Source organism: Aedes albopictus, chromosome 2 (assembly GCF_035046485.1).
Source record: "Aedes albopictus strain Foshan chromosome 2, AalbF5, whole genome shotgun sequence".
Taxonomy (NCBI): domain Eukaryota; kingdom Metazoa; phylum Arthropoda; class Insecta; order Diptera; family Culicidae; genus Aedes; species Aedes albopictus.
Window position 1 is genome coordinate 233,672,881 of NC_085137.1, and position 264,036 is coordinate 233,936,916.

The window sequence follows — 264,036 nt, forward strand, 5'->3', positions numbered from 1 at the left end:
TCCACAAAGTTTGGTTTTGGATCTAGAGTGTGATTACAGTATTGAAATTTTAATTGAACCTTTTGATGCGTTTGTTTATGATTGTGAAATTAAATTTTCTGGTAGGTCGTTCCAATTTTTTTGTGCAATGTGTATTCTGAAACACGACTATAATAATGCGTATAGCAGCATTGGCATTAAAAAGATTATATCCCTTGATTAGTGCCTCTCGAAGTCAGCGGATTTTATTCTGCTCCGAAGGATGACATCATATTGTGTGTGTCCCTTCTTAAATCTTTAACTCGAGGTTAAAATATGGTGGGATTATGAACAAAGCCTGTATCCGCAATAATCGGGACACAGAAGTAAGGCTGTAACTCTGTAATGAATCGGTAAAATTGGCCAAATAATTGACTGAGAACTCTTTGGTGTATGTTCATTATTTGTGCCAAATTTCATAGAAATCGATGCATTACTTTTAACTGTGGATTAAAAACAAACAGACGAGGTTTTAAGCATTTTGTACAATCATGACCAATTTTCATTCGCATAACAGATGGTTATTTTACACTACAGTTCATAGTTTTGTGACGATAATTATGAAATTTCGTTAGCAGTTTTGATACTTATAGAGACACTTTTTTGCAAAATTTCATCAACTTTGATCAATTGGTTTGAAAGCTACTGGTGTTAATAGGGGTGAGTGTTGGTGAAAATTTTTTGTGTTTTCCATGTGCGATGTTTGCCTATTCATAACTTTTGAATTTCTCTGCAAATTTTCATGAAATTTTCACAGAAGGTAGTTGATTACATGTATATAATGCCTGCAAAATGTGATGGTTATTGGGATAGTTCTTTCGATAGTACAATCGAAACAATAAAGGGTGCTGACTAATTGCTGTCTGAGGGGCTAAAATCACGTTCAGTCCCAATACACGTTTCGACTATAAAATTCTTGATAGTGCATCGATTTTTTTGAAATTTTGCCCATGCAACAAATCGAGATTGAGAGGTTTGTGTTCAAAATTTCAGCCATTTCCTTTGCCAAATTCAAAAGTTACAGCACTGGCAAGCAAAACTAGGGGCTGTACAAAATTCAATGGCGCACATTCAACTCTTTCTTTGCTACAACAAAAAGTACTGCACTGATTCACATGAAATTTTGTAGGTGAAATGAACACATCTTAAGATGTTATTAGGCCAAATTTGAACAATTTTAATGTATCTATTGCAGAGTTACAGCTGTATTTCTGTGTCCCGATTATTGCGGATACAGGCTTTATGTTGTTTATTAGCTGATACTAATGAAAATTCATCAAACCAGATGTATTGATTTGTTCTTAGTCAAATATATGACGCTGTGTACTAGCATCTGAACAGCACACAACAAAGAAGACCTAAATTGTGTAGCATTATCGTATCTGTAAAGAATTATTCTTTAGCATGTTTTTGAAAGATCATAAATATTTGATCTTGACAGTTTACAACTGTCCGTTTTCAAGCAGTCTTTCCCACATCTTTTAAAGTGGTGTTTTTCACATGCAGGACTGATGCGCCTGCATTTCTTCAAGTGCATTCCTCTCATGTTCCCACGAACAATGCTGGGACATGTCATTCACACCTAAATAACTTCGATTTACCACACAAGTTGTGCAACACTCTTGTTTCCCATACCGTACTCATGCTGAGTACGCGTATCACATTTCATACCCATAAATGCACACAATTCCTTCTTTCCACTCGAAGCGCTGACCTAACCGAACAGCGCACAGTTCAAGCAACCACGTGTGAACGTTTACTTAATTGAATGGTAAACGCCCCTTTTCGTAATTATCTTTTCCTTTCCTTGGATTGGCTATCGTTCTGTTGCATGGATCGATAGGCTATTGATATGTATGCGTTTCAGCCTTCTCCAGAAATTATGTACTAGATTAAGCAGGTTAGCTTAAGCTTTGATTTTGAATAAAGACTCATTATTGTTTCAACTCTCAACAAGACTAGTAACTACTAAATGGCGATCAGTGAAGGTTCTAAGTCATAGACTTAGAGATTTTTTTTTACATTGTGCAAAACCAATAAGATGGGTAAAACCCAGTCAAAACAGTACAACGAAAATGGTGAAGTGAAATTAACAACTATAGTGCAAAACCAACAAACGCACAGTGAAGACCATGAAGAACATACTCTAATGTTGTGGCTGATTCTAGCCGCTGTGTTGATTCAATTAACAGTCACATTATACACCCTCTATAAGAGGAGAGAACGAAAAGTTGCTATAAAAGCAGCAAAGTCGGTGGCTGCGCTAGATATTGTATAAGTGAATCTATCGAAGCAAAAAAAAAAAAAAAGTGAAGAATAGTTGCAGATATAGCTAAGTCCATACTAGCCCTATTTTGAAAACTCATTAAGAACCCAATTTGTGCCCTTTTGTGGCAATGAAAAGCGAAAAGTAATAAAAGTGGAAGACAAACATTCATATAAAACAATTATAATGTCGAAATCAGACCGACACGAGGTGGATGTGAAGTGAATAAAAGGTGACTCGTAACGTAAACCCATAGTTCAGAGGGTGCAGCGGAATGGAAACCAGAAAAAAGTGCAATCACACTAGAATGTGTAAAATTTAAGAGTATCAACTGCAGGCGAGACCACTACCGGCAGGAGCCGGTAGGCGGGATTCAATGGATCCGGATCGGCGATTTGACGAGATGCGATAACGTGCAATAACAACTTTACATCACGACACATCACAGAGCGGGAGCGCGAGGAAATCAACATTGGTAATGTACAAAACGAAATCATCACAAATTATCACAAAATTGTTTATTCATTTATATATATTTTTTTTTATGAGTAAATTTGTTTAATTAAAATGCATCACGAATGAATGATTATGAAAAGTTGAAATTGTTACACACCTATATAAAAAAATGCATTAACACAACTATTTCGGAAAAAACGTTAAGAGATAAATTAAGGCAGTGTAACGAGCTGTACAGCAGTTGTGAATCAAAATTAATTGATAATATTGACGATTTGTCAGATGAGCAATTGAACTCATTAATTTCAAAATTGAGGAAATATAATCAAGAAATTAAAGGTATCATAAAAATTAAATTAGATAAATTACAAATTAAGAAACGTGTAACTCCAAAAACTAAATTCAAACAGTGTCGTGTGGCAAAGGTTATATCGTGCGAAATGGCAGAAGAAAACGATAATCGTGTCCAACCAGTAGCTATTTTTGACATCAAACAAGCATCATCGATCATACACCCGTATGATGGTTCAGTAGCTGGATTCGATACATTCATCGATTCAGTGAAGCTATTGCAAGAACTAATACAACCGACACATATGGCAATGGCCGTCAAATTTATTAAAACAAGATTATCAGGAAAAGCTCGCAGTGGTTTACCTGATACCATAGTAACGATTGATGCCTTAATTGATCATGTTAGATCAAAATGTCAGGATACTACGACCCCTGATTCGATTGTGGCGCAGTTAAATACATTGAGACAACGGGGACCAATTACAAGTTTTTGTGAGGAGATTGAGAATCTCTGCAGCAAACTAGAAAATGTTTATGTTTCGCAAAAAGTGCCGGAAGATGTTGCGAAAACAATGACTACAAAAGCAGGTGTTAATGCCCTCATCAAAGGTGTTACCGCCAGCGAAACAAAATTGATTCTAAAAGCTGGAAATTATTCTAGCATTAAAGATGCTTTGCAAAAAGCTCAAGAATGTGCCAATGATGTTTCCACATCACAAGTTTTTACTATCAAAAGTAAACAACATACCGGGCGTCAGGATAATAGATCTAATTTTCGCGGCAATGGCTTCAACAGAAACCAACATTATAGAAACCCCCCTAGAGGTGGTTTTAATCGTTTTACTCCAAGGCCTTATCCAAACTATTACCATTATTCATCACGTGGAAGATACCAACGCGGAGGTTATAATAATCGCGGACGATTTAATGATAATCGCCCACGGTTCGATAACACAAATCGAATATACATGGCAAATGTGGATCAGCTCCCTGGTCCACCACAATCTCAGAATCGCGATATTTCAAACAGAGCTCCTCAGCAACAGCAACAAAACCAGCAGCAGAGTCAACGTAATTTTTTAGATCAGTGTTAACTATAAATCTTTCTGCTTCCAATTTTATTAAGATTGGAGTAGAGATGACAAATTCAGTCTGCACTTTACTTGTAGATTCAGGTGCAGATATTTCTATTTTTAAATCTGATAAAATTTTGGTAAATCACAAAATAAACAACAATGTTAAAACAATTATTACGGGAATTACAGAAGGAGAGATTGAAACATTGGCTGTAACTGAGACAATTTTGAATTTTGGAAATGGCGTAAGAGTTAACCATTCATTTCATGTAGTTAATGCAAATTTTCCAATTTTAACTGATGGCATTTTAGGAAGAGATTTTCTGTCTCTCTTCAGATGCAATATTGATTATGAATCTTGGTTATTGAATTTTAATATTAATAATACACCTGTATCTGTTCCAATTCAAGATACAGTTAATGAGAATTACATAATCCCACGAAGATGTGAAGTAATACGTAAGATTAAAGATTTAAACATCACAGAGGACATGGTTTTATTTTCTCAGGAAGTTAAACCTGGTCTTTTCTGTGGTAATGCAATAATTTCACCTAATTGTCAGTATGTTAAATTCATGAATACCACTCTACAACCAATTAATGTTTCAAATGTTGACGTAAAGCTTATGATGGAACCACTGACTAATTACCAAATATTGAATTTTCGGAAATCCAAGAAACCTGATACCACACAAATGAGAAATAAAGAAATTTTGGAGCAAGTTGACTTGACAAACGTTCCTGATTTTGCAAAAGATGATTTAACGAAATTAATTACAAACTATTCGGATATTTTTTCACTACCAGATGAGCCAGTAACTGTAAACAATTTTTACGAACAGACTATCAATACCAGTGATCCAGTTCCAACTTATATACCAAATTATAAAACCATTCATTCCCAAAGTGATGAAATTCAAGCCCAAGTTAATAAAATGCTGAGGGATAACATTATTGAACCTTCGGTATCGTCATACAATAGTCCAATACTTTTGGTTCCGAAGAAATCAACAGATGATAAGAAAAAATGGCGTCTTGTCATAGACTTTAGACAGCTCAACAAGAAGATATTAAGTGACAAATTTCCTTTGCCAAGAATAGATTCAATATTGGATCAGCTTGGTAGAGCAAAGTATTTTTCAACTTTAGATTTAATGTCGGGATTTCATCAAATCCCACTGGATGAGTCTTCGAGAAAATTTACTGCTTTTTCGACCCAATCAGGTCATTACCAATTTACAAGATTACCGTTTGGATTAAATATTAGTCCAAATAGTTTTCAAAGGATGATGACTATTGCAATGTCTGGTTTGACACCAGAACTCGCTTTTGTTTATATCGATGATATAATAGTCGTAGGTTGTTCAATGCAACACCATTTACGCAATTTATCGATAGTGTTTGAAAGAATTCGTAAATATAATTTAAAATTAAATTTGGCAAAATGTAAATTCTTCAATACAGAAGTTACTTATTTAGGGCACAGAATAACCGACAAAGGTATTCTGCCCGACAGTAGTAAATATGACGTAATAAAGAACTACCCAGTTCCGAGAAACAGTGACGAAGTTAGAAGGTTTGTAGCATTTTGCAACTACTACCGTAAATTCGTCCCAAATTTCGCAACAATTGCTTATCCGTTGAATCAATTGTTAAGAAAAAATGTAAAATTTGATTGGTCATCAAAATGTGAGGATGCTTTCAATGCTCTTAAATCATTTTTGATGTCACCAAAATTATTACAATACCCTGATTTTAAGCAAACATTTATATTGACTACCGACGCATCTGATGTTGGATGTGGCGCGGTATTATCACAGAATATTGATGGCAACGATTTACCTATAGCGTTTGCCAGTAAAAGCTTTACGCTTGGTGAAAAGAATAAATCAGTAATTTTAAAAGAATTAACAGCGATACATTGGGCTATCGATTATTTCAAAGCTTATTTGTATGGACGTAAATTTGTAGTTCGTACAGATCATCGCCCCTTAGTATTTTTATTTAATATGAAAAATCCGACATCTAAATTAACTAGGATGAGATTGGATTTAGAAGATTTCGATTTTTCCATTGAATATATTCAAGGTAAAACAAACGTTACTGCTGATGCATTGTCACGTATAATAATGACATCAGATGAATTAAAATCTAAAAGTATATTTACTGTTAATACTAGGTCAATGACAAGGAAGAAAGATAATGAAACTAAAAATGAACAACGATATTCCAGTCAAATCAATGTCGATAATAAGCCTGATCAACTTGTTATCTATATGACAGAGAACCCGACTGAAGCTAGAAAACTACCAAAACTTCGAAGTATAGTGGAAAATGAAAATTTAATTTTTACAATGTATGAAGCGCAGAAAAATAAAGTTATTATACGAATAACAACACGATTGCGAAGTATAAGACAAACACTAGTGTTTGCACTTTCAGTGTTAGAAAAAGAAATGAATATTAATAAAATTGATAAAATTGCACTTTCGAGTCTTGACCCAATTTTTAACATGGTATCTAAAGAAACTTTTAAAGAGTTAACTCTGAAATCAATCAAAACATTACAGATTATAATGTATAATCCACCCAAGTTCATTAGTGATCTTGGAGAAATTCAAAATATACTCAAAAACCATCATGAGACACCAACTGGAGGACATATAGGTCAGCATAGACTGTACCTCAAGCTTAGAGAAATTTACAACTGGACAAATATGAAAAGTTCGATTGCTCAATTCATAAAGGCCTGTGAATTGTGCAAGTTGAATAAAATTACCAAACACACAAAAGAAAAATTAACAATTACCAATACCCCATCTAGACCATTCGAAGTGATAGCTATTGATACCGTAGGACCACTTCCAAAATCAAATAATAATAATAGATACGCTGTGACTATACAGTGTGAATTGACTAAGTATATAGTTTTAATTCCAATTCCAACTAAAGAAGCGAATGTAATAGCTAAAGCTTTGGTTGAAAATTTTATTTTGATATATGGTAAATTTTTAGAGTTAAAATCAGACCAAGGATCCGAATACAAAAATGAAGTCCTTGGCCAAATATGCAAGTTATTACAGGTTAAGCAAACTTTTTCTACAGCCTACCATCCACAAACGATAGGTTCATTGGAAAGAAATCATAGGTGTTTGAATGAATACCTAAGAAATTATGTCAATGAACACCATTCGGATTGGGATGATTGGTTACAATTTTATGCATTTACATATAATACTAGCCCACATACTGATCATGGTTTAACGCCATATGAATTGGTTTTCGGAGTTAAAGCAAGAGTACCACACGAAACATACACAGATAAAGTTGATCCAGTTTATAATTTTGATCTTTACAGCACAGAATTAAAATTCAAACTTCAAAAGTCACATGAAACTGTAAAACAAAAATTACTTGAACAGAAACAAATTCGAAAAGAAATAAATGATCGTTCAACGAATCCGATTCAAATCAAAACAGGAGATACAGTTTATTTGCAAAAGGAAAATAGACGTAAATTAGATTCATTCTATACAGGTCCATATAAAGTAACATCGATATCAGAACCAAATTGTGAGATCATAAATTTGAAAACGAATCAATCATCTTTAGTTCATAAAAATAGACTAATTAGATCATAAGAAGTGTTAGTTTATAAACCCGAGCCTAATCTCATAAAAAAATAATGGAAATCAAAAAATAGTAAAAAAATGAGATAGGTCAATATTCTTAGCATTAGCTGAGAAGTGAGAAATTCGGATAGTTTTAAGATACATTTTATTTTATTTTGCAACTACATATTCCAAATATTTCAATTATAATTACAAAAAACTGACATTTTATTTCATCATTGTAAAGGAGATTGAAACAATATTTTAGAATTTATTGAAACTATGTTGACAATAATTGAATGATTTCACTGCGTTACGTCATTCACCCAAAGGGGGATGGTGTAGCATTATCGTATCTGTAAAGAATTATTCTTTAGCATGTTTTTGAAAGATCATAAATATTTGATCTTGACAGTTTACAACTGTCCGTTTTCAAGCAGTCTTTCCCACATCTTTTAAAGTGGTGTTTTTCACATGCAGGACTGATGCGCCTGCATTTCTTCAAGTGCATTCCTCTCATGTTCCCACGAACAATGCTGGGACATGTCATTCACACCTAAATAACTTCGATTTACCACACAAGTTGTGCAACACTCTTGTTTCCCATACCGTACTCATGCTGAGTACGCGTATCACATTTCATACCCATAAATGCACACAATTCCTTCTTTCCACTCGAAGCGCTGACCTAACCGAACAGCGCACAGTTCAAGCAACCACGTGTGAACGTTTACTTAATTGAATGGTAAACGCCCCTTTTCGTAATTATCTTTTCCTTTCCTTGGATTGGCTATCGTTCTGTTGCATGGATCGATAGGCTATTGATATGTATGCGTTTCAGCCTTCTCCAGAAATTATGTACTAGATTAAGCAGGTTAGCTTAAGCTTTGATTTTGAATAAAGACTCATTATTGTTTCAACTCTCAACAAGACTAGTAACTACTAAAATTGGGCTTTTTGTTCCAGAGTTGTGCACGGTCTCACGTAAGCCATCCTTTTATGTACTGATTAAAACCCATCGTGACACTCCTATAGAAAAAAGATTCGTAGCGTAGCGACACTTTACCCATCTGTACCATCTAGGAAAATATCTTAAAGCGTAAAATTAGAAAACGGCTTCTGGAAAATATGCATCAAATATCCCTCAAGCACTAAGCGGAAAACGCAACCTTTCCAGCGTAAGCAAAGGAACAACTTCCCAGAGAGACCGCAAACCATAGCCCCGAGTTGAAACGAGCAGCGTGATAATGAAATTTATTATGTTTGTCTACATGATTAGCAGAACTAGGTGTCTCGTCTGGGACTCTACCACTCCCGAACGGACAGAAAAAAGTGGTCCGACGTAGATCTGGAGCGCCCGGCTGGCATCTAGCTGTGGCACATCAGTTGAACAAACTCGACTCCAGCCGAGCCGTCGCGTCGTGTACCCGCCCGCACGTAATCAAGAGCCAGGGAAAATAAACGTTGCTCCAGGATGGTGATTATTCTCGGTACCTACTGCTCCTGCTGTTGCGACAGATGGTTCGCTGTTTTTTTTTCGGTACACCTTCATCGCGGTATTTTCATGTAATTCAATTTTCCTGCGAACCACTTACCGTCAGATGAGATGGCTCCCCGTTATTAGATTGATTAAGTGGGTTGAACATACGAGTTAGCACAGTTGGTTTAAGCTCGGTGTTTTCTCCATGTTACAAACATTACATTACTTTCATTTACAGCTTACACTACTTCACATTTTTGGTTTATGGCTACCGCCGTCTCTTCCTCGATTACACTAGTTTACAGCATTTTTGAACTCGGTAAGCTGATGATCATTTTTGGTGTAGAACCATGCCCTGAGTTCGAAAACGCGAAAGAAAAAAATTACAGTAGAGCGGAATTTTTTCGACTTTCCATACAAGGTTGATGATTTGAAATCGATTTTTGTTCTATTTTTAAGCAAAGTAGCTCACTTCAAACATCTCTTTCTCCGTAATCAATGCTCCGATTGAGCTGACATTTTTACTGTAACTTGCCTACATATGATATGTCAAATAAACGTCGAGAAAGAATTTTTAAGTTGTTTTTTTCTTATTGGAAAAAATACCTTTCTTCAAAAAATTTTGGGAATTTTGCTAAAATTTAAGAAGATCGTCCCTAAAAATCGCCAATATCTTGAATTTCATCAATCTGACGCAAAACCTGTATTCAGATGATCGAATGGTATTGTATTCAGCTTTTAATTTATGGAAAAAGATTTAAAATTGGTTGAACAAAACGCAATATATTTGAATTTTAGTAAATTACATATTTTGAAAAGTTGCAGAACTCGATATTGAGCTAAAACTCAAAAACTGTTCTACTTAAAATTTTTTGAAGGTCGGTTTCGAAATCAGCACTAAATTGTGCTTCAAAAATTTTGGTCGTTGACAGAAGTTCACGACTTTCGTTTTATTTTGTAAACTTGTGTTATATCCGATACTCGCCAGATCACGTTCTACCTGGTGCACCCTACCGGATCTGGATCATTGGGGTCTCCAGTTAGCCTAGTGGTTAAGGCTTTGGATCGCCAATCCGGAGACGGCGGGTTCGATTCCCGTTCCGGTCGGGAAATTTTTCTCGACTCCTTGGGCATAGTGTATCATTGTGCTGGCAAAGAAAGCCCTCCAATTAATAACTGTGCAAGTGCTCAAAGAACACTAAGTTGGAGAGAGGCAGGCCAAGTTCCAGTGGGAACGTAGAGCCATACAGAAAAAGAAGAATCCTACCGGATCTATGGCAAACATCAATTTTGTAGGTATGTTGCCCGGCTCTGCCCACGGTATCTTTCCGGCTCTGGCCTCCTTCACTAGTGCATTGGGAATGCACACGGGGGTTCGCTTGATGGCGATACTGGGGTGGCTGTCCTTCAAGTCCACCTTCGTCTCGCTTATTCATGACTCAGTGGAGCTCAGCGATGTGCACAAATTTCATTATTTGAAATCTGCCTTGAAAGGGGAAGCGGTCAAGTTGATCGAGTCGCTAACAATCACTAACGACAACTACGCCATAGCATAGGATCTAGCATAGGATACTATCACGAAGCTGTATTCAAATGAGTATCTGTTGAGTACCCATGGAATTCCCAAAAATTGATAAGGAATCGGCGATGCGGATTCGTGGTTCGGTGTACGAATTCGATCAACGGCTATAGATATTAAAGCAGCTGGGCGAAAAAACCGAACACCGGACGAGGGTTTTGGATGCTGTACAATCAAACTGTAGTAAGGCCATCAGCGTGCAGCCGAAGGTGTTCGTGAAACGTGAACGGTTGGCAGTACATGCGTCAATGGAAAGTGGGAGAAGTAATCCTATGTTCCAATGCTGCAGCAAGCAGCATTATTTGTTGAAGAGTTCGAAGTTCCAGAGTTTCGGGCTGCAGGAGAAATTGGACTTTGTCAACAGCAAGCGGTTGTGCAGCAATTGTTTCAAGTCCGATCACTGGGTCCGGGATTGCAGTTTGAAGATCAGCTGCAGGACGTACGGAAAGAAGCATAACTCCCTTATTCATCCCAGGTTTCAATCTAACAGCGGAAGCAATGGTAGCAACGACTCCGAGGGCAATACTTCAGCAGGCAACGCAACAAGGGAGAATAATGCGACTAGGTCGCATCTTGTAACGGAATCAGTGGAAGATAATCTAAGGGAAACCGAGGAAAATGGGTCGACTGGATCGTATAGCATTGGAACAAAGCAGGGAAGCGTAAGTTCAAGCGTATTTCTGTCTACGATCGATACGGTGGTGGTAAAAGTACGCGATCAGTACGGGGGAAGCCAGATGGGTCGTGCGTTGCTGGACAGTGGATCGCAGGTGAACGTGATAAGTGAGAGACTATGCCAAATGCTCAAACTCAAGCGGCGAACAATATGTGTTCCAATAGAGGAATTCCACGGAGTCATGTCAGTCGATCCTGAGCGACCATTTCAAAAATATCTGAAACTTTGCACAGTTTTTCAATTTCATCTAAATCGTCATTTTTCGATATCAAACCTTCATATTTACTCACGACTAACTTTTCAGAAGGGTGTATGCTAAAACAGCTCAAAAATATTCTAAAAGCTGTACAGCAAAAACGGATTTTTCGATTGTTATGAATTTTTCAGCAAAGTTAGATAACTAAATGATGATTCCTTAGAAAATATACACTGTAAAAAAATTATTTTTTTACTTAAAAAAAATATGATTTTTGTCACAAAAACTCAAATATCTCAAAACCCTATCTTTTTACCAACGTTAATTTTTTAGGGGAAATGGCCCTTTAGACCAAGCCCACCCGTGGGCTTAATACTACACACGCAACAGCACGTCGTTAACGATTTTTAATTTCGTTATCAACCCATGTTCGCACCGGTCGTTCGTTTCCATGTGAGTAAAATAATGATCGGTCGCCTTTGCGCACCGGTGGTCTCTATTCTCTCCGTACCATCGGTTTTTTGCACTTCTGTAAATCATCGCAATATTTTGTGTATTTCTATAGGGTTATTGCAAATCTTATTCAGTATAATAATTTGTGCACATAGGTATTATGAAAGATGGGGTTTTGGATAAGACTGAAAACTGTTAGTAAAAATTGAATTCAAATAAATAATTCCCTTGGAGATTTGTACCAGTTTTGGTGCGTTTAAAGATATCATTTTCTCAATAATTTATGATTGTATTTAAACCCGGAATTCAAGCAATCTTTTTTTAAAATTATATGTTTGTTGCTTACTGTATGACTTGTAGGTTGAATTTTTATCTAAAATAATATCCATCTCTTCAATATTCATGTTGCCTTTCTCGCAAGAAATTTATCTGAATTTGAGATTATGAGCATTCTTTTCAATAATTAGGTTTATTGAATAATTACATCCCTTGTATTTCCAACACATTTATCACGTAGTTGTCTCCTTTACAACTTCGCGTAGGTCAAGATTCTTGAATCCTGGTAATAGTAGAAGCTGTCTTCTAACAGTCTGCGATAAGTTTGCGCAACCTTTTTTCATTAACGTGTATTTTAACATCAGCTAATTCTATACTCAGTCACAACCTTTTAGTTACAAATCATCACTCGCAAATCTTAATATATATTGCGATCTTTTGGATGCTGGTATATGAATATTTTGTTGGAAGCAGATTCTATGCGCTTGAAGTAGACTGCGTATTTGTCAAAGTACATAATGAGCCCACTCTCCTTTTTGGCACTTCATACAACAATTGTTGTATTTTAACATCCAACGCCTTGCTTTTTCTATAACGAGGAACCTACAATATGGCAGTCCTGCACACCGCCTATTTTAATTGGTGAAACTTGGCAGCTCGACTACATTTTTTAAGATTTTTATCTGTATGATTTAGCTTTTACAAAAAGAAATAACTGTACTGTTTCTATGATATCTGAGTTGAGTTAGGTACAGTCAATGCATCTTTGAAAAATCGTAACTACTCTTATCTAATCTCTTACATACGCGGAATCACCCTGGAAAGCAATCGTGTTACTTTTCTTGTCAATACTGATGCTTGCAGCATATCAGGGATATGACACATGCATCAAAGCGGTCTGGTCTACTGCGTTGTATTTACGCGCAAAGATGATTCTTCGAAATACTTGGAGTACAGAATATTTTATTTCGGCAAGGTACATCTCGAATTTACAGGGGAGGAAGGATGCGTGGACGGTGAAGTTACCCATTTCGCACACTTTCTTCCTAATGTCTCGTTTATTTAATTTATATTTTTAAATTTATTTTTAATAAACCACCCACTGACGACCACCATTTTCAAAAACAGCAATCAAACCAATACTCTTTTGCCTTTTTGAAATATACACGACAAAACGAAACGCGAGGCACAGCTCTTTCAAAGCGAAGGATCTCAGCCCGGAAAGTGAAGAAAGAAAACCTTGTGGTCACTTATTACCGTTAAATAGTTTCTTTTCGGGTTAGGTTAGAAAATACGCACATCTTCTCACCGGAATCTGCGTCGGATGACGATAATTTTGAAACTTGTCGGAACGAACTTCGCGAGTTATTTATTTGGACATTTTTCTAAATGTGCGAAACTAAGCTTGACTTGCTGCGTAGAAAACCCGGCTCAAACATGTACGTGTTAAAACAGCAAAACTCACTAAATCACTATACATTTCTTCAAATATTAGTTTCGAAACGATCTGCCGAATCAAAAACTAAAGGTGCGATTATGAGCAATCGTAACTATTTTAAAGAGAAAATCAATACATTTTCGATATGCATGATCCTAAAATTGGCGAAGAAGCGAAAACTTTATTCAAAGCTTGTCAATTTAAACCTATTATTTTTCTGCGTTTGTATTGTCACTCTATCACAATTGTATGTCAGACAATTTGTTGTGTTATTCGTGTAACGATCTATGATATTGATTGGTTGAAAATTTCAAATATTTGATGCAAACTAAAATTCCTACCTATACAAAACAAGAAAATCATTCTCTAGAAACTATATACCTGGCAACAAATCCATACTCATGTTCTTTCGTCTCCTCTTTACGCTACCCAGAGAGCTAAACGCGAGAGAGCGCACGAGCCTACGGATAGAGACCGTACTTTGCGTGTCTCTATATTCTAAGCCATGCTACGAACCGTACGTAAACTTTTCGCTTTCGAGCCCTACTTAGCAGCGACCGGTGCGGTTCGCTTCTTTGTTCGGGGCTCTACTTAACGTTAAAACGCTTGATTGAGCCCATGAGTGGGCTTGGTCTTATATCAGCTATCTACCATAAAATTTTGGTGATGGTAAACTGATAAACAAAAAAGTTATGACATTTCAAACATTTCACAATTTTTACATTTAGTAACAAAAAAAATTTTTTTTCTGTGTAAATTATTTTGAGAATTATTTTTTGATGCTGATTTTATTGTAAAGGCTACCGCCTGAATTAAACAAGTTGTTTTCATGATACTTTTATTTGATTATTCATAATTTCTATAGTATCTATTTGAAACTTAGACGCGATCCAGTGTTTTGATCAAAAATATTGAGAGTGTCATACTTTTTATTGTACGTGACTGGTGAAAAAATCCCTTGATAGTGTTGAAAAGCTGTTGATTATAAGAAAAATGGAATTAAACTTATTTTTAAGACAAAAGCTGTATAATAAAAGTTTTATATACGCGTATACGTCTAGTTTATCTTCAAAAAAATACCTCTTAGAGAACAGACTTTATGATCGGAAGAATGCGAGTAACTTCAACAACAACAAATGCATGAGAGTTACCTACCACGTGAAAATCCATCGCCCAGTTCACACTACCCCCACCTGGTGGAAATGTTTCACGAAATACTGCGATGTGCAATATCGTCATCAGAAGGCGCTAGTGTGAAACGTCAAACGCAAAGAAAAATGATGGGCACTCTTCTGGTTATGAAAGTCACAACCAAGATTCAAAATGATCGTTAAAGGCGTGGTCAATGAAAATTTCGTCAGTGTTACGTTTGTTTGTCTGTATACATACCATGACAATGCTCACGAAAAAGCAAAAAAAAAATACTACCGCTATGGATATTAAATAGTAATTTTTTTCTTCAGCCAAGCAAACAACACCAAACTAGTCAGTTAAAACTAATAAGTGATTTTGTTTATTATAATCTAACGAACAACATGAACAGTCGCTTTCTCAAAGGTCTTCAACTCAACTCTCTCTTGTAGACCGTTTGATGAAAAAAAAATGATCAAAGGAGTTACGAAATCTCACCGAAAGCACCATAGATAATCTGAAAGAGACTGGTTATGCCCAAATTGAATCCAAATTTACGCATTTGCACGTCCTGCCGTCTAGACTTTGACAAACGAGCCATCTGTATATCATCGGTAAAGCAGGGCGTAGGAAGTTCGAAAACGACAACAACTGAGAAATTGCCAGAAGTGCTAAGTGCAGAGAGTCATGTCACCGTACCATCAGCGACATCAGTTTAAACAATTAATCACGCCCCTTTTCAAAAATGCTTTGATATATACTTCAACATACGCATTCCAATATTTTTAACGTTGCAAAACACGCTTTCAACATTCATTTTGAAGAAGAGGGAAAACACTTGTCCTCAAATGTAACAGCAAATAATGAATAAACGACTAATGCGCGGAGGGCGTGATAAAATCGGAACATTACTGTACATATAATATACATAATACATAATAAAAACAGCTTGTTTTACTCACGCAAGGCCATTAACAATAAAATCAGCATCAAACTGCGATTTCCGGCCGAAATAAAGGCAGGAACAAATCTCATTTTCTTCTTTTGTCACAGCGCTCGTTGACTCGTTAAGGGGGAGGATGATAAATAATAAATGTATTCGATGGAAAAATATCCAAACAATTAGGCAACATAGATAAACTCATCGGATTTATTAAGAAAGTTTCTGTGGAACTCGAATTACACCTTAAATTTGTTGATTTTCTTGAACATTTTATTTGTGCTCCCCTCAAAATGTTGAATTCCGACCAAAATTTTCCGAGGGGGCGGTGACATAAGAGAAAATCGAAATTTGTATTAGCCTAATTTACACTAAAAAAAATTATTACTAAATGTGAAAATTGTGAAATGTTTGAATTGTCATAACTTTTTTGTTTATTAGTTTATCATCACCAAATTTTTATGGTAGATTGCTAATACAATGGACCGTTTTCCCTAAAAAAAATTGCGTTGGTAAAAAGATAGGGTTTTGAAATATTTGAGTTTTTGTGACAAAAATGATATTTTTTAATGTTAAAAAAGATTTTTTTTTACAGTGTATATTTTCTTAGGAATCACCATTTAGTTATCTAACTTTGCTGAACAATAAAATCAGCATCAAACTGCGATTTCTGACCGAAATAATTTACACAGAAAAAAATATTTACCAAATGTGAAAATTGTGAAATGTTTGAAATGTTATAACTTTTTTGTTTATTAGTTTACCATCACCAAATTTTTATGGAAGATTGCTAATACAATGGACCGTCTTCCCTAAAAAAAATTGCGTTGGTAAAAAGATAGGGTTTTGAGATATTTGAGTTTTTGTGACAAAAATGATATTTTTAATGTTAAAAAAGATGTTTTTTTCACAGTGTATATTTTCATAGGAATCACCATTTAGTTATCTAACTTTGCTGAAAAATTCATAGCAATCGAACGAACCATTTTGGCTGTACAGATTTTTGAATATTATTGAACCATTTTCACATACACCCATTCGAAAAGTTAGTCGTGATTCAAAATAAAAATTTGATATCGAAAAATGGCGATTTAGATGGAACTGAAAAACTGTGCAAAGTTTCAGTTCAATAGAAAATCATGAATTAAAAAATTTCCTTAATTTTGATGCTGTTGCTTGGAATCGCTCAATAACAGGAGTTGGACAATCGGAATCTACAGCGAAACATGCCGTCAGCGCAACGGTAAGTTACAGAACCACGGACTACACGGTTGGATTGGATTTCTTGGTGTTACAACGAGTGACTGCAAAATTACCTTTGACAACAGTTCCGATTTCTCATAGGAAAATCCCAAATAATCTTCAACTGGCAGATCCTCAGTTCAACGTCAGTGGCCGCATCGATCTATTACTTGGTGTTGAACACTTCTTCAACTTTTTGTCGAAAGGGAGATGAGACGGTTTTTTCTGGGTCCCGAGTTACCCGTGCTCGTAGATTCGGTATTTGGATGGGTCGTAGCTGACAGGGATGCAAGTTTTCAGCATAACCTATCAGTTCGTTGCTGCACGGCAACACGGGCGAAACTCCGGAAGAAATGCTGGAACGATTTTGAAAGGTGGAAAGTTGCGACGATCAACCGGCATGGTCCAAGGAAGAGTAGGATTGCGAAGAGGATTTTAAGCGTACTCATTCGAGGGCGCAGGATGGACGATACATCGTACAGTTGCCGAAGCATGTCGGTTTCGAACAGATGTTGGGCAACTCGGAGGTTTCAGAGCTGAAAAGATACCGGAAACTGGAAAACTGTTTGAAAAGGAACTCTACCATGAAGGATCAGTATTACGCATTCATGAGAGAATACCTGGAAATGGGACACATAAGGAGGATATCGGAAGCGGAATTACAAGCAGAAGCTACGGGAACGGCTCAACGGAAGGTACTCAAAGTACGGAAGTACGGAAGTACTCAAAGAAACAAGCACAACGACCAAGGTGCGCGTCGTCTTCGATGCGTCGGCGCAAACGGACAACGGCTTTCTCAACGACGTACTACTGAAGGGCCTGTAATTCAGGAAGATCTTTTGAACCTGCTTATTCGCTTTCGCAGGCACGAAGTGGCACTTGTGGCAGATGTGAAGAAAATGTACAGGCAGATTCGACAGGACAACAACGATACTCTTCGTCTTCGAATATGTTTTTACTTCTCCAAAGATGTACCAATTGACAGCTAGGAGCTGCTTACCGTGACATACGGGCTGAAACGTCGTTTTTGGCAACACGTGCTTTGAAGCAGTTAGATATCGATGAAGGTTCGGAGCAAGCGCTGCGTTGGAAAAGGATTTTTACGTGGACGACTACATCGGAGGAGCCACGAGCGTGGAGTAAGCCATCGGTCTGCGCGAGGAATTAAGGAGGATTCCCAATACGGAAATGGTGCTCAAATGGCCCAAAAGTCTTGGCTGGAGTTCCTGAAGATTGTTACCGGCGGGTAACATTTGTGTTTTGTTTAAACCCAGAGTACGGGAAATTAGGGAACTCTATGTAAAGTTAATTTACAACGGTCAAATTGAAATGGCAATTGACGGGGTACGCAAGCGAAGCGCAAATCTGGGTGTACGGGGTACGTGGGTGGCCGGTTTCACTCATCCAGAAGCGAGTGTAGGAGGAAATGGGAAAACGCTAATTGATGAGTGATGGATGCTTCGGGTGAGGAACGTTCGTGGAGATGATGGGAGTCATTCAGTAGCAAGATTCCAAGCGAAGGACAGTTAGCGAGCTACCGCTCTTGAAAGTGAGAAAATCTCGATTAGTGATTGCCGGTCGTGTATCCTGCGGAAGATTGTACCCGCTCCAGGTATCGCAATCCGATCATTTAGCGGACGGTTTTATCCGCTACGGCCATTGCATTTGGGGCGCGCGACAAGTCCCGCCCAGGCCACCATTCCGAAACCATTCTCCGGACCTGGCCTTCCGATTAAGGAGCCGGCTCGCCGGGAAGCCTCCAACGCACGTTGCCGCGCACGTTTCCGTGAAGACGTTGGCCCTTGCGGCCATCTGGAACCGCTACAGGATCGAGGAAAGTACGAATCCCGCCAGAAACTCAACGGCTCCAACCGCTCCCGTTCTATTGCCTCTGGAAGCCCTCCGGATCACCATCGAAGCCAGCATCACCATCGTCGAAGTTCCCTCCTCCGCCGCCGAAGTTACCGCCGCCGTCGAAGCCACCACCTCCGTCTAAGCCACCTCCTGCGCCATCGAAGTCATATCTGCCGCCACCGCCCGTGGGGCCCCCTCCATCTGTGACCCCCATTGCGAAGAACAATAAAGCGTTTGTTAACCGTGAGTATTTTGTGAAATAGGTTCCCGTACTCCGAAAACTTTCCCTCGTCGATACGCTCTGAGACCCGGAATCGAAAAGAGGCCTTGAGTGCCCACCCCGGAGGCTGCCGCCGGCTCAGACCAGCAGCCTGGGGTTTTGGGCCGGTTTCCCTCTGAAACCGAGCCGAGAGGTTCCGGGGTCAAAAAAGAGGTCTTATAAGATCAGTTGGGAACAAATCTTTCCATCACCTTTGAATTGTACCCCGATAAAAGGATCAAAACCTTTGGAATTACTTGGGAGCCGAAAGCTGATCAACTTCGGTTCCTGTTTAGCACGGACGATCATGAAGGAACATGGACTAGGAGGAAGATTTTATCTTCAATTGCCAAGCTGTTTGATCCGCTTGGATTGATTGCTCCTGTAGTGGTAACTGCCAAGATAATCATGCAGAAGCTGGCTTTACTGCAAACCGGATGGGATGGACGACGTTCAATCCTTGTTCTGGTCGGACTCAACCGTTGCGTTGTTTTGCACTGCTTGAAAGCTTCACCAAATACGTGGAAAACATTCATCCCCAATCGTGTTTCTAGTATTCAGGCTGTAACATTTGGACATTCATGGCAGCATGTAGCCGGGAAAGAGAACCCGATCATCACTGCTACCTCTCCTCAGAATAGTGGCACGTTGCCTACGATTTTTGAACAATTGTAGACGACCTCAGGAGCGTATTTCTACAGCATTTCTTTCTGTATCAAAAATTGCTACCGCCAAAATGTGCCTAGTACGTATAGTGGAAGAATCGTTCTCATAGGAAATCAAAACCTTGAAGAAACGGTACCAAGTTTCCCACAAATCACCATTGAAGCTTCTTCTTCCCTTCGTTGATCGGGAAGAAATAATCAGATTTGGAGGTCGGTTTCGCCATTCCCTTGAGGACTACGCCACCAGACATCCAGCAGTACTTCCGCAGTCGCATAGATTTACCGGTATGCTCGTTGAGTATTATCATCTGCAGACTCTTCACGGAGGACATCAAGCAACTCTTGCAGTCATGAGACAGGAGTTTTGGCCGATTCATGGAAAAAGAGCCGTCACTTATTCTGTTCTTCGAAAGTGTCATCGTTGTTGTTTTCGCTTTAACCCTACGCCAATCCAACAGCCGATGGGACAGCTCCCATCCGTACGAGTACGCCCAGCTCGACCTTTCCTCATAACTGGCGTCGGCTACTGCGGACCCTTCTATTTGAAGCCCCCACACCGGTGAGCTGCTCCAACGAAAGTGTACATCGCTGTTTTTATATGCTTCACGACAAAAGCCGTTCACCTTGAGCTCGTCATGGACCTCTCGTCAGCTGGATTCATCTCTGCGCTTCGTAGTTCATAGGCCACCACGGAATCCCGAATTCCGACAATGCGACAAATTTTCAAGGAGCGAAGCATGAGTTACATGACCTTTACATACTTTTAAACAGCACTGTCGGCCAGACTGCGATTGGAACGGAACTGTCACAGCAATGAATTTTGTGACAATTTATTCCACCCCGAGCTCCCAATTTTGGAGGACTGCGGGAGGCAGCAGCCCGCTCCTCCAAAACCGCTCTGTAAAAGGAAATTGGTTCACACCAATTGACCCATGAAAATTTTTGCCCCCTGCTAGTACAAATTGCGGCAGCCCTCAACTCAAGACCTCTTTGCCCTTTGTCAGATGACCCCACTGACATAAATGCCCTCACATCAGCCCATTTCTTAATCGGGACGTCAATGAAAGCCCTCCCCGACCCCGATTTCACAGCCATACCCTCGAACCGCCTGACCCACTATCAGCAACGACAGTAGATGTTTCAACGCTAGTGGCAGCGCTGAAGCCAAGAATATCTCACCGGACTTTAGCAAGCGACCAAGCACATTCAACCAAGCCCCATCCGCACTGGTAGCATCGTGGTAGTTCGAGAAGACCATATATCTCCGCTGGAGTGGTCATTAGCCAGAATAACTGAGGTTCACCCTGGAGCTGATGGAGTCATACCGGTTGTCACCATACGAACTTCCAGATGAACTTACAGGCGCCCAGTTCAAAGTATTTGTCCATTACCCCTAGAAGACAGCATGGATGGAAATTAATTAGTAAGATTGAATTCAAGTGTTAGTAGAGATGATGTTAGTAAGTTGAAACAAGTTTCAAGGGGGTCGGTTATGTCAGTTGTTAGTAGTTTGTTAATATTCTAATTTGAAATCCTACTTAAACTAAACATGCAAAAGTTACGAAAAAGCTTTCGACCGTCTCAACCACGAAAACATGTGGGAAGCCCTCAGGCGCAAGCAAGGGTGTCCCTGCGAAAATCATCGGTCTCATTGAAGTAGAGTACAGGACATTTTCGTGCAGAGTACTGCACAACGGTGTCTTGTCCGATCCCATCCAGGTCGTCGCTGGAGTGAGGCAAGGACGTATTCTATCACCGCTACAATTCGCTACATATCGTAATCGACGAGATCCTGGTAGATGCGATTGATCGTGAACCAAATCGTGGGTTGCTGTGGCAGCCCATTAACATAAAATACCTAAATGACTTCGAATTGGGTGATGACGTTGCTCTCCTAGCTCAACGCCGCTCTGATTTGCAGAGCAAGCTCGATGATCTTGCCAATCCCTCCTTGGCGGCAGGTCTTACCTTCAAAGTCAACAAAACTAAATCGTTAGATGTAAACACTGTCAACCCTTCCATCTTTACGGTAGCTTCATCGTCGATGTCATCAAAAGCCGATAGCGATAGAAATTCTGTAGCGAAAGTGGGGGGTAGGTCGGCCACACTCTACGATTGGAATCGCAGCAGAGGCTGGCCCGTAAGCTTATGGCAGCATTGCTTCCATAAGGAAATAAAGCAAGGCAATAATGACAACATGCAGTCGGCGCAGCAGACGAAGATCAGTGTAGGAGAGTGCACTATCCTGTCAAAGCGCTCTGTCAAGCACTTGGGCGTGATGATCGACGATAAGCTTACCTTCGGTAGCCACGTCGATTATGCCTGTAAAAGAGCCTCCACAGCTATTGCGGCACTGTCCCGGATGATGTCCAATAGCTCTGCGGTGTACGCCAGTAAGCGCAAGCTTCTGGCTAGTGTTGCTACGTCCATACTTAGGTATGGCGGCCCGGCGTGGGGTACCGCGCTAAGTACTGAATGCTACCGACGGAAGCTGGAAAGTACTAACAGGCTTATGTGTCTGAGGGTTGCAAGCGCGTACCGTACCGTGTCACACGACGCTCTCTGTGTCAATACTGGTATGGTGCCTATCAGCATTCTTATCAGTGAGGACATGGAGTGCTTCGAAATGCGCGGCACAAGAGGCATACGCAAGACTGTCAGGATGGCCTCTATGGTCAAATGGCAGCGCGCGTGGGACAGTTCCACCAAAGGAAGGTGAACCCATACCCAAGTAACATTTTGATAGCCAATTAGTCTTGTAGAGGTTTTTAGAATCGTCATTAAACCTTATACATTATATTTTGGTTTTATGATAGTTCTAAGAACCTCTTCTAGTCTATTTGACTAAAAAATGTTACTTGGGATAGGATGATACCGAGGGTAGATAGTTGGATTAATAGGCGCTATGGGGAAGTTACATTCCACCTGACACAGGTCCTTACAGGTCATGGTTGCTTCCGACAGTATCTACACCGTTTCGGGCTTGCGGATTCTCCCGAATGCCCAGTGTGCAATGGTTTAGAGGAAACGACGGAACACGTTTTGTTCGTGTGCCCGCGATTTCGCACACTGCGTGACCGCATGCTTGCCACATGCGAGATTAGCTGGAATGCCGTTTCAACGGCTATCACCCATATCGTCTGGGAGCTACAGAGGAGGTGGCGCGTGGACTCGGAGAATGGCTAGTCCAGATGCAGTACAAGAGGTGGTCCAGGGGTTTGAAGTCGGCTTCGTCATACCGGTGCCCTGCGGTCGAGATCGACCCTTAAAAAGTAAAGTAAAAAATTATTGCTAAACAAACAACGCGAAATACATTTACGAATAGGTCGTAGCTTATGCACTTGAATTGCAATATTTTGCATCTACGCGGTTCGTGCGTTGAGCTGCAAATGCTGTATAATACTAATCCAAAATCTACTTGTCTCTTTGCAGGATCTAAGGTTATGTGAAAATGATAATATAAGAGAACATACGTTAGCCAAAGAGTGGAAGTAAAGATAACACAGTTCGTTTTAATTGAAACCGGACACCTGCCAAACCAACAATGAACAAACAGGTGAGTAGATCAAACCAGCCGATTCATTTATCCGTTTTTTAGTGCAACTGTATAACGTAAAGTTGAAAAGGACCTTTTAACATTTATAGCAAGTACGAACACCGATAAAGAAAAAAAAAAAATCGAATCCCACAAAGCAAAAGCAACTTCAGTACATATCTGTAAACCGTTCGGCAGATTTCAGGTTTCTACACACGATTTCTTCCAAAGCCTCCACCACCAACATCATCGTACGGCAGAGATTTGATCTGACCAGTTTAATTGATTTTCTCTCTGGGAAAGACTTTTTACTTCAACTGGCGTACCGCAAAACTACGCCGCCCACCACCAAGCAACGAAGCTCCTCAGCATCCCAGCACAGGAACCATTGAGGAAAACGAGAAAACCATTTGATTGGATTCTTGGCTCATTTCGTTGGTGTGCCAGCCTATACCTACCGTACAATCTCCACCAACCAACCATAACAACCGAGGCGACAGCCTTGAGAAGCTTGGGTCGGAAATTAAAGATTATTATCGTGGTGTGCCGGGACCAGCTTCTTTTTACATCGAATCCAGTTTCTTCATTTTTTTCCTGTCGTTCTGCTGGGAAAGGATATGGCAAACATTGAATTAAGATTTTGGGAAAGCAAACGGCTTTCCGGGTTCCGTGAGATCTGTTACACGTGCTTTTCCAAGGCGCTTTCTTGGAAGCAATTCAAAGGTTGGATTCAATGCCACACTTGTTAAAGGACCCAAGGTCTATCTCGATATGGAATCTACTGGCTTTGAATGAGATACGTTTCTAACATATCTGAGAAAAGAACTTTGTTGGACTCAACATGAGAGGTTTTAAATTTTGGTATACCATGCATTTATTCGTTTAGGCAAATTTGAAATTGTTGATCGAGACCTTTAGTCGTTATTTCATTGCAGAGGGCAGATATGAGCTTAAATAAAATTTTAAAGGAAGCGTGCGTGAAGAATTGAAACCCATCTCTAATCAATGCTATCTACGTAGACCGCAGACCTATATTATTTATTGTCCTTCGTCGGGCATTGACCCTGGCTGGAAATAAAGCCATTTTGAGTTGCCCACATCACTCAGCTGACTCACAAAGGTATAAAGTTTTATGATGGTCATCAAAACCTCTATAAGACTTATTGGCTAGCGAAATGTTACTTGGTCAGCTTCTCGATACCTCCATTCTAGCGCTGCACGCCAGAGCGCTCCACATGACCACAGCAGTCACGCAGTTCCATGGGACAGACCCCATGTCTCGGCACCGAATACCAAAGCTGCGGAATTTATATCGGTTGACAAGTGCAGTAAGCATCCTAAACCAGGATATTTTGCCACAGTACTTGGAGGCCGTACAGAACCTTGAGGATCTGAAATTTACTGTGTGTTGAACTGCGGTGACTGTTGTCAAGACGCTGAGATTGCGGACTCGCCCACAAGGAGACGGAGAAGGTCGCACACCACACACAAACCCGCTTGGATGCGACGTTTTTTAAGACCGGATCGCTACATTATTGCGGACCAAGGTTGGTAAATTAACACAGTACAAGCAAAGGAATCTATCAACGAGGCTAGTTCGTTATGTATATTCCTAAATCCTGGTGGGATATTACTGTAGAGTTTATTCCAAAAGTGGGTCGTGCGTCGTATGAAGAAGCAAAGAGCTTCAGACCTATCAGTTTGACCTCTTTTCTTCTGAAATGCTTAGAATGCATTGTCGATCATCACATCCGTGATGTTCATCTGGCCAATGTACCTCTTCATGTGAACCAACATGCCTACCAATCTGGAAAGTCCACTGTGACTCTTTTACACAAAGTTGTTTACGATATCGAGAAGGCATTCGCTCAAAAGCAATCCTGCTTGGGTGTTTTCTTAGATATGTCGAGGGTGCCTTTGACAACGTGCCTTTCGATGCCATATTGGAAGCCACACGAGGTCGTGGTATATCTCCAATGATTTCCAATTGAATTTACCAAATGCTCAAAAACCGACATCTCTTCTCGACATTGCGCCAAGCGGCGAATAGGAAATTGAGTGGTTGTGGATGCCCCCAAGGGGGAGTATTATCTCCACTTTTGTGGAATCTCGTAGCAGATACGCTATTGAGGCAACTCAATAATAGCGGTTTTCCTACTTATGGTTTTGCCGTCGACTACCTACATTGTTAGTTAGTATGTGCATCAGCACCCTTTTCGACCTGATGCAAATCGCTCTTCAGGTAGTTGAGCGTTGGTGTCGCCAATGTGGCCTTTCGGTAAATCCGAGTAAAACATCTATTGTTCTTTTCACGGAAAAGCGAAACCGTAATGGTGTTCGACCTTTACGTCTCTTTGATTCAGAAATCGATGTGACTGAACAGGTAAAGTACGTTGGAGTCATTCTTGATGCCAAGCTGTCCTGGACACCACATGTTGAGTTCAGAATCAAGAAAGCTTGTATGGCCTTCGGGCAATGCCGGTGAACCTTTGGTACAACTTGGGGTCTTAAACCCAAGTATATCAAATGGATTTACATAACTGTTGTTCGTCCAATATGTATTGGCTTATGGATGTCTTGTGTGGTGGCAAAAGGACGAAGTTAGAACGGTCCAATCAAAGTTAGGCCATCTCCAAAGGATGTACTTAATGGCGATGTCTGGAACGTTCTCTTCAACTCCTACGGCAGCGCTCGAAGTTCTCTTTGACGTTGCCCCACTACACATTCATCTCAAACAAGTAGCATTTTCTTGCACTTACCGCCAATGGGTACTCGGTATACCAGAGGAAACTCCTGTGAATCGCAGCTCAACACACACACCTCGTTGTTTCCACTTTTGGTGAATTGGGACAAAGTTGTCCTTGCTCCAAGTGGTCTTACAATTGCTTGTAATTTTCCATATAGGACATTTTCCACGAAATTCCCTTCCCGGGAAGAGTGGACATCTGGTTATCTGGAGAGAAGTATTTCAGACGGCATCGTATGTGACACTGATAGCTATCTTTTCGAAGGTCGTGCAGGTGCCGGTGTTTATTCTCGTGAGCTAAGGCTGCATCAGTCTTATTCACTTGGTAGACACTGCACCGTTTTTCAGGCCGCAATCTTTGCAATCAGCACTTCGGCAGCACGTAATGGGCAAAGTAATTACTTCTGTTCAGATAGCCAGGCTGCTATTAAAGCACTTGATAAGTAGATCACGATCACACACAAGTGAGATAAACACAAAACACATCTTCTACTTTACCGACCTTGTTGTCGTCTTCATTCGATGAACCCCCTCAGAAGATCACTGAATCAATACAACTATGGCTATCAACTGAAAAGTGTGGAAATGAGTAGAAAAATATCCCACACCTTCTTTACGGATGACCTGAAGCTGTTTGCGGAATCAGTACAGAGGCTACATCAACTGTTGCAGCTTGTAACGGTCCTCAGCAACGACATCCGGATGAAGTTTGGAGTTGACAAATGGACGCCAGCTGTTTCGATTGAGATCGCAGCAAGCCACGCGCGCGGATGGTTGTTGTTGAATTCCGCTGTCACGTTTTTTCTCCACTTTTCGAGAAAAAAAGATAAATATGGCTAGTAGCCTGGTACACGGTTTATATGGGAAAATACAAAAAATGGAAAAAAAAAACTCAAGTTCCTGTATACTTTTTGAGCTCCACTTTGGTCTCATATCATCTGTGCAAAATTTCAGATCGATCGGAAAAACTTTATTTTAGCGCTCGCCATTCTTAGTTTTTCATACGATTTACTATGGGGAAATTAAACTCCTGCAAAGAAAAATCGCTAGGCAAAACAGTTCTTTCAACGGAATCGTTCTCAATTGAACAGTTCTTTAGAAAGAACTAGTTCTCGTGAACCGTTCTATTGTTCAGTAGTTATCGTTGTTTTGTAAATCTAACGTTGAACAAGTGCAAAAGTACCTAATCAAAATGTTCAGCCCTACTCAAGTTTTTGCGTGATTAGAGAAATCTTATATTGTTTGTACATCCAACTTCGCAAAAATAGAAGTTTTTTGATTTTGTGCATTGTACCGATATTTCACAATTGCCGTTATTGGTCTTGGACCAGCTGCATGTCATCGGAGAATTGTTTTGTGAGATGGTTTGGAAGATCATTTACAACATTCACTCTCTCAGAAACCAAACGTCATCTTTGAAAAAGCTGAATGAACGGTTCTGAGGGGCATTCAGTTTTCTCGATTTTGAGAGAACGGAGAACTACCGTTCTTTTCAAACGAACAACAGTTCAGTCATTCTTTCCAAAGAACTAGTTCTTTTGAACCGTTCGCGAACGGTTCACCCATCTCTAATTTATTGTTATTCCTTACATGTTAAACAGCGTTTGCATGCCATTCGGTTTACAGTCAATAACTTTTTTCACATGCCTCAGATCGCTTTGCAGTCATCGGAGGGTTGGTTCCTCGTAAAATTTCCAACAGAAATCATTCATCGATTTATTTTTAGGAGTTGAGGGGCAACCTGTGGCGATTTTTCTTTGCAAAAGTGATTTTTCCCATAGTAAATCGTATGAAAACTTAAAATGGCTGGCGCGAAAATATAGTTTCTCCGATCGATCTGAAATTTTGCACAGTTTATATGGGACCAAAACGGAACTCAAAAAGTGTACAGGAGTAAAATGTCTTTTTGTGTCCCACGCTAATGGCTAGTGGTGCTACGCCTTCCGGTGGCCGTTTTTCATCAGAGTCATTGAATCCCGTGAAACTTGCGATTTTGTTTTCTATTTCTATTTCTAATTAATGCATTTTATTATTTTTTCATAGGGGTCTAAAAAGTAGTTCGTTCAAACTATGCGTGTCTATTTCTGTTGTTATTGAAATATTGTTTCAGATTATGCCGAGACATTGTAAAGTCAATCATTTCGCAATGTTCATTATAGATTGACATCATTTGATTAATTGGTCCAAATTTAGCGTAATCCGTCCGATTATAACAAGTTTTAAAAGGTGTTCGGCTACGAAGACGCCGTGTAGGCGCATAGAAATTGAATTTAGATAAAATTTCAGATGAGTAAATTCGTTGCGAAATAATATCATTTACAAATGAGATCATGGCGATCTCACGACGCTTTTTTAATGTCTGAATGTTTATAAGCATGCAGCGTGCTTCATATGATGGAAGAGGAAATACTGTCCAACCTAGTTTCCGAAGAGCATATAATAGAAATTGTTTTTGTACTGATTCTATCCTGCCAATGTGCGTTATTCTGAAAGGGGACCAGACAACGCTGCAATATTCCAGAATTGATCTCACATATGAAATGTACAGAGTTTTTATTGTATACGGGTCTTCAAAATTGTAGCTGAAGCGTTTTATAAACCCAAGCATATTATTTGCTCTATGGATGATCGTATTGTAATGGTTTGTGAAAGTTAGTTTAGAATCCAAAATAACTCCTAGATCCCTAACTCTTTCACATGTTTCTACTTCTTGGTTTCCTAGAGTAATTGCGGTAGTAGGTGTGCTTAGTTTTCTGCTAAAAGTTATTAAATTACACTTTTTAACATTCAGCTGCAATAAGCTTTTAGAGCACCATTTGTAAAAAATATGAATTTCCTTCTGAAATATACTTATATCTTGGTTATTCCTGATTTCCAAAAAGAGCTTCATGTCATCAGCATAGATAAGTAATTTGACTTTTTCAAGATTGTGAAGATGCCTATTCGGATTAGTGACAGTGCCAACCTTAGTGCGACGGAGTGCCCATGTAATTGTTCCTAAGTGAGGCCCGCCCACCGTGTGCTGTGCAAAGTGCTGATAGCATCCTTAAAAGTCGTGAAAAATAATTTACATAAATATCTGGTGAAACATTGTGAAATCTTGCTAGCCGAAACCACCGCTGCGTTGCAGGAAATATGAGAACGATCCATTGCACCTTTTAGGATCTTTGAAACAGCTAGATGTAGCAAGACATTGACCTGGTGAGATCTTTCTGATTTACATATTATATCATAAATTTCTGAAATGAAAAAAAAAATCTCAAAATTAAAGTTATAATGTCCCTTTTTATCCTCAAATAGATCATATGTTCAAATAATATATTTCAAAACAACTACACTAAATGAATTTCATAACAATTCAGTCCCATAATTTAATCATACCCGTCCTTTCCCGTACCAAAATCCCTTCTCCTTTCTATTTACGAGAGCGTCGGTGAGTCGCTGGCATCTCCATAAATCGATATCATCCTTTCCCTATTATCCCTTCTCATCCACATAACGTGTTTCTTATCGTTTCAGAGAGCGATCAATGGCGCTTAAGCCTAGGCTTGTTAGCCAGGACACATGGTCCAAATGCCTGTGCCCCATCCCGGAAGCAAAAAGGCCCATGGAGTGACAAATTTCTTAGCTATGTCACTCCCAACATTGGTGTTAAAAAAATAACTTACACTCACATCAACACATCTACATGATCAACTCAAATACACTTACACAATCTGAATCTTGCCATATCACTCGCTTAAAGTGAATCCCCAATCAACCCATTCCTAATATCCAACTCTTTGACACCTATGGGGGCGCCGGTGAGTCGCTGGCCTTTCATAAAGTAGGTGTCATATCATCACATCCTTTCCTTTCCTCGTAACGGAGAAGATGGGCGTGGCCGGCAGTGAAGGTTTTCATGTCTTTTTTACTTCAACCTCTGATTGGATAGCTGTTTCTTCCTAAACAGCATTCCATAAGCAATTAGAATAGGAGTATTAAAGTTTTAACATGACAACTTTCAGTATGCAATCTACGAATTTCTCCGTTACAACGCAACGCAACGCAACAAATGGACGCCAGCTGTTTCCGCGTCAACGAGCTGGAGATGATTCGGAATATGGTACAAGGCAAAGCGTTCAAACACCTCGACTTCCTGCAATTTAGTGGTATTCACCACACAGCGATCAAGAAGGAACTGCAGGACAAGTTCTTGCATCGTGTCAACTGTGGTGCTGAGAAGCTTTCTGATGTCAGTCGGTAACAAGGTCAGGGCAATCAACACGTTTGCTGTGCTCCTGATGACCTACAGCTTTGACAAAGCAAAGATAACCGTACACATCGTAGTTGCTACTCCGTGATTAACCAGAACAACCGAAGTTGCACAGAGATCCAATGAATGGTGCTTGGGACTAGCTACACACTATCAACGTGCACAATTCGAAAGTTCATTATTTGAAAGTCAATAACGGCGCCGGCCACGTTCTTACGGTCATCGGGAAAGGGGAAGGAATGTTAGTTCGACAACCGTTATTACTAGAAACCGTGGAATCCACAGCATCCCCACAGTTGTCTCTGGAAAGAGTATTTGTCAGTAGAGTAGGGTAAGGTGTGCATCTTGGAGCCACCTTTGGTAGCTGAAATGATCCACTGGTTATAAGAAAATACACTACACCGTCTTCATCCCGATTATGATTTATTTGGTCGCGATAGTAAAGGTAATGCACATACGTCAACGATCGTTCTATATTAAACGCGTCACTGCATTGATTGTTTACACTACCGTAAAAACCGACTTTCCCGCGAAAGCTATCGCGCGCTTCTGATTCTGTATTTAATATTCGCGTTCCCATCTCCCTACCAAGAAAATCGACCGGCTCACGGAAATAGCCGCACGTTTCCCACAGTATTGAACTTAGAGTATACGGAGAATAAACTTTCAAGCTTCGATAGCTATTTTCGAGTTATGTACTTTACTATGAGTAGTCCCATGTGTTACCTGTGATCGACAGCCGTAGAGGTAATTAAGCCAATTGTTTTAAATTTGCTCAATGATTGTTGTGAACTGCAATCACTTTCTTCTAACATTACTATAGCTTCAATATTAGGCCAGCACCAGACCTTCAAGATTAATTTGCAGATATTACAGACTCCAGGAGTCCATATGAAATCGCATTAGCGAAATTACTCCAACTTCTTCTAGTATGTGAAAAGAAAAAAACTCGGAATGATCTCACCCAGTTCTGCAGACCGAAACCACTCCTTGACTCCTTCAATTTTCTGCAATACTGTTTGCTATCAAGTGTCATCAATTTTTATCACTTCACGAGGAAGGACAATATGCGCCTGCCCCAAAACACGTGTCACTTTTCAATTTTTCCTTCGAGCAATGCAACGCGACCGAGATTTTCATCGCAACTGCCGCAAACACGCGTCACTTTTGTTTTTTTTTCGCTGAACAATGCAACCCGATCGCGATCTCCATCGCAACTCGCACGCTATGTCCAAAGGGAAGTATTATGAAAAGTGAATGTACCTCAAAATTTATTCGCTAGAACCATATTTTTGGGCCTCTAGATTCAGAAAATGTGTGGTTTAAAATAATCCATCTTGGGTTTTTTTTTTCATACATTTTTATATGGGACGAAATTAACCTTAAAATGACATTTTTCGGCATTTGTATGGGAAAATATGAAAAAAATCAAAAATTTCAAAAAACCCAAGATAGATTCTGAAACTAGAGGTCCAAAGCTACGATCCTACGGAATAACATTTGAGGTACATTCGATTTTCATAATACTTCCCTTTGGACATAGCGTGACTCGATGACCTACAACTTTGGGGTGGTAAAGTGAACCAAAACTAACCTCGAGGCGTTAGAATGATCAGTACGAGTGGCGTTCATCAAGCACCGCATGCGCCATCCAAAGTCGTCCATCGAGAGAGTCACCCTGCCACTATGTGTCTTCCAGTCCCAGATCCAGCAGTTGTGGGAATATTTCGTAGAAAGTCGCAATCGTAATGAAATGTACCGTACTGTATGTGAAGGTCACCACTGCTACAGCGCGAGGATTAGCAGCTGAACTGCGACATCAAGACCCTAGACGAGATGATCGTAACGTGGAAGCATAAGGAGTTGCATGAGACGCACCCCCATCAACTGGAGCTCGAGCACATCGATAAGGCGGCGTCGAACGCGTGGCTGGTGCGGGGTGACTTCTTTTCGGAAACAGAAGGTTCCATGGTAGTCATCCAGGACCGGGTAATTGCGACGAAGAACTATCGGCGGTACATATTGCACGAAGACGTGGAGGACCGCTGTGCGAAGTGCAACTCGGTGGGGGAAACGATCGAGCATGTCTTTGCAGACTGTTCAGTGTTAGCTGGATTAGCCTAACTCGAACGCCACAACTAAGTTTCCAAGATTTGCCTACTACAAGTACCAGCTGGTACTGGGTCTCCAGTTAGCCTAGTGGTTAAGGCTATGGATCGCCAATCCGGAGACGGCGGGTTAGATTACCGTTGCGGTCGGGAAAATTTTCACGACTCCCTGGGCATAGTGTATCATTGTACTTGCCTCACAATATACAAATTCATGCAATGGCAGGCAAAGAAGGCCCTTCAATTAATAACTGTGGAAGCGCTCAAAGAACACTAAGTTGAAGCGAACACCCAACAGGGAACCCCAATCAAGATGTCAGGTGACCCGTGCTGAGGGATGAATGGTTGAGGGGGTTTTAAACATGCTCGATCTTAAACGGAGCCCGTAACGTGGGTAGGTCTCCCTTTTGGGTTGCGTTACGGAGTAAGATCTACCAAACTGAACCCTGGTGATATCCAGTTTGTTAAGCTAGGGTAATGCGTTTTGGTAATAAGGATTCATGGTTCAAAGCCCTTGTTATTAGTGACAGTTTCTAAAATTTCATTTATTTTGCCTTACGGGTAGTTAAAGACTCGGTTTGGCCTCGCCGAGACTACACTTGATGTAAGGAAAACAAACATGCTTTGCGTATCTAATTGCGTAATAACCTACTAAGGACTGATATGTACTGGTGATACAAGGACTCACGTGAATTCTTATTACCGAACACATTCTCTAATTTGACAGCGTTTTGCAACTAGCCTAAAGCCCCGGGTTTTGCAATGTTGTCCTGGGACTAAACTAGAAGCAAGACACGGATAAAACCAGCTGGCGCACTTTCGCTGGGATTTATTTCCCTGTAAAAACGGTACTTTTTCATCACATTCGATTTCTCGAACCTCTGAGGTAACAAAACAAGATCTGTACAGAAATCGATGCTCCATTGCCTCTCAATGACAATGGAGTAGTACGACATGCACTAAATGCTAAGGATACGGGTATTGCCACAAAAGATCTAAATACTGGTCGCAGTGGCTCATCCGAACAGTAAAAAAAAGTTGAAGCGAGACAGGTCAAGTTCCAGTGGGGACGTCGATCCATAAAGAAGAAGAAGAAGAAGAAGAAGAAGAAGAAGGAAAAGAAGAAGAAAAAGAAGAAGAAGTACCAGCTGGACCCGGTTCTGGAAAATAGTTGAATAAAGCTGTACCGGGAACGCGAGATCATTACGGACGTCCTCATTCGTGCCAACCAGCATCTCGGCTGGTAGCGACCTATAGCTTGCGAAACGCTGGTGTATAGGGTATCGATTCCCGTCTTTAGCCATAGGTTTCATCCTATGGAGAATAAAGTATTGAAGAGTTGTTCCCGTGCAGAGGGGATAACAACAGTATAATAAAATGCGTTATTTTTGAAAAATAACTGAATAATATAATCAGTTGTTTTTATGATATTACCATAACATATTACGTTATAAACTTGTCTGTCATAAGCGGCAAAATAACAAATATCATAACAAAAAAAAAATGTTCCTGGAAGACCAATTCAATAACATGTCTTGTTGGTTCAATAACAAGTTAATAATAATGAATATGGAAAATATTTTAATACCAAATTTTGATCTTTCAACGTTATTGATAATAACACTAGTTTACAAAATAAAACGAAAGTCGTGAATTTCTGTCAACGACCAAAATTTTTGAAGTACTATTTAGCTTTGATTTCGAAATCGTACTTCAAAAAATTTTAAGTAGAGCATTTTTTGAGTTTTAGCTCAATATCGAGTTTTACAACTTTTAAAAGTATGGAATTTACTTAAATTTGTTCAACAAATTTCAAATCTTTTCCATAAAGTAAAAGCTGAATACAATACCATTCGATCATCTGAATGCAGGTTTGGCGTCAGATTGATAAAATTTAAGATATTGGCGAGTTTTAGGGACAATCTCCTTAAATTTTAGTCAAATTTCCAAAAATATTTATATGAAGAAATGTATTTTTTTCAATAAGAAAAAAAAAACAATCTAAAAATTCTTTCTCAACGTTTATTTGACATATCATATAAAGGCGAGGAAGCTCTCAGTTAATAACTGTGGAAGTGCTCATAGAACACTAAGCTGAGAAGCAGGCTTTGTCCCAGTGAGGACGTTACGCCAAGAAGAAGAAGAAGAAGATAAAGGCAAGTTACAGTAAAAAATTCAGCACAATCGGAGCATTGATTACGGAGAATGCGATGTGTGAAGTGAGCGACGTTGCTTAAAAATAGAAAAAAATCGATTTCAAATCATCAGTCTTGTATGGAAAGTCGAAAAATTTCCACTCTACTGTATTTTTTTTCCTTCGCGTTTTTGAACTCAGGACATGATTCTACACCAAAAATGATCATTAGCTTATCGAGTTCAAAAATGATGTAAACTAGTGTAATAATAGTTTTTTATAACGTTTCACTTGAAAAGGACATCATTTGTTAATATGGATTCTCGGGCCGAATTTTAATATTTTTCTTCATTCGTGCCATGGGCCGCACAAAATCTCTTCGCGGGCCGGATCCGCGAAGTATGTATTTTACTAAGAGTAGTCCCATGTGTTACCTGAGATCAACAGCCGTTGAGGTCATTAAGCCAATTATTTTAAATTTCCTCAATGATTGTTGTGAACTGCAATCACTTTCTTCTAACATTACTATAGCTTCAATCTATAGATTAACGGCCTCGCAGTCTTAGGGTTCAAAAAACGCGTTTTATTATTCACTCGACGTTTAGACACGGGGATAGTGTCTTCCTCAGGAAGACATAATAAAACTCGTTTTTTGAACCCTAAGACTGCGTAGCCGTTAATCTATAGAGTCAAGATTACAGTCGATTCCCAACAGCAATATAGCTTCAATATAAGGCCAGCACCAGAGCTACAAGATTAATTTGCAGATATTACAGACTCCAGGAGTCCTCATGAAAACGCATTGGCGAAATTATCCCAGCTTCTTCTATGTAGTATGTAAAGAGAAAAAACTCGGAATGATCTCACCCAGTTCCATATCGTCGGATGACCGCTACTACTCCAATTTTCTGCAATACTGTTTGCTACCAAGTGTGCATCCATTTTTATCACGCATAAGGACAATATGCGAATGCCCCAAACACGTGTCACTTTTCAATTTTTCCTTCGAACAATGCAACGCGATCGCGATCCCCATCGCAACTCGATGACCCACAGCTTTGGGGTGGTAAAGTGAACCAAAACTGACCTCGAGGCGTTATTTACAACAATCAGTACGAGTGGCGTTCACCAAGTACCACATGCGTCATCCCAAGTCGTCCATCGAAAGAGACACCCTGCCACTATGTGTCTCCCAGATCCAGCAGTTGTGGGAATATTTCGTAGAAAAGCACTATCATAATGAAATGTACCGTACTGTATGTAAAGGTAACCAGGACCACTGCTACAGCGCGCTACATCTGGTGCAGGAGGATTACCAGTTGAACTGCGACATCAAGACCGTAGACGAGATGATCGTAACGTGGAAGCATAAGGAGTTGCATGAGACGCACCCCCATCTACTGGAGCTTGAGCACATCGATAAGGCGGCGCCGAACGTGTGGCTGCCAGCATCTCGGCAGACCCACCAGTGGGGGGCGACCTGGTAGGTGTGATGGGAGTTCTTCAGTAACGACCAATAAGACCAAATTAGGTGTGATCAGCTTAAAGCTAGGAAAAATTTTTATTTAGGATTAAGTATAATAACTAATTTTAGAATTACTCACAATTCAATCTCCGCTCGTATTAACCTTACACTACACACAACTGGTTTTAAAGATTCAATGTTAAGCCTGTAATATTTCACAACATTTTAATTGCGTTTTCTATAATTCAATAATATAATTCACCTTTCGGACTTAAAACAAATTAATCGAATTAGCAAATATCGAGAAAAAGATAAACAATTTTGGTAGTCTACGATATCGGTTTTACCATCTATTCCAATACGCTATCGTTTGTGGACTATTATATTTTGCTCGTCATCGGGTTTGACGGCTCACCGTAGTTTGACGATCCATGTTCGACTGACAGTGGTTCACGGTCTCGCTCTTTGTGGCTCACGATGGAAGAGCCTAAAACGAGGGGCTGTTGCGGTGAACATCCTCCCCCCCGTGTCGCCGTGACTTCCGGTCCTGCGTCACCAGATCTTATCACGTCCAGCACAGCCAGCTTCGTGACGGGCCTCTTCAGAACTCCTCCCGATGTCATCACTTCCGCTCTACGCGGAACGCCATCCTTTCCCAGTATCGTTTGTACCACTCGGCCACGAATCCATCGGTTCCTCACGTTTTCGTCCACTATAAGTACCAGGTCTCCTGTTTTTATCGGCTGAACATCTCTGAACCACTTAGTTCGCCTTATTATTGTCGGCAGATATTCAACCACCCACCGGCGCCAGAAGTTGTCTAATGTATGCTTTACCATATTCCAACTGCTTCTCAGCGCCATACCTGCATCCGTTGGAAACTTCTCTGGCTCCCGTACCCCGTTCGAACTTAGCAACAAAAAATGATTTGGAGTTAGCGACTCGTGATCTGCCGTTTCTAACGGGATAAACGTGAGTGGCCGGGAATTGACCATACTCTCTGCTTCGGCCAACACAGTTGCAAACGATTCATCGTCCAGCTTTCGCGCGGTGGGTATGCTTCCAAGTGCTGTCTTTACTGCACGAACCATTCTCTCCCAACAGCCCCCCCATATGGGGAGCGGCAGGTGGATTAAACTTCCACTGGGTCCTGGCATTCGTAAAAGTGCTGCCCAATTCGTTGTGGATCTTGCTGACTTCGTCCTGTAAATCACGATTTGTTCCAACAAAGTTCGTACCGTTGTCAGAATAAACTTCCTGAGGAGCTCCTCGTCGAGCTATAAATCTTCTAAACGCCTTCTTACAGGAGTCGGTAGACAAACTGCTAACCACCTCGAGATGAACAGCACGGATGGAAAGGCAGGTGAAGAGACACACCCATCGTTTCGCTGCACTTCGTCCAACCTTCACCAGATACGGCCCGAATATGTCGACTCCTACGAACGTAAACGGGCGAACACACGGTTGTAATCGTACAGCTGGTAGTGGTCCCATTTTAGGAGCAACAGGAGTTGACTTGTATACGCGACACCACATGCAGTGCTTCCGTGCCAGGCGAACTTCCACGCGTAAACGTGGAACGTGGAATTTCTGACGGATCTCATTGACCACTGTTTCATCGTTGGCATGGCCGTATTTCCGATGGTAGAAATCCAACAGCAACGCAGTAATCCGATGGTTTCGAGGCAAAATGATGGGGAACTTTGTATCGTAGGCCAGTATCTGTGAAGCAGCAGCTCTGCTTCCTACCCGCAACACTCCGTACTTGTCGGCGAATGGTGACTGCTTCAGGAGACTGCTGGATGCTCCTATTTGCTTCTGATTGCTTCCATTTCGTTCCAGGTTTTGTTTCAATACAGCAACTTCGTCCGGGAACGCGTCGGACTGCGCAATTTGCCACAACGTCCGCTCTGCTTTCTGTATTTCTTCGCTTGACACTCCAACGGTATTTCCATGTCTGCCGTATTTCACCGCTCGTAGACTATCAACGAAACAATGGACGTATGCCACAGCACGCAGCATTCTTTCGAATCGAGAAAACCTTGCTGTATCCACTATGGGTATCCTGACCAGATGACTGCACACGTACGCTTCTCGCAGCTCCCTGTAGCTTTCATCCAAACCTTCTTCCGGAACCGCCGAACAATCTGCTTCACTGCTGTAGAGGAAATCGGGTCCATGGAACCACCGGCTGTTGATGCTACAAGCTGGGCCTTTGCCCCATTTCGTGGCTTCGTCTGCCACATTGACTTTCGTCGAATTCCACCGCCATTCATCAACACTGGAAAGGGCCAAAATCTCGTTAACCCGGAAAGCGACAAATTGACGATACCGACGTGTATCGGATTTGATCCACGAGCAGACGGTGGATGAATCGCTCCAGAAAAAGGTTTTTTTGATCTTCAACGAATGATTGTCCTCCACAGTTCTCCGCAAGCGAGCTCCCAGTAAAGCCGCCATTAGTTCCAGCCGAGGAATTGATAGCCCTCGAAGTGGTGCGACCTTCGTTTTGGATGATACAAGTGCGACTCTTATCTGTCCTCTGTCTGTTATACGGAAATACGCAACTGCCGCAAAAGCCTGTTCACTTGCATCCACAAAAACATGTAGCTCCAAGTTTTTGAAGCTTTCGGGATCGTAACCTGGAAAGTAACATCGTGGGATACGCAGTTTATCCATTTCCTTTAGCGTTGCTATCCATTCCTTCCAACGAATAGCGATGTCCGCCGAGATTTGGCTATCCCAGCTTGCATCAGTCCGCCATACTTCCTGGATGATTACTTTTCCGTGTATCACGAACGACGCTATCAATCCCAGTGGGTCGTAGATGCTCATAATCAAGCGGAGCATTTCTCTTTTTGTCGGAATCTTGCCGTTATCCAGTAGGGAACTCACATTCTCGCAAAGCTGCAGCGAAAATAAGAAAACATCATCTTCTTGATTCCACGCCATTCCCAAGACTCGTTCAAATTCCTTCTCCTTGTCTGCCAGCATAGTTTTTGACGGATTCTGGTTTGGTTCTTCCAAGTTCTCGACAACCTTGCTATCACTGGACATCCAATTGCGGATGTGGAATCCCGCTCGCTTGTGTACCTCGATGACTTCCTTCGCAACATTCAACGCTTCCTCTGCCGTGTCGAAACTATCCACATAGTCGTCCACATAGTGTCTCTTTTTCACCGCGGCTGCTCCTTTCGGAAATTCGGCTTCTTGTTCTGCCGCATTCTTGTTTTTGACATACTGCGACTGTGCAGGGGAGCAGGCCGCCCCAAATATTGCCACGTCGCTGACCATGGTTTTCATTGGCTGCTCTGGAGAGTCCCTGTAGGGAAACAGTAGAGCACTCCGATCCTGCTCGCGGATCATAATCTGCAGAAACATTTCTTTTATGTCCGCTGATATTGCAACTTCTCGCTCCCGGTAGGGGAACATCACGGACAATAATGGAGTCAGTAAATCCGGACCCTTGAGTAGCATAGAATTCAGAGATACGCCGTCTACTTTCGCCGCTGCATCCCAGATTGCTCGCACCTTCCCTTTCTTGTGGTTGACTACGACTCCAATTGGCAAAAACCATGTTCGCCGCTGGTCGAACCCTTCAACTTCTTCTTTCGTTGCTTCGTGTATGTGGCCCTTCTCCTTGAAGTCCGATATTTGCTGCCGGAAGCTGTCGTACAATACTGCATTTCTAGCCAACCGTTTCTCCAAACACTTGAAGCGTCGTTCCGCCATCGGTCGACTGTCTGGAAACTCCACGTAGTCGTGTTTCCAGAGCAGACCTGTCTCATATTTTCCACCATCCAAACGCCGCGTAGTTTCCTCCAGGATCTTATTCGCACGCTCTTCCTCTTCGGTTTTTACAGTAGGCACAACAGCTACCCCCAAACTCTCAATGTCGAAGAATTGCTGAACGTATTCGTGGAGATCAACGTCCGTGGACTCGGATATGTGTAGTTGTTGGTGAATTCGAGTTTTCCGTAGACTTCCGCACACCGTCCACCCAATCCTGGTCTTCGCTGCAATTGGTTCGGTGAGTTTGCCCTCCCGCAGTTTCAGCGTAGCTAATAGGTGACAGTTACTCTGCCCGATCAAGATACCAGGTACAGCGGAACTCAAGCTTTTCACCGGAAGCTTACGGATGTGCGCAAATTGTTTAGAAAGCTCTGCGTAATCCATGGTCTGTTGTGGTAATCCAAGGTTATCGACTGTGTATACCTCGGACAACTTGTACCGCTTGTAGCCGCCTGTTCCGGATATCTCCATCGTGACCACTTCTGCGCCAGTAATGGTCTTGTTGATGCCTCCAGTCCATTCGATACGCAACGTTTCTTCCGCTCCGCTAGCTCCAAGTGCTTCTGCGATTGACCGTTCGACAAGCGTCACTGAGGATCCGTCATCAAGGAAAGCGTAAGTGTCGACATGACCTTTTTTCCCAAACAGGGTGACTGGGAGGATTCGGAATAGCGTTGACGACGACAGCTGACGGTGAACCGTAACGACTGCATTGGACTTAGTCGCCGGCGGTGGCTCGAAGTGGAGTAAACGATGATGGCGTTTGGGACAGTTATTGATTCCGCAAACTTCTCCCCTACACGGCCAACGTGCGTGAGATGTGAGGCAACGGGCACACAGTTTATTCAGTTTTACCGCTTTCCACCTACCATCTAGATCCAATCCTTTAAAGGATGCACACGTCTCTATTTGGTGGTTATCGACGTTACACATCGAGCACGTTTTACTGCTGTTGCTGGCCTCCTTTTCCTTCTGCTTTCCCACGTTCATGACACTTCTCTCGGTTTCGTCACGACGATTCGACTTCGGTTGATCTGTGGATACGTGCGCGTTCACAAACGTTCTCTCTTTCTGCCGGCATCGCTCGTCCTTCGCTGTTTTCTGTGGGATGTTAGCTAGTTGAATAACGCCACTTGCCGCTGATGATATTTTCGCCATGTAATCGCTGAATACATTTAGGTCTACTATTGGAACTTGTTCCTGGTAGAGCGCCCAGCTAAATTTCACCGTCGCTGGTAACTTGTCGACCAGCTCTTGGAGTAGGATCGGGTTTGCAAGGTGTCGCTCAAGCCCTACTGCCTTCAGATGCCCACAAAGGTTTTGAACCACCAGTCCAAAGCTCACGAGAGTCTCTAGCCGATCAGGTTTCGGAGGAGGTGTTGCCCGAACTTTGGCGATCATGTTGTTTACTATCTGCTCCGGGCGGCCGTACAACTGCTGCAGTGTGGACACGACTTGGGGTACTGTCGATGGGTGGAGTAGAAAGCTACTGACGGAGTCCTTCGCACTACCTCTCAAACTACGCTGTAGTCGCAGAAGATTCTCGGAGTTAGTGTACCCACACGCCTCCGTTGAATGCTGAAAGCTGCTTATGAACAGCGGCCAATCAATCGGGTCCCCGGAGAAAATCGGTAGCTCTTTGGTTACAACCTGCCTCGCAGCCAGTTGTTGAGGTGATGGTCCCAAATAACCACCTGTGTAGGCCGGCACTAAACCTTGGAAAGACGCTTGGGAATGGGCTCTCGGTACTGCAGGGAACACATTCGAAGTGGGTGGAAATGGGACAGGCATGTCGATTCTACCACTATCAAGTCGCAAGGATTGTGGTGGAATTTCTGGTCGATCATTTGTCAGAGCATTATCCAACAACATTGGAGGAGGAGGTGGAAGAAGGGACGTATCCAAACTGCTGCCTGTGTTCGGCCCATTCACGGGGTCAAACCATGAGATAGGGGGAGGCGGCAAAGGAGGAGACGAACTTTCACCAACTGATTGATCTTCATTGCGGTTGATGACTTGCTGTACCTCGTCGTGTAAACTCCAGTACTCCTTTTCCGCTTCTCTACGTAGACGAACAGCTTCGTTTTCGCGACGGCGGCTTTCGTCCATTTGCCACTGCATCTGTTGTTGTGTCTCTCGCAGACACTGGACTTCACTCTCTAGTTCTGCCACTTGTAGCCGAAGTGCTTCGCATTCCCTATTACGTTGGTCGAGCAGGTTGCGTAAATCTGCTTCCGAAGTGCGCATCCGCTCTTTCTCTTCGGCGAAAGACTTCTCCCTATCCTTGATCTGCGTCTCCAAGCTTGTTTGTGATCGCTTTCTATGCTCGAGCTGGCTCCGCAAGCTGTCTTCCGCTTCTCGCAGCAGTTTCAGCTCTTCGGAGTATTGCAGCTGAAGATTTTTGATGCGGTTTACTAATTGTACTTCCCGTTTCCGCCGTGAGTCAATATCGAACTGGTGCTTGTCCATCAAATCCTGTATGACCCGCTGTTCCGCTTCTGTCTGTCTCTGCAACTGCAGAGCATTCTGCTTCCGGAGCTCTCCGGTTTCAACGCTCCAACGCTTGTAGCAATGTGCGCCGAAGCGATTGATTTTAGGCACCGCTCCAGCATTCGAAGCCAACTCGGAATTCGGATCTACTTCTTCAACCTTGAGAAGATCTGCATACGGTTGAAGATTGACATATGGTAGACTCGGTAGACTGGTCGGTCGGGATCCACGCTTTTCTTCACCTGTGACACCTCCAGCGGCAACGTCAAGGGAATCCTCAGACTCCTCTCCAATCGTCACGCTCTCCACGGTCTGCGGGACAGATTTCGCCTCCGATCCCGTTCCTGCTCTGTCGTCGTCACAGAGTACCACTGCCGATACCGCAGTCTTTATCGGCGTCGATGAAGAGTGTACTCCCTGCGGTTCAATCGAAAGTGCATCCCCAACAAGATGGTCAGTGTTTGCAGATATAGACGCGGGTGTCTGTTCACCAACAACCCCACCGGAAATCTCGGTCGTCCTTGACTGCCTCACCCAGTCCTCCGTTCGTTTGGCACTGCTCCGACTGCTCCGCATACTACGTAGGGTCAAGTGGGGTAAAATGCCATTTTTCAAACCTTCATCGTTTTCAATGATAATTAGTCTCATTTGTTAGGCTTTCAAAGTGGTAACAGCAACTAGACAATATTTGCTCGATACTTCAGCAAAAATATTCACTAAATTATTGTATTTTCATCGATTTTTAACGACTTTAAAAACTGATTCGTAAAACGGAAGTGGTGCAAAACGACCATCTGCCGTGGGGTAAGATGCCACTTCATGAAAACATTCAAAAATCACGTCCATCAGTTTTCGGGCATTTCCGACTCCTTTTCCCCCCTCTGTCCCGCTTTTTCGTATAGTCAATAAATGGAGTGTTACCCCCCTCCCCGCAAAACGATGGTCGTAATATTTGAATGACGCCTAACATGAAAAGCGTAGACATCAACAACCATGCGTCTCCATGCGTGCCTCAATCTCGTTGGAAGCACTTGGCTGGTAATAAAATCACCAGAAAACCTTAACTGCAAGCACGAAAAACCGGAAGTTGCCAGTTTTTATTGGGAAATCAAAAGATTTTTCGTGGGTTTCGTGGCCTAGCTTCTAGAAGAATGTTCGATGCAAACGTATCTTGACACCATTCACCAATACTAATGATCAAGTCCCATTCAGGAATGATTTTATGAGTTGGGCCATTTTACCCCATCTTGGCATTTTGGGCTCTGTTCCCCTACACTTCGTCCTTCCTCGTCGTCCTTCCGACTGAGCAATTCATGCTTGCGAGCAATGAACTGCCTGCCACGCTCAAGCCGCTCCAGAAGTTCACGTTCGTTTAAAGCGCGCTCCTTTTCAACTCGCTCCCGGTTCAATTCCTCCAGCAACCTCTGCTCCTCTTCCAGACGCAGTAGTTCGCGGTCTACTTTCGCTCTACGAGCGCTGGACGTGCTCGAAATACCGCTAAGTTGACTCGGTGCCGCTTCCCGAACCTCAGAAGCTCCGCCAGGCATGCACACTACACACACGAAACTAGACGAGCGTACCGTGGCCGTATCAACATCGGCACAGGTAAAGTGGTACCAATGGTTACAGTTACGGCACTGTACCATGTACCGCTCGGAATCATTTGGTCGATCGCAACCAGAACAATCGCGCAACTCACCTCCGTCTTTGTCGATCATCGATGGGATGAAGGAATCCTCCGACGAATTACTCGGTGCGTTGCCGTTGTCACCCGGGTGGAGGTTAGCATTCGCCTGCTGAGCCCTCGTCTGCGACCGGGTTTGCCGTACATTCGACTGCGAACTCATCCTGGGTCGGGTGAATTCTTTAAGATTGTTGTGGTAGGTGTGATGGGAGTTCTTCAGCAACGACCAATAAGACCAAATTAGGTGTGATCAGCTTAAAGCTAGGAAAAATTTTTATTTAGGATTAAGTATAATAACTAATTTTAGAATTACTCACAATTCAATCTCCGCTCGTATTAACCTTACACTACACACAACTGGTTTTAAAGATTCAATGTTAAGCCTGTAATATTTCACAACATTTTAATTGCGTTTTCTATAATTCAATAATATAATTCACCTTTCGGACTTAAAACAAATTAATCGAATTAGCAAATATCGAGAAAAAGATAAACAATTTTGGTAGTCTACGATATCGGTTTTACCATCTATTCCAATACGCTATCGTTTGTGGACTATTATATTTTGCTCGTCATCGGGTTTGACGGCTCACCGTAGTTTGACGATCCATGTTCGACTGACAGTGGTTCACGGTCTCGCTCTTTGTGGCTCACGATGGAAGAGCCTAAAACGAGGGGCTGTTGCGGTGAACATATAGTTTGAGGAACGCTGGTGTATAGGGTATCGATTCCCGTCTTTAGCCATAGGTTTCATCCTATGGAGAATAAAGTATTGAAGAGCTGTTTTTTTATTGTTCTTATTTCTGAATAGAAGTGAGCACCCATATAGACAGAAAGAAAACAAATTAATTCTAATTTTGAATAAGATAAATATGGAAGTGTAAAATCAATTGCTTCCATTGAAGATCGCTTGTAGCGCAATTGTCAATAGCCAGGAATATCGACAAACTTAAGTCAGCGTTTTACTCTTCGTTGGTTTTAATTCAGATATTCAATTTTTAATTCCATTACAGGCATGGCAAACCAACTACATTAAAAAACGATAGCAGCAGTGAATGTGGACTCTTGAAAGAAACGATAAGGAAACAAAACCTGTAACAAACACGCTCCCAAAACCTTAATCCGATTATTTTTTCCGACGCGTGTAGATTGGTGCAGAGGAAAAAAAAGCTGTAGAAATATGAGAGAACAACATCCGGCGACGATGATGTGGCAGCACAGAAAGGTAAGCAAGAGTGTCCGGTGAAATCCCCAAGCTCATGTCGTCATGCGTGAGAACAAGTGGAACGAGATAGGGTCGAGCACTCCACCCCCGGTGTGCTTGGCGACAAAAAGGAAAGAAAATGATGAACCCACTAATGATAAGATTTTATATTCCCCGATGCCATGGTTGACAATGTTCGTTGTTTATGATTGAGATAATAAAAAAAGCTCTATTTTCGTTTTTGTGATTTTGATCCGTTTGTTTTGCACGTGCGTGTATGTGAGGTGTCTGAGGAATGAGTCCTCGGCAGTGTGGATGTACAAGCCTCACATGTTAGATTATATGAACAAAAATGGAAAACAACCCGTAATTTTAAACAATAAAACAATACATTATTTAGCACTAAGTGAAGAACCGATAAGTATTTCAAATGTGGCTGAAAACATACGAAAGGAGATTTTTATACAAGATAAGCAGTTGTTGGAAGCGAAGCTTGTAGGAAAATGAAAGAAAATAAGTTTTGGATTCAAACAACGGTGAAAGGCTCAGTTAAGGGGTTGCTGTTTCGAAAAGTTCCTTCCAAGCTGTGCAAATGAGGATTGAAATTTAGTAAGATAGATAAAACTAAAAATTGTGCCAATACCATTTAGCGGAAAGAAGGATGATGACAGATGAAGGCTCTTATTTTGTTTCTTTAGCTTGAAGGATAGAATAACTTGACTGGATCATCAGAAACAAATTGGAACACATAAAATGAAACCAAAAAATGGAGAAGAAGAAATATAAAATGAAAAGTGAGGAAAACAAAGGTAAGAAATGAAATCAAGAAATATAAAATTAAAATGTGGAACGCATTTTTCATTGTTCTTTGACTTTTTTGATGATTCCAAGATATTCGTCACTGATAGGAAGCATAGCGTTGCTCGATAGAAACCATTCTTTCAAAACAGATAATCATTCTTGAAACGATTGCTTTGAAACATTTCCAACAGTACATACAAACATACATCTATAGTAGTAGAAATTATCTCCAACGCCCGTCGAAATGGAGTCATTTTGGGTGTGCTAATGCTCCTGCTGCTATGCAATGCAACCTTAAATTCCACCTTGCATCGCTCCATTTCGGTTCGGGGCTTATCTCTACGTCTTGTATAGAATTCCAAAAGTCTCCGACAGCGCTAGAATAGATTACATGAAAATAGACAAATGTAGAAACGCAGACAAGCGCCAAAGAAAACAGAACAGAACAATAAACTTTGACGGTTCACCGTGCTCCAATCTTCCATTCGTATCTTATATAGCTGATAGACTACTAATTCCTTCAATCCTTGTAGAGAAATAGAGAAACCGAAGCGTTAGACCACTGCATCGACATCAAATTTCATTTCACGAATGAACTCGAACAGAAGAAGAAAGCCCGAAGCGAATCAAAACTACCAGATAATGCCAAAAACAGCGCCAAACGGTCGGTGGAAAAAAGCTAATCCTCACCGAACACAAAAGCCATAACAATAACAATATAAACAAATACTGAGAAAATAAAGAAAAACAGCAGAACAAAGAGAAAACAAACCGACACCGAGTGAAAAAGTTGCCAAAAATAACGAACCGAACAACCACACACTGACTGCGAGACTACCGAGGAAAAAGCATTGGATAATAAACGAAAAAATATGTACAATTTGTTTTGGATTGTGTTACAATTGGCGATGATATCCAGGAAGCACGAGAAGCACAAGCTATAATATAGGGGGGTGGTGGAAAATGTGCGATATGTTTCACTACTTTTCCGCAACATCCGCACGCTGACAGCCGCACCAGCTGGGAGCGGCTGCAGTAAACGATGAAGGACCGCCCACCATGGGAGAGACCCCACTGACTGCTTTGCTCTGGTGCAATGCATTGTTGAAGTTTTTTTGCCTCGTTTTAAACGAATTTGTTTTTGTTGTTCAACTCATATCCAGGGCTTGTTTTCCAAGGGCAATTGATACTGTTTAACTGTGTAGTGCTCTGGCATTGCCATGGCACGACCGCGAAAAACACGACAACAAACATGGTTGGTTACATGAATGCATGGAGTGTGGCAGTCGTTAGCACCCACTGACTAGGGTCATCCAATATAGTTGTGATTACACAGCGTAACAAAAATTAACTTTTGGTCTGTCTCAAGAGCAAACTTATGTGTCTCTGACAGATTTTGGGCCGCTGAATCCGAATCCGGGCTCAGATTTGTTCTAACACGTCACAATTTTGAGCTATACCTCAATTTATAGGGCAAAATATGCGATTTTGGGCTTTTTTGACTGCAAGCTATTAAGCATGGAAATATTTTTTTTGAGCAATCAAAAGGTTAATTGGTCAATTAACATCTAAATTAACGACGCATGCAAAATATTTCGTTTTACCAAATCGATTTTGATAGTTTTAAGCGATTTATGTTAGGTACGATATTTCCCATACAAGTCACCCTCCAGAAGTTGCATGCAAGTTTTCATACTAACATAAAATGCTTAAATCTATCAAATTTGATTAGGTAAAACGAAATATTTTGCATAAGTCGTTAATTTAGATGTTAATCGACCAATTAACCTTTTGATTGCTCAAAAAAATATTTCAGTGCTTAATGGCTTGCAGTCAAACAAGCCCAAACTCGCATATTTTGCCCTATAAATTGAGGTATAGCTCAAAATTGTGACGTGTTAGAGCAAATCTGAGCCCGGATTCGGATTCAGCGGCCCAAAAACCTTCGGAGACACATAAGTTTGCTCTTGAGACAAAAAAATGTTGCGCTGTGTTATGTTTCGAGCACAACAAATATGATTGGGCTGAAACTTGTAGGTCGGCTTCAGAGGCACGTTCTCCTCAATTTTGGATATTTGTGCCAAACTTGTGGCTAGTGCTAGAATTTTAGATCACGATATATCGGGTTACTAAAAATCAGCCATGTATTTCGTACTCTAAGAGCTTGCGTATCTGTCGTTTTGTTTATTTCAGCCAGCGCAGGTCTGACGAGATCGTCAAGCCATCTAGATCCGTTATTGATGCTCCGGAGTCTCCAGTTAGTCTAGTTTTTAAGGCTATGGATAGCTAATCTGGAGACAGCGTGTTTGATTCCCGTTCCAGTCGGGAAAATCGGGGATTCCCTGGACATAGTGTATCATTGTGCTTGCCTCACAATAGACAAATTCATGCAATAGCAGCAAATTTCAGCAAAAATCCCTTCAATTAATAATTGTGGAAGTGCTCAAATAACACTTAATTGAAGCAAGGCAGGCCACGTTCCAGCGGGGATATCAAGCCATACAGAAGAAGAACAATTGATGCTAGACGAAGCAAAGCCACAATATGATGACGCGTTGTTTTCAAAAACTTGGGAAATTCTGTTCTCATCACCTCCACGTCAAGGATACGTCGTTATTGTGGCGATGACATTCGAAAACACACCCAAAGTAACCAAAAGTTTCGCTTCCCATGACAAAATGCACTTTCAAGTTCCACAAAGTTGAGGTATCGTACCGAATGGAACTGGCTGCTTAAGAGGCTAACAATGAGACTTGCTAGAACTTCGCACATAAGTTCCAGCAAGGCTCATTGTTAGCCTCTTGACCCTCTGGAGCCGGAGGGGTCAATATGGTCCCGGGTATGAAACCGAGCATAACAAATGTGTCCGAGGCGAACGAGGATGCGGCAGCTGTGGCAAAATAATCGAGCTCCAAAGGGTTGAGCAGCTTGAAGGTTCTTAAGATGCTACTCGGCACTTCATTGAAATTTTCAAGTTCTTAGAAGTCCAATTCGGTAACTTGATGTACTGTTGAAATTGTGATGAAGTACATTGCGGGTGCAATCTAACTTCAATCAATGCTCTGCTGACAGCTAATTTTTACAGTTGCGCAGTTTACCTCATAAAATCAAGAGTTTCTGGCAGCGGAGCAGTTCGATAGCAGGTTATCACGCAGGAGGTCCCGTTTCAAATATTCATAGGAGTGTGTCATTTACGTTTGATCATGTTTCACAATATACAAGCAAATACAGAGGCTGTGCCCGGGTAGAAGAAAATAACTAACGAAGATTAAATTTTGCCATTAAATATGAATAGCTGAATGGCAAAAATTGTTATTGGTTTATTGGGAATAAGAGCTAAAAGAGCAAAAATAATACCTGACTTTGTACCGGAAAATGACTCAATAATAACTAATTTTGTCCTTACAAGAACAAACCATGGACAAAATATTTCAAAATGAAGAATGAATGAATAGGTTATTGTCAAGTTATTGAGAACAAAGTAAGAACACCATAAGTTATTTAAAATAAGATCATCATAAGTGTAAATTGTGTTCTTTGGATTGGAAAAACTGTATTGTAAGATCTGAAATGTTTTGTTCTTGGTTTGATCTTATAATAACAAAATAAGTTATTATTTACTTTTTTTCTGGATCAAAGTGAATTATTATTTTTTGTTCTTTTAGCTCTTATTCCTAAAAAACCAATAACAAATTTGCTCTCAAACAATATTCTATTTAAAATAAAATAAATACTAAATAAATCATCAATAACAAAACAAGTTATGATTGCAAAATACGCAATTAGGATGTTATTTTACTTAGGATGCTCAGAATAACTTAGTTTACTATGATTGCATATTTTGTTATTATTCAGTTATTTATTGTTATTCAATAACAACTCAGAAATAACAAATTTTGCAATGATAAAATTTTTTGTTCTTAGCGAATTATTTAGTGTTATCCATAAATAATATAAGAATGATAAAATAAGATATGATGGCAAAATTTGTTATTATTTTGTCCTTGGTTTGTTCTTCGCCTCTACCCGGGTGGTGAATCAGAAAAGTACATTTTGAGAAAGCTACTAAGAAGGCTAAAGAGCAACCTCTAGTACGCTGCTTAGCTCATAAAGTAGCATCTTATCAGATGTTTTGATTACTTGGGACCTAACCTACCCCTTGAACATAAGCTGTAATCCTCTTCGGAGCCACCATACGTGATTCCTTCTAACAGCAAGCCACTTCAATATTTTGTATTTACCATGATTAAGCTATCTATTCGTCAGCTTCCTGATGCTTAGAATACCGCTTACACTGCAAATCCTACAATTTCTGGGTAATACCTGTCGACGGCCCATTTGCTATCCTCAATGCAAACCTTCTCAAGATGGGTTCAACGCTTTCTTTGCCTACCAAAGACAATCGAGAAGAGTTGGGAATGGGAATCGATCGAACCCGCCGTCTCCGGGATCCAAAGCCTTACTCACAAGGCTACCTAGAGACTAGCAGCATCACTCCGAACTAACTCTGTCTGGCAAGTCGGATAAGATGGTGGACAAGATCCGTGTCAAATCTCAGCTGATGTTTGTACGGAAGATAGGATGTTCCACATAGTGGTGCATTGTAGGATTAAAGGCGTAACGGAAGCGACGGATCCCACAAAATAAGCGCAAATTACATACAGAATTTCAAGGAGAAACCTGGAAAATACTTGTTGGGAGACATATTTTACGTATTTATTCTGTGATTTGATTTGGTTCTTCCAGAAATCACTGTGAATGGTTTTAGGAATTCCTTCAGGCATTCATCGAGAAATTCTTCCGTGGATTCCTTCGGGCATTCGTCATGAAAATCCTCTAAGGATGCCTTCTTGATTCATACATAGATTCCTCCAAGACTAGCTCCAGGAATTTCTTTTAGGATTCCTCCAGGGATTCTACCTTAGATTTCTCCAGTGATACCGAGAATGTCTCCAGGTATTCTTCCAGGAATTCTTCACTGGATTTTTTCAGGAATACTCTCAAAATTTTTATAGGGTTTCTTCCGTGATATAATTTAGAGATTTCATAAGGGTTTTTGTTAAGGATTGCGTCAGGAATTCTTCAAGGGATTTCTCCAGGAACTGCTTAAGGGATTCTTTCAGGAATACCTACAGAAATTCTTGTAGGGATTCCTCCTTGATTTCGTCAAGAAATTCCTCCAGGAATTCTTTCAGGAAATGCTCCAGGTTTACATCCAGGTATACATTGTTTTCTACAGGGATTAATAGCTCCGAGAATTTTTCCTCTCCAGGTATTCTTCCTGAGATTCTTCCAGGAGTTCTTCCTAGGGTTCTTCCCGGAAGTCTTCAAGAAATTGCTTCAGGAATAGCTCCAGAGATTTCTGTAAGGATTCCTCCTTGATTTCCTCTTTGAATTCCTCCAGGAGTTCTTTCAGGCATTTCTCAAGGAAAGCTTCCAAGAGTCATTCCAGGGATTCCTCCAGAAATGCCTCTAAGGATTCCTCCTTCATTTCCTTTAGAGATTTCTCCAGATTTTTTTCCAGGAATAGTTCTTGGAGTTTTTCTAGGGATTCATCCTTGACTCTCTACAGATTCCTTTGGGAATTCTTCTAATGATTTATCCAGTGATTTTTCCAAGAATTCTTTCTGCGGTTCCACCAGAAGTTTTCCAGAAATTCCCCTGTGGCTTCCATCAGAGATTTGTCCTATAAACCCTTCATGAATTCTTTCTGGAACTCGTTTATCGTTCGTTTTTTCTGGATTTTCTTCAGGAACTCCACTAGGAATTCCCCATAGTTGAGATTCCTCCTAAACTCCTCAGTATTCCTTCATAGATTTCATTAGAAATTCGTCCTAAAAATTCTTTAGGAATAGCTTCGAAAATTTATCTTGGGATTCCTCCAAGCATTTTTCCAAAAATGTCTGCAGAAACTTACCTGAGAGTTTTTTTTTTCATGAAATCCTTCAGGGATTCCTACAAAAATGTCTCAATAAATTTCTCAAGGGACTACTATTTTATTTCCTCTTGGGATTCTCTAGGAGATCTTTCTGGGATTTCTCCAGTATTCTTCCTAGGATTTCTCTAAGAATTCATCCAAATATATCTCCAGAAATTTCTCTAAGGATACCTCCAAGATTTGCTTCAGGGGTTCCACCAGAAATTTTAGCAAAGATTCCTCCAGGAATTCCATAGAGTTTCTCCAGGAATTTCGCCAGGAATACCACCTGAAACTTCTCTCAGGAATACCTACAGACATATCAATTGGGTTTTATCCAGTATCTTATCCAGGGCTCTACTCAGATTTATGCCTGGGATTAATCCAGAGTTTCTCCCATAAATTAATCCGTGGATTATTGAGGAAATTCGTCTAGAAATTCCTCCAGAAATACCTCCGGTGATTCACCTACCAATTTCTTCGTGAATTACTTTTGAGATTCGTCCAGGATTTGATCAAAGGATTCCCTCGGGAAGTCTCGGGGGATACCTCCAGAGATATCTAGTTGAGATTATGTCAGGATTTCCCTCAGGAATTTCTCTAGGAATTGCTGCAGAAGCTCCTCCGGGTTTTGTTTTCTGGTATTCCTCTGGGAGTTCATTGAGAAGTTTTGTAGGAGTTTCGTCAGCTCAGGTATTCAGCTCCAGAAGTTCCTTTAGAGATTCCTCTTAGAATTCTTCCAGGAATTCCTTCGTGTTTTTGTCCAGAAGTTGCTTCTGGGGGAGTTTCTTTCTGGAAGACCAGTAGAATCGCCTACAAGAATTTCTAAAAGAACTCTTGGAGCAATTCCTGGAGAAACAACTAGAAGAGTACCTGAAAGAACGCCCAGACTTGTGAATGAATGATCTCCTGGAATATTGATTGAAGGAATTCCTCTAGAAACTTCTGGAAAAATGCTTAACCCTTTGAAGCCGGAATTTTTCCAAGCGTTCTTCTGGAGTTTTTCAACGTTTTTTCTGTAGTTTTGGTATTCAATAGTATAAAAACGGTAGAATATTATACGGAATTTTTTTTTTCTGGACATCCTAAGTCATCCAAACTATTCTTGAGTTTAGATCCTTAAGCCTATGGCTGTGACGGTAACTTCTTTCATTATACAAAGCTGCCATTTGTAATCTATCATGTCCAGTAAGTCTTCTGAAAATTCAATACACAGTAACAGATCGTTCGGGATATCCTAGATCATCCAAACTGTTCTTGAGTCTAGATCTTAAAGTCTATGGGTGTAACGGTAACTGATTTCATTATACAAAGCTGTGATTTGTAATCTATCATGTCCAGCAAGTTTTTTGAAAGGTAAATAGACAATATCAGATCAGTCGGGATATCTTAGGTCATCCAAACTGTTCTTGAGTTTAGATCCTAAAGTCTGCGGGTGTAACGGTAACTGATTTCATTATACAGAGCTGCGATTTGTAACACTAGTTTACAAAATAAAACGAAAGTCGTGAACTTCTGTCAACGACCAAAATTTTTGAAGCACAATTTAGCGCTGATTTCGAAACCGTGCTTCAAAAAATTTTAAGTAGAACAGTTTTTGAGTTTTAGCTCAATATTGAGTTTTATAACTTTTTAAAATATGGAATTTACTAAAATTCAAATATCTTGCGTTTTGTTCAACCAATTTGAAATCTTTTTCCATAAATTAAAAGCTGAATACAATACCATTCGATCATCTGAATGCAGGTTTTGCGTCAGATTGATGAAATTCAAGATATTGGCAAATTTTAGAGGCGATCTCCTTAAATTTTAGCAAAATTTCCTAAAATATATGAACAAATGTATTTGTTTCAATAAGACAAAAACAATTTAAAAATTCTTTCTCAACGTTTATTTGACAAATCATATGTAGGCGAGTCACAGTAAAAAAATCAGCACAATTGGAGCATTGATTACGGAGAATGAGATGTGTGAAGTAAGCGACTTTGCTTAAAAATAGAACAAAAATCGATTTCAAATCATCAACCTTGTATGAAAAGTCGAAAAATTTCCGCTCTACTGTAATTTTTTTCCTTTGCGTTTTCAAACTCAGGGCATGATTCTACACCAAAAATGATCATCAGCTTACCGAGTTCAAAAATGCTGTAAACTAGTGTAATCTATTATGTCCAGCAAGTCTTCTGAAAGGTAAATAGACAATATCTCATCAGTCGGGATATCATAGGTCATCCAAACTGTTCTTGAGTTTAGATCCTAAAGTCTACGGGTGTAACGGTAACTGATTTCATTATACAAAGCTGCGATTTGTAATCTATCATGCCCAGTATGTCTTCTGGAAAGTAAATAGACAGTATCAGATCAGTCGGGATATCCTAGGTCATCCAAACTGTTCTTGAGTTTAAATCCATAAGTCTACGGGTGTAACGGTAACTTTTTTCATTATGCAAATCTACGATTTGTAATCTATCATGTCCAGTAAGTCTTCTGAAAATTCAATAGACAGTATCAGATCATTCGGGATATCTTAGGTCATCCAAACTGTTCTTGAATATATATCCTAAAGTCTACGGGTGTAATGGTAACTGCTTTAATTAAACCAAGCTGTGATTTCTTATCTATCATGTCCAGTAACTCTTCTGAAGGGTAAATAGACAATATCAGATCAGTCGGGATATCCTAGGTCATCCAAACTGTTCTTGAGTTTAGATCCTAAAGTTTATGAGTGTAACGGTAACTTCTTGCATTAAAAGCTATGATTTGTAATCTATCACGTCCAACAAGTCTTCTGAAAGTTACAGTTGTTGTTTTCATCAACTAAGCTTCATAACAGTAAGGAGCCCATAATATCCCAAAATTATATAACAACGCGTATTGTTCCTCTATACTTTGGTAAGTACAGTGGATTGTGTAATACCTTAACGTAGTGGCAAAAGCTATTATCACAAGTGTTGATCTGAAGCTATGGTCTCCGGAGTAGTGATGTTGATCTGGAATATCTCAAAACTATCATTACAGACTACAGTCTATAGTTCATTATGAGACTAACTACTGTTACTATCAAGAGCTAAACTTCAGGATAGTTTGGACCCTCAATGTCCCAAAGGTTCATAAAAATATATACATAGTAGACTTTAGGTTGGTCTAGTCATCGCTATTGATTATGAAACGTTACTCAGTATGTCAGATATAGCTGATGTTACGAGTGTAGACCTGAAGCTCTGAACTCATGGATAGTTTGGCTGACTTGGAACATTCCCATAGTGTCTCTAAATGACATTTCAGATTTCAAGAGCTTCATGGATCTCAACAGATCCTATGCTATTATTTATGGTTAAAATACAAAGTTTTTCTTGTAGATTTGAAGGGATTCATTATAGAACAGTTTGGACGACCGTGAATGTCCCAAAGAATTATAATAAAAAAGTAGACTTCAGATGGCTCCAGTAACTGCGTAAATATCCCAAAAGTTTATAATAAAAAATTAGACTTCAGATTGGTCCAGTAATCATCCGCAGATTATGTAGCATTTCTCAGTATAACAGATATGGATACTGTTACGAGTGTGGACCTGAAGTTCTGAACTCCAAGGTAGTTTGGCTGACCTGGAATATCCCTGTAGTGTCTCTGAATGACATCTGAGATTTCAAGAGCTTCGCGGACCCCAGTAGATTATACAATACTATGATATATGGTGGAAACACAATAAATTATTCTTGTAGATTTGAAGGACTTTATTGCAGAACAGTTTGGACGACCCTAGATGTCCCAAAGGTTTATAATAAGCTAAATGGATACATGTGAACGAAACCCACATCCAAGTTTAGCTTTCAGAACAACTGGTATATCAATTATCCATAATCCCAAATACAAATATCCCAATTTTTCTCCAATAGAGAACTCAATTTGCAACAACTTTGCCGAAGACAGTATTCTGTTTTATCGAATGGGTGAATTTATACAGCCGTTTCTATGTTGGGGTCATATATGACTCCTCCGGCTCCAAAGGGTTAAAGTATCCCAGAACTCCTGGAGAAATCATTGGAGGAATCCCTAATGGAATACCTGGATGGATTTCAGAAGCAACTCCTGGAGAAAAATCTGGAAGAAGTTATAGAGAAGAAGAAACTCTTACAAAATCTTTGAAGGAGCTCCTGGAAGTATTCCTTGACTGCCGTTTTACGGGCAATGGTCCCATGTCGTACTCCTAGAAGCAGTATTGAAGTAATTCCTGAAGGATCTCCTGAAGTGACTCCATCTGTCATGTCTAGTGTCGTGCTTCTTTCAAAGTGCGAATAACTCACTGGGAGCATTGAACCACGGATACGTTTTTCTTTGGGGAATATAAAAAGAAACTCTTCAAATATTCATAGGAAGAAATCTTCCAGGAATTCTGTTGGGAGTTCTAGAAGTATCCCTGAAGGTGTCCCTGAAAGAACTCCTACAAGAATCTTTGGAGGAATATCTGGAGAAATCCCTCGGGAATCTCAGAAGATTTTTTTACAGGAATACAGCGGTTGACTCTTTTGGCAGTGTCTCACTAAGACCTCGGGATGCCATGGAATGCAGGATCCGGCTCGAAGGACCAACTATATGGGGCTCCAAAATGGGGAATTTCTTGGAAATTCTTCACGTTGTCGCGTTGTTCCCCCCTCAGTAACATTTTGATGACCATTTAGACTTATAGAGGTTTTGAGAACCGCCATAAAACCTAATACCTTTTATTTTGGTTTCATGATGTTTTTAAGAACCTCTTCTAGTCTATTTGACTTGAAAATGTTACTGGGGTCGCCAAGCGAACGCTTATACACTTCAAACTTAATACTTCACAATTCATACTGGTCAAATTTTGCCAACTCTTAGTAATCTCGAATTCACTTCACTACTTCTTGAACGTTTGCCGGGTCAATTCAAACTATTTCTTCGTTCGGTGGTGGTGCACTCCTTTTTTAATTTTTTAGAGGGGATTCAGCATGTTTCACAATGTTTCTAAATGAGAACAAAGTCACTCACTCGCGGCGTTCATTCAACTGCAAAGATAGTAAAGAAACAAGTGAGGAGAAGAAAAAATGTCTCTAAGGAAAGAAAAATGTAAACACAAATATTGTCGTCACTATTTGACACGAGTTTTTACGGGAGTTCTCTTTTCTTGTTAGTTTTGATATGTGTTACCCTAAACACAGGTCTCACGGACACGAAGAATCTTCTTCTCTTCTTGATGCAACTGGGAGCCGTCATATTAGGGCACTTGCTGGTTTTGTTTAGTGTGCCCAACAGACCCTTCGATTCTGCTGGTAACGCTTTGTAATGAGAATCGCGTTACGAAACGTTTCACAGCAAAATCAAATGGGTCTGTTGGGCACACTAAACAAAGCCAGCAAATGCCCTATCATCATCGTCACCATATCGCGGTGCTGAGTGGTCGTTCGCTGGGCTCGTTGTCACCGGCGTGTTTACGTTTGTGGGAGCTTGCTTGGCTTGGTGTTGGTCATTTTCGTAGGGGAAAGACTTCTACTGCCGGAGTCGCCGCTGGGCGTCAATAATCCCTAAAGAAACTCCTAGAATAATACCAGGAGGAGCTCCCAAAGCAATTCCTCAAGAAACTTCGAGAATAAATTCCTGGAAAAATCCTTGGAGGAATTCCTAAAAGAGCTCCTGCAGGAATACCTAAAGAATCTCCTACAAAATCTCCGAAGGAACACTTTGCGGAATTCCTAAACCAGCTCCTAAAGGAATATTTGAAGGGATTGTTGAATGAATCCCTAAAAGAACTCCTGTAGAAATACATGAAGAAGCTGTTCGTTGAATCTTCAAATCTCTGAGGAAACTCCTTGATAAATTTCTGAAAGATTTTTTGGAGGAATCCCTCTTGGAACTCCTGGTGAAATAAGCGAAAAAACTTCCACAAAATCCCTTACGGAGCTCTTGGAGGAATACCTGAAGAAAATCCTACAAAGTCCCCGAAGAAACTCTTGTAGGAATCTCACAAGATGCTCCTGGAGGAATCCTTGGGAAAATCTTTGAAGGAACTCCTGAAAATAGTCCTAAAAGCCTAGAGCATTTCCTAACATTGAATAGAAATTCAACAAGAACTCCTGTAGAAACTTCTGGAAAATCCCTGAAAGTATCTCTGATTGAACTCCTACAAGAATCTCTGAGAGACCTCCTCTAGAAATCACTTGAAGGAGCTTCAGGAGAATTCCCCGAAGCTTAGAAGGAAGTCCTGAAAGAATCCCTGAAGCCCTGAAGGATCTCATGCTAAAGTTCATGAAGAAACTCCTTGAAACATACCGCCTAGAAAAATGCATGGAAGAACTCTTGGAGAAATCCCTGATGAAAACGCAGAAAGGTTTCGTAAAGGAAAAACTCTAGGAATCCTCATAGAACCCCTGGGGGAATTGCTAAAGATACTCTAATACGAAACCTGTTTAGGTGGGATATTTGGGCAAAGACTACTTCTGTTTAATTTTACACTGCATGAACAAAATACCAGTGGAGGGGGGAGGACTTTGGAATATCCGATGACAGAACATGTGGTTTATGGGCAGCCCCCATATCTACTGCCATCGGAAAGTTGACCCAATCATCTTCTCGGTACGGTTGCAGAACTTATTGAACGATGTACTGAAGGTTTATGTCCGCTTGAAGCATTTCGCATAATATGAAGTCGACCCATTTGGGCTTTTCATGATTTCATGCTGTGGATGGCTTACTTCCTCAGAGAATGTGTTTATTATTCACTTCAAAGGTTTTGACTTTGAGAGCCCCATTCAAAGATTGTAATAATTGGGGACCAAATAAAAACGGTAATTTTTTGAATCAAATTTCATAGTTCAGATACTAAAGTTTCCCATAAACCCACACATTTTGTACTTCAATTATATTCCCTGTGGTGCTGCACAGATCACTTCCATCCATTTAAACGCTCAGTTTCAATTTCAACATACTTAACCCGAAGCATTAAATTTGACGGTGTTACGATTGTATCCAGCTTCGCCAATCAACTTGAAACCTTCCAGGCCTTCCCCGGCTGTAAATCCCGCAGCAAATAGGCATATTACTGACTTCAATTAATGGAAGCCCAAGGACCACCCCCCACTAAACCCAACCCGAACATAAAGAGTTAATGGATCGAAATGAGCTTTCCGCTGGCGCTGGCTGGCCGCGTTTGGATCGAAAATTTAATTTTCAATTTTGGAAGCCAACCCAGGCAATTGTCGACTAGCGATCCGATCCGCTCCGAGGCTCCAGCCCAGCCAGCAGGGGTACCGTTACCGTTGATTACCTTCAAACAATCGTCGACTGTTTTCACGGAAATAATATGGGTTCGATTTAACACTTTCGCAGCAAAGCAGCTCGGCGAAAATGACGATAACGACTGACTGTTTGCGCCAGGTTTTGTCCCGAAGGGTGTGCTGCCGTGTGCAGCATAGTTGTCCCATGTTCTATGGGAATCCCTATTAACATGGGACAACTATGCTGCACACGGCAGTGTGCCAATTGCTGCTAGATGAGGTAGGTAAAACAGCAGCGTCGCGGGCGGGTGGAAGGAAAACATTAATGCCGAACGGGATTATTTTTATTGTTTGCTTGATTGGATGATTATTGCAAATTGTGATCGGAATACCACCGACAGCTGCATCATTTGTTCGCGCAATCGACGACTGTTCAGGAGCAGGAAAAAAGACACATTTCCGGTTGGAGGCAACAAACAATGCGAATTTAATTGGTATTTGAAACTCTGCTGCTGTTTGGAAACAGTTCACTAGTGTGGTGCGGTTTATTCCGAGAAAATGAAAGTATAAAAAATAATGAAAACCAGAAAAATAAACACGAGAGGATATTTCAAGTGAACGCAGTGTCAATAATTATTAACTAAATAGAAGAAAATTATTTGTTAACTGTAACAAGAGAGGCTACGATAAGTCTAAGAAGGTTTACTACTATAATTTAACACAGCCACAGAGTAATTACTAACGTAATATGATTGAAGTAAGAAATCTAAGAACGATTAAATAAACGATAAATTGTTAATAAAATAATGTGTTTGTTTTTTTTTGATAAATGATGACATTTTCAAATTTCATCCTAATCCTAATGCAATGGTAAGTAGATACTAGATGCTTCTGCGAGAAAGAATAACTTAGCAACATTTTAGGATTTATCATGGTTATAGTGACAAAAACTTTATATACAAGATGCGTACACACTTATTATAAGATACACTAAAACCTTGTTTTGTGCATGTTATTTTTATGCATTTTTAATTTATGCACCTTTTTTATGCCCTCCACAACTCGATCACTAGATCTCCGACTTCGGGTTTGTGGTCCTTGTACCACTTCGTGCCCAGAATCTGTCCTACAGTTGTTTGCGCAGGTCCCAGTTACACCTCGCTGTCGTCCTTTCTTTGATCGGCTCTGTTCGGCATTAGAGCTTATTTCTGCTCCTCAGAGTCGATTGGGCGTACAGCGGTCTCGAATTTACGATGGATTCCGCTTCCACTAGGAGTATACGAAGGGTCTCATCGTCCGGCTTGCCCCCGGCAGACAGTGATGCCAGCGCGCCTTCACCGACCGGACCATGCGTTCCCAAGATCCCCCCATATGCGGCGTGTAAGGCAGATTGAAACGCCACTGTGAATCCGTATTAGTGAAGGTACTAACGAGGTTGCTGTTCATCTGTTGGAGGTCCACCTTCAGGTCACGGTTGGCGCCCACATAGTGAACCACTTCAAGATGCACTGCGCGTATGGTCAAGCAGGTGCGTAACACGACCTAACGTTTCACATGTCTGCGTCCCTGCTTCACCAACATCGGCCCGAAGTAGTCCACGCCGACGTAAATGAACGGCCCAACGTGCGATACCTTCCATGCTTGTGGCAATGAAGCCATTCTCGGGATTTCTGGAACTACCTTTTCGACTTTGCACCACTGACTCAGTTTTCCGGCCTGCTTGAAGGCAACTCTCATCTCCGACACGTAGAACCTTTGACGCATCTCATTCATCGCTGTTTCCGCGGTAATGCCGATAGTACCAATCAACCAGAAGTGTAGTGCCGCCGTATCGCTTTTACAGTATAACGAAACCACCTGCGTACCTGCGACCCTACCGTCCTTTCGAATGACGTCCTGCTCATCCAGCAAGGGAGAAAGCTTGCAGAACGTCCGAGATACGTTCGTCCCAACTGATTCCAGAGCACCAGATGTGCTGCACAAGCATCTTTCACTACGAATATGGATACCAGTCTGATGGGGTCGAAGATACTCATCCCGGTTCGCAGAACTTCTTTATTTGTCCGAACATCACCCAGAAGAATAGCCTGGATTTCTTTCCTGAACAAACCTTGAAATACGAAGACATCCGGTTCCCGTTTCCAGATCATGCCGATTACGCGTTCGTACGCTGCAGACTTATCGATCAAAATTTTCTTCGCAGATTCCGTTTATTGTTCCCCGACCTGCGTGAGAATGTTCTTCAAGTTCGACAACCAGCATAACAAATCCAGCCCTGGAGAGTACCAAGGAGTCCACTAACTTTACACGCACTATGTTGAAGTATGGAAGCAAGTGGAGTCAAAAGTCGTTATGTACGTCCAAGACGAACACCTCGAACGGCTTGGACGGATCGCCCGCTAAAGGAATAGCTGTGCTGACCGGTCCTCAGAGCGAATCAAGATCTGGTGGAACATCTCGCAGGTATCGCAGATATGAACGACTGACCGCGAGCTTTAGCAGACGCATCCCACACTAGTCGTTCTCGGGTTTTTAACAACGTTCAGTGGCAGAAACCAAGTCCTTTTTGGATCGAAGCTATGAGCATACCCCTTGGCTGGGTATGAGCCATTTTATGAAGTGACAACAATGTTGATGATGATATTGATTTTCACGGGTTTTTGGACGCTACCTCCTGTCAAAATTCATTCATAAAATTGGCTCGTAAAATGGACTATTGACTGATCCGGGTCCTCACGTTGTCGTATAGTTCAGGCTTGAACGATTCCACATGATCGTCTTTCCAAAGCAAGCCAGTTTACAGTTGTGGCTTCAATGATCTACCTGGCACGTCTATCGTCGTCGTTTTCTATTGAAGAAGATGCAGCCCTCACACTTTCCAATGCAAAAAACTCCTTCACGAGGTTGTGGAGCTCTTAATCTGGGGAACGGATGAAAATGAGGAATAGCTGATTAGCGGCCTGCTCAACTTCTGTGGATGTGCTTCCATAGACTGCCCAGCCCAACCTAGTTTTTGCTGCGATTGGGCGGCCTCCTAGCTTCTGCTCTGCTTTTCTGGGTTACCATCACGAAGGAATCATCCAAACTAATCAGGATTGTAGTAACGGCGTCTGTGTAGCTCTGGAGATGCAGATACTGTTAGGAAAGTTCGCTCAAGTCCAACGACTGAACCGGAAGCTTGACCGGAAGGTTGAGATTCTTTACGGTATGCACTTCCTTCATGCCGAGCATTGTGAATGTGGAATTTGTCGAAGCCCTGATCTGCAACTATCGTCTTCCATCCGCTCATTTCCACTAGTCCATTGCAAGCAAAGTGGATTCTTCTGCTACTTTCGCTTCCACCACAGATGTGGATGAACCATCGTTGAGAAAGGCGTAGGGTAGTGGAGGTATTTTGGACCGGGCAGGTATTTTGGCCCACCTCGGGAGTTTTATGATATTTATCACATAATCTCCACTAAATCTTGGTAATTTTTCATTGGAACACGAAAAATATTCAACTATGTGATGACCTTTGGATGTCAGTTAAATATGCTGTTCAGTATCAAAAATAGAGAAAATGTTTCCACTTCCAATGAAACGCAAGGAAAAGCACCAAAAACAAAGAAGGTGACAAATTTGTAGTCAGATTCGGAGAGGTATTAAATTTTACAAATAAATATTTATTTCATGTGAATGTAGTTAAGGCCTTGTAAGAACTAGAAATAAACTGTTCTTAAGCGATAATATTTACTAAAATGGTGGTTTGATGTATGGCCAAAATATGTTCAACATAATAAGATGAGGACATATTTTGGACCACCTTTCAGATCCATCTCTCCAGTTCCTTCTAAAGGGAGAAAACATTCATGCCAGATAAATAGTGTTTTATCAGAACAGTTCTAAGTTCGCGAAAGATTAACCAATCAAATTTGTACCAATCATGCACATATAATAGGTGAACAAACAGTCAAAATTTCAGATTGTTTTATGCACTCTATGAAAAGTTACAACATGTTGAACATTTATGTGAGAGAAAAAAAAATGCCTATCCCGAATATTTTGGCCATCCCCTGTACATAGAAGAGGGAATAGATTTGCTCCATAAAAGCTACCATCGTTGTCGTCATAGGAGTCAAGAAAAGACAACATGATCGAGCAATCGAAGCAATCGAAAATCTCGCAGCTTTGAGAGTGAGTGAAATAATTATTTATGCAACAAGTTGCAAAATGATGATTTTTTCAGCATGAGTCGTACATTTATCCAACGAGGCTTGCCGAGTTGGATAAATACGATGAATGCTGAAAAAATCATCATTTTGCAACTAGTTGCATACAAAGCTTTTTGTAATTGCAAAAACACCCAGTATAATCTTTCCTTGCTACACGAACTTGTTTCAAGAGGAACCACGTAAGTATGTACCACTATTCATGCAACTCAGGTTATACCGCAACATGGGTAAGAGCAAAAGTAGTTTCAACTGCTGTTTCTACGCCTGATCTGTTGCAGTCCTGATTGGAATCTGAATAGTCCTAATTCGGATTCGAGCTGCTCAGAGGATGTAGAAGCAGCAGCTGTGTCTACGGTAGCCGCGAAAGTTGTCAAAAAGTGAGTTCTGGCAAAGGTGCCGAAAAGTGTTACTCTTCAGCACTCTTAAGAGTGCCGGAAAGTAGTACTTTTCGGCATTTTTGTTTTAGTGAAGAAAAGTAGGCCGTTTTATCAATGAATTCGCGAGTGAAAAGTAGGGGAAAATGCCACGCAATAACAAAAATGTTTTTTTTTTCGTTCACCTCTTCGTAAGGGAGTTTTCGCAAACCAAATTTTCACTGAAAACTGGCGTGAGGGAGAAATCGATTTTCGTGAGAATTAGTGAGCATTCCGAACGCTGGGACTAGGTCATGTAGAGTGTGGTAAGAGGAACCCGAAAACAGATCCATCCGGAAAGATACATGGGTCAAATTATTGTGAATCAATGCCTGAGCTTCGACATGAACCATGAACTTTTTATTTCTATATAGGAGAATCGGGGAATTTTCTTCCCTTCCCCTCTTTAACCTCAATCATTTCAATTGCGATTGATGATTTATCATTGAGTTAGCATATAGACTGGACACTGAAAGGCTTTCTAATATAGGATCTTCTGCGGGTTCATGGAACACAGCTTATATTTGAGTTGAATTTGTTGGTTTTCTCATAAGTTTGTAAATGTTTGTTCACCCATCACCCACTTCATGCAACAACAGTAATCCCAAGCAACACACTTGGACATTAATAATTTCCTGTAATGTGTATGCAACTATATTGAAAGTTATGCCATTTGAACTAATCGTCTTATTAACGACTATATTGCAAACAAAAAAGTGCAAGAGGTGGAGCCAATATAAAACATCCATTCGTGATATAAACGGTTTTAATACGCAATCGAATTATACATACAACTTATAGTTGACTCACAAATTGTGACCGATTCGACAACTAGTCAGCAAGTAATCACATTCGTCACTGCCAGTAATTTTGCATCGACAGTTTCGTTCATGTGATTAATAGATAGTGTGTATAAATATACCGCAAATAAGGCTGACCGAGAACGTCAATTTGTGTGCCGTTCCAGATTTATCGGTAAGTTACGCATTTTAGCTCCATATTCCCAACGCGCCTCAGTCTACCTACCATTTTGCGAGTGAAAATTTAGACATTTGTGGTAAAAATTAACTCGCCATATTGCTTTGACGGAGTGCATTTCAGCAGCTTATTTAATGCACCCGTAGAATGCTGAAAGTTAATTTTAGAATTTAAAAAGATACTATGTGCTAGTGGAACGAACCTGGTGTGATCAGTGCCTAAAAAAATCAGCCCAATGATGTTCAATCAGTGCGAAAACTAACACAAATACACGAACGCAGTCACCCACCAGCATGACGCCAAGAATGTATGGGAAGGTGGGGCAATATGCACCCCCAAGCAAACGTGACCCTATAGCTAAGATTAAGATGATTTTATCAGTGTCATGCGTTTTGAAAGTTAGTTTACTTATCTGACTAAGAGACGCCAACTTTTGGTCCGCGTGATATCAATTTTACCGAATCAAATTAACAATTTAACGTTTTGGGGGCTTAAACACTGTTGGGGGCAAAACGCACTTTGAGGTGGGGCAATACGACCTCTGGCATTTCCCGCTTTGAACTCTAGTAAAATACCAGGCGGCTCCATCTTACTGTTTACGGCAGCAAATGGAAGGTGTAGGAGGCGGATGGTAGTTAATAGGTTGGTTCCATATAATCAGCGCGCAGTTGCTTAAATTGCGTGCGCTTCAAATTAGACAATCTTTCCAAATGTGGAAAATCATCGTTTTCCATGCTTTTCATTCGAATATTCTTTCCATTCTTGGGCTTGCCCGGCTCAGTTTTACGTCTAGTTTGCTTGCATCGAATGGAACTTTACTTATATAATGAAATAGCGTGAGGGCGTTTTGCCCCGGGGGTGCGTATTACCCCAGGTTACCCTACATGACAAAGAGAAAGTAAGACAATGAGAGCGACGCCTCGTAGTGTATTCAACTGTAGCTGAAGTTTTGATCTTCACCGCGGGCTTGGTGAATATGAATTTGATTTTTTTAAGTTGGAATTGAATTTTTGTGATTTTAGACTAAGTAAGGCACGCAAATGTCGATATTTTGTTCTAATTTTGGTTATTATGCTTGCCTTAGGTAAATGGTATGCACCAGTAGCACTTTTTGTTTTAATATCGTGCTTAAGACAAAAAAAATCAATTGAAGATGAATATGCTGACTTTGAATATCAGTGGGTGGTTGAAATTCAGCAGACAGCGAGGTAATGATTTTTTCCTCGTTTGAACTTCAGAGAGTGGCACACGGGTTGTCGAGACGATAATCAAAACAAAAATAAATCTGCGACGCAGGAGCCACAGGGCGTCGGTGTGGATCACTATAATTTGACAAATTAATTAATTAAGACACTTAATTACAAATTAATTAATTAAGACACTGGGTGTGATGGTTAGAACACTTCAGGCCAAACATTTCAATAGGTACTATCTGCATTTGAGAGGCTCTCTTTGTTAACTTTCTCTTTCAATTATTGCAATGTAATGGTACACTTTTCAACTACTTTTGCAGTATAAATCAAAAGACGATTGTTTTGACCATCGTTCAATGCAAGGAGACAATCATAATACAAATAAACAGCTGAGATATTAACGAAAGAGAGGGAAACCAAAGAAAGCCTCTCTTCTGCAGATTGGACCTTTAGACATGTTTGGCCTGACTTGACTAGCACGCCGAGGACCTGGGATCGAATCCCAATCTCGACAAACTCACAAAATGTGGATTCTTCCTACGGAAGGGAAGTAAAACGTGGGTCCCGTGATGAACTTAGCCTAGGGCTAAAAATCTCGTTAATACAGATAAAACAAAACCATACTTTTTGCTAAATCATCTCTACGGGATTGACAAAGTACAACAATGCTGCACGCGGTACACGGAACCGCCAAACAACCCAAAACTGGATTCTTCTGACGCAATCCCATAGTTTGGCCCAATAAGTCAACATTTGAGTGAATCGAATAAACTCACGCAGGGTACATTGCCTTTACCTCCAGCTAAAAATATACTCAAGAGTAGGTAAATTCAACCCAAATTTAGGTAAATTACCATTTACCCAAAATTGGCTTATTGGCCTCAAGGACCCCCGTTGGATGAACGCATCTCTGTTTATTTACGATAACATCTGTGGGGGAGAGAGGAAAAACAACCTAATTTTGGGTAACTAATCAATTTGATACACTCATTTTAGGGTAAAATCGACCCATAATAAGGTAGTTAGAATTTTCCGTGTAGGACATAAAAAACCAAAAAAAAATAGTCCGTTTATTGCGTAACGAAAATTTCACGTTTTTTTTTTATAAAAAATGTAAACCCATTGTTAAATTTTTCGTTGGAAACTCCTAATATTTTTGGGCGATACGTAAGATTTCTCAAAACCCCATATAATCAAATCTTCCCAGTGTCAGGTACCAATCGTTCAGTACTGCGAAAATGAGGCAGAATTTTTTATTGAGTCAATATTATACTTCCAATCAGATTTTTTTTCTATTTTACCACTTTAATTTGATAAAATTTGAAATATGTCGATAAAGTTATGAAGAAAAGGTTATATTTTATTTGTACATGATTTCGTTGTTTTTGAAACATTTTGGTTTTTTATAGTGCATTTTATATTTTTCATGATCACAAAAACATTTTATGCAATTCAGTATCATAATTTATATATTATGGAACTCATTTTGATATCATAACGATCAATTTTTCCGAACTTGTTCATTATGCAACTGAAATGAGTTGCATAATGAAAAATAGTTGTATAATGTTCATAATGCAACTCAGTTACAAATTGGTTTCGCAAGTTTCGACTAATGATAACGTTTGTTTTCATTTTGCTAGTTGTTATAAAACTGTTACACCTCAGTTTGGCATTAACAAAAGGATTTCAATTGGTTTTAATTTTGTTTGTTTCATGAAAACTCAGTTGCAACATGTTGGCAACGATGATCATTTCCATTTTAGTTGCAGGTGCTACTTGGGATGGTCTAACAATACTAACAATGGTTGGTTTGCTAAACCCAGTTATCTGGCTGGTGGGGCATGTGAGCGTAAGCCTAAACTGCTAAAGCAATCAGAGATTACCCAGACTTTGAAGTAGATGATTCTCTGTTTGAACAGTAACTCAAGCCGTTTCGGAAATTTTCCAAAGTTGAACTGCACTTCATGTTGAACTTGATAATTTCTAGTCCAAACGCTCAAAGATAACTCTATTTCACTTAATTTTCATGCTCGTCTCGTTGGCAGGTTTCAGATGCAATTAATAGGAGTAACATTAGAAACGTAACATAGTACGGTTTTTGTAATGTAAAACAATACAACATACTAAAAGAGAACCATTCCAAAATGTTATGTATAGCCAGTATTCGCATAAGAATTCAAAAAAGTACAATCCCTGTACATTTTATTCTATGAAACCATACATATACTATACAATGTAGGGTATATTTGAACCTATGTAGCAGAATTCACAACAGTTCATTTGAAATAAAATGTATGGTTTTGTAAAAATTATAATATGGAAAGAAACCGTTTTTTGTATAACGATTCTTAACAACCTGTATAATTTATTGTTAAAACCTTATTTACAATTTACTGTATGGTTCCAACGTTACATCGTATTGTTTTGGTATTGCTATTTTTACCATTATTTATTTTGTAAAAATATGGTTCTAAATAGTACTGTTACAATACAATGTTCGGTTTTTGTATTGTATACAACGCTTTCACTATCGGTTACACAGTTTACAGTGCAGTGAATGGTTATCTTTTAAAAATCACAATAATTACTTCCATAATTACAAACCAAAAGTGCATGAAATCCAAGAAATGTTTCTATTGGATTCACTTGTGTTTAGAAACTTTCTAGAATTGGTTCTAAAACAAACAAAGGTGTAATATGAAACCTCAAAATAAACCCTTCCATTTAGTCTTTCTTTACCAACGTAGTTGTTTGTATGTGGTCGCACTTTGTTTCGGGTGTTTTTGAATGAAAGACAGTAAATTTTATTCAACAAGTATGCTCTGTAGTTTATTCGTTTGCCAGTTTACAGGCAACATATTTACCATCAACAAAATCTAATTAATCGCTACTAAGAACAGAAATAACACCAACCAGCTTTATCACCAAATATGTAACTGAACAAACCGGTATTGCAAGTTATGGCTAGAAAGTAATCCGCAATTAACAAAAAAAAACTTCTCTACCAAATGGCCACACCAGTCAGTAGTGGATGCGTTCATACCCAGGTACCATAGCAGCGATTAATTACTATCAAGTTTTGTTCTCGGTGGTGCCATTGCTTGTTATGCTGGCATCAGTGCTGGCCTCCGTCGGACTGCTGCCAACCATATCGCTCGGTTCCACCGGACGCTCGGGAATGTCGTTCAGTACGTGGGCCCTCGCTTGCTTGGCCAGTTCCGCCTTGTAGTGTTCGGCATCCGCTTCCGTTATCGAGTCACGACGGTCGGTTTCCTGTCCGGATAGAAGGCAATTCGAAGAATTAGTGATTGATTAAGAGTTGGTTTAGAAGAAGGGAACAATCTCCCACCAAAGATCCAGAATTTCCACATGCAAAAACGATCACAAATGGCATGCGACAGGCAGTACAGGCAATACGGTATTGGGTTTTAGTTTCAGTTTACCCGCAGATAATTGCGCAGATCCAGATCAGCGTCGTGACTGCTGGCCTTTCTTACCAGGATACCACTCTGGTGATGCTTTTTCCGTTGCCGGGTCAAAACCGACGGAGGCCCAACCTGAATTGTACTCGGAAAAAAGAGGAATGTTTCATGTTATATCGAACGCTTTCAATAACTATAAGATTATTCCTTGAGAATTGGTAAACCATTAGGATATCAATTCACATTAATTCTGATTTCCATACAAAATAGCTATTTGTGAAGGCCTGTAAATAAAGTGTTTAACCAGCGGGTGATCCTAGACAAATTTCGAGAGTATAACTTACAAACTCACCATTGCAGACCATTCATTAATATTTAAGCAGTGAACGATTCAATGAAAAGAAATGGGCATTCGCAGATATTGTCAGAACATGGTTTTCCGGTGAAACTAATTGGACTGAGCAGCGCTGAATGGACCAAAATCAAGCATTCATATCGCAAACGAAGTGTCTACCTTCTTTGTGACATTGGATAGATTGAAGCAGGGTTTACTGTTTAACATTGCGTATGAAAGAACAATTAGGAGGTCTGCTTGTAGAGGAATGCTTTTGATCCTCGGTTTTGGGAACAATATTGATCTTATCGGCATACGCTATGTCTGAACAAGCAGATTATAAAAAAATGATTGTACTTCGAGTTTTTTCCACAGAACATCAGAATTTCTGCTATATTATATGCAGAAACTTTAAAAATGATTCATCGGAGAAATTTTATTTTTTTATTATTTTTGTAGTTTTTCATACTAATTCTTGATTCTTGATTCTGGATTCTGGATTCTGGATTCTGGACTCTGGATTCTGGATTCTGGATTCTGGATTCTGGATTCTGGATTCTGGATTCTGGATTCTGGATTCTGGACTCTGGATTCTGGATTCTGGATTCTGGATTCTGGATTCTGGATTCTGGATTCTGGATTCTGGATTCTGGATTCTGGATTCTGGATTCTGGATTCTGGATTCTGGATTCTGGATTCTGGATTCTGGATTCTGGATTCTGGATTCTGGATTCTGGATTCTGGATTCTGGATTCTGGATTCTGGATTCTGGATTCTGGATTCTGGATTCTGGATTCTGGATTCTGGATTCTGGATTCTGGATTCTGGATTCTGGATTCTGGATTCTGGATTCTGGATTCTGGATTCTGGATTCTGGATTCTGGATTCTGGATTCTGGATTCTGGATTCTGGATTCTGGATTCTGGATTCTGGATTCTGGATTCTGGATTCTGGATTCTGGATTCTGGATTCTGGATTCTGGATTCTGGATTCTGGATTCTGGATTCTGGATTCTGGATTCTGGATTCTGGATTCTGGATTCTGGATTCTGGATTCTGGATTCTGGATTCTGGATTCTGGATTCTGGATTCTGGATTCTGGATTCTGGATTCTGGATTCTGGATTCTGGATTCTGGATTCTGGATTCTGGATTCTGGATTCTGGATTCTGGATTCTGGATTCTGGATTCTGGATTCTGGATTCTGGATTCTGGATTCTGGATTCTGGATTCTGGATTCTGGATTCTGGATTCTGGATTCTGGATTCTGGATTCTGGATTCTGGATTCTGGATTCTGGATTCTGGATTCTGGATTCTGGATTCTGGATTCTGGATTCTGGATTCTGGATTCTGGATTCTGGATTCTGGATTCTGGATTCTGGATTCTGGATTCTGGATTCTGGATTCTGGATTCTGGATTCTGGATTCTGGATTCTGGATTCTGGATTCTGGATTCTGGATTCTGGATTCTGGATTCTGGATTCTGGATTCTGGATTCTGGATTCTGGATTCTGGATTCTGGATTCTGGATTCTGGATTCTGGATTCTGGATTCTGGATTCTGGATTCTGGATTCTGGATTCTGGATTCTGGATTCTGGATTCTGGATTCTGGATTCTGGATTCTGGATTCTGGATTCTGGATTCTGGATTCTGGATTCTGGATTCTGGATTCTGGATTCTGGATTCTGGATTCTGGATTCTGGATTCTGGATTCTGGATTCTGGATTCTGGATTCTGGATTCTGGATTCTGGATTCTGGATTCTGGATTCTGGATTCTGGATTCTGGATTCTGGATTCTGGATTCTGGATTCTGGATTCTGGATTCTGGATTCTGGATTCTGGATTCTGGATTCTGGATTCTGGATTCTGGATTCTGGATTCTGGATTCTGGATTCTGGATTCTGGATTCTGGATTCTGGATTCTGGATTCTGGATTCTGGATTCTGGATTCTGGATTCTGGATTCTGGATTCTGGATTCTGGATTCTGGATTCTGGATTCTGGATTCTGGATTCTGGATTCTGGATTCTGGATTCTGGATTCTGGATTCTGGATTCTGGATTCTGGATTCTGGATTCTGGATTCTGGATTCTGGATTCTGGATTCTGGATTCTGGATTCTGGATTCTGGATTCTGGATTCTGGATTCTGGATTCTGGATTCTGGATTCTGGATTCTGGATTCTGGATTCTGGATTCTGGATTCTGGATTCTGGATTCTGGATTCTGGATTCTGGATTCTGGATTCTGGATTCTGGATTCTGGATTCTGGATTCTGGATTCTGGATTCTGGATTCTGGATTCTGGATTCTGGATTCTGGATTCTGGATTCTGGATTCTGGATTCTGGATTCTGGATTCTGGATTCTGGATTCTGGATTCTGGATTCTGGATTCTGGATTCTGGATTCTGGATTCTGGATTCTGGATTCTGGATTCTGGATTCTGGATTCTGGATTCTGGATTCTGGATTCTGGATTCTGGATTCTGGATTCTGGATTCTGGATTCTGGATTCTGGATTCTGGATTCTGGATTCTGGATTCTGGATTCTGGATTCTGGATTCTGGATTCTGGATTCTGGATTCTGGATTCTGGATTCTGGATTCTGGATTCTGGATTCTGGATTCTGGATTCTGGATTCTGGATTCTGGATTCTGGATTCTGGATTCTGGATTCTGGATTCTGGATTCTGGATTCTGGATTCTGGATTCTGGATTCTGGATTCTGGATTCTGGATTCTGGATTCTGGATTCTGGATTCTGGATTCTGGATTCTGGATTCTGGATTCTGGATTCTGGATTCTGGATTCTGGATTCTGGATTCTGGATTCTGGATTCTGGATTCTGGATTCTGGATTCTGGATTCTGGATTCTGGATTCTGGATTCTGGATTCTGGATTCTGGATTCTGGATTCTGGATTCTGGATTCTGGATTCTGGATTCTGGATTCTGGATTCTGGATTCTGGATTCTGGATTCTGGATTCTGGATTCTGGATTCTGGATTCTGGATTCTGGATTCTGGATTCTGGATTCTGGATTCTGGATTCTGGATTCTGGATTCTGGATTCTAGATTCTGGATTCTGGATTCTGGATTCTGGATTCTGGATTCTGGATTCTGGATTCTGGATTCTTGATTCTGGATTCTGGATTCTGGATTCTGGATTCTGGATTCTGGATTCTTGATTCTTGATTCTTGATTCTTGATTCTGGATTCTTGATTCTTGATTCTTGATTCTTGATTCTTGATTCTTGACTCTTGATTCATGATTCTTGATTCTTGATTTTTCTTGAAGAATCGCAGATAGGAATCAAAATGCAAGTCTATTCTATTCATAGTTTCTAGAAAGATACGTCAACAGTTTTCCTTCCTACAAGTTCAGCGTTTGCACAATATTTCACAAAAAATTTTTGCGCTTCTGCCAACTTTTTTAGTCTATCTATGTTTCCAATGAATTTCTGAAGAAAATACAGCTTTCAATCAATGTCCCCTTTTTGCAACTGTGTACAACCTTCTAAGAAGAACGTGCATCTAAAGGAACAAATTCTTATCAACAACTGTTTATCACCCAGCCCTCCCAAGAAAAGAAAGCAACAACACTAAAGCAACGTACCGTTCGGTATCGTATTACAAACACAACACAATAAGCTGTCTAAGCGTTAAATTTGTCAGCATTTTCTCATACGTAACACACTTCAAGGAGTTTAAATTAAATTTGAACATGGAGGGAACATCCATAAATTACGTAATTTGTAATTTTTGTAATTTTTATTGTTAACGTAACGTGAACCGGTTAGCATAGCCATTCTTAGGGTCAAGGAATTTTTACAATAAAATGAAAAAAAAACTTAGGACAGTTAAGCAAGTGAATTACATCAGTATCAAAACCTTAATCTTAAATCTATTGAGCGTTCAAAGCTGATCTGAAAGCTGATACTGTTGGTGCGTTTCTTGTGGCCAAAGGTAGCTGGTTCCAGCATTGTGCACCGTATACCAATAGGCTTTTTCCGCTGCTCGTTGTGTGATTAGGTATGACGAAAGATCGCGTCCGATCCATTTGGCCTCTCCTCAGATGCTGCATCAGGTAGCTGGGAAGCTGATTGTTTAGCCTTTTCCAAAGAAGACCGCAGATGCGATATTGATAATTAGCCTGAAGGTCACGTCCAAAGATGGTGCTTCGCAGTGCAGCTGTCGAGTCGCGTCTTTCCAAGTTGTAGATGAAGCGTACGGATGACTTGAATACCCTGTTTAGTTGCTCCTTCTGTGCTGCACTGAGGCCAGGGTAGTAGACTGAATCGCAGTACATAAAAATAGGTCCTATAACTGCTACTACGAGTTTCTTACGGGTTTCGGTAGATAGCACGGCCGAAAAGCGTCGAAAGGTCCGAAGTGTGTTGTACACATTCCTTGTTACATGATTTACCTGGTCAACCCAACGGAGATTGTTGTCGATTTTTAGGCCGAGATTTGTAATACTATTCGACAGTTCTACGTGCTCTGAGCAAAAGATAATGTTGCTGTTGGGAGTGATGGTACCATTTTTAGTGAAAATGATCGCTTTTGTTTTTTTGGGGTTCGGGAATAGACCGTTGTTGATCGACCAGCGTTCAACAGCTGCAAGATCCCTGTTGATTTTCTCCACGAGCATGTCGAGTTCGTCAATCGGACCAGAGACATAAAGCTGAAGGTCATCCGCATATAAATGGTATTCGCACTCAATCGTTTCGGCTATGCTGTTTATATAGAGACTAAACAGCATGGCACTCAAACATTACGTGATGCGCTGAGGTGGAAGGACGGTTTTGTAAAGTATGACGACCCATACAGAAATATCAAAGCACTCAGTGTATCATAGAAGGGAAAGAAGGGAGGTAAAAATAGATTACTTTTTTGCGAAAACTAATTTTTGGACGTTCCCTAATCATGTTCAACAAGAGGAATCTTCGTGTGACTCTCCAATAAACCACCCGTGAGTCCAACGTATGAGTTGCTAGTCAATATTCGAAGCAGTACGGTCTTGCTTCCCCTACTCCCATAACTCACCTCATCGACGACGGCACCGAGCGTCGGTTGGGAGATGTTCTTGGAAGGATTCAAGCGTGGAGCGCTGTCTGCCCGTTTGGAGTTCAATGACTGATCCGACGCCTTGCCGTCTTTTCGCAGATGCGGCTGGGACACCTTGTGGTTGATTTCCAAGGCCGATTTCAGCAGATCCACCTAGTTGATGCAGTGCAGTGGTGAAAAGATGGGGGAGAGATCAGATATGCGTCTTAGTGGAGTTACGACAAAAGCAGGTGCGGATGGGGAGGGGTCTAGGAGTGAATTTTCCAACTTCCAGGAAGGATTGAACAAACAACACCGTCTCTAATGGAATTGTAAATAATAGAACCACGTGATGATTACAAACGGAAACAGGTTTTCCAGGAAGGTCGCACGACTGGTTTATTCCACTATAGGCGACGGCGTGTGAATGAGAAACTGTCGATTGGGATTGATGTAACCAAATGCGTACTAACCTTGGAAGCACTACCTCCACCTTTAGGGGCACGGACGTATTCTATGTTGTAGCTGCTGCGTCGGCGAGAGAACGAGTCGCTCATGTCACCCTGAAATTGTAGACAATCGTTAGAATGTGGTGAACTTTTACCTAAATTTACTTTGGACTAGTTCAAATTCATTTGTAATTTATGGTTCATAATGCATTCGGAAGCAATATCGATGGGAGTTAAGTCAATCAACATGTATGGTTTCTTATTCCAAGGACTCAGCCATGAAAGTCTCTGCCCCACCGAATGAGTCGGTACACTCAGCCAAATAAACCTAAGATTCTAATAAGGTCTAACTTATAATACGACCTTTAAATAATTCATAACGATTAGAATGCATTTCATAACGTCCACGCTAAAACCGTTCAGCACTAAAGTGCATAATTTCCAGACTACACCAAAAATGTGTAACAGTTAAACATTCACAAAATCAGCTCCTGCGTCCGCAAAATCGTGAAATTCACAAAAAAATGTATGGCAATCTAGCTAGGCGTATTAAAGCCTGTATCCGCAATAATCGGGACACAGAAGTGCGGCTGCAGCTCTGTAATGAATCGGTAAAATCGGCCAAATAATTGACTGAGAACTCTTTGGTGTATGTTTATTATTTGTGCCCAATTTCATAAATATCGATGAATTACTTTTAACTGTAAATTAAAAACAAACAGACGTGGTTTTAAGCATTTTGTACAATCTTGATCAACTTACATTTGCATAATAGATGGTTCTTATACGCTACAGTTCAAAGTTCTGTGATGATAATAATGAAATTTCGTTGGCAGTTATGATACTTATAGAGGCACTTTCTTGCAAAATTGCATCAACTTTGATCAATTGGTTTGAAAGCTACTGGTGTTGATAGGGGTGAGTGTTGGTGAAAATTTTTCGTGTTTTTCATGTGCGATGTTTGTCTATTCATAACTTTTGAATTTCCCTGCCAATTTTCATGAAATTTTCACAGATGGTAGTTGATTATGAGTATATTATGCCTGCAAAAATTGATGATTATTGGTATAGTACTTCCAATAGTACAATCGAAAGAATACAGGGTGCTAACTAATTGCTGTCTGAGCGGCTAAAACCACGTTCAGTCTCAATACATACATGTTTCGACTATAAAATTGTTGATAGTACATCGATTGTTTTGAAATTTTGCCTATGTAACAAATGTAGATTGAGAGGCTTATGTGCAAAATTTCAGCCATTTCCGTTGCCAAATTCAAAAGTTACAGCGCTGACAAGCAAAACTAGGGGCTGTACAAAATTCAATGGCGCACATTCTACTCTTTTATTGCTACAACAAAAAGTACTGTACCGACGCACATGAAATTTTGTAGGTGAAATGAACACACCTTAAGATGTTATTGAGCCAAATTTGAGCAATTTCAATGTATCTATTGCAGAGTTACAGCTGTATTTCTGTGTCCCGATTATTGCGAATATAGGCTTTAGTAACCTTGGCAAACAGAAAAATATCGACGTTTCGCATCAAGAAGAGTGTACGACCTGTTTATGTGAATGTGTAGCTGTTACACATTTTTGGTGTAGTGTGTTTTTGTGAATGTGTAGCTGGTATGCATTTTTGGTGTAGTCTGGAAATTATGCACTTATGAGTAAGCCTTACACAGTTTAGGTGCTGAGCGGTTTTAGCGTGTCGGTCTATGATGCAGAATTGACTCACAGCTTGGCTTTTAGTAGTGTGGTTCTGGTCAAAACGGTTCATATAAATATCGATAGTTTTGAATGGATAAAAGTCTACAAGGGAGAGTTTCAGGAGGGTTTAAGCGTAGGTAATGGGGGTTTAAGGAAGTTTTCAGGAGGTCAAGGGGCTTCCACTTGGATTTCCGGGGTGAGTTTTGAGAGGTAAATGAAGGTTTCAGTCGGTTTCTGGGGTGGTTTCAGAAGACTTTTAGGAGGCTTTCATGGGTGATTCAGGTGAGATTTAGGGGGTTTCAGGAGGGCTTCATGGTACCATAGGTTCCAAGGAATACCAGATGATTTCAGCAGTTTAAAGAAAGTTTAAGTGGACTCAGATTATTCCAGGTTCGAGAGATTCTCATGCAGTTTCATGCCAACAAACAATCACTTATTTAACAGGCATCATTATGACGAATTAATTCAGCATAATTTTGAATAACATTTGAATTATTTTCACGTACAACCTAGGTATGTTCGGGTTTTGTTCACACAAATTTGGAGAAGTTATGAAGCGTAGTGTTTTGTACCAACTTAATAGCTTGTAGTAAAAAGGGTTTTAAAAATAAACAAGAAAGCTTCTATCAAGCTTGGGCAAAAATGATTAAAATAAATAAAATGCAAAAATGCTAAACTCTCCCGAGATTAATTATTTGCTCTCATCGAGGCTCTCATGTTAAGAACACCTGTTATGAAAATAGAATTACATACAAAATTACCTAAAGTCAGATTAGAATTCGAGACCTGCCGATTGTCAGCCGTATGCCTTCCTATCTGCGCCATCCTAGAGATGGTGAGTTGAAGCACAAAAAAAAACATAAACTTCCCATGACAAAATAATGATCACTCTCAAACTTGTGTTCAGCAGTGGTGAACTAGCATAGCACGTGGTAATCAACTGAACAACGCCTTGTAAAGTCATACTAATGTCCTCTGGGGGTCCAAAATACGACCGTTACCCTATGTCCCAAAAACAATCACTAACTTGATTGGACGAACAGTTTGAAAGTTATATGAAGATTGTGAACTTCATTTTGTAGAAACAAATGAAGTTTCTAACGTAAAATTATGATAATGGTTCGTTTTTATCGATAAACTCTAAGTAAGAACAAATAAATACAACTTTGGAATAAGTAAATTCTCAGTTTCTAAATCAATCATTCGTTTTATTGTTTTAAACAAGCGTCATTTCTGCGTAATAGCGATCGCCATCAATTCAATACAAATCGATATCGAAAATCTCTCACTGGGATATTTCAAGCAATATGGCCGATAAAACCCTCAAGACGAAGAGAACAAACCTGTCGATAATACTCAAAGTCTTATTAAACGACGGATATTGCATGTGCTGCAATTTGCGACCGGACGAACAATGTTTCCGTTAAATGGAACTACGTTTTGTATGCCTTCAAATACTTTTGAGTTGAATGGAATTTGTTAATTCTACTATTTTGCTTTGCCCTTAGGGAGCATCTGTTAAGTACGTCACGCTAGAATTGGAAATTTTCAACCCTCCCTGCCTGCTCCAAACGTGACGATACAGTTAATGGATGACCCCTTATGTAATAGATTCCATTTCATTGCTAAAAAAAAATGTAGAATATAACTAAATTATACCTACAGCTGTTATCATATCTGCATATGATGCATTGTGATAGATCAAAACAAAATCACTAACGACAAATCAAGTCAACGAGCTCAATGTGACGTCATACTACTCCGCTCGTGTGCGTCTGACAAACAATGATTTGAATGAGGAAACTGGCAATACGTAGAACCAGTAAAGCTTCTATCACCACCGCCCTTTTCAAGTGCTACGATGGCCCCATTGGTAGAGGCGTCAGATTGCTACCGATGGTAGGTGTCTAGGTTCAAATCCCGTTCGGATCAGGAAATTTTATAACGTACTGGAAACTTTTTTTTATGTTTCCTACATTTTCTAAAAAGAGAATAACACACTTCAAAATATTTACCCAAAAAATGAGTATTAAAATTAGTTTTTACCCTAAAAGGTTGCCAAGGAATTATAACACAATTTGTTATAATTTTGTTAAAATCTACCATATTTCATGAAACAGGTTTTGTAATATTTTTGTTATGATCATAACAAAGGTTATTACATTTTTGTTCTTTTCGTGTGGGGTCTTTGTTAGATTTTTTGTTATTTTAACTACTAATGGTATATGTTTTATAACAACCCATGTTATAAAAAAATATTGTAACAAAATAACACAGCTTGTTATAATTTTGTAATGTCCATCTAGTCGGGAAAATATTTTAAGTTTTTAAGTCAAAAATTAAAAACATCTCACGGATTTTCAACCTACTAACAAAAAAATGACAAGTACCATTTCCACGTCCAAGCGTCCGACAGCTTTTAACCTGTGCGGTTGGAAATAGGTATGATTTTCTTAGTTACCTAGTTATAGCACTCAGTTCTTGTTCTACACTGAGATACCTAGTTTTGAAAATGATGAATATTTTCGTCGTTTATAATCGTATTTCACTGGTCTTTGGATAAATTATAGAGCTCAAAAAGCACGATATAATGATATATTCAACTCAAAAATGTCAAAAGTCGAGTTACCTAGTTCTAGCATTAATTAATGAATTGTTAAATGGGATGGATTTGCCGAGGGTCACAGAAGACATTTCAAGGACCAAGTGTCTTTGAGCGGTCTAGGAGCTTTCAAGAGTTTCTAGGAGGTTTCTAGGAGAGTTCTAAGGAGTTCCATGAGAGTTTCAGGCGTGTTTCAAAGCATTAAAAGGTGTTTCCAATAGACTTCAGAGGATTTCAGGATTATTTCAATTGGTTTCTGGGAGCATCATATGATATCAAGAGGGATTCAAGGAACTTCAAGAGGTTTTCGTTGGTGTCTGAGAAGGTTTTGAAAGATCCAGGGGTTTTTGAGGGTTCAGGATATACCACGGAGGCTTCAAAGGGATTTCTTTGGTATTTTAAAGAATTTAAAGGTATAACAAGGAGGAAAACATTTAACGTCATTTTGAAATCCAAGATGGCAGCCATGGAATGGTAGTTTGAGCTATGATAGCATGGAATATACAGGGGATAGCCAAAATGTTTGGGATAGGCATTTTTTTCTCTAACAAAAATGTTCAACATGCTGTAGCTTTTCATAGAGTGCATAAAAAATTCTTAAATTTTGATTGTTTGTTCACCTGTTATATGTACATGATTAGTACAAATTTGTACTCGATTCGTTTAACTTACGCTAAGTTAGAATCCATCTGGTAAAACACTATTTTTAGACAACTAATTTTTGAACTGTCATATCTCGGAAACCAGTGAACCGAATTGAATGAAATTTTTAACGTTTATCAACAATGTATTGATACTTGATACGACGCTATAAAATGTAATATTTTCTCACGATGATTAAAGTTATACCGGTTTGACATTTTCACCCATAGAGGACAACAAGTTAAATTTACAATATCATACAAAAATTACTAAATGTGTTATTCTTTTAATCCAAATAGGCTCTAATACATCTTATCAGAGATATCTTGAGAACAGAAACAGAAAATATTTGGATATCAACACAAAAGTTCAATGACATTGTAAATGTAAAAAAATTACATTTATTCAGGAAAGATCCAAAAAGTGTCAATCCATGATAACTTTTTTCAACGTTCAAAAAGTAGCTATGTTTTAACGACACGAGAAGCATCAATGTATTGATGATAAACGTTCAAAAGTTCATTAAATTCGGTTCACTGGTTTCCGAGATATGACAGTTCAAAAATAAGTTGTCTAAAAATAGTGTTTTACGAGAACGATTCTAGCTTCGCGAAAGATTAACCAATCAAGCTCAAAATTGTACTATTTAAGTATCGTGGATTCACTCATCATTTCAAGGGTGTACTTTTTCTAACCTTTCTTCGATAAAACAGATTATTTTTATATTGTTACCGAACGGTAACATTTTGTTTTGCTATGTTACGATGTGGGACGGTAGGCTCAAACAAAGTGTAAAGCTAGCAACGTCCAAATCAAATCGATGGGCGGCTGATGAGCTAACGGTACCAACGCACAGCACAATTGATGGGTGGATGAACGACCGCGGCAGCCAGATGGCGGATGGGGGAAAACGCAGCACCCACAACCCGTCAAAAAAGTAGTACTGAGAGGGGCTAAGAAATAGCGAGGCCGATGGGGTGGAGGAGTTGATTACCGACTACGAGAAAGTGAGCAAGTGCAGAGCCCAGTGCTCTTTATTTGTTGGCAAAAAGGTTAAAGTTTTTCTTAACACCGGTCGCGTGAAGTTACTCCGGTAGACGCGATATCGGTGACAAGTGTGGAAGCTGCAGATCAGCGAAGCTCGGATCCACCAGGAATAATTTTCAACCGGGCTGTCAGCCCTACCTAAGCCCGGCCACGTGGCGAAATAGTCAACTGAGCTGGACCTAGGACCTGTCCGTTAACCCTCTGCATTCCGAGGTGGCCGGGATCGCCCGCCGAGTCCGAATCCATCAAACCAAGCCTTTCGGTGGTCCAATACGACTGCTGCAGCCACCCTAGTCAGCAGGCATCCGCCAAGTCATTTGAAAGTACCACACGTCTCCTGTCGAACAACGTCGCATCACCGCGTCGCCTCCATGGCTACCCGCCGCCTCTCACGAAGTCAACCGCCATCCCGTGGTTAAGGCGGTCGATCCGTGATGACCGAAGCCGTCCCGGGGGTCACCACCAAGCTCCAGTCTACCCGCACGTCTAAATAACGAAGCTGGTTCGAAACCGGCGCTCACGTGTGTCACCCGGCTCACCCGTCTTTGCATCCCTCTAGAACCACCTGTGGTAGATGACCACCACGGCCACGCTGCCCTAAACATCACCGCTCGCCGCTGAACACCATCAATAAATCGTAAGTTTTTTCCAATCGATAGTTTTAGGACATCCCACATCCGAAACTCTCCCCTACTCAATCGCCCTGGGACCCAAGAGATAGAAAACGACCTTGTGTTTCCACCCTGGAAGCGGCCGTTGGCCTAAGACCAGCCGCTTGGGGATTAGGCCAGTCCTCGTATGGGACTGAGCAATGACTCCCGGGGTCAAATCGTTTAAATATGTCATGGAAAATTTCAAAAAAATACTTATTTTTGAACTGAGAAAGGTTACCCAGAGCGCTTCAATCAACCTAACAGCCGATAACCATATCCGCACATCGGGAGTTAATTATAACGCAAATGGGGAATGTCTCCCGCTGTCATGAACACTAATCAAATTAAGCATATATTATCAGCTGATGTGATTACTACAGTGCACTGCCCGAGCTCGACACACAACATGAATAATGGTTGTTAATACAGCAGCTTTCTATAGCAGCTACACTTTGGTATTTGAATTAATGAGAGTGGAATTGATGGCGCGGCGCCAAAGTGATGAATCGACAGGTCAGTGCAGTTAGTTGAAATGAATTTCGTTTTTAATTATGAAATATTCATGGGATACACCCGGCCAAAATAAAAAAGAAACTGTATCTTTCATACTCCATTCAACCGAAAGCTCAATCAAGCAACAACTATTATATCTACCAATAGAGCGATAAAATGGAAACGCAATAAAAATTTAATACCGTCTGGCAGGATCGAATAATGGTCAGCGTATAATGAAAGCAAAATGAAACTTCAGTGATAAACGGTCCACAACGATTTTCCGTCGAAGGTTCTTATTTGTTGCCCCGGGGAAATGGGACCGCTAGGACGGTGTGGGGGGGGATAAAAGAGTGGCTGCTGTGGCAATAGAAGAAAATCTATGTAGCAGAACAATGAATCTTCACAAGGCAACATGGGGATTAGGGTGATTCGTCTATATACAGAAAAACACAAGTTTTATACTAACAAAAACTAATTATTTGAATCTTTGAAAAGTTGTACAGTTCTCAAAAGCGTCAAATTTGGTCACACTCAAAGCTGATTCACACAAAATGTTCTATAAGAATATGCAATCAATAGTGGTTCAATAGTGGACTGCTTGTATTGCCGGCTATTGAAAAATTATGAACTATACCCCTTTTGAATAAATTGCTTTGTATAAACATTACCTATAGTAGGATGTTGAGGTCAATATGACCCAGACAGGCACGCTAAAGGTGCACTACACCAATGTGGTGCAAAAAAACCTAGCATCTCAGGAAGGTTAATCTCAATAACCACCATCATACAAACAATCTATTGAAGTTATTCAATTTATTAAGTACACCTAGTGCAACACCGCAAATTTCGGAAGCAAGAGTATCTAACTTCAAGATAAGTTCGAGTTAGATGTTCCACCCTAATGGCCTAAAGCTGGATGCTGCGCGGGGGACAAAAGATTTCACGATTTGGAAAGTTTAATTCTTCTACGGGCAGTTTCCTCGTGGTTGGACATTTTGATTGCCTTTACTATTGTCCACTGGGCAACAGCTTGAAGCGCATTATTGGTCACGGTGGCGTGATGGTCATATCGATGAAAAAGACGTTTTCCGACAATGTGAGTTAGTTTGTCCAATCACAATGGCGAACCCATAATCAATGACTTTTTAATGGTACATTTTGGGAAAGAAAACCAATTATGTATACTCAGATCACATCACTTAAAACCTGAGAGAGAGAGAGGAGACAGCTCAGTGACAGCCACGATGTTTACATGTCTTCTTCTTACTTCTTTTTTTCAACTTTGTGCGCCGCACAATGGTTTGAAAACATATTATTGGTCAAAAATGATTTGCATATTGAGTTTGTTACGACAGAGCATGGAAAATAAATGGATTCGTTGCGCTGGTCGAGGAAAACTGATCATTAATATTTTATCTTTTTCAATTACAACAAACGGAGCGGAATTTTCATAAGATCTTTTGGATATTTGGCCACTCCACACCATCAATGTACGATTTTCAGCTCGATTCGCGATGACAGTTTGTGACAGGTCCTCCTTGACATTAAGTAGCACGTAATCGAAGCCAGCTGTCTCCTCTCTCTCAGCTTAAAACATGCGGACAACCTAAACGAAGATCGGTTTATCAATTTCACTGATACCAGCACACTGGCATGAAAAATGTCGAACATTTCAAAGTGTCATGCAGCTGAACGGATCACACCAGCAAAAATTGCACATACATATCTAGTATGCTTTCAGAATATTCAGAATATCTATATTTATCTAAACTTGCACCAATCACCCACTTCAATCGCATTCGCATTTACCAAACATTCATCACTATGTCAGAAGCACCATTCACAATGGTCGGTAATCCTTCAGAGACCATTCATGAACCACGTAGCTTTTGTGTGTGGAGGAGTCTGGCCAAAGTCAACGCTCCATACATTTTTTTTGTATGAACGAAAATATACGAGGGGGATGAGGGTCAAAATTTGGTCTACATACTTGGTTTATGAACAGCCCCAAACCTTATCTGCCCACACACACAATTCAAGCCACACCACATAAACCATTGACTCACTTCAGCGCCTTGGCAGAAACTCCCCAAAGTCCGGTGAAAACAAACGAAATTGGATCGGCTGCTGGCTCGCTATACTCTCCGTTTCGAAACTGAAGCAGAATGAAATTGTTATAATGAAAAACATTTTCTCATTCAACCGCAAGATATTCGAACTGTTGCCTACGTTTATCCGTTCATTCCGGCCAGTAGATAGTCTCAACGGAGAGCTAGACGGCGTAGAAACTGGGAGGGGCTGAAGGAGGACCTTTAGTCAAAGTGCGGAGGATGGCCGACGCCGACGATGCCAAAAGGAGAAGCTTGCCAAAGAAAGTTGCCACAAGAATGTGTTCCCGTTTCTTTTGCTAAAACGAATTCCCTTCTTGGTGTTATGAAGTAATCGGTGGTGTGGCTAGTGCCCTCAATGGAGGGGCAATGCGTTGAGTCGTGAACATATTAAAGGGTTAAATATGTGAGCTTGTACATGGAACGCAAGAATGCCGCCAGAAATCAAATTCTGATGTCCAGGAAGATCAACAGAGAGCGAAAACAACAGAAGAGAAACGAATTTACCGCGCAAGGCATAGCATCATAAAGAGATTGTGTTTGCTGGCGCACTAAGAAAGCATGGATTTGAATGATATGCTAAGATTTCATACAACTGTCAATGGTGCGCTTCGTAAGACAATAACAAGTTGTGTGTTAATCGATCGGGTAAATCGATGACAAAGACCGCCAACGAGTTGTGTGCTTATGTGATAGTGCAGCCTGGATTCTATTGTCTTTCTGACTACAGCTATATTGAGGAGGTACTTCACGAGCGTCAGCTCACCGAAGAGGAGCGACTCAAACAGCGTCTGCTCTGTCATGCAGCGGCTGAATATGAAATGCTCCTGCATCCGCTCCACACCGATTCCACACAGGTTCTATGCCTTCTCCCAAAATTTGAGCTCATTTGGTTGAAAACTGAGACTGCAAAAGCCCTTCAAAGTTTGTATGTGAATTACTATGGGAAAACGATGTTTTTCATTCAATCGACCATGGCATTTCCCCAAGTGCCCCAGAGGGTTGGTAATCCTATCAGCTACAGCTACAACTTTGCCGAAGACCGCATTAAAATCGGACACCTCATTAATTAGTTATCGATTTATATCCAACTGGACAAACTTTACCAGTGATCGATCATCCAGCTTCCCAGCAGGTAACATTGCTGCATACGGCGCCAAAGATAGCACACTGAATACTAGGTATGTTTCACTACACAATGCAGTGATGCCCATCGATTAGTTTAACAATCATGAGTAAAGATTTCGATTCTGGATAAACATCATTAACTAATTAATGAGGCATACGATTTGAATGCAGTCTTCGGCAAAGTGGTAGATGACAGAGTAGACTAGAAGTACCAAGGGGCAACTAACCCTCTGGGGCACTTGGGGAAATGCTATGGTCGATTGAATGAAAAACATCGTTTACCCATAGCAATTCCCATACAAACTTTGAAGGGCTTGTGCAGTCTCAATTTTCCATCAAATGAGCTCAAATTTTGGGAGAAGGCAAAGAATCTGGTCACGAATCGAAAGAGCGGTGTGGAGCAAAAACGATTTTTTGAACCACGCTAATTATACGCATGTCCATCCTCATATTTTGATTGGCTTCTAGAAGTAACTACTCAAATTTTCAGCCATGTTTCACACGTGACAATCACGCCGAAGACCTGGGATCGAATGCCACTCCCGATAAACTCACAAAATGTGGGTTCTTCCTTCTGAAAGGCAGTAAGACCGTCAGTCCCAAAATGAACTACAGTCATAGCACAATCATGGGTCACCCAGAATTATGGGTCATTTACTTTTAATTAACATAGTGAACTGACTGACTAATAATTGTGACAGAGTGACCCATAATTGTGCAATGACTGTATCTAGAAAAATGGCAAAAATTAAAAAAAAAAAAATGGTATGTAAACCTTAATTTTCCGAGCGGGGGGGGGGAGGGTCTGACATAAGAGAAAATCGAAATTTGTGTCCTAACTCAAGTGAAAAATAAAAATAACTTGGAAAAACATCAATTTCGAAAGGGGCATAGAGGATCATTGTCATATTTTTGGCATATTTCACAACAAATTCAAAGCAGCAACTGAAATCGAGCTACTATAGTATAAATATTTTCCACGGAAATTTTAAAGTAACATTCATGATTCCGAATATTTATTTTTCTTCCAGTTTAATTTCCAAACCTGATTGTAATTTATAGAAACATGAATGCTATGATTAAAGCTGTTTTTAGAAAATAGAGCAAGCGTCTAGACAAAGTGGCACTGAAATCGTTATTATAAAAGAAATGTGGTCTTTGTTTGGTTCTAAAATAGTTTTCGAAGTGTTCGCTATGCAAACTATCTATTTGGATTCAGTCTTGCAATCTCGCAAACAAGCATTTCCGGAGCAACATTTGAAAAGGGCATACAAGCATTGGTAAACAATGACATCACACGTCGCTCCTGAGCCCCCATCAGCTCATTCGCACAAACTAAGACCGTTACCAGATAGAGCAAACATCGATCTTTCGGATAACAATGTTCATTTGCGTGGGCGGGCTGCTGTTATGCCCTACGGAGTGCTTTCGAAAAAAGACACAAGACCTCTTGGGCCCTTTTCAAATGTTGCTCCAGATTTCAGAACCTCATGCAGGGTGGATCAACTGACTACATTCTAATCTTCATGAGGTTTCGATACAGCGATTCAAGAGAAAGATGCACTTCCCATGGCTTTATGCATGTTAATTTAAAGCACCCTTGAAGGACATGATGAAACATAAAATGTTACTTAGGAACCTACTGTCAACGAATTAAACGTTAAATACATCGTGATTTGAAATACAAACAATTACAAAAAGGTTTCGGTCAACTGTTTCCAAGTCACCGTGATTACTTTCTAAAACATAATTTCAATCCGAGTTAAACTTTCGCAATTTGCCTTGCCCTTATGGAGGGAGCACACTACAAGGGGCTGTAACTTTCGTTCTAGTGCTCCAATCTATATGAATTTAGGAATGGGAAATATCTAGCTAGTATACTTCCAGCTTATGCTAGTTTGGTAGAACTTTCGCCGTAACGCAACCCAAAAAGGTGATCTACCCACGCTACGGGTTCCGTTAAAGATCGAGCATGTTTTAAGCCCCCTCAACCATTCATCCCTCAGCACGGGTCGCCTGACACCTTGGATTCGGGTTACTTGTTTGGTGGACTTTTACCCCCGGAACAGGTGGTCCGTAGTGCTATTCTAAGCCGGCAGCTACACGGACTTTCCTTCAGGAATACTTGTGAAATGTTTATTAACCACATGGAATTCTTGAGGGAATGTGGGGGGAGGGCGTCCGGTCAAGGTCAACGCTTCGTAAAATCTTCAAGCAGGCATCCAATGTTTCACTCACGCGATCCAATTGCTCGAATTTATCCACCTCCGCGATCATGATTTCTCACTGCATGGGATGAAAAATAAAAGTACGATGATTCTCTTTCTCTCCATGCACAACTCAGAATTATTATGGTGAGAATTATGGTGAGGTTTAGAGGCAGTAGATATTCTGCTGGGATTGCTTTAAGAGTAGTTGTTTCTCAAAATTTGCTGCACAGATGTTTGTTTCTTTACCAAAAATTATCATTGGGGTTTATCCAAAATTCTAATGGAAACCGTTCAGGAATTTGTGATGGGGTTTCTTTCGGAAATGTTGGTTCGATTTTCCCAAGAAATTGTGCAGATGTACGTCCTGAAATTCTTTCGGGAATTGTTCAAGCGATTCTTTCGAAGATTCTTACCTGCTGAGGTACCTTCAGAAGTTTTTTTTAGGAATCCTGCTGAACTTTATCCCGAAGTTCTTGCTCAGGTAGGTCAGGAGGAGGAATTCTAACCGACACTAGGAAAGTTCAGCGCCCACCAGCAGACGAACGAAAATGGCCTACGACTCATTGATTTCGCCGCCTCTAAAAACATGGCCATACGTAGCACCTTTTTTCAACACAGCCCTTCTTATCGTTACACCTGGAGATCACCACAGCAGACCGAATCTCAAATCGACCACGTCCTGATTGACGGACGGCACTTCTTCGACCTTATCGACGTCAGGACCTATCGTGGCGCCAACATCGACTCCGACCACTATCTGGTGATGGTCAAACTGCGCCCAAAACTCTCTGTCATCAACAATATACGGTACCGGCGACCGCCACGGTACAACCTAAAGCGACTAAAACAATCGGATGTCGCCTTAGCATACGCGCAGAATCTCGAGGCCGCGTTGCCAGTCGAGGGCGAGCTCGATGAGGCCCCTCTAGAGTACTGTGGAAGCAGCCATCAACGACGCAGCCCAGAGCAATATCGGGTACGTGAAACGGAATCGACGGAACGAATGGTTCGACGAAGAGTGCAGAACGGTTTTGGAGGAGAAGAACGCAGCGAGGGCGGTAATGCTGCAGCAAGGGACACGACAGAACGTGGAGAAAAAGCGCCGCCTGGAAGAAGCGGATTGCGAAGAAATAAAACTGCTGTGCCGTTCCCAAGAAACACGAAGTTCTACCAGAAGCTCAACGTATCCCACAACGGCTTCGTGCCGCGAGCCGAAATGTGCAGGAATAAGGACGGTGGCCTCTTGACGGAAGGATGTGAGGTGATAGAAAGGTGGAAGCAGCTCTTCGATTAGCACCTGAATGGCGTGGAGCATAGGTTCCCAAAGTTTCAGGTCGCACGACCCCCTTTTGCCAGCAGACGTAGTTTTCGCGACCCCCCATAGAAATTCTCTCATTTGTTGTCTGTTACAGTAAAATGTTTTACTGTCCCTCGCGACCCCCTGGATGATGGTCGGCGACCCCCCTGGGGGGTCACGACCCACAGTTTGGGAAATCATGGCATGGAGAACATAGGCACGGGCGACCACGGCAACAGAGGAACTGACGATACCAGTGCAGCGGAGGACGGAAATAAACCAACTCCCACGCTGAGGGAAGTCAAGGATGCCATTCACCAACTCAAAACCAAGATGGGCCCAGAAAAGTTGGCCACCTGTCTGCACCGGCAAATAGTCAGGATCTGGGAAACCAAACAGCTACCGGTTTCGGGTGAACTATCCAGTTCTTTCAAATCTCGCCGAGGACTGCAACAAAGTGATGGACTCTCATGCCTACTCTTTAACATCGCTCTGGAAGGTGTGTTGCGACGAGCCGGGCTCAACAGCCGGGGAACGATTTTTACAAAATCCGGTCAATTTGTGTGCTTTGTGGACGACATGGACATTATCGCCAGAACATTTGGAACGGTGGCAGAGCTGAACACCCGCCTGAAACGCGAAGCAGTAAAGGTCGGACTGGTGGCGAATGTCTCAAAAACAAAGTACATGCTGGTAGGTGGAACCGAACACGATCGGATCTGTCTGGGTAGTAATAATACGATTGACGGGGATACCTTCGAGGTGGTCGGGGAATTCGTCTACCTAGGATCATTACTGACGGTTGACAATAACGTGAGCCGTGAAATACAGAGGCGCATCATCAGCGGAGGTCGGGCCTACTACGGGCTCCAGAAGAAACTGCGGTCGATAAAGATTCACCCACGCACCAACTGCACCATGTACGAAACGCTAATAAGTCCGGTGGTCCTCTTCGGACACGAGACATGGGCCATGCTCGAGGAGGACCTGCAAGTACTCGGAGTTTTCGAGCGACGCGTGCTAAGGATGATCTACGGCGGTGTACAGGAGAACGGTGTGTGGCGGAGAAGGATGAACCACGAGCTCGCTGCACTTTAAGGTGAACCCAGCATTCAGAAGGTGGCCAAACCCGGAAGGATACGATGGGCAGGGCATATTGCAAGAATGCCGGACAAAAACCCTGCAAAGTTGGTGTTCGCGACAGATCCAGTTGGCACAAGAAGGCGTGAAGCGCAGAGAGCACGATGGGCGGATCAGGTGGAGCGTGACTTGGCGAGCATCGGGCGTGACCAAGGATGGAGAACGGCAGCAACAAGGGGACGGCAACCTATTTTTTTCACTATGGAGTTTGACAGGTTGGATTGTGCCTCCTTACGTGGAGCATAAAAGCAAAAAAGCGATAATAATTGATAATTTCCAATTTCAGAGTGTCGATGTTTAGGTAAAGTTCATATAGAGAGTGGGAATTGCTTGTGAAAATACACACAACAACACTTTTCGCAAACTTTGTGCGCCAAAGTGCGTTTTTCCTTATTTACTCCCGCTGCTGTATTGATTGAATGTTGGTATTAGTGAGCACTGGTTGCGCATGATAAGCGGCAACAAAATCAGATCACCGTAGCACCCCCGTGGGCAGCAACGAACCGTGTAATATGGAGAAATATTGTTGATTCAGTTTTATCTTGAATTTGATGTTATACTAAATAAACGAAATTATTTTCATGTAGTTGTTTTGTGCTTTTAGCATCATTCATCTCTTGTAGCTGTTCTATGGCATCAAAGTAGCAGTTTAGATGTAAACTAGCAGTTCGATTGCTTATTTAGGACAGCTTAGCAGTCGACCTGCAATTTTATAGCAGTAATTATAATTATAATAGGTGGAATGCAGCTTTGGAACTGAAATACTACCTATTTAACCCTCGAGCGATCACGCTGTTGTATTTTGTACAACAAGTGGAAAAAAAATCTAGATTTTTGTGCTCAGCATTAGCCTAATGCTGGCGGTGGTGGTCAACCGCGCGAGTTACGGAAGGTTAAATGCTTATTGGGGTCCTGGGAAAACATAAGATTTGTCGAAGTGAATGTTGAGTTCGAACCAAAAATACACATTCCCTACATTTATTGTAATTGAAAAATACCGTTCCCACTGTTTGGTAGGCATGGCAGTTGGTGTAAGTTAAATGATTTATGAACAGGGCAGTGAAAATGTTAATGACATGGTCATAGTGGAAACTACCAGGGAATTAACGTATTATTTCTTAGAAGAAGTATCCTGTTCACGGTTAGCTAACAACTTTTCTATACTAGGTAATGACAAAATGCTTATCTTCTGAGTTGAAATTAGCAGAAGAAAAAATACAGCATAGAGCAGCTCATTCGCTCTACCGTTCTTCTAACACCGCCTATGGACAATGTTCAACCCCACCATCCGGAACGGTCCATCACCGCACCGTTGCCGGTTGCCATTCAGTGGCACTCACTCACTTGTATCTCTTCGCTGGGAAAGCGCTCCGCACGCGGCGAAACAGGAAATCCTTTGAGCATTTTACCATATTTTATGTGGCTTTGCTTGTGCGACGCCACTTTTCCTGCTCGGTTTGCTTCGCATTTTCTATTCTTACTTTTACGTTTTTACTTTAAATTTTGTCCAACTCCAAGAGAAATGGCTCGAGATGCTTCACCATAAGGCGCTCGCGACGTGGCACAGAAATGAATTAAAAAAAGTTCATAATTTTGCTGCTTCGGTTGTTGTAGCGGCAGAAGTTTTCGCATTCGCGTCAAGAAATTTTATCCCTTTTTATTTACCGTACACTTGGATTGTGGTGCTACTCGGACGGAAACTTACCCGGGAGCCACGTGGCAGCGACGTCAGCGAGCCTATCTGGTTGTATTTGATCATCAGCGACAGACGCTCTTGCGACATCGATGTGCCTTGGTCTCTGGTTTTCGGTTCCTCTCCTTCTTTGTTATCGGTCAACTTCTCAGCCTCGCCGTTTTCGGCAGATTCCTCTTCTAGATCCTATGGGGAAGATGAATTCAATTATTGAGTGATTTCTGAAACCGCCTCTGACCCTCTCCCACACTTACCGGGTTATCGTACTTCCTCAGCCAAATGGCGTGAATGAACTTGTACGCAATTCCACCGGCCACCGCAACCAGTCCCATGTAGCGGAAGGCCTCGCGAGTTCCCACCTCGCCGATCAGGAATCCACCGAAGAAGGACCCGCTGCCGCGACCCAAACTAAAATGGGCCATTCCCAGCACACCGATCAACGTGGCCAGCAGACTCTTCGGTGCGAGCAAAGCACAATAGGTGGCAGCAGCGACCCACATCAGATGACAGGACAGGGCTTCCATCGCTTCGAAGGGGAAGCACCACCATGCGTTTCTGGATGGGAAAAATGGAATAAAAATGGTGATTCTTAAACCGGTTTGAAGTTTTGAAGTCACAAATTAAACTGATGTTGCTTCTGAACCTTCAATTGAACATAGACTATAATTTTAATTGATCATCTAAAGCCAATGTATCTCGTTAGACTTGTGCACAAAAATGGAATTTTCAGTCTTGACAAAATCTAAATACTGCTATTTAATATTGTCCAACGTTTCAGTCGCATATAGGATCTCAATCAGGGACTCTTAAATTGATTGTTTATTTTATTTGATGATTTTACGGATTTCTCCCGCAATTCCTCCCGGTATCCTCAAAGAGATTTCTCCCGAAATTTATTCATGGACTTCACCAGGAAACTTTCAGGAATTCCTTTCGAGATCGTTACCGAGTTTCTCCCAGGGATTGCTTCCGGTTTTCCTTCATTGATTTAGTATAGGATTCTTTCAAAGAAATCCTTGGAATTTATTAAAAAATATCTCCTGGGTTTCAAAACAAAAACCCTTGCGGAATTCCTTCAGAGATTTCTTCAATTATTTCTCCCGGGATTCTTTTCAGGAGTTTTACGGCACTTTCGCGTAAATAACTCGTAAGCGATATCTAACTGGATTTTCTTAGGGATTCTTACAGAGATTCTTTCAGCGATTTTGCAGGATTCTGCCAGGGATTCATCTTGGGTATTTTCCGGGAATTCCATTAGAAATTCTTTCTGGCACTCTTTTATTGATTCCTCAAGGGATTTCTTCCGAAGTTTTTCACGAATTATTTCAGAAATTTTATCAGGGATTTTCCGAGATTCTTCAATAGATTTCTCACGTGATTCCTTCAGAAATATTTCATATTCTTCCAAGAATTTCTCCCAGGATTTGTTCATTGAAACCTTATGAAATTTCCTCATAGATTGATGATTCGTATGGAGAATTCTTTCAGGACTCCTTCTAACACTATTTCAGAAATTCCTCCAGGGATTCAATAAGATACTCCTTTGAGATTCCTCGAACTTCTTTTTCAGAAATTCCGGTAGTGATTTATAAGTGATTCCTCCCTGAATACCTTCAGAGATTTCTCCCAGGACTCTTCCATTTATTTCTCCCGATATTATTTTATTAATTTCTCCTGACATTTTTCCCGGGTTTCCTACATCATTTCCCCCGGGATTTCGCCCAGCATTCTTTTCAGCATTCCTTTATTCATGCATCTCAAGTTTTCATTTGATATTTATCCTGTGAGTCACAGGCTGTAATTTCTTTAGGAATATGTACTTTTTAAATTCTCTCAAGGATCTCTCCAGAAGTTCTGGAATTCTGTTAGGGATGAGAGATCTCTCGGGGTTCCTTCATTGAATGCTCACGAAATTGCTTCGCTGCAGGGATTCCTCCAGAATTCTATCAGAAATCTCTCCCAGGATTCTTTCACAATTCTTCCAGGATATTCAAATGGATTTCTTTTGAGATGTACTCAAGGATTACTCAAAGATTTGTTTAGAATTCCGTTAGGGATTTCTCTCGGTATTTCACAATTAACTTTTCCCGGGCTTCCTTCAGAGATACCTTACAAGATTAATTTTGTGAATCTGTCAAAGTTGATCAATTTGTCTTTATTATAGAGACTTTCAGCCATTGGCATCTGTCAAGGATTCTTTCCGGGCTTTGATTTACTTTCAACATTCCTTCAGTGATTTCCCCCGGGATTTCTTTGAGGATTTCTTCCCAGGTTTCAGTAAGGGATTAAAATGAATTTCTACAGGATTTTTTCAGAGATTCTCCCCAAGATTTTTTAGATTTTCTCTGGCATTTTTCCGGGTATTCCTACAGCGATTTCCCCAGGGATTACTCTTAGATTTTTATTATTAATGCTTCCCGAGTTTCCTTTAGATATTTCTCCAGGGATTCCTTCAGAGCTTTTTTCAAAAATCGCTCCAGGTATTCTGGAACACCATTAGGAATCTCTCAGGGTTCCTTCATTGATTCCTAATGGGATTCCTCAAGAACTCTATGAGAGCTCTCCCAGAAATCGCTTTTGGGGTTTTCCCGTGATTCCTTTATTTTTTTTTCGGCTTTCCCTTAAGAGTTTCTAACAAGAATAATCCTAAGAATCTTTCAAGGATTATTTCAACGATTTATTTTGAGATTTCTTCCTGAAATGGTTTCGACATTCCTTCATTGGTTTCTTCTGGAATTTCTTCTGACATTATTTCATGAATTCCTCCCGGTTTATATGAAAGGATTCCTTTGGGAATTCCTCAATGATGATGATTAACCTGGGTTTGTTAGGGGAATATCTGTAAGTAAAAAAGAAAATCGTGTTAAGTACTGTTCCTTTCAATTCCACTAAGAATTTGCATCCTTTGACATATACGTATTCCGACCTCGACTGAGTCGAGTCATGTACAAGACACTGAAGATAACCTTACAGTTGAGGTCGAAATACTTATCTGTCAAATAATGCAAATTCTTAGTGGAATTCAAAGGAACAGTACTTAGCACGATTTTCTTTTTACTTATTCCTCAATGATTTTTTCAGAGATTCCTCACGGGATTTCTTCTTTTAGTTTTCCCAATATTATTTTTTTAGATCCCTACCTTAATTTTCCCGGGATTTCTACAGCGATTTTCCAGATATTAGTCTTGGCATTAATCAAGATTCCTTCTTTGATGCTTCTCGAGTTTCCTTTGGATATTACTACTGGGCTTCAGGAATAATCTCGTCATTCCTTCATTGATACGATCCAGCATTCCATCAGGTATACCTAGCGTGATTTTTTTTTTATTGATTTCTCCTGGGATTCCATGAGAGATATCCCGAAAATATTTTCAGAGATTCTTTGGGAAACCTCCAGGATATTTCTTGAGATTCTCTAGAGGACAACTCGAGGATTTCTTCAGTAGTGATTTCTTCAGAAATGTCTCCTTGGATTCCTTCATTGTATCTTCTCGGGATGTTTCCATTGATTCTTCTTTGGATTCCTTTAGAGGATTCCTCTCGAGATTCTTTCAGTTATTTTTTAAAAAACTCCTCCCGAAATTCCTTCAGGGATTTATTCCTTCCGGTACTAGTTTCGGTATTCCTCTCATTACTTTACACATTTCTTCTGAAATGTCTTCAGAAATTTTTAAGAAAATCCTTTGAGGAATTTGCCGAGATTTTTTCAGAACATCCCTCTGAGATTCCTCAAATGTTTCATTCAAAAATCCTTTTGGGATTCCTTCAGGAATTTTCCTATGGATTCTTAGAATTTTCCTGGGATTATTCCTAAGATTTTTTTTCTACATTCTTCCAGGGATTCCTCATGATTCTATCAAGGACTCCTCTTGAGTTTCTTTTAGTGCTTCTCCATTTTTTTTTTTTTTCATTGACTGCTCTTGGGATTTAATTAGGAAATTATGCCGAGATTCTTTCTGGATTCTTTCAGAAAATCTTCCCGGGATTCACTCTGGTGATTGCCAAAAAATTTCCTCTTTGAACGATTCTTCCTGTGATTTTATTCAATATTACTAATTTATGTGGGTTGGCTCTTTTCGGTGACATAAGAAAAAAGCAGCATAATTCGCGTTACGCGTTTCGGCTTACTACTCTTCAGCCCTCTTCAGACGCAACATGCTGAATGTGACCATCAGCTCGGTCTGTCTGTGACAGACCGAGCTGATGGTCACATTCAGCATGTTGCGTCTGAAGAGGGCTGAAGAGTAGTAAGCCGAAACGCGTAACGCGAATTATGCTGCTTTTTTCTTATGTCACCGAAAAGAGCCAACCCACATAAATTAGTAAAATTCCACGGTGATCAATTCCGATCAGTTATTCAATATTCCTCCTAAGATGCCTTCCGAGATTTTTCGTGAGACCAGATTGCTCTAGATAATTATCCCAGGATTCTTACGTGGATTACTTCATATGTGGGAGGGTGAGGGCTTGTGGACGCTTGAGGATTCTTCGATAGTATAACGATTCATGTATTAAACTATGCTGCAACTGCCCCTTGCAGCGAAAATTTAATTAAAAAATAACAGGACGGACCGGAAACTAAACCCACATTTTCTATATGGTAATCTATCTATATATATAAAAATGAGTTTGAAGTCCCTTTGAGGCAACAAAACTCATGAACGGCTGAACCGATCCCGATGACTCTTGCACGGTTCGGTTCGTATTCGTAGTGGCTGTGTTTATATGTACAAAAAGTTACGAAAATGAACTGAAAAAGTAGAAAAATTGATAAAGTACTGATTTTTCATGACCTGGAAGAAAATCAACACGATCGGAAAAAAAACGATCTAGAGTGCTGTGCTAAAATGGCCTCCACAGTTGTCAAACCACTTCAACCTGGCAAGACAAAGTTTGCCGGGACAGCTAGTTTTCAATAAAATAGTTTGATTGTTTTTTTTAATCAAGAGTGAGAGCGTAAAAAAAAAACTATGAGAAATTTTAAACTACACGGATTCGATACTGGAAAAACTTGTAATTGATTACAAGGCTCAGAATGTTGCTAATTGACAAATTGAGAGATGAATTTGTGAAAAAAATCGTATTCAGGTGGGACTTCAACCTACGACTCCGTACTCGCTAGACCGGCGCTTTAATCAACTAAGCCACAGAACATGTAACGATTCTGCGGAATAGAAAGCCGAAGTCACTCCGAACCCCTACCATGAACGTACCCCTTTTGGTTGCTTCAGGGTGTGAACAAGCATGGACTTAAGGGCGGACGGGACGGTCGGGGAAATATCCGCCATTGCTCTGTTGCTACTAAGATGGTAATCTCAGATTCTACTTCATATTTTGCAACAAAAACCTATCACTGTGTATGCTCACTTGCAGTGCATATGCTGATTGTTTTTCAGCATCTTCAGTGCGATAGAACTCGAGATTACCATCTTCAAAATCGCGAGGCAAATTGTTAGAAAGAGAGGCAAGGTAGGAAAAATAACACGGCGTCCCGTTTCACCTTAACGTGGAATCTTTTCATTTTTTTGGAATTTCTCCAAAACTACAGTTAGGTTTTTCCTAGGGACAACTTCTGGGATTCCTTCAAAAATGTTATTGGAATCCCTCCAGGTTATCTCGAGGCATTCCGCCTAATTATTTCTTGGCCTACTGATAAATATTTAATATCACATGTGTAATCCCTGCAAGGGTTCCACCAGGAATTGGAATTAATTAAGAAACATATTCTAGGGTTAAACAAGGAGGCCTCTAGAAATTCCTCGCAAATTCCTTCCAAGATCCACCCAGATGTTTCTTCCAAAACTTCTGGAGATCCTTGGGCCTTTTTTTCAGAGATCCTTAGGAGATTTTTTCATAACTATTTTCTGAAACCAATTAAATTTTTCTTTTGATATTCCTCCAAAAGCTCCTTTTGGGGTTCCTTCAGATTTTTTTTCCTGAAATAACTTTATGTTTTTGTGGGATTCCATCTAGAGTTCCTTCTAGGTTTTCATGAGGAGTTCCTTCTGGGACCTAAAGGTACTTTATCTCGAAAATCCTAGAATTCGTCCAATAATTGCTCAAAAAATTCTTTTTGGCATTTCTACAAGAATTTCTTTTGAAACTTCGATCTAGGATTCTTCCAAGTGCTTTTGTTTATTTTCCTCTTTTATTTAGGATTTTTTATAGTGTTTCCTCCATAAATTATGTAAAAGTTTATTCTAGGAGTCTTTCGAGAGCTCCTTCTCGGAATCCTGCAGAAGTTTCCTCTTGAAATCTCCACGAGTCTCTTCTGGAATCCTCATTTTGGAAATTCTACCAAAGTTTTTTTTTCTTCTGAAAAACCTCCAAAAGTTCCTTTTGGGAGCCCTGCTGCCGTTCCTTCTGAAGATGTTTCATGAGTTATATCTAGAAGTTTTCTTGAAGTTCCTTATGTTCCCTCGAGGAGTTTTTTTTTGTCTTCTTTTGTAATGCTCCAGGAGTTCCTTCTGGAATTTGTTCAAGAATTCTTGGAGAAATCCCTGGATCGAATAAAGGGATCCAAAGTAAACTCCGGTGGTTCTCTCTAAATGAGCTTCTGGAATTTTAAGAAATACACAGAAGGCATCCGCGGTGGAATCTTCAGAAGGTATTTCATGCAAGAATCCCCGGTAGGCATTGCTGGAGAAATTTTCACCAGGAGTTCCTGAAGGAGCCCAAGCTGGTATTTGTGGAAAAACTAACAGATGGAATTCCTGGAGGAATGCATAGACGGAGTTGCTGCAAGAATAGCTAGAAATGTGCTGGATGAGTACGACTGGAATATATTAATTCCGGGCTGCTGGCTTTCTCAGTCTTGAGTAAATCAAAACGGCAAGTTTTGCTTTCCCCGAGGTTTTCGGCTTTTTATTAAGACTTTTTCAAGGGGTAAAGCCGAAACGTCGGGAAAAGCAAAACTTGCCGTTTTGATTTTTTTTTCTCCCCTGTTGGGGAATTTAAGCCACTGCGTCCAATAAGCTGAACTTTTGTGGCATAGTTTTGCCGTTTTGATTTACCCAAGACTGAGAAAGCCAGCATTCCGAAATAGCTAGAAAGATTTTGTTATTATCCCGAGAAAAAAATCCAAGAGGAAATACTAGTACGTATGTTACGAACGCGAAGCGTGAAGTACATTTGAATCCACACAATTCGAAACGAATTCCTTTCCAACCATTTCCTACAACTAACCAAGCGAGCCGCATCATAAAACCCCAATCAAATTCGAACAATCATGACCTACCACAATATAATAGGGCCCGCGATTATAAACGTAGAGCAGAGCGGCAATGTTTATCAGCATAACGAAGCAAAAGCTATGCGGCTGAGGGACTCGACTGTCTTTGAGCAGCATGATAAAATAAACAATCTGAAGCGACACCCGATGGAAATCATACCAGTAGCCTAGCAGATCGGTAGCATTCTAAATGTAATCAAAATTCATCATTGAACTTGATCTTGAAAATTAGGCCAGCTGAGCATCGGGACCGTGCAAAATATGAATGGTAGATCTAATTCTGTACAAATACAATCAAACATGTAGCTAGAGAGATTGCTCAAATTCAGGAAAATTCTCTCTTCGAAGAAAATATTTCTCCTGTGAAAACACGAAAAACCATGTACCCACGAAAGATCATTCTAGAAATCTGGCCGCTCATATATTCATGTTAAAACACGTACTGAAAGTGTAAATGTGTAGATCGTAACGAGAGCCGCTATTTCATCATCTTTTCAGGAAAGATCATGTTTAATTTTTGGTAGGCCCTGCGGCTATAAAAGAGGAAGATCAATAAAGACGACAGTCAGTTTTGTTTTGGACTCTACACTGGATACCTCCCGGATAAGTATTTTGCTACTCAAATTCCTTTGATCCTGAACTTGCACTTGCGAAGCTTAAATTATTCTGATCACTTGATTGGATAATTCAATCCTTCAAAAGTGTTGATACTTAGAATCGTGGAAGTCTAAATCATTGGATCGGTCAAACTTTTTCTCACTCTGGTAAGCCAAGGTTCCGAATGCGAGTAACGTTGGCATGAGTCTAGAAAGGCCTAAATCCTATCACACACGATGTGGACGTTCGATTAAATAAAATTTTTAACTATTAAAAATTATTAAAAATTAAAATTTTTAACTATTCTCCTTCTTGAACCTCCTACCCTGAGTGAGTAGTATCGGTGTTCGAAAGTAACGCGTTCCGTCTAGTCTGTTGGTTGGCAAACACGGAATGTAATACCGTATCCCTTCGCAACGGTACCGTAAACCGATTGTCGGTTTCGTCATCCTGATCATCGTCGATTCATCATCGCGATAGCTGTGGACAAGAGTGCTGCTGGATTCAGTAAGTATTTGTTCTAGTCCCACCGCAAGAGGAACACCACACCCCGATCGTGCTGCCAATTGGAAGATTGCGCCCTGGTGCCAACGCCAACAACGTAGAAGCAATACTCGATGGCATTTTTAAAAATTGACAGATGTGATTTCTGGAGAAATTCCCAGATTAAATTTCTGTAGGAATCTCCAGAAGGAATTACTGCAAAGTTCCTGGAGAAACTCCTGAATGAATTTCCACAAGAAATATCAAGTAAAAATATGCACGAGAGGAAGTTTTAATTATGTAAGCATTATTAACAGCTGAAAAATATATATTATGCCACCATGAGTTATTACATATAAGGCATTCAAGGATTCATCCGCAGACAGACGTTCAAGTTTGACTCAGCAGCTTGTGTAAAAAACATGGCCGCCACAAATTGCCAAGTGGCAATCAGCGAACAGATGGCGTTAGCGACGTTCATATTCAATCGCTGCCTCACATGTACGTTGCGACCAACAACTGTCACCACGGTCGTCTTCCAGCCGGATGGCGGGAAAAGACCGCACGTGTTGCACGCTAATAATGTTTCCACATAATTTGTGCAGAGTAAATGACTTTTATTTAATGTCGAAAATCTTTTGCCCAAATTAGCGCAGGACTCTTGTAAAATATTTTACACATTATTACTTTTATTTTACATAGATTTACTTGAATAATACTGCATCTGGATGAACTTTACTCGCATTGGGAAATCTTTGTGAATGTGACGCAAATGTAGGAATGATTTTGACAGTGTTTGTTTTGATTTTATTTTTCGGTGGGTGGTGAATTGGGTGGTAAGTAAGCGGCTGGAAGCACGTGGTTTCTCAAACTGTCAACTGCACGCGACTGCACTGTGGCAATCGATTGCCTAGGTGTCGCTAGTGAAAATTTACATAGAAAATTTGAATAAATTTGTTCGAGCTAGAACGTCTGTCTGCGATTCTTCTTTTATCTGAAGATTATTAGTAATCCTCTAATACCCAAATTTTTGATTTTGATCTAAATATCATTTTTCGTTATCTAAAATCGATTTAAACATGTTTTGGAAGATGATTTTTTTAATTCTCGATTTCGTGAATTTCGATTTTTGATTTTTCTAATTTTTAATTTTGAACATCCCCACACTTTGGAAGCCCATTTGGGGTACGGAAACATTTTGAGATTTTATGGATATTGTTGAAATATTTTTATTTTATTTTTTTTTTTCATGGAAAACTTTGTTTTTTGTGTAATTTTAAGGAAAATAAGTGTGTAAGAGTGTATTCGACTCCCTTAAACAAATAAACTAGAGTAGAATGATTTGAGAAAAATTTAAAGTATGTCAATTGCAGCAAATCAATACAAAATAAACAATGACTTCTGAAAGGTGACTAAAACATCTATTTTTCAATGATTTAAAAAAATGATGATACGTTTTTAAATACACCAAAAAACATTTTGAGATATACAGAACAGTCCTAAATGTCAACCAAAAATATAAAAAAATTGATTTTCCACGAAACAAATATTACAAAAATGTTCAAACTATACCCCGTCTAAAGGCGGGGTTGGGTATTAGAGGGTTAAGCTACAAATATCGAGTGTCCGAGGGAAAATATTTGGTAAAACTTTCGGTGTTAACCAAGGTGTTGACCAAAACGGCACGGTACTGGGTCATTAGGCCGAAATATATTATTGTGACATTACGCCGAAGAAGTCATAGGGTCGAATGACGCTATACATAAGGACTGGCAGCCTAGTTGAATGATGTCAGAGAAGAGAAGGTCATCTCCCGAGTCAGAAATTGATAAATATTTCATGCTGTTGGTCGCGACACCTAGCGGTTGAAGCCACACTTTTTACACGGAAAATTTCAACCGTGTTGACACGAAAAAGCAAAGTATTTCGGAGACAGGTACACCAACTCAAAAACTGATTCGCAAAAAAATGAGTTTAATTAAAATGTATTTTGGAGACACAGTCAAAGTTGCTTATCTCTTAAACCGTAAATAGTGTACGCGATACAATAGTGATGGGAATATGTATAAAATCGTTAAGGTAATTAAGAAAAATTGCTAAAACACCATTATTATGCTTTATAACAGCCTGCAATTGCAAAAACATCTTTGGTACGTGTACCATATTATTGCAATAGTGGCCGAAACAACAACTGATATGCTCTCAATGAAGTAAAATTTCGAAGAATAAGATAATTATTCATCGATATGACGTCATATGTTCCTTAATTTTGATTATACCTGAAATAATCAATACGCTTTGAGCCATGCAGTTGTCTTGACGTTTATACACGATGGAAACGAAATGGGCAGAAACAAAATAAATCGAGTCGATTTTTCACGCCTAAAATTTATCACTTTTCGTGTGTTCGGTTTGTTCTGAGATGCCCTTCTCTTCTCTGATAGTGTGGTTATGTTTTATGCATATTCATCGAAAGAACACCCTATTTTTAAAAGAAGAAAAAGTCTCTTATAGGAACGCTAGTAGTGTATCCTCCCAAAATCCTAGTTTAAGAGATACTTCTATACTCTATATGTGAGGTATATCGCAGGTCATCAATCAAGAAATCTTCTGAGAATTAGAAAACAGAAAACATGTTACCATCATTTGTGAAGGAAATTAGAATTCCGGCCTACTGACCCATACGCGGCCTAAGTAACTTCGGCCTTATGACTCATTCGGCATAACGTACTTGCCCAACGTTCTTCGGTCTAATGATCTGGTACCGTTTTATACAATTGTACTTTGTTAATGATTTGCAAGCCTTTTCATTAATTCTTAATTGCAATCTTCGTTTGTTGTACTTACTCGATTAACGAATATCCAACCAGACGGCATGCATGAGCGATGAAAGCAATGACAATCAAATTGACATGTCCGACGTACTTGGTGATTTTACCAGCACCGTACAAGAATGGGATACTGCTGACAGTTCCCACCGTGATTGTGATACCTGCAAAATTTAAATGATTTATCAATTATCTAGTGACGGCAGATTGCCAACATACCTAGAAGATAGTTCGGTGCACCCAGCTCCTTGAGGTACAGAAACAGGAAACTCTCGATGAATCCCCAGAAGTTGCCCAGCAAGAACAGGAACCAAATAAATATGATGACATGCTTTAGCTTGAGCAAATTCCACAAATCCTTGAACACATTGTCAGCCGGCAGCTTTTCTCCAAGTGGCATCAGAAATACCGTAATCGATGAAATCACCAGCAATACGTCATACGTATAGAAGGCAGCCGAGTAATCCGTGTAGCCCAAATCCTTCGAAAAGAAATCAATCATAATGCCGGTGATTGGGGAGAAAATTGCCATTCCAATGCTCGAAAACAGCCGCTCCCGGCCGAAATCCCCGCCATATTTCTCAATCATGGTGAGCGCAATTGGATCCATTATCGTAACGCCGGCCGACAGCATGGTCGTCGCAAGGAATCGCAGCCCAAAATAAATCCAGAAAACTTTATCGTCGCTCTCCTTGTAATCCGGAGGGCAAATTTCCGGTCCATTTTTCCTGAAATTACACCGCTGCACCATACAGTCGGCAGCCAGTTCGCTCAGACGTTGATTGCTGTTCAGAGACATGTTGGAGTTGAGCACCAGCCCTCCGCAGCGAAGATCTTCCTCCTCCAACGCCGTTACGTTTACCCCCTGCTTCCAGAGCAGCTTTTCACCGAATCGCGTTTTGAAATCAGTTACCGTCTCGTTATCATCGTGCTCAATTTCCATGCCAAGCTGCTCGATGGGTTCACCCAAATCCGGATGCATGTCCAGAACAAAAAATGCCGAATCCCCACTCCCTGCGATGACCCAGCTCTCTTCGCTTTCCTCCGAGTCCGGTTCCATGTTAAGTATATGCTCTGAAACAAACAAACGAAGCGACTGGTCAAATAAAGTTAGGAACAGTGACTTCCCAGTGCAAACACCACTCACTATCTAGGTACGATTCTGTGGTGCTCGAACTAACGCTACTAAGTACGTCGAATGTTTTGTTTTTCCTGTTGATCTTTTTGTTGATGAATAGCTCCAGGTCGTCCTGTTCGCCGACGTCCGAGGGCGGAAGAATGGGCGCAAAGGTAGGCGGTGGTACCACTTCAATTTTCGGATTCTGCTCCAACAGGAGACAGTGGTCCAAGCATTGGTCCACGACGATGTCGATTTCCTCCTCCTCGGGACATTCCCGGCTCGGACAGGGGGACCACCAAACCTGGAAAGAAGGCATAAGCACACGTCAACCAACGAACGGGCAGCATGGTCATCATACCGGGAGCCTAAACCACGACCTTAATTAACTTATTTCTAATTTAAAGCTCAACCACCAAGTGTCATAGTGTGGGTCCAGAATCCGGACACCGGTAACGACTGTTGAGCAGAGTTGACGAACCAACATGGAAATGGGTGGTGCACGGTGGTTCTTGACTAGAAATTTTATATCATAATTAGATTGTAGGGTTCAACATTGACACAGTAGATTTTTTGCTAGAGAGAGGGTATCCCGTGCCGCAGTCAAAAAGTTGGTCACTATTTTACAAAAAAGGAAATGGATTCCATATTTCAGGCATTCAGCAAATGTGTACTTTTTGCACAAGGGCAAATAACTTAATTAGTTTTATTTCTGTGTTAAATGTGATATTTTAACTTGGAACATGTTTTAAATTTAATGTACATATATAGCGCTCTGGAGTAAAAGAGAATCATGGGATCTGAGCAATCTCATTTTTGATGACCCATATTTAGGTCATTTCGGGCAAAACCAACTTTCAAATAAGTGAATCGTTCCCTAACAGGAACATCAAAATGTTAACGTCTCGTATGGATACCTGAATCAGGATGTCCCCTTAGGATTAGAAATTCCTAGGCCAAACTCAAGCTATGAAAGCAAGTCATGCAGCAAACAAAAGACAACCGGCTAGATGAAATACGATAACAGGATTGACTGGTGGACCAACAACATTTATGAAACCTTTTCATCATGTATGGGACGCCCATATTTCAGTATTTCGTATTTCAGAGTCTGCTCTGAAACTTCCTGAAATGCCTCAAAAATCCCCCTTGAATCACCCGGTGACTCCATGTAACGCACCTGAGAGGCTTCGAATCTCCTGAGAACTTCTCCGTAACGCCTCTGAATCCCCCGAAAATGCTTTGAAACGTCTTGAAATGCCTCCAAAATCCCTCTTAAATCCCCTCGGACCCCATGTAACGCACCTGAGACGCTTCAAACCCCCGGAAACATCTTCGTAACGCTAACGTAACGCCTCTGAATCCCACCAAAGAGGCTCTGAAAGGTCCTGAAATGCCTTCAAAATCCCCCTTAGACCCCTTCGGACCCCATGTAACGCACCTGAGAGGCTTCAACCCCCCGAAAACTCCTCCATAACGCTTTCGTAACGCCTCTTAATTCCGCAGAAAATGCTCTGGAACGTCTTGAAATGCCTCCAAAATCCCCCCTTAAACCCCCTCGGACCCCATGTATCGCACCTGCGAGGCTCCGAAAATCCAACAACTCCTCCGTAACGCTTCCGTTACGCCTCTGAATCACGCCGAAAATGGTCTGAAACATTTTGAAATGCCTTCAAAATCCTTCTTAAACCCCCTCGGACCCCATGTAACGCAGCTGAGAAGCTCCGAACACCCCGAAAACTCCACCGTAACGCTTCCATAACGCCTCTGAATCACGCCGAAAATGATCTGAAACATCTTTCAATATCTAAAAAAAATCCTCCTAAACCAAAACCCCTAAATACGCATTCGTAACGGCTCTGAAACCAACCTAAAATGCTCTGAGACTCCTGAAATGACTCCGAAACCCCCTTAAGACCCACTCGGACCCCATGTAACGCACATGGGACCTTCGGAAACACCCAAAAACGAACCTCTAACCTTCCTTTGCTCTCATCTGTAAACACCCCCCGGTCGGCGTTGCAATAGTTCCTGTCATTATTAAATATTCTTATGCACAATATTGGTTCTGAGTAGCTTTCCCTCTTTTTATGCAGGGCATAAAAAAGGTGCATAAATTAAAAGTGCATAAAAATAACATGTATAAAAAGAGGTGTAAGTGTATTTTAAAGTACTCCATTTATTTTCCGAAATACACAGCAAAAAATAATGAACCTTACATGTGATGTAAACAGAAAAAATCATGTAAAGTTTGATCATGTAAATGCTCTAGAATGTAAACATGCGTTGAACATCATGCACATATTTGGAGCAGGTTATAAACATCAAGTTTGATCTCTTTTTCTCGCATATTCGCACGTCACGCGCAAACTTCAGTTTAAAAACATTGAACTTTACATCACGATCATGTAAACATACCCGCGCATCCGAGTCCTTTTGCTCAGCATACCAAAACAAAGTTCAACATGGCCGCCGGTTGTTGAAACTCTTCGCGCCGCTGATAATTATTCGAAAAAACCGGGTAAAAGTAAGTGATTTCGACATGGAACTGGGGATAAAGTGTGTAATTTGTGATTTGCTGTGCGACGACATAAATGCATACCTGCAGCATGTGAAAATTCACAGGAATTTCAAAGTTTTTCAGTGCCCTGTCACTACCTGCAGTGTCAAATTTCGTTCGTTTCCTGCCTTCCGCAAGCACCTCAAGCAGCAGCATTCCGCGGGGAGAGTACCGTTGTTTTCGAAGTGTCTGGTCCTTGGGTGTGATTTTGAGGAAAATGATGTGAATAAAACAGTGAAGCATGCCATGAACCATATTTCGGCTGGACAACCTGTATATTGTCCTTTCGGGTGTCCAACAAGAAAACCGTTCGCTACAGAAAATAGCTTGCGAATCCACCGGATGTATGTGCACAGAAAACAAACACCAAAATTGTCCCCGCCCACTCAAAAGCATGGTGCAGCTGATGCAAGTTGCAAAGAAGTGAATTGTGAAGAGTTGGGCGAGTTTGCAGAAGTGAATTGCTTGGAAGATTGTGAAAAAACCCTGAGAAGTGAAAGTCCCCGAATCGCTGCAGAGATACTGCTCGGGAGTCTGTTCTTGAAGTTGTTTTCGAAACATCATGTGACAGATACGGCAATACAGGAAATAGTGGAGGCTCTTAGTGAAATCGGAAATTACCAGGCTAAAATGTTAAGGGGTCAATGTGAAGATATATTTAATCAGTTTGGTCTTGGAGAAGAACATAAACTGTTTTTTGTAGAACCGATCGTGAACAGTTTGATATTCCAGAACACGTTTGGTACAAATGGCATTTTCAGATCCTCTCATATGAGGAAAAAGTTTTTTAGTACCAATTTTGCGTATGTCTGTCCCGTTGAAGTGCCACTTCAGAAGAACAACGATCATAACGAATGCTTCTACTACTATGTCCCAATACTCGATACTCTGAAAGCCCTTCTGTGTGATCCTCATATTTATGAGGCAGCTTTTCGTGAAAAACACTGTGTTCCGGGTTATTTGTATGACTTTACTGACGGCCTGAAGTTTAAATCAAGTTCATTTTTCACCAAAAAAACTGTGAACATTTTCATCTACCAGGATGCAGCTGAAGTTGTGCTGAATCCAATAGGGAACGCCACATCAAAATACAAAATGATTTGTGTGTATTTAGTAATTGGTAATCTTGATCCTCATCTTCGAGTTTTAACTGACAACGTGCATCTGATTCTGTTGTGCAAAAACAAAGATTTTGCGTATTTTGGTCCTGGAGTAATTTTCCGTCGTTTAATTGAAGATTTGAAAACGTTGGAAGACGAAGGCATCGTTATTCATGGGGGTGGTTTCGAGGAAACAGTCTACGGATCAGTTTTCACAACACTCAACGACAACTTGGGTGCTCACCAGTTGGCCGGAATGACTGAAAACTTTTCACGATGTTCCTATTTTTGCCGATCATGCTACATTGATCATGACTCGTTTTTGAAAGATCCTTTGCATATTTCGGACCGGAGGACACCCGAAGAAAACGTTGCCGACTTGGAAGTTATTGCTGCCAATCCGTCAAAAGTTCCTTACCGTGGTGTGAAATCGACCTGCATTTTCAATGAGTTAAGGTATTTTAACGTTTTTGATTTCGGTGCAGCGCCATGCATGGCTCACGATCTCTTTGAGGGATGGGTAAATGCTGATTTATTCCTGATTTTTAAAAAGATGATATCCAGTCGAGTCATTTCTCTTAACTATTTACAAGGCAGAGTTAAGAGTATCTTTAAAACCCTAAAGATCAGTACGCAAATCATCTTCAATTTCACTCGGAAATCAAAAACGATAAAAGGAAAAGCATGTGATATCTGGCACCTCATTCAAATCCTTCCGTTCATTCTCATGGATAAGCCTCTCGACATCAACAATCCTCTGTACACCATGCTCCTTTTGATTACTAAAATAACAAGCATTATCACATCACCAATCATATCAGAAACACAAGTTCGTATACTTGCTTATGATTTGAAAGAGTACATGGAGCTGCGAGAAGAGCATTTCGATGTACCGCTCCGTCCCAAGCATCATTTCACTCTCCATTATCCAAAATTTATCCTATGGATGGGTCCACCTATGATATACTGCACCCTATTCTGCGAGAGAAAACATTGCTTCTTCAAAAGATGCCTGCGAACAACAATTAACTTCAAAAATGTACTGAAATTTTGCTCAGAACAACATCAATATTTCCAAGGTCTTCTTAATCAACAAAATTTGCGATTCAAAAACGACATCATCCTGGAAAAATTTGTGGAAAATTTCTCCGATCTACCGTCTAACACACAAAGCTTGTTGGGCGGTTTTGGCATCGAAGCTGAACAGAACGTGTATATTGAAAAAGGATCTTACTTGGGATATACCTACTGCAGAGGAGATTTTCTATTTCTTGAACACGATCAACCTGGAGAACAGTTCTTACTGCTCGAGATCGAGCTTCTTGTATTCAACAAAAATAATGGGACGATTACAATATTCGGTGAACAGCGAATAGTACAAGATATTCACGAACGTGGTCTTAAAGAAGTGGTCATTGATAGCAGTACTGAGAAGAAATACATAACTCGATCAATACACGATTTCATCGATAGAGCACCGATCGCTAGATTTGAAGAAAACGGTCAAGTTTATCTGTTCACGAAACACGCAGTACCATCTTTTGAATAAGGCATCGTTAAAGTCGACCATGGACAAAATCGTCGCATTCAAAGTGTGTGACTCATCACGCAGATCACGCCATATCATCCCAGCCTTACCCACCGTAACCAGTCTGATTGAACAAGGTAACAGCTCTTCATATCACTGAGCTAATAGCGATTTAACAATATATTTTATTTTCTAGCTTCAAGCATCTATCAGCGACACTTCTCGACAATTGTCTTGGAGACTGATGGTTGTCAAATTTCGAATGATGTCATCCTCACTCTATTCACCGGAAACCTATTGATGTTACTTACGCCGGATGAAGTCTGGTCCCGAGAGAGCGTAGTGCCCGAGAACGACCGCGAAATTGATTCGAAAGGTACGTGTTGATTTACTCAAATTTACTATCGGTAACTCAAAGACAATTATGTAGCTCACATTTTTCATTAATTCAATCATTTAAGCTTTCTAAGAAGAACTTTCTAACAAATGTTATTATGATTTCAATAGCATCCGTTATTAAGCATCACCTTGAGCAGCACGTTCATTACGTCACAATGAATTGCTTGCTTACTATAGATTAAATGAAATATTATAGACTCTCGATTCATATTGAAAAACGCCAAACATCACTGGCCCATACTCTTTTGAAAAGATAAAGGTGTCGTTATTAGTTTTTAAATCATGCTTCTATAATTATACTTTCTAACACCAACCACCCCCAACACCAACCACCACCCACCCCACCCACTGAGTATCATTTATAATAAACCGCGTTTTCTACGATACGTTTATATTATAAACAGAAAAATTTATGTATAATAATTCTACTTGCTTCAATACACTAATTTTGAGCGATAAAATCAACAACACTATAAACAACAGCACTATGAAATGGGTCGAATCCATCCCGTTTAATGTAGCACCAATGTGGTACTCTATTGCATGTCAATATTGTCAATTTCCTTGTTTGGCTCTCATTCCGCAAACCTTGAACATTTCCTTGCCATATATTGTTTGTTCGTAGGTTCAGGTGTAATCCTTCGTCAAAACTGACCTCCCGGGACTCCTTCACCATCAGTTGATGTATGTTTTCACTAGACAAAAATGTTAGTTTTTGAGCCGCGTCAATAAACATTGATTTTTTTCTGTTACTACTTCAGAGACAAGACCGATATACGACAGGTCAGATAGCCTGAGGTGAAGTTTGAATGAATAACGGACAAAGATCAGACATCGTATAACAAATTTCTTTCGAATTTATTGTTAGCGACCCATTTTGTCCCGAAAGAAAATGGTTCAAGGTGGATCACATTTAAACAATTGTTTATCGAAATGCAAATTACATTTATTTATTGGTTGACTAATGTCTTTGAAGGGCATTTTTTTTCTTATACATTTGTATTTGTCAAAAATATGAAATCAGTTATTTCACACTTATTCTGGTCATTTATTTAGGTATTTAAGTATTTTACAGCACTCTCGTTGTATTTATCCAATTCGGCAAGTCTCGTTAGATGAATGTACGACTCATGTAGTAAAAATTATCATTTTGAAACTCGCTGCATAAATAACTATTTTTTAATTTCTTTTTATTTGTGAATTATAATTTATGCGCATTCGTCACACATGTCAAATATATTATACGGATTAAACGGATTAGATTTCAGCTCTATAATAAAGACAAATCAATCAACTCAATCAATCATGTTGATACCTGTTATTTGATAATCCTTTTATTTGTTTCTAAACATGTTTTTATCTTCCACCCGCAGGACGTATATTCAGTTCAAACCAATCCAATGTTTTTGAGCAAAGCGCAATGGCAATCGTTGACGATCAGTCCTTCCTTCATCAGCTTCAGATTTCCCCAAATGTATTGACAATCGTTACCAACTCTGAAACATCGTCATGCGCATCCGGTTCCGTCGAAGTGCAGTCAGCAGCAATAAACGTAGGCGAGACTGCAGAAGACCCTACTATCGAACAGGTGCCAGCTGAAATAAACGATGAGACTATGGATAACAATTTGCATGACGAAAACAAATCCCCAAACGTGTCTGTTAAACGATGTCGTGAAGAACTCCCTGGTTTTCACGTCGTTAAGAAAAATGTTTCCACTGGAATGAAATTTCGTTCATTTGAAATAAAATGGGACAAAGTTAGCGATAATACGCTATCGAAACTGGATGCACTGCAGGACTACAAACTAAAAAATCATTCAAGTTCAGCTCCCAAACCAATGCGGCTTACAAAACAAGAAAGATGTGGATTGATTAACTGCATCGTCGATCAACTCAGGGCCATCGATACCTGCATTCAAGCGGATATCATGGAAACAGTGGCCAAAGATATTTTGCGCAAGTACCCATGCTTGGAAATGGTGGATGATGATGGATACGGAGATGGTTTGAGTTACGTGGTATTGAAGCACAAGTTAATCAACCACAATTCATACCTTAACCGGTTCAAAGATCCGAACCATCAGACAACCAGAGTCACTTCACAGACCCGGAAATGCAGCAACGCTAGAGCGGGTACTTCCAAAGAATACTGGGCCAAATCATCACCTGAATGTGCCAAAGAACTTTTCGTAAAACTGCGAAGAGATGAGCCTAACTTGCTATCTGATGAGTGTCTACAATCAACTCATGCATTTGTTCGATATCGTTTGGATTCGCATCGAGATCTGAGAACGTTACTGTTGGAACTTCCGGTTCTGCGCAGAAGGAAATTGCTGTCCTACCATTTCAACCAAGCTACTGGAACTGACATCGACACACTACGCAAGTTTTTCAACATGAAACGAATCAAAATAATTGAGTATTCGGCAGCAGTAAGTAAACCAGGGAAACTGCTTGAATCTTGCTCGGATGCTGAAATTTTCCAGTTCCTGGCTTCTATGGTTGGCGAAAATTTGAACAACCTTGTTTTGAAGAAAGAGGTAAACTTTTATTTAATGACATCAAAACAGCATGTTAATTCGGTTTTCTTATGATTGTAGGTAGGAACACGGATGGAGGACATCGATCATGCATCAGGTGGACCAGTTTTGGTCGCGATAGGTGAGTTTTGACTACAGAATCACCCGACATTATACTGCCTATTATCGCAAGCCAAATCTATATGAATAGAAAACCCAGCAAATATGGGACTGGTATGCGACCATAGGCAGAATAGAATAAGCTAAATTAAAATACTTGACTTGAGACCTAATAATAAATTTGACTTATCATATTTTGTTCTTTTTTTTCTTTCAGACATGGGAAATGATAAAGCTATGTATTACGTTTACGCTGAACAAACACGTCTTTCGGAAGGAACTGAAGATATCGTTGGCGGAATCCAGGATCTAATGAGCGTTCATTACGTCCACAATTTTGTGTACCTGAAGGAGGCATCAAAGTTTCTCGAGCTAGTCCAACAATACTTCCTCAAAATAATCCCCAGCAAGGGCTCCAAATCGACCGCAAACCGGGTTGGTCCAATTCAACGTGTTGTTAAGAAAGCCATTGAAACGCTTTCATCATATGACGCGTCACAGCCTGGCCCTTCTAATTTGTGAAATGCTAGTTTGTTCAGCTAAGTACGTTGAGTTATGATAATAATATGAATAATTACTAGCGAACATCTGAAACATAATGTTTTTATGACATTTAATATAGTTAAGAGATAAAAGCTTGAAATCTGCAAGTGTTAGATGTTTTAGATAAGAGAATAAAAGAGTTTTTATTATACTCAAAATTTGTTTCAATGCATTTGCTGAAAGAAATTATCATATAGCTTTGATGGTTGATGTGGTGGCACTAGTTTTGCCAAGTTGAAATATCCCAAAACAAGGAGGAAAAAAAGGTAAACCGGCAAATTTTCCGGGTTTTAACGTTTTTTTTGGGATATTTCGACTCGGGAAAGCTAATGTCGCTTCCCATGCGGTCAATAAGAAATATTTTAACCAAAAATATATAATATTACTATATAGGACCAAAGTTACAAGTAAATGTAAATTTAGTATTGTGAAAATGAAATTTACATCTGTCAATTTGAGCTCAATGTAAAAATAAAATCTAATGTAATGTTACGCCATATGTCACGCTCCAATTATGTGCATGATATATCATGTAAACTTACCGTTTTTTTTCGAACTGTGTATCCTTCACCCACTCTAACACAGAGATAAAGCATTAAGTATTAAGTATAGGAAAAAAAAAGGACCCAAAGAGATAAGGGGGTTAGAAATTCCCAATTTTAACATGACGTGGCTAATGGATGCTCCCTCAGCGTGGGAGTTGTAGTCCTCTTCTACACTAAAGTAGTCATTTCCTTCATTGTAGAAGTCCACCTTGCCTATGATCTCTACCCCATTCAGATGCCCATCGAGTGCTGCTACCACCTTTCAATCACTTCACGTCCGTCCATCCAGCCAGAGACTTCCATCTTTATCCCTGTAGATTTCGGTTCGCGGCACCAAACCGTTGCGGGTTTCGTTAAGCTTCTGGTAGAACATCCGTGTTCCTTGGGAACGGTAAAGCAGTTCCTTTTCCACGCACTCCGTTTCTTCCAAGCAGCGTGTTTCTCCCTGCTTCAGTTTGCATCATTTCACGTTATGTCGGGTTCTTTGCTGCTGCATTACGGCCCACGTTGCGCTCTTCTCCACCAAAATCTTTCGGCACTCGGCAGTCGAGCCATTCGTTCCGACGACTTCGTTGTGTGTTGCTGATCACACTGTTGGCTGGGTTTTTGTTTTGACAGCCAAATTCAAGCTTATCCCGCTCGGAGAACTTATATTAATTGGAGAACCCTTGGTAATCGCTGGAAGTAATTCCAAAGAAATTCCCAGAGCAATTCCTGAAAGATTTCTGAAAGAATTTCCGAAGAAGTCATTGGAACAATTACCAAAGAGATCCCTGAGAGAAATCATGAAGAAATCGCTAAGCAAATTCCAGAAGAAAACCTGGAAGGAATCCCAGCGAAGAATCCCTGACGGAATTCCCAAAAGAATCTTGGAAGAAATTTCTGAAAAAAAAAATCCAGAGGAATTCCCAACGGTAGTTCAGTAGAATTTTTCGAAGAAACTTTTGAAGGAGCTACTTAAAAGTTTTCCTAGAGGAATTCCTGACGAAAATCCGGGAGGAATTCACGAAGGAATTTCCGAAGAAATCTCCGAAGGAATTGTTGAAGCATTTCATGAAATCTTCAGAGTGGTCCCTAAAGGAATTCCCAACAGAATGATTGACGGAATTATTTGTGTGGAATGTTGGAATTCCAAAGAGATTCCAGCAGAAATCACTGGAAGATTTCTCAAGAAAATCCTGAAAGACGTCCTGTAGATGTTCTTGCAATAAGTCCCTGGAGGAATCCCCAAGAGGAATTCACGAAATTTCCGTAAGATTCTCTGGTGCAATTTCCGAAAACATTCCTAAAGAATTTTCCGAAGGAATCCCTACAAAAATTCTCGTTGCGAATCCTTAGGGGATTCTCGAAAGAATATCTGAAGTAGCTCACGATGAGGTCGCTAAAGGAATTTTTGCTGGAATGACTGGAGAAATTTGCGGCGTTAAACTGAACAAAAATCCAAAGGGATTCCTGGGGCAATTTCCGAGGGAGTTCCAAAAGGTTTTTTCACACAATCATTTATTTAAGGCTCATGCGCCAACAGGCATAACGGAGCCGAATTCAGTTAAAACTTTTTACAATTTCATGTTTTTGACTTATCTATATATATAAAAATGCAGTGACATACGTGGGACCGCACGTAACTTGCGAACGGAAGGTCCAATTTTGGTCCAGATTTGTTCTGTTAGTTTTCATCCAAGGAAGGTTTATAGGCCAAAAAAACTTTGAAAATATGAAAGTTTTTGAAAATCGATCTTCCATACATTTTGACTGGGGACTTGGTCTTGGCTAGAAACTTAAAACGTCAAAAACGCAGTAGGCAAGACAAAGTTTGCCGGGTTCAGCTAGTAAACTATATTAGCTTTGGGGAAGCGTAAAACTCGCGGTTTGGTCGAGGTTAGGGGGAACAAAAGTATTTAAGGAAAGGATAGGGTGATCGGGGCTTTTCGTTGACACGCAACAGTGTGGTGTATTGCTGCTGGTCAAACGGACAAACAACCTGTAACGATACACTTGGTATTTTTCGGCTTTCAGTCACAGAAAATCGTTGATTTTGATTATTTTAGATCATGAAGATCCCAACCACAGGATCAAAACGTTGGCAATGATCTAAAATAATCAACGCTTTTATGTAACTGAAAGCCGAAAAATACCAAGTTTTACGTAAACCCAGTCATACCCCGCAGAACATTTGTAACGATACAAACAGACGATTTTCGAAGAGACACGAGGTGGACAAGTGGAGCAACAAGACTGGGATATCAAACGAAGACTTCAGCTTGCTTCAAGAAGTCGTACACAAGCTTCATACCCAGTCAACCAGTGATCGTATAAGATGTTAAAGTGGAGGCGATATGCGTACATTTTGCATGCGCCTAAACGGAGGCATGCACGCATATGGCCTCCACTTTATCATCTTATGCAACATCATATACGATTACTGGTTGTCTGGGTATACTCAAGATCACGTTTATCCAACACATCTCTAATGCCTTCCTTTCCTGGTTTACCTCGGGCCCTGAGGGATGCACATAAATCGGATCTGTCAATACCGTAGTCGGGGAATTCCCGCACAACATGGTTGATATCTTGATAGCCTGCACCACGGCTACAGTGATGGCTATCTGTGAGCCCTATTCGATAGAAATGCGAGCCCAGAGAGTAGTGATTGGACATAAGTCGACACATTATCATGATAAAATCTCGACCCATATCCAACCACTTGAACCACGCCGTCTTCGATACCTGTGGGAGAATTGAATGTAACCACCTGCCCAACTCTCCTGCATCCCATTTTTGTTGCCAACTGACCAAGGCGTACTGACAAGCAATCGAAAAAAAACAATGAAGGCGATATTGTACACTGGTGACCGGGAATCGAACCAGTCACCCTCCGCATAATCTTGTTGAAGGCCGGCGCGTTTACTGCTATGACAAAGACATGCACTATACTACAAATCTGAAAGCAATATGGAACCAAAAGAAGTAAAAAATGAGATAAAATCAGGTGGTTCTCAGCGAAGGCTACACGAAATGCCAATACACTAAATCCTTTCTTATGCAGCTTATTTTTATGCACCTTTATTGTAGGGTAGTGGAGGTATTTTGGCCCACCTATGGAGTTTTATGATATTTATCGCATAATCTCTACTAAATCATGGTACATTTTTATTGGAACACGAAAAATATTCAACTATGTGATTACCTTCATTTTTGATGTCAGTTAAATATATGCTGTTCAGTATCAAAAATAGAGAAAATGAAACGCACTTCCAATGAAACGCACGGAAAAGCACCAAAAACAAAGAAGGTGACAAATGTGTGGTCCGCTTCGAAGAGGTATTAAAGCTTAGCTTAGCTTAGCTTAGACTGACTGCACATATCTATGGTTGCTACTCCGTGATTGACTCGAACCAATGACAGTTGCACAATGAATCAACTGAATAATTGACTGGGAGTGGTCAACATTCTCACTGTGCACGCTTCAGAGGCTCTCTTTAACAGTACAATAACGGCGCCGGCCACGTCCTTGTAGTCAGGTTGGAAGAATGAAGGAATGTTAATAGCAACCTTTGTTATGTGAAAGTTGGCGTTTACCGCACGTCTCCACCAAAAGCTGCAGGAAGGAGTGATTGTTAGTACGGCAGGTATCGTTGGGTCAGGATTCACTTCGATAAGTAATATGACCTTTTGGAGTTGCAGTATGCCGTGCAAACTGCAGTGATGTTGTTCGCTTCACGCGAAAAGCAAACAACCAATCACCCTCGTCAGGTGATTGCTCAATATTGACTACAAATGAAGCAACAAAGTGCTATTGTTCGCATCACGCGGAAAGCAAACAATCGACCACCCACGTCAGGTGATCGTTTAATATTTACTATTAAAGACGCGGCAACACATACAAACTTAAGCGCTATTGCTCACTCCGCGCGGCAAGTAAACAATCAGCCACCTGCGTCAGGTGGACACTCAAGATTTACAACAAAAGACGTGTCAAAACATGCAATCTGATGCGCTATTGCTCGCTTCACGCGGAAAGCAAACAATTGACCACCCACGTAAGGTGATCGCTCAATATTTATTCATAAAAATACTTGCAACAAATATACATGGACAGATACATAGAAAAATAGTATGTCGTTAAGAGATTGCACAAAAGAAATGAAATGCAATAAAAAGAAGAGATAGTTTGTAAAATGCCATCTCGAACAGTGACAAAATGGAACAAAAATCCAAGTCGACACTCATGGTGACGAACTATACAAAGTCAATGAAAAAATATTTGAAAAGAGGATATTATAAATATATGGTATAAAATTGTATTAATATAATAATTGATGTAGAATCCATAGAAAGAGAATAACAAGGAACAAACTCACCGGATGATCGCCTGCCATCAATCGAACCAAAAATGCAAAACGAAAAAAAAAAATCGGAGCACCGAAGGCAACGTGCGCGCGAATCCGGCCTCCAGTTGCCGAGCCGTCGCTACACACACTGACTGAAGCCGGGTCTTCTTGCTCTGCCATCAACCGTATCAAAAAGCGCAAAAAGCAAATGGAAAAAAACTAAATCGGAGCACCGAAGGCAAGGCGCGCGCAAATCTGGCCTCCAGCTGCTGAGCCGTCACTACACACACTCAGTCCGCTTCGAAGAGGTATTAAATTATACAAATAAATATTTATTTCATGTGAATGTAGTTACGGCCTTGTAAAAACTCAAAATAAACTGTTCTTAAGCTCGGTGGAGCAATAATATTTACTAAAATGGTGGTTTGAGGTATGGCCAAAATATGTTCAACATAATCAGATGTGGACATATTTTGGACCACCTGTCAGATCCTTTTCTCCAGTTCCTTCTTAAGGGAGAAAACATTCATGCCAATGTAATGTACCTGAAAACAGATAAATAGAATAAGTTGAGACCTCCCGTGATCTGGGTTGTTATACGTTTATTTTACAATGTGATTGTTATGGGTTCGATTTGTTCTAACAACTTTTCGCCAAGTTTAAAATTTCAGGTATTCAGTCATCAAGTTTAGAACAGTTATCCTTCTCGCAAATTAGTTGATGACTGAGACAATGTGTCATCTAATGCATGTTTGACAAATTACGTACCATGGAAATACATTTATTTTTGTCGGCCTTCCCACTCATGTGTAATGTGTGGAATACCCTTATATTCAACAAAATCACTAGAATTTCACACTTCCTTTGAAGCGTTACGTTATTTATGCATCGTGACTAACGTCACAAACTATTGCTAGCTGTTGGTTAATGAATTCACGTTTTGCGTAGCATTTTTTATGAAACATCATACTATGTGTGTGTAAAAACTGGCGATTGCAACAAAATTTCTCATTTTTTTAACGTTACGTTATTTTTAAGCATTCCCTGCCTCAATAAGCGAAAAAAGTTGTGATACTCTCGTAGTTTTAAATATATGTAAAGTTTTGCTGTGGTGCCTTCATTTAATCATGCTATTAAAATTTAATGAGGTGGGCCAAAATATGTTCACTTGGTGGTCCAAAATAGAAGCCCGAGATTCTTCAGGAGCTTTGATATTTCTTGCATTTATTACACCAATTTAGAGTTCTGGTTGGCCTTTTTTGACAGAACACATTCTTTTCTCACTGAATTGTTCATCCACTTCCTAAAAGGGTCTAAAATACCTCCTTTACCCTATGCACCATTTGAAAACCATGCTTAATACAAACGGAAATCTATTCATAACCAATATTGTGCATGAGAAATTATAATAATGACGGTAACTATGGCAACGTTGGCCAGCAAAGTAAGGTCGCAGAAGCGTTTCTGGAGGTCCCAAGGGGTTTCAGCGAGGTATCAGGAAGTCACAAGGGGCTCCGGGGAGTCTCATAGGCGCGTAAGGTGGTCTCAGGGGCGTTTTAGGAAGCTTCAGGGGATTCCATGGTGCCTTAGGGGCGCTTTAAGGGTTCCAAATGGTCTCATAAGCAGGGATGGAAATGAGACATTTTTCTGTTTAACGTCTATCGTTCCAGTACTTTTCTCATCCCTACTAAAGAGCGTTTCAGAGGCGTTCCCAGGGGCGTTCCAGAGGGTTTCAAAGGCGTTTTGGGGAGCCTTAGGGGCGTTTCAGGGGTCTAAAGGAGCTTCAGGGGGTAACTAGAGATCTCATGAGGTTTCAGTGGATTCCTGGAAATCTCAGAAGTGTTGCAGGGGATCTCAGGGGCTTTCGAGGAGATCCAGAAGATCTTGGGGCGCTTCATGGAATATCAAGGGCTTTCAGGGGCAGATCTGGTAGAGTTACAGAAGTGTTCCGAGAGGTACCTGAATATCTCAGGAGCGTTTCAGGGAGTCTCAATGGAGCACCTGTAGGTCTCAGGGATCTATCATGGGTTTGCACGGGGACTCAGGGGGGAGGGGTTCCAAAGGGGTATTGGAACGCTTCAAGAGTTCTGTGGAGTCCAGTAGTCTCAGGGAAGTTTCAAAAGGTTTAATGAATGTTCAGGAGATTACCTGGTGGTCTAGAGGCTACCGCTTCTGATTAGTATGCAGAAGGTCCTGGATTCAATCCCTGGGCCGTCCCTTTCCTCCTACTTTCTATTCTTCTACATACTTTTTCCCTTCTCTCAATATTTACATCCCATGTATATTCACAAGTTCATAGCCATCGCTTGAGCTCAAGCTCAAAGTACCTGACAGTCTCAGGATAGTTTCAGGGGGTCTCAAGGGGTACCTAGAGGTCTGATGGGGGTTTCCGGATGTGTCTGGGAGATACAAAAACCCTCATTAGATTTCAGAGGACTTTCAGGGGGCCTCCGGGTCACTTGAGGAAGTCTCAAAGTTTATTCTAGTTTGTCTCAGGGGCTTTTCAGAGAATTCCAAGAGGTTTCAAGGAACTTCAGGTTGTCTCAGGAGGTTTTCTGGGGGTCCCAGGAGACTTCAGTGGTTTACATGGGGGATCCCAGAGGGTTCCAACCCAAGTAACATTTCTAGTTTTGTTCGGCTCTATAAGAGATCTTCATGACCAATTTTATAAAACTTGCAATAAAACTGATTTATACATCAAAACCTCTTGATAACCTCTTTAAGAGCATCTTCCGGCTAAGTGGGCCACTCTCGGAGAGGTTTTGCAAACCGTATTAAGAGTAGCAATAAAACTGTTTTGAAACCTAGTGGAAACATTTTCCATTCATGAAAAGAGGTTATGATGATTGTTGTTGTTTTTATTTTCAACAAAAACTATCACAGCTCAAGATGCAGAGAAGCTTCTTCGATGGCACGTAAAGCTCAGGAGGACACATCATTCGTAAGTAGAAAACGATCATTTCAAAGTAATATTTTGGTAGTTATTGAGTTGGTAAGCGAACAGTTTTATTGTGGTAATAATGAATGCCAAAAGGTTTACATATCGTAGAGTTTTGTTTACTCTTAAAATCTGGCTTTATGGGTATCTCCAAGTTTACTATAAAACATTTCATCAATGGTTTTCATAAAAGTAGTCATATAACTGTGAGTTTCAATTATTGCTGTAATAAAACCCTAATAAAAATCAAACAAAACGAATAAGTAATGGAATTGCTACTTGGGAGGGGGTCTCAAGGGGGGCGCTTCATGGGAGCTCAAGGGCATATCATGTGTCTCAGGGGATTTTTAGGGGGTCGCAGAGGGCTTCAAGGGGTCCTAGGAGGTTTCAGAGGTTTCAAGGGACGTTTCAGGGGGTCTTGGGGGTTTCTCGGGGTTTTTAATGGCGCTTCATGGGATTCCAGGCGTGTTTCCAGGGGATTCAGGGGGTACCTGGAGGTCTCAAGAATGTTTCAGGCTTCTCATTGGAAACGAGTCATTTCCAAGTTATTCTGCCTTCGAGTTCAAATAACATGAGTGTAGCTCCTGTACAACCAAAACCCTGCGCTGTTGACTCTCCTTTGTAACTTGTGTGCTGCTTGGGTAATTTTCTCTAAGTTTAATCAAGTATTGAAGAACAATTTTCGAATAATCCCGAACCACCGTGCAACACTGGAACGGAACGGGTGCAACCCCCATAGCCACCAGCCAGCAATGTCCATTTCAACATGTTGCACCACAACACCGCATTCAGCACATACACCGGTCGGATGCTGAGCTGCTCTTGCTCTAACCTCTCCCTTCTTTACTCGAATTCTATCCTGCCTGGATGCTAAGCTGCCACCATAAATTACACCTACCTCGACGCTTCCCGTCTCCGGATGTCTCATTACATATGCTTCCGGGAGCTTGCCGGGGATTTCCTGCTGCGGAATCAACAGCAACGAGTGATGGAATAATGCATTTAGCAGCAGACTCATAATCACCACTGGCTTGTAGCGCCCGAACTTGTCCACCAGGAAACCTGTTTTTTGTTTGGGGAGAGAAAATGAAAAAGATAATGTTAAATGGCCTGTCGGGCATGTTTGTGAATGCTTTGAGATAGATTAAATGAGATGCATTGTCTTGGATGGCAAGGATTTGCTTATTCTTCATTCAACGAATTTGAAAAAATAAATGGAATACATGTAGGGAAAATCGCCAATCGTTGCACACCTTAAAAACTCGCCAATTGTTGGATGGAGTGTGCAACAATTGGCGGTTTTCTATCCTATGTATACATATTCTTTACTTAACATGAGCAACATGAAAATTTAAAATAGTTAAATAATTATAAAAGGCTTTGGCCTCATATCCCTTTCGGGACGGAGCGCAAAAATGAAATCTCCATACAAATGGCTCTACTTTGGCTCTCCAGAACTTTAAGAATTCCCAACAAAACAACAATTATCATTTCTCATTTAAAAGATCTACTCTTTATCTTTAGATTCTTAGGTTTGACTACCTGGATAATTCGGAAATAAAAAAATATGCGACAGACATTTTTTTAAATGTTTTACGGTTTTTGTCCACTTTTTGTTTATCTTGTTATAGTAAACCTCACAGCAACGTAAGTTACTGAAACAGTTTACATCACATAAAACAAAGTCTAAACAGATGAAAATAATATACAAAACTGTTGCCGCTCAACAGCACAATTGTGTTGGTTCGTCACGAAAGGGATATGCAAAACCAAGAAAAACTCAGTAATTCCTACAGCGCTTTAAAAAAAAGCATGAAATACAGGCCCCATTATTAGAGGTAGAGCGAAACGGCAAATGAAGTGCAAATTTTACCATTAAAATAGAATGTTTGAATGGTGTTGGGGCAGTTTCCTCCGGAACAAAACACTTATTGACAGCAGATCCTTTTAGATCATTGAAGCTGTGATATATTATTTCTAACTATTAACTACAACTAATTACTATTACTATTACACTTACACTTACATCCTAGTTTTTCATATAATTCCCGAAGGAGCAGCTTCCCAACACATCGTTCGCGTTGAGCACTTTCTCCACTGAATCTATTATTCAACTCAAATAGTAGAGAACCTATTATACAGGGGATACTCAACGGAACCAACATGTCCGGACCTTTAAGCAGCTCGGAGTTCAAGGAGATCCCGTTTACCGACGCAGCAGCGTCCCAAACCAAGCGGACATTACCCGGTTTCCTTGGGTTAACCACGACGTTCAGCGGCAGATACCCCGCAGTTCCCGATTGTGTCTCTGCCAGCTCCACATCAGTTGTTTTGTGAGCGCATCTCTTCGACTGGTATTCCTCTATCTGCCGACACACGTTCTCCTTCGGCGCTGGACTTCGCTCCAACTTCCGAATGAGTGCCTTCATCCTTCGGACGGCCATAGGGTAACTGTCGGGAAATCGTCGTGCCACAGAAGACCCGTTTCAAAACGATCGCCCACTCGCTTCGTCGTCGACTCGAAAATCTGTCGAGCCCGCCTCTCTTCCGCTGGCTGTGGTACGGCGAACGATGTATTAGGTGCTTCCTCCAACATGTACTGCTCCCGCATCATGTCATGGAGCTCTGCACCATAGGTCTCCGCTTTTCGGAACCGTAAATCGTCCAGCCCATCTTCGACCGAACGACGATCGGCTCATTCGGCTTTCCAATACGTGACTCCAATGGCGCAAAAAGATCCAGATTATCCAGTCCGTTGAGGGTCGTAGGCACACCTGACGGAAAGTCCTCTGCCGGCATTCCCGCGAAATGTGAATATTGCTTTACCACCTCTGCGTACCGAACTTTCTGTCTGGGCAGCTGCAACTCCGATGCCGATCGCGTATTGAACAGCGGATTCTTCTCCTTCGAGCCCTTCGCCGACATGGCAATCTCTACGGACCGAGATTCGTTCTCAAACCGGTTGATGTTGCCGGTCCACGTGACTATCAACGGCTCGAGTGTTGCTTCTGCCTTCAGCCGTTTTGCCACCGCATCATCCACCAGCGTCGCTGACGAACCTTCGTCCAGAAACGCGACGGTATCGTACTGTCGCTTGTCAACGTAGAGCGCGCGTCACCGACATCATTCGGAAGATCACTTCGCTTTCTGCAGCTGCACTGATTCTTCCACTCGTGTAGCAGAGGATGATGACCCCCCTGGCAATTCCGCATCATACAGCGGATCTTCGATGAACACCGACCTGCACTGTGTTTGTTCAGGCAGATTCCACAAAGTTTCTGCCTCTCGACTTCGCGTAGTCGCTCCACTACGTTCATTCGCCTGAACTCATCGCATTTACGGAAGAGATGATCCGTTCGCATACATATCCGACATGACCGGCTGGCCATCTCGCTACGAGAACCCTCGCTCTGCTTCCGCTTGGATTCGTGCACATGCACAAACTCCTTTTTCCTCGGATTCTCTCTCCCTGGCCACGCTCGCTCATTCACTGACAGCGTTGAGAACTCCGTCACCTCGGAGACGTCGGAAACGTTGTCGGTTATGAATCGAGTGAACACCCTTAGCGGACTGTCCACTCTGCCGCGCTTATACCGGACCCAATCCAGCTTGTAGCTCGGAGGCAATTTGTCGACCAGCTCCTGCACTAGCATCGGGTTTTGAGGTGGTCGCTGAGCTGTGCCGCCTCGAGATGACCGCACAATTCCTTTACGGTCATGCCGAAACTTATGAAGGTTTCCAGCCGATCGGCTTTCGGCGCTGGAGCGTTCGTCAGCAGCGTCTTCAACAGCATCTCCGGCTTTCCGAACAGGTTCCTTGGATCGGCAATCACGTCCGAAACTGAGTCTGGTAGAACTAGCCTGCTTCTAACAGCCTCCATAGCGTCTCCTTGCAAGCAGTCTTGTAACCGCTTCAGATTCTTCAGGTTAGAGTATCCGCACGCCGCCATCGTGTATTCGAAACTGCTAATGAACAGCGGTCAGACTTCTGCTTCTCCCCGAAACTTTGGAAGGTGTTGCGACACCGCTTTTCGAGCAGCTAGTTGCTCCCTGGAGATCCGACCAACGCTAGGCCCTGGCCCTTCAGCACCTCTGCTTCTCCGCAAACTGCTATGCCAGCTGCTTTCCGCTCGCACGTCTAGCTGCTCTCCGTAGATTCAGCCAACTCTTGGCCCCGGCCCGTCAGCAACTCTGCTCCTTCGCAGACTGCCTCGCCGGCTGCTCTCCGCACGAACGTCTTTGAACGACTCGTCGCTGCTGCTGTCACCATCACTGTCGCTGTCCTCACTTGAGCCAGCTTTGAATTCCGTGATCACTGGCACTTTCGACATTGGCTTTGGCTTGCCAACTTGCTTCGAGCATCCGGCTCCAAATGATTCGTCTCCTTTCGGGTACGCTCCCCGAAAATCCGCGTTCGACGGCTTGTCGACTACCGCTTCCTTCAGCCACTCCTTCACTCTCTTCTTTGGATGGTCCTCCGAAGCTTCGCCAACAGCGCTTTCTTGGACTTTCAACGCGTTGACTCGGTTGACGCTGCTCGCAAACTGCCTCCGGATCGCTTCCCGCTTCTGCACGAACTTTTGCTCTGCAGCCAGTTGCGTCCAACAACTTCTGTTCGTGCTCCAACTGCTGCTCCTCCATTTCGCGTTGAATCTGGAGTTCCAGCTCACGCATCTCCTGTTCTTGCCTCTGCTGCTCTTCCTTACACGCCTTCTGCCGAGCGAGTAGCTTCTTCCACGCCGCCATCTACTTTGCAAAGGCCTTCTCCTTGACGAGTTGCTCCTCTTTCAACTGCTTCTCAATCGGATCCACATCCGAGCCAGCTCCCAGTTCAGAACCTCCATCGCTTCTTTGGCCGGACTTCTTGCTCCGCTTCATCCGGAACTTTCAGCTGCTGCGCACTACTTGGGAGACACTGTGGGCACCGCCAATCACTGTTGACAACCCCTTGATCAACACCAGCGCAAGATAAATGTGCCCAGTGTTGACACTTCCCACATTGGACCCAGTTTACGTCCTCAGACATCGAGAAAAACAAACTAAAATTTTTGATTTTCTCCTTTTCTGGCTTCCTTCTACCTTCCTTTACAGACAACGCAACCACAGATTTTCTCCTATATAAATTCGGTTGTGGACCACTGTGCAGGAAGTCTCGTCCTCGTCGTGCGTATTCTGATTTCTCAAGTCTGCTTGTTGCCCAACCTGTCTCGTTCCGTCGGGCCTCAAGCTCCTCAAACACTCAATGTGCATCCACGGCTCGAAAATATAGTTTCGCTTGTGATCGTCTGACCAAACCTGACAATTTTCCACCTAGTCACTTGCGGAACTATTTCTTTTACAACAAAATCCAACTTCTTTTCTCACCACAAACTAAACTCTCAACCTATTCTACTTTTATTTCCACCGATTCTCCACAATTGCAAATGGTATCTTCAAACTAATTCAATTTCTTCCTTTCTTTGTTTTTATTTACCTCCTACCTTTGACAGCTATCTGTCTCTCTCTCTCCTTTTCATGTCATATCTACTGTCACTCTGACACCTGTCAAACGACACTTTTTGTTTTGATTGCTTTATTTATGGCAAAAATGCGCTTGAAACATCGATACTGCTTCGCTGATACATATAATATCGTGCAAAGTGATAAAGGAAGAGAAACAATCATCAAAAACAACAATTTCGCTTGAAATGTGTAATTTCCGAAATAAGCACTAGCAAGTTAGGGTATACTGTCCAGAAAGTGGGTACCAAAACGCGCCGTACCAAAAACGATGATGGGTGGAGCGGCGATGTACCGAGTTTGACAGCTATGTCACCCCACTGACTTACACACGCTGCCTCAACGTCCAAATCATGCCGTGTAGTAACCGGCGCTCGTTCAGTGCTGCCAGAACAAAAGGCAAAACTTGCTATTTGTTTGTTTGAAATAAGAGTTAAAATAACAAAAATAATAACTAAATTTTCTATGACATAACAACTAAAGAATAACTGAGAAAGAGACGAACTAGCCCCAGGCTGAAAGTCTCTATAAAAACCCAGATTAATCCAGCTAGCGGTGATAGTGCCTTTCTCGTAGAATACGTTCTCTAGCTCCTGCATCATAGATGCTTGAACTTGTAATAGTTATAGCAATTAGATTCTTTAAGGGTAAACCAAAAATATACAATAAAATGGGGTATCTTTCATAGTTTTTCAGCAAATTTTCTTAATATTTTCGTGCAGCATATAGGATAAAAAAAAAATTGGACATGCACGGCGATGTATGCCTTTTTCCGGAGAGCTAATGAAAGTAGATACTTCTCAATATCGATTGTTGGATCAAACAGACCCTATTATGATGACTTACGTTGAAAATACGCTTAACAATTAAGAATTTACTTCACAATTACCGAAATTGTAAATTATTGCACTAAAACCCCTCAAATGCACAGGAATGCAAGACGACATACACTTCGCAGTCACATACAATATTCGCCTCAAAATCGTTGAATTAATAATTGTAAGAAATTTAAAAGCCTTACTGCAATGGAAAATGTTCAATGAAGAAGCATTAGGCAGCCAATCTCTTAACATTCATCTAGAACGCTTGAAATAGATGGTGTCTAAAATACATTACAAGTTTTCTACTGTAAATATTAGTACGGGACACGCTTGTATGGAAAAAATAAATCCTCGCTCCAGTCGACTTTTTAGATCCCATTTAGGTCCCATATGAACTGTACAAAATTTCAGCGCAATCGGTGAAACTATAATTTAGCGCAAGCGGTTCAAAATTTTCATAGGATTTACTATGGGAAAAGTTACAGTTTCAAACAGAAATCCTAGAGGTCACCCTTTGTCTCCTTAATTCAAATCGATAAATGCTTCTTGTAGAAAAATCATTTATGAAACTTTCTTTCGAAGACCACAAAACGATTGGATGCTTGTGGAAAAAGTTATTGATTTATTACCGATTAGTGATCCAACGAACGGCTTCTTGTTTTGTTTTATCAGCAGCACTGCTGCTGCCGTTGTTGCATGGGGTGGCGGGAGGCATCACCACCCCTAGAAACCCCATGCAATCACCACCTAGAAACCCCATGCATCACCACCCCTAGGTCCTTTTTATACAGGAATAAAAAACATTCAATATTGAGGAAATTGGAAAATTTGATGAAAAATGAAACTAATAATAAATTACGGGAGCGAAAATTTTCACTCTCATCAACAAGCGCGGCACACTACGAAAGTGATCCTTCTTAACCCTCGAACAGTCTCGTCTTCAGCCACCCTCAGCTGTGTACCTTACCTACCACAAAATGTGCTTTTTTTCATGGTGCGTGTACTCAGTACACGACGCGACCGTAACCGGGTTGATACGATTTATTAAAAGAAGGTTTTCAATTTCTTAAAAGTTTTCCTACTTAAACGGTTTTAATACTAGGGTAATTTTCCAATTGTTGCGCGGCTAAAAATTCGCCAATTGTTGCACACCTCTAAAGAATAACATGGAGTGTGCAACAATAGGCTAGTTTTTAGCCGTGCAACTATTGGAAAATTACCCTAAAAAAGCACATAATTTGTATGGCTTTGGACAGCATATTCGAAATCAGGGATATCGATTTAGTATACCTAGCGAATAAACTAACGAAATTCATCAAAACACCTCATGAACTTTTGCTATAACTAAATATTATGGAAGCCATAAGAATATCTCATGAAAATTCACTGTGTTGATTATGACAAACTTCATAATCATTATGAAAAGTGTAAAAAACTTAAAATGAAGCATACTGGAAATGATCCATGAACAATTTCATGAGGTCGATCAAGCCAATCAATGTTACCCCGCTATTTATAAAATCTGTTGGCAACTGGGTTCAAAACAGCAAGCTTGAGATCAACTGGCTCGCATGCTACTACTCGGCTATAGAACGAGTTGATATGAGAGGGGACAAAACGCAGACAACAAGCGTTTGTTGAACGATGATCACCTTTTTTGCCATGGTAAATTTGAAATCATTTTTATGCTGGTCATTACTGCAAGCCGTCTTTCAGTTAGTTTTCACAACCAAATTGTTTTAAGTGTAAAGGGTTAGTTGTAAATTGGGTGAATTATAAAATTGACAGTATTTATCTGTTGAATTGAAGCGAAACTCTGTCTGCTCAAATTTAGTGGCGATGTATGTATTTAAATTGATTCTTCCGAAAGTTCCACTTTACGAGCCGTTATTATGAATGAAATTTTAGCAGGAGATAGCGTCCAAACCCGTGAAAATCGATATCAACATCTACATTGTTGTCACTTCGTAAAATGGCTCATAGTAATTTCAACCGCAAGCCGTTATTCAGTGTAGGAAAGCAAAAACTATTTCTGAATTCTGAGTAAGATCAACACAGTGACTGAATAGAAATTTTTCTCGGTAGGTGATAATTAGAACCTGACAAATGTACATTTATTCGTTTAGTGGTAGGTAAGTTAATCGCCAAGATGTATGCAACACACGAACCATTAAATATATTAATAATGTTGGAGACGTTCATAGATTACGTCACATTAAAATTTTCCATTCTAAATCACTTTTCTCCCTCTACGTCAACATTTTAACATTTTCATCTTCAAAATGTGTGCATGGATTATTACACTTTGTGAGTACCTCTTAAAGCGTGTCGTAATTCACGATTGCTCCCTTGCCTGAGCGAAGCACACGCTTAAAAATTTTTACTACATCTACTGTTGGGCTACAGTAGAAAATAGTTTTCGCTACAACTTTTTCAATCTAAAACAATGCGAGTTAAATTCACAGCTCAGGTGAATTTTTTTAGGGTCCCCGACAAGCGTTCGTGCAGGGTGTCTACTCAATTATGAAAATGAAATTCCCTGATATTTCCAGGATTTTTCCAGGTTTTGGAAAATAATTCCAGGTTTAAGAAACTTACAGAATTTTTAGAAATTCATAAGGACGTCTTGATAAAACACATTTTTTTGGGATATTTCTAGTGCAAACTGTAATGACGTTAATGGACAACATTCCACCAACATTTAGGGCGGAAGTTAGATATGAAATTCTGATTGAATTCTTCAAATAATCTTGGCGGTATGTTTATGAGATCTTTTGCATAAACACATTTTGTCTGAGCATCTCTTTAAAAATTCTGAAGTATTTTTAAAATATTCTGACTATATTCATGAAATATTGCTAGGAAAACAACAAAAAATTACACCACATTCTAATAAAATATATGCTTGTCCATTCAGCAGCAAATCTTCCGAGGAGTTCCTAAGCCAAATTTTCTTGAATATTGTTGGAAACTCTGTTTTAAAAACTGCAACTAACGTTATTAAAATCCTCCAAGAAACCTATCACGTATAGCTTCTCATATTTCTCTCGCTCGAGTTCTTGAAAAACATGTGGGAAGCTCAGAAATAACTATGAGAATGAGTGGGTTGAATATTCTTTCAGACATTTTTGTTTCAAATCGTTCATGGATTGTTCCAAAAACTTCTCATATATTTCCATATAAAATACTTAAAAATTCTTCCACAAGTTATCCCATGATTTTCTTAGGAATTTTCGGAAATTGGCTTCTTTAGCGGTTTCGAGATAATTCCATATTCGGAATCTGCATGCCAAACTGAGCCGAAATCCAATTTTTCATGAATTTTGTTGCCCGGGAACCTATTTAAAAATCAATTTGAAGTTTGTATGAGAGCGATTTGTCGGATCACCCCTGGTCGCATTTTGTACTGGGCGGAGCTGTCAAGCAGTTGCTCAGCTGTCAAAAGGTGATTTCAAAAAATTTCTTTGAATTGATTTTAGGCACCAAAATAAAGTTATAAAAAACTGAAATAAATCATAGTGGCTCAGAAAAATATGCTCTTTCGTATGAAATCGAAAAAAACAATACATTTTTCTAAATTTAAAAACCAAATTATGCTGAAATAGGTATATCTTTAAGTTTTGTTAGGTATTTTTCTAACAATATCTACAGGCAGATGCGAGTTTGTTCAGTAAACCTCAATAAATTGTTCAATACATTTTCTTCGGGAATCTATCTAATAATCTAATAATGTGCAAGATTTGTTCAGGAATTTCTTCAAAAAACTTTCAAGGAATTCTGCATGAGCTATCTCATGATATTAGGAAATAAATCACAAGGAGTTCCGAACCGTAAATTTATTATAATGTCTGAATATTATTTTGTTAGTGACGGTATTTTTCCGTATGTGGCTGACTACCGTATCTTCGATTATGTTTTTGGTTTAGTTTTTAGTTTACAAAGATTAAAGCATTTTCAAGTTTATTTTTTATTTTGCAAAATTATATGATTTTCTTTAATCTTTCTAAATTTTTCAAAACACGACGAAAAAGCTCTTCGAAACAACCAAAACAAGTGGGAAGTATTTCTGAATTTGAGAAAAAGAAATAGTATTACTTCTTATTGTCCCCCTGACCGGAGACTTTCCACTTTGAACAAATAAGACAGAATATTGTACAATATTAAAAACTCACTGCACATGAATTATTCATGCAACAAATATCTGATGAATAATACTTAACAAGCGAGTAATTAGCAGCGGCGCAGCCGAAATTTTTTATCGCTTTGGGGGTTTTCCAACTGAAAATTTGTTTTGAAGTGCTAAACATAAAAATCCCTGATTGCCCCCAGAATTCCCTGAGAATTCCAGGATTTTTCCAGGCCGAATGAAATTCCCTGATAATTCCAGGTTTTCCAGGTTTTTCCAGGTAGTAGACACCCTGTCAAGGCTAGAACAAATTTCATTCGGAAAGTTGTGTAAGGATTTGAATCTTTACTTGAGTAAGGTTGCAAACCAATACACGATGACAACACTAACGCCACCAAACACCATATTGCCACAGTCAGTGATGAATTGAAACATTTCAAGTGGTGAATTAAATTAGTATGGAAAATTAACCGATTGCAGCGCCACGCTATTGCCACTTGTGTTGCCGATTTCGAATGACCGTTAAATTCTTTACACAGTTTCGGAACTGGACTTGGATGTCTGTTCTCTGTGTCTAGACTTGGAAAATGGGAACGTGGGAATTAAAAATATTTATTTATTTATTTATTTGTTTTTCAAACATCCCTGAAATGACTTGAAATATCCAAACCAAATTCAATAGCGTTCAACTACAACCTATTCCCTATCAAATAAAACATGTTACGGCTCAATCGATTGACATTTACTAGGAAAAACATACACGCTCGCGTCAGAATACCCATTTTTTCATTGCTATCTCTGTCGCTCTTCAAGAGGCTCCATTTAAAAATACCCATTTATGAGTTGGGCCGCCCAACTTGAAAATGGGTATTTTTAAATGGGGCCTCTTGAAGAGCGACAGAGATAGCAATGAAAAAATGGGTATTCTGACGCGAGCGTGTAGAGGCTTGCATCAAAAACATAACCTCATCAAATTCTCATACGAATTGTAAACATTGCCTTCAATTTTTTTTGAGGGCAAGGACGGCTTTATGGACCGACGCCGAAGGAAAGAAAGAGAAGGAGACAGTGATGACGTCAGTGTGCAAGCGCTCATAAGCTCATTTCTTTGCTTAGCATTATTAGCACACCAATACACACACATACGGACGGACATTTGCTCAGTTCGTCGAGCTGTGTCGATTTATGAGACGTGATAATCTGAGCTTTCTATCAAAAAATGATTTTTGGAATGAAATGATAGCCTTTCGGTACAACTTTGTTGTACGAGAAAGGCAGAAATGCCAAAAATCGCAGAAATAAGTAGGGTTTTCATACCTTACTAGGTTGTTTCACAGATAACAGACATCCAAGTCCAGTTCCGAAACTGTGTAAGGAATTTAACGACAATTTGAAATCAGCAACACAAGTGGCAATAGCGTGGCGCTGCAATCGATTAATTTCCCATACTAATTTTATTCACCACTTGAAATGTTTCAATTCACCACTGACTGTGGCAATTTGGTGTTTGGTGGCGGTAATGTTGTCATCCAGGGTGTCTACTACCTGGAAAAACCTGGAAAACCTGGAATTATCAGGGAATTTCATTCGGCCTGGAAAAATCCTGGAATTCTCAGGGAATTCTGGGGGCAATCAGGGATTTTTATGTTTAGCACTTCAAAACAAATTTTCAGTTGGAAAACCCCCAAAGCGATAAAAAATTTCGGCTGCGCCGCTGCTAATTACTCGCTTGTTAAGTATTATTCATCAGATATTTGTTGCATGAATAATTCATGTGCAGTGAGTTTTTAATATTGTACAATATTCTGTCTTATTTGTTCAAAGTGGAAAGTCTCCGGTCAGGGGGACAATAAGAAGTAATACTATTTCTTTTTCTCAAATTCAGAAATACTTCCCACTTGTTTTGGTTGTTTCGAAGAGCTTTTTCGTCGTGTTTTGAAAAATTTAGAAAGATTAAAGAAAATCATATAATTTTGCAAAATAAAAAATAAACTTGAAAATGCTTTAATCTTTGTAAACTAAAAACTAAACCAAAAACATAATCGAAGATACGGTAGTCAGCCACATACGGAAAAATACCGTCACTAACAAAATAATATTCAGACATTATAATAAATTTACGGTTCGGAACTCCTTGTGATTTATTTCCTAATATCATGAGATAGCTCATGCAGAATTCCTTGAAAGTTTTTTGAAGAAATTCCTGAACAAATCTTGCACATTATTAGATTATTAGATAGATTCCCGAAGAAAATGTATTGAACAATTTATTGAGGTTTACTGAACAAACTCGCATCTGCCTGTAGATATTGTTAGAAAAATACCTAACAAAACTTAAAGATATACCTATTTCAGCATAATTTGGTTTTTAAATTTAGAAAAATGTATTGTTTTTTTCGATTTCATACGAAAGAGCATATTTTTCTGAGCCACTATGATTTATTTCAGTTTTTTATAACTTTATTTTGGTGCCTAAAATCAATTCAAAGAAATTTTTTGAAATCACCTTTTGACAGCTGAGCAACTGCTTGACAGCTCCGCCCAGTACAAAATGCGACCAGGGGTGATCCGACAAATCGCTCTCATACAAACTTCAAATTGATTTTTAAATAGGTTCCCGGGCAACAAAATTCATGAAAAATTGGATTTCGGCTCAGTTTGGCATGCAGATTCCGAATATGGAATTATCTCGAAACCGCTAAAGAAGCCAATTTCCGAAAATTCCTAAGAAAATCATGGGATAACTTGTGGAAGAATTTTTAAGTATTTTATATGGAAATATATGAGAAGTTTTTGGAACAATCCATGAACGATTTGAAACAAAAATGTCTGAAAGAATATTCAACCCACTCATTCTCATAGTTATTTCTGAGCTTCCCACATGTTTTTCAAGAACTCGAGCGAGAGAAATATGAGAAGCTATACGTGATAGGTTTCTTGGAGGATTTTAATAACGTTAGTTGCAGTTTTTAAAACAGAGTTTCCAACAATATTCAAGAAAATTTGGCTTAGGAACTCCTCGGAAGATTTGCTGCTGAATGGACAAGCATATATTTTATTAGAATGTGGTGTAATTTTTTGTTGTTTTCCTAGCAATATTTCATGAATATAGTCAGAATATTTTAAAAATACTTCAGAATTTTTAAAGAGATGCTCAGACAAAATGTGTTTATGCAAAAGATCTCATAAACATACCGCCAAGATTATTTGAAGAATTCAATCAGAATTTCATATCTAACTTCCGCCCTAAATGTTGGTGGAATGTTGTCCATTAACGTCATTACAGTTTGCACTAGAAATATCCCAAAAAAATGTGTTTTATCAAGACGTCCTTATGAATTTCTAAAAATTCTGTAAGTTTCTTAAACCTGGAATTATTTTCCAAAACCTGGAAAAATCCTGGAAATATCAGGGAATTTCATTTTCATAATTGAGTAGACACCCTGTCATCGTGTATTGGTTTGCAACCTTACTCAAGTAAAGATTCAAATCCTTACACAACTTTCCGAATGAAATTTGTTCTAGCCTGGATGTCTGTTCTCTGTGGTTGTTTGTTTTTGAGTTTTTGGCATTATTTTTTTTTTTTTGGTAATTTGTTTATTCGTGTGTAACGTGTACTAATTAGAACCCGGTAAGCGGTAAGTTAATCGCCGAGATGTATGCAGCACACGACCCACGAAAATATACTAATATGTTTGGGACGTCCTCATATTACGTTACTAAAAATAGTCTATTTTCAACCCCCTTTTTCTTGCAGTCGAACTTTTTGCATTGTTTCTCTAAAACATGTGTCGGAATTATCACATTTTGCAGATATCCCTCAAAATGTGACATAATTTATGGTCGCTCCCTTACCTGCTACAACGCACACGCTTAAAAAATGCTTTATCAAAAGGTCTACAATTATTATTCACTACTTTTCGAGCTTGAAATATAACTTCAAAACCACTCCGTTGAATATGCAACTTAAATTTACTACATCTACTGTTGGGCTATAGCAGAAAATGGTTTTTGTTACAACTTTGTCAATCTAAAAAAATATGAGTTAAATTCACAACTCAGGTAAATTATTTTAGGGTGTCCAAGAAGCGTTCGTGTCTAGGCTTGAAAAATGGGAACGTGGGAATTAAAAATATTTATTTGTGGAAGTTCGCAAAGTTTTTCAAATATATCTGAAATGGCTTGAAATATCCAAACCAAATTCAATAGCGTTCAACTACAACCTATTCCCTATCAAATGAAACTTGTTGCGGCACAATCAATTGACATTTACTAGGAAAAACTTAAGCTCATTTCTTTGATCTATTATTAGCACACACATACACACACACATACACACACATACGCACACACATACGGACGGACATTTGCTCAGTTCGTCGAGCTGTGTCGATTGATATATAAGACTTGATAATCTGAGCTTTCTATCAAAAATTGATTTTTGGAGTGAAATGATAGCCTTTCGGTACAACTTTGTTGTACGAGAAAGGCAAAAAGGACAAAAAAAAGAATAACTCATTCTGCTATCGTAATAACAAAATAATAGCAAAAAGAATGTCAAAATAATAACATACTTTAATATGATGGTAAATTATGTTATTGTTTTGATATTATGGCTGAGAGTATGATTGTAATATCTACATATATAAAAGTGCAGTGGCATACGTGGGACCGCGCATAACTTGTGAACGGGAGGTCCAATTTTGGTCGTCTTAGTTTTAGGCAAAAAAAAAACATGGAAACATTTTGAGTCTTTGAAAATCGATCTTTCATACATTTTAACCGGGGACTTGGTCTTGGCTAGAAACTTGAAACGTCAAAAAAAGCAGGAGACAAGACAAAGTTTGCCGGGTACAGCTAGTTTGTTATAATTATGTTATTATACTATTAAATAATAACTCGCCAATAACAAGTTTTATGATGATAGCATGTTTTGTAATTTATGTGTCATCCTTAGCTATTCAAGAAAAACTAAGGAATTGCAAAATTAGATATCATGACAAAATATGTTATTCTTTAGTTATTGGTTTGTTATTCACCTCTATCCGGGTATCCCCTTCCCATTCCTATCTCTACCTTTCCATTGAACCGGCCGAGCAACGAGCAACCTTAGGCAGAATCGAATGAGCAATCCCTGAAGCAGCTTTGAGCTAAGACATAAGAATCAAGGGTCACTTCATCGACTTCAGCATAATCGACGTGTACATCCCTCACTTCAGAAGGGGCAAGGACGCATTCTACGTGGAGCTCGAACGCGAGTATGACCACTGTCCGTAGGGTAAAAACCCAGATTAATCCACCTAGTGGTGATAGCGCCTTTCTCGTCGAATATATACTCATGATCTTTACGTCGACATAAGCCGATCCTTCTTCATCTTCTTGGCGTAACGTCCTCACTGGGACAAAGCCTGCTTCTCAGCTTAGTGTTCTATGAGCACTTCCACAGTTATTAACTGAGAGCTTCCTCTGCCAATGACCATTTTGCATGTGTATATCGTGTGGCAGGCACGAAGATACTCTATGCCCAAGGAAGTCAAGGAAATTTCCTTTACGAAAAGATCCTGGACCGACCGGGAATCGAACCCGTCACCCTCAGCATGGTCATGCTGAATACCCGTGCGTTTACCGCCTCGGCTATATGGGCCCTAATCCTGAGCCGATCCTGAGAACACTTATACGATTCATGTAAAATTTGACCTCCTTATGAACCAAATTGTGCACAGTAATTTTAGATGCAAAAGAAGATTGGAAAAACTTTATTCAGTGTTGATGCTTTATATTAACACCACAGGAATTTTAAATGGAGTGGTTTGATGAGATTACTTTGGTTACGATTTTATTCTCTTGTACATATATGAAGACTTTGACTATTTCTTCACTTTAAATCTTACCCAACGTTTACCAGGCTATCAAAAAAGCCACCATTTGATTTATTGCTAACATTGGTTTTGTTCACTTTCATAATTCCACTATTTTAAGTGCCGCATGCTTGGGTTTGGTTCAATTTTACGTTTGACCATTTCCGGCGGACACCTGGAACCGATTTCATGGCATTACTGGTTGTCCCAAATATTGTATGGATATGGCTATTTTCTTGTCAGCTGGTTATCAGGCTGCCTAAAAAGCCGCGAATTGATGTGTTCCATGGGGAGCATCCATTAAGTGCGTCACGCCGAAATTGGGAATTTTCGAAGCTCCCCTCCCCTCTTCGTACGGGTTTTTCCTATACTTAGCCCGGGAGCGGTCGCATCGTGTACTGAGTACACGCACCATGAAAAAAAGCTCACTTGTAGTACAAAGCGTGTGCGTAGTGTCGCTGAGGGTGGCTGAAGACGCGACTGCTCGAGGGTTAAAATAGCTTGTCACACTTTTACAACTCCCTCTCCCCCTAGGATCGTGACGTACTTAATGGATGGCCTCATGTATGATTTTAGTTTACTTCTATATTTTACCATTTCCGGCGGGGCACTCGTTACCTATTCTTCAACACTACCGGTTCTCCCAAATGTGCGACTGAAACTTTTTGCTGACAAACTGTCAATTAGGTTATTGAAAAAGCCGGAATTTGGTGTGTTGCACGCATAGGTTCGGCTTACTTTTATATTTTACCACTTATGACGAGACACCCAAATTCAGTTCCCGGACAGGACCTGTTGTCCCAAATTTGGTCTGCGACTATTTTTTTGCTAACCGTTCAACAGGTTACCGAAAAAGCCGCTGTTTGATGTGTCGCATGCATGGGTTTGGTTCACTATTATATTTGGACACTTCCGGTGGGACATTCGGAACCGGTTCCGGAACACTGCCGGTTCAGATATGGCCGGAGACTAGTTTCTTGCTAACCTTTCATTAGGTTATCAAAAAAGCCGCGCTCTGATGTGTCGTATGCATGGGTTTGTTTCACTTTTATATAAGGCGATTTCCGACGAGACACCCGGAACTGGTTCCGCAATACAACTGTTAGTCTCCAATGCGGTCAGAGCCTACTTCCTTAATAACTGGCCATCAGGATATTGGAAAAGCCGTGATTTGATGTGTCGCATGCATGGGTTTGGTTCTCTTTTATATTTGGCCACTTCCGTCGGGACCCCACGGAACCGGTTCCGAAACACTACCTGTTCATATATGGTCTGACACTGTTTTCCTGCTAACCGTTCATCAGGTTATCGGAAATGCTACTGTTTGATGTGTCGCATGCATGGGTTTGGTTCTCCTTCATGTTTGGCCACTTCCGTCGGGACCCCACGGAACCGGTTCCGGAACATTACCGGTTCAGATATGGTCTGATACTGTTTTCCTGCTAACCGTTCATTAGGTTATCGGAAATGCTACTGTTTGATGTGTCGCATGCGTAGGTTTGGTTCTCCTTCATGTTTGGCCACTTCCGTCGGGACCCCACGGAACCGGTTCCGGAACATTACCGGTTCAGATATGGTCTGATACTGTTTTTCGGCTAACCGTTCATCAGGTTATCAGAAATTCTGCTGTTTGATGTGTCGCATGCATGGGTTTGGTTCTCTTTTATATTTGGCCACTTCCGTCGGGACCCCACGGAACCGGTTCCGGAACACTACCGGTTCAGATATGGTCTGATACTGTTTTCCGGCCAACCGCTCATCAGGTTATCGGAAATGCCGCTGTTTGATGTGTCGCATGCATGGGTTTGGTTCTCTTTTATATTTGGTCACTTCCGTCGGGACCCCCCGGAACCGGTTCCGGAACATTACCGGTTCAGATATGGTCTGATACTGTTTTCCTGCTAACCGTTCATCAGGTTATCGGAAATGCCGCTGTTTGATGTGTCGCATGCATGGGTTTGTTGCATTTTCATGGCTGACCCCTCCCAAGGGTACCGGTCCGGAACACCTAAATGGCCATAACTCCGGAACGGCTGGACCGATCCGAACCATTTTCAATAGGAAACAATGGGACTATATGCCGCGTCGAATGAACCATCGGTCATTAAAATCGGTTGAGGTTTACTACCAAAAAGTGATGTGAGTTTTTTGTACACACACATACACACATACACACACGCACACACACACACACACACATACACACATACACACACAGAGAGGCGAGGACCACTCGGGAAACTGGCTAAGCGCCAGCATGCTACCGTGATGGACTCTCCAAAGCGAGTCATCGATGTTCGTTGCTGCAGGCTACGCAGCTAACCTTGTGGGTGCGATGTGCACTAGCCCCTCTCTGAAGCAATACCTTCTTGGTGGTTCCGGAGAGACGTAGGGTTTGGCGACCATAGGAATGGTTTAGTGGGTACGAGGAGAGAGTAGTCCTGGATTTTACTTTTGTTGTAGAAGACGGCCTGTCAGACCTACACTACCCTAACCTTCTGTTAGGGTGTCTGTTGAGCAGATTATCCCCCTATGGTTTAGAAGGAAAAAAAAAAAAAAAAAAAAAAAAAAACACACACAGACATCACCTCAATTCGTCGAGCTGAGTTGATTGGTATATGTGAGTCGTCCCTCCGGACCTTCTATCAAAAAGTCATTTTTGGAGTGAACATATAGCCTTTCCAGTACACTTAGTGTACGAGAAAGGCAAAAATATAATTTGGACATGTATATAATTTGGACATGCACGGCGATGTATGTCTTGTTTCGAAGAGCTAATAAAAGTACATACTTCTCAATATGCATTATTGGATCGAACAGATCGTATTCTAATGACTTACGTTGAAAATACGCTTTACAATTAAGAATTTACTTCAAAATTATCGAAAATGTAAATTATTTCACTAAAACCCCTCAAATGCACAGGTATACAAGACGACATACACTTCACAGTCACATACAATATTCACTTCTAAATCGTTGAATTAATAATTGTAAGTAATTCAAAAGCCTTATTGCAATGAAAAATGTTCAATAAAGAAGCTTTAGGCAGCCAATCTCCGAACATTCACCCGGAACGCTTAAAACAGGTGGTGTCCAAAATGCATTACAAGTTTTCTACTGTAAATATATTTTGGTCATCTGACGAACTATATGGGGATGCTGAGCGATTGCATACTTGGAGGCGTATTCTGTGGGTCTGGCGATATTTCCTCGATTTTAACAAAAACTGTAATAGCTATCAAAATAGTGTAGGTATTATAAATAAAATTGAATATTACGTTCAACTAACATAGAACTGATTATTCAATGCTTCAATAGAAATAAGCATGCTGGTTGACACTGTTGATTTTATCCAAGTCTGTCAAAGGTAGATCATGAAATCGTTACTGCCGGAGTAAAGCGGAGTAAAGGATTCGAAAAACGCTCCCCTGAAGAAGTAAGTTTATTTAAAATTTCTTATTCTCATTGATTATTAAACAAAGTCAATAAGTGCTAGTTTTTTTGTTGGACAAAAGTTTTTTATTGTTAAGCAAGTGATTTGTGCGATCGACCTCGAGCGTCAAAATGGCGTCTATCATGCATTTTTTATGAGTGCTCCCATCATTTCAATGGAATTAATTGACATCAACAACCGTAATTTTAAAAAATATCTCTTATTGACTGTTGATTTAAACCGTTTTTTTTTTTCTCTAAAGGAAATGTATTTCCCATGAATGGTAATTACTGAGCAATTTGTGAATTCGGCCACGATTTACAAAATGGTGTCCTTCTTACCAGGGTATCCATTGTTGATATTGATGATCTTTTTGATGTATTTGATCGATTTTAGCAGATGGTAAACGGACACAGATGATTATCAAGCTGAAACTGCTGTGAGGTTGATCATATTGTAAAGAACGTTTGATTCTTGTGGATTCGCAGTTTCAAATCCAACTTCCGAGCAAGTTGGTATGTCTGGCAGAAGACACTTGGCCCGGGTGGGTCGAAGCAGTTTGAAATCCAATCTCTGAGCGGGTTGGTGTGTCTGTCGGTAGACACTTAACCCGGGTGGGTTAACATAGTCAGGATTTCCAATCTCTGAGAGGGTTGGTGTATGATGAGAAGCTTTTGATCCGGATGGGTCGAAAGTCTTAAAGCCAACCTTCGAGCGGGTTGGCGTGTTTGGCAAAAGACACTTAGCCCGGGTGGGTCAATACAGTTTGAAATCCAAACTCTGAGCGGTTTGGTGTGTCTATTGGTAGACACTTGACCCGGGTGGGTCTGCTTAGTCTGGAATCCAATCCCTGATAGGGTTGGTTGTGTCTCATGAAAGGCACTTGGCCCGGATGGGTAAACTTTCTGGAAGGATCCAACATCTGTAAGCAGTTGAAATGTACAGTTAAGTAAAAGCGAGTAATATGTTCAGGAGTGAACGACCGAATTTGACTGCCACTGGATCTAACTTGGGTTGAGTATTGCAAGCCTGATAAGCTTACAATTCACACTCAGCCTTACATTAGATCGGCTTCCATTTCGGATTCAATATGAACAGTTAAGTAAAAGCGAGTAATATGTTCAGGAGTGAACGACCGAATTTGATTGCCACTGGGTCTAACTTGGGTTGAGTATTGTAAGCCTGATAAGCTTACAATTCACACTCAGCCTTACATTAGATCGGCTTCCATTTCGGATTCAATATGAATAGTTAAGTAAAAACGAGTAATATGTTCAGGAGTGAACGACCGAATTTGACTGCCACTGGATCTAACTTGGGTTGAGTATTGCAAGCCTGATAAGCTTACAATTCACACTCAGCCTTACATTAGATCGGCTTCCTTTTCGGATTCAATATGAACAGTTAAGTAAAAGCGAGTAATATGTTCAGGAGTGAACGACCGAATTTGATTGCCACTGGGTCTAACTTGGGTTGAGTATTGTAAGCCTGATAAGCTTACAATTCACACTCAGCCTTACATTAGATCGGCTTCCATTTCGGATTCAATATGAACAGTTAAGTAAAAGCGAGTAATATGTTCAGGAGTGAACGACCGAATTTGATTGCCACTGGGTCTAACTTGGGTTGAGTATTGTAAGCCTGATAAGCTTACAATTCACACTCAGCCTTACATTAGATCGGCTTCCATTTCGGATTCAATATGAATAGTTAAGTAAAAACGAGTAATATGTTCAGGAGTGAACGACCGAATTTGACTGCCACTGGATCTAACTTGGGTTGAGTATTGCAAGCCTGATAAGCTTACAATTCACACTCAGCCTTACATTAGATCGGCTTCCTTTTCGGATTCAATATGAACAGTTAAGTAAAAGCGAGTAATATGTTCAGGAGTGAACGACCGAATTTGACTGCCACTGGATCTAACTTGGGTTGAGTATTGCAAGCCTGATAAGCTTACAATTCACACTCAGCCTTACATTAGATCGGCTTCCTTTTCGGATTCAATATGAACAGTTAAGTAAAAGCGAGTAATATGTTCAGGAGTGAACGACCGAATTTGATTGCCACTGGATCTAACTTGGGTTGAGTATTGTAAGCCTGATAAGCTTACAATTCACACTCAGCCTTACATTAGATCGGCTTCCATTTCGGTTCAATATGAACAGTTAAGTAAAAGCGAGTAATATGTTCAGGAGTGAACGACCGAATTTGACTGCCACTGGATCTAACTTGGGTTGAGTATTGCAAGCCTGATAAGCTTACAATTCACACTCAGCCTTACATTAGATCGGCTTCCTTTTCGGATTCAATATGAACAGTTAAGTAAAAGCGAGTAATATGTTCAGGAGTGAACGACCGAATTTGACTGCCACTGGATCTAACTTGGGTTGAGTATTGCAAGCCTGATAAGCTTACAATTCACACTCAGCCTTACATTAGATCGGCTTCCTTTTCGGATTCAATATGAACAGTTAAGTAAAAGCGAGTAATATGTTCAGGAGTGAACGACCGAATTTGATTGCCACTGGGTCTAACTTGGGTTGAGTATTGTAAGCCTGATAAGCTTACAATTCACACTCAGCCTTACATTAGATCGGCTTCCATTTCGGATTCAATATGAACAGTTAAGTAAAAGCGAGTAATATGTTCAGGAGTGAACGACCGAATTTGATTGCCACTGGGTCTAACTTGGGTTGAGTATTGTAAGCCTGATAAGCTTACAATTCACACTCAGCCTTACATTAGATCGGCTTCCATTTCGGATTCAATATGAATAGTTAAGTAAAAACGAGTAATATGTTCAGGAGTGAACGACCGAATTTGACTGCCACTGGATCTAACTTGGGTTGAGTATTGCAAGCCTGATAAGCTTACAATTCACACTCAGCCTTACATTAGATCGGCTTCCTTTTCGGATTCAATATGAACAGTTAAGTAAAAGCGAGTAATATGTTCAGGAGTGAACGACCGAATTTGATTGCCACTGGGTCTAACTTGGGTTGAGTATTGTAAGCCTGATAAGCTTACAATTCACACTCAGCCTTACATTAGATCGGCTTCCATTTCGGATTCAATATGAATAGTTAAGTAAAAACGAGTAATATGTTCAGGAGTGAACGACCGAATTTGACTGCCACTGGATCTAACTTGGGTTGAGTATTGCAAGCCTGATAAGCTTACAATTCACACTCAGCCTTACATTAGATCGGCTTCCTTTTCGGATTCAATATGAACAGTTAAGTAAAAGCGAGTAATATGTTCAGGAGTGAACGACCGAATTTGATTGCCACTGGGTCTAACTTGGGTTGAGTATTGTAAGCCTGATAAGCTTACAATTCACACTCAGCCTTACATTAGATCGGCTTCCATTTCGGATTCAATATGAACAGTTAAGTAAAAGCGAGTAATATGTTCAGGAGTGAACGACCGAATTTGATTGCCACTGGGTCTAACTTGGGTTGAGTATTGTAAGCCTGATAAGCTTACAATTCACACTCAGCCTTACATTAGATCGGCTTCCATTTCGGATTCAATATGAATAGTTAAGTAAAAACGAGTAATATGTTCAGGAGTGAACGACCGAATTTGACTGCCACTGGATCTAACTTGGGTTGAGTATTGCAAGCCTGATAAGCTTACAATTCACACTCAGCCTTACATTAGATCGGCTTCCTTTTCGGATTCAATATGAACAGTTAAGTAAAAGCGAGTAATATGTTCAGGAGTGAACGACCGAATTTGATTGCCACTGGGTCTAACTTGGGTTGAGTATTGTAAGCCTGATAAGCTTACAATTCACACTCAGCCTTACATTAGATCGGCTTCCATTTCGGATTCAATATGAATAGTTAAGTAAAAACGAGTAATATGTTCAGGAGTGAACGACCGAATTTGACTGCCACTGGATCTAACTTGGGTTGAGTATTGCAAGCCTGATAAGCTTACAATTCACACTCAGCCTTACATTAGATCGGCTTCCTTTTCGGATTCAATATGAACAGTTAAGTAAAAGCGAGTAATATGTTCAGGAGTGAACGACCGAATTTGATTGCCACTGGGTCTAACTTGGGTTGAGTATTGTAAGCCTGATAAGCTTACAATTCACACTCAGCCTTACATTAGATCGGCTTCCATTTCGGATTCAATATGAACAGTTAAGTAAAAGCGAGTAATATGTTCAGGAGTGAACGACCGAATTTGATTGCCACTGGGTCTAACTTGGGTTGAGTATTGTAAGCCTGATAAGCTTACAATTCACACTCAGCCTTACATTAGATCGGCTTCCATTTCGGATTCAATATGAACAGTTAAGTAAAAGCGAGTAATATGTTCAGGAGTGAACGACCGAATTTGATTGCCACTGGGTCTAACTTGGGTTGAGTATTGTAAGCCTGATAAGCTTACAATTCACACTCAGCCTTACATTAGATCGGCTTCCATTTCGGATTCAATATGAATAGTTAAGTAAAAACGAGTAATATGTTCAGGAGTGAACGACCGAATTTGACTGCCACTGGATCTAACTCGGGTTGAGTATTGCAAGCCTGATAAGCTTACAATTCACACTCAGCCTTACATTAGATCGGCTTCCATTTCGGATTCAAAATGAACAGTTAAGTAAAAGCGAGTAATATGTTCAGGAGTGAACGATCGAATTTGACTGCCACTGGATCTAACTCGGGTTGAGTATTGCAAGCCTGATAAGCTTACAATTCACACTCAGCCTTGCATTAGATCGGCTTCCATTTCGGATTCAATATGAGCAGTTAAGTAAAAGCGAGTAATATGTTCAGGAGTGAACGACCGAATTTGATTGCCACTGGATCTAACTTGGGTTGAGTATTGTAAGCCTGATAAGCTTACAATTCACACTCAGCCTTACATTAGATCGGCTTCCTTTTCGGATTCAATATGAACAGTTAAGTAAAAGCGAGTAATATGTTCAGGAGTGAACGACCGAATTTGACTGCCACTGGATCTAACTCGGGTTGAGTATTGCAAGCCTGATAAGCTTACAATTCACACTCAGCCTTACATTAGATCGGCTTCCTTTTCGGATTCAATATGAACAGTTAAGTAAAAGCGAGTAATATGTTCAGGAGTGAACGACCGAATTTGATTGCCACTGGGTCTAACTTGGGTTGAGTATTGTAAGCCTGATAAGCTTACAATTCACACTCAGCCTTACATTAGATCGGCTTCCTTTTCGGATTCAATATGAACAGTTAAGTAAAAGCGAGTAATATGTTCAGGAGTGAACGACCGAATTTGATTGCCACTGGATCTAACTTGGGCTGAGTATTGGGAGCCTGATAAGCTTACAATTCAGACTCAACCTTACATTAGATCGGCTTCCTTTTCGGATTCAATATGAACAGTTAAGTAAAAGCGAGTAATATGTTCAGGAGTGAACGACCGAATTTGACTGCCACTGGATCTAACTCGGGTTGAGTATTGCAAGCCTGATAAGCTAACAATTCACACTCAGCCTTGCATTAGATCGGCTTCCATTTCGGATTCAATATGAGCAGTTAAGTAAAAGCGAGTAATATGTTCAGGAGTGAACGACCGAATTTGATTGCCACTGGGTCTAACTTGGGTTGAGTATTGTAAGCCTGATAAGCTTACAATTCACACTCAGCCTTACATTAGATCGGCTTCCTTTTCGGATTCAATATGAACAGTTAAGTAAAAGCGAGTAATATGTTCAGGAGTGAACGACCGAATTTGATTGCCACTGGATCTAACTTGGGCTGAGTATTGGGAGCCTGATAAGCTTACAATTCAGACTCAACCTTACATTAGATCGGCTTCCTATTCGGATTCAATATGAACAGTTAAGTAAAAGCGAGTAATATGTTCAGGAGTGAACGACCGAATTTGATTGCCACTGGATCTAACTTGGGTTGAGTATTGGGAGCCTGATAAGCCACAATTCAGACTCAGCCTTACATTAGATCGGCCTCCTTTTCGGTTTCCACATGAACAGTTGAGTTATACTAGTTTTAATGAATTTTGATTCAAGGAGGATACCATAAGTAGTAAATTGTAAATGACAATAAACTTACCTATGAATTCGTTAAAATCTTTTTATAGAAAAATGACGAGGCAGACGGCAAAGGACTCAACTGTGTTGCTGAAGGAGTTAGATGAAGAAAGGAAACGTAATGCGTCCCTGACGATCAAATTAAAAAAAGCCAGAGCCAATAACAAATTACTTGAACAATCCATGGAAGATGGTAGCTTCGTTCGTATGCATTCGACGATGCGAGATGACAGTTCTCAAAATGGCCAACACTCGATGATTATGTCATCGATGAGCAACTTGTCCTTCGCTTCTCTACAGGTGCCGATATGTAAACCGATCGAGGGAGAAGAAGAAATCGATCGCAAGTCTTATGAACAATGGAAACAAATGCTGGAGGCGTCTATGCAGTTGGCCGGCGTTACTGACGAGACAACGAAAATAAATATCTTCCGTATCAAGGCTGGACATAAGCTACTGGACGTTCTGGAAAGTACGGTATCGAACGCGGAATCGCCGGATATCGTTGTTAATCCATATTCGAATGCGGTTCATCGTCTAAGCACATTCTACGGTTCTCGCGATTACATGTTTATGCAGCGACAGAAGCTACGATCGTTGGCTCAAAAAGCAGGAGAGTCGGATGTAAAGTACGTGAAGCAGGTTATATCGGCTGCCAAGCTCTGTGATTTCGGTGACGACAACGTTGCAGAGCAGGTGGCTGACACAATTCAGGGTCACGCTCTCAACCGGAAGGTACGCGATGCGGGAAGAAAGATCCTGAGAAAACGCGGATCCCTTGTTGATCTGCTTGAGAAGGTACGAGCTATCGAGATGGAGGACTTGAACGAAGAAATGTTTGCTAAAAGTCACGGACCCGCGCAGGCAGAGATTGCAGCTGTCGCCTACGGGGAACAGAGAGGTTCGCGATCGGTAAACCACCGCTTCGAACCATCAAGTTATCAACAGAATCCACAGTCAAGATTTTTCGGAAACGGAAGCGGCAGTCGACGGGGAAGAGGTTCCAGTCGCCGGCAATTTATTAGGAGTGCAACATCTCGTACTGAGTGCTGGCGCTGTTTGAGCAGACAACATCAACCATCATCGTGTCATGCGATTGATAAAATCTGTCGCAACTGCCAGAAAAAGGGCCACATCGAGCGAGCGTGTCATCAGAAACCATTGCAGAAGCAGATCAAGCGCCGCAACAGTGGCGTGGAAGAGGATTCACCGCATGCGAAGAAAATTGCGGTGGTCAAGAAGGACGAGGACGATGCATCGGACGAAACCGTAAGTGGGCCGACACCGGCATAATTTTGTTATTCTTGCGTGTGTTGATATCACTATATTCGTAGTTACGAAGTGGTTTTTTCTTTTTCCTATTGACGGTCACATTCAAATTGACCATTTAAATTTGCTTTGCTATTTTATTTGGAAATGAATTCGATTGGAAATAAACGAATTGTTATTTCTACTTAGTTCGATGTCCCTGTATGTATTTATTCTATATGGGTTCCAGGATAATACACACTCAACGGTGGAAGCTCTGATCAAATGTCGAGTAGGAGAAAATACAGACACAGAAAGAAATGAGAATGAATGTGAACCATCCATTTGGTGCTTTGGAAGATTTGCTTGCAACATCAGTAGCAACGGAATGATTGTGGGACGTGTAGCTGGAGTTGAGGTTCAATTCCTAATTGACTCCGGGGCGGATGTGAACACCGTCAGTGGTGACATATTCCGGAGCCTAATGAACAACGTTGAAGCTAGACCGGGTATGTTAAGTGTCGAACACGGTACAGACAGGCCACTGAAAGCTTACGCGACTGATCAAGATATTGAGGTACATGCAACGTTCGTGGCAGAACTTTTCATAAGCAATGATCGACCCAGAGCAATGGAAAAGTTCTATGTAGTAGAGAACGCACGAGCGTTATTGGGTCGCAGTACAGCTATGCGATACAGCGTTTTGCAAATTGGTCTCAACGTTCCGATACAGACTGGGTCACATTCGAATTTCCCAGGGGAAATTCACTCGCTTTCCACTAACACAGAGTTTCCGAAATTCAATGTGGCTCCAGTTGTTCTCAACTACGACAAAAACATGGCACCCTCCAGAAGAATTTTTACCAGTATCCCGCCATCGTTCAGATCCGAGACTAGTCGACGTTTGAATGAGTTGTTAGAATCAGGGATCATCGAACGCGTTACCGATTCCATGGACAAATCCTATTGTTCATCGTTGCTAGTGGTCCCTAAAGGGAAACATGACATCCGATTGGTGGTTGACTTGAGGGGACCGAATAAGGCAATTATTCGTACTCCATTCAAAATGCCAACATTAGAGTCCATCATGACGGATCTTCCTGGACGAAAATGGTTCTCAACCATAGATTTGACGAGCGCGTTCTTCCATGTTGAGCTCGACGAGAATTCTCGGCATTTGACGAATTTCTTTGCCGGAGACGGAATGTACCGCTTTAAGAGATTGCCATTCGGGCTAACAAATGCGCCGGATACATTCCAGGAAATTATGGAACCAGTGATTCTGGCAGGCTGTAAGGGTGTTCGCAATTATCTTGATGATGCCCTGGTATTTGGAGACACCAAAGAAGAGCATGACGAAAATCTACGAGTCGTTATGGAACGATTTCGCGAACACAACGTTAGCATCAATGAGGAGAAATGTGTCTTTGGAGCACAGTCCGTGAAATTCCTTGGATTTCAAGTAGGTGATGATGGAATTCGGGTAGAAGAAGAGAAGCTCAAAGCGATACGGGAATTCCGTAGACCGGAGACCCAGCTAGAGGTCAAAAGCTTCCTTGGGCTGATGAACTTTGCAGAGAGGTTCATTCCAGGCAGAGCTGACAAGACTGAAAAACTTAGGGAGCTAGCCAAATCGGAAACATTCTACTGGGATGCAGAACTAGAACAGGAATTTGTATTCATGAGAGAAAAGGCACTCACCACTATATCGAAATTGGGATATTTCGATATTCATGACGACACAGAACTTTTTGTTGATGCATCGCCGATAGGACTAGGCGCTGTACTCGTCCAGTATAATAAAGAAGGAATACCGCGAATAATTTCTTGTGCCTCGAAGGCATTGACCGACACGGAACGAAGATATCCTCAAACCCAGAAGGAGGCACTTGCCATAGTTTGGGGTGTCGAAAGGTTCACTTTTTACTTGACCGGAAAGACGTTTGTGATCCGTACTGACTCAGAAGCGAACGAATTCATTTTCGGGGAAGGATTGAAAACAACTAAACGGGCCGTATCTAGAGCAGAATCTTGGGCACTGCGTTTGCAGTCTTATGACTTTACGATGAAAAGAGTCCCGGGTCACCTTAATGTGGCAGATGCTTTATCTCGCCTAATATCGAAAGCTCAAATCGATGAACCATTCGAAGAAGAGGACGAACATAACTTGCTCTATGCGTTGGACATTGGGTGTATGAAAATAACGTGGAAAGATATACAACTGGAATCCGAAAGTGATGAGGAATTGTTGGATGTTCGATCCTCAATGAAGTCAGGTGTTTGGCCAAAGCAACATTCCCGTTATGCGGCACAAGCGAAGGATTTGAGCAGTTTGGGTCCCCTTGTATTCAAAGAGGACAAAGTTGTTCTACCCCGAAAACTTCGAAGACTGGCACTAACAGAAGCCCATCAGGGACACTTGGGATGCCCGGCTATGAAAAGGATTCTTCGTGACTATTTTTGGTGGCCAGGACTAAGTGCTGACGTCGAAGAGTTTGTTAAGAGTTGCGTGACATGCGTCTCCATTTCGAAACGAAATCCACCCATCCCTCTATCAAGCCGCCAGCTTCCGGAAGGACCGTGGGAGGTTCTCCAGGTGGATTTCCTTACTATCACCGGTTGTGGATATGGAGAATTTATGGTCCTGGTCGACACTTATTCTCGCTTCATATCTGTAGTAGAAATGAGGCATATTGACGCTAAAACAACCAACGAGGCGCTGCAGAAGATCTTTTTTACATGGGGGCTTCCACTTGTATTACAAAGTGACAACGGCCCACCCTTCCAAAGCAGCGAGTTTGTCGAATTTTGGGAAACGAGAGGTGTGACTGTTAGGAAGTCCATTCCATTGTGCCCTCAGACTAACGGAATGGTAGAACGACAGAACCAGGGCATATTGAAAGCGATGACGGCAGCGAAACTAGAGGGTACCAGCTGGAGAAAGGGGCTTCAAGAATACGTACACGTGCACAATACCCTAAAACCTCACGCAAGGCTCTGCATCACACCGTTCGAACTATTAGTGGGCTGGAAATATCGAGGATCGTTCCCAGCCCTGTGGAACACCAGGCAGGATAAAGTCGATCGGGAAGAAGTTCGCGAAAGAGATTCAACAACAAAATTCCAAAGCAAAATCTATGCCGATACTCGTCGTGGAGCAAGGCCATCTGATATCGCGGTGGGAGATGTAGTACTGATGGCGGTTCCCAAGAAGAATAAGACCGATCCAGTGTTCAGCAGCGAGCGCTATACTGTCCTGTCTAGAGACGGTGCAAAGGTAGTGGTCCGAAGCGATAGAGGAGTACAGTACACTCGCAACGTTCAAGATTTCAAACGATTACCTGGCCATTGTCGGGTGAAGCCATTTCGCCGGCCGTTTCAACGCACACACGACTTGTAGACGCGTCTACTCTCTACAACGTTAATCTCGAAACTGATTCTTGCTCCTTTAGCCCAAGCACTCGCAGTCGGTCTTTCATCGCGCGTGAGAAGAAGGAGCGGAAGAGAGCGAGACAGATAGTGTTTGTGTAGAGTCGGCACCACTCTTGTCATCAGCTATCGACGTTCGCACAACTTCCGTTCAGTCCGATACACATACATACCTTCTTATGACAGTCATGTCGATCGATGTCGATGAAGCTCTTTTTCCGTGCAGAAGGAAAGTCTACCACGTAACGATTTCATGATCTACCTTTGACAGACTTGGATAAAATCAACAGTGTCAACCAGCATGCTTATTTCTATTGAAGCATTGAATAATCAGTTCTATGTTAGTTGAACGTAATATTCAATTTTATTTATAATACCTACAGGTTTTTTCAGTATTTGCTCTAACGAGTCTTCCAAGTATTCCTGGAGGAATTCCAGCAAGGCTTAATGGTATATTTTACCAGAAATTCCTGAATTAATCCCAGCAGCATCTCAGTAATGGTACCTGAAGCTCAAGTGGATTTTCTGGGTAAATTCTGAGAAGAAATTCTGGAGGAATGCTTGTAAAGATCCAGTATGAAATTTTGAAGAAACATCTGGAGGAACCACGGCAGGAGTTTGAGTAGAAATCTCAGCTGCAACCGCAGAAGGTATGCCAACAATACTATCAACAGGAATCCTAGATTCATGTTTCTCCAAAACTCCTCCCGTGTTTCATCCAGAGATTCCTCCATGGACTCCAATAGGAAATCGGATGGTATTCTCCGTAAACAGATGCAGGCTCTGTTTAACTTGCAACGTTAGTCTAGTAAGAAGTGAAAAAGCATAAGGAGGTGTATATCATCACAAAGAACAACTTTATACAACACGCAAAATTTCCCAAAAATCCATAAAACATTCTAACGAAAAAAAAAACTGTTTTAAGAGGCCATAGAAAAAAATACACATAACCTTTAACATAGATCAGATAAGGTAATTTTTGTTCGGTAAACTTTCCAACATTACTTAAGCTTCATTCCATCCCACTTCTAAAAATAATTTGTGGGATTTAAAAAAAAAGTCTTCAAAAACTTAAACATAAAAACAGTTGGAAATCTGTTTATTTTTTTTAAGATTCTGGTAATCTTCCACTCAGGGATCCGTAAGAAATTCTCCCGGTGTGGATTTCGTGGCTTTCAATTACGCATTCCTTGATCTGCGCACAAAGTTCCTCTAAATTCTGAAGTCAATCGAAATTGTCGTATAATGTAATATAGCTTCGACAGTCGAGAGTCTTCATTCTTGATCGAAGAATGGCGCTTCATTCGTATTCGCGTTCGTTCGTACATCGCACTGTCAGGTGAAGCCATTTCGCCGGCCGTTTCAACGCACACACGACTTGTAGACGCGTCTACTCTCTACAACGTTAATCTCGAAACTGATTCTTGCTCCTTTAGCCCAAGCACTCGCAGTCGGTCTTTCATCGCGCGTGAGAAGAAGGAGCGGAAGAGAGCGAGACAGATAGTGTTTGTGTAGAGTCGGCACCACTCTTGTCATCAGCTATCGACGTTCGCACAACTTCCGTTCAGTCCGATACACATACATACCTTCTTATGACAGTCATGTCGATCGATGTCGATGAAGCTCTTTTTCCGTGCAGAAGGAAAGTCTACCACGTAACGATTTCATGGTCTACCTTTGACAGACTTGGATAAAATCAACAGTGTCAACCAGCATGCTTATTTCTATTGAAGCATTGAATAATCAGTTCTATGTTAGTTGAACGTAATATTCAATTTTATTTATAATACCTACATCGTCTCCCACCCCTACTCTTTCATTATACAGTAGGCGTTCGATAACTGCAACATGTTAACGTTTCACTTTGCGAATGAAATTCGATAACTGCAACGACTGACAGATGTCAACAAGTTGTCAATAGACATTAAAAAACCGCGAACGTGATCTGACTGTTCATCTGGACTAACATGGCGTACAATTTTGAAGTTTGGCGGTGCGATAACTGCAAATTTGTTGCACTCACCGAAATTGCAGTTGAACCGTTTGCACCGACTGATCGTCTACTGTAGTCTATTTTACGAGCTGATTTTATAAAAGAAAATTTGACAGGAGGTAGTGTCACTACCACGCTAGCTACCACGTGAAAACAAATATTTATCATCATCAAAAATGTTGTCATTCCGTATAATGGGTCATTTTAATCAATTAGCGATGATTGCCCCAAGAAACAGAACTAGTTGAACAGCAGTTTCTTAAGCTAAAGTTTGCTTAAGAGTGGTTTGTTGCACTCTTGTGCAGCTAAAATGTTTCTTGGGGCATCAATGTTAAAAAAATAATTTGTAGGTATTATAAATACCTTGTAATTGTAGGTATTATAAATAAAATTGAATATTACGTTCAACTAACATAGAACTGATTATTCAATGCTTCAATAGAAATAAGCATGCTGGTTGACACTGTTGATTTTATCCAAGTCTGTCAAAGGTAGATCATGAAATCGTTACGTGGTAGACTTTCCTTCTGCACGGAAAAAGAGCTTCATCGACATCGATCGACATGACTGTCATAAGAAGGTATGTATGTGTATCGGACTGAACGGAAGTTGTGCGAACGTCGATAGCTGATGACAAGAGTGGTGCCGACTCTACAAATAGATGCCTGTTAAGCGGAGAAATTTGATTATTTGCAAGAAAATATTTGTTAATTTATGCTACTTCCACGATTTAGCAGTATTCATGGCTAAACATTGAGATAATTGCCCTGTCCAAATTATATATACCTGAGGGTGTCCAAAATATATATTCGGTTTCGAAAATGCAATTCTAACAGGCGATTGGAAATTGTGATTTTCTCAGCTTAAAATGCTTTCGTTAAGTTTTTTGTCACCAGGAACGCAAAATACAATCATATTGTAAGCGTATTGGTAACTTTGCAAAAAAAAAAAATCAATTGCTTTCTAAGGAAGCTAGGGGACGATTTTTCCAAAGTTGTCCTCAGCCTGTCCAAAATACATGAATTACCCTATAGCGATGAGCCGGGTTCAACAGCCGAGGTATGATTTTCACAGAATCCAGCAACTTTGTCTGTTTTACTAGATTGCCCCACGCACCAAACGTACTTTTTACAGGACGCATGTAGAATCGGTAACTTACGAATGTTTCCGAAAATTCTGTAGGAAGTCATGAATTGTTCTTACAATTCTAAAAAAAATGATGTAGTAAATTGAAATAAACGGTATTTTTATTAGATTACAAATTTTCTAATTGAACTATAATCAACACCGTCGTCCCATTAGAAACCTCACAGAAGCTTCCAGCCCAACACCGAAAGCAAACAATAATGAGTTTTGTCGTCCGAAAGGAGGACCCAACAAAAAAGGATTCGCTGTTTCTTGGTCCATCGCCATTCGTCTCGTGTCGAAGAAACTCATAACTGACTTTCTTCTTTTTGCGTCCTTTCGGTTTACGGCGAAGAATTTAGCGAGGAGTATATTTGGGAATAGATATTGCCAGCTAGAAGGACAAAACAAAGTTGTCCCCGTTTAGGGGCAATTAATGTTCATTTTTCTTGTGTTTTTATGTCGATCGGAGGAGGGGTAATTATCACCACCGACGACCGGGGCGTGTCTGTTCGAAATTAATCACACTTAATGCAGGAGTTTGTTTCTCGTTTGTTTGCTCATAGTGCTTGATGAACCTGGTGAAGTTTTTTTTTGGTCTTTGGTAATATGGAATAAGAAAACTTAAATTCGTTGTAAAAACAGTGCTAATTTCACATGAAGGTTACAACTGCAGTGCAGTGTCTTTAACGATGCTGGTAAGTAACAATCCAATGTGCTTAAACTACGTGACGTTATTCTCAGTTTGAAAGAGAAGAAGTGTAGGGTGTCGTCTATATACCATGTAGTTCCATATTCTGAACTAAAGAACACTTTTCCTTGTCTGTTTCTCCAAAATTTATTTGCACCGCATTCTTTACCCAGATTCCCAATAACTAGGTTCTCTATCATCCCCCAGCAAAACACCAAGAAGTTAATGGATGGTCCCCAACTAATTCATATTTATGTAGGTAGAACATTGTCGAACAACCCCACATGCAAACTCGAACCGCCAGAACAGAGGGCCGGTAGTTCATTAATAGCTCAAAGGCTTACCTACCCACTGCTACGTACAAGTTCGAGAGTGTGGAACACTAACCGCCGGAAAACTAGAGAGCTTACCTTGTCACTTTCTGGCTTCACTGCTTGGTTACAAGTTTGCGCGTAAATATTTATGAGCATGCTGAAGAAGCCTTCGGCTGCTGCGGAGGTGCATACACTGTGCTAATAATAAATTACAGCGAAGCTACCCGACCAGAAGCACCTAACAAGATAATAACAAAATTATAACAACCGTTGTTAGAAATAACAGAATTTGATATAATTTTGTTGTAAGGAGTCTTATAAGTGAATGACCATAACAAAATTGTAACAAAATTTGTTATTATTTTAGAAACAAGACTATAACAAATCTTGTATTATTTATCCAAACAGGTATATAACAAAATTTGTTACATTATGCATATTAAAATAATTGCCTACAACATGATTTCGTAACAGATTTATTATAATATTTGCTATGATTTTTGCAACAAAATAATTTCAAAATTTGTTGGATTTTTGTATCGACGCGAAAAAGTTTGATCGATTTTGTAATATTGACCATTCGAGCCAAAAAATTAAAAACAAAACATATAACATAGGTAGCATTCATTTATAACGCAACGCAATGCTAAAATCGTCATGTTTTAACTCCCCCTTCTCTTCCGGTACACTTTAGAGAGTATGAAGGTCCTAAAGTTTTTGTATTGACCGTATCGCCCGATTGTACTACACCCTCACCCTTGAGCGATACGTAATTTGTGGACGGCGTCACATTTTTTATGAAAAAAGTAACAGAATCTGTTATCATTTATTTAGTTTTAATCTACCAAATTCACATACAAGTAGTGTTTTGAAGCTATCGTTATGCGATATCACTATAGCTATAAGCTGTAGTAAAAAAAATCTTGGGATATCAACATGACTTTTTATCAAAATAAACTGTAAGCTGGATATATAGCTGCAAATCAAATGATTCACAGGTATCTTTTTTCTAATTTTTTGGGATTCTTTTATTGCACTCTAATTCAAATCCGGAATAGTTGCTGGATGATACGCCAATCGAATAAGAACCCAACCAACAAAACCGTTGCTTTTATACAGTTTTTTTTGTAATATGGCAGCTTTTGTAGCGTTTTGTAGAAATTGAAGGACCGGCGGAGAAAAAGGCTAACAGGCTAATGAAATTCGTGTAACTTCGAAACTGTGGAAAAGCAGCGTAGAGAAAGTTGTGTAGAAGTGAATTCACTATAGGGTAAATGTACCAATAGTGGTGCTATTAGTAGCTCCTTGTAGTAAAATAATTGAATAAAATTTATAAAACCACAAAACAAAAAGTTTAAAAACGTTAATCAGTAGTATTTTACTTAAATTTGCTAGGAAAAATGTAAAAACCATTGTTTATTTCATATTTTACTAATAAATCACTTGCACCAACTATAGGTACACGGTTCCTATTATGGAGGTAAAATTTAACATTGGTTCCTATAGTGGCGCATCCTATTGTATTCTTATGGGACCCACCACTATAGGAACACTACCACCACAATAGGTGCAAAGGAGCAAAAAAATTAAAGAAACTAATTGTTTAAAATAGGTTTTTCGGCAAATCCTGAACAAAAAACTGAATTAATGTAATTAATTAGGAATGAGACATCTATTAAAAATGTCATTTGCAAGCTGTTTGGATGAAATAGGGCTAAATTGCCACTACCACCACTATTGGTACTACCTCCACTAAGGGAACGTTTACCCTAAAGCAAATCTGCGTGAAATCGGTAAACGACAAAACTTTAATACCTCGGTTTCAGGCGAAACGTAGCTAACGTATTCAGCAATAAAAGTATAAGTGATTTTACGTGAGAAAAGATCGTTTGTTTTCGAGAGTAACTTTTGAGAAGAACGAATGTTTTTGACATGAATGTTCTTGAAAAACTGTTATACGGAAACCATTCGTATTAGAGAAAAAGTGTCTGAACAAATATGGTCCATTTGTTTGACTTCGTGAAAAAATAAACACAGAAAAAACCTGTTTTACTCATAAAAAAAACATATTTTAACACAAAAACTCCAATTCTCAAAATACGTTTTTTTAACAGTGTATAATTTTGAAGGAAACTCGGGTATTTTGTTGACAAAATGAAACATGAAGCAAACATTATTTAAAAAAAGCCTTTCAAATAGCAATGCTTATGAGTTTTTTGAAAAATCTCTTTCGGTTAACTCTTAGTAAGAACAAAGAAATATAGCTAAAACGATGGATATTGCATGTGCTGTAATTTCCAACCAGATGAACAATTCTTCCGTTACATGGAACTTGCAATACTTTTGACTTTAATTTTACACAAATGACGTATCTCTCTCTACAAACGAAAACATGATATCGATTACAGAAAATACCAAAACAGTACTACTGCTCTCTGAGGAAATTAATAAAGTATACCGAGTGGTGAATGTTATTGAACGTGGAGAGCAAAAGTGGAATCAAATAATTATTATCATTAAAAAATGCCCTCTATGCTACTAATTCTGCTCAGTTAATTATGGAATTTATTCAGCCTATTTTGTTTCGACCTTAGGGAGCATCCATTAATCTTTCTGAACGTGCGCCATGACCCTGAAACTGCACCGAGCTCGCGCCGTATTCGACGAGCGAGCTTTTTTGGTGGTGTTATACTTTTTCCAACGGCGCGCCACCTGCAGGGTTAAGTACGTCACGCTAAAATTGGAAATTTTCAACCCTCCCTGCCTCCTCTAAACGTATTTGACCTATGGATGACCACTTATGTAATGGATTTCATTTCATTGCTTAAAACAAAATAAATTTTTTAATATAACTAAATTATATCTGAAGTTGTTATTATATTTGCCTATGATATAATTGTGATCGATTAAAACAAGATCTTCATCGACAAATCAAGTCTATTATGTGTCAACCAGCTCTATGTGATGTCATACTACCCCTCTCGTGTACGTCTGACAAACAAGGATTTGAATGACAGAGCTGGCAATACGTAGAACCAGTTAAGCTTTTATCACCGCTCTCCTCAAGAGCCGTGATGGCCTCATTGGTAGAGGCGCCAGATTTCTACCGATGGTAGGTGTCTTGGTACAAATCCCGTTCTGACCCAAAAATTTTATAATGTTCTGGAAACTATTTTTATGTCACTTATTTTTTTTTCTAAAAATAGAATAGCACACTTAAAAATATTTACCCAAAAAATGAGTATAAAAATTAGTTTTTACCCTAATTGGTTGCAAAGGAATTATAACACAATTTGTTATAATTTTGTAATATTCTATCATACTTCTGGAACAAGCTTTGTAATATTTTTGTTATGATCATAACACAAGTTATTACCTTTTTGTTCTTTTCAGTGGAACTTTTGTTAGAATTTTTGTTGTTTTAACTACTAACGGTACATGTTTTATAACAACCCTTGTTATAAAAATTAATTGTAACAAAATAACACAGCTTGTTATAATTTTGTTATGTCCATCTAGTCGGGTAAGCTTGGATGCAGTGTGTAGGCTGAGAAGCAATGCATACAATTTTCGGCTGGCTAATATTAAATTTGCTGAGCTCAACACAACTGCAATGCCATTTACGGAAGCTTATCCATGATAAATACATTGACTACACCAATACAAGAGGTAATCGACCACTCAGTGATTCAGGGTGGCGAGGGCAGACGAGAAACTTATCAGCATGGAAACGGCGGCACGATCAAACACGATTACTGTGGCACAGGAACGGACATGTGGATCGGAACGACATGCTAAAATTTTATGCAACACTCAATGGTTCGTAGCACAAAACTGCGCCAGTTCCCAATGTGAAACTACTGCTAGACACCAAGCGTTAGATTGTGACCACTCACCTAGCAACTACTAGTAAGTAAATAACATGTTGGTCCTTCAACGTGATGGTCCGTCACGTGTTGGTCCGAAAGACTATGGTTGTTGGTCACGAAATACATCGAGCTTTCGTGTTGCCGACGAACTTTCATGATCATAAGTCGCGGTGTCGCGATGATGAGGTGTCATGCTGCTGGCTGAAGCGTCGTGAGGATGTGATGTCCAATGATATGCAAATATTTACATCCAACTCAAGTTTCTGAGCCTAGAATGCCTCACTAATATGTTACAGGCAGATAACATTATTGGAGACAGCAATGTAGGTACTTCAAAGATAACTACCTCATACTTTCACGGGTCAATGAATTACAAGGACTGCCAGCTCAGAGTTGTGTGCTTAGCTAATAGTGCAGCCTGGGCACTGTTGTCCTTCTAACATCAGCTAGATTGAGGAGGTTCGTTCCGAGTGTTTGTTCACCAACAGTGGCGTAGCTAGGAGCTTGGGGACCCGGTGCGGATCCAAATGTGTGGGCCCTCATGAAAATTACAGATGTACATATTTTACAATGATAAATCTATCCTTCTAACTCTCAAATGATCATGTCGTTGTATTTTGAACAAAATGTTATCTCAACTTTTGTACTTAGCATTAGCGTGATGCTGGCAGTGGTGGGCATCTAACTGACGGAAGGTTAAAAATAATTTTCTGTATTCACTCATGAATTTTTTTGGGGATTTCTGCAAGGATAAGTACATCCCGGAATTCCATCAATAATGAGCCTAAGATTTTCCTTTCTAAGAATTATGTTGAAGTTTTTTTAGGAATTGCATCAAGTAATCCTTTAAAAATTCCTCCAATTTCTCCAATGTTTTTTTTTTTTTTTTTTTGGGAACCAGATATTTTTCCAAGAAATTACATCGGAATTCCCAAATTCGGAAGAGAAGTCCTTCTAGATTTTTTTCAAACATTCCTCCATGATTTCTTTCAGGAAATCCTCTAAATATCCCTTAAATAAATTTTCCACGGAAGTCAAGCATTTCTCCATACACACTCAAAAAATATTCGCGGGCTCGGCTTTCCGTGCAAAGCCGACTACTCAGCAAACTCAAAAACTGATATCTCAGTTAAAACTGCATATATTAGCTGATTCTTAGCAAAACAGTTGCCGAACCTCAGTAATGAACTGTCAAAGTTACTGAGATCTCGGTTATGTTGTTGTTTGCCGAACGCTCGAATGTGCGGATCTCGGCGAAAGTTTGAGAAAATGCTGAGATCCCGGCATTTCAAATTAAGTGTGTAGATTTATCCACGAGTTTAGTTTGGCATTTCCTCAAGCATTCATTACTCATCTTGGCGATCGTTTGAAGATTTATTAAGAATTTCTTCCAAGGATTCCTTTAGAAATTCCTTTAAGAATTACTGCAACGCTTTTTTTCGAAAAAAAAAAATTGCAAGTATTCTTCAAGGAGTTTCTCTCAAGTTTCATTAAGAGATTCATCCTAGAAATCCTCGAAGAAGTTTTCAAAGAATCCATTGAATAACAATTGAAAAAAATCCTCCAAGGATCCCTACAGCAGTTCCTCTAAGAAAATTCTTAGGAGAACTTCTGTGGGATTTTCTTCCAAAAATCCTTCTGAATATCTTCCGCAAATTCTGATACATCCATATACTCTAGGAGTTTCCCCAAGGATTCCTTCAGGAATTTTTGCTAGCATATCTCTAGGAACTCTTCTGAAAATTTCTATTGCGACTTTTGATAGCAATCGTTAAAAATTCTTTCGAAAAACCTTTTGAAAAACCATTCTAAGTTTCCATCAAGCCGTCTCAGTCAAAAATTTCTCCAGGGTTTATTAATGATTTCTCCAGGGTTATTAAATAAGATTCCTCCGAAAATTTGTTTAAAAAAATCTCTGAGGATTCCTGGTAGGGTCAACGTGCCTTAGTAATCTTACAATCCCAAATTCATCTTAATCGAAAACAAAGCGATTACGATTGATTATGTAATATTTGTTATCATTCGTGCCACTTCTAACAAACAAGCGCTTCATTCCTTTGTTTTCAGTAGGATGCAAACAGGAACGTATATGCTTATACAGGGTGTTAGGTTCCCGAGTGCAAACTTTTTAAAGGGTGATAGAGGACCATAAATGGAGAAAAAAATTGTTCTACGCATATGGTCAAATCTCAACCGTTACGTAGTTATTGAACTTCCCATGTTTATGACTCTTATTGCCTTAACTGGCAATAACTTGAAAATGGTCAAACTTATCGAAGTTTTTTTACTCTTATTCGAAAGATTATTGAATTTTCTAACAAATGGCATCTTTGAATCGATTGGTTTAGTTAAATAACTAAATTTTCTAGAGCAAAATAGCCAAAAATAGTGTATTTTTATTGGTTTTTGTCAATTATCTTTGAAACATGCGTAATAAATAAAAATTCTTTCTTTGGCAAAGTTGTGGCCCCTGTTACACTCTACAATTCGTTCTTCGACACCAAACTTCTAGATCTTATCGTTTTCTTGCTATTAAGCTATTTTGCTCTAGAAAACTTAGTTATTTAACTAAACCAATCGATTCAAAGATGCCATTTGTTAGAAAATTCAATAATCTTTCGAATAAGAGTAAAAAAACTTCGATAAGTTTGACCATTTTCAAGTTATTGCCAGTTAAGGCAATAAGAGTCATAAACATGGGAAGTTCAATAACTACGTAACGGTTGAGATTTGACCATATGCGTAGAACAATTTTTTTCTCCATTTATGGTCCTCTATCACCCTTTAAAAAGTTTGCACTCAGGAACCTAACACCCTGTATAGTAAAGGAACATATACCTGATGTGATAAGATAAAATCAAATAATTTCTTCAGAAGTTTCTCCAAGGACTCCTCTTAAGACTGTTTTGCCACTTTCCTTAGGAATTCTTTAAGAATGAATAGAAGCATCTTTAAAGTGATTAATGCAAGTTTAAGATGGATATGGGATACCCATCTTCCAATCCAATTCTTCAGGAATCACTTTAAGAATTTCTACGGGTTTTTTTCCAAGGATTTCTAAAATATTTCTTCAAAAAAATCTTTCGGAGTTTCTTTAAAGATCTTCTTAGGAACCTCTGCGATGGTTTCATAAATCGAACAAAGCATTCCTTGCTTAATTTATTAAATAATTTCTCAAAGAGCTCTACAGATCATTACTTTTGGGATTTTTCCAGGGATCGCTTTAATAATTCTACCAAGGTTCTATTCAAAATTCTAAAGGAATTCCTTCAAAAGGGCCATTTGAAATTCCACCCAAACTTCCTTTATGAGTTTTTCCAAAGATTTCTTCATAAGTTTATCCAATAATTCTTTGCGATTTCTCCAAAGATTCAACTGATTCAATTAAAAAAATTAAGATTTTTTTCAAGTATTCTCACAGAAATTTCCCCAAAAAATTCTACTGGTACGCCTTCAAACATTTTTGCGATTTTTCTTAGGAAATTGTTTGTGAACTTCCTTAGATTTTTGGAAATTCCTAAGGTTTTTTTTTTTAGATTTTCTTTGGCCGTTCCTATGTAAATGCTTGTTTTTTTTTTAATTCGCAAGAGTGTATCTCATAGAATTTACATAGACAGAATTCCGTAAGGAATTATCAAATGAAATTTCCAGAGGAATTATCAAAGGAATTTTCCAAGGAACTACTCCAGAAATTTTCCAAAATTGCCGCCTCAATTTACAAACGAGTTGAATAAGGAATTTTCAAAGTACCTGCCGATCGAATTTCGAAAGGAACTATTGAAAGAATTGCAAAAGTAATTGTTAGGTATATCATTAAAGAGACTGCCGGTGAAACTTCGAAAGTAGTGCCGTAGATATTTTGAAAAATAAAAACTTAATTCAATTTCGAATATTATTGTCCAGAAATTTCCGAATGAGTTACCGATCCAAATTTCGAAGGAATTGCCGAAATAGTTTTCAAAAAAAATGTCCAAGAAACCCCCAACAATAATCATATAGGAAATTTAGGATTAAATCCAATAAAAATAGCTAGAAAGATTTCCAAAGGCTTTGACAAAAAAAAAATCCGCCAAGGGTAATATGAAAAAAAAACCAACGAGAAGATGTAAATGGAATTTTCAAAGAAATTTCCGTAAAAAAAATTCTGAAGAAGTTCGCAAAGCCATTGCTGAAGCATTGCGGAGAACTGGATAAAGAAGTTTCCAAAGGAATTGCCTTACAATTTCTCAAAAGAATTGGCGTATGAATTTCCAATGAAACTTGGAACTTGCTATCAAAGGAATTGCGAACGCAATAGCTGATACAATTTTTAAATGAATTGCCAAAGAATTTCTTAATAACCTTCTTAATAACCACTGAAAAAGGTTCAAAAGAAATTTCGAAATGAAAATTCTAATAAAAAATGCAAGATTTTTTTTTCAAGAATTCACAAAGAAATTCGTCCAGGAAATGTTATTGGAATTCTTTTAATAAACTCTTTAGGTATTCTTCCAAGGTTTCCATCTATTGATACCATTAAAGATTTACTTAGCGATAACACCACTTTCATTCGGATTTCCTTCACGATTTTTCTAACGATTTCATCAATCATTTGTTCCAAATGAGGAACTCCTAGAACTTTTTCTTAAATATCTTTTACGATTCATCTAGGAATCACTTCAAGGACTTCTTTACAAATTCCTCAAAGATTTGCTTCGAAATTTGCTACAGCGATTGCTTCGGGAACTCCTCCAAGTGTTTCTGAAGCAATTTCTTCAGTAATATGTACTCCCAAGAATTTAATAAATAGTTTTTTTTTAAGATTTCAAGAAACTATTGCTTTTGGGCTACCCCACATGATCCCTTGAGCAAATTTCCCAGAGGAATCCTTTAGGTATTCCTTCAAGATTTGTTTTCAGAAATTTTCTGCAAGGGTTCTTTTTGAAATGCCTCAAATGTTTTTTCTTGAATTCCTTTCAAGGATTTCTTACGAAACATTTTTCAAGCATTTCGAAGATTTCTTCAGAAATTCTTCCAATAATTGCTGTATGAAATCGTCCAAAGATTCCTTTGGCATTTTTTTTTCAATTCCTCTTCCACAATTTGTTCATGAATCGTTTAAGAAATTCCAGACATAAGTTTGTTGTTTGAAAATAATGGGATTAACATCGTACACCACGAGTTTAGAGATTTTAAAGCCTTGCATTGCGATTTTCGAACGGTAACTTCGAGTCGGTAAGCACTGCAACTCTGGTGAAGCTCTATCATCAAACAGTTTCGACTTTGGGTTAGAAATGATTGATTATTCACGAGTTGAAAAGTACGCAACAAATTCAGCTTCCGTTTTGTCTGCAACAAAAAATTTCGAGATCATGTCATTATCTGTTACCAGTAGGGATAAAGAGTAATCGTCGCACCTTCTTTGTTGCTTGTTTTGTGCCTCTTTTGTCTGACAATTCTCTTCACTGTTCAGGAATACTTTACGTTATTCCTCATAGTACTTATAGTGCTTCTACTACTACTTCATACCCAATGATTCTTTACGAATACATCTTAGAGTTTATCTAGAAAATTCTTCGAGGATTCCTTTAAAATTTCCTCCAAAAATTATTGCAAACATTTCTACAAGGATTCCTTCGGGAATTCCTTCGAAATTGCTTTAGAAAATCTCAAAAGCATCCATTCAGGAGCCATACCTGATCAAGTATAATCTCAGAAATTCATTATAGATTATATTATATTATATTTTCAATGAGCAACTCCTGCAAGGTTCCTTCTAGGAGAAGTCTCTAAAAGAATCCTTGAGAAATTTCTTAAGGTTCATCTGAAGGTTTCGTTAAAGGACTTCATGACATAATCCTTGAACGACTTTATGAAGGGATCCAAAGAGGTATTAAAGAGGTATGTAAATGCTTGAAGGAATTCGCAAAAAAAGTAATCCTTGAAGGGATATTTGAAGGAATCTTTGATAATCTTTTGAAGAAACTCCTGAAGAAATTCGTGGAGGTGTTCCTGAAGTTATCAATTCAAGTATTCCAAAATCAATGCTTAGAAGAATTTCTGATGCAATCCTTGAAAAAAGTCCTGAAGTAAATCTTAGAGGATTTTTTGTAGAAGTCTTTAAAGTAACTGCTTGATAAATCGTAATACATATTCTCGAAGACACAGTAAGTATTTACCTTGCCCGAAGGAATTCTTGCAGAAACTAAAAAACTCTTGATAATCACGAAGGGGCCCCACATACCTATCAGCAATTCTGCGAAGTGTTGAACTTATAGGAAACTTTCGCAATTCAAAGAATTTTATTCAAACTAGTATTAGAAATCTTCCTTGATTTCGAGGCCACCTGAATTCGGGGGCCCGGTGCGGACCGCACCCATCGCACCCCCCTTGCTACGCCACTGTTCACCAAAGAGGTGCGGCTCAAGCAGCGTCCGTTCTGGCATCCATCAGCAGAGTAAGAAATGCTGTATCGCGTAGGCAATATCTCTGGAGGCAACCCCTTCAGCGCGATCTTGCCAACGTGGTACCAGTAACTTAGCCTGCTAGAAACCTTCGAATACCAAGAAAAGCAATAGTAGAAAAAAAAAAACGGATTGATTCAACGGCAACAGACCCGGCAATGAGTTGAGGGCATCGTTTGGGAAGTCGGATCTTGGAACGTGAGAACTTTGAATAAACCCGCACTTGTTGGGCTCCTGGCTCGTGAACTGCAGAGTGTTGCCATTAATGTGGCAGCTATCTATGAAATACGCCGGTCCAAAACAGAAGAATGCGAATTCCGAGCAGTGGATCCCATCGCCAACACTTAATTCAAGTACCACATCTACTTCCGCGACTTCGATAAGGCAGAGATCAGAATGCAACCCCCAACACTACCCACCCTTGCTTCGTCAATTTGAACGTGATTATCGACAGCTACCGTGAGTTCCAGCAGTGAGAGCGTGAGAGATCCCTTCGTCGTCGCCGTATCCGAAGTGTGATGACATATGCAAAACTCACCACAGCAGCCCCTCGAGAGTGACTGCAATCGAGACAGTTCCATTCGCGTCTGGAACCAGCGTCACGATATTGCACGAATATTCCAGATTACAGGCGCGCCCGTATGCGACAATTTCGCCCGCAAGCTAAGTAATGTTTAAACCGCCGCGTGACTTATATCGTCCTGTGACCCAAAAGTGAACAGTAATGTGTGAAGTGTAGTGTGAATAGTGAAGTAGTTTAGTAAAGTAGTAAAATAAAGTGTAGTTACAGTGATTTTTTCCATCCCAGCGATTCAAGAAATACAGTCCACCCGACCCGAACGGAGTTGGCCACGATTAACGCGCCAACAGCCACCAGTTTGGATATTTTGGCCGCCATCGTGGATGCTTTGGTCGCCATTTTTGGACTCTATGCGCTTTCCCCATGCCAAATTATAAGGATGCATGATTTTAGAGTCTAAAACCCCTTGAAACAGTCGCCATCTTGAATTTTGGGTCGCCTTGGTCGTCATTTTTTTTTTTCAATAAATCATGGTTTCAGAGCCCAAAACTCCTTAAAAATTCTGTCATCTTGAATTTTGAGCCGTCTTCATGGATATTTTGGCCCCCATGCAAAATATGCACATACATATTACATGATTTTAGAACCTAAAATTCCTTAAGGGTCTGTTCATAAACCACGTAGTCCGTAATTTAGCCATCTCAGACCCCGCTCTCTCTCGTAGACTTTTTGCCCATGCAAAATATTTAAAATCTGTATGTAGAGTAGACTTTGGCCAGAACTCTTCTCCAAACCCCAACCCCCCCTAAGTCTACGTGGTTTATGAACGGTCCTAAGCCAGCTTCTATCTCGAATTGTTGGCCGCCATATTGCATTTTGAGCCGCCATTTTCTTATCACCAGTTTTGAACTCCGGACTGACCAGTTTTGAACTTCTCTTACCAAATGTATCTAAAAAACATGATTTGTTAGAATAAAACTTATTACAGTAAGGACCCGTTTTTATCAGCCCCATTTTGCGACAAACTTTTTACTCTCGTAATCATACGGTCAAAGTTCAACCAATTCATCCATGTTTATCATCAAACTACAGCTAAAGAGCAGAACATAGAGGGATAAAAAGTTTGAAAAGTTGTTTAGGTTTTTGAGGAGAGCAAAAAATGTGTCTCGAAAAGGGTCCCTTATGTATTACAATCGCCAACTTCAATTTTGGGTCGTCATCTTGGATATTTTCACCACAACAAATATACACAAAATGCATGGTTTTAGAAGCTTAAACTCTTTACTACAGAGCCGCCATCTTGAGTTTTGGGCTGCCATCTTAGATATTTTAGGTACCATAATTGGACTCCGGACTTTTTCTCCCTACCAAGTATACCCATATTGCATGGTTTTAGAACCTAAGACTCCTTTAACTGCTGCCATCTCTGTCTTTAACTTTGGGCTGCCATCTTGGATGGCCTTAAACTCCCTAAAACAGCCTCTTCTAGTTGTGAGCCGCCATCTTGAATTTTAGGTCGTCATCTTGAATTTTTGGCCAACATCGTGGTTTTGTGGTTTCCATTGATGATTTTCACATAAATTTCGACAACCATGATAAAGTTTACAAAATTCGGCGCAATTTAATGTGTAGATAGATAGATAGAATTTTCAGTCGAGTTTTCAGTTTCATATATGGACAGTTCACCAGTGCTGGTCTGTATCTCTAAAGTGGCCATAACTCCGGAACGCCTCGAACGATCCGTACCATTTTCAATAGGAAACAATGCGGTAAAATTCCAGTTTGATTCGAGCTATAATCCGTAAAATCAAATGGCCTATGGGAAGTGCCTTAGAAGTGAGTGAGCTTTTGCACACACATACATACATACTGAAGTAAAAAAATGAACGGGATTCGAACCCTAGTCCGCTAATTGAGAGGCACGTGTCATACCTCTTGGCTGTATCACCGAGTACGTTGATGGTTTACGTCACGTGTTAATTCCTAATTTTTTAAGAGTGCTGACATCATCTCTATTCGTCGAACTGAGTTGATTGGTCTTCGTTTTTTGAGTGAACGTATAGCCTTTCAGTTCACTTTGGTGTACGAGAAAGCCAAAAAGAGGGATGGCAATATGCAGTACCTAGCCGGGGCCCGTGGCGTAGTGACCACACGTCCACTTCATAAGTGGATGGTCGTGGGTTCGATCCGAGTGCCGGCACTTGCAATTTTCCATCAGTTGCTTTTCTCCTGAGACCGGCTGATACCTGACCCACTTGTTAGCATATGCTCTAACGGACCCGGAAACTTGTATATCGGCTAATGACAACTTATAAAGGACCCCCAATCGGACTGGAAAAGGAACAAGAGCCACACATCAACATTCTCGTGCTCAACGTTCTACCATGGACAAGGTAGAAAAGTGACAGGCAACCAGTTTTCGACTCCCTGGGCATATTGTATTATTGTCCTTGCTTCACAATGTACAAATACATGCAATGGCAGGCAAAGCAAGCCCTTCAATTAATAACTGTGGGAGTTGAGGAGAGGCTGGCCAAGTTCCAGTGAGAACGCAGCGCCATAAAGAATAAGAAGAAGAAGAAGAAGGTACCGAGGTTTTTTGAAATCGGACGCAAATTGGAGGAGATTTGAGTTAAAGCTTGAGTCATTTAATATCTGGACGCAAAAAACGGATCTGTCTCGGAAATATGTTATTGGAATAAACAATATTTTGTACTTAAAATCAAGGATATTTATTGAACTTTCTAGGAAAAATAGCCTTAAATTTATTCCGATTCGATTTTTATGAAATTTCGATCTTTTCTCCGAATAGCACTCATCATATTTTGGACAGTCTGTTGATTCACCTGAGCGGCCATTTTGTTCCACCATCTTTGCAGCTGTGTTGCATTCCAACCACCTTTCCACTCTTCTTCAACTTCTGCTTAACAATTGCGCAATATTTCTCGATTGGGCGGAACTAAGGGCAATTTGGTGGAATGATTTCTTTTTTGATAAAATCCACCCCGTTGTCTTGATACCACTGTAGCACTTCTCTGCTGTAGTGGAAACTTGTCAGATCTGGCCAAAACTTAACAGATCCATTGTGAGCTGTACAGAACGGAAGAACACGCTTTTTCAGGCACTCCTGCTTGTACACTTTGGAATCCATGGTCCTGTTTGTCACGAAAACCTTTGTTTTTTGGCCGCTGCTGCAAATACCTTGCCAGATCATCAACTTTCTTATTGGCAAAAACAAACTTGAACTTACTGGGCACATCACCCCGACCTGTGGCTTTATAATTTTTTTGTCCGGGAAGCTGATTATAGTCCATTTTCACGTATTTCGCAATTTTTGAACTTGACCACGTCGGATTTTCGAAGTGTGTGTCCAAAATTAATTTTCGATGCCCGGCTTCCATAACGTATAACTTTTAAGAAACAAAACCAATCGTGACAAAATTTTCAGCACTGAAGGAGGCAACATTCCAAAACAAATTTCTGTCAAAATTTTTCGGATCCGACCAGTAGGGGCGCTGCAGTAAATTGAACAGAGCGTCCAGATATTAAATGACTCAAGCTTTAAACAATATGCCGTTTTTGAGTGGGTGACTCCAAACTTCCTGATCTCCGAAGTGTAGCTAGGTAATGGGTAAACATTCCGTTGGTTTGTTTTACTTTTAAAAAGTTAAATTTAAAAAAATAACGAATAAATGATTGTGCGGACAATGATCCATTGTGGTTAAAAAAATGCAAAATAACCGTTCTCATTTGCACTTTTGTTTTCTTTGCTGAGTTGAATATAATGAACAAACTTCATATGCTTCAAAACATACACATCGTTTATATCCATTAGCTAATTTCACTCCGGAACATCATTGAATTACAATACAGCATGTTCCGAGAGCAAAACACAAAACATTGAAATTCAATATACCGGCACGAACACGAACGTGGCACGGTTAACTCAATCAGGCGCAAAATTAATTATCCTTTGCCTAAGAGGAAGCTGACGTTTCTGATTATAAGTTCTTCGCCATGGCAGCCACCAACACCAACCAGAACCAGCCACAGTGTCGGGCGGGTAGACGTGAGCAGGACGAGGAAGTTGTTTTACATCTTGTCGATGATCTTAACCATATACCTACTTCCAGCTGGTGGCGACTGACTGGTGGTGTTCATTTCCCTTCCGCGACCCCAATGTATGCCAGAGAGTTCAAAACTTCCTTGCAACACACGAAAGCACGTTCGTTTCGGAGCTACGGTACCTAAACCTGTAGTGTGAAGTTGGAAAGGAAGTGGTTTCGTTTTCCACTGACTATTCGCGCCGTTGTCAAGTGAACCCACTGCTGCTGGCTGCCGGTGTAATAAATTATGCAAACCATGGTTTTCATAAAATGTATCATCTTAAGTATAAACATTCGGAAACCGTGGTTGCGCTCCGTCGGAGTTGGTTTGCGATACTTTTGCCCGTAGTTGGGCTGTGTTTTCAGTATCAAGTCTTATCGGAAGTATCATACCGGAAGTGCACCTGCATGGCTAAAGTTGGTGTGGTTGTTTGAGTTATGCTCTTGAGTGTCTAAATCTACGCAGAAGGGACATGTCTCAACAGTTCCAGTTTCCTTTTAAATTTAGGGTGAATGATACCATTATGCATTGTAATTAATTGTTTCTATTTTTTGCGATATAGAAGAAATATTGGTTTAATTTAAAGACATTAGGTCCTTCATAGTGGAACGTCAGTGAGCATGGTAGGTACCGTCTTCTGGATGACAATGGGTACGAGTGGCGAAATTAGATCAAAACATCTGAAATAGCTCATCAAATATTGCAAATATCGAATCAAAAAAAGTAGTAGTTGCCAGCAGTTCTTGTCGAAAAATTAGAGTGTTTTAAAACATGTTTGAAACAATCAAATGCTTTCTGAAGCAAAATAGGATAAATTCCATTTGCTGCAGGAGATTTGAAAGGAGCAAAGCTATTAAGTGCGCACTCAATTGATTCCTTAGTTACAATACTCCGCGCCGAAGCCAGAGAATCAAACTAGGTACAAAAAAAGACATCAGGTACATCTGAAGATGTAATATCCATACATCCGGGGAAGTATGTGCTGAATAAGCATTCCAGAACTTCCTCATCAGAGGAAGTGAAATCGCCATTTGGCAAAGAACTTCAATCACTCCGAAATCCTTACATATTGCAAGAATTTTGTTCAACCGACTGATTTCACACAAACTGGAAAAAATTGTACAAAGTTTTTACCAGCCGGATTGTTAAGCAGACCGGAGAGCTTTCTTGTAGGCCTTGCGAGTCGACGTGAAAGCCTCCGAATCAGCCGAACGTCGTCTGTTCCAACTTTTTCTACATTGTTTCCAGAGCTTTGCCAGATCAGAGTTCCACCAAGGGGTTCCTCTTGTGGTCTTCACAGACCGTAGCGGACAAGCTCCTTGAAAAGTTTCCATGATGAAGGTATTATCACGGCATCATCTAATTCATTTGGAGTGTCAATGAATAGTGATTATCCATGAGATTTGACCTCAACCAAATCAGTAAAAAGATCCCAGTTTGCTGACCGGAGATTCCCGAAACACAAAGTTTGCGAAGTAACATTTAAGTTGCAAATGCTTTGACATCCATTGAGATTTGAATTATTAAAAGCAATCCACGTACGCCGGTGAGAGTCTCTCCTAGATAGAAATAGGTCCACTTGGGCTGTACCATATTGCGTAAGTCTGCAAAGATTGGTCGTTGTTGTTCTTTTGTGCTTAAGATTGATCTGAGCTATACTAACCGTTTCCACTACCCAAACTAGGCAAGATAAAACTCTTTGTAATCACAGCACCACAAAAAAAAGCAAATCGGTATCGATTGGAAAACGTCAATGGCAAGGACACACAGAATAAACTGTGTATATCGCATATACGAAACCATATAGGTGAAAATGTAAACTAATCAACAACATCTTCATAATCCCGCCCTTATTCAGCCTTAAGTTTGAGACTAAAGAAGGGCGGCCAATTGTCGTGCAGAAACGCAAGGTCAACTGCACCATTGCTCCGGTTAGCGAAGTAAGGGTTAAATACTGTGGAGGGTGCCCTGCCCAACTAACATTTTCAGCGCTATAAGATTCAGTCATTTGCTTTCTGTTGTGTAACAGTCGAATTCAAGCAGTGAACGCCGAAAAAAAGGGAGCTAATCAAAAATAAACCATAAGCTAATACACAGCTGCAAAGCAAGCACCATACAACTACCCAGCTCGGTTTTCTGAAACAAATCACTTGTTGCTGGAGCTGCCTTTACTGCACCCTATTCCAACGCCAGGAGGTTTCCCGGATTTTGAACTAATCGAATAGGAGTCCCACTAATAAAACAGCTGCTACTATGCAGTACAATCTGTAGAGCTAACAAACCTGCAAACCAGCAGCGCTTTGAAGCTCGTTATGCGATAATATTACAGCTAGAAGCTGTAATAAAGAAACGGCTGGTTGCAACACGGCTTGTCGGATGTAAACAGTATTGTCAAAACAAACTTTAAGCGGGATATATGGCTGCTACACAAATATTTTACAGCTATCCATCTCAGTGTCGCGAACTCATTTTAATTGCTTTTATTGCAATTTAATCCAATTCCGGAAGATTTGCCGGAAGATGTGCAAATCGACTAAGAGCCCCAGCCAATAGAACAGTTGCTTTTATACAATACGTTTTGTAATGTTGCCAATTACACAAAACAGCAGCGCTTCGTAGCTGTTTAAAAAACATTCTTTCAGCTAGAAGCTGTGACGAAGAAACTGTTAGCGCTACCACACAGCTTGTTCAATGTAAACATTATTGCGTTTGATGTTCCACAAGATTTTGCAGCAAGATGAAGTTGAGTAAGGTTTCTTATTGCACAATTATGAAGCCTTATCAGGAGTAAAACAAAACGGGCTATTTTATATGCTACATATTTATATATGGCAGTGTGGCAACGAGGGCATCATCTGGACCAGTAGATACGGAGATCGGGAGTTCGATTCCAAGTAGCAACAAATACTTTAATTATTCAAATTTAATAGCGATAATTTCAGTTCTACATGTATTGCGTCACGGTAGCAATAACCTGATTATATTTAATCAATTATTTTCGAGATGCCTTATAACTATTATTTAACAACTTTGAAAAGGCTGAAAAAGCGCCTTCTCAAGATGTTATTCAGTTAGTACTGATAATGATGCGGTCGGGGTTACCTTTCGGAGCTCTTTGTAGCAAAATTCACCTTTTGCCGGTGAGAATCAGCTCAAAGCTGTAAGATTTTTTTTTGCAATTTCTCATCGTAATAGGCTGTTTTACCTCACCCAAATCTGACAGGAAAAGGCCTACTTTCCCACACCAAATTAACAGTGCTGTAATGGTTCATTACAGCACTGATTTGCGTTGCGTGATGAACCATTACAGCACTGTTTTCAGTTTTGATCAACTTCTTGATGCTTTCTGGACGCAGTTTTGTAAAATTGTGACAACTGCACAGTATAACCTGTTATGTTCAAATTTTCTTAAACATGGCTATGAAAATCAGTGTGCAGTTTGATGAAAAAGTTTTGATAAAAACTATCCTCAAGGGTAATTTATGAAATTGCAAAAAACGTTGTACGTAACTCGGTGCAGAACTCGATTTTTCCAGCACTCGTCGTAATTATCCAACTCGGCAAGCCTCGTTGGATAAATGTACGACTCGTGCTGTAAAAATCTTCATTCTGCACCTTGTTGCGTAAAATACTATTTTGCAATTTCTCATCATAATAGGCTGTTTTACCTCTCGCAAATTTGACAGGAAAAGGCCTACTTTCCCACACCAAATAAGCAGTGCGGTAATGGTTCATTGCAGCACTGATTTGCGTTGCGAAATGAGCCATTACAACACTGTTTTTAGTTTTGATCAACTTCTTGATGCTTTCTGGATGCAGGTTTGAAAAATTGTGACAACTGCACAGTATAAACTGCCATGATCAGACTTTCTTCTACATGGTTATGAACATCAGTATGTAGTTTGATGCAAAAGTTTTGCTAAATACTATCCCCTCAAGTGGTAATTTATGGAATTGCAAAAAAACGTTGTACGCAACTCGGTACAGAACTCGATTTTTACAGCACTCGTCGTAATTATCCAACTCGACAAGCCTCGTTGGATAAATGTACGACTCGTGCTGTAAAAATCTTCATTCTGCACCTTGTTGCGTAAACTACTATTATTGGTGAGAGCACAAGATAGCTACACTCCCGTTCAAAAGATTGGGGTCACCCCCTCAAAAACATGTCATTTTTTTAGGCCCATATCTCCGCCAATTTGTGTCCGATTTCAAAACCCTAGGTTTCATTCAAAAGATAATAAGTCAAAGAAACTTTAAACATGATTTAAAAGAAACTTTTTCAAAAAAAATTGTATGTAAACTTAACCCAAAGTTGCCAAATTTTCTAAAAAATGAATATAAACTTACGGCAGTGTCGCTGGAAGTTGGGTCGACCAAATTTTAAGATGAGAGCGGTAATATGACCCATTTTCTATTAGCTTTCAACTGCTTTTTACAGAACTTAGCTAAAAAATCTAGAAAAAAAGTTATTAAGTAAATTAATCCTTGATGTCATCGACCAAAAGTTTGGGGTCACCACTCAAAATGCTGTATCGGCCAAAAGTTTGGGGTCACTATCGTAAAACATGGAAAAGTGATTTGTTGATATCTTTGTCACCTTTCATTCAATTTTAATTCTTCTTGGCTTATTTGAAACACAATGAATGATACTTACTGCATAGACATTGAACCACACATATTTGTTGAAATTTACATACTAAAACTTAACGTAAAGTTGCCTCATTTTTTGAAGCGTGTAAAATGTGCTAACTTTACCTAACATTTTTATATACAAAAATCGTTAAATACGTTAAGTTGAAGACATCAAACGTAAATTTAGTTAATTGTCTTTGAAATGAGCCAAAAATAATTAAAATTGAACTATAGATGACGAAGATATAACCAAATCACTTTTCCATGTTTTACGAAAGTGACCCCAAACTTTTGGCCGATACATCATATTGAGGGGTGACCCAAAACTTTTGGTCGATGACATCAAGGATTAATTTACTTAAAAACTTTTTTTCTAGATTGTTTAGCTAAGTTCTGTAAAAAGCAGTTGAAAGCTAATAGAAAATGGGTCATATTACCGCTCTCATCTTAAAATTTGGTCGACCCAACTTCCAGCGATACTGTCGTAAGTTTATATTCAGTTTTTAGAAAATTTGGCAAATTTGGGTTAAGTTTACATACAAATTTTTTTGAAAAAGTTTCTTTTAAATCATGTTCAAAGTTTCTTTGACTTATTATTTTTTGAATGAAACCTTGGGTTTTGAAATCGGACGCAAATTGGCGGAGATATAGGCCTAAAAAAATGACATGTTTTTTGTGGGGTGACCCCAAACTTTTGAACGGGAGTGTATGTAATATAAGTTTACTTACAATTCGTACCCTGAATGCTAGAACTAGGTAACTGGAAATCACGAGAATTTGTTTATATCTGAACGTACCCCACAATAAACAAAAGTCTGTCAATTGAAACTACAAAAGCACATATTTATTCATCTTTAAAGACCAACAAAGAGTTTGTTTCTTAGCAACATAAGTTTTACCAGCCATTTTTAGCCTAGAACCTAGTTCTAGCATTAAGGGGGCGAATTGATCTCGTACTTAGTAATTTAAGGTAATTTTAGTTCAACTTTTGTTCGCACAAGTATAATTTAGAAATAGATCTGTAAATAGTTATTTATAGTTAGTATTTATGTCTATTTTATCAAGATTTGGAATTCACTTTTACAATTTAGTTTGCACTATACGATTTCAAAACAATGATAATCAAATAATCTCTCCCAAAGTAACTATGAATGCTGAACAGTGAGAGTATTAGCTGAACAATAGCTGGTTAATGGTGTCAATGTCGGGGGGGGTGGAGGGTGTTTACCAATAGACGCATTCGTTACAACATCCTGCTCCTCGTGCCGTGCGTACACTTGTTCAACGTCACCATATCCGCGATTGCTTGCTACAACTGCACCCACCGCTATCTGCATCGTCAGGACTGCCCAATGCTACTTCATCCTGCCCGACTACGTTCGAAACAACTAGGTTGCAGACTGCTCTTTTTCTTAAGATTCCGGTAGATGTCTCGACTTCCACTATCCATCCTTACCTGGAAAGGTTCTACATATAAACACGGCCACGTATCCACTGGATCTGTGCCTTCCCGCCCACAACTATGGTTCCTTGGCGCCCACAACTATGGTTCCTTCTTTGATAGGCGTAACATTGTTGAACCACTTTGACCGCCGAGATATTATTGGAAGGTATTCAACAATCCAACGATTCCAGAATTAGTCCAACTTGTTCTGGTTCAATGGCAGAAACGTCAAAGGCCGATAGTTCACCATGTGCTCCGCCTTAGCCAGCATTGTGATAAACAACTCGTCGTCTAACTTTCGTGACATGGGCAAAGATCCAAGTGCTGTCTTCACGGATCGAACCATCCGTTCTCAACATCCGCCCATATGTGGGGCAGGCGGCCGGTTAAATTTCCATTGGGTATTCGTGTCGATGAAGATGCTACTCAAGCCACGGTCAATATCCCGTAATTCATCCTCAAGATTTTAACTGGCTCCAATGAAGTTCGTGCCGTTGTCACTGTACACTTCTTGCGGCGCCCCTCTGCGGGCAACGAATCGCCGAACTGCCTTCTGGCACGAATCGGCAGATATATAAAAGTGTGCACTATTTTCAAGTGGATGACACTACCAGTTAGGCACGTAAAGATCGCTACCCAGCGCTTCACCACAGCACTGCGACCAACTTTCACTTGGTAGGGCCCAAAGTAATCTATGTCTACAAAAGTAAAGGGTCGAAGAAACGGTGTGGTACGAACTTGTGGCAGCTGGCTCATCTTGGGAATCACGGGAGTGGTTTTGTATACACGGCACCATTGCCAGCGTTTTGCTACGACTCGAATCTGTGTTCTCAACTTGGAGACGTAGAATTTCTGGTGAACTTCATTCACTCCTTCTTCTTCTTCTTCTTCTTCTTCTTCTTCTTCTTCTTCTTCTTCTTCTTCTTCTTTATGGCTCTACGTCCCCACTGGGACTTGGTCTGTGTTGCTTCAACTTAGTGTTCATTGAGCACTTCAACAGTTATTAATTGAAGGGCATTCTTTGCCATTGCATGAATTTGTATATGGACTTATCCACCGATGAACCAAATTCATCGCGGTCCTGGAATTTTGACACTAGAGCGGGGCCATTCCCAATCATAATCGTTCAATTCTGATTGGAAACGGCCCCGCTCTAGTGTCAAAATTCTCGAACCGCAATGAATTCGGTTCATCGGTGGATAAGTCCATTGTGACTTGTGAGGCAAGCATAATGATACACTATGCCCAGGGAGTCGAGAAAATTTTCCCGACTGGAACGAGAATCGAACCTGCCGTCTCCGGATTGGCGATCCATAGCCTTAACCACTAGGCTAACTGGCGACCCCAGCTTCATTCACAATGATTTCATTATTGGCGTGACGAAACTTTCTGTGACACTAGTCCAGTAGCAGGTTAGTTACCGGATACCCTTTTGGCAGTATTATTGGGAACTTGGTGTCGTAATCCATGCAATCTACGGCGCAACGCAACCATAAGGTTTGGGGTTTTAAATGCTACCCTGGTAGGTATTCAACTCTTTCTGGTCTTAGTCGTCTTGATGTGGCCGTTTGTAGCCATTCGGGTTCGGCTTATGCTATTTGTTATGCTATTTATTACTGCAATATTGCAATACCGGTTGGCAATGGTGACTCCTCTGCTTTAGTGTTCGTAAAAACTCAAATTCACAAATCTCATGGTTGAGTTGTTTCACGCGCAATTCTTGATTCGTGATTTTACTCATTGCTTTATTTCTTGGTGTCTTTATTATTTACATCGTTTTTTAGGATTGTATGATAGAAGAATTACAAATCTAGCGCACAACAACAACAATGAATGTTGTTCAAATTGATTTGGATTCGTTTTACAAGCAAACGAGATTTCGGCGCTTGAATCGTGAGAGCGAGATTTTGCATGAAAAACTCGCACGTCAGAAAATGATTCAGAAGCGCACGCGAGGTCGCTCACGCAGGGAGAAACAAATCCTACGTCTGCATCGTATAGGCAGTGCCGGATTTAGGGGGGGCAGGGCTCCGGGCCCCCACATTTCAGGGGCCCCCACAAAATGTCACTTCACAAAAAAAATGTGAAGCAGGTAAAAAGTATTACAATAAACATCTCTTGATTTGGTTTTTGTTATTAGAACTATGAATTACTGTCTACTGGCAAGATGTATGTGATATGTTGTGATTCTTTTGAAAAAGACTTTAACTATTATTTGTATAGCTATTAATGAAATTTAAACTCTGCCTCCAAAACTCATTGCCAATATTTTTTTGTGCAATTGCTAATGAATAATTATCGGAAATCCTGATGAAAATCTTCAATTGAATTCTAGAGGAACTCCAGAACTGCAGAGTCAAAAAGTTCTTGCTAAATTTAAAGTCTTTGAAAATATGTTGAAAAATTTTGTATTGTGTTCTTAGAAGATTAAAGGATTTTCTTTTTTTCGAAATTTAGTGGTGTTTTTGAAGCTCTTGACTTTTATTTTACTTAGACAGATTACGACTTACTCAAATCGGAGAACACCACAACTGTTGCAAATTTTTTTTAGAGGAAATCTAGTATGAAATCAAGGCAGATAATTTCGAAGAGTTTCAGTACATTTTTTTTTTTTTTGAGTTAAGAGATTTGCTTGCTGAAATAAGGATGAATTCATGGTGAGCTGATAAAATCCACAGATTTCTATAGAGAAAATATCAGAATAAATTTGTGGAGAAATTGGTCAATATTTCCGGGTTTTCCGCTAATTATTTTCAAGAAATTTAACAGGAAATTTTATTAGAAATTAGGTCAAAAATTCCACCAGGAACTTATCATGGATTCCCTCTAAAATTTCAGCTTCTTGCAGTTTCCTAATGAACTCTGGTATGAATTTCCTCTAAATCGGGAATCTAATGGCGCGAATACATTTCTGAAAAGCATTTTCTACTTCATAGACATTTCTACGCTAGAATTTCAATTCTGTTATTAATAAATTTAACGGATATCAACATCATTTCTAGCTCTGTCTTTTGTTCTAGATTCAAATTCTTCCCTAACGACGACATTAACCTTTCAGGACGCGCATCCAGCAACCGAAACTGCACCGCGCTCGCGCTGTATACGACGAACGAGGATTTTTGATGGTGTTGTTCTTTTTACAACAGCTCGCGTCCCGAAGGGTTAATACTTTCCTTCGTGACCATATTCGAAAAGAAAGGATCATTTTTTTAGATTTTTCCATGTTATATAGGCAAAAATATATCCTCAATATAAAGGGCCCCCACAACACTGTGGCCTCGGGCCCCCACATTTGTAAATCTGGCCCTGCGTATAGGTGTAAAACGCTGAATGAACGAAACACAAATTTGAAAATCCAGAGCTTTTGAAACTACACATTCACGAATTCCATGGGTATTTCCGTAGCTTCACAATGGTAGATTACGGAATACCATTCCTTTGAACAAAATGATTCAATGAAAAGTAATTGCTTGAACATTTTTTTCTGCTGATCAACGAAACCCTGTTTTACGGTACCCTGAAATTCTACTACTATTTAGTTATTTCACGTATTCACATATAGTGATTTCTAAAAGTATTCATCAAGGAGATCCAAATGGATGATGATTTCTCGCATGGCTTAAACCAGCAATGCAGTACGTTATCTTTTAATAAGTACATAATTTACGTAGATTCCCATAAAAAATAGCGAAGATAAATCAAAGTTTGCTCAAAATTTAAGCTAAACAAGTTCAAGCACTTATAACGAGGCTACGTGAAATTCTCTCCTTCATTTACTGTAAATATTTTGCTAAACCATGTTTCCTTTAGAGATAACGCAGGACTCCCATCAATATCCCGGGCAATCCATTGTCAATCACGGTTGCTGCATCGTTGCTACCACTCCGAGGGACCTTGCTATTAAATTGCTTGTACATACACATACATCAACGTGAAATCATCTTTCTTGTGAACTTGCTCCCGACAACCGAGTCTCCTCCAGTCTTCACTCACCTGTAATCGGCGGACTGAGGAAGGTCGTGAATGGCAACGCCAGGTAGATGATTGCAATTTCCTCCACCGTCAGTCCGGTGCTCTGCATGTGAATGGTTAAATAGGGCAGCAGTGACGATGTAGCTGGAAGGAAAGGAAAGAGAAAAAAAGTCGGATGAAAACGATGAAAAACATAAATCAAGAAAATGCTTGTTTCACGATGGGGAAAAAATGATGGTGGAAGCAGCACCCACGAGTCTTCGCGATGCGATGGAAGCTGTGGGTCCGAACACTACGGCTGCTGGGGAGGTGTGAAAACCGGGCGAAAAAGGGACAGGGCACATGATCGATCTCTGTGTAACGATGGGATGAGTGGAAACAGCGACCGTAATAAAAAGGAAAATAAATGAATTTATAATCAGCTTTTTAATGAACTTTTCTCTCGCGGCCCGCGCCGAGCAGCAAGTAGTTTTTCATAATCACCGTCGCCTCTTGGGAAGAGATCAATGAAATTTGTGAAGTAATTTGTACCCGAGAGACGAATGGGAATATAAGATGCAACGTACTGTTTAAGGCTTCATTTTGCAACATAAACTTGTCTTGTGATACGTGCGGAAACATTTGCACACTTGACACTGTGTACTGAAAGCTTAGCGAATAAGCGAATCTATTTTATAGACCTTAACGAATTATCAACGAAATTCTTGGCGGTATTGTCATGAGGTTCACAAACACTTTCTCGTACATATTCATACCGTCAAGGCGCCATTCACCGTGGGGGCTCCATTCACCGTGTGCCTTCGAATATTTTTTCATTATTTCCATATTATGATTGAATGATATGTCAATTTCCCTTCAATTCCACCAATACAACATTAATGTATTGTTACCATGTCAAAACGCTCATTAGAAACATTTAAAAGTATCATTTTGACACTGAAGTGTGTTTACATGAAGCGGGTTTCTGGTCGTTCACTGCATTCATAGTGAAAAAAAACGAAAACTGCGCTAAGGTGATTTAAGCAATAAACTAAATGTAGTAACGTTGTTATTCCACCAAGAAGCAATTAAATTCACATATCAGGTATGTATTTTGCATTACCGAAGTAAGTTTAACAAGAAAGTACGATTACTCGTACTTTTTAATTGAAACAAAAAGGCACGGTAAATGGGTACCCTAAAAATCAATGGTCTCCATTCACCGTGCCCCATATTGTCCCATATATCGATAAAAAATCGAAAATTTGAATATTCGTTTTTCTAATAAAATCTTGCAAGTTATTACTTGAAATGAGTTTAAACGAAGAAAATTCCAAGTTTTGATCATTTTTAAACAAAGTAGAATAAAATTTCTCATACACGGTGAATGGGTCCCTACTACCACGGTGAATGGTGACCTACCACGGAATTAGGCGACCTTACTACCCTTTACTAATTGTACTGTATCACCAAATTTTGTGAAAAATTTTCTACTTCTGTGGATATTGCTTTAATTTTAACCTATAATGAAGGCAATTAAAAGCGGCACCAACAATGTTTATAAGACTGGTGTCAAATGACAGCCCTTATTTGCTCCGAATCCTCTTAGATCCACGGTGAATGGTGCCTTGACGGTATATGTATATCTTTTGGAAGATTTTTATGACAATTTACAAATGACATTTTTGAAGGCATATACTCCATGTAATCTTCTTCAGAAATTCCAATAGAGGACCCTCCAGAAATTTCACCAAGAATTCTTCTAGAAACCTTCCATGCTTAAGGAATTCCTTCATGGATTTTTTTCAGAAATTTTTCCGGGGATTCTTTCAGAAAACTATCGACGGATTCCAAACATTATAATTGCGTTTTATATTTAGAATGAAGAATCCAGAATTATTTCAGAAGTTTCTACAAGGATCTATTTAAAAAAAATACAATTCAAATGTTCCTTATGAAATAATTTTCAACTCCCTTTCCCCTATGGCGCACTTTTTGTATGAGACATCGTCTGAAATTTTATTTTGCGTGGCGTGGCGTAACTTATGGACCTTCACCTTTCAGGAAAAACTCCAGGAATTCTATTTATATTTACAAAGTAATTCCAGGATTTTTTCAGTCAATCCTCCATCGGTTGCCTCGAAAATTTTTTCAGGGTTTCTTCTATAAATTTGGAAGAAGGACATATCTTCAACTTCGATCAAGTGAAGATTTTGGATCGAATCCAAGACCTTTCAATTTTTTTTTGTGATACAGCTTATGGCTTAGGCTTTTATATGCATCTTTGTTTGAGGTTTTACTACAAAAATATGAAAAATCTGTATATGTTCAGAGTGTCATTTGGAAATTTATCATATTTTGATCAACAAAAATGTAAAAGTGTTGTCAACGCCTTTAAATTCTCTTCATTTAGTATTTTTATACAGGGCCTACTAAACTACATATGAAGAGTAGGGCCTATGTATTTTTCGTTCAGTTAATGTACTTTTATTGGTGGAAAACGTTTGGCAGATTATATGTGCAAAAAATGGTAAATTGTTAAACATCGTCAACTACATAAGCACATTTTTCATATTTTTTGTAGTGAATATAAAACCTCTAAAGTAACTGCATATGGAAGCCATAGGTATCAGCTATAACACAAAAAAAAAATTAAAAAGTTTCATCGAGTACATCTCTCTCGTTTGTCGGGTGAAGATCACTGCGTCCAGATTTTAGAACTATTGTGATATACCCTTTTGCTGTAAGGTACGCAAGTTATCTCAGTAACATGTTTGTCACTGAGATACCTTGGTATCGACTGAACTCAAGACCATCTATTATGAACGTGTAGAGATCCTGAGTTACAGTATGTGACTCCCCCATTCTGGCGAGACTAGCTTTATGAAGCCAACCACGTCCTTGGGAGATAAGATCCATATGTCAGCAGGCCCTAAAAAGGGCTTGCTGAGAGCTTAGAACCTACGTTGGGTGAGTGCACTGCAATAGCAGAGGATGTGTTCTGATGTTTCCCTCTCCTCGTCACAGAAGCGGCAATTTGAGGTTTGGATCGAGTACATACTGAGATATAATGTTTTAAAAATGTGTTCAAAAATCTTATAAGTTTTTCTAAAAGTTCTATATCTTTCAGAAAACTTATTCGATCTCGGTCAAAATTTTACCAATGGAGCTCCAATACATGATTCATGATTGGTCAAAATTTCAGCGTTTTTGATTGAGGTATAAAAAAGTTATGAACATTTGAATGAAAAATCATTTTGACCAAGAAATTTCTGTACGGACAATTGCTTGATACACTGTAGAAGAGGTTTCTGAGTATTTTTTTGAGAAGTGCAGCGAAAAAAAAACATAGAGAAGTTTCTTAAAAAATCCCTGAGAGGATTTCTAAAGGAAATCCTTGAGGGATTGCTGAATTAAATCTCGAAGAAGTTTTTTGAGGAATTCTTGAAACAATATTCTTCGGGAATATGTTCAGAAATTGTAGGCAAAGTTTCTGAAAGCATTCTTAAATAAATCTAGTAATAAATTTCTACAGGGATTCCTGGAGGATGATTTGGAACAAGTCCTGGATGAATTTCTGAAGAAACTTCTGGATGAATTTCTTGAAAAATGTCTGAAGGTATTTATATATAAAATTCCCTTAAACAATTTCCCTAGAGGAAACTTTCAGGAAAGTAATGTTAAGAAATAAATTCTTAAGTGATTCCCAAAGTGGTTCATAAAAGAATCTCTGAAAGGTGAAGGAATTCCTAAAGGGTCACTGGAAAAGTCGTTGAAAAAATCTCTGAAGAAAGGTTTCTGTAAATCCTTAGAGAAGCTTACTATCTGACCCCTGGAGAAATATATGAGGATTTTTTCAGGAAGCCCCCTGGAGGAACTTCCAGAGGAAACTCTTGAGAATTCTGGAGGGATTCTAGAAGAAACTCCTGAGAAAATCCCTGGAGGAATTCCCGAAGAGAACCCTGAGGAAAAATTATTAAAAAAAAAACAATAAAAGAATTCTTTCGAACTCCAACAAAAATTTCAAAAAGTATAACAGCAATAAAATTAATATTTCTGAAGGAATCGCAGAAATTCTACTTTAAACAATTATCGTCCTGATTAGGAAAAATCATCCAAATTAGGTTCAATATTTAAGTAATTTTCTTAGGGGCGTACCGGTATATGGGGCGCTGGAATTTGAAATCCTTGTGAAACCATCACTGATTTTGTCATGACAGCACTGGTCTAAAATGAGTTTCAGAAAAGAATATCCTAACAAGAGACGTGCGACGTTGTGAATTTTCATCTAGAGGAATTCTTTATAAATTTCCAGGCGAACGACCACACTGATTATCTGTAAAATCTTTAATATTGCGAGGATAGAAGTAACAATTCACTAAAACTGGAAGTAGCAATCCTCTAAAATAAAAAAAAAAAAAATAAAAAACAATCTCACGCCGATTACGCCGCCGCCGCTGCCTAAACTTACTATACGACTCGAGCTGCATGTCCAAAACCTGCCGAGGAGACGCGGCCCCCGGGGGACAAGAAGTTCCAGGCAGAAACTCAAAACCGAAGGAGGGAACAGCCAGCGTCGAGCAACCAGGCTACCAAGTTGGTTGCGAAACGCGCAAGTGGCAGTGAAACCAAGCCCCAAGAGACCAACCCCAAGAGAAATGGGGGCCAACCAGACCAAGAGATAGAGAACTCTTGGATTAAGATTGGGAAAAAAAAGGGCGTTGAGAAACGTGGAAGCAGCTCGCAAGCGCGAAGCGCTGTTGAAGACCACTGAGGCGTATAAATACGCCGAGCTGCTGAGAGCCATACGAGGCGAAAATCGACTCTCACCGCTGGGTGCGAATGTAACAAGCATCCGGCGCACCAGCACTGGAGAGATGATACTAGTGATGAAGAAGGAGGCGGCCAAGAAGGGCACCTCCAACAAAGCACTAGCTCAGGAACTGGGCGAAAAAGTTCTGGAGAAAGCCCAAACGGCGGGGTTACTCTCCAGTGTAAAAATCATGACGAGATCACCGACGAAGAGGAGCTCGCAGCCACACTCAAGCAGCAGTGCGAGGTAGATGCACCAAGTGCATCGATACGTCTGTGGAAGGCCCCGGCAGGCACGCAGATTGTCACCATCAAACTCCCTGTATGGGGAGGTGAAAAAGACGACTGTAGTCGGCAAGATCAGAATTGGCTGGTCGATGTGCCCGCTCAGCACCTACGAGCCACCCGAGGCGTGCTTCAGGTGCTTAGAGCAAGGGCACAAGTCATAGGCGTGTAAAGGCCCTAACAGGAACGAAACCTGCAGGAAGTGCGATATACAAGGCCTACTTGTCCGTGTAGCTGCCGGCTTAGAATAGCGGACCACCTGTTCCGGGGGTAAAAGTCCACCAAACAGGTAACCCCAATCCAAGGTGTCAGGCGACCCGTGCTGAGGGATGAATGGTTGAGGGGGTTTAAAAGATGCTCGATCTTTAACGGAGCCCGTAGCGTGGGTAGATCGCCTTTTTGGGTTGCGTTGCGGTGATAGATCTACCAAACCAAAATCTAGTGTCGTTCTATTTTTCAATTTTGGAATATGTGTTCTTGTAATTCAAGGAGTTATAGCATTTAGTCCTACTACTGGTGTTTTGGTGGCTTCCAGTTTTTGAATAAAACTGAGTTTACCAACTTTATTTTGCATATAGTTAAAAACCTCACCATCTGAGGCTAAACTCAATGCAAAAGAAATCAAATTGGGTTAGGGATCCATGTATGTACTAACTCTTCGAAGACTGGAAAGTGCTAGTACGCAAGGAACATACTAGAATCCTTATTACTGAACACATGTTCCATTATTGGAATGATATTGCTGCTAATGTTAAAACCCGGGTCCTAAACTTCCTACTGGGGAGAATTTAGCAGTAAAACAAGGGTGATGCTAGGTTTCCGATGCATGGCCAATATCAGTACTCTTGTTTTGTTTTCTAAAAACAAAACAAAAACTGTATCAAAATCGATACTTTATTGCCCCTCAATGGCAATTGAGTAATGCGACATGCACTACACTAAGGATACGGGTAATGTCACAATAGATCTAAGAACTGGTCGCAGTGACAAACCCGAACAGGAACAAAAAAAATACAAGGCCTAGGCCACATCGCCAGAGAGTGCATCTCGGCACCAACATGTCTGCTTTGTACGGCGAATTAGGGCCACATGACGAGTGGGCCTAAATGTCCAGGCACGCGGGGAGGTCGAACCAACCGACGATAACGCAGGTCACACAGCTAAACCTAAACCCTTTTGAAGCCGCACAACAGTTGCTGTGGCAGTTAGACTCGTAGTGAAGTACTGACATCCCTCTACTATCGGACACTGAATAGCGGATAAGACCAAGCGGTGATCTGTACAACCTGTCGTTCTCCGGTCCAGGAAATAATTTCCACATCGCACGAGAGCTTTGAAATAGCGAAGATCAACAGGGTGTACTACTGCAGTTATTATGCCCCCCAAGTGGCCAATAGACCAGTTCTCGTCTATTCTAGATTCGCTATCAAGCGCACTAGTGGGTTTGAGTCCGGTGGTCATCGATAGAGACTTCAACGCCTGGGCGATTGTGTCGGGAAGTCGCTCGCCTAACGTGAGAGGCTGGGCTCTACTCGAAGCTAACGTGAATGTCGCGAATGTAGACGACGAAAAAGCTACAGTAGGAACGGTGCAGAGTCCAGCATTGATCTGAGCCCAAGCTTAGAATGGAGGTTCGAAGGTTGGCACACGTACAGTGACCATCTAGCGATTCGATACAGGTCCGAATACGGAGGAAAACGGTCACAGCCGAAGGTCATCGATAGTCATCGAAGATGTCTGACCTCGCGATAAGCCGGCATTTGTGGAACGATTGCTTGTGGAGGTTAACACCGACGATCTATCCAGCGATGATCTAGTATTCTAGTCGGAAGCCTAAGCCGTGCATGTGACGCCGCAATGCCTAAGCTATCCCTACCCAGAAATGGATGCAAACCGGTATACTGGTGGTGTACAGAAATCACAGAACTCTGCCCATCCTGCCTAAGAGCTAGAAGGAGAATGCAAAGAGCTCGCACAGGTGGAAGTGAGTGCAGTAAGGTCTACAAGGCGGTTAAACTGGCACTAAACAAAACGAAGGGCATGTGAGCACTCCCATAACGCTCTTCCGAGATGCTGCAGAAGATCGTCACGCCACGATACAAGACCATGGGCCCCCGTTTCTTGTGGTCAAACCGGCCAATGCGAGATCTCCCTGGTGACAAACGACGAGGGAGAAAAAGGCAAAGACTGGTTCTACTGCCCAAGCCTGCGAAGCCACCTGGCAACCCGACGGCATAGAGACCTATCGGCCTTCTGGACACCACCGGGAAATTATTAGAACGGATCATTCTGTCGTGGCTGATAGTCTATAACAAGAAATCCGAAGACTCTGGGCTTTCGATTAGCCAGTTCGGCTTCCGGAAGGGTCGATCGACGGTGGGCGCTATAAGGGCTGTAATCAAAACCGCTGAGATAGCGTTCCAAAAGAAGTGAAGGGTAATCCGCTATTGCGCAGTCGTCATGCTGGACGTAAAGAATGCGTTAAACAGAATCAGCTTTCCATCGAGTGTGCCATACATCACCTAGGAGTCACGGGGATAGTGGACAACTTAAGACGGTAGCTGGTGGAACGCTTTTCAAAAAGGGTACTCATATACACTGCCGTAATTCTGCAAAGTGACGTAAGCGTCATTCCAAATTTCGACGTTTTTGCCTTTCTCGTACACTAAGTGTACTGGAAAGGCTATATGTTCACTCCAAAAATGACTTTTTGATAGAAGGCCCGGAGGGTCAAATGACATATACCAATCGACTCAGCTCGACGAATTGAGGTGATGTCTGTGTGTGTGTATGTGTGTGTGTATGTGTGTGCGTGTGTGTGTGTGTCTGTATGTGTGTGTACAAAAAAACTCACATCACTTTTTGGCAGTAAACCTCATCCAATTTCAATGACCGACGGTTCATTCGACGCGGAATCTGGTCCCATTGTTTCCTATTGAAAATGGTTCGGATCGGTTCAGCCGTTCCGGAGATATGGCCATTTAGGTGTTCCGGAACGGTACCCCAGGAAGGGACCAGATATGAAAATGCATCAAACCTATGCATGCGACACATCAAACCACAGCGTTTTCGATAACCTGATGAGCGGTGAGCAGAAAAATAGTCTAAGACCATATCTGAACCGGTAGTGTTCCGGAACCGGTTCCGGGTGTCCCGCCGGAAGGGGCAAATATCAAAGTGAACCAAACCCAAGCATGAGACACATCAAACCACGGCATTTTCGATAACCTGATGAGCGGTAAGCAGGAAAATAGTCTCAGACCATATCTGAACCGGTAGTGTTCCCGAACCGGTTCTCGGCATCCCGCTGGAAGTGGCCAAATATACAGTTGTACCAAACCCATGCAAGCGACACATCAAACTACGGCATTTTAGATGACCTGATGGACAATGAGCAGGAAAATCATCTCAGACCATATCTGAACCGATAGTGTTCCGGAACCGGTTCTAGGCGTTCCGCTGGAAATGGTCAACAATACAATTGAACCAAACCCATGCATGCGACACATCAAACCACGGCATTTTCGATGACCTGATGGACACTGAGCAGGAAAACCATCTCAGACCAAATCTGAACCGGTAGTGTTTCGGAACCGGTTTTAGTCGTCCCGCTGGAAGTGGCTAAATAAACAATTGAACCAAACCCATGCATGCGGCACATCAAACCACGGCATTTTCGATGACCTGATGGATAATGAGCAGGAAAATCATCTCAGACCATATCTGAACCGGTAGTGTTCCGGAACCGGTTCTAGGCATCCCGCTGGAAGTGGTCAAATATACAAGTGAACCAAACCCATACTTGCGACACATCAAACCACGGCATTTTCGATAACCTGATGAGCGGTAAGCAGGAAAATAGTCTCAGATCATATCTGAACCGGTAGTGTTCCGAAACCGGTTCTAGGCGTCCCGATGGAAGTGGCCAAATATACAATTGAACCAAACCTATGCATGCGCACATCAAACCACGGCATTTTCGATGACCTGATGGGCAATGAGCAGGAAAACCATCCCAGACCATATCTGAACCAGTAGTGTTCCGGAACCCGTTCCGGGGTTCCCGCCGAAGTGGTTAAATCTGAAAGAGAAACAAACCCGTACATGCGTCACATCAAATAGCGGCTTTTTAGATTACCTAATGAACGGCCAGCAAGTGTTTCGGAATCGGTTTTGAGTGGCCGGAAGAGGCCAAATGTAAAAGTAAACCAAATCCAGGCATGTGACACATCGAATCGTGGCTTTTGCGATAACCTGATGAACAGTTAGCTAGAAAATAGCCTTACGTCACACTAAAGACAACTGGTAGTGTTCCGGAATTGGTTCCGAGAGTCCCATCGAAATTGTCAAACCCTGCATGTGACACCTTCAATTTGCAGCGTTTTTGGTTAACCGATGAGCAGTTAACAAGACAATAATGTTAGACCATATTTGTTTCAGCCGGTAGTTACCCGGAATCAGATCCGGGTAGTAAAATGTAAAATTTAACCAACCCATGGATGCGGTACATCAAATCACGACCAGTCTTGTAAACATTCGACACTTTTTACTACCTTCATTTCGTTGCCGCAGTCGGGTGTCAGTCGGCTTTGTTACATTCATGCGCTATCGTTACCTCTTACCTACACACAGCACGAGCAGTAGAACGAAGATCAATGAACATAAGAAAGGGTCAAATCAATGTCATCTGACACGATGACATGTGTCTAATTCTAGCTTTACGCATAGATTTTCAGCCAATTCCGATTATGAATGTTAATATTAGTTTATTATTGCATGTTGCATTGAATACGACACACAGATGGGCAACATAGCTCTTATTATGGAAGAAGACAGGAATAACAAAAGCCGAACCGTCTCCCGAAGCCGCTATCGTGGTGAATTGCATTCGTTTGACATTTTTGTTTCTAACAGTAGTTTGATTGCTTGTGTTGCGAATGTCGGAGACAAAGGAGGCCGAATATCGACGAAAAGGTTCAAATGACTGTGATCTCTAACAAGACTGATCACGACTTATCGACAACCTGATGGAAAAATAGGATCAGACCACATTAGATTCCCGGTAGTGTTGCGGGTTCAGCTGTGGCTTCGAAAGTGGTTAGAAGTAAAAGTGAAGCAAACCCATTCATGCGATATATCAAATCGCGGTGATTAGGTAAAGGTGAATAAATAGCAATAAAATATTCTCAGATCATAATTGGGACAACCGGTAGTGTCATGGTCCATGACTCATGGAATCAGATCCGGCTATCCCACCGGAAATTACCAAATATAAAAATGAACCAAACCCATACATACGACATATCAGATCGCAGATTTTTTGATAATCTAATGAACGGTTAGCAAGAAAATAGCCTTAGATGACATTAGAGACTAGCTGTTGTGTAGCAGAACCAACGTTCATGTGAAAAATTAAATCGTGGCTTTGTTCAATGGCCTGATAAACATTAGGTATGAACAACAGTGACGAATAGGTCTAAGTTCTCATATATGAGACAAAACTAAAGCGATCTCATCAAATCGTACCATTTCAGATTCCTAAGGTGTAAATTTATAGCAGGATGGGTCAACGTTGAATGGAAAAATTAGAATTTGATCGCGTCAACAGAAGATGGTGACTGTTTTAAGGAATTTTGAGCTCTAAAACTATGTAAAATAAGTGTATTTGGTATGAGAAATATGTTCGGAGTCCACCAGAGTATCCAAAATAGCTGCCCAAAGTCCAAGATAATGGCCTAGTATTCAAGTTAGTGCCTATTTTATAGGATATTTAATTCTTGCATTATGGGCATATTTTGTATGAAAACATGTCCAGAATTCAAAATTTGTAATCAGAAAACCCAAGCTGTGCGCTGTATCACAAGGTCTGCAATATGACTATAGTTTGAATGGGGCACACTTAAAATAAAGTACCGTATTCAGCTGTTCTATTTTCGGTAAAAGTTCAGATTACCGAATGTTCAGCATCATATTACCGAAGTTCGTCAAAAAATTACCGAACGTTCGGTAAACTCTACTGAATCATCGGTAATGTTTACCGAACGTTCGGTAAAAAATAGCCGAACTTCGGTAAACTGTGCTGAACTTCGGTAATCCGAACTTTTACCGAAAATAGAACAGCCGAACAAGTGACTCTGAAATAAGTGTGGGAAGAATGCCGGTCTTCGTCCAAAACTGGTAACAGGAAAATCATAAACGACATGCCAAAATTCAATACGGCGACTATTTTATGTAATTTTAGGTGCAGAGTCCAAAAATGAATACCAGAACATCCAAGATGGTGTCTCAATGTTGAAGATGGCGATTAGTTAAGTTGGGGTAGATATCCGGAGTCATAAAATGATGACCGGAAAATCTAAAATGACGTTTCAAAATGTTGCGGCTTCATGACACTTGTTTGGTTTGAGTTTTGGATCGTTGTCTTATATTTTATGAATATTGGATGTTATGCTAATATAAAATATATCCATATTGAGTAGATTTAGCAAGCAGTTTTCATTTTGTATTCATGTCAATGTCATCAACATGTTGCTCGAGTTTTGTTGAAAGGATATTTTAAAGCACGAGAAAGGCACCATCACCGCTAGGTGGATTAATTAGGGTTTTTTTGGTATATATCTGGTAAAATAATAACATTGGGGTATGTCTGCTATGTAAGGGTGCAAGATTTAATGGTAATCTAGCATCTATGGAAGGAAACATAGATAACGACTCAGATTTAGATGTATAATAACCAAATGGGCCGAAATTTTCAATGTCTCTTACGCCATTTTGCAGAAGAAATGCAGTACAGCCTCCTCCTCGAAGACATCCCTAGCGGGCATACCACAAAGGTAAGCAAGAGAGATAATGAGGTTTTAGTGAGTCAACCTCCACATAGTTCGATGACCCACCTTTTGGTGCCCTTCTTAAAGAGCGAGTCATGATGTCCGTAGCCACAAAACTAGATTGCATACTATGGGGGTGCGAACTACACTAGTTCATTTCCGAAGAGATACCTGTTGGTGTTGCCCAGAATTATTATTAAATTATTTACTGATGCACAGCTTAAATTACGCCCCACCGTAATGTCCTAAATTCCATCCAAACTAAAGATCGTAGACAATCGATGCACGTCATATTAAATACACCCCGGAATATAAGACGTAATTTGAAAATTGCCTTCCGAAATAGATACAACTAAACCAAGTACAAAAAGAATCCAAAACGAATTTCAATGACCAGCGAACTGTGAAATCCGCTTTGGTAACCGAACGTTTCCTATCAGCATTCCGGGCGGCGAGCGGCGTGTTGTCGAACAGACCCGAAGCGACGGGGTGGCCTCCCGCCTAGCCATTGGTGGTGGTGTCAATTGATGGCGAATGGCTAAGTTCCATTCTGCTCGCGGCCATTACAACATTTCCACTTCCCGCCACCGCACCACCACCCGTTCGAACGTGTGTACCTACACCAACACGGAACGGAACGATGATGGTTAGTTCAGCTACTTGTCAGTGCTGTTCGCTCGATGTCGGCCCCAAACCGGAACTTGGCGGTAGAGCTGCAGTATGCACATGTGGTTTTTACAACCGGCTCCGTCCGTCGTCGTCGTCGTCGTCCCATCGCATCGTCGCCGCCGCTACACGTTTTGTTATTTGCAGGCAGGTTGCGATGCCACTACACGACGACGAAGCACATGGACACGGTTGTTATAGTAGTGTTCAACTTTATCGCTTTCCTCCCTTACTATGTGAGTAGGGGCTCTGGAGTGTACGTTTCTATATTTGTGTAACGTGTTACAGAGGATTTGCAAGCTATTAGTAGCAACTGTTTGTGCTTACTGCTTGATTATTAATATGAACATGAATTTTCGTTTATGATTTTCAACAGGGCGGATCGTGTGCAAATCGCTTTTGAATTAGGACGGATGACGTACGTTCACCAAGCAGCGACATACACTCTGGAATACAAAGTTAATCCGTTGGTCATCAGCCACTAGGTTTTGGTCATGAATAGATTATTAATCCCAGCACATGTGTCTAAATAAAATGTATTTCAGATATTTTTCAATCACAAAGTAGTGATTTTGTAAAAATCAACTCAAAAGTATAATCAACATAGAGTTCATATATCCGACCATGCTGTGATCGTGACAATGTTCGTCTTACATCGTCCCGTCGATGGGCTGCTTCGAACCCGAAACCAGTCGACATAAAAGAGGTAATTTAATAGTAGTTTACGCAACAAGGTGCAGAATGAAGATTTTTACAGCACGAGTCGTACATTTATCCAACGAGGCTGGCCAAGTTGGATAATTACGACGAGTGCTGTAAAAATCGAGTTCTGCACCGAGTTGCGTACAACGTTTTTTGCAGCTTCATAAATTACCACTTGAGCATAGTTTTTAACAAAACTGTTTCATCAGACTGCACACTGATGTTCATAGCCATGATTAAGGAAATCTGATCATAGCAGGTTATACAGTACAGTTGTCACAATTTTTCAAACCTGCGTCCAGAAAGCATTAATAAGTTGATCAAAACTGAAAACAGTGCTGTAATGGTTCATTACGCAACGCAAATCAGTGCTGTAATGAACCATTACAACACTGTTAGTTTGGTGTGGGAATGTAGGCCTTTTCCTGGCAGATTTGCGTGAGGTAAAATGGCCAATTACGATGAGAAGTTTCAAAAAAATCCTTTCAACCTTCCTTTTACATCACGTTGGAAGTAGCTCGCTAACGCAGTGTACGCAGTGTACAAAAATGACCTTAATGCCAAAGGAGGGTTATATCGTAAGTATGAAAAATACGTGTTGTGTTCGTTCGCGTGTCGCGTCCCACGGACATTAATGCTTTATCCAAACGCTCATACACGATTGGTCCCTTCACATTATTGCTAATCACGGGCAATGAGAAAGCGGACTCTCATGCTATACTAACTTTCAGTCCTGGGCTCCACGGTGGGGCAGAGGGCCGAATTGAAAGATCTCCATCCTGGGCGATTGCCCACAATGCCCACCATCGCCTTGCCTTGACCTGTGGCCAGATCAAATTTCTGTCGACTTGCTTGATTTCGTTGTTGAGGCTGCACCTCCATGAACCTCTGGGTCTGCCTCTGCTGCGATATCCTGTGTGCTCCGCTGATACATACCAGGTTTCACTGACGTATAGCAGCACAGATTTCACGTTCGAGTTGAAAATTAGGATTTTGATACGTCGCTGGTTGTTTTTCCATACATTTCTTAAACTCGAAAAAGTAGCCCTCGCCTTATTGATCCGTGCACCTGTCGATCTTGGTGCCGCCATCGGCTGCCATTTGGCTACCAAGATGTTGAAAGCTTTCAAAATTCTCCACTGATTGCCCGCCCAGCTACCGTAAAGCTGGAAGGGTTGACCGTGTTCATATCCAACGATTAGGTATTGTTGACGTTGATGGTAAGATCTGCCGCCGAGGAGCGATTGGCCAGAGCATCGAGCCTGCTCTGCATATCAGAAAGCCGTTGAGCTAGGAGAGCAACGTCATCAGCCAATTCCAGGTGCTCATAAGCTTAAACAGGGGGTAGCAGTTGGTCAATTGGTGAACATTTTGATCTGTATAATTTGTGTTATACACTTCTATATAAAAACCTATTTCACATAGTCCGTCTATGCATTCGGATCAAAAACTTCTGATACTTCTTTGTCCCCATTCCTATGAAGTTAGCAGTGCCTGAGCATCAGGTTGCTAAAGGGAGATTTCAGTGTACACCGAAGTGTATTGAAACGCATAACTTTGGAGTCAGAACAAGACTGTCCTGGTACTGGAACCGAAGTTCCTTTTATTTAGTTTTTCAATCGATTATTACAATGTAAGTACATATGCCTAAAAGAGATAGATAGATATACGCCTGGGGTGGCGGTGACAATATTTCGGCAATAACTTATTTGGTAGAACATGAGCCTTAGCGCATCGTCCAAACGGACGTCCACCAACGAGTAAAAGTGCAATCAGCAAAACATGTGACGCACTGCGTACTCGAGTGCCTCGATGCAAACTGCTTACGCATGTTGCACCGAGGCCATCATTTGTACCCATGCGGACCTGACCTATTCTATATGATTCTGTTGTGACGTACCATTCTGAGTGTTTTTATTGCTAACACTGATTGATGAAGGAAAGATGTTTAAAAAAAGACACTACACCGTCTTCAACCAGAGGTTGCACAGTCTGAACAATCACTAACATTAGGCAACGGACAATACGAAACACCCAGTGGACCAATGAAGGATTTTTCGTTTGATGAAAAGTTTCCTCCGACTGGAGCGGGAATCGAACCCTCACTCCGTGGCACTCACAATACGCCTAAACGACTGACGCCGCTAACCGCACGGCCACGAAGCCGATGGTCGATGCGTGTATAGCGCAATCGTATAAACTGCACTAAACTGCAATATACGTATCAAAGTGGTGGCCATACACACTCAAACCTAAATTGCCTGTTCGGATCTTTTTTGACGAAATTAGAACAGCAGTACGATTTCGGTAACTTCGGTAATCGATTTTACTGAGACTCAGTACACCAACTGTCAAAAATGGGTGGAAAAAGTAAACAATCTATCAGAGATGTATTCAGCTGTTCTAATCACGTCAAAAAATGGCCGAACACGCTATTTTAAATTAAGTGTGTATACCTACAGGGGATAGACAAAATGATCGGGGCAGGGACAACTTTTCCCTTCTCAAAAAAATTTCAAATAGCTGTAACTTTTCCAAAAGTGCATGGAATATTATCAAATTTTCACTGTTAGTTGATCAACTAGTTCAGAGGGGGGGGAATGGGAAAAGATCGGGCTATTCTGCACGAAGTTAAAAAGATTCTAGAAAAAGGTATAATTATCCGATAGCCAACTTTGAGCTGTTATATCTCCGGATTCAATGAACCGAATGCAATGAAATTTTGAGCGTTTATGACTTATATAATGAGCTCTGAAAAACGTTTGACTCAACTTGAAATTATTAACATGAGAAAAAGTTACAGCGATTTCATTTATTTCATGATTTTTTTAGTTAATTGGCATATTTTAACTTGCATCGCAATACTTTTTCAATTAATTGAGGGCTATGTTGTTACTTTCCTTCAAAACATATTTATATTCAAGTCAATTAGAGGGCTTTTAAATGAACTGTAATAAGCATCTTGATTGAAGCGATGTTGAAATTTAAGAAAATTTGATGTTTTATTACAAAAACAATCAAAAGTTTTTTAAAGCTCATTATGTAAGTCATAAATGGTCAAAATATTATTGCATTTGGTTCATTGAATCCGGAGATATAACAGCTCAAAGATTGCTATCAGATAATTATACGTACAGAATAGCCTGTTCTTTTCCGAATTTTGTCCACTGATACACAACTAGTTGATCAACATACAGTGAAAATTGGATAATATTCGATGCACTTTTGGAATAGTCACAGCTATTTGATTTTTTTTTTTTTTTTTTTTTGAGAAGGTAAAGTTTTGCCTGTCTTGATCATTTTGTCTATCCCCTGTACTTCCGATGATATTTCGCGATTTCATATGGTTACTGTTGTATTATTAGATATGTATTTGTATTCTCGTAATAAGTATTACTGGCAACTCTGAAAACATTGACACCCTTCCAGCATTATACACTTTATGTAGAACACAATATCAGTCATTAAACTATCCTTTTCGAGTAAAGATGCGTACTCGTTTCTCTCTGATCCGAACTCGTAACAGTGACCATTACGATGTCCCAACTAATCAATCGAAAGAATAAAATACGATTTCATGTGATATGTAATACGATGTCCGTAATGAGCTTTAAAAAAATGACACCTAGCCTAAAACACGGAAGCTTGAGATTGTGAATTCAAACCCATACTATTGTAACTGATCTTCCTTGAGTAGATCACAAATGTTGGCCAATATGAACTTAAGCTTTCTGAGCCACCCATGAAACTTGCCTTTGCCTTCCTAATGCTGATATAAGGAACAGGCTGCAATTTTTCTAAGTCATTGCGGTTCCATTTATTGCAATGCTGTACTGATATACCGTATACCTAATGATGAGTTGTCAATGTATATCCAACTCGTAGCGAGTTGAATTTGCGCTTATTACGACATGTTTTGTATACAATATAAGTCCAACATCCAACAGTGTACGTTTCGACGTCATCTTCGTCATCGTCGCCGTCGGCGTTGCGGGAAAAGTGCGAGATTCGAAGGGATTCGAGAGTGTCCCTGATACTCGAACTACGCACATCATTCGATCCATTATCGCCTTGATTAATCGTACCAGTTTATCCGGGAATCCTTCGGCTGTTCGGGTCCGTATGAAGCTGATCATTGATATTAACTTCTTTTCCCGATCAGCCTAGATAGCTGTGTAGTGTCGGTAGCGGTTGTCTTAGTTGGCTAAGAATAACACTACGGGCCACCTGTTCCGGGGGTAAAAGTCCACTAAACAGGGAACCCCAATCCAAGGTGTCAGGCGACCCGTGCTGATGGATGAATGGTTGAGGGGGTTTAAAATATGCTCGATCTTTAACGGAGCCCGTAACGTAGGTAGATCGCCTTTATGTGTTGCGTTACGGTTCAAGATCTACCAAACCGAACCCTAGTGACATCCGGTTTGTCAAGTTGGGGTAATGTGTTTTGGTAATAAGGATTCATGGTACAAAGTCCTTGTTACTGGTGACAGTTTCTAAAATTGCATTCATTCTGCCTTGCTGATAGTTAAAGAATCGGACTTTGCCCACCCGAGACTACACTTGATGTTAGGAAAACAAACATGCTTTACGTATCTAATTGCGTACTAACCTATCAAGGACTGTTAAGTTTTGGTAATTCAAGGACTCTCGTGCATTCTTATTGCAGAACACATTAGGGGCTGTCCATAAACCACGTGGTCATGAAGGGGGGGGGGGGGGGGGGTTCGGCCAACGACCATTTTGTATGGACTAATAAAAAAAATTGTATGGACTAATGGACCACGCGGGGGGGGGGGGGGGGGTTGAGAAGTCCCAAAAAAATGACCACGTGCTTTATGGACAGCCTCTTATCTAATTTGACAGACAACTAGCCTAAAGTCCTGGGTTTTTCTTTGTTGTCCTGGGACTAAACTAGAAGCAAGACATGGATGGGGCTAGAGTTCCGATGCATGGATAAATATCAGTACCTTGTCAGTACCACCGTTTTGTTTTTCTCAGAATTCAAATATATTGTGTTTGATTAGGGGCGCTCTTTCACTGGGATTTAAATCTCTATGATAACGGGACCTTTTTATCTAAATCTATATCTTGTACCTCTGGGATAACAAAACAGGAACTGTACAGTAATCGATGCTTCATTGCCTCTCAATGACAATGGAGTAGTACGACATGCACTAAATACTAAGGATACGGGTAATGCCACAAAAGATCAAAATACTGGTCGCAGTGGCTCACCCGAACAGAGAAAAAAAAATCCGGGAATCCGTATTCATGCATAATCTGCCATAGCTGTTCTCTATCGATTGTATCATACGCCGATTTGAAATCGATGAACAAGTGGCCGGGGTTCTGCTAAACCGAACTAAGCGCCAAAAACTTTATTCCGAGATAATTAGGCTTTAAGTTCAACCACTCACAAATAAACAACAGCTAAGATTATTTGAAACTTTTCCACACACATGTAACTTATAAGCCTTTATTAATCATCAGAGACAAAGAATGCATGTAAATTATTTGAAATCATTGATATAATTACATTTAATTTTTCAGTACTTCGCACTCAGTTCACTCTGGCTGAACAAAAACATTGGAATATGGTTTATAGTTCAGTGTGGCTGACTGTGTTTCTTTGTTTCATAGAAAACCATTCGGATTGTGAAAAAAAACTCGATTTTTCATCGTCTATGAAGTTGAAATCGATATCACTCACAATTCTTTACATGAATCAGAGAGGACGCGTACCTCGGAGGTCTCAAAATAAGCTTGAAATATGAACGGCGGAAGCCCACCCAGCTCAGCCATTCCCACCTATGTTTTTTTATAGGCAGTGCATGTGCAGGTACAGAGCAAGAGTGATTATGAGTGATTATGTAAAATGATGTTCTTGCATGTCCTGAGGTCCTGAGATGTGCACATCTCAGGACCTCAGGACATGCAAGAACATCATTTTATGTGAAAATGGAGCAATTTGTGTACTTCAAATTCATACTGGTCGAAGAAAACCATGAAAATGATCTGCCAAAGTGAACTAAGACAAAAAAAAAATTCGAAAATATTAAAGAGATTCGAACTTGGATCCTTTAAGTGATAACCAAGCACGTTACCTCTAGGTCATTTTACTTAGCTGAAGTCCAGACGTTAAGTCTGAATCAAGTTCTAAACATTCTTCTCTAGCATGGTTTTCGTGAAAACGCCATTTTTCGATCAGCCAAAGCGAACCAAGTGTTTGATTTTTTACAAGCTTTATTATTCTTATTGGCCTTGTTGTTCAATGACGGCTTCTGTGTCAAATCATCAGTATGATGTGTGTCGACATAACGCAGGTATTTAAAACCAGTTGATTTTTGTATTGTTGAGAATAAATAGATTCTAAAATGCAGTGGATTTGGTTCGGTCTGGCTGAATGTGATTTGGAAAAATGGCGATCAGCACCATCGAAACATAATTGCATCTTCCAACATCCGTATTTATAATAACGTGTTCAATTCTCCCACAGATTGTTACTATGAGTCGGTTGGAAGTTAGAAATTTGACGGAGATGAGCATAACTTGAAATGTTCTTCATCTGGACCAACACTTAAACATTTCGCTGATTCTATGGAATGGTTTACAGTTCACTCTGGTTGGATGCACTTTTATTTTGTGTATGTTCTGCCATACAGAAATTTTGAATTTACTCCACGAAGAGCTGTCAGAATTACTGGATTTTTACATGGAAGGAAGATCATCATTTTCTTCACCTAATGGTAAAGAAAACTCAATTTTTCAAAAAATGGTCTTTGGTTCGGTTTAGCAGAACCCCGACCAAGTGATGTGTGGGCACGTTGTATTCGCGGCATTTCTGCAACACCTGGCGGATGGCAAACATCTGGTCCGTTGTAGCGCGTTCACCCATAAATCCAGTCTGTTTTCGCCCCACGAACTCTTTTGCAATCGGTGATAGACGGCGGCATAAAATTTGAGAGAGTATCTTGTAGGCAGCGCTCAGTAGTGTGATCGCGCCGTAGTTCCCGCAATCCAACTTGTCGCACTTTTTGTAGATGGGACACACGAAACCTTCCATCCATTCCTCCGGTAACACTTCCTCCTCCCAAATCTTGGTAATGACCCAGTGTAGTGCTCTCACCAGTGCTTCTCCACCGTATTTTAGAAGCTCGCTTGGTAGTTGATCTGCTCCAACGTCGCCATTGAGGTATTCATTGTAATGCTGCCGCCACCTCTCGACCATCCCACGCTCGCTCGTGAGAATATTCCCGTGATTATCTCGGCACATGTCGGCTTGCGGCACAAAGCCTCTGCGCGAGCGGATCAGCTTCTCGTAGAACATTCGTGTGCTTAGCGCGGTACAGCTCTTCCATCGCTTCGCGATCTCTTTCTTCCTGTTGGCCCTTCTTCATTCGGAAGACTGAGTTCTGTCTGTTCCGCGCCTGTCTATAACTTGCCTCATTCGTTCTCGTACGGTGTTGCAGCATTCTCGCCCATGTTGCATTCTGCTCGTTTTTCAACTGTTCACATTCGCCTTCGTACCAGTCGTTTCTATGATTCGGAGTCGCGAAGCCTAGTGCTGCAGCCGAGGTACTACCTATGGCGGATCGGATGTCCCTCCAGCTATCTTCAAGTGTAGCTGCCCCAAGCTGCTCTTCCGTTCGTTGGTAGGGTCACTTCTAGCTGCTGCGCGTAATCCTCCTGGGCAGAGTTCAAGTAGGGTATCGGGATGCTTCGTTGGCATAGTCCCCTCGTTCGGCCTATCTCAACGTTAACTAAAAACTCAAACAAACACGCATAACTGGATATCGGAAAAGCTATGCGACAAATAACTGTAACATTTCGTTTCAATTTTAGCACTTTGGAGCATTGAAATTGAATGAAAATGTCTCTTTGTTTATTTTTTGTAGACGCCATGATTCTTCGGCTTAGTGGGTAGTCTATACACATGATCATAAATGGCATGAATCTGGAACATTTTGAACTGACTTTTCAATAACTGAACATTTGATGCGACGGTCAAAGACTCTATTTTGAATTTGTAGATTTGTTTTCAACGAATAAGGCCGGAACAAATCTCATTTTCTTCTTTTGTCACAATACTCGTTGGCTCGCTAAGGGGGAGGATAATAAATAATAAATGTATTTGACGAAGAAATACCCAAACAATTCGGCAAAATCTATAAACTCATCGGATTTGTTAAGATATTTTCTGTGCAACTCTAATTTCACCTTAAAATTTTGAAATTCCTTGAATAATTTATTGGTGTCCCCCCTCAAAATGTTGAATTTCGACCAAAATTTTCCGAGGGGGCGGTGACATAAGAGAAAATCGAAATTTGTGTCAGCCTAATAAATATTTTACAAATTGAATGTGGGCCGAATATTGAGGACATTTTTTTCACTATGTACCCAAATCTTGGCCCATCACTAAAGTGACGTCAACAACACCGATAAAGTGACGTCAACAACATTGCTTGCGTAAGAACCAGAAAGAACGATCAGGAAGAAAGATTTTGTGTACGGTGAGTGTAAAAATATACACAATAAAAGGGTTGCGTTGTTACCGTTAATAAATTAAGAAATAACTTTAGTTTAAGTAATTCATTTACAGTTTTTTGAAAATTTGGCTCCGAAAATGTAATTTACAAGTAAGATTGGTGAACAAACAGAGATAATACTTCAGCAAAAACATTGAAAAAATGAGATAATAAGTGGTTCTAGTGCATGGAAAGCAATAGGCCAACGTTGTATCCACTAATAGGCCAATTTTTGTACCATAGACCAACGTTGCATACCATCGCATCGAATCTTTTCAACTTAATAAAGTAAATTCTTGAATATTAACGTTAGTTTACTTCCAATTGGTGAAACAAGAATTGCCTAGAGTGTGTAATAGGATCAACATATTATTTCTAGTGCTATTAATTCATGAGTTATTGTCAAAATTGTCAAGGCGGTTTGCAAATTAGGCCAAGGAATGGTACATATACCCTACTGACGATCAAAATGTGATATTGGTTTGTTTGAGATAAGAGATAAAAGTATTGAAAATAATATCAAAAATTTGTTCTTGAACCATCTAACCAATAGCACAATATGATATATGAAGATCAATCAAATAGCTCACTGCTATTGGTTAGATCTTACCAAGAGCTAAATGTGTCATGATGATGATGTTCCAGGAGTAAATTTGAGATATTATTTTCAGTACTTTTACCTCCTCTCTCAAACAAACAAATATCACTTTTTGTTCTTCATATCACAATATGCTATTATTGAGGTTTTTCCTCTGCTCGGGCTGAGCCACTTCTACGTTACGCAGCTGCTCGATGTTGAGCAGGCCCCTGACACGGCCTATATCAATGCATTGGAATCATGGTAGACAGGATGTCCTGTGCGCTAGTAAATAGCGCCCACTGTCAAATGCGAAAACATCAACATTTTTTTGTTAAACGTTTATTTTGGTTTGTTGATCAGTTTTTGGAATAATTTTTTCCACCTCTGTGATCATACAAAGCACTTCAAACTCGCTTTAATATTAATGTACGGTAAGAGGAGCATGCGATTAGTTGAATAAAGCTACCCAACAAACACGCAGTGTGAATTTGATTTGCTGTGTGGCTCACAACATCAAACAAAAGCTGCGTTTGTTGATTACACGCTCGTTTCAATTTGCACGAATATGAGTATAAGGCAGTTAGATGTTGGCAACGATAAATTTCATTGCTGCCAGGGGCCTGATGTTGAGCCGCGGCGTTCAACTTCGACGCGTAGTAATAACCATCGAAAGTTTTGAGCGCATGCATACAGCTACTAAGTAGTGATCCGAATCTATATTCGCACTGCGGTATGTACGGACATTGATTATATCCGACAAAAATTTACCGTCGATCGAGTGATCTCCAGGTGGCTTTGTGGATTGCGGGGGAAGAAGGTGCTTCGGATAGCCATAACACGGGAGGCTGCAAAGTTTACGCATCGCTGCCCGTTATCATTCGATACGGCGTGCAGGCTGTTTCACCCGATTACCGGTCTGTACATTTCCTCCCTTCCTACCTGCACGTTCATGTCGCCGACAATGATTTTTACTACACGCGGCGATCAACCATCGCAACAGTGCATCAAAACTTCAGACGCACAAATCTCAAGAAGCAAGCTTTAAACAACAATGCATTTTATTATTCTGTTCTTACTCACTTGTAATAAGCTTGAAATAAGAAGCTCAGGTGCGCTGGTTTTGTTTACGAAGAGATTTGTGCTCTCAAATCGTGAGTAGGTCCAAAGTCGGCCATTGTGGCGGCCATATTGGGATTCTAACAAGTCTGTCCTTAACTGCGCGTAGAACGCTTCTTTTTCGTCATCAGGTCTCCCTTCGTGTGGGCAGTGGACGTTGATGATGCTGTAGTTGAAGAAACGGCCATTAGCTCTCAACATGCACATCCTTGCGTTGTTCGGCTGCCACCCGATCACACGTTGTCGCATATTGCCCAACACTATAAATTCTATTCCCAGTTCATTGGTGCTGCCACAGCTTTGTAGCCGCTCGATGCCCACTTTTTCACACTTTCTGTCCAGTCCAACAAAGTTCTTGCGACGCCATGATGTCGAAGTTGCGGGGATGTAGTGCATCGTATATTATCCTATCACATCCTGCGAAACTAAGTGACTTGCAATTCCATGTACCAAGCTTCTAATCGTAGTCCTTGTTTCGTCGCGTGGGTCTTTGCCGATTGTATCGAGTCGTATTTTCTCCTATGTTATTCGCAATGGGGATTTTACGGGTGGCTTATTGGGCCTACGCTATAGTAACCAGACGTCCCGCGTTTCGCGGGACAGTCCCGCATTTTGACCAAATGTCCCGCGACACATTATGTCCCGCATTCGTCTCAAATCGTAAAAATGTCCCGCATTTGAAAAAACTTCAACAAGCATACAACATATTGTAGTAACTTCAGTACCAAAATAGTCAAACCGGTTTTGTACAAAGCGTAAATCACATCAAACATATTAGTCCTGTTCAACGACGTAGGTTGAACTTGCTCGAAGTTGCTGCATCCTACTCTTACCCATTTGTCAACAAACGTGAAAGAGCGGGATGGAGCAAGTTCGAGCAAGTTTAACCTACGTCGTTGAACAGGACTATTAACAAAACTTTCAACATCAGGGTTCAGAAACTGAAAGATTTTTGCGAGAAAGTACATGAAGATTCTGGGTTACAGTATGTACAGTTTGAACTCCTCAGAGCTTTTTTTTTTATCAATCGATAGCAGTCTCAGCTTTTTTTTTTTTTTTTTAATGAAAAAAATCAAATATTTGATTGATTTTTATGCACAGTCAGGCAGCATAATTTTACAGTTCGGTGAATAAAATAGAGAGTAACAAGAGTACATTTACAAACATAGTAGGCGAAACTGTCTCAAATTCAAATTTCATGATAGGGTAGGAAGTAGACCGGCCCACATTTGTATGACAAAAAAAAAAAAAAAAGTTTTCAAAATTCACGGGGCACCCTCTAGAATCGTGCCTTTGGATGAGAAGAACAATCTGTGAAAGATTCAGCTCAATTGGTTGAAAACTGAGCTGGCGCAAATGAGTTGAAGGTTTGTATGGGATGTTCAGTCCAAATATATGGAAAATTGGATGACCTCCAGTCTCTCATACAGCACGCCGATTTGACGAGTCCGATTTGGCTCAGAATTGAAAGAATGGTAGTTGATACCCTAATGAACAACTTTGTGTAAGACCATATCACGATAAAACTAAATTTATTTGCGGTTTCAGCCACTGAAAGCAGGATGAGGACATCTTCCCCAGTTTACACTCGGTTGTTACATGCAGCACGTGTTTTCCGCTCGAAACTTGCGCACTACATCATAGGCGGCTATGTTGTCCTTCATTCCCATTGCTCACGCACGTGGATGGGTATCGAGAAAATGAAGAATTACATAGCTGCCTATGATGTAGCGCGCAAGCTACGACTGGCAAACACGTGTTGCATATAACAACCGAGAGTAAACTGGGGAAGATTTCCTCATCCTGCTTTCGTTGATGGAAACCGCAACTAAATTTAGTTTTATCGTGATATGGTCTTCTACAAAGTCGTTCATTAGGGTATCAACTACCATTCTCTCAATTCTGAGCCAAATCGGACTCGTCAAATCGGCGTGCTGTATGAGAGACTGGAGGTCATCCAATTTCTCATATGTTTGAACTGAACATCCCATATAAACCTTCAACTTATTTGCGCCAGCTCAGTTTTCAACCGATTGAGCTGAATCTTTTACAGATTGTTCTTCTCATCTAAAGGCACGATTCTAGAGGGTGCCCCGTGGAATTTTTCGACATTTTTGTATTTGGGCCAGTCTAGTAGGAAGCTACTGGCAGGCGGTTCAAACGAATAATCTCGTGAAATCAATTCATCCAATAAGTTAATCAATGTTGACAGAGAAGCATCCGAACTACTCAATGAAGTAGTATGCAAGGACAAAATTGGACAAGCAGAAGCTAGATTGGTGAGCATTTTCAGGCACCTTGAGGGTAATTATAATTTCAAAAATTGTAGAGTTCACGTCATGCTTGTTAGGCACCAATGTTGTAATAAACCATTTTTGTTTCAGTTATGTACGAAGTTTGAACCACCTTATTTTAATTTTAAAAGCAATTGAGAGAAGAAATATTAAAATCATTGTTTCATTGAAGCAACAATGTAGAAAAACTTGTTTATGAGTTTGCCCCACTTCTGTGAAGCTCACAACGTTGAAACACATGCTTGGTAGAAGAAACGAGTGCTTAGGGTTCCCATCTACTCAGCCTAGAAAACTCCTCGGATTTGTTAAGAAACATTTTGCCAAATTTAGACCAAAATCATAACATGTCCTGCTAAATTAGGACGAATGGTAACGCTACGAGTGCTTCGTATTCTACAAAAAAAAATCTTGCGTATTCGTTAACAAAAAAAAATATATATATATTAAAATAATAAAAATTTTGATCATGATTTCACCTTACTATACATCTTTCCAAATTAATGTCCCGCGTTGGAGCTCTGATCATCTGGTCACTTTAGCCTACGCCAACACTACTGTCTCGCCGGAGGGCCATCGTGCCAATTCTGTTTAACGTCCCAACCAACACTAGGACGATCACGCTGATGGGGCTACCACCTTGGATCTAGCTGGACGTGGTGCAGCGTTTCTTACTCAGCCGCTGGATGCCAGAACAGACGCTGTTTGAGCCGCACCACCTTGGTGAACAAACGCTCGAATCGTACCTCCTCAATCTAACTGGAGTCACAAGGACAACAGTGCCCAGGCTGCACTACTAGCTAAGCACACAACTCTTAGCTGACGATCTTTGTCATCACTTGACCCGTGGAAGCATGAGGTAGGGACTTGTGAGGACCAGAGCTATGTTGGACGCTCTCCTTATCGACTCACCATTTTGCAGCCCAACATGCTATACTGAGTGCTATTAAAAGGCGATATTTACAAACATCAAATCACCTCCGATGATTTTTTTTTTGCATTCGCCTATCAGGACTTATTCAGGAGACCTTTATCAGCTGGCAACACAAATGGAGAAATGAGTTAAAGGTCCATTCCATACAGGTCAAAAAAATGTTTAATTTTAGGCAGCTAGGATTCCAAGTAAATAAAAAGGACTCCACGGTTGTAAAAGAAACACTTGTTGACTTATTTAATATCATGTATCACGACACGATGTAAAACGCAATTTCGTTCCCAATCAAAGCCCACATTTCAACGATTGCCATTGAACCTAATGCTATTATGATGAAATCTGTACAGTCTCATACAAATTCTGGTCGTCTGGATTGCTCCAACAAAGTGGCGCACATGAAATCCCCCCAATTGCATTCCATTCACACAGGTTGGAACAGTTTCGCTGCGAAGCCACCATCGTACAGCCAGTCGCAGCCATTATTCAACGTTATCAAATGAAATTAATTTATGACTTTACGGCGGCGGCGGCGACGCTGACTGCAACGGCTGGTGTCTGCACTCTCTAAAATAAAAGCTCTCATTTTTGAGTAGCGCCCATGCCGCACAGGGACTGTGTTGGAAACACACATTTTTTTAAATTGCTCGTACGCTCACATTTTTGCAAAATATCAATATTTTTCGGTATTTGAAGGTGGTTTATAAACCCAGTGAGGTTGCCATGTCAAAATTATTGCAAAATACATGCTCATGTGAGCGTACGAGCAATTTAAAAAAAATGTGTGTTTCCAACACAGTCATGTGCGGCATGGATGTTTACTAAAAATGTGCAGGCCGAACACATTTTTGAGCGGAGCCGTTTTTGCGTGCATACGCGCGCGCGCCACCGACCGAACTGACGTCGACAGTTGATCCTGCTGATCTACATTTATTTGAGTGGAGATTTGCTATCCCAACACACCACACTGCACTGACTCGATGATGGCAGGCAGAGTTTGCAACGCAATATGATGATGGCTTCATATGGTACATTCAGTTGGGTGCATCCTGGATGGTTGGTGGCGACAATAAGTGATGCCAATTTATTGGGGATAGTAGTGCATATGAAACATGAGTTGCGTCGAAGTAAATGCCTTCTAAATCGCATCAAATCGTTTTTGAATCGTGCAGAGGGATGGCATATGAGTACAAAGCTGGCTCTAGACAAAGCGATGAATCTCCATAATTCAATAGCTAAACATGCGTACGTTCGTGTATAAGTACGACCCTGAGCTTATAAATTTTGAATAGCTTGAGAGAGCCTGACTAATGTTTCTGGTATCTCGAGCAACAAATGAAAACCGTGCAACATCTGAAGATGGTATCTTCTGAAAACATTACATAAAAACTGTGGAAGATTCTAACAAAAAAAAACTTAATTTTAACACACCATGACATATACAACTCAAAATCAAAAATGGTTTTTATGATATGCTGAACATTGGGTGTCAGCAGAACTAGAAAAAATGTCCTCAAGGCAAAAGCCATATGACGAATTGACCAAATCCAGAATCTTATAGTGCAACTGCACAGCAGAATCAAAGAGTGGTGTGGAGAGGCATGGTAGTAGAGAGTCAATGAAACGAAAACGTTATGAATAGCCAATGCCACCCAAATGTTGGGCGGGACAGTCCCAATGATGATGCCTGTAGCCATCTGTATTAATGGGATGTCTGGATGATGTAGTGAGATTGCATTGCATAGTGTTGTACATGCTGGGTGGACGACACGCACTACCAGCCGAGCGGGATTTATCACTCTGACTGAACACAGCAGTTATAAATTTGAACATTTATTTGAATGGCATTTGCTGTAATTCAGCTGGCGTTCGTTTTGTCAAGTGGGCAAAAGTGGGATATAACTTTCAGCAATTCTGGGTCACTAATGTTTGTGTGAATGGGAATTATGATGTTTTGATGGTACAAATAGACGGACAGAACATTTCATCACCCATGTTTGTGGAAGGATCTTATGGAAATGAAAATGACTCTAATGTAAAAAAGGTTAAGAGGATTGATTGATTGATTTGTCTTTATCAAAGAAAGGTTAAGAGAAGACATTGTACCGTCTTCAGAGTGTGGTTGATAGAGGAATGTGTTATTCGCGTGCGTGTGGAGATACTGATTCAATTTGAAGTTTTTTGGTGGGTTTCTAAAAATAAATTAAGATCGTGAGACAATGGACTGGGACGTTTCGAAAAAAAAAAATGTTGATAATGTATAGAGAGACTTTCGCTGAGATCCTGAAGAAACTTTTATTTTGGTTGCAGTGGTGGTACTATTTGTAAATTCTGGCAAGGTTATGGTTCACACTACAAACGGGAGGAATGCTTCCAAGATGCCGACGGTAGCCTTGCGAAATCCTGAAGGAAAATTTTCCAATGGATCAATACTTTACGAAGAATTGGTTTGATTTTTAGCGTTTTTGGCATTCCTTAAGAAGGCTCTTGTAGTTTCATAGAAGATCATCTTAGAATTCTAACAGGAGCTCTCCCGGAAAACCCATCAGGAGTTCAACTGGGATTCAACGAGAATTTATTTGAGATTTTCGATAGAAATTCTATCATCCCTTCCTGGGCTGAAAAATGGTGAGCCGACAAGGAGAGCGTCCAACATAGCACTGGTCCTCACAAGTTCCTACCTCATGCTTCCACGGGTCAAGCGATGACAAAGACCGCCAGCTAAAAGTTGTGTGCTTAGCTGGTAGTGCAGCCTGGGCACTGTGGCCCTTCTGACTTCAGCTAGATTGATGAGGTATGTTCACCAGGGAGGTGCGGCTCATGTTCCTCCACCGGAAGCTATACCTAAGGTGGCAGCCCCACCACGATGGATAGGAGATCACTGAAGAAATGTCAACAGAAATCTCTGGAGTAATTCCCCAAGAAATCTCTGGAAGAGTAAGCTGAGGAACCCTTGGATTAATAACAGAAGCGCTTCCTGATAGTTTTTCGGAGTAATATCACCATTGAACTCTTCTGGTCATGTATACATTCAGAGATTTCTTCAGCAATTCCTCAAAGAATTTGTCAAGAAATTCTTACAAACTTTTTTGGCAGAATCTTTTCGTTATTTATTTAAGATTTTTAAAGATTTTTTATTTCAGGAAGTATCCACGGGTTTTTTAAGCAAGTGCTCAGGGATTTCTGTAAAAATGCCAGCAAAAACTATTTTAAATATTCTTCCAGAGTTGCAAGGAATGCGCAAATAGAATCTCTCAAGCATTTTTCTAAGGAATTCTGCAAAATTCTAAATCTTCTGGAATACATCTAGACATACCATCAGAAACACGTGCAGGAATTTCTAAAAAAAAACTCAGAGAATACAGCAGGGAATTTCTCCAGTATTTTTTACATTGCTTCAGAAATATCTTCACGATTTTCTTAGAATATTAATTCGGGAAAGTTTCAATAAAAAATCTTAAGAATTTTGTGAGGAATATCTACATTTCAAGAATAGTTTCACAGATTATATCAGGAGCCCCATGAAAGAATTATCAAAGAATATCTACCAAAATTCCTTCAGCATGACACAGACATTTCTCCAGGAAAATTCCCTGGCGGAATTCTCAAAGTAATTGCTAGTGGATGGAACCTCCAAGGAATGCCTGGGGAAATGTCCAATGCAATCTCTAAAAGAATTCCCTAAAATATTTTTATGTAATTTTTTGAAGAAAATTATTCCCAAACGAATTTCTGAATATATCACTGAAGGGATTTCAGAAGGAATCACGCGAAGAAGATCAAGCGAAGGAAACTTGGAAGGATTCCAGAACCCCTCCCTGGAAGAAATTCGGAGAGAATCTCTTCCACAGGAATCTCTGAATGATCTTTACGAAAAAAGTCCCCGAAAAAAATCACTGACATAATTCCCGACGAAATCCCTAGGTGGATTTCCAAAGAAATCGCTTACGGAATTCCAAAAATAATATCAAGAGAAACACACAGAGAAATTCACAGGGGAACTTCTGCAAGAATTCCTGAAGGCATTTTAGAAAAAAAACTGAAAGAAATGCCAGAAAAGGAACCATCATTGTAGGGATTCAGGAGACATTCCTGAAGAAAAATCCCTAAAAATATATCCGGAGAAAAGTTTCAAGTCAAACCCTAGCAAAAGAATAGAAGGATTCCCTGTTCTCGTGAAGAATTCCTAGATGAAGTCCGAAATATTTCAAATTTGATTAGGTAAAACGACATATTTTGCATAAGTCGTTAATTTAGATGTTAATTGCCCAATTAACCTTTTGATTGATTAAAAAAAATATTTCCTTGCTTAATGGCTTGCAGTCAAAAAAGCCCAAAATCGCATATTATGCCCTATAAATTGAGGTATAGCTCAAAATTGTGACGTGTTAGAGCAAATCTGAGCCCGGATTCGGATTCAGCGGCCCAAAATCCTTCGGAGACACATTAGTTTACTCTTGAGACAGACAAAAAGTTAATTTTTGTTACGCTGTGTAATCATTTATTTTTCAATCAATGAAAACAAAACAGTACTTTTGAATGTTTTAGTGCTCTATTTTTGCGCAGGGTAGGAAAGTTACTAGAAATAAAAACACGTATAACATGGTAATACAAAATACATCTTCTTCAAACAAAATATCCCAACGCATATAGTAAACTTACCTCCATACATGACGAACAGTGTTATCTTCAACATAATCAAGTTGGGATTTATTCCATGACGTTGGCAGAACTTTCCCCACTTGGTGAGCTCCTCGGTATCGCTATCGCCAACTGCCTCCGAACAAGTCCCCATCTCGTCGATGTTGACCTTTTCCGATTTTTCACTATCGACCCCCATCTTTCACCACTCAAATTTACCGGAAAAGAAAACACCTAAAGCACCACCGACCGCCTTTCTTCGCGTCTCAGTTAAATCGACTCCTCTCTCCAACCAACGGGAATCGACACACACACGCACGCTGTTGATCTAGAAAACGGCGCACGAACAACCCTCGAGATTAACCTTCACGACGCAGGGCACAACTGATATGAACTTTAGGTAAGGTCTGGCTTCTCGAATCAAACAAACGGCGACGACAAAGAGGGAACGCTACTGAATCTCCAGACTGACTATCTACACGTTGACCGTCATCTCTGTGATCGTCGTCGTCGTCGTCGTCGTTGAGAAGGGATGAAGATGCTACCGTTTTCTCCACATTTGCGGCAATGAGTCGCATTTGTGCGATGGTTTGCCTTAATTCATGACATCCGTTGTGATCCATACGTTTGCGTGCTCGCTGTTTGGCAGAGACGGGAGATGGATCGCACAAGGGGTAAAATAGTTTATCAGAGAAGAAGATACTGAGGGATTGTACCTAGTTATCACGCCGATAGAGACTTGACTAGGCAGAGCTGGCGTGTGTGTTACATTCAAGATCATTTCACAGCAGTTAGATGATCAAACCGAACCTACTACCACAAATCCGAGATGTGCTTCACGTAATCGCGTAAGAATTCATAGGCAAAAATAAGTGATATGGATGTGCCCTGCAAATACTACCATAGGCACAGTACTCGTTATCATCCTACACCCATCATGTAAAGAACCACTGAGTGAAAGATGAAGCGCCTCCGTCGCACCAAGAGCTGTGGTTGAACTGCTACAGACCACAGAAGCCGTATCTCGTTCAAACAGTGCAGCTCCACGAAGCGATGTTTGTACCCATTTACACTCTCAGTTCAGAAAACAAGATCCAATTAATCAACGACACAAGGTTTACTTTTCCAGTTGAAGGCAAACGTTGAGTTTATATATTTTAAACATATTCACGAAAATCACTTGTGTTTTCAAATGGGATGAGTTACAGAACCGTTTAGTGTCCGTACGGTAGACAACGGCCGGAAGACAATTTTATCACTCGAAAAAAGGAGATAAAACCGCCTAAAAACTTCTCGAAAACAATGTCATACCATGGGTCACGTGTACTCTTAATTTATATGGATGCAAATAATTACGCTTCTTTATCTTTTCAAAGTGCCAAAAATAATATTTAATTTGACGTCATCTGACTTTATTGTGGCTTTGTGAATTTATCTAGTTGAACCCTCCCTTGCTAAGGGTATCACAACTAAAAAAAAATAGCTGTGCTAGCTGAACTGAGATCACAACTCGTAAACGATGTTCAGATCACATTTTTTGGTATTCATTTATCAAGTCAATCTGACCAATCTTTCAAAATTTAGAAGAATAAAATGTTTTTTGTAAAAATTATAAGCAATTTCAACCAGGACAAAAAAAAAACAGAAGATACCTTGATCCTTCCTCTAAATGCATATGAAAACTAATTTTTAACCTTCATCCAGCCAACGTACATTTTCCACCTTCGGAAAAGCATAAAAGTGGTCATAACTTTTTTGTTTTTCGATAGATTTTGATGAAATTTTCACAACTTCCCGAAAAACTCTTCTAGTTTATGATGCCGGGGACATGGGTGCCTGGTCCACATGGTTCCGGAGTTATTCCGGATTTTCTTGGGGTACCAAAATTGGCCACATACTTTGCGCAACGAATATCTCAAGATCCCGATGAGGTAGAAGTATAGTGTCTTCGGCGAATTTGTTCAGCAGGTTAAGAACTAACTGGCAACGGCGACTTTGGTTCGCGATTCGGCCGCTAGGCGGCGCCAGTGTCAAAAATGTTCAAACCCTTCGGCAAAATTCTTCAGCAAGCTCAGAACTATCTGATCGTAAAGTCTTTGGTTTGGGATTTATCCGCTAGGTGGCGCATTGTGTCTGAAAAATTCAAACACGTTTATCTCGATACCCTAATGAGGTACAAGCATGCTGTTTTCAGCAAAGTTGTTCAGCAGACTAAGAACTATCTAGCAATGACGTCTTTGGTTCGAGAATCGTCCGCTAGGTGTCGCCAGGATAAAAAAATCTTCAAACTTCTATATCTCAGAATCCTGATAAGATAGACTGATGCCGTCTTCTACAAAGTTCTTCAGCAAGCTAAAAACTTTCTGATAGGTGAGTCTTTGATACAAATTTTGTCACCCCACAATATTGCTCCGTTTTTTCTTCCGGGAATTTCTGCAGGAACTCTTCCGGGATTTTTTTCAGGAATTTCTCCGGTAATTTCTCTAGGAATTCCTCTGGAAATATCTCCGGGAATTCTACCAGAAAATGTTTCCATCAGGATTCCCTTCGGTAATTTCCGCAGGAATCAGACGCGTCAACTTGGTCAAATTTTTGAGGGGCATAGCCCGGTTTTTCTGATTTTTTTGTATGGAAAAATCGAAAAATCGTCAAATATCGAGGGACAAAACCATGCTCGCCACCCCCCCCCCCCCCCTAAGCTGGCGCCTATGCCAGGAATTCTTCTGGGAATTTCTCCAGGAGTTCTCCAGGAACTTCTCCGGATTTCCTCAGAGAATATTCCCAGGAATTCCTTCATGAATTGCTCCGGGATTTTCTTCAGGAATTCTTTCAAGAATTTCTCCAGGCTGGATTTCTCCGAGATTTTTTCTAGGAGTTCCTCCAGGAATATCTCTATCCAGGGATAATTTCTTCAAGAAATTGTCAGGGAAGATTTTTTTTTCAGGAAACCCTCTGAGAATTTCTCCAGGAATTTCTCTGGGAATTTCTCCAGGAATTCCTCTGGGAATTTCTCTAGGAATTCCTCCTTTGTTTTCTCTAGGAATTCCGCCGGGAATTTCGTCGGGAATTCCGCCGGGAATTCCTCCGGGAATGTCTCTGGTGATTCCTTCAGTTATTTCTTCAGGACTTTTTCCGGGATTATTTCGAGGAATTCTTTCGGGTATTTCTCCAGGAATTCTCCCGGGATTTTTCCAGGAATTCCCTTAGGGGATTCCTCCAGAGATTTTTCCAGGAATTTCCTTCGGGAAATCCCGCCAGGAAGGAGGATTCCCTGAAGAATTTTGCAGAGGAATTGCTGGAAAAATTACCGGAGAAATTCCTAGAGAAATTTCCTGAGGAATTCCTAGAGAAATTTCCTGAGGAATTCCTGAAGGAAATCCTAGAGGGTTTCTCAGAGGAATACTTGGTGAAATTCCCAGAGGATTTTCTGAGAAAATCCCGAAGATTTCCTTTAAAAAATCCCGGAGGAATGTCAGAAGAGTCCCCGGAGGAATTCCTGGAGGATTTTCTGGAAGATTTGCAGAGGAAATTCCCAAATTAGTTCCTGGAGGATTTCATGGAGAAATTCCCGGAGACATTCTCGGAGGAATTGCTGGAGAAATTCCCGGAGGTATCCGTAGAGGAAGTCCTAGAGAAATTCCGGGATAAACTCTCGAGGGTTTCGTGAGAAAAAAAAATACGGATGACTTCCTGAAGAAATTCCTGGAGAAATTCCCAAAGGATTTTTTTGAGAAAAAAAACCGACAGCTTTCCTTAGAAAATTCCCGGATATATTCCTGGAGAAACTCCTGGAAAAAATCCCGGAGAAATTCTTAGAGAAATTCGTGGAAGAATTCCTATAGAACATCCCGTAGGAATTCCTGAAAAAACTCCCGGATGAATTCCCGGAGGCACACTTGGACGAACTCCTTGGGAAATTCTCATTGAAATTTCAGGAGAAAATCTTGGAAAAGAAGTCAGGAGGAACTCCTGGAAAAATTCCCAGAAGAATTCCTGCCGAAATTGCCGAAGGAATTCCTGAAGGAGTCCCTTATGGAAGTCCTAGATGAAATCCTGGGGAAATTTCCGGAAGAATTCCCGGAAGGAATTCCTAGAGGATTTCGCGGAAGATTTCTCGGAGGATTTCCCGGAGGAACCTCTGGAGGATGTCCTAGAAGAATTCCCGGAAGATATCCTAAAGAAATTCCTGGAGGAAGTTCTTGAGGAATTCCCAGTGGAATTCTTTAATGAATTCCCGGTGAAATTCCTGGAAAAATTCCTGGAAAAATTTCCCGGAAGAGTTCCTGTAGAAATTCCCGGAAGAAAAAACGGATCAAAAGAAGCAATATTATAGGGCGACACAATGTGTCTGCAGGGAGTCAATGACGGTGTTAAAGTATTGCCTATTGTATCTTCGTACTCGTCCGTCTACTATCCTGCCAAATGGCTCTTAGCTTGCTAAACAACTATGCTGAAAATGGAATACTTCTTGTTCATTAGGGTGCTCATACAAATATCGAACCTATCGAATAATATCATAACCAAAGACACCAGATACGTCTTACATCCTATTAACTTTTGGAACAATTTGCTGGACGTTTTCCGATTTTGAGATAAAATTGCTTGAATGTTTTGATTGCTGGTGTCACCTAGTGTCGCCATTGCCGGATAGATCTCAGCCTGCCGAACCATTTTACAGAAAACACCATGCTTTTAGCTTATCACAGTAACGAGATACACGTATTTAAATATTGTAGACAATGTGCCGCCTAATGAATAAATCACAAATCAAAGACTCAACTTTAGCTTGCTGAAGAACTTTGTAGAAGACAGCATAATTCTATCTTATCAGGATTCTGAGATATAGAAGTTTGAAGATTTTTTTATCCTGGTGACACCTAGCGGACGATTCACAAACCAAAGACGCCTTTGCCAGATAGTTCTTAGTCTGCTGAACAACTTTGCTGAAAACGGCATGCTTGTACCTCATTAGGGTATCGAGATAAACGTGTTTAAATTTTTCAGACACAATGCGCCACCTAGCGGATAAGTTCCAAACCAAAGACTTTACTATCAGATAGTTCTGAGCTTGCTGAAGAATTTTGCCGAAGACAGCATCATTCTATCTAACCAGGTTTCTGAGATATGAGGGTTTGAACATTTTTGACACTGGCGCCGCCTAGCGGCCGAATCGCGAACCAAAGTCGCCGTTGCCAGTTAGCCCATGAACAACCTTTTGAACTTCTTTGTCTGTTTGAAAGTTAATCAAGTTAAATTTTAAAATACGCTGAGAGGGACAAACTATGTTTAGGTGCAACAAATTTGCAAATATAATGTTTTTTGCACGTTTTTTTATGGTTTCAGCAAGCAATTTGACGCAACATATCAAAAAATCAGAGGGACATGTTTTTAAAATGTTCAAATATGACTTTTTAAAAATAAAAGATCAAATTTGCCCAAAAGACACTTTTTTAATTTGAATATATTATAAATCCTCATAAAAATATGAATATCAAAGACACCAGGGATCACTCGAAAAAGCAATACATACAATGCATAGTTTTATGATTATTTACAATATTAGACAGTTGTAGAGTAGCTAGTATTAAAATATATTACTCTCAATATTCAAAAAATCATGTTTCAAAAACTAAAAAAAAAACATTTCTGATTTGTCATATGGGTCATTCCATATGAAGTGACCGAGAAAAAGTGGAAACGTTTTTTCGACCATCGCGAATTTTGACAAAATTTTGTTGGAATGTTTGTTTAAATGGAGGAAGAAAAAATCCAAATTTTGGTGCCGATCGGATCACCCTTCGGTCCGTGGCAGCACCCCTCGTCGTTGCCGTTTGCCAATACAAGAAAAATCCAAGTTTTCCCTTCCTTTCCTTAATTTATAGCTTTGAAACTGTAACATATAGACATTTTTTACCTTCGGCTTTTTTGAAGAAAATTGTCAGAGGAATTCAGAAATGGATGCAGTGTTGCCAAATATGTTATTTTTCAATTTTAAAATTTAAAATCGATTTTTCATCGAATGAGTATATTTTGATTTTAAAATTTTTGATTCCATCGTGTTTATCAGGCATTTTCCAATCGAAAAAGCTTAACTCCCCGTGGTCTCTTGAGCCGTTCCAGAGATATAGCGTTTTAAAACTTTGGAATCGTTTCTCTTCAATATATCAAATTGGTCCAAATTACAAGTTTCGCTAAGAAAACATTATTCGATGCAATTTGAAGGTGATTTGGCTGATTTAGACACCAAGGAAAATAGAAAACCATGCGAAAAAAACAATATGGCAGTGTTGCCAGTTTATCAATTGTGGATTTATTGGAATGGATTACAATAAATTTGTTAAGGTTTTAAACTGATAGAATTGACATTCTACCTATGTAAACATCAATGATGACAGAAGTGTTGCCTCGAAGAAACTTTGAGCCGTTCCAGAGATACTGCGTTTTTAAGCTTGGAAAACGTTTTTCTTTATTATATCAGCTTATAAGTTTCGCTAAGAAAACATTAGTCGATGCAATTTAAAGGTGATTTGGGCTGATTTAGAATAAGATAAGCAGAGAATTGTGTGAAAATATATATGGCAGTGTTGCCAGTTTTTTTGTTATGCATAATGAATAAGAATAAATCTGACGTTCGATTTAAATAGGTCGTAAAATTGCTGTGATACTTATGTTGATGGGACCTATTCAAATCGAACGCCAGAAATAGTTCAAAGTTTAAAATGTATCTCCCACCAATCTCATTTTAATTGTTGTGTTCCCTATTGAAACATTATTTTTACGGAAGTTTTGTCAAATATAGCAATGCCACTATTCAAATATTCTGTAGTTCGCAAATCTCTCGCTTATGGCGCTCACATCGGTTTTTCTCTTGTTTGAAGTTTGCTCACTACCGCTATCTACTCAGTGGATTTGCGAAACACAGAGTAATTAGCATTAGGCGATTATGCTTTTGTGACGATAATTTTAATCGCAATCGTTCCAAGTAATACTCCTGTTTGTCTGTGGCAATGCTTTCGTAAACTGACCGACTCCCATACAATAAACACAGTAAGCAGGTAGTACGACGTTTGCAGAGACAGCTCTGATAAAACTGTATTGTTACATTTATTTTATTGAAAAATGATTGATTCAGATATTCACACAATGTCTTCTGATTTCTTCCCTTTGCATACAGACTTCGTCCGCTACACCGCTGGAAAAAATCGGTAAAGCTAGCAACATTTACCGAGTTTCGTTAGAGTTTGAGAGTAGAACGATTACATTTTACCGAAATGTTGTATTTTATAGAGAATTTCGGTACAAATCAAAAGAGATGATGAAGAAATCGGATGAGATTTCGGAAAAACAATCGAACGCGATTAGCTGTGTTCAATGTGCCATGTTATCCGTTGCTGGATCCTTTTTCATGTGCTGTAGCACATTAGAGGTGTGCGCTGATTTGAAATCGGTCGGTGGCGGCGTTTTGCATTTTTTTGGCCGGCGGCGGCGGCGGCGTGAAACGGCGTGGCCATGGTTTCTAATTTTTTGGTAATTTCGTTAATCAATATCAGTGTTTTATTTTTTAGAAACTCATCATGTTGAAGATGCAATGACATGTTTATAGTTACGGTTTAGCTATATATTTTTTATTTTCACATTTTTTTTTAATATTTTGAAATAATTGTTATGGTGAATCATCTATCAGCTGTGCAAAAATTAATCCAGAATGGCCTCCTAAAGAAATTCCCGGAAGAAATTGTAGACGAACTCCCGGTGGAACTTCTAGAGGATTTTCCGCATAAACTTTTAAAAAATTCCCGGAGGAACTCGTACAAGCGTTCCCGTAGGTACACTTAGAGGAATTCCCGGATGAACTCCTAAACGAATTTCCAAAAAACATCCTAATGGAACGTTTGGATAAACTCCTGGAAGAATTCCGGAAACAAAGTTTAGAAGAACTCTTAGAAAAATTGCCGGAGGAACTTTCAGTGGAATTCACGGAAGAACTCCTAGAGGAATTTCCTGAGGAATTCTTAGAGGAATTACCGGAGGAATTCATAGAGGAATTTTCGGAGGAAAGGGGCCATCCATAAACCACGTGGTCACTAGGGGGGAGGGGGGTGGTCTGCCAAAAGACCACGAAAAGCTACGAGGGGGGGGGATGTTCTCAACCAAACCACGTGGTTTTTTATTTGATATTTCATTTTTCTTATCTGTTCCAAAAACATAAAATCAATTTGCATTTAATTCACTTAGTTTATTTTTTCTGTCCACAGCACGAAAAATTGTGTTATCCATTTAGAATCTGTACAAACAAACCACCTGTAGAAAAGAAATCATACCAGGAAAGGTCATTTAAATTAAACTTTAAAGATTGGATACTTTTTCGCTTTTTTCTCATGAATACTTGAAAGTTGCATAATCCTAGCTTATTTGAGTACATGCTAATTCTACAATCTGATCATTTGTGCAGTGTTTTGAAAGGTCCAGTTTGCCTAAGATTCCGCGACACATATTTCTCTTCTAGCAGAGTTAAAATAATGTACATACAGAAATACTACACAACTATTACAAAAACTAAATACTATACAATTATGTATTTTGATACTACTGACCAGCTCCAGCTAACGTGACTGATTTTTAAATCAGACTCAACCTTAAATTTTACATGTTCTGCTAACGAAAGAACGAAATGACATGCAATTGCGAATATCTTTCTTTTTACGGATCCCTCACTTACATTTTTGAAAAGCTGTCTCCTTCTTTGAGCTGTCATCCTTGTAAAAATTCTAGCTATTTTCTTGAAGTGAAATTTAAGACGTCTCTTCTTCTTCGGTCTGGTTCTATGTTCTCGCAGTAATTCGTCTTGCCTCTCTTAAAAAAGTGTTATTTGATCATTTTCACAGTTATTAATTGAAGTGTTTTCTTTGCTTGCCCTGCATGAGTGCGTATATTGTTTAGAAATCACAATGATACACTGTGTTGTTATTTTGTTGTGGTTATTTTTGATGGTGTTTGGCAAAAAAAATTGCACATAAAAAACCATGTTGTCCCCCTGTGGGGGGGGGGGTGGTTGTTGGCTGGAACTACGCTAGACCACAGAGAACAGACATTTAAGCTCGAACAAAAATACGTCGAAATCGTGTGTAAAGGATTTAAGTGTACCTCAACGCCACCAACGGAGACAGCCCCACTTATAAAGTCGATTTGACCCCACGATGGCAGTGTTCAGCGTTAGAATACACTAGCCCACAAAGTGACACGAGCGCCAAACGGCCAAAAACGGCGAGCACTGGAAACAAAAATGACAACACAACAATGTAAGTGATGGGACGCTAGCGCCACGCAACGGGAGCATAACCACATACTCTGATATGACCGTTACAAAGTTTTACACAAGACAGAAAGCAAAGATAGACGTCTGTTCTCTGTGGCTAGACCACGGTGGGGGAGGGGGGGTCTTAAATTCAGGAAAAAATATGACCACGTGGTTTATGGACAGCCCCAAACTCTGGTCATTCCTTGTGCAACTCCCAGAAATACTTTTAGAGCAACTAGTAAATAAATTGCCGGAGGAGCTTTCGGAGGAATTTTCAGAGGTACTCCTAGAGAAATTGCCGAAGAAATTCGGACAGGAATTGAAGGAAGAACTCGTAGAAAAACTAGCAGAGGTATTCCTAGATGAGCTCCCGGATGAACTCTTAAAAGAATTCTCGGAAGAATTCCTTGAGGAATTCCCGAAGAAATTCGTAAAGAAATTCCCTGAGGAACTTATAGAGGAGGTCGCAGAGGAACTCGTAGAGGAATGAATTCCCACATAAATTCCTGAGAGAAATTGTAGAGAAATTCTTGATGGAACTCCTAGAAGAATTCCCATGAAATTCATGAAGAAATTCCCGGAAGAACTCGTAGAGGAACTCCCGGATGAAATCATAAAGGGATTCTCGGAAGAACTTCTAGAGAAATTCCCCGAGATACTTACAAAGAAATTGCTGGAAGAACTCCTAGAGGAGCGTTTGAGGAAACTCCTGGATGTATTCCCGGAAGATATCTTGAAGGAACTCCTTAGAAGAGTTCTCGGAGGAACTCCTAAAGGAATTACTGAAGGAACTGTACAGGAATTTCCGGAAGAACTTCTAGAGGAACTTCCGGGGAATTCTTAAAGGAATTCTCGGAGGAAACTTCGGCATACCCAGTGCAACTGCTAGATAGAACTTATAGAGCAACTCGTAGTGAACTTGCCTGGGGAACTTCTTCCCGGTGAAACTCGTAAAGGTGTTCCCGAAGATGTTCGAATTCCCAGAAGTACTCCCAGACGAATTCCCGGAAGAATTTCTAGAGACAGTCACGGAAAACTCCCGAAAAAAAAATCGGTAAGGATCCCGAAGGAACTCGTGGAGGAATTAACGGAGTAATTCCTGGAGGAAATGCTAGAGAAATTCCCACAGGAACTTCTAGAACATTCCGGAGAAACCTCTGGAAGAATTTCAGGAAGAAATCTTAAAGAAACTTCTGGAAGAATTCCAGGGGGAACTGCTACAGAAATTACAGGAAGAACTCTCAGAAGAATTCCCGGAAGAACTTCTAAAGGAATTACCGGAGTAAACTTCTGGTATTACCAGTGCAATTTCTATGAACTCTTTAAGGAATTCCCGTAGAAATTCGTAAAGAAATTCCCGGATGAACTCGTGGAGGAACTCCCGGGGGTGCTCTTTGAGGAATTCCCAGGAAGAACTTCTAGAGGAACTGCCGGAGGATCTTCTAAAAGAATACATGGAGTAACTTTTAGAGGAATTTCTAGAGGAAGTACTAGAAAAAGTTCCAGTGAAACTTCTGTAGCAATGCCCGGAGAATCTCCAAGGGGATGCCTCGGAGGAAACTCCCGGAATTCCAGCAGAACCTTCTAGAGTTCCAGGAGGAACTCCTAGCGGAAATCTTGGCGAAACTGCTGGAAGAATCCACAAAAGAGTTGCTGGAGAAATTTTATTTCTTCTGGAGATGAAAACGACACAAACATGTTTTTAGAATCACTAGCATTTTCTTCAATCTTCGGAGTCCGTAGATTCTTTCTACAGCCATCAGTTATCTTCAGGAACCCCCCATATCTTTGTATACTTGATTTACTTCAAAGGACAAACTTTTTCACTTTCAAAACATCGTTGATGCGTTATGCGAAGTTTAGAATTTAAAACAACTACCGGTGAAACTGAGCGTAATTTGATCTATTTTTAGCGTTCCAAATTTTTAGAACTGTTATAAATTTGGACCATAAAAATGGACAACCACTGAAAACGACCTTACAAATACTAAATATGCAGATGACTCCAATAAATTGCTTGAAATATTGTAATGAAATGAATCAAGAAATAATATAATTTTTCAATGCGTTTTAGAGATCGTCGTAGAAAATTGAAGTTCAGCGGCGCGCCGAAAAATAATCGGTGGCGGCGGCGTGAACCAGAACTCGGCGGCGGCGCCGGCGAGGCGCGGCGGCGCACACCTCTACCATGGAGATGACCAATTAAATTGTACACAATACGATTTCCATTCATTTCACAATAAATTTCCAATAAACCATCCCAAAACTTAGGCCAAAAATGTTTTAGAAACAATAATACAATACAATTAAAACAAGGAATTTGACCAACAATTCCTTTATATTTTTACCAGAAGACATGTTAGTCTTTATTGCAACATTTGCACCCATTTAGACTCGACCAGAATTCATTATCATCACAGTCGAATTTCGCACACGACTTCGCAGCGGCTGGCACACACAAGTTCGGTTGAGTTCATGACAGGGGCGTCGGAGGCACGACAGGTAAACAAAATAAGTTTAATTAGTGCGAAAAAAAAATTCCAAATTGTAATCAAATCTATTTCAAAACTTCACGTTTCATCTTGCTCCATCCGTTTCAACTTGCCCCGGTGTACCTTATGTCAAATTAAAAAAAAATGAGAGCTCCTTATATGTAGAGCCTTTTAACCACTGCGTCCATTATTTAGCAATATTGTGGTATAAAACTGAGAGTTGAAATCGTTAGATACTTTGCTGACCACACAAGGGTAAAAAAACTCAAAATGGCACCGGACACTCCCTTGCGACCGTCGGGTTTTATAAAGGAATCTTACTTCGACAAATATCAAAACTAAAGACCAAAAAATCCTATGCATCTTTGCAGATTACTTGGAAAGAAATAAGGTAGAGTAACGTGTGGACTAGAGGGTCATTTTACATTCATGATGATATCCACTAATTTTACAACGAGACGCCTAATAATTGTTGGCTGTTTATGATAACGATTTAACTTGTTGCGTTTTTTAACCTACGCGGTAGCAATGTATTCACAAAAAAGTTTGACATTGGGCTTTTGAGAGGAATTTTGATCGACATTTTTAGTAGAAAATTCATGTTCATATTCATATTTGATTAAGTTTTGTGTAATCTATGAACTCGAAGGATTTTGGCATTCAATAGTATTAAATTGTATGATTTCATGAATTATTAATTTAGTATTTCTTTCTTAGGTTAAACAAATTTGACGATAGCATCTCCATCCGATTCTCCATAGATCAAGTAACTAATTGAAAACTATCACTACACGTCTTCCGGTTAAGTCCCGTACCCGATATCCTTCCACACCTCTGATCCCACACTTAGCAGCACCAACAACCGGGGAACCGCCCCCGTGCGCAATCCGCTAGAAAACCGAAAGTCCGAATGTCCGGATTACGAGTACCGTACCACTTGACTCGACCGCGGTCACAAAGGAACTGAATTAAACGAGATTCTATTAGCTAAATTGTACCTCCTCTGGAGAGATGAAGAAATCCGAGCACACCAGAATCGTATACACGGATGGTGATAACGGGATGACCGGCGGCGCGGTGGAGACAATGGCGTCGGCCTTTATTTACTACCCTCTTGTCTTGGGGAAGGAACGGCTGAATTTGTAGTTGACGAAACATTTTGGTTGAATTATGATTTTAAGCCAAACACGCCCGGATGGGTTACAGCACAATTGTTTGTGCAGAAATGTCCATGACAGGTTCGGCCATAAACTGAAACTGTGAAAAATAAGCCTGCAAATCTTCCAGCACGTGCAAGTCAGGCTCCCAGTTACTCCTTAGATTAGAAAAAAAATTGTTTATCTTATCGGAACACTGACCAGTAACGAAAAATTTGCCACCTTTATTATGTAACAAATAACGTTATAGTTTTCAGTTTAACTCATTTCAATTTCATATTAACCTTCTTAGTGAATTAGCCAAACTTCATCCCGCTGACGCAGTGCAAACTCAGCGTGCCTGTCTTGGTCACAATGACCTCAATGCACGACTAGGGTTAAAATTTCCAGATATACAAGAAAGCTATTGAAATGTTGTTGATTATGTTATAATCAATGAAAAACGAATTCAGTTGGCTTAACATGTAACATATCAACGCATAGTATCGTTAAGCTAAAGTAAAAGAACAGAAATCTTGAAATCTAGCTTATGTCAAATAGAACATAAAAGAAAATAAGCCAATACTTCCATTTGCCACTGTACAAAACCTAACCAATTTTTTTTTTTTTTTTTTTTTTTTTATCTGTATTAACGAGATTTTTAGCCCTAGGCTAGTTCATCTCGGGACCCACGCTTTACTTCCCTTCCGAAGGAAAAACTCACATTTTGCGAGTTTGTCGGGAGTGGGATTCGATCCGAGGTCCTCGGCGTGATGGTCAAGAGTTCTAACCATCATACCAGATCCGCTCCCACCTAACCAATTGAATCCCTGGCCTATGTGCAATTCCACGTTTGTTAAACTGATCTTGCTTATCTGTTTTCTTGTTCGGAACGTCTTCGTCATATGTAGGTAGGTACCAACGTACGCCACAGTAAGTACAGTCGCCAGATTTGTTGGAGCGGTTCATATCATATTGCTACCGCCGCGCCACCATCACGCAAGATCGCTTCGTTTCGGAAATTGCGCTCTCGGAGCTTCATCATTGTCGTCGACGATGAACATAGCGATAAAAATAAATTTTATTAGTTTACCCAACATCAACACTACTGTGTTTAACTTCCACACCGGTCGCAACGAGTAACGGTGAAGTTCACGCCGGATTCTGAAGGTTTTGAAGCACATGATCCTGGGGGTCAGATAAATTGCTAAGTTTCCGCGAATTGGTTGTAGTACCTGATGCATCAGTAAATTGTTTTACACGATTTTATTTTCAACGTATTGCTGTATTTGACTAGGCGATATCCATTTATTACGTAATGCTTAAATTTACATTTTTTGAACCACCTCTTCCCCTCCGTTACACTTTTTTGTATCAAAACTCTTTTTAAAAACCCTCATTAATTCACCTAGTGGTGATAGTGCCGTTCTCGTCGAATATGTACTCAAGATCTTTCCGTCGACGCAATCAATTTTGCCTTAGAGTCAGTGATCAGCCCCAAATCTCTGTGCTTTGGTAACTAACGAGAAGGAGGAAATTCTCATAACAGCGATCTGTGACTGTATCACCTACGAATTTCTGAATCGTGAGAATACTTTATTTAGAAAAACAAGTATTTTATCAAGGTCATCATCGAACTGGGGTACTTATTCCGACGTAATGGTTAACGTGTAGGCAAAGCTGAAAATGTCAGTCCTCTCAGTTGACTGCTTGACCACCTTCACTGGATCCACACCAAGACGACAATTACAAACTAGGATTTACCTTTTTTCACAGATCACAAAGCTTTCTCTGCACACTTTAGGATATATTTTATTATTATTTGTTACAAGATTCAGGTATGTAAATTTCCCAAAAAAAAATGCATGTAATATGATTTGCCTATACTAAATCCCATTCAAATTTCAATCACACTGTATATAAACATCTCAGGAATCTAAAATGGTGGGATTTGTTGAGACCGCTTAAGTTTTTTAGGTTTATGGTTCTCTTACACATATCTATCGCTTGCATTGATTTTGTTCATTTTCGTAATTCCGCTGAAGCACCCAACGCTGCTTCTGCAACACCACCGGTAGCCTCTTAAGTAGTCTGAGCCTATTTTCAGGCTTACCGTTCATTCGCTTATCGAGATGTCACGATTCGATGTGTTCCATGCATGGGTTTGGTATGGATACTTTGTATTTGGCCACTTTCGACGAGACCCCCGGAAATGATTCCGGCACACTACCGGTATATTCAAATGTGGTCTGAGTTATTGTTAATCACTACCGGTAGTAACTTCTGTGGACTGTCCCTATCAGGGTTCCTGATTTCCACTTTTTATCTTCTTCCACATGCGAAGACAGTCAGCAGCGAACGGTTGTCGCTTTAGTTTGTGTGCTTGCTTGTCAGCGACGACAGCAAACTCCGGCGAACGGTGGGAAGCCACACTTGGAAATTACTCATTCGTCCACATTCGCATCGCAAGCGATCGATCGGTGATGCGATTCGTGAATGATATTTTGCAAACGAATTTTTGATGTTTCCAAAAAATGTTTATTATTTTCTTTGCCAATTTAGCATTTCAACAACAATACACTAAAAATGTATGCATTACATGCAAAAATTCTCTTCTAGTTATGATAATAGCCGCTTCGATCGCTCACCAGCATTCTTCACCTTTCGCCATTCATTCATTCGCGTGCGATCCAAACTGCGACGAACGGCGACGAATATCCATGTCAAACAATTTGCGCATCGCTTCCCACTGGTGATGGGGTTGCATGTTTGATCACGACTATCCGTTTGCTGCATCTTTCTCAATTCGCTTCAGCAAAGAGGAATGAATATGAATGGAGTGAGGCGAATATACCGATCCTTGGTCCCTATTTTCTTATTGTCCATGCATTAGATTAAAAAAAATAGACGCGGACACGTTCAATGCTTCCAGTGAGCTTTTCGCTCTTTTAAGGAAGCACGACACTAGACAACGTACTAGCATGCAACGCCCAGTGGCACAGCCGAAAACTTTTCCTTACAGCTGCAACGGGAATCGAACCCGCGCTCCTCAGCACGATGCGACTAAGAACTTGGTGACCCTAGCCACACGACCACGGAGCCGCACGGAAGATTACTGACAAAAAAAGCGATTTGATCTACTGCAAGCATGGGTTTGATTCACTTTTATATATGTCCACTTCCGGTGGGACATTCTAAACCGGTTTCGAAACATTTACATGGTTCATTTTTACATTTGACCAATTTCTGCGGGACACACGAAACCGGTTGTGGAACACTACCGGTGGTCTCTAATGCAGTGTTGGTAAAATCACACTCAAAGCTCACTCATGAACCGCTCCTGCGTGAGTAAACTCGCGCGCGATTCTGAATCATTTTCTCACGCGCGAGATTTTCATGCAAAATCTCGCTCTCACGAGTGAAGCGCCGAAATCTCGTTCGCTTGTAAAACGAACTCAAATCAATTTTAACGTCATCCAATGTTGTTTAATGATAGGTTTGCTTTTATTCTATCATACAATCCAAAAAACTTCGATGTAAATAATAAGAACACCAAGAAATAACGCAATGAGTGAAATCGCGAGTCAACTCATGCATGATTTTTTCGGCAGTGAGTTTGGCGAGTCAAGAATCGCGCGTGAATCAACTCAAGCATGAGATTTGAGAATTTGAGTTTTTACCAACACTGCTCTAATGTAATCTGAGGCGATTTTCTTGAAAACCGTTCATCAGGATATTCAAAAACCGCAATTTGATGTGTCGCATGTATGAGTTTGGTTCACTTGTATATTTGGCCACTTCCGGCGGGACACCCGAAACCGGTTCCGGAATGCTACTGGTTCAGATATGATCTGAGGCTATTGCCCTGCTTACCGTTCATGAGGTTATAGAAAATGCGGCGATTTGATGTGTCGCATGGATGGGTTTGGTTCACTTTTATATTTGGCCATTTCCGGCGGAACACCCGGAACCAGTCCCGGAACACTACCGGTTCGGATATGGCCTGTGACTATTTTCCTGCTTGCCATTTATCAGATAATCAAAAATGCCGTGGTTTGATGGGTCGCATGCATGGGATTGTTGCAATTTCATATCTGACCCCTTCCTCGGGCATTGGTCTGGAACACCTAAATGGCCATAACTCCGAAACGGCTGAACCGATCTGAACCATTTTCAATAGGAAACAATAGGACAATATATCCCATTGAATGAACCAGCAGTCGTTGAAATCCGTTCATATTTACTATCTAAAAATAAGGTGACCTTTTTGTACACATACACACACATACATACACACAGACATCATCTGAACTCGTCGAGCTGAGTCGATTGGTATATAAGGGGCTATTCATAAACCACGTAGACTTTTTGGAGGGAGGGGGGGTTTGGCCAAAGTCCACGCTCCATACAAATTTCAAAATGGTATGGTATTGTATGGACAAAAATCTACGAGGGGGAAGGGGGGCTCTAAGATTGCCAAGTCTTGGTCTACGTCGTTTATGAACAGCCCCTAACACTTACCCCTCCGGGGGCTCTATCCAATTTTCGTATTTGGAGTGAACATATGGCCTATCGGTACACCTTGGTGCACGAGAAAGGCAAAAAAGAAGAAAAATAATGCTCGCCCTAACTCCCTCCTCCCCCTAGAGCGTTACGTAATTTGTGGATGGTGGCTTAATAAGTAATACATAAACCACGACTTTTTCTAGCAATAAGAGGGGCATGGTAAAAGTTTATTAGGCGTTAAAAGCAAATAGGACAATTTGCCTCTCTTCGAGCGATCTGCGGAGACACGGAAGAGGGGACTGGATCTCTTTGGATTTGTTCGTAATGAATAATCTCAAGTCCAGATCATTCCTGTGAGTCCTATCGCGTAAACTACACTGAACGCTTCATCCACCACCGCCAAACCTCGATCACAAGTTTCCAAATATGATAGTTCCAACACAATCCGTTAAACCGTATGTTAAACCTCTAGATTCTCTGCTGGTTCATTACTAACTTGCTTCACTCTGAGTATGATCGCTTGTATATTGTATCCTAGGCTTTACATATACAATAGATGCGTAGTGTGGAAAATATAACCTCTGAATTTCGAGCTAACCTTGATTCAGGTTAATCACTATATTCTTCGAATCTTCTCGTGGTGTGGTGGTAACGCGGCTGTCTAATGAGGAGTCGTGCGTGAGTTCGAGTCTCACCGAGTAGAGGACGAGTAGTACTTTTTCGCAAATTCCACTCCAATTTGCCCATTTCTCACTCACGCCAGTATTTATAAAGCCTAGTTTTTGTAGTAAGGTAAACTACTCGGCAAGTTAAGCCACAAAAATGGATAATTAACTTGATAGGGAACCGCGCCACTTGGGCGGTGGCTTCTTTATTCGTCTGTTTTCCACTATATCTCAGTCAAATTTGAATTTGAGACTGGTATAGTATCTACCCGTGTACAATATTTCAAGTCAATTGGTTCAAAATTGACTGAGTTATAGTGGAAAACAGACGAATATAGAAGCCACCGCCCAAGTGGCACGATCCCCTAATTAATGAATTTAAGATTTTACCGAGGAAAAAAATAACAGCGACCACCCAGCTGATGAACGAAAATGGCTTACGACTGAATGATTACGCCTCCTCCAAGAAAATGGGCATTTATAGCACCCTCTTCCTGCACAGCGTAGAGCAAATGAAGCACCTGAGGAGTTGGGAGTTAGGCACGGTAAAGGCTGGGTTATTCGTGCAATATTGATCCTATTGAGATCACTAGCCTCTGCCCAGCAACTCCTATCCCGGGTAACCAACCCTGTGGGAACTTTGGTCGTAGGCTGACAGGGAAGAGGGGTTTGCTTCTGCAAACCTGAGCGTCTGATCTCCAGCAGGAGCGGCTCACAATAGCGTCTGATCACAATGGCTGATCAACATCCGAGTGCAAGATAAGGGCTTTAAGCTCAACTGGTGTCAGGCCCTAGGAGACCATTGTAACCATTGGCGGAGCCAGCATTTTCTTTTCTCTTACTCACTCTCCTAAACATGTACGAGAAAGAGAAAGATAGAAGAGGGGGCAGCTTGCCTCCTCTTTCATCCCGCTCTCTCTCGTACATGTTTAGGAGAGTGAGTAAGAAAAAAGAAAAAGCTGGCTCCGCCAATGATTGTAACCATTGTAACGGAAAATCAGCAACAGAATAATACGAACTGAGACCAACGACAATACCACAGCGAACAAAAATAAATTGCGATTGGAAACTCGGTACGTGGAGCTGCCGATCTTTCAACTTTTACCACCCGCATACTCGCCGATCTACTGAAGGACCGCGGGTTCGGCAGCCTAGCGCTGCAGGAGGTGTGTTGGACAGGATCCATGGTGCGAACGTTTAGAGTTAATCATAGCTTCTACCAGAGCCGCGGCAACACACGCGAGCTAGGAATAGCTTGAAGGAGCCAACCATAAACCACGTGGTCTTGTTTGGGGGGTGGGGGGTCGGTCAAATACCACGGTCCATACAAATTTAAAAAAAAAAGTATGAACGAAAGACCACGTGGGGGGAGGGGTACGAAATCTCCCCAAAAATGACCACGTGGTTTATGGACAGCTCCTAATCGTAATGGGTAATATGCAGAGGCGCGTGCTCGGTTGGTGGCCGATCGACGAAACAATGAGTAGGTTGGGAATCAAGGACCGATTCTTCATCTTCAGCATAATAAACATGCACAGTCCACACTCTAAAAGCACTGATGATGACAAAGACGCATTTTTTCGAACGCGAGTACGACCGCTGCCCAAGCCAAGATCATCATAGGAGACCTAAACGCTCAGATAGGCCAGGAGGAGGTAGTCAGATCCTCGATTAGAAATTTCAGCGCCCTCCAGCTGACAAACGAGATCACCATAGCAAATGGAATTCTAAATCAGCCATTTTTCTGATTGACGGACATAGTACTTCTCCGACATTATCGATGTCAGGACCTACCGTGGCGACCACTACTTGGTGATGGTCCAACTGTGCCCAAAACTTTTCGACATCAACAATGTACAGTACCGGCGACCGCCACGGTACAACCTAGAGCGACTGAAGCAACCAAATGTCACCTCAGCATAGGTGCAGAATCTCGAGGTAGCGTTGCCAGACGAGGGCATGCTCGAAGTGGCCCCTTTAAAGCATGGTGCCCAAACCAGTAGACGTGCTTTTGGCGACATACCATAGAAATTCCCTCATTTGTTGTCTATTATAGTAAATTATTCAACTGTCCCTCGCGACCCCCTGGATGAAGGGTGGTGACCCCCCTGGGAGGTTGCGACCCACAGTTTGGGAAACCATGCTCTAGAGGTTTGCTGGAGGACAGTAAAATCAGCCATCAACGACGCAGCTGAGAGCACCATCGAGTAGGTACGTGAAAACGAATCGATGAAACGAATGGTTCGATGAGGAGTGCAGAACGGTTTTGTTGTAGCAAAACGCAACACGAGCGATAATGCTGCAGCAAAGAAACCGGCAGAACGTGGAACGTTACAAATAGAAGCGGAAACAGCAAAGCCGCCTCTTTCGGAGAAAAAGTGTTAGTGAAAGTTTTGAAAAATGACTTATGGCCAGCTAGATCGGCCAAACGCCCTTAAGTGCACCAAGAGATGCACACCAGTAATGAAATTACTCTCATCATGAAACAATTGGGTTCTTTAAGGGTATCTAGATTATTCCATAATCTGAATCCCCATCCAAAAATGTATCGAAATCCAAAATTTCATCATTTTTGGTTGATTGGAACTATATTTGAAATGCATTTAAAGTTTGTATGGGGAATTTTTTTTTTTTTGTTCTGTCGAGCTGGGGGCTGTCCATAAACCACGTGGTCATTTTTTTGGGACTTTTCAACCCCCCCCGCGTGGTCATTTGTCCATACAAAATTTTTAATTTGTCCATACAAAATGGTCATTGGCCGAAACCACCCCCCCCCCTCTATGACCACGTGGTTTATGGACAGCCACCTGTCATTTTATCGATTAGACTGCCATTCTATCAACGAAAATCAAAACTGTTCTGCTTTCGCGGGTTCCCAACCGGTGGTCCGCGGCCCACTTAACAATTGTTAAATTTTTATTCTATTTTGTGCAAATTATACCAATTTTTAATTTTGTATACCGCCACCCTCAATAGCCACTATTTGACGAACAAATTTTCAGTATAAAACGCCTTCAGAAGAAAAAATTTCCGGCTGCGCCGCTATTTTTCAGCTACGACTCAAATTGAATATACATAACATAATTGTTTACGAAATGTGAGAGTCAAGTAATAAAGCGTATTATTGGTCGTCGAAAATCTCTCCCACAGTAAATTTCTGGGAAGGTTACTGTACCCAAAAAAATAAGTTTCGTTCATTTAATTCATATTTTTTTCTAAAAATTTTCATGGGCCCCAGATGTTTTGACAATTCTTAAAGGGGGCCGCCACCTCAAAAAGGTTGGGAACCCCTGGTTTATATGATCATCAAATCAAACATATTGGAACGCAAAAAAATCGTGTTAAGCTCAGCATAATGAGCTCTTTCAATCGAGATATAGAAAATAGCAATATTTTATTCGCTAAACATCCCAATTCGGGAGTGAAAAGTCAACACAACGCTTACTCACGATTCCGATAGTGAACAGTGTGTGAGTTTATTCGCACCCGTCTGCTTCGTGAGTAAGAAGCAAAACCAAAACAAAAACACTCATGAGTTTTTATTCGTGAAGAACTAGTGGAGGTGTGGGAAGTGCATGTAGGGGGATTAGGGGCATAATGGACACCCTAAGCAAATGAGTATGTTACGCCTGTATAACAGACAAAAACTTAACATATTATCAGTTGGCTTACAACTTTAATTTGTTTCCTACGTATTTCAATCATTTACAGCAGGTAGAATGTCGTCATTGTAAAGAAGTAATGAATTGTAAACCGTGTGTTTTAGGGCTGACAAGAAAGGTAGGGTAGGTAATCAAAATTTGAACCAAATTGCGGGTTTCTGAAGCAGTGCAAATTTTAAGTGATTTTTTCTCCCACATGGAAATAATTCACTACGGCAAAATCGTATGTACCGTCGTTGGGGGTGGGAATGGGTCAAAAAAGGATACTCAAAAATTGTTTGTTAAATAACAAATGCAATTGAAGTCGGAATAATTTTTTATTTGGTATGTATACTCTTCTATATGGCAATAAAAGTTTAGCAAGAAAGTATCACATTATATGAATTACTTGCTAAACTACAAATGATTGAAAATTGACCCAATCTCAACCCTTAGAGGGGGTGAGAATGGGTCAAAGTATTCGAAGTCACCTATCTAAGAATATAAGTTAATTTTATTGATCATAACTAGTAAATCTATTTAATATACAAAGTAACCATGACGAATAATAATTAAGGTAATTTTAAAAGATGATAAATCCACCTAAAAAGGCTAATACAACAGAAAAAAATGGTTGAAATTGGATAAAATTGTTGGAGACTAGTCCACCATGGTCACGCAGGCCATAGCGAGGCTAGCTCCGTCGATGCCTGTTTCTAAATTACAATGAAAATAAAACGCTAGACATCTTCCATCAACCTAGACGGCTGCCAACTGATACCTCAATCTGCAACCGCCACACTCTTTATTCCATTCAGGTATATACAATTCAACATATTTCTTCTAAACTTTATACCTCTGCCATCTCTCCAACAATTATACCTACCAACAATACTACAGCCATTCACGTACTTGAAGGTTCGACGCTACCCGAGCGTTCAACGCTACCTAACTTCCTAACTCCTTAGCGTCGCAACCTTCGAACCACGATCACCTCCTCCTGGATCGAAGCTCCTCCTCACTCCAACGCTTGGCAAGTGGCCCAACTCCGACGCTTGCACCAGCTCTACACCAGTTCTGAGCTCCGACCAGGTCCATCTCCGAGCTCCACCTTCATGTTGTCTTCCGGATCACTCCTCCTGTCGCCAACCTCTTCGTCCAGGTGCGACCACCGAGCTGCATCCGATCCAACTCAACAATCCTCGAGCTCCATCGGGTGACCAGCCAGCAGTCATCCAGTTGACCCGTATCGCCAACATTCCCATGGATCCTGTCCTCCGTTGCAGCCAATCCATCCGCCCAAGGATCCCGTGCTGCGACTCCGCGACTTATGCGGCCGATCCTTCTCCCGGTCGATACGTGCTGTGGAACACGCTCCTGGGCCCATAACCTGTTGGAGGCTAGTCCACCATGGCCACGCAGGCCATAGCGAGGCTAGCTCCGTCGATGCCTGTTTCTAAATTACAATGAAAATAGAACGCAAGACAACTTCCTTCAAACTAGACGGCTGCCGACTGATACCTCAATCTGCAACCGCCACACTCTTTATTCCATTCAGGTATATACAATTCAACATATTTCTTCTAAACTTCATACCTCTGCCATCTCTCCAACAATTATACCTACCAACAATACTACAGCCATTCACGTACTTGAAGGTTCGACGCTACCCGAGCGTTCAACGCTACCTAACTTCCAACAAAAATAACGTTTGTATGTTGTATCGCCATTTTTAGCCACCATAATCATCCTCATTTAAAGTTTCAACCTCCAAGAGAGGAGGGAGGAAGATTACAATGAGGGAAGGACGCATTGAAAGATTGATTGAAAAAAAATATATTTTTAGTATAATACATAAGAAATGTTTAACCAGGTCCTCCGTTATAAACTCTTATGTACATGATCACTGGCCTCTCAAGATAGAGAGCCGTTCAAATATTATGTTATACAACATTCCACATTATTAGACTCTCTCTCGCAATAACATTTTAACAAATATGCAGTACACTAAAGGCTAGATGGTGATTAGAGGAGCTGTTCAAACACATGGGTGTATTTTTATAAATGATTTTAGGCACTAAACGTATGAACACACTCGCTTGACGCTTCTTCGACATATTTTCGAAAAAAGAACGTGCTTTATGAAGATACGGTAAACATGGCACCACTTTCAGGTCAATTGGGGACTGGATAACAAGTTGAGTTTTTAGTTAAGGTTATGTGCAGTCGATAACTTGCTTGACCCAATCTCACCCCCATTCTTAATATTTAGACATAGGGTCGAAAATATTGAATTAAAAAAAAAAATGCATTGACGGCCCACTTTTTTCGTTGCATCAACCAGGTAATACCTAAAGCTAACTACTTATAAGAAAATTTATGGTTAAGTGCTTGTGTGGAACATTGCGAAGGAGAAATTTTTTCAGAGTGATTTACTAGTAGTTTCATCACATAAGTATAGCCACAAATTTAACAAAAAACGATTATTGCTAAACATCTTATTCTGCATCATGACGTGTGAAAACATCTCCTCTTTGAAATAATATAAAGTTTTCAATATAAATTAGCGATAGTTGACGAGTTATTTCAAATTTTATGTTTCTCCATTTTGACCCAATCTCACCCCCCAGACCCATTGTCACCCCCATCGACGGTACATGAAAGCCACGGGTATAAGCTTTCTGTTAAATGGTAAAAAGTTTGTATTTGCACCGAATTTCATTGAAATATTCTATTTTTCATCAAAAATGATTTTAATCTTAATTTGAACCAATTGTAATCTTAATTTGAACTACTGGCGGCAGCAGCTCGAGCAACTCACAAAACAGCCAATCCCATGCTAAACAATTAAAATCACATGAATCTGCTAATTCTCATACCTATTTATCATTAGGCAGTGGAATTTCAACTCAGAATGTTCGAAATTCTTTAGGAATTCGGAAATTAAATTTGGAATTTTTCATCCCCCAAGAGTAAACAAAGCAACCACTAGCGCAATCTACAGGCCAACACTGGAAGCTCACCCCCCGTTTACTAGTTCAAATTTAGATTACAAATGGTTCAACTTAAGATAACATTGTCCAAGTAAGATTTACTTAAATTCGATAATTTTATAGCAAATAATGCGAAATATTATTCGGTTGGTCGATTCTACGATAAATAAGCTTTCATTTGGCGTGTTCACATATTGCGTGTGATACAATGTATGAGCTGTACGAGTGCACCGAAAATGTGCTTTCTCTGGGGGGAAATGGGTGAAATCACAGTGATTTTTCAGTTGCCTGTTTTCCATGACAAAAACGCTTTTTTCAATGCTTTTAAAGTCCATGTTATCAGGTTATATTACGGAAAGCTGTTTAACATCCTTTTCGGGGCAATATTTGCCTAAAAAATACGTCGTTTTAATGAATTTCGAAATGGTTCAAATTAAGATTACAATTTGACTAGTTCAAAGTTTGATTTCTTACCCTACGGGGCGAAATGGACACCCATCGGGGCATAATGGACACCCCTGCATATTTTATGCTAATTTTTTGGTTACATCGACCAGTTAAGTAATTTGCCTACGAAGATCAATACCACATATATAATACTCCATCTTTGACGAGTTTACATAACATCAAAGTTAATTAAATAAGTTTTAGGCTAAAAATATTGGATTCATTTTTTTCAAACTCTCTAAAACGCCTAACAGTATGCAACGCGCGTACATCCATTCATAATTGCCAGTGTTCATTTCGCCCCGAAACGATTAAAACATTGAAATTGCTATTTTATAGTAAGTTCTGATCAAAAATATAATACTTCATCCATTGCTAAACCTGCGTATACATGTAGATAAGCTAACAATACACTTGTTTTTATGGTGGACGTACTCAAACGCTCGTAATACCTTATTTGCTGCTGCTTCGAAATTATAAGAAATCCACCATATGAAAAACATACTTCAATTTCAATGATATTTTGGTTATTTGGAAGGATTATAAATGGTACTATTGAAATATAGAACAGTGGCTTGTTCCTTTACACTTATGCATTAAAAGTTTTACATAAAAGTCAACGGTTTCGGCAAAAACAGGGGTGTCCATTTCGCCCCGGGTGTCCATTATGCAAAATGCAAAAAACTCAGCGAAGCTTCGCGAATCATCTGCGCGTGCTGTCAGCTTCGTTTACTCACGAATAAAAAAGTGCGAGTATTCTCAGGCCCCTGTTGTTCACGAGTAGGTTTGTTTTGATTTGTGTCTGCTCAACTGCAATCTTCATCATTTTCCATCTCTGAATGCACACCGTCAAACTTGCTTCTAATTACTTTTATTAAAATCGATTAAAATCACAACCATGCCGTTTATATCAATCGTAAGTTGTAGATATGTAACAGAAGCACAGAAACTATAATATCAAAAAGCGAATATTGAAACAGGAAACTCGTCTATGCATAAGTTACAATTTATGAAAATCTCAAGTGTTTTTGCCTCAATGTATGCATATTCATAATTAAGTTTTTAAAACAAACCTGTATTCTAAGTGCAGTCAAAAATCTCAACAAGAGCTAATGATCAGTAAATTGAAAAAGAAATTTTAAAAAAGTATTTATTTATTTTAAACTAGCTGTCCCGGCAAACTTCGTTTTGCCAAGATGTGGTGGTTTGACAACTGTTGTGGTCATTGTTGCACCGCACTATAGATTGGCTTTATTTCGATCGTGTTGCTTTTCTTCCCAGTTCATGAAAAATCAGTATTCCTTCTATTTTCTTACTTTTCAAGCTGTTTTTCGTAACTTTTTTACCTATAAACACAGCCACACCGAATACGAATCGAACCATGCAATAGTCATGCTGATCGATTTTTCCGTTTGTGAGTTTTGTTGCCTCAAAGGGTCTTCAAACTCATTTTTATATATATAGATGAATAGTTGATCTTGATACTATGATTATCGAAAAGTATTGAATGATCTCTATTCATTAACATGTATCATTCAATTATTATATAATTATGTTTATGTTTATTATTTCATAAGGGGATTAGAGGCATAATGGACACCATAAGCAAATGAGCACGTTAGGCCTGCATAACAGATAAAAATTTAACATATTATCAGTTGGCTTACAACTTAACCGTTTTGTGTCCGACAAACTTTTTTTTTTCTTTTTTCTACACTGTGTATTTCAAGTAGGTGCTGGGTACCCGGGTACCCTGTCAGCCACATAAGGGTTAAGCTTATTTCCTACGTACACTGAAGTTTATTTTACGCGTTTTTTTTTACGCGGTCCGTCCTAAAAAAAACCGCGTTATTTCAAGACCCGTCGTAAAAAAAACCGCGTTATTTCAAAAACCGTCGTAAAAAAAATCCGCGTTTTTTCAAAAACACGCGTAAAATAGTCAGCACCACATCTAACGTGACTTGACTTTTTTACGACGTTTTTTGAAATAACGCGGTTTTTTTTTAACGACGGGTCTTGAAATAACGCGGTTTTTTTACGCGGTTTTTTTTTTACGCGGGACCATTACCGTCGTAAAAAAAACTTCAGTGTATTTCAGTCATTTACAGCTGGTAGAATGGACATCCCTGCAAATTTTATGCTAATCCTTTGATTACATCGCCCGGTTAAGGAATTTGCCTACGGAGATCAACACCACAGATATGTTACTCCATCTTAGACGAGTTTACATAACATCAAAGTTAATTAAATAAACTTTAGGCTAATATAATCGGATTGATTTTTTTTTTCAATCTCTCTAAAACGCCTAACAGTATGCCATGCGCGTACATCCATTCGTAATAAGGGGCTGTCCATAAACCACGTGGTCTTTGGGGGGGGGGGGGGGGGGGGGGGGGGCAATGACCATTTTGTATGGACAAATAAAAAAAAAAATATGGACTAATGACCACGCGGGGGGGGGGGGGGGAGGTTTGTTGAAAAGTCCCAAAAAAATGACCACGTGGTTTATGGACAGCCCCTAACCGGTGTTCATTTTGCCCCAATCGACTACAACATAAAAATTGTTTTTTTTAGTAAATTTTGATCAAAAATAAAATACTTCATCCATTGCTAAATCTGCGTATACATGTAGATAAGGTAACAACCCACTTGTTTTTAAAGTGCACACTCAAACACTCGTAATACCTCAATTACTGCTGCTTCGAAGTTATAAGAATTCCACCATATGAAGAACATATTTCAATTTTAAAGATATAGGGTACTGCATTGTTATGATTTTGTATGGGATTTTGACATTTCTTGGCCTTGTTGTTTACAAAATTTCTGTAAGAGTGAAAGAGAAGGCGCGAATTTCATGCAGTGCCCTATTGTGGATATTTTAGAGGAATATAAATGGTACTGTTGAAAAATAGATCAATGACTTGTTCCTTTACACTTATGTAGGTTATGTGTGCCATCAGTAACCCCATGCTCCCATATTAATCTAGGCATGTAGTACCGGTAGTACCGGTACCGAAAATCCCGGTATTACCGACCAATTTTTGGTTCCGAAATACCGGTACTGACTGAGCCTTAGTACCGGTACTTTCGGTACTGGGAAATCTCCCCCGAAGTATTGAAATCCGATCATTAGTATAGCCAATATTCAATAGAAATAAACGAAAACATTTAAATCCAAGTGCTATTGAGCTTCTCGAGAGTTTTTAGCACTTTGACAAGTTTCTCTTTGACCTCTGAGTTACGCGCCAGGGTATACTGTGTGTTGGGCACTTTGTGACGATTAACTCAAATCCATACACCAGCGCACAATTTGCGCGCCGATTACCTATGCGCCAAGTTTTTCACTAGCCAAATCACTATTAATCAGTGGTTTAATGAAGTAAAAGCGTTGTTACCGTTAATAATATCTTTGTTGTTCATTATTTCCAGTTTCAATGTTTAGGACAAACAATGGATCCGAACCCTAAGCAAGATAGAGCTCTTGGCGCGAACCACTTGTTTATTTACATTTTGTATGGCGCACAACCCGGCGCATGGGCTGTCGGCGCACAAGTTGTTGGCCAGTATGCGGGTTTCAGAAAAGAATCGCAATATGACAAACAAACGTTTCATATATTCATAAACCTTTCTGGAAATCTAGGATAATCATAGCAATAATAGGCTCCTAAAGTCCTATCGAGTTTCTTGTTTTAAACCACAATATATGGTTCAAGAGTACATATTTACTCAATTTTTGACGTTTTTATTAACCGTAGTTGAAAATATATCATTTTTATTTTTTTAGCCTTTTGTCTCGTCCCTAGCTTATAACACATACTTTGAGTAATTTTTTTTCACCGTGTATGTCAGATAGGAACATTTTTGAGATCCCAGTGCGAAAAATGTCGAGCTCAGTCACACAAGGTAGACCTCAAATGTCAAAGTAGAACTATTTACCATTTTACTTATTTCGAATTTTCTCATTATTCCTTTGTTTTTCAAGTTCGAGTAAAGTACAATTTCGATTAGAATACCATGCTTGATCGTATTATTCAATATAAGCGAGATTTCGTCTTTAATTTTAGGACCCTATTGGTTTATTGAATGTCGAATGTTGGGAATGGATTTATTAGCTTTAAATTTAACTTGTCAGGTTAGGGTTTCTTGTTTTTCTTCAGTTTTCAAGAAGGAATTGGAGAAAAATCAGTACAATCTTCTTTTATCTATACATAGTAGCTATCTCTCTGATTTTGCTATATGTAAGGTAGTTCTGGTTTTATTTTAGACTGGCTAAGGTACTGCCTGTGAAACTGGTCAGAAGCTGAACAATAGTTCTAAAACAGTTTCATGCAACTTCTTCTATATTTTTGTCTATTTTTATTTTTGTTTTATTTATAATTTCATGGTTTGATTTTATGACATGCCTGAAACCGGGAATTCATAAATGTCTGGTAAATGACAGATTTTATTGTACAAAATAGATAACTCTTCATTTCAGTGAAAAATTTTCCAGTACCGGTATTTTACCGGTACTACCGGTTCTGTGAGCCTCGGTACCGAAATACCGGTACTCACTAAAAGTGGTCGGTACTGCGACCCCTATAATTAATCCTTTTCGAAAACAAGCGATTACGGCACCGATTGATTCCGTTCTTTTTGTTTTCATTGGTGCTCACTTCTAACAAAAAATACAAAAATAAGTAACAAAACAAGAAGCGTCTCAAACCTTTGTTTTTCGTAGGATGAAACTGGGAGCCACATACTCAATAAGGGAACCAATACCCTATTAAAAGTTTAACATAAAAGTCAACGGTTTCGGCAAAAACAGGAGTTTCCATTCCGTCCCGGGTGTCCATTATGCCCCGATCTCCCTAATATGAACATCTTATAATATGAACGATGGCAGGAATCACATTTTTGCCTTTCTCGTACACTAAGTGTACTGGAAAGGCTATATGTTCACTCCAAAAATGACTTTTTGATAGAAGGCCCGGAGGGTCGAGTCACATATACCAATCGACTCAGCTCGACGAATTGAGGTGATGTCTGTGTGTGTGTATGTATGTATGTGTGTGTGTATGTGTGTGTACAAATAAACTCACATCAGTTTTTGGCAGTAAACCTCAACCGATTTTAATGACCGACGGTTCATTCGACGCGGCATCTGGTCCCATTGTTTCCTATTGAAAATGGTTCGGATCGGTCCAGCCGTTCCGGAGTTATGGTCATTTAGGTGTTCCGGATCGGTACCCCTGGAAGGGGCCAGACACGAAAATGCACCAAACCCATGCATGCGACCCATCAAACCACAGCATTAACGATTATCTGATGAACGGTAAGCAGGAAAATAGTCTCAGACCATATTTGAACCGGTAGTGTTCCGGAACCGGTTCTAGGTGTCCCGCCGGAAGTGGCCAAATATCAAATTGAACATAACCCATGCATGCGACGCATCAAACAGCGGATTTTTCGATAATCTGATGAACGATTACCAGGAAAATAGTCTCAGACCATATCTGAACCGGTAGTGTTCCTGAACCGGTTCCGAATGTTCCGCCGGAAGTGGCCAGATACAAACGAGTACCAAACCGATGCATGCGACACATCAAACAGCGGCATTTTCGATAATCTTATGAACGGTAAGCAGGAAAACAGTATCACACTATATCTGAACCGGTAGTGTTCCGGAACCGGTTCCCGATGTCCCACCGGAAGTAGCCAAATATAAAAGAGTACCAAACCCTTGCATGCGACACATCAAACAGCGGCATTTTCGATAACCTGATGAACGGTTAGCAGGAAAACAATATCAGACCATATCCGAACCGGTAGTGTTTCGGAACCGGTTCCGGGGGTCCCAACGGATGTGGCCAAATATAAAGGAGTACCAAACCCATGCATGCGGTACAACAAATAACGGCTTTTCTGATAACCTAATAACTGGTTATCAAGGAAATAGGTTAGGACCACATTAGGGACAGCTGGTAGTGCCGTAACCAGTTCCGGACCCTCCGAAAGCGGCCAAATATAAAATTGAACTGATCCTATGTATGCGACACAGCAAAGCTCGGATTTTTGATAACCTTATGGACGTTAGCAAGCAAACAGGTTCAGAATGGTGAAAAAAATGTTTTACGCATATGGTCAAATCTCAACCGTTACGTAGTAATTGAATTTTCGACTTTGCTTGCCTCAAACTGGCTATAACTTGAAAATGGTCAAACTTATCGCATTTAGAAGATTATTTGCTACCAAAAAAGATCTTGGAATCTATTGGTTTAGTTAGTTTGAAGCAAAAAAGCTCGAAAGTAGTGTTGGCCTTTCTCGTACACTTAGTGTACTAAAAACTATATGTTCACTCAAAAAACGATTTTTTGAAAAAGAAAAAAGGCTCGGAGGATCAAATCGCATATACCAATCAACTAGGTGGATTAATTAGGGTTTTTTCTATTTGGGTGGTTGAAAGGACCAAGCCCGTGCACAAGAGGGGGGGGGGCGGGGGGATTTGGTGGTTTAACTCCTCCCATTACTGGTGTACACTAGGCGCCCCTCCGCCTTTTGCTGAAATTGGGAAAAATCCCTCCCTTGGCGCCACTTCTGTGCACGGGCCTGGAAAGGACAAAGATACCATTCCATAGAAAACCAAATAAGAGCACTTTCATCGCTTGAAGGCAATTATGTATTGCTACTCAAACTACTGTCTTGCGGGAAAAACAGCCCACGCAAATTTAATCGCAGTCGCGAATACATAGATGTGCGTTATTGCATCAAATCGTTCTGGTGTTGCCCGCGCGATATTCCTGAGTTAATTTGCGAGCATAATGTAGAAAACACCAAATCGATTTGATTTCGAACTACATAACTGTGCGAGGATTTGCGGTGAAATGCCCCACACATAACGTATCTTCTCTATACCCAGCCAAAACAAAAGGCGCAAAATAAAACGAAACAGAATCTGAATTTTTGAAAGCGGAATAATTATTTGACCATGATTTCTCTAATTCTTTTTTTTTTTTGCTCCGAATGTTGGGTTCCGTTTTTATAAAGAGCAACAATGTTTACCGAATCATTCAAACCTTTTACCTACATTTGGTACCCCTTTCCGAAAACATCGAAAACATAGAATTGTCAAATTGACAACCTCGACCGGGCCACAGTTGACCTGACGCTACCTGCTAGCTGACAAGTGCCGTCAACGGCTTTCTCTACTGCGTTGTTTTCGGCTTTCTGGAAAAGTTTTGTTTCGGCGTGTTGAATCTTGATAGTAAATTTTCAAATCGGTTTTAAAGTGATATAAATGTCGGAATAGGTAGTACGCGGTGTGTTTAAAGTGGGGTTTGGTTGGGTATACGGGGGAAAAACAAAATCATGATGATGGAGAACCTGGATCACGTCTACTGCAACACGGCGTCCACCGATGTCGGCAGCAAAGATACCTCCGAGCAGATGAGTTTGTTCAAGGAGGTTAAACAACTACAGTCAATTTTACTGCTTCATCTGGATCTGATCCAGGAGCAGAGTGATCAGATACTGGCAAAGGATAAATTGATCATCAAACTGAAAGACGAAAACGAAATGCTCAAACATCAGCTTGAACTAGTCAACAAACGGCTGCAGCAGATGAAACAGCAGAAGGAGCAACGCGAGATAGGCATTCCAATTAGAAGTGTTACTGTTGACAAGGTGTATGAGTACAACAACCGCGTAATTTCTAATGCCGCTGCGGAGCCGGCTCCGCGCGAAAAGTTTTCTGATTCAATCGGTGCCGTCAAAAGCATTAAGAAGGAAATTATTTCCAACGATTACGATAGTTTCGATGTGATTTGTGATGATTTTGCCGGGGAGCTTGAATCTGATATTAAAATCGAGAACAATGAGATTGAAGAGGAAATTTTTCTCAATTATTCCAAATCCGATGATGAGTCTGTACCATCTAACGACCCACCGGTAGTGGAAACAACCCCATCAGTAGAAACACGACCGAAAAGTTGCAGCACTCCTATCATCTATGACGTCATTTCTGCGCAACCAAGGGAAAGCATTAAAGCGGAGAACGAAAGGCAGTCCACCGAAAGCAACAAAAGTGAAGTAAACATTGTACCGCAAGCAGAAGAAGACCCGACGTCTAAGGCTGAAATTATTGTGATTAACGATGAACCGATAAAACCTAGCTCCTATAATCCGATTTGTTCGTCGGGAAATTCCTCCGATGGTAGTTTTATGAGGAAATCCTGCAAGTTTATGATGACTTCAAAGCCATACATCACATGCAACTGGAAAGATGAAGCAATTACAAACGATTTGGACCGGCTTCTTGAAAATGAGGCAGCTGAACTGGAAGTACCTTGCTGGACAGTGATCGAAGATAATTATGACAGTGCGTCTAGTTCTAGTGAGTTAACTTCTGAAAACATTAGTGACGAAGTTTATTTCAAGCGCCATGCTAAATTTGAACTCGATGAAAGGCGTCGCAAAAAGTGGGATGTGCAAAGAATCCGTGAACAGAAAACAATCGAGCGTCTAAAGAAAAGACACCTCAAAGCCGATTCAGAAGAACAGAAGAACATTGGTTCCTTTTTCCCGTCGGTGGAATCAATCAAGTACGTTCAAATCACCGAGGACGTACCAGTGCAAGCATTTGGGGAACTGATCCCGATCCTACCGCCAAGCAGTTTCAGTCTGCCGTGGATGGCAACTCGCATCAACCCGACGAGTATTAGCACCGTTACGCCATCCGAGCTAGGTCCGGGCCCATTGTTTAGCGCCACCACTGGCATTCCATCAACATCGACGTCCAGCGTATCTTCTACGTCCTCACAGGAAAACAAAACGAAATTTATGCACCGTTTGGGACCCAACCTCACCGTCCAAAAGCAACGATTTACGAAGCGCATCAAGAAGGAAAACTAGACGCGGGCCGGCCTAGGACTGGATGAATGATGGATGGAAGTGATTGTGCTTTAATTGGGGACCTACTTGAAGTGATTGTTCGAATTTGCCGGACGAACGTGAATCCAATAAGAATCGAAAACAAATCCAATAGGGTTAGGGATGCTTGTGTAAAAATGCAAAATAAACATATGTATCGTTTTAAACATCTTACGAATGGTGTTATCTGATTATTTTGTAAACAGAAATTCCCACAGCCGCGGCTAGCCGGAAACGTGATATCATTTTCAAGGATTGATTTTGCGCATTACCATTAAACGTTAGAAAAAGTTGAACCCATGGAAAGCTGTTCCATGCCATATTGTATGGAAGGTTCGATCTAACGTTTAACCCACTTGGTACCAGAGAATTAGTAAAGCTTCCAAAAAAAGCATGTTGTTTACGGAATTCAAATATTTGGTGTTCAATGCTCTAATAGTTTGCGCCCACCAGAAAAATCAGTCCAATAGTGGTGACGGTGTATCTCTGCGTGCAATTTTTTTGTGAATTGGTTTAAATTTTACTGAGTTACCTATAGCCAAAAATGAATCGGGTGCGTATTGCATCATTTTATTTTTATTTTGTTTTGCTCGAAAAAGCTTATATCGAACTTTTTTTCTGTTGACGCATAAAGGAGGGGGAAGGGGTGATTAAAACGGACCAGCGACTAAGTATATACACTGTGGTGCATAATTGATCTGACAAATGCCGATTTTTAAACAAAATGATCAAGTTTGAGATGCTGTAACTATGATTTGTGTTGATTGATGGTTTGAGCTCAATTTTTAACACGGAACTACCGATATGCTGAATTTTACGTATACGAATTACACAAAAAAATATTCACAGATTTGGGCGTAACAAGGCGTTCAAAATGTGCTAAAGTGATCGAACAGCGGTACCCATTTAATTTACACGCGTGCCGCTGTCCGATCACTTTTGCACATTTTGAACGCCTTGCCACGCCCAAATCTGTGAACCAAATTTTATTTTGTACCCCGTATACGTAAAATTCAGCATATTGGTAGTTCCGTATCAAAAATTGAGCTCAATCCATCAACGCAAACCAAAGTTACAGCAGCTCAAACTTGGCCATTTTGTAGGCAAATTGGCATTTGTCCGATCAATTCACGGTCCGACAAAAAATTAACTTTTGTTCTGCCCAGCTCTAAATTTCACTTTTTCTGATTGATCCCGACTAGAAACTCATAAATCTGAAGTTTTGACCCTCCCCCTCCTGGGAGAGGGGAGGGGCATTGAATTGAAATTTTGAAAAATCGAAAAATTCCGAGGTTTTTCGATCGCCGGCTAAATGCACGATATCGAAAAAGGAAAAGGTTGACCACGGAGCTTTAGGGGTTGTGCAACTATCAACAAAATTTCACGAAGATCTCTCAAGCAATTCTCGAGAAACGATGTTTTTACGAAATGATGTTTTAAAGATTTCTTATATTGCACGCAAAGAATCCAACTACTGTATGTCACAATTTCTGATTTCACCATGCCGTTTAGCATCATTTTTCACTACAATAACGTGCTTCTTTTAACCTGTTGGTAAAAATGATCAATCCCCCCAAAAGTGAAATAGAAAATTTACTTTTAGAAGTTTTCAAGATACAAGGTTGATGTCTTCACAAGAAATGTAGAAAATGCTGTTCTGAATAACTTTATCAAAGACGCCAAATTCGTAACTCCCTTAGTTTTCAAGATACGTTACGGTTTTATTACCAACGGCCCTTTGATAGTGGTTTGTTTCCCTCAATAACTTTTTCCACTTTTGATTCCACAATTCTATTCTCACAGTCTCCAATGTTTCCCTCAATAACTTTTTCCACTTTTGATTCCACAATTCTATTCTCACAGTCTCCAATAGGTCAATCATTTTGACTTTCTAAAAGAGACAATTACTTGTATTTTCGCATTTGTATGAGGTAATTTGCTTACAATTGCCTATAAAGTAGTGCGGTGCAAAACTTCACACCTTACAGTCTCCACAAAATAAATATTATGCAGAAAGGCAATAATTTCGTTTATCATTGCTTTACGATTCCCTATCATGTAACTTTCAACATAGCACTAGATTTTATCGAGTTCTTGTTGAAATGATTAAAAACACCTTTGTGCAAATGCAAATTTGAAGCATGAAGTAATAGAGAACTCGATTGTTCTTCGTAATAGAAAGAAAATACAAGCATGTGGAGTACAATATGCTATATTCTGGAAGAAATTGGTAGAAATCATCAGAATAATTCATTTTATTCAATAAACAGAGTGTATTTAAATTTTCTGAAATAGTCTATGCTTATCTCCATGATATCTTTAAAATGTATTTATGCAATTCAGTATCATAATTTACATTTTATATAACTCATTTTGGTATCATAATGACCAATTTTTCCGAACTGGCTCATTATGCAACTGAAATGAGTTGCATAATGAAAAATAGTTGTATAATGTTCATAATGCAACTCATTTGAGTTGCATTATGAAAATTATGCAACCCAAATGGGTTGCATTATGAAAAAAATCATTGCATAAAATTTTGTATGGAACTCGTTGCAAAACTCGATTTTTTCAGCACTCTTCGTATTTATCCAACTCGGCAAGCCTCGTTGGATAAATTTACGACTCGTGCTGAAAAAATCAACTTTTTGCAACTCGTTACATAAATAACTATTTGATAACTTTAGTAACACTGAAAGAAAGCTATTACATTATAGTATTTGGAAGTATTCATTAAATACATTGTATACAAAAACTGAGAACCCAGCCGTATTCCTGTTGGGCTGTAATGCTAAAATAGAAAGAAACACATTTCGTGGCTATAGTGAAAGGATAAACATGAATTAACTTGAAATAAATGGTCTTCATTACCACTAAACTATCTTTTATCATGTGCGAACTTTTTCCCCAAGTATGGGGCAATTGTTCGCATTGAAGTACTTGCATTAAAAGATTTATCACTAGAGCTATAAAAAGAACTCGATAAATGCTATGTTTTGAAGGCTACATGATAGGGAATCGTTAAACAATGAAAAACGAAATTATTGTCTTTCCGCTTAATAGTTAGTTTGTGGAGATTGTAAGGTGCGAACTTTTGCCCCGCACTACTTTATAGGCAATTGTAAGCAAATTACCTCATACAAATGCGCAAGTACAAGTAATTGTTTCTTTAGAAAGTCAAAATGATTAACCTATTGAAGACTGTGAGAATTGAATTGTGGAATCAAAAGTGAAAAAAATTATTGAGAGAAACAAACCACTTTCAAGTGGCCGTTGGTAATAAAAACGTAACGTATCTTGAAAACTAAAGGGAGTTACGAATTTGGCGTCTTTGACAAAGTTATTCAGAACAGCATTTTCTACAACTCTTGTGAAGACATCAACCTTGTATCAAACTTTGAAAAGTAAATTTTCTATCTCACTTTTAGGGGGATTGATCATTTTTACCAACAACTTTGCATATTTTGTTTTTCGAAATTTTTCAAGAGTAACATTTGAAGAGGGCCTAATTTTTTTTCATAGATTTTTTTCAAATCGATGTAACTCAAAAATGACAAGACCTACAAAAAAGTGTTGTATGGCGGACTATCGTGAAAATCCATGAAGTTTTTTAGAAAAATATCCAAAAAATACAAAATTAATTCCTACACTGAAAAATAAAGGTTTTAAAAATTTAAATCGATATTACAAAAAACCCTTTGTTTTTAAATCGATGATTTTTTTTTCTGGAGAAAGGTATTGCAATTACCTACATTTTCTCCAAACAATGTTGCTGTGACATATTTAAGGGAAAAAAGTATTTCTAACAAAAACTTTTTTCATGTCCACATTGAGGAAATATTTTACATTGTGTTTCGTGTCAACATGGCCATATATAGGTTCGGTAGCCTCTCATCAACCAATGAAACTTTATGGATGTTTAAAAAATTGTTGAAGAAGCAATTTTGCATAATCTAACATTTATCTAGACTAACATTTGAAAAGGGTGTATTGGAGTGACCCACACTTATATGAAAAACATAAAATTCAAAAAATGCCAAGCCTTACCTCCTGCATCAGTTGTTTTGGATTCCCAGAAGCTACGTTCAGCATTTGAGCGAAATCGATTTAGTCTAAGGGATGATACACAAATTATGTCACGCAAAATTCGACCTTCTTCAACACCCCTCTCCTCTATGTCACGCTTTGTGTATGGGACCTCACGATTGTTTGTATGGGTCATCACGTACTGCAAAACCCCCCTCCCATCCTAAAGCGTGACGTACTTTGTGCATGGCCCCTAATGGGGTGCTCAACGAGCATGAAGTTTGTATGGAACTTGGCTAAATGTATGCAGAAATCTTAAGCTTTTGATTTTTGCCGCTAGGTGGCGCTGCAAAAGTTCAATTAATAAAAAAATAATTAAAAACCTTAGCTATTCTTGTAGGTGACGATATGCCAAACAACTTTATTGAAGACCGCAAAGTGATCCGAAGCCTGTTAAAAATGTATACTCTAGGTAAAGTGAGGTGAAACATTATTGTCGTTTTTCCAATACATGTAAAGGAATATCAATAATAAAATCACAATGCTTCGCCTCACTGACGGATCACTTACGGGTCTTCGACAAAGTTGTTTGGCATATAGTCACCTACAATAATACCAATGTGTTTATTAATTGAACGCTTACAGCGCCACCTAGCGGACGTATTTTACGTGACATAATTTGTGTATCACCCCTCAGACTAACTCGTTTTCGCTCAAATGCTGAACGTAGCTCCTGGGAGTCCAAAACAATCGATACAGAAGGTAAGACTTGTCATTTTTCGAATTTTATGTTTTTCATATAAGTGTGGGCCACCCTAATACGCCCTTTCCAAAGGGTAGTCTAGATAAATGTTAGATTATGCGAAATTGCTTCTTCAACAATTTTTTAAACATCCATAAAGTTTCATTGGTTGATGAGAGGCTACTGAACCTATATGTGGCCATGTTGACACGAAACACGATGAAAAATATTTACTCAATGTGGACATGAAAAAAGTTTTTGTTAGAAAAACTTTTTTCCCTTAAATATGTCACAACAACATTGTTTGGAGAAAATGTAGGTAATTGAAATACCTTTCTCCAGAAAAAAAAATCATCGATTTAAAAACAAAGGTTTTTTTGTAATATCGATTTAAATTTTTGAAACCTTTATTTTTCAGTGTAGGAATTAATTTTGTATTTTTTTGAATATTGTTCTAAAAATCTTCTTGGAATTTCACGATAGTCCGCCATACAATACTTTTTTGTGGGTCTTGTCTTTTTTGAGTTACATCGATTTGAAAAAAATCTATGAAAAAAAATTAGGCCCTCTTCAAATGTTACTCTTGAAAAATTTCGAAAAACAAAATATGCAAAGTTGCTTAGAAAGACCTATTGTTTATGCCTACAAAGTTTCGTTTGATTCTGAGAGGGTGCTGCCAGCCCCATAGAAGGGTTGGCGCGAAATTCGTCATGAGCATGAGCATAGATGACCGCACAATTCGTATAGTTGCTACTCCGTGATTGACCAGAGCAATCGAGATTGCACAAGGAACCAATGAATAGGGCTTGGGACTAGCTTACTATTCTCAATGTACATAGTTCGAGAGGTCTCAACTTTAGTAAGGTCAATAACGGCGCCGGCCACGTCCTTACGGTCATCGACGAGCGAAAACGATTTATTTATTGTTTGAAACTGTTTGCCTATCGTACAGGCACCGCTTCCCAACGACGCTTTTACATATGTACAACAGTGATGGTTATATTTGTGGTTTAGTGGAAGATGATATGGATCGATGAGATTTGAATTGAACCTTATGACAACTAAAATGCCGACTTATTAATTAGCTCGGTAGCTTAGTTGGGCTGCAAAACGGTGAGTCGATAAGGAGAGCGTCCAATATAGCTCTGGCCCTCACAAGTTCCTACCTTATGCTTCCACGGGTCAAGCGATGACAAAGACCGCCAGCTAAGAGTTGTGTGCTTAGCTGGAGGTGCAGCCTGGGCACTGTTGTCCTTCTGACTTTAGCTAGGTTGAGGAGGCACGATCCGAGCGTCTGTTCACCAAGGAGGTGCGGCTCAAACAGCGTCTGTTCTGGCATCCAGCGGCTGAGTAAGAAACGCTGCACCACGCCCAGCTAGATCCAAGGTGGTAGCCCCATCAGCGTGGTCGTCTTAGTGTTGGTTGGGACGTTAAGCAGAACTGGCACGATGACCCTCCGGCGAGACAGGAGTGATGGCGTAGGCCCAATAAGCCACCCGTAGAAATCCCCATTGCGAATAACATAGGAGAAAATACGACTCGATACAATCGGCAAAGATCCACGCGACGAAATAAGGACTACGATTGGAAACTTGGAACATGGAATTGCAAGTCACTAGGTTTCGCAGGATGTGACAGCATAATCTACGACGAACTACATCCCCGCAACTTCGACATCGTGGCGTTGCAGGAACTTTGTTGGACTGGACAGAAAGTGTGGAAAAGCGGGCATCGAGCGGCTACCTTCTACCAAAGCTGTGACACCACCAATGAACTGGGAACAGGATTTATAGTGTTGGGCAAGATGCGACAACGTGTGATCGGGTGGCAGCCGATCAACGCAAGGATGTGCATTTTGAGAAGTAAGGGCCGTTTCTTCAACTACAGCATCATCAACGTCCACTGCCCACACGAAGGGAGACCCGATGACGAGAAAGAAGCGTTCTACGCGCAGTTAGAGCAAACATACGATGGTTGCTCGCCGCGTGACGTGAAAATCGTTGTCGGCGACATGAACGCGCAGGTAGGACGGGAGGAAATGTACAGACCGGTAATCGGGCGAAACAGCCTGCACGCCGTATCGAATGATAACGGCAAGCGATGCGTAAACTTTGCAGCCTCCCGTGGTATGGTAGTCCGAAGGACCTTCTTCCCCCGTAAAGATATCCACAAAGCCACCTGTAGATCACCCGACCACCAAACAGAAAACCAAATCGACCGCGTTCTAATCGACGGTAAATTCTTCTCGGATATAACCAATGTTCGCGCATACCGCAGTGCGAATATATATTCGGATCACTACTTAGTCGCTGTGGCACGGTAAAGGCTGGGTATGCTGCGCAATTCAGATCCCATTGTGATCCACTAGCCTCTGCCCAGCAACTCCTATCCCTACCTCCACGCGGTACCGGCCGGAAACTATGAGCAACCTTAGAGAAGATCGGGTAACCAACCCCGGTGGGACCTTTGGTCGTAGGCTGACAGGGAAGGGGGGGTTTGCTTCGGCAAACCTGAGCGTCTGTTCTCCAGGAGGAGCGGCTCACAACAGCGTCTGATCCCCATGTTAGGGGCGGCTGATCTACGTCCGAGTGCCAGGGAAGGACTCTAAGCTCAACTGTGCACTATGGTCCTCCGGAAAGTAGGGGGTTGGTGTCAGGCCCTACGAGCCAGCCGTAAAAAACCATTGTAACGGAAAATCAGCAACAGAATAATACGAACCGAGACCAACGGCAACGACCCCAGCGAACAAAAAGGACTTGCGATTGGAAACTCGGTACGTGGAACTGCCGATCTCTCAACTTAATTGGGAGCACCCGCATACTCGCCGATCTACTGAAGGACCGCGGGTTCGGCATCGTAGCGCTGCAGGAGGTGTGTTGGACAGGATCCATGGTGCGAACGTTTAGAGGTAATCATACCATCTACCAGAGCTGCGGCAACACACGTGAGCTGGGAACAGCTTTCATCGTGATGGGTGATATGCAGAAGCGCGTGATCGGTTGGTGGCCGATCGACGAAAGAATGTGCAGGTTGGGGATCAAGGGCCGATTCTTCAACTTCAGCATAATAAACGTGCACAGCCCACACTCCGGAAGTACTGATGATGACAAGGACGCATTTTACGCGCAGCTCGAACGCGAGTACGATCGCTGCCCAAGCCACGACGTCAAGATCATCATAGGAGATTTGAACGCTCAGGTAGGCCAGGAGGAGGAATTCAGACCGACGATTGGTAAGTTCAGCGCCCACCAGCAGACGAACGAAAACGGCCTACGACTCATTGATTTCGCCGCCTCCAAAAATATGGCCATACGTAGCACCTTTTTCCAACACAGCCTCCCTTATCGTTACACCTGGAGATCACCACAGCAGACGGAATCTCAAATCGACCACGTTCTGATTGACGGACGGCACTTCTCCGACATTATCGACGTCAGGACCTATCGTGGCGCCAACATCGACTCCGACCACTATCTGGTGATGGTCAAACTGCGCCCAAAACTCTCCGTCATCAACAATGTACGGTACCGGCGACCGCCACGGTATAACCTAGAGCGACTGAAGCAACCGGATGTCGCCTCAGCATACGCGCAGAATCTCGAAGCCGCGTTGCCAGACGAGGGCGAGCTCGATGAGGCCCCTCTAGAGGACTGCTGGAGTACAGTGAAAGCAGCCATCAACGACGCAGCCGAGAGCACCATCGGGTACGTGGAACGGAATCGACGTAACGAATGGTTCGACGAAGAGTGCAGAACGGCTTTGGAGGAGAAGAACGCAGCGAGGGCGGTAATGCTGCAGCAAGGGACTCGCCAGAACGTGGAACGTTACAAACAGAAGCGGAAACAGCAGACCCGCCTCTTTCGGGAGAAAAAGCGCCGCCTGGAAGAAGCGGAGTGTGAAGAAATGGAACTGCTGTGCCGTTCCCAAGAAACACGGAAGTTCTATCAGAAGCTCAACGCATCCCGCAACGGCTTCGTGCCGCGAGCCGAAATTTGCAGGGATAAAGACGGAGGCCTCTTGACGGACGGACGTGAGGTGATCGAAAGGTGGAAGCAGCACTTCGATCAGCACCTGAACAGCGTGGAGAACGTAGGCACGGGAGCCCACGGCAACGGAAGGAACGACGACGCCAGTGCAGCGGAGGACGGAAATGAACCAACTCCCACGCTCAGGGAAGTTAAGGATGCCATTCACCAGCTCAAAACCAACAAAGCAGCTGGTAAGGATGGTATCGCAGCTGAACTCATCAAGATGGGCCCAGAAAAGTTGGCCACCTGTCTGCATCGGCTGATAGTCAGGATCTGGGAAACCGAACAGCTACCGGAGGAGTGGAAGGAAGGGGTAATCTGCCCCATTCACAAGAAAGGCGACCATTTGGAATGTGAGAACTTCAGGGCGATCACTATTTTGAATGCTGCCTACAAAGTGCTATCCCAGATCATCTTCCGTCGTCTGTCACCTAAAACAAATGAGTTCGTGGGAAGTTATCAAGCCGGCTTCATCGACGGCCGGTCGACAACGGACCAGATCTTTACCGTACGGCAAATCCTCCAGAAATGTCGTGAATACCAGGTCCCAACGCACCACCTGTTCATCGATTTCAAAGCGGCATACGATAGTATCGACCGCGCAGAGCTATGGAGAATCATGGACGAAAACGGCTTTCCTGGGAAGCTGACTAGACTGATTAAAGCAACGATGGACGGTGTGCAAAACTGCGTAAGGGTTTCGGGTGAACTATCCAGTTCATTCGTATCTCGCCAGGGACTGCGACAAGGTGACGGACTCACATGTCTACTCTTCAACATCGCGCTGGAAGGTGTGATGCGACGAGCCGGGCTCAACAGCCGGGGAACGATTTTCACAAAATCCGGTCAATTTGTGTGCTTTGCGGACGACATGGACATTATCGCTAGAACATTTGGAACGGTGGCAGAACTGTACACCCGCCTGAAACGCGAAGCAGCAAAGGTCGGACTGGTGGTAAATGCCTCAAAAACAAAGTACATGCTGGTAGGCGGAACCGAAAACGACCGGATCCGTCTGGGTAGTAATGTTACGATAGACGGGGATACTTTCGAGGTGGTGGAGGAATTCGTCTACCTCGGATCCTTACTGACGGCTGACAACAACGTGAGCCGAGAAATTCGGAGGCGCATCATCAGCGGAAGTCGGGCCTACTACGAGCTCCAGAAGAAACTGCGGTCGAAAAAGATTCACCCACGCACCAAATGCACCATTTACAAAACGCTGATAAGACCGGTGATCCTCTACGGGCACGAGACATGGACCATGCTCGAGGAGGACCTGCAAGCACTAGGAGTTTTCGAGCGACGCGTGCTAAGAACGATCTTCAGCGGTGTGCAGGAGAACGGTGTGTGGCGGAGAAGAATGAACCACGAGCTCGCTGCACTTTACGGCGAACCCAGCATCCAGAAGGTGGCTAAAGCCGGAAGGATACGGTGGGCAGGGCATGTTGCAAGAATGCCGGACAACAACCCTGCAAAGCTGGTGTTTGCAACGGATCCGGTTGGCACAAGAAGGCGTGGAGCGCAGGGAGCACGATGGGCGGACCAGGTGGAGCGTGACTTGGCGAGCATTGGGCGCGACCGAGGATGGAGAGCGGCAGCCACAAACCGAGTATTGTGGCGTACTATTGTTGATTATGTCTTGTCTTAATGATGTTGAACAAATAAATGTATGTATGTACTTAGTCGCTGTATGCATGCGCTCAAAACTTTCGACAGTTATCACCAAGGTAAGTAAAAGGAAGGTAATCCAATATGTAAGATTCTTCCATCCGCCATATTGGAAAACCTAACGACAGCTGGCAAGTTTGTGTTTAATTTTTTTCACTAGTGAGATGTCAAACAAAAACTTCCAGCCCTAGCAACGTAGCAACCCCACAGAAACCATTCACGCTAAACTTTCTCAGCACCAAAATCGAACAAACTCCATGACACACATCGAGTGTTTACTACTTTCACAGATTGCAAATTAGCTCATACACCCACTTAAGCAAATATTTTGCAATATTTTCGGCAGAGCAATCTCTTTTGGTTTACAAATCACCATTGTATTCATATTTCACAAAAATGCGAGGGCACAAGCAATTTTTAAACCTGGGGGAATACTACTCATTTTATAAGTGCCATGGAAATATGTCAACATTGGTTATCCGTGTTTGAAAATGTTGTAGCCCGACGCGGCGCAGCAACGCTTTTGTGCCGTTCTGCAGCATACACAAACTGGCCGGCTGTCATCTCCATTCCCCCGCGGTGTACCGCACTCCCCGCATCCACTGACTGCATATACACCTTCCTTAAAAACACCTTGGTTATCACCACGCGTCGAAGTCGAACGCCGCGGCTCAACATCGAGCAACTTCGTAACGTAGAAGTGGCTCAAGACTACGCGCAGCAGTTAGCAGTGACCCTACCAACGGAAGAGCAGCTTGGCGCAGCTACACTTGAAGATGGCTGGAGGGACATCCGATCCGCCATAGGTAGTACCTCGGCTACAGCACTAGGCTTCGCGACTCCGAATCACAGAAACGACTGGTACGACGGCGAATGTGAACAGTTGAAAAACGAGAAGAATGCAGCATGGGCGAGAATGCTGCAACACCGTACGAGAGCGAACGAGGCACGTTACAGACAGGCGCGGAACAGACAGAACTCAGTCTTCCGGATGAAGAAACGTCAGCAGGAAGAACGAGATCGCGAAGCGATGGAAGAGCTGTACCGCGCTAAGGACACACGAAAGTTCTACGAGAAGCTGAACCGCTCGCGCAGAGGCTTTGTGCCACAAGCCAACTTGTGCCGAAATAATCACGGGAATATTCTCACGAGCGAGCGTGAGGTGGTTGAGAGGTGGCGGCAGCATTACGATGAGCACCTCAATGGCGACGTTGCTAGTACCGAAGGTGGCGTGGTAACAGATCTAGGAGTATGTGCACAGGACGAAAGACTTCCGGCCCCTGACCTCCAAGAGATTGAGGAGGAAGTTGGCCGGTTGAAAAACAACAAAGCAGCTGGAGCAGATCAACTACCAAGCGAGCTTCTAAAATACCGTGGAGAAGCACTGGTGAGAGCACTACACTGGGTCATTTCCAAGATTTGGGAGGAGGATTACCATTAGCATTACCATTACCATTACCATTACCATTAGTATTACCGGAGGAATGAATGGAAGGTATCGTGTGTCCCATCTACAAAAAGGGAGACAAGTTGGACTGCGGGAACTCTTTCAAATTTTATGTTGCCGTCTATCACCGATTGCAAGAGAGTTCGTGGGTCAATATCAGGCTGAATTCATGGGTGAACGCGCTACAACAGACTTGATGTTCCCCATCCGTCAGGTGTTGCAGAAATGCCGCGAATACGACGTGCCCACACATCACTTGTTCATCGATTTCAAATCGGCATATGATACAATCGATCGAGAACAGCTATGGCAGATTATGCACGAATTCGGATTCCCGGATTAACTGATACGATTGATCAAGGCGACGATGGATCGAGTGATGTGCGTAGTCCATAAACACGCTCGAGTCCCTTCGACGGTTACGACAAGGTGATGGTCTTTCGTGGTTGCTGTTCAACATTGTTTTAGAGGGTGTAATTAGGAGAGCGGGGATAAACACGTGTGGAACGATTTTCACGAAGTCCGTTCAGCTGCCTGGTTTCGCTGATGATATTGATATTATTGCTCGTAAATTTGAGACGATGGCGGAAACGTACATCCGACTAAAGAATGAAGCCAGGCGAATCGGATTAGTCATTAATATGTCGAATACAAAGTATATGATGGCAAAGGGCTCCAGGGAGGAATCACCGCGCCCGCCACCCCGAATTTATATCGACGATGATGAAATCGAGGCGGTTGAAAAATTCGTGTATTTGGGCTCACTGGTGATCGCCGAAAACGACACCAGCAGAGAAATTCGGAGGCGCATTGTGGCAAGAAATCGTTCTTACTTTGGACTCCGCAGAACTCTACGATCGAATAAAGTTCGCCGTAACACGAAGTTAACCATCTACAAAACGCTGATTAGACCGGTCGTCCTCTATGGGCATGAAACATGGACCCTACGTGCAGAGGACCAACGCGCCCTTGGAGTTAACGAACGGAAGGTGTTGCGTACCATCTACGGCGGAGTGCAGATGGAAGACGACGGGACTTGGAGAAGGCGAATGAACCACGAGCTGCATCAGCTGCTGAGAGAACCAACCATCGTCCATACCGCGAAAATCGGGAGGCTACGGTGGGCGGGTCACGTCATCAGGATGTCGGATAGCAACCCGACTAAAATGGTTCTCGAGAGTCATCCGACCGGTACAATAACACGTGGAGCGCAGAGAGCTAGGTGGGTCGACCAAGTGGAGAGTACGGAACTGGAGACAAACAGCCATGGACCGAGTGGAATAGAGACGGCTACTATGTACAACAGAGGCCACCCCGGCCTTAGCCTGATCGGTAAGATAAGTAAGCTTAGTTGGTAAAGCACTTGTCTAGCGAATATGGGTCGTGAGTTCAAATCTCACCTGAGCTGTGGATTTTTTCCCAATTTAATCAATAATTTACCCATCTGTACATATGTACGTTGAGTTATTTGAAAATCATAATTGACCACACGGATTGGTATTACCGAAAATTTGCACTTTGAGTGAATCACTATACAGGTATGTTCCGTTTTTGTCACTATCCGTTTTAATCACTATCCTTTTTTGTCACTATCCGATTTCGTCAACATTTCATTCCGTTTTTATCAACACTAATTTTTTTGTCAAATTTGTTCCCTCGTACATGAGTTATTTAAAGCTTAACATTAATCTTGAGGCAATGCATCGATGAATGAAATTGAAACAACTACCAATGATGACATAGAAGACGTATACACCACAGTAGCTTTCAACACATTTCAAAATCAGCTATAAATAATGATAATTCATGCTTTCTCTCAAGCATAATTTTACTTCATATTTGAAAATGAGAAAAATTAAACCAATTAATGCTTCCTTCTAAAGATCCTTCTTCTCATTTCTTTTTCTTTTTATTATTCTTCTTCTGGAACTGGAACTTGGCCTGCCACTTCAAGTGTTCTTCAAGAACTTAAATAGTTTAGGGCTTTCTTTGCCTGTCCTTGCCTGAATTTTTACACTACAGACTTTTTTAAGTGAAATAAATTTCACGTGATTTTGTACACGTTTTCTTGAAATTATGCGATGTGCTGAATTCTTCTCTCCTGGTCGCTATTTCTTTCCGACGGGGCTCAAACTTCTACCAAAGATCTCTCTTGTCATCCTTGATACCCTGTCCAAATTTTCCATATCGAAACAGCTATATTTACTAGCCCAACAGGAGATTACTATAGAATTTTATCCGAGATTTCATCTTTCGTTTGCTTCAAAAATGCAATTTTGATTTTCCTCGGTAATTCCTGCTAGCGATTCTTGTATACCTCCAGATTCCTTAATGGATTTCTTCTGAGAAATCGTCAGGAAATAATTCAGAAGCTCCTTTAGGTGAATTAGGAGTTAAATCTTTCAGAAATTATTTTCTCAAAGAAGGAGGAGTCTATGTAGGATCTTGGAAACGATTTCTCCAGCAACTACTGAAGGATTCCAAGAAGAAACAAAAGATTCCCAAAAAATCCTGCAGAAATCCCATTAATTCTGAAAGTATTCCTCGAGGAACAATTGGATGGTTTCTTGAAAGAATTTTTACAGGATTCCTAGAAGGAATTTCTCAAGAATTCCTACAAGGAACTTCTGGAGGATCCACAGGAATAACTCCCCGGAGATTTCTATACAGAACACCATCCCTGAAGAAACTTCTGGGGGATTTTAGGTAAGAATTCCTGGAAGATTACTAGACTAAACTTCTGGGAGATTCCCAGAAAACACAGTAAGTGATCGGGGATAATTATTATTGCAATATTATTTTTATTAACGAGATTTTCAGCCAAAGGCTGGTTCATCTAGTAATCATGAGGAAATAACATAGATGAAAGATAGAATCGTATTGGAAGATCTCTGAAAATTCCAGTAGGTGTAGATGTTTCTACTGCGCATAAATACCAAAACAAAGTCAAAAATATCATAAGAAAATCTTTAAAGAATCCAAGATAGAACTTCTGATGAAATTCTAGGAAAAAAAACTGTTGGAGGAATCCCAGAAAGAACCCCTGGAGAAATATCAGAAAAAAACCCTGGAAGGATTTCAGAAAGCAGTCTTGGAAGAATTCCCGTAGGAAATTTTGAAGAAGCGGAGAAACTCCTATCTTTCAAAAGTAAAATCTTGGTGAATCTCCAAAGCAACTCTTGGATGAATTGATGAACTAGGACCTAGGTTAAATCCCAGAATGATTTTCTTAGACCAGCTTGTGCGTTAGGGCCATTCAAGACTCAAATCGTATACAACGTCAGCGAGCTGTTCCCAACATAATGCATAAGTATGGTTAATAAATTCCAATTCCTGGTGGAATGTTTGAAGGGATCCCCAAACAAACTCCAGGAGAAATTTAAAGGGAGACATCTGGGTTGATCCGAGAAGAAATTTCTGAAGAAATCATAAAGAGATAGAACCTCTTTTCTCTAAAAAATCTTAGGGCCGTCCATAAATGACGTAGCATTTTAGGAGAGAGGGAGGAGCCTCTGATTATGCTACGAGCCATGTTTTAGGTATGGGAAAATAGGCTACGAGGGGAAGGGGGTGTCAAGAATCGTCTAAAACATGCTACGTCATTTATGGACGACCCCTATCGAATTCTAAAAGATAAACAAGAGGCATGGTACAAGGTAACCTACAAGAATTCTGGAGGAACTTCTTGGAGAATCCAATATTCTGGAGAAAATACAAGTGATTGCTTAGAAAATTTCCTGAAGATTTTTTAAAAGTATCCTAATGCATCCTAAAAGTATCCTAGGAAAGCGAATAAAACACGGCAGGCTGCGGTGGGCTGAACACGTAGCTCGTATGCCGAAGGAACGACAAGCTAAAACCATATTCAGCAGGTATCAGGTATCAGAAGGCCGGCTCCAGAGGCACGTTATCCTCCATTTGGGAAGTTCCATAATCGGATTCACAGCTATCACAGGCAAATGAATCAGCTTGCTGAATATTCGCCATGTGATAGCTGAGTCGGCAGTGGCCAGCCAATGCTTTGACCAGCATGCTGCAATTCTGCTTAGACAGATTAGTTAGATACTTCGCCACCCGTAGAGATGGCTCAGCACTATACAATTTGGTTTGACGACATGACTCCAAACTATTCCAATATTGTCTGTGTTGAGTGACAGCCCAGGTGTGAATCTGAAGCTTAATTCAACACTTCGATATCGGAATAGCTGGCTCAGGGCCAATGAAGTCATGTGATGCTCCAGAGCGAGCTAACTCATCAGCCAATTCATTTCCAGCGATGGAAGAATGACCAGGTACCCATAGAAGGTGAACAGCGTTTGCTGAATTCAGCTCCTCGATTTGAGTTCGACAAGCGATAACTATCTTCGACCTGGAGTTGGCCGAAGCAAGTGCTTTGATAGCAGCCTGGCTATCTGAACAGAAGTACTAGGATATTACTTTGCCCATTACGTGCTGCTGAAGTGCTGATTGCACTCCGCACATAAGAGCCTCTCCTGCGATAAGTTTGCGCAACCTATTTTTAATTAACGTGTATTTTAACTTCAGCTTATTCTATACTCAGTCACAACCTTTTAGTTACAAAGCATCAATCGGAAATCTTAATATATATTGCGATCCTTTGGATGCTGGTATATGAATATTTTGTTGGAAGCAGATTCTATGCGCTTGAAGTAGACTATTAGGTATCAGAAGGCCGGCTCCAGAGGCACGTTATCCTCCATTTGGGAAATTTGTGCCATCGCCAAAATAACAGCCTATTTCATCATCTACCCGAGGGAAAAGGAAGGAAAAAGGATTTGGATGGGGATAGGGACAGGTAGGGAAATAGGAAAAATACCCTGGAAGAGGGTACTAACGCACAAGCGTACCACAATGGGTTCAAACAGCGCCCTGAAAAGGGCACTGTAATAACGCATAAAGCGAAAGAGAGCCTATAGCTCTTTACCACAGCGGGTTAAGAACAACAGAATATCCTGAAGATTCAGGTTTCTGAAGTCAGTTTCACTTAATAAGTGTTTACCGAATACTCGGAAACGCAGTTGCGCGAAAACTGGACAGTTACATATCAAATGATACGAAGTTCCATAATCGGATTCACAGCTATCACAGGCAAATGAATCAGCTTGCTGAATATTCGCCATGTGATAGCTGAGTCGGCAGTGGCCAGTCAATGCTTTGACCAGCATGCTGCAATTCTGCCTAGACAGATTAGTTAGATACTTCGCCACCCGTAGAGATGGCTCATCAGTATACAATTTGGTTTGACGACATGACTCCAAACTATTCCAATATTGTCTGTGTTGAGTGACAGCCCAGGTGTGAATCTGAAGCTTAATCCAACACTTCGATATCGGAATAGCTGGCTCAGGCCAATGAAGTCATGTGATGCTCCAGAGCGAGCTAACTCATCAGCCGATTCTATAACATTTACCCGAAAACCATTTACCCGAAAGACATTTACCCGAAAACCATTTACCCGAATGTAACATTTACCCGAATGCCAAATACCCGAATGCGACATTTACCCGAACGCGACATTTACCCGAATGCGACACTTACCCGAATGCGACACTTACCCGAATGCGACACTTACCCGAATGCGACATTTACCCGAATAGTTTATTACTATGCACAAATTATGATTTTGTAAATAAAGTTCACTTATTTTGTTCTATTCAAAAAGTGCATGTATTATTTTGTATTGTGGATCAGAAAAGCATTTTGATATTCCTCAAGAACCCATTTTATCAAATTTTCCCTGAAATGATCCGCGATAGGAATTCACAGGGCATATGCTTAAATAAAACTCATAACTGCAGCTTACATTTGTTATGATAACGCTGTTAGCGTTCACTCTAGATATTTACCCTTCTTTGATTCATATGCTGTTCTTTTGATAAGCAAAGAACAGTTTATGATTTAAAGAAGGGGAAATCTCGGTGTGTAGACCAAGGTGTCATTAGTTCGAAACGATTAGAAACAGCCCTCGGAAAATCAACATATCATTAGAAAATAATATTTGACAGAAAAATTTGCAGATTGTTCACCAAACAGAACATCCCATTATTAAAAGAAGGAAAAAATCTTAGATGTAGACTTGGAATCCATCACTCAATCATGTAAGAGTGTAATTTAAAAGAACATCATATAATCGAAACAAGGACAAAACTTATATGCATCCCAACTAACAATAATGGTAGCTGAATAACAGCTTATTCAATCA

At 40.5% G+C, this 264,036-nt stretch overlaps 4 protein-coding genes across 7 annotated transcripts in view; 3 read left to right on the forward strand and 1 right to left on the reverse strand.

The window, feature by feature from the left end:
* LOC109401076 (uncharacterized) overlaps positions 1-47,449 on the forward strand; it is a 632,275-nt gene extending 584,826 nt beyond the window's left edge. For all 3 annotated transcript variants that reach the window (XM_062851342.1, XM_062851340.1, XM_062851341.1), the window contains 2 exons: positions 23,343-23,466; positions 45,133-47,449. The gene's annotated coding sequence lies outside the window, so the exon portion shown is untranslated. The remainder of the gene's footprint in view (positions 1-23,342; positions 23,467-45,132) is intronic.
* A 21,424-nt stretch (positions 47,450-68,873) lies between these two features.
* On the reverse strand, positions 68,874-212,445 carry LOC115257421 (uncharacterized). Of its 2 annotated transcripts, XM_062851343.1 has the most exons (12): positions 211,833-212,445; positions 180,478-180,600; positions 121,777-121,940; positions 104,324-104,597; positions 103,396-104,250; positions 103,196-103,340; positions 92,292-92,592; positions 92,050-92,223; positions 75,340-75,429; positions 74,867-75,040; positions 69,515-69,628; positions 68,874-69,344 (listed from the first exon to the last, which is right to left on the reverse strand). In XM_062851343.1, exons 1-12 carry the CDS (start codon positions 212,008-212,010, stop codon positions 69,144-69,146), a joined length of 2,793 nt encoding a protein of 930 aa, XP_062707327.1. In that variant the 5' UTR covers positions 212,011-212,445; the 3' UTR covers positions 68,874-69,143. The 2 variants fall into 2 exon arrangements, with proteins under 2 accessions (XP_062707327.1, XP_062707328.1); XM_062851344.1 differs by lacking the exon at positions 69,515-69,628 and having other exon boundaries at positions 211,833-212,432.
* Positions 110,692-113,293, forward strand: LOC134287969 (uncharacterized). Its single transcript, XM_062851345.1, has 2 exons — positions 110,692-112,543; positions 112,739-113,293. The coding sequence occupies exon 1, from the start codon at positions 111,301-111,303 to the stop codon at positions 112,474-112,476; it is 1,176 nt and encodes a 391-aa protein (XP_062707329.1). The 5' UTR covers positions 110,692-111,300; the 3' UTR covers positions 112,477-112,543; positions 112,739-113,293.
* Positions 212,446-244,156: 31,711 nt separating the features above from the next.
* LOC115257540 (male-specific lethal 1 homolog) lies at positions 244,157-246,070 on the forward strand. The gene has a single exon (XM_029857270.2). It carries the CDS (start codon positions 244,337-244,339, stop codon positions 245,876-245,878), a length of 1,542 nt encoding a protein of 513 aa, XP_029713130.2. The 5' UTR covers positions 244,157-244,336; the 3' UTR covers positions 245,879-246,070.
* Positions 246,071-264,036: the final 17,966 nt, after the last annotated feature.

Bases quoted from the DNA above. Each gene is read 5' to 3' on its own strand.
- LOC134287969 (XM_062851345.1), top strand. From the start codon at position 111,301: ATGGCAATCGTTGACGATCAGTCCTTCCTTCATCAGCTTCAGATTTCC.
- LOC115257421 (XM_062851343.1), bottom strand. From the start codon at position 212,010: ATGGGGGTCGATAGTGAAAAATCGGAAAAGGTCAACATCGACGAGATG. The intron at 104,598-121,776 runs GTAGGTGTAATT...CCTTCTTTCCAG, and splicing joins CGGAGACGGGAAGCGTCGAG to GTTTGGTGGTCCCCCTGTCC. The intron at 75,041-75,339 runs GTTAGTACGCAT...TGCATCAACTAG, and splicing joins GTGGAGGTAGTGCTTCCAAG to GTGGATCTGCTGAAATCGGC.
- LOC115257540 (XM_029857270.2), top strand. From the start codon at position 244,337: ATGATGATGGAGAACCTGGATCACGTCTACTGCAACACGGCGTCCACC.